This window comes from Molothrus ater, chromosome 4, assembly GCF_012460135.2.
Source record: "Molothrus ater isolate BHLD 08-10-18 breed brown headed cowbird chromosome 4, BPBGC_Mater_1.1, whole genome shotgun sequence".
NCBI lineage: Eukaryota > Metazoa > Chordata > Aves > Passeriformes > Icteridae > Molothrus > Molothrus ater.
In genome coordinates, this window is record NC_050481.2 from 60634983 (window position 1) to 60923340 (window position 288358).

Genomic DNA, 288358 nt, shown 5'->3' on the forward strand with positions numbered 1-288358 from the left:
TGTGAGAAACAGAGAGTGCAGCTGTTCATCCTAGAAAGGTGTTAGCAGAGATGTCAGAGGATGATAATTGAACCAGCAATGTTTTCCTCCCCACCTCTTCCACAAGGCAGTCCAAGATGTGCATAAATTTTCTGTGAGCATCACCTTCTGTATTGCAAATAGATCACAATGGTGGGATCTTTCCTATCTGTGGGAAACCTCTGCTTCTTTCTGCACCTTCATCACACTAAAGTGAGGACAAGCATGGTCCAGAGCACCATGCAGAGCTGCTGGAGGTGTTCAAGCCTCACCAAAGGGAAATGAAACCAAGTACCTGCCAGAGCTGGGGTGTTAGCAGAAGTTGTTGACAGTGGGGTATCACTCTGGTGTCTTGCTTGGGCAGCATTTAGATTACAGATATTGACTGGAGGAATATCAACCTATTTTCTCCCAGTCTGGCACCCAAGTCCTTATTTCAGTTGGGGTTTTTTTGTTTTTTTTTTTAATAATGTACAGTGATTTCCCCCCGCCCCAGAATTGTTTCTCCTCTTTGACAAATGATGATGAAGCCAAAGAAGGTGGTGATGAGGTTTCTGGAGTTCTCTGAGCTAAGTACTCTTCTCCTTGAAAGACAGACACAGTGCCACATTCACATACCTATTGCCAGCTGAAGAATTCAATCCTGTATTTAAAGTTGATCTGCTTGGATGAGGCTGTTGCATGGGACATGCATATTAGTAGTATGATTAGTACTAGTTTTACAACAAGGACTGGCTGTCCAGGAAACCACGCTGCATACTTTGATGGAGCCACTGCTGTAGGGTTTGTTTGAGCAGCCATGTTATAAAAACAATGTGCAGCATTGTCATGATACTTGAAATAACTGCTTAATGGAATTGTAGGTTTAAGGATCTTGTCCTGCTCATTGACTGCCTCAATGGGCAAATGGAAAGACAAGTAATTAGCTGTACCCTGCCTGGCTGATCCCTACTCATGGCAGCTTTCAGAGCTAAGGGAACTGAGGAGTTTCCACAGTGCTCCACATAAATTGCTTTGTGTCATGGGCCAGATTTAGGATATACAGCTGCCTGAAGAGTTGTGTTCACTTTCACATGAGTAAAAGTTTGATCCTAATCCAGCTTGAGAGAGAAGAAAAATAAAATTTCACTGCTAAGAAATGTTTTTTTTTTTCTTAGAAATGCTTTTCAGAGCTGGCCTGTACAGAATTTCCAGAAACCATTTAATGGTTTCACAAAGCCTAAGCAACATCCCTCATCTCTATAAAATTAGGACCATTCCAGTAATCCTGGTTCTGCCACATGAGCAAGGCAAGTGCCTTTATGCTCTAATTTTAGACTCAATACAATTTGCTGACAAGACTGCAAATGGAAAATAATTCCTATTGGGAGCGGGAGCAAATTGATAATAATGTAACTGAAAATTGGATATAAAGGCAAACAATCCTTCTACTTGCCCTCTCATCAGGGACAACCAAAGGCTCCAACAGACTTAAAGCAGGACAACTTCCTGGCTGCAAACAGCAGAAGCAGGTGGCTCATGCCAGTATCTCCCCCAAGCCATAAAGGGTTAAATTGCCTTATGTAGCTGCTAAGTATGCGTGTGAAAATTTCAAAAGCATGCGAGTGAGCCATCTGGCTCCTGCTCCTACTGGGTATTTGGGGATGAAAAGGGAAACTGGAAAGGTAAATAGTGTATTGCTTGATGTGTTGATTTTCAGCTGAGATTTCTCTCTTCAGTGCCTAGTCATATTTGTCCATCTAAATGAGTGGGATTGACTGTGTCTTCCCAAAAAAGGGGTGAAAAAAATTAGCATGTAAGCTCTGGCAGAGCTGTACAAAGCCAGGCTCTGCCTCATGTAACAGTGGAGGCAAATTTATTCTGGTCTGCATCCAGAAAAAGGCCTCAGCCTCTCAGTGTCTAACTTGTGTGTAGGGATGGAGGGAGGCTTCTCACCCCAGGTACAAGCAAGATCAGCTGCCTTGGACTGAGATTCCACATCTGGGGCAAGAGTCAGGATCACCATGGAGAGTCAGGCATCAGCTTGGACTGGAAAGAGAATGGTTTCCTACCTTAAGTGTGTGTGCCAAGCCAGCATTTTTTGGTTTTTATTATTATATTTTATTTTTCCCCGTGGTAGAGATCTAGTGGTGGGAGAAAGCAGGATGCTGCTCTGCTGGTAGCACTCTGGTTTGTCAACTGGGCCAGTCTCATTTGGGAGGCCAGCCTGGCCACATCCCTGATGCGCTGCCATGGTTGGAAAGTCTCAAACCTGGCCAGTGATAACACTATTGGAAAATATACCAAGTTTGATCTTTTTTTAAATTTTATTTTATAACTTTAGCCAGTTTTCACAGAATCACAGAATGAACTAGGTTGGAAAAGACCTTTGATATCATCAAGTCCAACCTGTGTTCACCTTTGCCCCAGGGGAAGGGAACTGGAGTTTCTTTCCAGGCCATTCTTTCACCAGGTGAAGGCCTGATGAGGTTAACATCTCAACAGACTGTGAGTAGCCCAAAAGATACCCAAAAAGATAATGACCATCAGCAGAACATCAACAGACATCTACCTCAGACACTGCCCCCTGCCATGGTTGGAGACACCTGGTCCAGAAAAGACTGATGAGGAAATCAGGGAGGGAGGACCTAATTAACATCAGAGGTGAAGAAATCCAGATCCAGTAGGAAACCACAGAGTAAGGACTACATAACTTGGAGCCAATGAACATCGAACCAATGAATCTCTATCGATCTTGACTGTAAAAAGTCTGTAAAAAATCTGGTAAAATTCATGTGTCATTAAATGATTTTCTCTGCATGCCTGGGCTATGTGTGAATGAAATGATTGCACATCCTGACCAGAACAACATCCTGGCCAGAAATAAAGTAATGCCTTGATTCTCTAACACTAAAAATGTTGTTGGAGGGCTTTTGCTTCTCCTGCAGTCTTTGTGACAACACCCATGCCATTTTTTACCTGTGGCTTCGTGTGTCAATTCACACTGCACACCTCTGATTCCATTTGCAGGCGATGGAGACTCAAGACTCCTGAAGTCCAGGTTGGGCTATTAGCAAAAGAAAAAGCTGGTCCCAGGACTGAACCTAAAGCATGACTCCAGCTCTGCTACAGCTGCCCACACTCTTCACCATACAACACCCTCATCCCACTCATGGCCTGTATTCCCTCCTCCACCTGCCACAACACTTGAAGTTCCCACAGTAGTTTGCCCTCCGTGTCCTGATCCCTGTGACTCTTCCTCCTCTGTAGAAGGAGCTAAAACAACTCTTTCTTGCCTAGCTTAAAAATAAGCTGTGCCTTCAAATCATCTATTTATGCGTTTTTTTGGTTGTAGTTTTATTGAAAAAGCTGGTATTAACATATTTATATTTTTATTCAACAACAGTTAGCTAATTTGTGCAACACAAAAAATGCAGCCATGAACAACAGCTTTCAAAACAATCAGATTTACCAACTTTACCATCACTTACTCTACACCACTGAAAGCTCAAACTAAAAAGAGAAAGTTGGAAACGTTCACAATGACGATGTTGACTTTCCATACATTCAAGAAACCAGGAAACCGACCTGTAACAGTGATGTCAAAGACAGGAACGGAATACTGGTCTTTGAAAGGTTTCTGTTTATTTCCTCTAGAATTACTTAATGGTATTTTGGTTGGGTATTTAATTAGTTTTATAAAGCTCCAAAGATATATTTGTTTATTTAATTTTAACACATTCTTTTTGGTACCCAAAGCTGTAACAGAGTAAGGTACTTCAAATTAAAAAAAAGGTTGCTTTAAGATCTGCTTTATAATAAGTTATCTATAGAATCTTACTTGAGAATGTCAAAGCTAAATATATGTTTTACAGTATCTCTAGCTGTAAATGCCAATATGAGCTGATAGCAATTTTTTTTTTCTTTTTGAGCTGCAAAGATTAATGGAGGGGTCCAAATGTCAAAGAAATTGTATGACACCCTTGAAGCAGTAGTTTGGCATTAACAAGTTCTCTATACAATTTACCACACTCTTAAACCTTTTTACAAGGAAAAAGAAAAGGAAAAAGCAATTTTGTTAAATTTCGTTAGAATAAATATGTACATATACTGTCCATGCCTGCTACAGCACACAGTATTTTATAAACAAACATTCTTTGTTCCCTTTAAAATCACCCTACACATTTCATACTGTATGTGTTTTGTGGCTGGAAACTGGTGCACATGTGTTTGTGCTTCTACACACAAAATATACAGCATTGATGTAGAAAACTTCAAACAGACAGATTTCAGGTGTGGTGTTGAGATGTCATATAAAAGCTCTAGACTTTGTTTTTTTATTTCTTGTAAGCAGATTGTCACCCACCCTTCCCCCAAACCAAAATACAAAAGCATGCAGATCCCTTCATCAGTACATTCTCCACTTACCAAGAAATCAGTGCATAATGGCTTAAAGACTTTTTTTTCTGAGGAGTTTTAATATGGGCAGATTAACAGGTCATGTGAGTTGTGCTCTTTTATTCATGATTAGAGTAGGAATCCTTTGGGGTATTGAATTTTCTGCCAGAGCTATTAAGGGTGCAGCAGAACTTTCTTTTCCTGGATTAAGAGGACTTCCTGCCCACTGCACCGTTCCGGTACCATTCCTGCATGCCCTTCTTTGTGTGTACTTCCCTTTTCCATTTATCTCACTCATCATTACAGAACAGAGATAGATCTAACAACATTTCTGTGGAGGAAGGTTTTGTTAGGTTTGGATTTTTCAAATTTTCGTGTTTCTCCAGGACTAACTTTGTCTCCCAGAAGTGGCCTCATTTCAAAGCGTTAAAATTCACTCAGTGGCACTGCCTCTCACAGCACCATTCCTTTCACAGTTACAGACACCAGGCATTGCCTGTGTTCCCCAAAGGCCAGGATTAACACAACCATCCTGCAAACAACAAACAAGGGACTTTATCAAGCATCTAGCAGGGATGTAACTTTGTTCCCACTCAAGTTGGTTGCTACTTTCAACGAGAGCACTTCTAGCCGAGGTTTCCAGAACTCCAACCCCAAATGGTAGCACGGGTTTGTGTGTGAATTGCCAGGCTGTGTCAGCCAGTCCCTCCAGAGCTGCAATGCCAAGTTTTGTAATAGTCCTCACACAATGAAGATACTACTTATTGTTTTAAATAGAGCAAAGAGAACCATGGAGAATAAACTTCTTAAAATAAGCTGGCTGAGTAACTATGCCAGTCTGTCACTTAGTCACTTGGGAAGGTGAAGCACAAAGTAATGTGATAAATAAATAAATAAATAAATAAATAAGAGGGTATTGTAAAGAAGGGAATGGGATGGGTGAGATGGGGCAGCTTTTCACCAGCAGGGATTCTGCTTCCAGCTCTAGCTCTCATGAGGTCCCTCCAATGTGCCACATGCTCTAAAGGGATGTGGCTATTCATTCCTTCAAACAGGCTCAGCCTGATTGAAAGACAGGAAAACAGCACTGGAAAAAAAACCAATCAAGAGACTGAGGCAAAAAGCTCTAACAATGTGGTAAATGCTGTGCACTGCAAAAGCAGGAAGGGCACCAGAACACCACAGTCCTGCAAACCACTGAGACCCTCGAAAGGGTGGACAGGGGCTGAGGAGCCTTAGCCCTCCTCAGGAACACTCCTAAACTGAATAAATATCCCTGTTTGTTTAAAGGAACCGATACAGACCACAGTACTGGATTTGCACTCGTGCCTTTTACTCATACAGTTGCAGTGATGGAAAATAATTGGCTTGCCACCAGTAATGATACAGGCTGAGGGATGAAAGGATGCAACCTACAAATCCCACCACCGAAGCCACAATTTTTGTGAAGATCACATCCTTCTACAACTCTCAAGAGGCTGGTTTGTAAATATAGAGGGATATTGATAAATCTAGTGCATTTCTGAGTTCACTTTATCCTGAAATATGTACAGATTGTTTGTCGCTGCTATAGCAATGATGTTCTCGGTTGGGTGCCATGCTGTGTGCAAGATCTTCTTAGTAAAGTCCAAACTGTCAACACTGATGTCATCTTTCCTCCTCTTGCCTCCAACGCAGACTCTCCGGGGCTTGAGGATGGCTCGTGGCTTGCTGCTCTCCCGGGAGGCCTCCAGGGTCACATCCCGCTTGGTGTTGCGGTCAAACATTCGGAAGAAGTTGTTGTATGCACCTGTCATTATCACACTGCAGAGAGACAGAGAGACACAACAAAGGCACTTCAACAGCAGCCTGCGCAAAGCCTACCAACATGCCTGGGTCAGGACAGCCAACTTTGACCTTAGGGTCAGCTGTCTTCTGGTTTCAGATGGGAAAGAGTAAGGAAAAAAAAGGGGTTTTCCCAGTGCTCCCCAGAATGAAGAGGTTTCTTCTACCAATGCCTTCCCCTCCCATATTATTCAATGAAAATTGCAGCTACAGCAAGTAATGTCTGCTCCCTGACATCATGAGAACCGCATCAGAAGATAATAATAAAAGCGACATATTTTCAAAAAGTTATTTTTAATTACCCTCCAGCTTTTTATGAGTGCTTAAGGATCACATATTTCAGGCTTTTTCCCTTTCTCTGGAACTTTACCCTTAATGACAGCTGAGTTTAACCATGATTCCAGAAATAGTCTTAAAATTTCCACATAGTTCAAATCTTTTGATACAAGAGTAAGGTTTAGTACATAATTATGTATTTTAGAGTATTTTGAAGAAGGGTGTTTTGAAAGGTTCTGAAAAAACACACTGAATTTGCACATGTAAATTTTTTACAGATGAAACTCTTCTCCTTGCTGAAGCCACAGATCTTGCAAGTCCAGACATCATGAAAATTTCTATCTACAATGCTTCTTAGAAATAAACACACTGGTGTCAGGATTCTGGCATCTCTTATATGAAGTTTGGATAAAACATCAAGTCAGGATTTGTTTCTGTGTCTGGGAGAAAGGGACAAAAAACATACCTTTATCTGTATAAAAATTACCTCATTAGTCAGCTTGCAGTTTGAAATAATAGATTGCCAGTTGCTTCATTCTTCTAGTCCCTAGGGGAGGATATTTTGTCACTAACTTTAATGAATTCAGGATTTCATCCATGGCCCCCAGGTTATTGGATTAGCATAATCATGGGTTTCAGAGCCTTGTTTGAAAGCTCATCTCCTGTGAACTTTTTCCATATGTGAAACCAGGGCTGTTTTCTACTCTCCTATCTCAGCCCCAAACAGGGTGGTTTTGTTCTGAATTTCCATTCTGTAAGAGGGTATCCACCCCAAATGGTCAAGTCTCCATGGAAAAAGCTGCACAGTTTTAAGACTCAGGCAATCAGTAGCTATTTGCCTTTCTAATAGAGCCCAAAAGAACATACTTGACGTGCGTGGCATTAATAAACAAACCTCCATCTCAAATGGCAGCTGCTTTCACACTTTGCTGTTGGGGGGATCTGTGTTGAGCAGCAGACTGGCCAGGGAAACATGGAGCATATGGGAGAACACTGGAGAACTCACAGGCACAGGAGAACCCCACTCTCCACCACACAAACACTCCCTAGCTGACAGGATTAGATGCTCCTGGACTCAGCAGTGCCTTACAGTGTGTGCACAGCCTCCAGCCAGAGCTGCCTTGATCTCATTTGGGGCCATTAGGAGTGACTGTAATACAAATGAATGATACACTGGAAAAGCACAAATGTGAGCTGCGACTACAGCTGGGGATGGGAGCAGAGCAGGCCCCAGAGCTGCTGCAGGGTACCTGGAGTGGGTGTTCTGGGTTGGTACACTGGGATCACCCAGCTCCACCCTGCTTCCAGGTCTGCTGATGCCATACTGCAGCCTGATGGCAGCTGATCCCACACCGAGCCCTGTGCAGCTCCTGGAGTGCCAAAGGGAACTGCTGCAAACCAGAGAGCGCAGCACAGAGAACCAGCACACACTGCCCTGGGCAGGAGCTCACCCACAGCCTTCATCCCATGGAGAGGGACTGCTGGGGGAATGCACAGGGGCTCTTGTCCACACCCAGCCCCATCCAGCCCTGGCAGGTGGCTTCTTGCTGCTCTCCAGCAGCAGCACCCACCCCTGGTTGCTTGCAGAGAGGTTTCTCTTTCCTTCTGCACCCACAAAAGGCTGGGTGCAATCCTGCCTAGCAAGGCACAAGTTAATAACCTCACAAGCTAAAAAACAGGAGTCAGTGTGACAGCTTGATAAAATGTATCCCAGCAGCTGCAGAAAGCCTATTGATCAAGATTAGTGCCCATTTCAGAAATTGAATCAACAGCAGTAAATCAAATGTTTCATTCCTTCCAAATCACCATGTCTTGTCATTACAGCTCCTGCTGTAATGCTTATTCGCAACACGAAAAAGTCGAGGTTATTTCATAGCTCAGCACTAACACACACAATTTGGGATGCAGTCCATCTGTGTATTTTCCCCCAGGCAAAATTTTGAAACAGGTTCATAAGGCTGGGGCACCCCTGTGCCCCAGGCTGCAGAGCTGTGGCTCCCAGGGGAAGGAGGAGCATCCCTCCTGATGGCAGTGGGAACTGTCAGGGAAGCAGCTTTCATGCTGGCAGAGCACCAGTGCACCAAATGCAGAGAGAGGTGTTTGTTAAGGGTCTTATTTTAGAAGGTTTTGCTTGCAGTAAAACTGCCTTTACAGTCCATTTGCTTTTTAATTTCTTGAACTCTCGCATATTTTTAAAAGTCTGCTTTCTTCAGTTAGATTTACTGCAGTTATTTTTTAACATATGTAGATGACTACTTTTCATGCTGGCCCTATTTTTCTGCAGTTTAATGGCTCAGTAAAAAACAGCATTATGTAAATGAGAAAGTGTCCATTCCTGTTCAAGGTCACAAACACAGATGGATTATAACATTACCTGCTGCTTGAAGTTATAAAAGAGAGTGAAAACTAGATGTAAGCCTGCAATTTTTTCCTGTTCAAGAAAATACAATGTACAATAATGGAGTCTATGTGATAAGGAGATGATTTTTTTTTTTTAATAGTGGAATATAAATTGTAGCTCAATGTAGGAAGTGTCTGTTCTGTATTCACAGACACTGCTCTGCACAGCAGTGTTATGACAAGGGCTTGCACAAAACCCTTGCAGGAGAGGCTGGTCCAAGAGGCCAAAGCCCCTCATTCAAAACAGCTCATGCTACTTCATAGGTGTGTAAGGCAGCAGCCCAGAAAAGCTCTGTCTGATTTTCCACCTTTAATTTTCCTTAGAAGGCAGGTTTACAAGCTGTGCTGCACAAGGTCAGAGGTACCATCATCTCTGCCATGCAGAGGTATTTTGGAATCAGAACACACCCCAGTGCACCCTGAGGAGCACTGCACTGATAGCTGGAGCTGAGCTGCAGCCTGACTGCACCAGCTGAAAATACCCCAGCTACAGGCAGCATGATTACAAAAAAAACCCCAAATAAAACAACACCACACCTCATCTCCTCCCAAAAAAAACCCCAAACCAAACAAACACAAAAGCAGGGAAAGACCCCAATGGGTGCACCATGACTACCACTACCTGCCTTTCACCCTCTGCAGCCCAGCCAGTGCTCTGGAAGGAGAAACACCCCATACCTGCAGGGCCAGGAATGCATTTACACAGCCCCAGTTAACCCTCCTGTGCTGAATGCTTCCCTTTCAGCACGGGGCTGCTCTGCAGAGCACCTGGAGCATTCTCTGCTCCCTCTGCTTGATCTGCTCCAAGCAAGGTCCTGGCAGTTCTTCAGGTATGTGTGTTTGGAGTGACAACACAAAATGCTACTGACACCTCCTGCCTGCTCTGACACTGGGCATAGTTGCTTATCAGTGATGTGATCTGAGGCATCTCACTGCCAAGCTTCAGCCCTCATGTGGGGTCACTGCAGCCCAGTCTTACCCCTCCTTTTTCTTTACCAAGAATAACAAATGTATTTTTACAGAAGGTAAAAGGTGAAAGGGAAAGCTCCAATGCAAGAGCAATCCCTACTTTTATTGACTTTTCACTCCCTCCCTAGTCACAGTTCTGTTCTCTTTTTTTCCTTCTTCCCCTCTGATTCTGATTCTGTCTTTACCACATTTTCCAGATAGGTTTCCCTTTTCCCCTCTCTTCATTCTCCCCTCTTCTTTCATTTCCATCTATCCTGCTCTACAGCTTTAAAATAAAAACCTGCCTTATCTGCTTCTCTCTTCCCTTTCCCACCCCTTTCAAGTCTTTGTTTGACTTCTGTAAGTCTCATTGCTCACCCTTTCTGCTCACCCCCTACCCTCCAGTCTTGAAGACAACTTGCTTGGCTCTCCAGGTGTTTTGGCTTGCATCCCTGCCTTCTTTGGGCTGAAAGCTGGGGAAACAGCAAATCCCCAAGAACCAAAGCTCATTTGGGCAGGAGAGGTAGTTCCCAAATTAGCAGAACATTAACTCTACACCTCCCACTCAGTCAGGCTTCTTCACTCTGTGCCACATTGATCTGGTAGCCAGCAATGATTCAGGTAGGGTTGTTTTGTCCAAAAATAAATTTTCAATCTGTAAAATTATCTGAAATAAAGGATTTGAGAGAAAAAAAGTTCTTCCTGTTTGCATTGTAACAGTGATACTCAAAAGGAGCAGATGTTTATCTATGGATAATGATTTTATTAAATATGACACCAACATTGTACCACTGATGTTTAATTTAGGGACAGAGTTTTAGGGTCTGCAGAAGCAGCCTGTCAACTACTGATGGCTTCAGCATCTTTATTTATTTTAATACTTTTAAGCATCTGAGCCTCAACATTCTTGTTTTGTTAGTGACTTTGTTAAATGAAATAATTCAGCATGGGATTTTCCCCACTAAAAAGTTCTGCTTCTCTTGGGTGGTTAACAAATTCTCTACTTCACCAGCTTCCAAGGCATTTGAATAGGATTTTCATCATTTTACTAACATGAAATGAGATATTCCATAACATTTTTTAGGCAATGAGATTTCATCAAAAATGTCAGTCACTAAGAATTGGCATATCTCTGTATTTCTCAGATTTGTTATTCACACACTTCAAGCCAACCTCTTAAATGTTATCCATGTGGCAGCCATCCTCGCACTCAACAGCCTTCATCAAAATATCTCCATTCAGCTGCACTCCTGAATGTCAGGGATTGCCCTGAAGATTTTTGGGTATCATCTGGAATTAAGGCTTGCTTAAAAACCAAACCATTCCTTGCTTCATATTGTTTTGTGTTGTTTTTCTTGTTTAGGGTTTTGTGTTTATGGTTTTTTTGTGAGTTTATTTAGCTCTTTGAAAATTTTTGGGCTAACTCTGGCCCAAATTAGTCTTCCCAGATGCAGAGAAGTTTTTATTCACCTGCAGATTTCTACTGTCTGGAGCAATTCAGCTTGTTTCATGGCTCCCCTCTTTCACTGTTGCTCACGAGACCATGGAGGCCATGGGATGGTTTGGCAGGACTGAGAGCAAGGCTCAGCAGGGCTTCAAAGACCCCCACACACCCTTCTTAAGAGTGATAGAAAAACAAAACCAGCCCAGCTGCCCTGCCCCTCAGTGCAGGTGTGGCAGCAGAACATCATTCCCTGGGGCAAGAGGCAGGGCTTGGATTTCAGGTGTGAGGGGAGGAGACTCAGAGAGCAGCTTCCACCAGAGCCTGCCCCACACTTGCAAATCTCAGCAAGATGACACTCAGGCACCCAGCATGAAAAGGGACCTTTTCTTAGATTTGAAACTGTCTCCCAATTATATTTTGAGCCCCTAAATTTTCAATATATCACTGCCATGTGTACCAGTGCAGAACAGAGCATCTGCAGCCTCCTAGGATTAATGTGTAAGGTCCACCAGATCTGGTTTCATGACAAGCTGACCCAATGAAAGAAAGGGTTGATGCCAGAAAAACTCTTAAACAACATTTTTCATAGAAATAAAATGAGGGATTTATTATAGCAAAGGGAAAGGAGGAAGCATTGTTGCAAGTAATGAGGAACTCCTGAAATTTTGGGAAATTTTCCTGTATGCTGTGCTGTGTAAAGTCACTGACTCCCCATCACAAAGAAGGAATTTATTTAAACCTAGGGAGGAGGCTGCTAGAAAAACTTGGGACACTTGACTTGGATTCAAGGTTGTGGCACCCTGGTACAGCTGGCTGGGAAAAGACTGGGAATAAGAACAAGGGATCCCCAAGTACTTCCAAGCTCTTATTTGACATGCCAAGCTTTGAGAACAAAATGATGTCTTCTAGCTCTCCAGCATGGAGTGTGCTGCCAGACAGGAATAGACTGTTAGCATCTCATCCAATGGGGTCTGCCAACTCCTGATTAGAGTGAAGGCTGAGGGATATTCAGGGGGATGAATGACAGTTCAGTAGGAAAGGACTGACTGAACAGTTGTATGTGACTTCACTCATCTGCTTGCAGCAAATCACTTATCATGATGGTGGTTAGAAGTCTCCCTGGCAGGGGTCCTGTACACCCATTCAATTGAAATCTTGAAAGAAAAAAAAAGTCAACTAAGGTATTCACTTGCTATCATGAAGAATTAGGTTTTATTTGGGTTTTTTTTTCTGGCTTCTTTACCTCACAAAAAGCTACAAAAGTGCTTATTTTTTAAGGTAAAACAGAAAGCTGTTGACAGTGGGAAGAAAACAGTGTCCTCCAGGTCATTATTAAAAGACTTGACTTTGGATGTGAATGGAAGAGCTAAATTAAATTGCTGTAAAAGTAGAGCTCACATATTCTACACAGTCACGTAATGATGTATACACAATAAAGATAGCATGATTTTTGTGTAATATACTCAACTACAGATAATACATGCTCATCTGGATGAATTAGTGTGAGACCCCTGCCTGGCTCCCTCCCCTGACCACTGTTGCCAAAGTACACAGTGATTAATGTGCCCTTCAGCAGATGAGATCAGCTCTGTCTGATTGTATTAGTTCCTGCTCATTGGAGTAACTGAGCATCAATCACGTTCTAATCAGAGCTCACGTATGTTGATTATTTTTGTGAACAGCCTCACCATCAGGTTCTATCACAGCATAGATTAACTCCTTAGTAATGACAAAACTTAATACAAAGTATTTTCACCTAAATAATAAACACACTTTCATTTTTAACTGAACAATCCTGTCACTATAAATTGTCATTATAGCTTTGAAGTCTGCAAAAGATAAAACCAATACATTTAGAACTGCAGTTATAACTGTTGTGTAGATGGATTAATGATCTAAGTACTGCAGCATCTCTTTGGAGCGCAATTGTCAATATGGAATCTTTACCTTGAGTAATACTCCTTTTTGAAAAACTGCATACCAAAAGACTCAAATTAAGTGACCTTACTGTTCAAATGAACTGTTTTTAAAGAGGTACCAGTATCTAATTACTATTCTAATTATGATCCTCCAATAAAAAAATATTCTGATAACACATAGCACTACTTGTCATATTCATAAAGCAAGGAGCTCAGAGGAGTAATCAAAAAATGAGCACCAATTCTGATACATCTGACTCCTAAAAAGAAATAACTTAATTAAAGAGAGGCCTTTTCTTTTGTCAAATATTTCTAGTGCCTTTACTCAAGAGTTTCTTACAATCAAGAGCAGCACATTGTGCTTGGTGACGGGTTTGGTAATTGTGCATGACTAATAACGCCTCAGTGTCTGGGCAGTAAAATAAATGAAGCCCTCACAATCTAATGTTCCCACTTAATAATTACTCCTTGCATTGATCTTTCTGATCTGTCAAGTAGGAATGAAAATATTACACTCACTTTAAACCCTGATATTGAACAAGAATTCCATTACTAGCAGGCAGCTATCCAGAGAGTGGTCTTACCACACTAATGAGGACAGCAGCACTTCATCTGGCCAGAGGAGAGAGACTCTAGGCTGGGGAGTAAGTGGCTGCCCAACCTGTAAAATGCACTAGGAATTCCCATCAAGGATAAGCAAAATGGTTTGTAAATATCTGAAAAGTCTTGGATCTTTTTCAAAGTTTCTCAATATCTACATGATTTGAATGCACTGTTGTTCTGTGCAGACATAGGCAGGAATCAGCACTGTCTGTTTTCCAATAAATGCATTAAATTTTGTATTTCTAGTAGGACCAAACTCAAGCCATGACCACACTGAGAAAACCCTCAGCTGAAACAACCGTTCATGCATTGGTTTGGGAGTTTCAGAGGAAAGCCCCAAAACCTGGATCTTCCACTACACTTTCTGTGAGTCATTCCCAGTCTTTGACCATACCAAAGCCACAGCAGGTGCCCAAGTTGCAATGACAGCGATCTGGGAAGTATTTCTCTCAGTGCGGTCTATCTATGTAATTTTAAATGGCCAGCAGTTGGTATCACAGGGGATACTCAACGCTGAGTTAATTTTTGTCAAAAAACAAATCACTCTGGCATGGAGGCATTAGAGATAATGGAATATATATGTATTTCCATTTGCATAATGAATGTTAAAAGGATAAAGTTTCATTTTTTAGCAAAGACAGAATCTTTCCATTGGGCAGGTAGAGGAACTGAGCAAAGGAAACTAGTCCAAAGAGAAGGTGCCTCTTACCCAGTGCACAGCATAATACCTGATCTGCATTTGTGGAGCACAGGACTAGAAGAGACTTTGTTCTGCACTTTCAAATTCAAACCTGTAATTTTAACCAAAGTTATATGTAACTGCTTTCACAAATTTCCTGAGCACCACCACCAGAACAGTTGGGTTTCTTGTACCTCCACCACTGAGGATGGGAAGACAGCTTGTCACTGCTTGGACAGGTATGAACTAACTCTAATTTCCAGGTATAGCTACCTGTTGACTCTCAACACCTCATTGCTGTTGTGCCATTATCACTCACACTTATCTTAGCTAGTTTCTCTTCCTCCCTGTGTGTATCTCCTTGGTATATTTACTACAAGCAAGTAAAATCTTGGCTTCTCTTTTGCTAAGCTGATGAAAACCACAGTCCTGGCCTCTCTTCTTTAGAGCAGCTGTCCATCTGCTCAATTAGTTCATCCACCTTGGAGATGAGGGACAGGAAATGTGTAAATGCAGTTCAAAGGTCTTTGAATGAGAGCCCAACATAATGTCACCACTACTCCTTTCTCTGCTGGATAGCCCAGTCTTGCCCATTCAAGCAAGGATCATATTTGTCTTTCACAGATGTCTCAGACTGCCTGTTTCACAGCCCTTGCCCACTCCAGGGTGGGTAGGCCTGCTTCAATACAATGAGACAGACTGTTTTCCAAAATGAGAGGCTGAGCTGAAGGAGCAGTTCTAGGCTCAGTGCCAAACTTCTGCCTCTTGGCTCCAAACTCTGCTGAAACAGGAGTCACTGTGTGTCACTCAATATTGGCTCCTGTGCTCTCTTTCACATGCATTTTGCAGACTGCTAATCCCTTCCAAAGTCACCTAGCATATGAATGTCTCCGGGAGTTATTTCCAACTGCTAAGATGAAGCTTTGTGCTCTTTTTTTAACTAAAATCCTCACCTTGCATTATACTCTTGGATTTTATCCATTTTTATTAACCCAGTCCTCTTGGCTGCTCAGCTATTCCTGTACCATATTCCTACTCCACAAAGCACTGCCACCATTGCCCAGCATTAGGGCATTAACCCACTCCATCCTTGCTCAAACTCTCTGACTTGCACGAGTATTTCTCATTAAAATGTTCAACAAGATACAATGTCCACGATAAAAAGAACCTCTCCATCAGTGCATAGGGAAAGGGACTGCTCTGATGGAGGAGGTATCAGAAGTGTCATTGGGCAGCAGTTTGTAGAGAATCAGTGGGTGCCTGTGATGGTCCCTCCTCACACCAATTTCCAGTAAGGGAACTGAATTTCTGAGGTAGCTCATGTGCAAATACAGGATCATGTAAGTTTCCTTAGTGTGTTGGTGGGATTTTGTGAGTTGGCATCATTCTTTTTAGCTTTTGCAGCCTATTCATGATTTGGGTGAAGATGGACATAATTTGAAGGGTTTTTCCCCTAAGGCACAAGCCAAGGTCATTAAGGCATACACCATTTCTAAAGCAGAAACACTGCACAAACATCCAAATCTTCTATCTTCCCAAACACTGGCATGTGATTCTGCACATTGATATGGAAAACAATCACCTGTAACTACTTTTGGTTTGCTCCCATCATATGGGAGATGTTTTGCCAAATGAGGACAGTGATGGACAGAAGGATGGATTGATTACCTGTCTGATCCATTCCATGCACATTCAAACTTGTCAAAGATGCAGTCGTTTTCATAGAGGGAACATAACTTGCTTCTAAGGTAATCATGGACCTGGTTTAAAGAAAATAACTGTTATTCTTGAAATCAAAGAAAATATAAAACTCCACAACCAGCCCTTCACTTTTTGTGTAATCTCCCATGTTCACTTTCAAAATATGCTGCATAGATTGGTAGCTGTGCAGAAGATGCTGTGTTTAAGCTCCAAAGAAGCTAACTGTTCTTTTCCACAGCCCAGTTAACCAGGTGCTACAGAATTACTGTTGCAGGAAGGCACAAAACAGGCTTCCCTCAGCAGGCTGCAGACCACCCCTCTTCAACATATTTGTTTCCTGCTTGGGTGATTTTCTCAGTGCTAGCCTAATTCCCAGAGACATTTCACCAGCTGATACCCTAGATGGGCTAATTAATGTGCAAGAAATCTAATTTAAATAGTAACAAAAATGCCATATTCCAAGATAAGTGGATTCTCACTTATGGCAGAAAGAACTTGGCTCTATTAAAAGAACCTTTATGGTATTACATTTATTTTTGTAAGGTATTTTAGAAGTCAAATACAGCACAAAGTTGTAGTTGCACAGGCTGCAAATAAGAACACTAATTTAGCCAAGGATTTTTCCTATTTGGCTGAGACTTAAAAGCAACATTGCAAATTCTCATTTACTAACTATAAAAGTGAGAGTAGCCAGCAGAAGATCTCTCTCCTCTAGGCCACACATCTCTGCTGAACAAGGATTACCATAATGAGATCTCATGCAAACTGTTTCAGTCTTTTGCTTAATTTGATTCATTTTTCTTCTGGATTATTTGGTTTATTCCATAAGGAAATAATAAAATACGAAATCCCTGCCTAGATAAATTTACTAATGCACTCCTGATATTTTCTTCCAGCTGTTGTAGAAGCTGTAAAACAAAGATGTGACCTCCTGGAGAAACACCAATCCAATGGCCCAGGGGTAATTTAGCTCTGCCATCCTGAGGTTACAGGTTCTTGTAAGTCCAGTGAAATTGTTCCTGCTCATGGATGCTCAGCATCCTCCTCTGGCCTGAGGGCACAAACATTTCTTCTAGTAAAATAACTTCTATCAGGACCAGATGAGGGACAATGAACTTTCACTTACATTTTCTTTAAACTTACCCATTTTTGATAGTCAAATTTTACAGTATCCAAAGAATATTTGTAATGTAAGATTATTAATGATTATGAATTTTAGTTATGGATCAATTTTCATTAATAGATGAACACTGAACTGCTCATTAACAGATAATGTCTTATACAGGAATTAATTGGTAAATGGCAGATAGAACATTCCACCATTAAACGCACCATCACAGTGAGCAATAGGTCAGAACACCTACTATTGATGTAGTCTCCTACACACTCTGTAATTAAATCCTTTCCCTTTCTCTTTACTTAAAACCTTTTTGTGTTAGCAGTGTAATTTGTTACAGAACTGGAATTCTTTCCTTTGTCATGTTTGTGAGCTCCCCATACTTGGAAGAAATAGAAAGGTTGGGTAAGGCAGAAGGAAGTTGATCACATTTGCCTCCCTGACTGTCATTTCTAGGTTTTTCTCTTATTACCATTTCCAGCAGCCATCTGTCATGACCACTGTCATGTACACACCCTTTGCAAAGTGTGTCCAAGTCCACAGCTTGGAGCTGTGCCTTTCTATCAGCTTTGTCAAAAAGGATTTTGCAATTCCTCTCTCAGATGTCTTACCTTGTCAAGACTGTCAGACTCACCCTGCTGCCTTGGACAACCCCCTTGTTCTTTATGTGGACATTTTGAGTTCCACATTTGAGCACATTCAGACCCTCAGAGAGACTGGGAAAAACTAATTGTAAGGAACACTTAATTTTCACTATTTGCATATTCATCTGCTTCTACCAACTGAGGGTAAAATCAGATTTGCCTTGTCTGTTACCTTGTTCTTACCACATATCAATAGTACTTGAAAGCAAACCAAACTCATTCCTCACTAATTACCAAGGATCTTTTCTTCAATGCAGTATCTGACCCTCATGGAATTATCTAGCAATTCTGTGCTCTGGACTAACACAGCAACACAGCTACACAGGGACCTGTTTTATTGAGACTGAATACACACAACCACGAATTTCACTGGTAGGTGACACATTGGTCCAAATCCCTGTGCTACAGACTCTGCCTAAAGTGGATCAAGCTATTTCCATCTATGAATGTGCTCCCCTTGCTGCTCCTAAGGCTTCTGCTGGGGTAATTCACCTGGCAGCATCAGGAGAGCAACCTGTTAGGCAGGGCTGCCTTGCAACACTCAAGCTCTGGCCATTCCACTGCACTGCTCTCTTAGTGCTGTCCAGTGACCATACCCTGCCCTTTTTTCTTTTGTGTGAAACAAGCAGGAGAAAATAATGTTGAAACACTGTCAGCAGATAATGTGTTCAGCAGGGCTGCAGAAGCTGCTCTATGCAATAGCATTGTTTGAGCCACAGCATTGATATGAAAAAGAACCTGTATGAGGAATTAATTCTTGTGTGTCAGGTTTTTAATATTAAAACTGGAAGCTAATAATGAAGCAGCACAGTTATGGACTCTGCTCTTTATTACAACTCTGTGTGAAATCTCCTGTTGTGACCCTCACTATTGCAGCTAGGCAATATCCTACCATGCAGTGGATGAAATGAGAAAATCAATCTTTTAATGAACACCTTTTAATCTTTTTATGATGTATTGTCATCATAATTATGTGGATACATAACTGAAAATGTTAGGTTTATTTGCTGCCTTACAGTGATCTACCCCAAAAAAATTTTGAGAAATTGCCAAGTTGATATATGAGATTTAGGTTGTGAAAGAGAGAGATATCTCTAAGACAAATTACTTAAGAGAATAATTTAAACCACTTTTTCTTAGGAAAGAATTGTCTACTCTCTGCAGCTTAAAAACATGAAAGGTTCTCAGAGGATTTGAATGACATGAATCCTATGGAATCCTGTGCTATTGGCTTCCAAGGCCCCTAGTTCCAGATTCTCCTTTAGTCTACTGCAATGCCCAGCAACACATCTGTATATTCTTTACAAGGATAAATATTTGAAAGTGAAAGGCAATCCAAAGATTTAAGAAGACTGTTATATTTTGCTATATTTTTTTAATATCATATCAGGGGTTTTGTTGTTGTGGGTCTTGGTTTTTTTTTTTTTCTATAAACTTCTGACTGCAATTATCAGTACTCATTTTTCCCCATCTCAGCATGAAGAAATAAAACTTTTTAATTAGCCCTCCTGTTGGGTGCCAGACTGATTTAAAAGTGACCAGCTTGTTTCACAGCTGCCTACATGAGGAAATAAAAGCAGGTGTCAAAATCAAGACAAACAGGTTGGCTTGACCAGCTATTCCTCCCCAGGGACAAGGCTGCCTACTAAATTAGCACAGGTATAAAGTAATATATTACCTAAGTTCCCTAAAACTGAGATTCTATTCTATTATATATAACATAGTCTTGCCCTTACTCTCCCACTCCACTTTCACAGGATATCAACAATTCTAACACATTCAGCATTTAAAGCCATTTTAAGAGAAAACCCAATTCTGTAGACTTAAAGGTAAATAGGCTTTCCAATATTAATACCTTGAGCAGTGAACATCATCCACCAAAATGTTATGGATGCATTGAAAAACACTGGGGCCCACTCTGTCTACTAAATGCTAGCTAAAAATACTGGAAAATTTTGCTTGATTTGACAAGAAATGCTACCAAATTCTCATCATGGTTTTTTAAAGCCAATCTTAATTATAATTACTGTGAATTACTGTATCCCACCTGCTATTATTTAGACACAGAAAACAAGGGACCTATTCAGCACTGTCACAGGATTGTCTCTCAGTAAGCAGCACAAGCTGGATGAATGGCATTTTTCCTACTTTGCATATACTTTTTTAGGTAACTTAACAGTTTTTTTTCTTACTGCATTTTCATAACAAGCAGTTTCTGTGTCACAGACATATTTTCCTTCTTCAAGCCAGAGTCAAAAAATGTAAGCTCAGCCCTCTATTGCCAAACATAACAGATGTCAGAGTACAAACTTAGCACTGGCTGGAGCCACTGGCATTTTGTCTGGATAATATCTCAATGAATTCAGGCAACCAGATGTGTCTGTCTGGCATTTGTGAGCTGCTGTGTCAGTGGTGATGCCAGGGTTTAACAGGGAGCACTTCTAGAGCTGGGCACAAGGGAGAAACACACAGATCAAGTTGTAAAAAGTAATTCTGAAATGACAAAGGTGTAAACTTTCAGCAGTCCCACCAGGAGCAGAGTGCTAAGCAACACACAGAATCTCTTCCTCAGTTCCTTTTAAATGTTAGTGAAATACATCATTTGAAAGCAGATGCCAAAGTGAAGAGATGATTTCTCTTGTTAGAATAATCCTTTCTTTCAAGAGCCCAATCCACAGGGAGTGCTACCTTGACTCCCCAGGCTTTACACTTCCTTACTAATGCTGCAATTGCCCTTTTCCTGCTATAAGGATGCCACTGTGAGGGTTTTAACCACCTTGATTAATTCTCTTAGCTTGCTGCCCCTCAGATAAGGTTATGAGAAGTTTACAGAAACATCCAGTTTTTGAACACTGAGATTCTTTTATAGTGTTGCATTTTAAGATGTAGGAGATTCCTACCTGGTACGTTTCTACAGGCTTTGTTTCCATGTTCAGATCCCAAACCTTGACAGTGAGGTAATCTCTTGTAAGCATGTATCTACCACTGTGACTGAATTTGACATCTGACACTGAAGAGATAATTTCTGAAAAAAATGATCTGTTACTGGGGTCTTCTGGTTCTTCATAAACTGTTCAAAGAAAAAGAAGCAAGAGACAGAAATCAGAATTGTATAAAAAATGCTCTGTTGTTAAATCTGAAGTGTGCATTTCTTGTGAAACGCATAATTCAGTCTACCAAGGAACACGATACAGAATGGATTGTATATCCAGCACTTAATTTATTCTTTTAACTTTATATAAAAATACAAACTGTAACGGTAAACATTAGAATAATTAATGTTAGAGCTACGGATTCATGATTTTTGGGAAATTATGCAAATACACAGTTGGTTACAGACACCTATAGCAAGGCATTTCATGCCTTCATTCTTTCTGAGGTCTGCATAACACATTTCCCAACATAACCAAAATGCAGGTGTCCCTGTCACATGAGAGGTGTGTACATGTGGTGTCACATGTCTGGCATCCCTGGCAGAGGTGGTTGCTCCAAGCCTGCCCTGCTTGCCAGAACCAGCTGGCCTGGCTGCACTGGCCATGTCTGAAGGCATCCAAGACTAAGGATGAGAACTTTAAAAATCAACTGCAAATTGCAATCACCTCTTCCTGAGAGGTGAGCATAAAACAGACAGGGCTTTACCATAGTTGGTGTGCAATTGCTGACAGTTCTGGAAAGCACTGAACTCCCTGAATGCGATGTTCAGCAGTTCAGTGAGATCTGACAAGGCAGCAGGTCATGAAATATTGCTTACACGATGTTCATAGGTGAAAATCCAGCTCCTGTAGCTGTGAGATTGGTCAGCCCTGTTCAGCTGTACATAATAATGACAGTGGATGACTCTACCCCTACCTCAGGGGTGGCTAGAGCAATTGTCTTTCTGCAGGTATCTGTGGCCCTGTGATCCAACTGACCTCTGTGGTGAACTTCAGTAGAAAGTTGGGCTTTCAGGGTCTTTTAACTCTCACAAAATCACAGGGTTTTGGGAACTATGCCTAGAATATTCTTTGAAAATTGGCAATTTAGTGAACTTCATTTTTAAGTTTCAAAAGCAGGCGAACAAAAGCCATGTGATGAAACATGAAAGCATGCTGAAAGCAGAAAAACTTTTTACTGTCATTCAAAATGAAGTTTTTTGTACAGTCCACTGGAACATTTCTCTCTCAATTATTTTATCCACGACTAAGATGATTCAGACTGTTGGAAGCAACAAGGTTAGTTTCCATTAGGTGAAATAATGTTCTGCTGAAAGTTAAGGGTGAGTATGTGGGTGAAGTATGTGGGGTAATGCAAAAAATTATGGGCAATTTTCTTTGGGGGTGGGCAGTGGAATGCAGCCAGGCAGGCACATGAGAATAAGGTCTATATTTAAACATGCACCACACATCTGAATGGCAATGAACTACTTCAAAAAGAGTAAAAAACTTTTCAGATAGACTGTAAATGAACAACTTTAAATAGCTCTTTAAAATTTTGCCCAGACATTCTGCAAAGCAGGTATTTTGTAATTATCCTGTCAGATTTTCAAGAGAAGTCTGATGAGCACAAAGCAATTATCATTTCTCATACCTCTTCCCTTTAATCTGTCCAAACTAAAATCTTGGCTGGCAGGAATTTCATCCTCCTAATTATGATGTGAAACTTCTATTAAAACCAGGAAAGAAAAAACCAAAACCCACTCTAACTGAACTACACCTTCATTTATAGCTTAGATATATTTTCTTGGCTCTATATGGCTCATCCAACTCCCAGTGATTAGAAGAGAAGTGATATTTGTACCTGGATCTTCTGCATTTTGTTAATGAGATTAAACCATTTCATTCTTTATCTGCCCCATTTATTGCTTTTCTATGCTTACTGTATTAAGTATTAGAAAGACTTAGATTAATTAACTGTGGAACTAACAGAGGCATGAAAGTCTTGTATCACTACAGAAAGAAAGACAGCAGCAGAAATTTTAGTAGCAGCAATTCTTTGGAGATAGTTCCTCTAGTCAGCATCACCAACACAGGAAAATTGTTACAGGAAATTGAGAAGCAGCTCCCAGTGAAAAGAAGAGAAAACTCAGCAACCACCAGCATCTGCCTGAGCAACCAGAACAAGGCAATGAAATATTGCAGAAATAGCCCAGCCCCAAGAACACTCTCTCAGGAAATGAAGGTGAGAGAGTGTTCTTGGGGCTGGGCTATTTCTGGTTTAGCATCAACATAAGGTTATGCACATACTGCAGAAAAGCACAACTTCCTTCAGTTGGCCTAATTCAAGTGGAGTAATTGGAGAAGAACAGCAGTGAAGGGATAGCCTTGTGACTCAAACTTCAGGCAAGCAATTCAAATTCAGCCCTGGCCTCTCCAAGCTGATGGAAAAAGCCACGGGTCTAGCCCATGGTTCCCAAAACACATTTTCTGTTTATTACTGTTCAGACTTATCTTTTGGAGGCTGCTCTTGTGCCCAGGAGCAATCAGCACCTGAAACACAAGGTTTCAAAGCTAGCTTACTTCTCTGTTAAATCTTATTAGATCTGAACTTTACTATATCATAGATAGATATAGTAAAGCATTTGATTTCTATAATATTATAGATTCTATCATATTCTTTAATTTATTTCATCATGAAATGATTAATAACAAACACCTGCCATAAAAAAGGGTATTTAACTTTCATTATTCTTGTTCTTGATAATGATCACAGTGCTAATTACATGAAAGACACAAAGTTCTGTGTCCAGCTACCTAGTGAACACAGGAATCACAAATGATGTGATGTGCTGAGTTCTCGTGTGACACTTGCTCAGACTTAAATGTGGCAGGACTCTGGCACGGAGAAATGTCATGGAATTACAGAGGAAAGCAAAGCAGCTCTCTGAGTACAGCCAGGGTTTCAAGAGGAGCGTGCCAGGAAGACACTGTTCCTGCCCCTTATGCCACCAGCAGTCACATGGATAAACTGGGAAGGCTGCTTAGGGAAATAAAAATGCTCAATTCCTTTCTGCACAGCTCACAAGGTAAAAACCACAGTAGCTTCTTATAGAAGTCTAGATTTTGCAGAGAAGGATGGGTTCATAGAAGGATACTTGCCAGAGTGCTGTTTTCCTGAATCCTGAAGAAAATCTGTAGCATAAAAATATGCTGCTTCTTTCTTAAAAGGAAATACCATCTGCTGAAAAACAAACTCTTATCCCTCATAAAAAATATTCTTGTTTCCTTGTGAATTTCTCTGATCTAATGCAGAATGGAGACTTTCCTCTTCCAGTGGATAGGAAAGGCATCTCTAATATGGAGATATCTAAAGTTAAATGAATAAAATGGCCAGGAACAGCAAGAGTAGCTGGAGAGGTCCATTCCCAGACACTGGCCAGGAAGAAAAAAGAAAGGAGGTGCCTCAGGCAGTAGCCAAAAGAAGTGTGGTGCACTAAGACCTTGTGGCTCTCATCTGCACTCTGGGGTCACAGGTGCTGCCACCTCAACTTCCCATTAATATGGGCGTGATTCCACACACCTGCATCTGCTATTTATTGGAAAAGATACATCCAATAGAGAAAAACAAAATCTAAACCAAAGTAATCTTCAAGTTCAATTCTAAACAAGCAGCTGGGCAGAGCTTTAATGGTTGCAGGGTGTAAATTCTGGCATATGTGAACTTTAAGAAATATTAAAAATAATGCTAAAATTGTCTTATATGGTGGGTGCAGTGTCACAATCTGATATAGTATATAAAATTCTGTATTCCTCCTGAAATCATCACAAGAAGGAAAACTTGAAATGAACAGAAATCTGCTCCACAGATTTTGTAAGAAATTCCATCAGTCATAGGATAAAATTATAAACAGCTTTAAAGGCTCATTTAAAAGAGAAAAAAACCCCACTGCTTTCCTTCTACTTACAAACAAATAATAACTTATCAATGCTTTTTTTTTTTTTTTAAACAGGATAGTGTTTATAGTTTGTATCCTGTTCTGGAAATTTCTGATTTTATAGTACTTGTTGTTACTTGGTTGAACATGATAGGAAAAACAATTTTTTCATTTTTATTATATAAGCAAGTAAACATTCTGCAGCTAGACTAAATTAAGAATTATTACAGATAAACCTCTGGGTTATACTGGTACACAAACAACAGGTGAATTTCAACTGGACCTGGAAATACCAGTGGTGGATAAGGTTGTCCCTCACTGGGCTTTAATTTCATAAACACACAAAATGGGCTCAGTCCCAGGCCAAATAATTTATCATTTGAACTAAATCCCTATTTAATTCCAGATCCCAAATGAAAATGGCTGCAATCCGTGATTAGAACATATTGGAAAACAGTACTTTGAAATGTATGGGATTTCACTGGTCTTGACAGACTAGCCACAGGAAGAAAAGAAGCAAAAACCAATATGCTTTCCTAATAGATGAGAAATAAAAAATTTTAACCAAAACAACAAATTATTTAACTATACTTTATTATTTTAAATGTCAAATTAGCATTATTCCCACGTCAGCTGTGATTTGCTCTATCACATATTTCATCATTTAGCATAAAAAATCTGAACTAAAATTCATTTGAGCTTCTATGAAAATACTAATATTCTTTCTTTTTTTAAGTACATGACACTTGTTACTAATATTCAACACAGAAAGCATTTTTTGGTGCTGTTTAATTCAAGAAATGCCACATCTTGAGCTAAGCATAGTTCTGGGCTTATCTCTGATATGGTACAGATCTCAGGAAGACATAAAAATGGGCAATAAAAATGACCAGAAATACCAAATGACTTGCATGCAAAGAATGGCTAAACAGACTGGGGTCTCTCAGCCTAGGAGAGACTGAGGGGGTGGTAATTAAGAGTGGCATGGAAAGGATGAACAGGGAATGACAGTTCACTTTGTACACTGTCTCATCCAATCCACAAGTCGGGGTCACCATGTGAAACCAGGACAGGGTAAGCAGAGTGAAGATGGTCCTTCATTCTGTACCTGATTAATCTACTAAAGACTTTTCTGAAAGATATTGTGAATGCTAAAAAGTACACACAGGTTCTAGAGTAACTGCACAACTTCAAGGAAAGGAAAAATCCCAAACATCCATTTCAGTATTGCAGAATGAAGTAACTTCACTTCCACAAAGGTCCCTGAACCTCAAGTTTCCAGCTGCAAATTGCAGAGGGTAAAGATTATACTTGGTCTGCTCTTACATTTTCTGTTGATGTTGCCACTGCCAATATCAGAGCCAGAACTGGGCTAGAAGGACCTCTGGTCTGCCCAGGTATGGTCATTTTTATGAACTGTTTAAAATCTATTTTAGAATTTAATGCAAAAGAGTAGATGAGTTCATTCTAAGTGAATCAAGCCCAACTGAAAGCTCCCATTGAAATTCATGGTCTCTTTACACCTTTTAGCTTTATTATTCATGATAATAATTTGATTTACCAGTATTATTTACTCTATCTTTCACTATCTCTGAATGTTTTATTGTTTTGCATTAAGCCAATCCACTCATACATTCATCTCCCTTGGAAATTCTTTTTCAATAATAGAATATTCTGCTAATGTGACAACCTTGCCTTCTTGGTCTACACTGATTGATATGGTTATACATGAGAGGGAGTTTTTGAATCTGCTTTCATAAGCAATCTAAAACACAATTATTTTGTGAGACACATTTGTTTAACATTTTACATTACCGTAGCCTGTAGCTGTTTATCCTGCTTTAAACTAAAAAGAAGTATCGGTTTATATTTCCATTTTCTACTCACTTTTATGGAATTCAGAGGGCACCTCTTTGTGCCCTGGTCACTTACACATCTCATTTTCCTCCTTTTACTCAGAGCAAATTTCTGACCCTCCACACCACGAGTCTGAAATTTCACCTCCCGTACAGCATTCCTTTATCCAATGACCCAGTATTAAAACCAGGCTTCTCATCAATACCTCTGGAGAGCATAGCTTTTAAAAGTGGAGCCTCAAATCAATATTTAAGAATCTGTTTTACCATCTGCACTGAGTTGCTGCAGCTTGTCACAAACCACAAGGGAGGGTGCATTAGTGCTGAAAGGCAAGCCAGATCAATAGCTGAAGATCAGTGGGTGGGAGCTTCACTGCAGATAGCTTAGATTAATATAACTTTGCCAGTGAGTTTGTTAATAAAGAGAAATGGTGCTAAAGAGTGAAAAGGAATTGAAAAAACACAAAGCCAATCTAGAAGATCAAGCCTCTTTAAACTGGGTCTCACAAAGACTTATGTGCATGCCTAATGCCACGTGTTGTGAGCAATCCCAAGGAGTTAATGGGACATAAAACTACTGCTGCTCTACAGCCAAACTGATGTGTAAGTCTTTCTGATCTTGATACATAAGATTAGTGATAAGTGGAGTTTTTTCCCCCAGTGAAATAAGATCTTGAAAGCTGGTTTCATGAGACATTAAAAAGCAGTATTTGCTGCTATTAAAAAAATTAAGCAAACAAGACAGGAATTTTAATCGACTGAATAATTAAACCAATCTTCCAGCAATTATTTGCTTTATCTCTGTGTGGTTGGGGGAGATGGGGTTAATGAAACACCTCTTCAATCATAAATCATTTACCATTGCTTCAGGCTTTTCTCTTTCCTCCTAGTATTTGATAGCTAGGAGTATATAAATCAGGTTTTTTCTTCCTCAGATTTAATTTTAACATCTCTTGCACAACTGGAGGAAACAATATATAGACATAATTGCATTTCTGTAGAAACATTTTTGAATTTTCATTAGCCATGTTTTAAATGTCTTTATTTAAATGTCTTTATACATTCATCCAAACTGAGCAGAATGGAAGCTTTGGAGCCCATGCTAAAGGCAATCTGTTACTAAATTTCAGTGGGATTCCTGTACAAGGAAGGATCCATTCCAGGGTCTAGTTTAGCATGCATGAAATTGTAGTAACAGACCTTTAGTGACAGTCATAATTACAATATTGTCAGGATATGGGCGCATTTTTTCATTGGGGATATAAAATCAGCAATGCATACATGCCTTTGTAGTGCATGCCTAAAAATAAATCCAGAATTAGGATAAGGAGAACAAGCCTTCATCAAGCACGGGGTCAAATCATTTCAGAAGCTCAGATAAGTTTCACTCCTGTCACATGAAAACTTGCAGACTTTGCCTGAAGTGGACATCATTTTGACAGGGGCCTCTCTATGCACAAAGGGAGAGTAATGACTGTCTCTCTCTCAGATGACATGAGACCTGACACGAGACCAGATGCAGAAATAAAAAGCGTATTTTAGATGTAAAGCTCACACAGAAGAAAAACAAGTTGTCTCTTTTTCAGCCAGACAATAAGCATCATTCATTTGGAAAGGTCAATATTAATTAGCAAATCCAGGAGGAATAGTCTGTCACAGGCTTTTTTGTGCATCTGGTTGTTCTCTGTTGCAAGTGAAAGATAATCCATATTCAGCCAGAGGTCTGAAAGGTGTCTTGTCTCTGAAATTCCAACCTGCTTTAAACAACTGGTAAATATAACTAATTTAATTTTAAAAATTCAACATGTTTAAGTAGCTTATTTGTGCCTTGGCTGCTTCCATGATTCTGAATTCTTTAAAATCAACGGCAATCTCAAAAAAGCCCAGCAGATAACCCAACTGAGTTTCATGCCTGACTGACAGGACAGTGGCATTTATCCTTGGGGAAAGGCTGGCACTTCTTTCAGGCCTGGATTTCAAATAAAAATGTGGAAAAGGACTCTCAATGGAAAAACCACACCCTTCATCTTTGGGTGGCATCTCTGACTCACAAACCAAACCTGGAATTCACTCTGCACTGCTGGGAAACCATTTTACGCTTTTAAGACCCTGCTTGTCCAGCCCATGGGGTTGGGATGCACCAGCTGAGAGGCTCTGCTCTGCTCGGGTGGGTTGGCATTGCCTGTCACCTACAAACCCTTGATGCTCACAGGGAGGAGGGCTCTGAATGGTTCCTGCTACAGACCCAGGGGACACGAGCTTGAGAAGTCTGTCTGGAGGTCAGAAAGCACCAACTCATGGTGACAGAGGCTAAGGCTAGACAATCCCAAAATTTTGGGTTTTAAGATCGCTGTAGCACACAGAGCAATAAACTTGAAACTGCAGCTCCTCTTTCCTTGCAGTATTTTGCTGTAAACTTTGCACATGGGTAATGGATAATTAGAAACAGGGTTTTAATCTACAAATACATATTAAGAAATGAATACTAAAAAACCCTTAAAGCAACATACAGAATTTAAATAAATTACTACAGCTTCTGAAGCATGCAATGACTTTAAGATATTAAGGCTTGAAATATCAATAGAAAATATCAATAGGAGTTATACTCTTGAGTGGCTTAAATTTCCATATTACATAACTATACAGTTTATATTTACCATTTAATGATAGTTTTAATAATTCTGATGAACTACTGAAAAAGCACTTTATTTTTTTTCCGACTTCACATGCTCAGTTTTCTTTAGCTGACTGCTTTATTGCATGATTTGTTGAAACAACCATATGTACCCATCTAGCCTACCAGCTGTTTGGAAGAATGATATTAACTACATGCACATTTATGAGGATCTCTGAACATAATATTAGCCATAAAAGATTAAAAACCAAATTAGCAACTATTCGTTAACGGAGCAAATGCTGCTGTAAGTATATTTTTAGTCAGGATCATCGTACTGCAACAGTATTCCTATGCTTGCCTTCCTTGACACCTAAACCCCTTGCATAAAAATTTATGGAATTTGAGGTGGGGGTTAATTCTTTTATTTCTTCAATGTTCCCAGCTGACTGCTCTAACAATACTTTTGCTGCTGGCACAGATTTCCATATACTGCCATTTTTCTACACTGCACTGCCACGCATGTTGCCTGATGACGTCTCAAAGGCAATCTTTGGGTGCTTTGGCAAGTACACTATTTAGGTGAAAGGTTCCATATTATTTAAATTAATTCCCTATGTGCTGCTGCTTGAGTCTGACTTTCATAATTTTAATCTTTACCTATAACACTGTGGACTGCAAGAACACCTTCCTCAGTCCCACTCCTCTAATAGTCTAAACAAGCAGGGGTGCTCATCTCTTTGGCACCTCTTCCCCAGAGCATTTTTGGTGGCATCCTCTCCCACTACTTGGAAAGTCTGACAATAACAGGGAACAGCATTATGTATGTACCTGCTCTGTGGTTACAGAGTGGTCTTTCCCTGATACACATTTGCAATAACTATGTAAGATTTTCTTTTCCTCACTCAGCACTGCACAATCTGTTGCAGAGCTGTTATAAGAAGCAGTTTCAGGTAGTCTATTAGAGACACAACACATTTTATCACACCTTATCTGAATCTCAATGACCATTTAAAATTCCGCTACTGACCTGATATTTTTTCACTGCCTTATAAACAGATTTGGTCGTTTGAGATAATTTTTCTAAGGGACAGATATCCCCCCATTACAACTCATCACACAAATTGGCAGTTTGCTATTAAATCTCAGCATAGGCATCAAGGATGAGTACATATGGAAGTAGTCTCATCTTGTCCATGTCAAAGCCAGGAGGATTTATAAGGGAAACCTTGTAGTGCTGCTGTCACTAATGCTGAAAAGAGAGATTCTGCCACTAAGCTCAGAAAACCAGAAATCTTCAAGACACTATAATTTATTAACATCCTGTGATGGTTGACTTACACTACAGACACGAATATGTAATTTATTTTTGCAGTATGGCACAGTAATTATTCATGGCACTCTCTAAACCTATACAAATGGAAGGGTTCTCCCCTCAGGAGCTGCAATGGACTTAGTGAGAGCTACAGAGATTTGAACAAATGAAGGGAAAAGGAGCAAATGAAAAAGTTCACAACATATGCTCATTATCCAAGAGGTTTTTTTAAGTGTTACATTGTATCTTTTATCCCTAAGAATCTGTACATTCATTACAATCTTGGAACAGCATCTGAAATACAGCACACAATGATACAGCATCTGAAATACAGCACACTAGACTGTGCTGAGAAAGCAGGGATGGGTGAGGGTTTACTGAGACTCCAGCTGTGGTGTTTTGCTTGAAAATTGAAGTCAGTTATGGGGAAAGACTGAAAGACAAGGCAAGCTACAAGAGCAGGGTACTGATCACGCATATGCACCAGCTGTAAATTTAGCTACCATAAAGAGGAATCAGATGCACAGTCAAGGTACCAGAGAGACAATCATGCAAATAACTTGATTTTGCAGGCTGGTTTTGGACTGCTATGGGCTGCTATGGGCTGTATATAATTCACTTTGCTTGTCTCTGAGAACTATACTGAAACCACTCCAATCAGCAGTACATGGGCCTCCTCCTTTTAACACTTTGGAAGTTCTACCATTGCTGTATCAATTTTGTACTGTACACACTCAGATTCTCAATGAGCTTGACTTGACTTCAGTGCAGCAATGCTACATTAAATGGCTATTTTCTAACTCATAGATCTGGAAAATGGGGTTTAATCAATGACCATTAGACCTTGCACTCCCTTCCAGCATAAAATGCCTTCTTTCATACAGTGTTGCTGTATTGTGGCTGTAATAAGTTCTGATTGGCATTTGGCATTGAGTTACAGGGCCATAGAGGCCTTATTAGCAGGAAGAAATGGAAGTATTACAGAACAAAACAATTAAGTCGGACAGGATAACTCACATCATTGTGTCAGACTGTGTCATGCTTACATTTCACTTCATGGTATTGAATTCCCCCTACAAGTACAAGAGATACAGCTAACAAAGGTAAAGCACTTCTCTGCTTGGGAACTTGTCCTTGAAGGTTTTTTTTAATAATTGAACACCACATCCTAAGAGGTTCTGAGCATGTGCATTTTTCCTTGCACTCAAAAGGCCTAGTCACAGGCTTTTTACTAAATTCACTTCAGTTTTAAAAATAGTATATGTATGAAATCTGTGCACCACTTATGTCTCATTTAAATCTTTGCATATTTTTTCCTCCCCTCTTGCCCCTACTAATAAGATCTGCCTGTCTCAAACAGGTTCAAGTAGGCACTGAATGACATAAACCTTCTTATGTGCTCTGGTACTAAAAGAATTTCTCTTCAATTTCCTTCCAATGTTTCAGCGTGGCAAAAGAGACTGATGACCCACTTCTGTGAGATGGAGGTGTCCTGGAAAAGCCCTTGTCCTGAAGGTGGCTAAAGAGCCACCACAGCTCATTCATGAGGTTCTCAACCTCTCAGCAACCACCCACATGGTTGGGTATTTTCAGCCTCAGGAGATTAGGAACAAACAGGTGCTTTGCATGGGGCAAAGTGCCCAGGCTTGCCAGATTACTGGTGGGAAGAACCACAGTCTGTCTTCTCTAGACCACAAAGAGATGGTAGTGAGACAATATAAACAAGCATTTTTCTTCAACTTTTACTTTGAGAACAAAGATAGTCACATATTTTAAAATTTTACTTCCTTTTGCTCATGTTCATTTCAGATATGAACTATCATGATTTGGTGGTTCATCTAAAAATTTCACAGGCTACATAAAATCATTTAGGATGGATGACAACTTCTATACCAACACAATTTTTTTTCTTCCCCTCCTTCCACCCTCCCCCACCCCATCCTGATTACTTATTGCATTTCCTCTGAGTTTTTCCAGACATAATGTTGAAAAAATACATATAGGGAATGTGGGACTACATTTTTAGGAAGGATACTGAGATTTCCCAATTCACAAAACAGATTCAAAATTTGAAGCCAGTCTGACAATCAAAATTTACTTGCTCTAGCATTGAGAACCATACTTGTGTATTCAAACCAGTATGCTCATCTACTTAAATACTCCCTCATCCTCTTTGATTTGTTAGGAATCCTCTTTATTTCATTAGAGTTCTGGGTTCTTCACTGATCCTCGCAATAAGAACTGTAAGGGCAACTAGTCACAGACACAACTGTTACCAAGTTCACAGCTAATACTTGCACAGGTGAAAAAAATTCTTCTTTTTGCTGTTTTCTTTTTCTTTTTGCCCGAAAGTGAGAAATATACACTGGGGTATGCACCCATCTACGTGCTGTGTGTGAATATGACTTTAATGTAAGACTTTAATGATATCTGGGGCTCAGTGGAGCCAGGACTTACGCTTGGAATGTTTGTCACAGAGGGCTGATGCCCTCATGTCGCAGAGTCTCAGGGATCCTTTGCTGCTGCTGTAGACAAAGAGGTTGCAGTGGTGGGGATGGAACTCAGAGGCTGTAATCACTTCTGTCAGGTCCTCCATGTTGGCTGGCTTTATATCTACAATGTCTGAATGGAAGTTTCATCAAGAAAAATGCAGGTAAACCATGACTCTTACTCGAAGGAAGCATGCAAATGTGAACACATGTAATGCTTTTAAAGATATACTCAATTTTTTGGTAGCAGTACAGTTTTCAATATCCATACCTGGCCCACTTAATACCAAAACTCAGTAAAACTCAGTCTTCATGGTTTTACTGTAGATGCCATTAGCAGGGCACCATTTATCCATGCTGGGCAAAGACATCAAAGAAACAGTGTTGCAGGGACATAGAATTCTCAATTCTTCATTGAAGCTAATAGAGAACAGGTAGCTACATCTCCTGGACTTGTTATTGAAACCACTGCTCTATCCCAGATAATGCTGATTCAGAGGGAACAATGAACAGCTCAGATCTGCTCACTCCAGTCAGGCTCACTGGCTTTCATGATTATGCAACTTAGGCTAAAAATACAGGCAGATTAAGATAAAAGACCCCCCCTCCCAAAAAAAAAATGTGCCTTTTTTTTTTTTTTTGCAAAGGCACGTGCGGCAAACACAGAAGTATCAGAAGTATTTATTAATTTTGAGTAAATATATACTAATACAATTTTCTGTAGGAAAAATATGTGCAGTATTTGAATATAAACAAAGTAGTATCTGAAATGGCATTCTTAGGTTTTTTATGTAAATTATATCCACTGCCAAAATCAGGATGAACTTCTGTGACTGAGAATCATACACCCGAATCATTTAAGTGAACATGATCTGGAACAAAAATACATCAAATATCTAGTTCCCCAAGCACAAACTTGACAGCTGGATCACCAAAGATTACCCACATGAGGAGTAACTCACGTGGTGCCTCTCCAACACTTACATATCCACTTGTACACGTTACCTGCCTTAAAGCCCAGGGCCCACACTGAGGCCATGCTTGGAGGAGAAGGCCAGTCTGTGAAAGATTGCTTACCAAGAAAAGAATGAAAGTAACAGTCTCATGAGGGGGCTGGAAGAAAGCAATAGATACATAAGCATAAAACGAAAGATGGAGATATATATATATATATATATATATATATATATATATATATATATATATATATATATATATATATATATATATATATATATATATATATGTAAAGCAGTACATTTAAATAAGATTGTGCATTTTCACATGGCCCTCAGCAGTCTGCTGCAGATAAGCCATCCAAATGTTAACAAATCCTTTGAACAAGAAAAGTAACATTACCCTGTTTCACTGATGAATTTGTGCGAGAAGCAATAAAGGATTTGCATAAGATCACTTGGGAAATGCATGACAGAACAAACCCAGATCTACTGAGTCCCAGTGCAGTGCCCTAAACACAAATCATCTCAGTGCCTGCATTCCCTGAACATAAAATTTGAATCAGCTGACGTTCAAAATTTAAACATCTCAGAGGATAAGATAAATGAGAAAATCTGTTTTATTGATGGTGAGAGAAATCATATTCATGGTTCTAAGCCTCTTTCTGTTCCCACTGTGACCACTTCCCAAATGGAAGACCAATCAAAGACCTTTGACTGATTTCTGTGGGAATGGGATACAGTCCATCACAACCTTAACACACCATACTTTGATCTTTCCCAAAAATATAGGTCTGGAATTTCACTACAGTGAAATAGTACAAAAGATTCAGAGATAATTATCTTGATGACTGCGCATATATCACACTGTTGAGGTTTGGGGGTTTTTCTTCTTTCTTTCCCCATGTGGTTTAGAAAGGAAAATATCAGCAAAACTATTAATATCTTGTGACATTTAATAACAACTGGGAATGAATTAATGCTGCATTTTAACTGCATTCCTACTTACTTGTACTCTCACATTTGCATCCATTTCCAAGAATCCATCATGATTCATAAAAGTATAATGAATGTTAAGATTTAGAAACATTGATTTAGCTCTTTTATAAAGCATCACTAAATAATCCTGAAAATCAACAGAAAAAAGATAACCTTTATTCAGTTATGTGTATTTGGTGAATTCGTCTCAAGAAACACCTTTAAGTAAAAGCAGTTGCTTTCAGGGATTGAATTGCTTTGTGGAGTTCAGAGAAATTATGGTTACTCAATAGAAGAATTTTACCTCTCAACAGAGAAATGAGCAATTGCTGAGTGATGAGAAAGACATAAAATATAAATGGAGTATATGAAACAGTCATAGTAAGTATCATTTTTCTGGATGCTGAAGACACTATTGATGAATTTCCTTTCATTGTGTAAAATGAATAAACCTATAACGAATAATGAAATTAAATATTCCATCCTCCTGCCAGAAAAGCAGAAAATACTTGAAACATAATGCATTTCCAGACATAATCTAAATCTCCACTGTGAAAGAATCTCATTGGCCTACTGAGGACCATAGCAAAAATGAAAATTCATCATCCCACTAGATTTAGAAAAATTAAAACAGTAACAATATATTGAAGTAAACAACCAAGGGACTAGAGAGTTGCAGATGAGATTTATCCCAAATGCATTTGTAATAATAGATGGAAAAACAGCCTTTGTTTTGACAGCTACAGAACCCAATATATCAAAAGAAGAATATGTTACACAAAAGAACATTTTCCTCCTCTCATGATTTTTGCCATCTATTTGAAAACAAGCAAGTACAGCTTGACATGTGATGTGTGGGAACTGTATTTAAACTAGCATGAAATGGTAAGGGCAAGCATCTCCCATGAGACATTTCTCATTTCTATTTTCTATCTTCCCTTTGTGTCTTGTCTTCCTTTTAAGCACAGTATTGCATGGCAGGATAAAATAATAAAATTTAAAAAAAAAACTGGACCAGACAGTGTGCTTCAGAAGCAGGGCCTTTGGTGAACTTGAAAAGCATGAAACAGAGGGAATCTGGCAGAAACTGATTAAATGAAAATTTTACTGCTAAAGAGAAAACTATGGTAATAGCACAAACCTGTAGTTGTCTCCTACATACTGCCTTCCCCTGCAATCAGATCTTGTGGAGGGCTCTTGAGTGGGGCACTGTCCTTCTTCCCCACTGCACTCACCTCTGAAATACCAATCACATCTGACTGTTGTACCACATGTGATCTGCTTCATTTTCAGAGTGTGCAAAAAACACCTAGGACCAAAGGCATCTAAGACAGAAAGAACAGAGAGTTCAGTTCACCATTGGCAGTGTGCTTAGATAGAATTCTGTTGTCCTAAAAAAGTCAGTGTTTCTGTGCCTTAACAGGGTAGAAATTTCCCCTAAGAAAATGAAAAATTTTCACATTGCTTTGACTCCCACACATGCTTGACAAGAACAAGACATTTTGATCCCTGGAAGATACTTGCATTAAGGGAAGGTTGAACTTGCACCTCACCAGTGATGGGCTAGAATGCACTGGCAGTCTTTTAATTCTAATTTAATATCTTCTTTCTTGTGAAAAATAGAACAGGTCCTTCCCCCTTAACTATTTGCTATCTTACATACCATGTCCTCCACTGCTTGGCTCCATGGAGTAGGATGAAGCTATGAAGAGGCCAGCAGACTTTATAGATGCTCTCCACAGCAAAATGGAAATAAAAAGTGGTATAAATGGAAATAAAAATAAATGGAAATAAAATAAATAAATGGAAACCAAAGTAAACCCAGCAACTACAATGGTGAGAGATGATGTTCTCACAGTTGGGTTAGTAGAACTACAAGACCAGGAAAGGCAATTTTGGGAAAGGCAACAAAGCTACTCTAAGGCAATGTAGCCTTTACTGTGGCTGAGTTACCTTCCCCAAAGTATTCAAGAACAGAAGTATAACAAAGGAGAGTGAGCAGGGCGGGGCCTGGCTGCAAGGAGGCTTTGGGGAAAGATCTGAGGGAGGGGGAGGGGGAGAGAAGAAAAATTCTAAGAGAGGAGAAAGGAAAGAGCATAAGGAAAGGCATGATTAACAACCTGCAATGATATGCAGTGTGAGGAATGTGATCTGAGTACACCATTCTGTTATATGGTATGTTTAGTTCTAATCCAGTATTGTGCGCTGCTGCTGTGCAGCTGATAGCAAAATGAGGGTAACAGGAGGAAGGAAATTTGTTCCATTGCCTCTGGGCCACTGATCTAACAGAAATATTCCCCTCTGGGAGAAGTCACTCCAGAAAGTTTCTTTTATTGCAGGTTACAAAGTTGACCCTCACCTTGATCCAAAATTCATATTAATCAGACTTCTCCTCTTGATCAGCTAGAATATAAATGAGCATGCCTGCTTTATGCTCATGCCAAAACATGAATAATGAGAATGTGGAAAATACACAGAGTTCCTGCTGAGCAAAAAAGGTCCCAGAATAAGTTTCCTTGTATGATAATGGAAACATAGCAGCCTCCTCAAAACAGATTAAATTCCCTTTGAAGTGAACAGTATGCATAAAGAAATAGCTGCTTCTTGAAACCATCAAGGAATTCTACAAGAAACTGAATTTTGTAGAGAACAAATTTGTAGCTCACAAGCTATGACATCTAAAGCATTAAATCTTCTACCACTGTTTTGGAATAATTTTTAAATGACTTGTGGGTTAACTGCAAGAAAGAAATAGTTTCTATGGTCAGAAGTAGGCTCGAGAAAAAAAATTACTTGCCCCCCTTCCCCCTTTATTCAACTGCAATGGCGGAGGTGAGGCTTTCTTTAGAAAGCCAGACAAAATTTTCCATAATAACTTCACAAGAAAAACAAAATTCTCATCTTTCTTATTTCAATATATGCTGATATGACACTTCATTTTTATCCTTGTGTGGGACTTAGGTTTTTGCAAATTTAAGCACTTTCAAAAAATAACCTTCGGCATAACATATTTTACCAAACCTGGCAGTTCCCTGTGTTTTCCACAGAGGTTTATTCAGGTTACTAATTTTGTCTGCATCTCACACCTACATTCCTGCCTAGCCTGAGAAAGATTCACTGACTAGCAGTTGAAATCAATAGCAATTCATGGAAGCTGCCAGGGCTTGAGTTTAGAGTAATTGATTACTGTGGTCCTGCTGAGGCTCTACACTTTTAATATAAGCATTTCTCTGAGTGGTTTCCCCTGCAAGTCATTTAGTGCACACTATTTTCATTACAAGGAGGGAACTGTGATGCCTACAAATCAAGCTCTACCAGTTTTACACTTCCTACATGATGGTTACAGCATTCCTACACCATGTGCCAGTTGGGAAAACGAATTCCAAATGGCTCCAGCTTTCTTCCAGGCTGGGTACATTAAGCCTCAGTGTGCTTGACAACATCATGATGTGACTAAATCAATCTTATTATCAACAAAAGAAGCAAGCCCTAACTTTCAAATAACCATCAACTCACTCCTTTCTTCACATTTCTTATAGATACACTGTTAAATGACAATTCTACGATAGGCATCACTTGGCAGTATGGACAGCATTGGAGAAAGTCCAGCTTCTCCAGCTCTGCATTTCAGGCCTGTTGTTCAGGAGTCAAGGGGTCTGAAATGAACTGTCAATAGGTTAATAGATGTGACCTTTCTTCAAATTCCAGTGTTTTACCTTAGGCAAAGAGAGTATTTATATTCCAAGTACTCCTAATAGCCATAGTGCCAATGTTTTCCATCGCACAGCATTTGCCCAGTGCTCCTCTAAAAGCATGTACTATAAGGGTTTTATTAGAAGCCCAGAGAGTTGCAATTACATTTTCTGTATCATTTGACTGTTCTGGACCACAAAAGCATGAACTGCATAAGTGTGTGCTCCTCCCAGCTGCCTTGAACCTAATACCTGTTAATGTAAGATACCGATCCATAGTAAGTTGTACAATGTCTGCCCAATTCTATTTTTAACTCCATGGTATTTATAACAGTGATTCTTCAGACACCATACTGCAGTTGGGAACTTTGGAAACAGTCTTAACACTGGTGGTGATTTGCTGAAAACACCAATTTAAATGACTTGATTTTGATTGGAAATAAAATGTCTTTATCAAAGACTATCTGACAGTGCCATTACAATAGTACAAAGGCTTCTGTCGTTTTCCTCGTATCAGGATTATGAGATACAGAAAGAGTAAAAACCACTATGGGGCTTGTTAGCTCTATGTGGAAGGCCAAACCATAGCCAATTATGTCAGGTGCTGTGCAAACACAAAGTAAAGGGACTGCTCACAATACAAAGAACACGTATAAAGAGCATACAAAGAAGAGATTAAGTAATGTTAACACAGTTCTTTGGAGTTCTGAGGTTTCTTATGTCAAGGATTACAGACTAAGCTAGATGACAAAGAGCTGTTAGTAGAAGAGGAAAGTCATGGTCATAGCAAAAGGCTGCAGTAGCAATAAACTTTCCATCTATTCAGCTAGAACTAGCCACAAAAGAGAATTTGGCCATGTTAGCTAAACAAGAGGTTGAGATCTAGCTCATCCAGAGACAGGATGATATATTCAGTACATCCTCCTGTATTATTGGCAGTGAACTTTTATACAGCATGGGTAATAGGAGGTCTGCATGCTGGAATGATGCTTCTTGGGCAATGGCCTCACATTTATCCTCAGCACACCACTGTCAGTACAGGATGGCCCACGTCTCCTCACAGTCTAGTACGTAATGCTCCAGCCAGAGTCATGCCTGGTTCTGCTCTCTATTTCTGCCTTCTAAAACCATGACACCTACAACACATGAGGATCACAAAGGTGAACACTCACACCCTTTCTATGTGTTTAGGAACCAAGATGTTACTGATTTATCTGGCAGCTGATAGAAAACAGAGAGCCTCAGGATTATGGGACAACATTTGTTCAAGAATGTAACCTAAATATCCAACTTCTGAGCCAAAGCTGAAACTTCTGGAATTTCTGTCTCAAGTTTCATTTGGAACTGGAGATATATAGCAAGAAATTCAGAGTAGTATTAGAAACATTTTCCATTCATTAGGTTTAAAGCAAAGTAGAGTCAGTATTAGTGCTAATGTTTTACAGAAAATTTAACTGAGATAGGAAGTAGCAAAGGCTTGGCAAAGGTTAAGAGCCAGCAAGACTGTATTCTGATCTAGTGGCCTCTCACCTCCCTACCTGCAGCTGTCCAGTCATGGCAGTATTCACTCAGTTCTCTTCTTGAATAATTGGTTTTGAGTGGTTATTATTATTATCATTATAACATTTGTCTTTTGCAACTTTCTCCCAGAATGCATGCTGGTCTAAAGACTCATTCTGAATTTGGGAGACCTCACTCTGATTTTTGCAACATCAGAATTACTTTGCACTCCTATTATCTTGGTAGGATAAAAGAGACAGCAGCAAGAAAGCCCTGAATCTCCATTACACAAATATTACTTGAAAAAAGAATCAACATGTTTTATATGTACATAGTAAAATTTTAGGAAATTGCTTTTACTGCCATAAATTCAGTAAACATCAGACTTTGGAGTATGCAAGTTGCAGAAAAACAACTCTACTATATAAGAGAAACTGCATATGGAGTAGCTGCAACATTTGACCAAGTGTTGAAAGCAGAGAATTGTAGAGTAGCACTCATAGGAAAGGGACCATTTTAAATGGTGCAGGTCACATCCAAACTTTATCATAGAAAGGCCTGTTGCTACACATTGCAACCACTGATTTACTCAGAGAATAATGATTTTAGAAGTAGATAATGGAAAACTTTAATTAATTTAGGAATGGAATTTTTTGGCTTGTTTTTTTGAAAAGAGCACCCACATTTTCAACTGTAAACACAGTCACATGCCTGCTTTAGCAACAACCATATGCAGATTGAAATTTTTAAGAGCAAAGACATCATTATCTGCATTAACACAGCTGAAAGAAAAGTTAAGTGGATGAATCAGCAGAGGAAGAGCTGCCTTCATAAATACACACCTGCAGTCAGTCACTGAAAGATTACAGTCATATTTAGTTCATAAATTTGCATATTAATTGATTATGATTTGTCTGAAACTACTGTGGCACGCTTAATGTTACACTTGGAACACAAATACCAGAAGAGCCTCAGGTACAAATAAATTATTAATAGAGGAGCACCATGAAGTCCCTGAGCTGAGCTTCTCTTAGGCAGTGTTGTTCTACGTGGTGTGGTTAAGTGGCATCGTGTACTACACACTGGCAAAGGTTCCAAGAAAAGAGTGATTCAACATTAATAAGGCAAGGATAATTTATAAACAAAAGCAATGTAATCTCATTGTTCACAAACCTTTCCTGAAATACATTAACAGAAAACTGAGAGGGATCTACTTAGTTTACTGCATAGAGTCCCTGGTAGTACAGAGAAATATGACATATAAAATTCTCCAAGCTCCATCTTAAAAATAGCCAGGGATTTTTTCTGACATAGCTTAAAAATAAGATATGAAATGTCCTTCTTTTCTTCTTCTTTTTTTTTTTCTTTTTTTTTGTAGTGAATAACCTATGTGCTAACACATAATTCCTATTCAGAAATTTCTTTTTGGTAATTACTAAAATCCCATGCAGCTGAGGAAGATGTGTCTCTTAAATAAAAGCAGACACAGAAATTCCAGCTGGAGGGTATAGACTCTTTACAACATTTGGGTGGAAACTTTTCTTTCACAATATGCAACTTATTCTTTCATATACATTTCAGAAAACCCTTATACAGTAGTATTTGTACCACACCAGGCTGGAGAAATTCCTTATTTTTACTGATTTTTCAATTTGAGTAACAAATGATACATTTTTGCAAACTTTAGCTAGCTACAAGTGTCTTTCAGAGCATAAATCTCTCCCCTTCCCTGTATGTTTGTTATGGAAGTAGTGAAATAAAACTATCTTCAAAAATAGCCAGATAATTCTGAAAAACAGCTACTTTAAAAACACTAATAAAATTTACATTCAAATCACCTATACTGTGTTACATAAGATACCTGAATAAAAACTTATGGCAGGACTTATTATCTGGTTGCTCAGTTCACTTGAAAGGATTTTCAAGAATGCCCATCAGCATGCAGTATGACAACAGTCAAAATCAACTTACTCTTAAGACTGGTGCTACAACTTTGTGAAAGTTAATATGGCCTTTATTTACAGAGCATTTCTATTCCAAAGGTGCAAACTATTGCAATTTCACATGCAGTCCTTACCAATGTGTACTATTACAACACAAAATGAAGCAATGTGTGCATTAATGAGAATGTCCCAGCTCTTTTAAGAGTTAGAAAAGCTTCCAGGGCCTCAGGTTCTGACAGCTCACACAGGTACAGACTTCAAGCTTGACACAGTACCTGAGATGACCCCATGAGTATTTTTGTGACATCTGTCTGTCTTTGTATGAGTATTCTTCAAGCTAAAGATTTTTTTAGCTAATGAGCAAAACAAGTTATAGTTTCTTCTTTTTTTGTTAATACTCTGAGAAGACTGTGCTTTGCAAGGTTAATTTCAGGTCCAAACTCGCATGGGAATTAGAATAATTAGACTCATTTAAGAGAATTCTCCCCTCTGGCAGAGCTGATTAAATTATTTCTACATTATCTTTTCATATAATTGTACCTAGAACTGTGTAATGGGGTTTTTGTCCAACTTTCAATAAATTCATAATACACGTTTTTCAAGTTGGATACACCGACTGCACCTGTGACAACAGAGAATGGCTCATTTTCAAAAAGCTTCAATGAGAAATTAATCTAGAGGGAAACAAAAGTATGCAATTAAAAGCTTCTACAATGACAACACACTGATTAAAACTCATCAGCTGAAGAAATAAAATTAGTTAAGACAATAAATCTTGGACTGAATCCTGTTACCCATTTCTACAAGAATAACTTCACTGACTGCAGTCACATTACACTAAAATATGAGTGCTGCTTAGATGAGGATCAGTTCCATGATGTGACCCTTTATCTGTAATTTAATATTCTTTGACATAATACCCAAATCCCTCTCTGCTAAGGATCTCAGATTCTGGATAACACCTGAAATTTCTTTGCTGAAAAAGGAAATCTTGTAGTTGATGCTAATATTCATTTCAGCCCTATTATATGCTCTTTCTCTCTTCCATACCAATAAACTTGAGAAAGGTTGAGATAATGATATTTTAGAGAGCAATAGTAACTTGTTTGCTACCATCCCTATTACATTGGAAAGCAGTTGGCTCTGTGGAGATCTGTGAAAAGACATCTTTGCACCTATTGTAAAATTTTAAGTATCTCCTAGAGTCACATTGCCTAGATTGCTCTATAAACACATGAATTCAGTGAAATCTCAGTTGTGTTCTTTAATGCCCTATTAAGGAATCCTGAAATGGTGTTTACAGGCTCAGAATTTCACACTATTCTCTATCATTTGCTACAACTCCAGTGAATTTTCTTTTTCCTTTTTACAATTCACTATACATTTTACAAAAAGCAAGAGTATTCTAATGCCTCAGGCTATTTTTTTCCTTACCTCTGCAGAATGGAATCACAGGTATGGGTGTCTACATGGGGACAACTGCATTAGAGAAGACAGAGGGCTAGATAAAAAAATCCATTAAAAGAATAACTTAACCACATACCTCAAGTTGTGTATGGACAGGAGTGATAACTAAGAAAATTATGTATTCTGATTAACAAATTAATATTTCTATTAAATAATAAATCCACAGTGCAGTAATTATCCCAAGGCCATAGCTATGCTCAAACCACCTTAAATTAACTTCCTTAAAAGCAACTGTGGAAAAAGGAACAGACTGGTCATTGCCAAGAATGCAAAGGCCTCAGCTGTAATTGGTTTTTCACAGCCAGATTCAACTCTTCCAATTTATTTACTTTGGAGGATGGCTAGATAGGGAATATTTCCATAATGCCATCCCCTGCCCTGATGGCACTGGTATCATACACTCAGGCCATGCACTGTTTGCTTTCACTGCAATGCACATTTCAGCTGCATGGCCAGGAGGATCTCACTCAGGGATTCAATGCTAAAACACTGCTTAACTAGCTCTGATATTGCTCCTTTGGTTATCAGTCATGCTCTGTCATCCAATTCCCTCTGACTGGCTGACAGTCAAATTCCTAAGATAGGAGTCAATTTAAGGTAATCAGAATAGTTAAAAGCAATTGTTCCTGACAGGGATCACAAAGTGTCCTCTGGCAAGAAGCAAAACCAAACTAAGTATTGAAAAACCACTTCTGCAGATTTAGTCATGGTTTTCAGAGCTCCCTAAATCTGAACTTATAGATCCTTAAGAGATCTCCAAAAAGTTGCTGAGACTTCTCTGGACTTCTTGAAAACAAATAATCTGCAAGGTGCAGATTATAGTGCGCATTCACACAGCCTTACGGCTGTAATTATTGTCTAGTATTTGAATTACACAGCTAGTGATAAAGACTGCAATTTGCAGGAGCTCACATATAAACACACAACTTTTCTTACTCTGAAAAGCTTAAAAGCTGTACATAATTAAGATATTCTAAATAATGATGACCACATCAGAAATAATATTGTATCTGAACTGTAGTTTTACCTCAACAGAAGCAGAAGACAATTCAGTGTATATTTTAGAAGCTGTATCTACATTAGTGCCTACTAGGCAAAGTCATTTAAGTGATCCTAGAAATGCAGATCTCTCTTGGTACTTTGCACTGGGGACACACAGAATTTTTCTTACAAATTAGTCTTTTGAGAGTTCATGAAAGGCTCCATTTACTGTTGGGATTCTATGCAGTTCAGCGAAGATGACAACTTACAGTTACACATACTATTTATCTATCACCATTACCTATTTACTAATTTCACCCCTAGACTGACACTAAAAACATTTATTGTGTGATTTTAATAAAAGAATCCCTATTGCATTTTTCCTAACACTCAGCCAAAAACACACACCAAGGACTTACCCAGAGGGACCTGGACAAGCTCAAGAAGTGGGGCCAAGAGAATCTCATGAGGTTCAACAGTACCAAGTACAAGGTGCTGCACCTGGGCCAGGGCAAGCCCTGGTATCAAGTCAGGCTGGAGGATGAAGGGATCAAGAGCAGCCCCGTGAGAAGGACTTGGGGATGCTGCTGGATGAGAGGCTGGATGCACTCACAGCCCAGAAACCAACTGTGGCCTGGACTGCACCCAAAGCAGTGTGGGCAGCAGGCCAAGGGAGGGGATCCTGCCCCTCTACTCCACTCTGGTCAGACTCCACCTGGAGTGCTGTGTCCAGTTCTGGAGATGATCTGAATTGCTTATGCTTTCTGCTTACTTAATTAAAATAATCTTTCTTAATTAAAATAATCTAATAAGGGGCTATTTTTCATTATTTCAAGAATTCCTTTAAGTACCCTTAATACATGTCTATACAGCACTTTGTTGTGGTCCCATCAGCAGCACTTTATGGAGCTTTATGTTGGAGTTTGTGCCTATCCTAAGCCTCAGTATATGATCTATGGCCTGGTGCCCTTCATACATACCTTTGCTGACACAGAAATAACAAGCATTAGGAATAAAACCTATATAACAACCACAGCACCTGCTGCTATTCTATTAATTACATCTCAGCAAAAGTTATTACTGAACTACACCAGTGTAAGCACTCCTCAAATTACCAGGTGATTTGGTATCTGTACCAATTTCAAAATAATTTATTTTTATTAATTTAAAAATAATTTATTTTTAATAATCTGAAAAGATCTCAAACCCAGAAAATTAAAAGGCAAAGTCAATGGAACCTGCCATTTTGCAGAGCTTTAAGAATCACATCACTTTAAAACAACCTGAAATAGATCGTGAATTGTTGCTAAATGGGTAACAATCAATTTCCCTCCACTACAGTAATTTTTCTCATGAAAAATTTTTCCATTGCTTCAGATAAGAGTAACATAAATGGAAAATTCTTGGGAAAGACAAGGGTCTACAAGGCTTAAGGAACTACAAGGCAGATATGAAAATATTTGGGTTTGCCACTGCCAACTCTTAGTAGAAGACTCTTTTACTAGACAGTATTCTGTTCTGAAAAAGTGGAGTCTAGCAAGGGAATCCCATCAACCCAGAATCTAATCAGCTCATTGAAAAAGCTTTTTTTTTCCCCTCAGTTGTTCATGTAGGAGTGTTTTAATGAGAAAGGCAAAGCAATCCTTTCTCAAGACTTAGAATCAGAGAGCTCTCCAGCACAGAGGTGCACATGGCACCTCTGCAATCCTCTAACTTACAGACCTGATTTTAGCTTTGCAGGCATCTTCATTCTTCTTTACCAGAGAGAGAGAGAGACACAGTGCATGTGGGAGAGGGAGAGACCCTAGGAAGTAAAGAACAAAAGAAGAACACAAATTTGAGGAAAAGCTACTCAAATGTTGCTAGTAGTAACTCAGCTGGAATATGACTCCATGGCATAACATTCACCTTTTAAATACCTGACAGAGATTGACACACTCTTCTTGACAGATTAGGAAGTGCTAACATGGCTTAGACAGAGCTCTCAAAAGAGAATAAGGTCTGCCATCTCCCAAACAGTGCAGTGGGTGCAGGTGGCAGCAGTTTCTCACACAGTGCAGATGCACTTCTGAGAGCACAGAAAATGCATCCTTGTGCACAGGGCTTGTGCACAGTCATCCTCACTCAGGCATTTTTATACAAACAGCCTTATCTCACTCAAGGGTATAAACTTCCTCCACAAATAACAAGACAATACTGCAGATCTGCTTCAGTTTAGCTTTCACATACTTAGCACTGAGGCAGGGACAGGGATTTTGTAAGGCTGGTTATTTCCCCCAGCCCAAGCTGCTCCCAGAGCTCTGTATTTGCCCTATACATGCACTACATTCAAATACACAGTGGGCTGCCACAAACTTGGTCTCCATCAATGTACCACGTTATGTTGGGTTTTTCTATTTTTTTCCTGTTGTTTACTTCTTAACTAAATTCATTTTCCCAAGATATGGTGCCTAACAAACTGACTATCCAAGATATGCCTCAAATACCAGAATACATTAGACTGTAAGAAGGCCCTATGGTGATTTGCTAATTAGCTTAACCCTTTTGGGACACAGAAGAAGGAATTTTTTATTAAAACAGGATAACCCCGGACTATATTGATCTGACTGAGAAATGAGTATTTTAGTCAAGATGAGTCTCAAGATGAGCACATGCTGGAAACAGCAATGTTGTTTCCATAGCAATGCCATGACAGCCTCTAGAGTGAAATAGTGTGCTACCAGGAAATGAAGGGGGTTCAAGTGCTATGAGCTACATAGTTCTGTGAGCAATCCAAATACATTCTCATAAAGAATATTTAGTGCAGCTAGATAGTCCAAAGATTGCTGCTAATGGCAAGTAAGCCTTATCAGTATGCTCCTGGCAGTCCTTTTTTCTCATTCATTTCACCCAAGATGATTATCTAAAGACTTAAGCTATGGGCAGCACTGCTAAACCATTTCAGACCAAACATTAACAAATACAGCAACCCTTACCTTACTTCTTTTCCAGTGCACAATATCACCCATAATTAAGGTCACTGAATCACTCTCCATAACACAACCAAACACATGAAACGTTTTACTGAAGAAAATCCTAGTATGTGCAATTATTTACCAGGCTAATCTTCCCCCTTCCTTTTCTCTCACCTCCTCCTCTCCCTTGCCTCCTCCTGCCCAAACAATACTGAGCAGACCTGTTTGCAAGTGGGAAGCAATGTACAGAAGTCTTGCATACTCCTCATTAAATTTACATAGGCACAGAATAAACTCACTCATCTGCTTTTCACCCCAGTTAGTGCTTACACTAATACAAAAGCAAACCAGAGAAGCACTAGTTGTATTTTATCTGTCTAAGGCTTTACCTAAGGTAAACATTCTGGTCAAATTCTGAAAAGCTGATTTAAAATATTTTCCCAAAGACTACAGAAAGAGAATTACTTTAAGATTTCCATTGTTCTGTATTTTCAAAGAAATAAAAAATTATCAGTGATTTGTAAAACTGCTAAAACAATGGTTAGAGCCAAACTGTTCTCAAATTAAATTCCACAGGGCAAAGTATTTCACTTGTAAAATACCTAAACACACTGCTGCTGATTCAGTCTTTCTCCAGCATTTCTCATGCAGTTTGTAAAGATGTTCAGACATTAAGTGAATGTCCAGAAACTCTACCACTGTATTTGTTGTTTGTGTCATTGTCACAACCAGCCTCTTGAGTAAACAGATTGGAGGTCATTATATGTAGCAGGGCTGCCTCTGAGGGAAAATTGAAAGACAAATACTCATCCCTGCCAGATCCCTTATTAACAAAATCCACTTCAAAACAAAATGTTTTCTATTTATTGTTTTAAACATGCATTTCAAGGAATCAAGCCTTGAATGTAAAACAGCAAGATGCTTCATTTCCCATTTGCATTCAGTAAAAAGATGTGAAAGAAGCATTTTTAAAGCAGCTTCAGCCTCCTCCTGCCTATCCCTCTAAATGTGTTACAGAAGGCACCAAGCCCAGCAACATTCATTTATAATTTAAACTGTTTGTTTGGCAGAATTTTTCCACCTTAATATGTCTCGTCTTACTTGTAACTGGCACACCCACTATTTTACCAGAAACTCATCCACTTCCAGGAGATTTTTATATAAGTTGTTTTTCTGTAGGACAGAAATTTAGTTTCAGGGACGGATGTTATCCAGGGAAAAACACATCCCTGCAATTTTACAAGATGTACAGGGTTCTGTATGGACAAAAAGATCCCTGTCAGGAGACTGATGGAAGTGTAACTTACTCATCCCCTTCTTTCAGTTATCATGGCCTCCCAGTCAATTCCCCAATATAAGCAATATTCCGTAACTATCCCACCTTCTCTTGGAATACCCATGTCAAAATTTCTGTTTATCAAAGAATTAGGTAAAAGTAATCTGCCTGATGACCTGGTTTTGACAACTGAGTACAGACAGGTACAGCTTATACTGTCTGAAACAGTGTGGGTACAGGCTCTGTAACTCAGCCTACTCTCCTGAATACATTCAAGTATCCAGCCACAAAAACCAACCTTCTGCCACCATGGGCACCTCAGCAGGAACATTTTGCCCCAAGAAATTATTATCCCATTGCCTTGTGTTATCTGCTGTCACTGCTTTAATTCTCTCAGCACAGTCCTCACAGATTTTCATTCAAGTGCAAAAGAAGCAGCAATATCTGTATCCCAATCCAAGACAGAAATCCAAGTATCCCAAAGCCCCTGTCTCAGACACAGGAAAATTTTCCTATCCTAAAACTCAAAGACACACTCTTAATTTCCCTCTCATGATCATTCTTAGAACATACTCAGAAAAACGAGTGTGTCATTATAAACTTTATCATGTTTTAAGACCTAAATCAATGAATCAATCAGAAACCTTCAAAGACATTTTATCAGTACATACTCAACCACAGGAGTGAGCTAATGCTTGAAACAAAGTCCCCACAGCTATTCATTCACTGCTGATATTTCTGTCAGTAAGCTCTTAGTGTGGCAAACGACACTAAAAATTCATGTTGTCCTCATGAACTATAATAACAACTATTTACTTGGTTTTCAGAACTTTTCAGGAACATTTGTCTTGACAATCCATAGATTATTAATAGCTTTAATACAACAAAAGGACTTGCCAAAGGCAAAGCTTTGTTTTGCATAAGCACTCTGGAATGTGATCTGGTGATCACACACAGGGATACAGAGGTTACTGTGCTTGGTCTGACCCACTGCTCTGCCTTGGAAGAGGAGGACACACAGCAGAGTCACATGGAAAAGTGTCCAGGACAGAGAGAAGTCTGGAGGGTGAAGCTGCTGTGAGGAGGGCACTGTCAGAGCCACTGCTACTCCAAATAGCTGTGCTGGAAAATAATCAAATTAAATCATTATGATCTGTCTTACTAAAGAATGGAAGTACAGTTGCTTGGATATCAAGGCAGACATAGCTGGACTTTGAAGTACTACATATAAATTGTTCCTAAATAAACAGTCATATTAAAGAGGGAACCTATTAAGCTTGCTTAATCTACACAGGTGAATGACAGAAAAACAGTATGAGTTTGAAAAAAAATTGAGGAGATATTCAGATATACAATCCCCAGGGTAAGGGCACCTGTCACTTGACCCTGCAAAGGTAATTTTTTAAAGACATTAAGCGTTGTTTGATTTAAAGATCATGTTTCCTGTGACATTAGCAAAGTACGGGTTAAATTTCCAAGATGACCTGGCCCACAAAGGAAGAAATACAACCACCAGAGACAGGGAGAACATCCCATTACACTGGTGCCTTCTCTGAGGAAATCTACCCCAAAAGGGCAACTTCACTTTGACATCTAGTAGTCCCTCAAATGAACCCACAGAGACATATTCTTCTAGCTCCTTTTTGATACACTCAAAAAGAAATGCCAAAGGAATACAACATTCTGACCTGGCCCCATAACCTATTTTTCTTCTTACCAGTCTATTTATGTTCTGCAAAACATAAAGAATCACTTTTCTTGGCTACATTCTCTCTTGCTCCCCCTCCAAGCCACCCAGTTGTAGTGCAAGGGACAGCCTCACAGAAGGCCAGAATGAGTCCACAACGGAGCCTTCAGGATAACACCAGCACTTGAAACATCAATGCCTGCATTAATCACAGACACAACTCCCACAAAACAGCTGAGCCTACCCCCCAAACTGTGCATCTCGGGCATTAGGGCTGTGGGAAGCAGAATGATGGAGAATGGGGGGCAGGGACAGGATAAGGACTGACCTTGCAGCAAAACAAGGTGCAGTATCTCACCATGAAATGTCTTCAGGATACAACAGTACAGAGTATTCTAGTCAGGTGGATAGTTACCATTCAGCTAGCATCTGCTTCTTATTTAAATGTCTTTGACCAACACCATTATTTTTTATATAAAATTCCCTGATTTTTTCAATCTCTTAGCTGTCTTTTACAATATCTCAGCATTTGCTGTTACAGATACTGCAAGGATTCTGGTAAGTAAAGGTATATTTTAAAACCTGCAGAAAAATATTTTAAAATAGTCCTCTTAAGCCCACTAATAACATGGACACTGAGCAAGGAATCAGAATGAAGGATACTGAAGCTCCTATCTGTGATGGCTAAATGCCAGAGGTTAATCCTGAGATCATCCGCTGACATGTACGTCTCACAGTCACTGTTGACAGATATTGAGTTGACATGATAGGTGTGACCATTAGCAAAGATTCTCCTGGGAGTGACTTCTACCATCAAATCCATGGGTTTCAATACAGGCACCTGCCAAAAAAAAAAAAAAAAACAAAACACAAACAAGAAAGAGAGTAAGACTTGAAATACTGTTTTGCTAGGATGTTGAGAATTCCAATATAGAGAAAGCATTCAAAGACTGCAATATTATAAGATTTTTTGACAGTGTGCACAAGCTGAACTTCCCCATGGATTAACTGCTGGGCAAGGCCTTGCTTGTCAAGGAAGAAGGGAGAGACCAGAGGCAGGCAGAGTGATGGAAAGCCTGAACTGTGGGAAGGGAGGGACTGCCAGCTGCCGCAGAACAGCTCAGTCCCACTGCAGGAGCTACTGCCCCACATGTGCAGGAGGCTCTGGCAAGCAGTGAAGCACTCATATTTTGCTTTTGCTAAAGGGTTTGCCCTTAGCTGTGAATCACTTAACTCTATTTGTTTTGCTACTTGATGTTTGTCTTTCAAAATACTCATGCAGTGAAAAGGCTGTAATCTCAGAGAAACATAATAAATAAAGGCTTGCAAAACAAAGCAAACATGACATACTGTACATACACATGTACCCCTGAAAAGCCAATATCACAGATCATCACTTGTCAATGTGCCCTTGCTACTTCTCTGTGTGTCACTTCAAAGTCATGATTCAATAAGTGGACACTCAATTTATTCCCTATCAATAAAGCATTAAACACTGTAAAGCTGTGGTCCATGACTGGGACTATTCCATGTTTTTGAACATGCATCAGAAACAATCATACATCAACCCACAAGGTAGTCTAAAAGAGGAACATAGAGTTTGAGTTTGAAACATTTGAGTTTCATTTTCTACTAAAGGAACAAAACAAAACTCAACCTTTGAATTACAGAATCATAGAATATGTCAAGTTGAAAGGGACTCACAAGGATCACAGAGTTCAACTCCCTGAACAGCACCATCCCCAAGAGTCACACCATGTGCCTGAGAGCAGAGTCCAAATGTTTCTTGAACTCTGTCAGGCTTGGTGCTGTGATCACTTTTTTGGAGAGCTGTTCCAGTGCCCAACCACCCTTTGGGTGAAGAATCTTTTTCTAATATCTAACCTAAACCTCCCCTGACACAACTTCATGCAATTCCCTGGGGTCCTGTCACTGTCACCCCAGAGAAGAGATCAGGGCCTGTCCCTCCTCTTCCCCTCAAGAGGATGCTGAATTCTCAGAGAATTCTCAGACTATAAGCAATCTGGAATAGTTTTGTTAGCCTAATCATACAAAACAGATAAATATTCCATTAATGTAGTCATATTTACATTTTGGAAGCTTTTTTTTTCCAATAGACTTGTTGGGTTGTTTTGTTTTCAATAATAAAGACATACTAGTGTTTATAAAATACAGCCTTCCAGTTGTAACCTTTAGCCACTTCCTTTGACAAAACACCTGGAGTGAATTCAGCCAAAAAAGTCTGAGAGCAAAAATCTACATTAACATGTGGATAATGGGTCTCCTCTCCAAGAAACAAATGACAGGAGAAAAGGAAATGGCTTAAAGTTGCATTGGGAAGGTTATTATATTATAACTGGATTATACTGGGTATTCTATTATAATTGGATATTAGGAAAGATTTGTTCACTGAAATTTTTGTCAAGCACTGGAAGGGGCTGCCCAGGGAAGTGGTTGAGTCAGCACACCTGGAGGTACTTAAAAGATACATAGAAGGGGCACCTGGAGACATGGTTTATTGAGTATGGCAGTCCTGGGTTCCTGGTTGGACTTGATCTCAACAGTCTTTTCTAAACTGAATAATTCTATGATCACATATGCTTATATGAGTTCCATGATTGCATCTTTTCAGCAATGTAGAATCTCAGGTTTACCAGAGCACAGACTACTGCAAATCACACTCTTAAAATAATTATTTTATAAAACCAAAAAAAAGATTAAACTGAAATTTGGTGTACTGTCTTTAACTCAGTTGCTCTGAATGTGGCATGAACCCTGTTCAAAATTAATTACAAGTAAAATGCTTCCAGCACAAAAGGTTAAAGAACCTTTTATGAAAGTATGTTAAGTCACAATAAGAGAATTTTATCAACATGAACTCTCAAAAATACTTATTTTGGTCAGTGTATCTTAAAGCATTTGTGACTTGTAAATATATGGCAGATTCAATACAGTTAGCAGTCAGCTAAAGCTTTAGTTAGTGTTATCATATAAATAGCATTAGGTACATATTTAAATCTTTTCCTGACTTAGCACTACCTTTTTCATATAGAAACAACTGAATTTTGGACATGGACAGAAGCTTACCTGCAGTGATGTTACTGTAGAAAGATCTTTAAGCTTTCCTTCTTCATCTTTTAAGTTGTACCCCTCCGGTCTCTTATCTCTTTCAGTAATTTTCCACAGTTTGATTGTTTTATCTTTAAAAGAAAAGACAAGCAATTGTCAGCATAGGAATTCTGAATGCAGTCACTCACCTTTCACAATATATTCCTTAAAGAAGATTTTACACCATGGTTTAGACAAGTCCTGTGCTGAAATAATCTGGGTCACTTCATTCTGCACATCGAGAAAATGCTGCCCACAGACAAATGATTCATAAAGGACATCCCAGATCTTCACTCCAAGTCAGGGGCTCCTGGCACCTGACAGACTGTGTGGAGCATGTAGAATACATGCTGCTCGTGAATCCAACCTGACAGTTTGCAGGTGGAACAAACCCAAACTACTCAATGCTCACTGCTGAAGCTCAGTTTATCAACGTGACTTGGCAAGGAAATAATCTCTATACTAAAACCAGTTTGGCATTAATGCCAGTTTGCTAGGTTACTTATAAACAGCACAAGAACAGCACAAGAACAGCATGGAGTACACAGCCAGAGCAATGACCCCTTCCTGGCCCACTGTGGGAATGGGCAGTGGTGCATTGGTGTAGCATCAGGAGCTCCTGCAAATGAAAGGCTGTGTAAAAAACGAGGCATTTCTCCCCCCTAATGGAGAGCAGATGAGAAATAACTGAGGAAAAATTTAAAAACCCAACCAAACTCAGAGAAATGCGTTGTGATAGCAAGAGAGAGAAGTAAGGAGATAAATGTATTAATCCTAGACTCTTCCTTTCTCCTGATGGGTGAAGCACATGATGAGAGAGTAATGATGTCTCTCAGTTAGCAAAGAGCCTCTGAAACCAACAAACATTTTTTAAACATTTCAAATTGCATTTGTCTTTGGGGTTTTTTTGTACAAGCTGAAGCTCCAGATTTCCTAATGCTGATTGTCCACTCCCACTGTGGTTGTGCTCCTAACCTGCCAATCCTAAAGCTTCTTAGACTCAAAAATCAATGCCAAGTCTTCTGCAAAAAAATCTGTCCCTGAGATTCTAATGGTTGTTTCACTCATCTGCTTGTGCAGCAGCCAAAGTCTTTCCAAAGCTTCTGCCCTTCAGCTGCCAGCACAGATTTATTAACCTCAGTTCCTGCATCGTGTCTGATTTCATCCCACTTTCTTCATTTACCTTTCTTTCCCCAAGTACACAGCAGAGCATAATAATTTCCCCAGTGTGGCTGAGCCAAATACTACTTTCAAATGCCTGTACAAACCACTTTAAAGACAGGATATACGAAAAACATGAATTGATTTACATTTCTGTAGCAACTTTTAACTTTGAACTTTCTTTGTTTCAAAATCAATCCCTCCATTACTCATTGCTTGCTATTATGTATCTCTTAATGATATTGATATGCTAATATGCAAGCAAAAAAAATCACAATACAATTACAGTCAATCTACAGAACAAGAGGTTAGTTCAAACTGCAACTAAAAATCTCCTTTTAAATATTCAATAAATTTCATTTGTATTACATATATCATGTTAATTAATTATTAAAAATATATGCAGGTCATGTCATGCCCTTGGATATTTTATTACATGTAAATAGTGCATCCCTGCTGATCTAGTAAAAAAATTATAAATACAGCAATTGTAAAATGAATTCTAAGAAAAAACAAAAACAACTTGCCATTGTTAGATTTGATTCCTATTAATAAATCTACTTCTTTCCTGAGTGAAAACTGTTTTATTAGCAGGTAAGGTTATCATGTATTGGGTTTCTTGTCCTTTATCTACTTCTGGAATTTGAATACTCCTTAGAAGTTTTAAGTATGCTTATATTTTGCAAAACAGAAAAAATAGATATATGTATTTTTTCTGTATATAGAAACATCTCTGCAAGGTTCAGCATTCAGTCTCAAGGGTGTTGTGAAGTTAAAATTAATTAATGTCTGGTAAGCAGTCTGAAATCCTCAGATGAAATAGTCTGTATAAATTCTGATCTACCTCATGTAGCTCACACTGCAAGTGGACGAAATATATTCTGGTACAGAAGATACCAATGAATCATAATAAGTTGTTACTATTATACTACAAAATCAGTTCATTTTACAGTGAAAACTACAAATTTGCTAACTGCAAGCAGTGTAAATCCACAGTGGGATTTGAAAGCCTTGGTGGTGTCCTTCTGTCTCCATTAATTAAGATGCCACAATCAAAGCTTAGCTGATAACGTGAACTGGAAAGGAACCAAGACTGACTCTGAGGGAAGTGACCTGTGCAGAAGCTTCAGACAAAAGTCCTCCTTAGAATGAGAGAAACAGATTTGGGCAGGTGCAGACCTGCCAAGTCTCATTTACTGAGGGTAAGATTTAGACTGACTCTCTCCCCATGCTCCTGAACAGCAGGATGCTCCTTCCAGCACATTCAGTGGGCACTGTCCACCTGAGCACATGGAAAGGATGCTGTTTCACAATTCTCATTTTTCTGTAAAAAACATGCATTAGATCCTAAATTATCAGAGAACAAAATGTCAAAAATTGCATTAAAATAGCAGGCTTGGAATTTAGTAAACAAAAAGCAGACTCAAGATATTTTTACAATCTGTCCAATATGAGCATGTGTGACAGGTAGTGCCTTCAAGTTAGGAAACATATTATTATCCCTTTTTATAGGCATGGAATTGATATATATTGTCAAAGGCTTCTCCCAGCTAATCTGTGAGACAGTGAATAATTCAACGTGGGCTGTCTGTACCCTGAAGCTAAAACCATCTTTAAGAATATGCCAGGAGGTGAATCTTGAGACTTCAGCCCTGCTGTGCCAGGAAGCTTGGAATCCTCCTTGGCACATGCAAATGTTTTGCAGTTCAAAGCCAAAATCCAAAGCTTGTGCCAGGAACCATTTCTGTTCTCCCCACCATGAAGGGATCTGCTGAGATGCTCCAAAACTAAGGGGGAGAAGCAGAGGCCAAAGTATTTTTCCAAGACCTAGGCTTGCTCACTGTTGGTGGAAACTGGATTAGCCACAGCAGCACCAGGACTGATTATTTCTTCCTTTCTCCCCTCCCGTGACAGTACAAACCAGAAAACTCATGTAGTAATCTATTATCTATAACTGCAAAAGCTGAAAAACTGAGGATTCAGCTGTATTCCTCTGTGTTTCTAAAAACAAACTTTAAAATGAAAAGGGAGAGGTTTACTTTCAATAATCTGCTTTTGTATCACACACTCAGAAGAAGCCGTTCTTAGTTATCTGAAGGGGTGAGGGATATTTTAACCAAGGGAGAAGAGTAGAAATAAATGTCATATGGTGACTAATCATTAATTTAGCATAAATCACCTCTCTGTAACAGGTGTGTTTCCTTTTGAGTAAGTAACAGTGACATCAAAAAGCCAAAGGCAAATTTAGATAAAACAAACTACAAAATCCTAAAAAATTATCATCTACCTTGAATGAATGTAAACATTATTTAAAGCAATATATTTTAATGCAAAGCAATCCTTTCTAATGTGTCAGTTCCCAAAGATGACATTTCCCTATTTCTCATCAGCAACTTCCAATTGCACTCAAACTTCTAGAACAAAAAAAATTATTTTCTGATTAACATTAGATCTAAAATTTAAAACCATTTTTGTGGTATTTTGTGTCATGCATAATCTGCAATAATGAAGTTTGTGGGTGTCTAAATGCTTCCTAAATGACACCTATTCATGTTAGGTTACATTGAGTTTTTCCCCCTTATTTCATATCTGAATATCTCCTCTTGGTAATAAGACTGCTTTCTTTCATCAATGGGCTTTAGACATGTCAGAAATATGAGTCAGTATCAATACCCTAGTATTATTCCTTCTGTCTTCCTAAGATTTTTGCACGTCTTTAAAACTGAAATAAACTATTCTGATGATAATGAATGAAAAGAAAAATAAATTAATCTCTCTCACCGACCTTCATCTATGCATCTACAAATAATAAAAATTATGACAAATACAGCAGAAAAAATTCTAAATTTCTCATGAAACACAAGCTGCTGAGTAAGGTGATGCCTTTGTCACATGATCTATTTCAGGATAGCACTGCATATTAATAGAAAAATGGACAGCTCTTTAAATGTCTATGAATAATCAATTGGAAAAACCTCATGATTCTATTAATAAAATACACAAACAACAGATATCAGAGGCAGTATGACAGGCTTGGTAAACTCTGAAAGAGGAAATTACTAAAACAGTAGATTAAAATGAGCAAATATATACATCAGCACTAAAACACAGAGCAAATACTGCAAATACTGCTATGTCCTGCATACTCTCATCAATCTCACCATTTGTTGATAGAAGTGAATGAGCTGCATTTTGCTGTGGTAACCACTTGATCTTGTTTATTTTTTCTTCTATCTCCAAACTCTTCAAATAATCAAATTCAGGTTCATGGCTCTGGAAAGTGCTGTAAACATTGTACTCCCCCTGATTGTAAGGCTCATTTTTACTCTATGGGGAATAAGAACAACAGAAACGTTGTTTATGACAGCAATATATCTTCATCTCTTAGGAAAGGTGTATAACAACCTTATAAATATAAAAAATATTGGAAATTTAATTTAATTTCTCATTTAAAACATGATAGTGACAGATTTGTTTCGGCAAGAATGAAATTTCCTGTGAGTACTGAAATGCTTAATATTAGAATTTTTGAAGAAATATCAGCTATTCAGGAAAGGCTTCTACACAAAATACTGTAGATGAATGGAATTTACAAGTGGAACATGTAAGTGAATGTATTATTTTAAATAGACTAGGGTTCCATCGTCAGGAAAAAGCTATTAAAACAAGGCAGAAGTAAAACAAAAATAATCTTCTTTTTTCTTATTTCAGAATTTTGGAGCTTTGAAGCATTTTTGTTTGGGACAGCAAACTAATGAGTTAAAAATCCCTGCCCTATTTCACTTCCTCTCTGAACAGGTGACACTCTGTTTTAATAAATCTTGAGATTATAAACAATTAAACTCAGTTAAATAAAGTGTTAAAAATTAATCCAGGTTTTAGACATGTTAAAAATTTAAACCTGATTTTTCAGACTATTGAGGATGACATTGGTAACCCACATACCTCAGGTTCCCTTTGGAATATAACAACTCGGCCCCCCTTGTCACCAGTAGCCAGCAGTTCTCCAGTGTGGTTGAACTCAACTGTAGAAATAATATCAGCTGGAGGAAGAAAGAGAAAAAAGGCAGATTTTATACTGCTGCTTCAACACAAAGTCACTAGAAATATCAGGCACTCCACAAAAAATGCAACAAATGAGGGATTTGAAGGACTACAGATGAATTCACTGATGCAAACAGGCTGCATGCCATTACAATCTAATGAAACAAGTGCAAACATTAAAGAGGCAAATTGGTGTTTCCAGTACATCTGCAGTTTGGGGGAGGAGAGGTTATGCTCCAAGAAGAGCCATCTTGGGTGGCTATAAAGCTTTTTTTTCAGGTACAGAATTGGCCTCCTGCTATATGCTCTAGCAAGGACCAACATAACATCAGTTCTCTTGCATGTATTATTTATTCTATGAGCTTTCTGGTGATTTTAACAGAACCCCCTAGCAATAGTTTTCTCAAATATGTATTGGAGTCAAAAGTGCAAAAGCAAAGTACGTGCAGCCTGTCCTACCACTGAGGAATGAAGGCAAAACCAGAATTGTTCACTGTGCGGTGCTGGCAAGAGCCCATTCTAACCACTGTTTTCAAAAAATCATTTCAGCACCGTAAAAATGTGTCATCAGAAGACAAAAAGAATCTCAGTCTCTCTTTTCCTGATTTTCAGCTGCCTTCCCTAAGTAATTTCATCAGCTTAAACAAGAAACCTCATCAAAACCTGAGGCCAGTCTTGAGCACAAATTACTACATGAGGATGAGAGGGAGAAAGAGGCTGTAGGAGCTAAAGAACTGGTTCTTCTGTTTGAATGACAGTACATGCTAGAATCATAATCCACAGTTAATCCTACACTATTAGCATAATTTGAATCAAAATGCCTAGTGCAATAGTAAATTAAGAAACCATCATATATACAATCACAGGCAAATGCAGGGTATTACTCAGAGACTGCATGTATGAATCCTCTATAATGATCAGTATTCACTCATCAGAAACATGGGCCAGATTTTAGAAGTGTCAGTAGTTAGGAGCTCCCCTTTAGGCATAAAAAGCTGCAGTTCCCAAACATGTTCATCATCCATCAGTTTATAGGGAGAACAATGAAGTGACAGTGGGCTAAGCTCTTTTGAGAACCTAGCCCAAATGAGTTCACAGAAATTCAAAGGAATTGAAATAACAAGTGGATGTACCATTTACTTGATACATTTTATGAATTGAAAACATCTGTTCCTATTATTCTTTTAATAAACTAGCAGTTTAGTGTTGCAAAGTGTCTGTTGCCGCTAGCTCTCATCAGCTACACAGCCATCCAAAAGCCAGATTCTTACTCAAACATTATAAACTATTTACCATCTAAAAAAGGAAAACTTTGCTCCAATCACAGTAAAGAAAAATATCTTTTCATTTTTTAAACAAATCTTCACCACCAAATTCTTCTAAATCAAACCAACATTCCTCCATTATTTCATCCACTACTCCAAAATATAAAGGAAGAAAGGGGAACCATAAATGGATGTGCAGACTTTGAGAAAAATGGCACATGAAGACTTAAAATATTTTTGGTCTGAACCCAAAGCTCCTCAAAGGTAATGGCATTTGATTTTTATGTGGACTTCCACAGACTGCATATTTCATAGATAATAACTACAAAAGCCCGAGATTTACCAAAGTATGAGAAAAGGACAGAGACTCTGGTTATGTTTCATGATGCTCTGGGGTTTGCAACGGGTTGAGTTTGATGTCAATAATAAAAAGGGTTGTTTTCTAAAACCTAAAATTCTAATCAACTTTTCTGGCATGTAAAGTTCATTCAGATTGCTTTCAATGGAAGAACACTTCCTGGCTATTTTCTCCTCACCCTACAGAATTCATACTGATAGTAGGTGTGGTCACCTGCTTATAAAATGACAGCTGCATGATTTTACTCATTCAAAGCTGTATCTCACCCCAATCACACAGGCACAACTGCAGAAGCCTCATGCTGATACTCCTTTTAAACTGTGCCTTATCTTAAGTGTGCAATGGGCAAGAAGGGCAAATGCAGAGGGAGAAATGTAGTATAAAATATGTGTGTATGTATGAGTCACGTACATGAGATTTCTCAACAGGTCACAAAAGAATAAGATAAAGTAACTGCAATAGGAATGAATTGCAATTGGACATATATGTGTGAATACATTTGCTATTGGGCTGGGATAATTCCACAACATCACAAAATATTCTTCTCTATGCTGGCAGTGTTCATAAAATATATTGCACTTTACAGAGGGCATTTGTCACTGCCCAGTAAAGTCCACAGCAGTATTTGCACATAATAACTGAACCAGGATTGTAATAAAACAGCTCTGCATTTTCTTATTATATTGCATTTGTCATTAAAATATCATGCACAGTTAAATGATTACTGTTCAAAGAAAAGGGCTGTGGGCAGTGTGAAACAATGTTGTTCTGAGGCAAAATTCTCACCCCCTCCCAAGGTGTATCTTCCAGATGCATCTCTCCTTTCTATTAGAAAAACTAATCCTGAGCTGGAAACTACCTATCACTTTTAAATTAACTTGTTCTGAAAAAGAGCTGATCCAATATTATGACCTTAAAGGCTATGTAGCTTGTTGGTAAAAATTATCCTTGAATTGGAAAATCAGTTTTATTGATCCTGTAAATAACAGCTGAAAACAACAGCTATCTGTCCCCTGCACAGACACCACCACCCCACCACCCCCCCAAACATATCCAGCATATCTGTTCAGAAGGTGAACATCAGTCATGCTGTTTTCTTACAAAGGGTTTGCCAGGCTGGCTCTTCCTAAAACAGAGGAGGTAAGGACAGAATCAATCAGCAAAGCTCTTCATACTCTTCTGCAGGACACTCCCCCAAGTATTTATTAATGCTGCAGCAACATCAGCCACTACTGTCCCAGTCCTGCAGATTCTCCCACTGCAGAGTGGCCCCCTGAGCACACAGAGCAATTAATTCCCAGATTTCAGCTTCTCCAGGATATATAAATGCACCACAATAGAAAAGCTGATGAATTTGCATGTACAGTAAGCCCTTGGCAAGGGATGGCAGAGATGAAAGACTCCTTCCAGCCTTCTCCTACACTACACCTTCCCTATCTCTGCTGGCAGTGCCAAGCTTTGCACTGACAATTAGGATTACCAGAGACAGAGATAATTTACCTATTAAGAATAATTATGGGTAACTTCAATGCCAAATGCTTACAATCAAACTGTAAATCCAATCTTTTATAGAACATTAATCTTCCTACTCCAAATTTAAATTTTCCATTTTTTCTATGCAGAAATGTATATAAATTCTGATTTAAAAGTCAAGATATTCAATAGTTTCCCTCAATATACAGGTGCTGACTGAGAAAAGCAGACCCAAAACTTTCAAAAGATGAAAATACTCCAGGGGCATAAACACCTGGTTATCTGGTCCACATCCAGCCACAGCAAATTGTCCCAGTATGCAAAATGCATTACAGACTTGAATCCTGAAACTTATTTTACATATTCACAGAAAGATATCACATTACTCTACACAGAAAGATATCACACTACTTCACAGCTTAAACTGACAAGAAGCTTTTCCTGATCCAACCTGTGAGGTATTTAATTTACTGACTCCTAGTCACCCCTGCCCTTTCATACCTCACTAATTCCTCTGCAGATTCACAATTTACACTCCTTAAATGTTCTTAATGGCTATGCTGTTAATGGCTCTGCCTAGCTAGATATATTCGGGTTTTGTGATAGATCTAAGTCCATCACTGTATACCTGGGCACATCAAGGTAAATCAAGCTGGTTGTACTGTTCTTTCCACAATTTCATGAGTATTGCCCCAACATGGATGCAGGCAAATAACCCTCCAGCAGCCCTCCCTAGGCTGAGTGCAGGAATGAAACAAGGTTGGTACACATAACCCAAGTTAATTTTGGCCTTTATTTCACCATTACATATTTTTCTATGTTCACCTTCTAGCCTCTCACAGTTTTATTTAAAGCAATAAGCTATTAAAAACCATACAGAACACCAACAGGTCCAAATACCTCTACAATAAATTAGAAAAGCCTTACCTATATATTCAATCTTCCTATCATTTTGGGGCACTCAAGTGTAACAGCATGCAATTTTCCACCTAATATGAACTCAGTGAAGCTAACTCTGAACATACTTACACATCCTCACACAGTCTTTTGGTCAGAAACTTCAAGCAATTCTAAGAAAAGCTCAACTGTAATTTTCATGGGTTATTTTTACTAAAAATTTCTACCTTTCTGGAACCTTTAATCTGAAGACTGTGGGGGTTTTTTCTTCTTTTTTTCTTCAGAAGATCAGCAAAGCAAAAAAAAATTTGTAATTATTTCATCCAGCACACAAATGCAGCTTTTTGAACAGCACAGCAAATTTCAAGGGCAATCATTGTGCAACAGTACAGGGAAAAGAAGATCAGAGAATATAATCTTCAACTGAGTTCCAGTGTAATCCAAACAGAGAATTAAAGGATTTGGAATGGGCCAGAACACTGGAATTAACTACAGTACTCTTCTCTAAGAAAAAAGCTGTGAAATCCTACCAGAACAGGTCAGAACTGTTAGTATCACATTAGTATCGCACCCAGCACAGTCAGCATGGCCAGCCTGAGCTGACTGAATCAACATCTGGGTCAGGTTTTTGTTGCGTGTGCTCCCAGTGGCTAGCAGAAAATCTTGTAGTCTACGTTATTTCAACCAAGTTCTGACCTGGCCTAACCTTGGTTTGTGAAATCCAGTAAGATCACAGCACAATCTGGCATGGCTGCAAGCAATGTTCAGTCATACTGATACAGAAGTCCCTGAGGAGAATAATCTGGAAGAAACAACAAAGAAGCTTGCAACAAAGAGAAACATAAAACAAAAGGACAAATGGCAAATAAAAGAGGAGCAGTATTACAATATCTTGAATGAAGGGACAGCCAATACAAAGAGCTGTGCTGTCAGAATTTAGTCTAGACTAAGAAAGCAAAAAAAAGTAGGGAAAGAAAAATAATAAATTAAAATAAAAAGCCTGCTACCTTTTTAAAAGCTGAAGTTTCAAAGGTTTCCTCAAGCAGCTAGAAAATAAAGTATGCAAAACCTCAAATGTATGAAGGCCTTCTTTTCTGAAATAGCTGGCAGAGAGATCCTTGACAACTGAAAAATTTCCTGCTTGAAGCAGCAGTCTCTGTAAAGTGCATTCCCTTTGCCACAGTAGTGTTATTCACCATCTTGGATCCAGGGATTGTAGGACATTAGAAGCATCCTCAAAGTCCAAGCAAGCACAATGCAAACTCTCCCACATCACACCATCCACCTTGGCTGGGTCAGATACTGAACACCCATAACCAACACACCAGAAAGCCAACTCCACTCTTGGGCAGACAAGACACAGCATCACAGAACCACAACCATCAGGGCTGGAAGAGACCTTGACGATCATCAAGTCCAACCATCAACCCAGCACTGCCACTGTAAGCCCTGAACCCTGTATGTGATCACCCAGATCACCCAGGTTCCTTGTCCTACATACAAACTGCCTGATCATCTCTCCAAGGAACCAAAACAACACAGGTTATGTGCACAAACTGGGTGGTCAGATGAGGCAAATAAGAAAAAGGAGAGCACAAGGATGCATGAGATGGCAAGAGGAGAGAGCATACAAATGTTAAAAGAGCATGAGGAAGGGTACAAAAGAGTACACCTGAGAAACTACATGGACATATGAGAGCTTAAGAAAGCATGAAAGAGTTCAAGGAAATGCTGCAACAGAAAATAAGTAGTTTGAAAAGAAGGATCTATCTGCCCCTTTACCCCTAGGATTATTTGTCATCCTGGCAAATCTTAATTTTGCTTTTTTCCTCATTTATTGTGGCTTTAAAGTATAATGAGTTTGTGCTAAAATATGGCAAATGTTTACACTATGTTAGATGTAGGGACAAGGCAAAACACAACAGGAAGCTGATTATGGCCAAGGCAAACTTTGAACACAGATGCTGCTAAGAGTGGAAAACCTTGAGGGATCACTGAAACAAGGTGATCAATTCAAATGAAACCCAGAGATGGGTGTCCACTACACTTCAGGTGGTTATTTTGTTAACTGCCACCTTGCCTGGCTTCTTTGCTAACAGAGGCAAATACACCAAAGGCAAAAACCAAACAGCCCCATTTAATCTTGTCATGCAAGAGTAAGGTTTATCAGGCTAAATATCACCTTTTATCTTTTATCACCTTACTCACATTTATCCAGAGTACAACCGCTTCCTGACATGAAATCCAAACCCACACAGTTGAATGCTGACCAGGTCTTGAAAAGCTCCTTGAAACAGGAGCACTTCAGCTAGGTATGGTAGTAAATAAAAGTTAAAAAACCCCAAAGAATGGAAGAAACAAATTTTTCTTACTTCAAATCCTGGCAAGCACTGTGCTAATCTTTCCCTTTTCTTCATCTTTGATCTCCAACTTTTGGATTTTAGAAATGCTACACATACACACCTTGGTGTCTTAGGTGACCACGAGATCAGTATGAGACTGCTGAGTTTCACAAGTCCATGCATCCCTATCCTCAGGGACAAAGGAAAACACCTTCCCATGCAGAACATCTGAGCATATGTTCAATGCTCTCTCAAAGAGAAAATTCACTTAAAACAGAACCTAAAAAACCAAACCCAAAGTCTTTAGCCTTCTGTGAGTATTTAGGACCACTGTGATTTATTCTTTCTAGGCTGGAGTTTTAATGGAGTTGGGTTTTTCCTTCACTATTTTTGTATGTGTTTATTTTAAGAGCCTAGAAAATTTTTTCAACAGCTTTTTAATCACATGCTAATTTCTAGCTGTATTTCTCAAATTAGAAAAATCAACTATTAGAGCACAGTCAATGTAGAAAAGAACTGCTTACAGGACAAATATGTAAAATAGATTATCTGGGTTCAGTGTTCTATGCTAAAACAACACTTTATACTGAACACAAGTCACTGAGATTCAGTGTTTCATAAACTGACCCTCCCACATATGTATTCCTCATTCAAAAGCTCAAAGCCCTTATTTCAGAGGTTCTGGCACCCATCTCCTGCCTGCAGAGTACAAGGCCTCCAGGAAAAGAGGCCCAAGAGATTTGACCCTCTGCCCACTGAGGTAAATGCAAAGTTTCCCACCATTTAAGCAGTAAATAAGGTCAAGGAACATTTGTCAGATGTAGCATATCTGAAAATTAGGACACATTTCTCAAAAATTTGGCTGCAGCTTCCATGCACTTCAGTGTCTTCAATTTCAAGGTGACCTGCTTAGACCAACAAAGTTGCAAAGGCAGAATGGCTAATTAACATTATTAATATTATCCTTTAACATTATTAATTTTATCCTTGCTGAAGTCACCAGGTGCAGTGCTTTGTGCCTTCCTAATCTGAACCATGCAGTGGACTGATAAAAAGCTTCCCAGGATTCCTTTTAATGCCTATTTAGGGCCCCCAGCAGTGGCAGGCACTGCACCCCTGCAGTCCCTGAGCATCCTCTCTGTGCTGGGAGCCTGCAGCCCTCCCTGAGCACCAACAGGCAACACAGGGCCAGCACCAGCCCTGCTTCCAGCAGGTACCTCAGCCCCTGGGAATGCCAAAGAGTGGAACAGCAGTCCCTCCATCCTGTTCAGCCTGAACAAGATCAAAAAAAGGCTACAAAGCCTTTTGCTTGCAGTAAATCAAAGCCGTTTGGTAACTCTGCTTGTATCTATTCTTACAAGCAATGCTTAAAACTAAGAAAACACTGCAGATCAGTATCTATTTTAGCATAAAGATATGCACAGAAAGCTTCTAAATTTCACATTCCCTCAAATCTTCTTCACAGCTTACACTGTATAACACATGCTAGTCATTTACTCTTCGGAGATTTTGGGGAGGGGCAGGGGGGAGAGGTAAAAAAAAAAAAAGGAAAAACAAAATTGCAGCCAGATCTTTCTTTCTTTGCTGACAGATGAGACCCTCATCTAAGCAAAGGACTCAGTAACAGGCTTGAAACACTCTGCTTGATAAACATGCACATATTTAGAAAATGTGCCAGTCCACTCCTCTTACCAACCCACGCTGAAGGACAAAAGAGAAAAAATTGCCATGGGCATCACATCATGCATTTACAATTTCCAGAGAGAGGTTTAAACTGGCAGCCACAGAAGGAAGCCTGCCTGAGCTGGGAGCTGGGGCTCAGCTCCATGTTACTTCCCACTGAGGAGCTGCACAGCCTGGCTGCCAGCTCCACACAGATTAGAAATGGTGCTGCCAAGTGTTAAAAATGCTAGGCAACCAGGCTTTATGGAGAGCACAGAAAGACCTTGAACCTCACCCTCCATCTCAGAGCAAACAGAAGCCAAAAATGGGAAGCACACAAATTATTAATATACACTAATTCTGCTTTTACTGTCGGAAGTGATTATGCTTGTGCATAATAATTGCAATGATCTACAATAAGAAAACATCAAGTTTTGTTAAAAGCCTATTCTAAAACAAAGACAAAAAAATCCCATCCATATTTAGAATTTTAAAGAATAATTAATTTCAAATATATCAAAGACTAATGAAAAATCATCCAAAATTTAAAACACAATTCTCAATAACCAGATTCTAAATGAATGTTATATCCATATATTACATAAAAACTTCAATAGAATTTCACTGCCAGCTGGTTCTGAACTTTTCTTCCTCCCCTCCCCCCCCCAACTAAGCAATTAAATTCCAGAAGCAAAGCTCTCAGTAATTCTGTCACAGCAGTTCTCATGTTCAAAGCACTTTCTGGGCATTAAACTCCACAGCAACCCAAGGAAGTCAGCAAAGAAATGTCAGCATTCCCATTTTACACAAAAGAAAAAAAATGAAACAGATCCTCCAGAGTTTTTATCCAAGATCAGAGAACCAGTTTTGATTATACACATACTAAGGGACAGATAATCCATGCTGTGGCTTAGCAAAACATTTCTATTTAATAAAGCCCTTAATCACTTGTCTAGAGACTTAAATGTTCCTATATTCAGCTCAAATGAGTATGCATGTTGCTAAATGAATATACTGATGGAGTCCCAACAAACAAAGCCTCACAACAGCATGCACCCAGGGAGAAAAAGCCCAGTGAACAGGATTTTGGGTGAAGCAAGGGGCATATAATCTTAAAAATCATGAAGGGCTGGAGCTGGACTAGAGCCAGAGTCTTTAAGCACAGAGACAAGGCAGGCAGAGACACAACAGCTCTATCTGTGCTAGCAAATGAAGGGCTCCAGGATGTTCCTGGGTTGTGCAGTGCTATGATTCACACTGCTAAACTGATAGAGACAGGGCCTTGAGAGGCTTTTGGCTGCAATAAATTGCTCTCCCCCAAATACCACTCTGGCATGGCTCAGAGGCCACAAGGCAGGGCCACTTCTCAACAGCAGCACACACATGGCCAGCATGGTTTGGAAACTGCAGAATGTCACCCCCATGGGCCTCTCTGTGCCAGCTGGTCCCAGGGCTCCCAAAACCCAGTTTGCCCAGGCAGATGCACTTAGTGGGTGAGTGCAGCTCATAGGAATCAGTGTGGCACACACACACAGTGACAGTCACACTCTGCCATGATTATATTAGGGTTTCCTACTGCAGCTGGCAGAGGTTGGGGTTTCCCAGCATACAGGGGCTCTGGAGCTGTAGAACTAGCACAAGGAAAACAAACTGTATTTGCTTTCCCAATTGTAACCCAAGAGAGTGGATGGCAGTGTTTAAATCTTCTCATCAGAGACTCTAACTACAGCATCCAAATAAACTCTATTCAAATACCATGAGCAGAAGACAGCTCTAGCTCACACATCACAGACATCTCCTCTGTGACTCCCAGCAGTGGACCAGCAAGCTAAGGTCACACACAGGGCTGGCTGCCTGTCATGGGAGCTCCATGCCAAGCCAAGTAGATACTCATCTAACATTAGCATCTGTTTGCTTGGCAGGCTCCAAAGGCAATTCAGCTGACAACTCTGAATTTGCCTCTGGGTCTGTCACAAGATCATATAACTCTGGGACTTCTGGGAATGCCTAATACTTCTTTGATGAAGATCATGCATATCATAATAAATTAGCTTCATTCTAAGCATCCCCTGAAATCAGTGTTTGTCACCTCAGAATTATTCAGGTTGTGTGGCTGGTTTAAGTGTGTAAACTAAAGCCAAGTTCAAAGATCCTGCAAGTAGCTCTTGTTTACATGAAGATCTCTTCAGCAAGTTTACATGATGATCCCAAGAAGATAAAAAAAACAGATTTTTCAGTGTTAATATGGGTTGCTGTTACTGATGGAAGACCAAAGTCTGCTCCCAAGCTTGTCTAAAATGAACAGGATAACTGAATCATCTTTACTATCACCCTACTGTTTTAAGGTTTGATATGCATGTGAACATGATACTAATAAAAGTCTTACATAACTTTAGATTGGTCTAAAAGCTTGTTTCATAAGATTCAGTTCATAAAAGGCCAAAGTCATCCATCCATCCATCTATCTATCTATACACACATGTATGTATCCAACTGAATAAATGTGAGGAAAGATGGGATTGCTCACATGCTTAAAATTAAAATTAAATTAAAATGAATTAAATTAAAAGCATGCTAAATCACCCTATTAGGTCAGGAAATAGATGAACCCTTGGCCCTGAAACACTGAATTCCAGACGGCTGCAGTGTGAAAACCCAATGTTAAATTTGCCCTCAAGTTTAAATGCATTGTATTTCTATAATTACTCACTTAAAAAAATTACTTAAAGAGCAGAAGACACTAAAAATCAATTCACCTTTCCCCAGTCTGTGTCTGATAAAGAAACTTCAAACACTGATAACAGCCTCAGGAAACAAACATCCCTGTTTTGGGATATTCCCAATGGACATCAATTACATAACAGGACTAGAGCAGCAAATATTACAAATGCTATGGACAATGTCTAAAACAGGAACCATTTGCTGGTCAGGCAGCTTCTGGTTTTTTTATTTTATTTCTGAATGCAGCAGCATGCAGGGAACCCAGTCATTATGTAAAACAGCCCTAAAAGCTCTTTCCAGTTTAATAATGCAATATTGCAAGTGGGAAATCAGACCATTCCCACTGTGTTTACAGCTATGGAACAGAGACTTCAAAGCTTCAAACCTATGTTTTAACACTAAGCAAAATCAGTCCTTCTTCATCAAAAGGTTAAATGCAAAATGTTTTTCATCCTGTCGCTAAAACTGAAAAGTCAAAACCAAAATCAGCTGGAAAAATAAACATCACTAATCAAGTTTCTGTCTCCTGTACAAAAACAGACCTGGAGGAATTTCCTTAGGAGGCTCCCCAAACCAGGGGGGCTTCAAAGCAAATGGTGGTGGCTCACAAATCTGCAGGCACCTTCCCCAAGGCCATGCCTCCTGAAGCCATACTGCTTGAGAATGCTAATTTGCAGCCCACACAGATAACATTTAGACACCTAAGCCCTTGATAGAAGCACAAGGCTTCCAAACTCCCCCAATATCCTTGAAGCTGTGCCTTGCAATCATCACTAGCTGTTAAAATGCAGTCCACAGTAATTATTGCTGTGCTCTCAAGGCAGAGCAGCCTCTGCTGCAACACAGCAGCTCTGAGACATGAGGCCAACTGAAGCCTCAAGTCTATTTTAGTCTCACTATAATTATAAATTATGGATATGTAGTTGAGATGCTTCTGAATTGTTTGCATGAGGGAGTATTTGTGCACTGCAGAGGAACACTGCAGAGGAATATCTGAGCTTGATCTGACTGAAGAGGCATCAGAGCCAATGGAACAGCAGCACGAGGCTGTGCCCCAGACATCACTGCTGTCAGGACTCACTGCCTGTTCAGAGCTAACAACAAAACATACCTTTTCACCATCCTCCATTAAGCAATGTTGACACATCCATTAAATACAGAATGAAGAGAAAAGGTGTTGACAGGTTTCTCCAAGGCAAAAGAGAGGAGAAACACGCTGGTTAGTTGCTCAAAGGACCGTGATAAGGGAAAAGTATTATTACCCCAGTCAGAACCACAGAGTAGATGCTGGTAAATTTGCCAGAGCCTAGTTGAGTGGAGAGAGACATTATCTTATCCATGCCTGCACCAGCTCACAGCTGCCATCAGGCCTCACACCGCAGTGAAGAGGACAGATGCAGACCCTGGCATCATTTCCTAACCCTGGAAGAAGCTGGCTGTCTACAACAATGTTTTTATTTTACATTGCTATCCTTTAGTGATGCAATATTTATAAGTAACAAAAACTCCTCTTTTTACTTCGGTACATCACTGTACTTTCTGGGAATACCACCTCAGATCAAATACCCATTTTTTTTGTTTGAGAGCCTCCTATGCACTTACATAATTAACAACTAATTCTTTGGAGAAAGAGGTTTGCCTCTACACATGTTCTGCACTAACTGGAAAGTCCACTATAATGCAGTACCATATTGAGTAGATTGTGGGGATTAAGTACAATTTCCAGCACAAACAATAAGGAGGATTTCTGTAATCGGCCTTGCAGAGGGATCTAGATAGATTGGAGCATTGCTCTATGATGAATGGGATGGAATTTCAAAAGTCAAAATGTCAGATTCTGTACGAAGGACAGAGTAACACCAGGCACAGCAATAAAAGGGGAGAGGAGCAGCTGGAGAGCTGCCCTGCAGGAAGGGTCTGGGGGTGCTGCTGCCCAACAGCATCTCAGTGTGAGCCAGCAGTGGCCCTGGGGCAAACCCCACCCTGGGGTGCATCAAACACAGCACAACCAGTCAGGCAAAACAGGTCACTGTCCTGCTGGGTAAAACTGGTCACTGTCCTGCTGGGTAACACAACTGGTCACTGTCCTGCTGGTAACACAACAGGTCACTGTCCTGCTGGGTAAAACTGGTCACTGTCCTGCTGGGTAACACAGGTCACTGTCCTGCTGGGTAAAACTGGTCACTGTCCTGCTGGGTAAAACTGGTCACTGTCCTGCTGGGTAACACAACAGGTCACTGTCCTGCTGGGTAACACAACAGGTCACTGTCCTGCTGGGTAAAACTGGTCACTGTCCTGCTGGGTAACACAGGTCACTGTCCTGCTGGGTAAAACTGGTCACTGTCCTGCTGGGTGACACAACAGGTCACTGTCCTGCTGGGTGACACAGGTCACTGTCCTGCTGGGTGACACAGGTCACTGTCCTGCTGGGTGACACAGGTCACTGTCCTGCTGGGTAACACAACAGGTCACTGTCCTGCTGGGTAACACAGGTCACTGTCCTGCTGGGTAACACAGGTCACTGTCCTGCTGGGTAAAACTGGTCACTGTCCTGCTGGGTAACACAGGTCACTGTCCTGCTGGGTAAAACAGGTCACTGTCCTGCTGGGTGACACAACTGGTCACTGTCCTGCTGGGTAACACAGGTCACTGTCCTGATGGGTAAAACTGCTCACTGTCCTGCTGGGTAACACAGGTCACTGTCCTGCTGGGTAAAACAGGTCACTGTCCTGCTGGGTGTCACAGGTCACTGTCCTGCTGTGCTCAGCCCTGGGGTGGCCTCACCTGAGTGCTCTGTGCTGTGCTGTGCCCCACAATTCAAGAAGGATGTTCAGGTCTCTGAATGCATCCAGAGGAGGGTAACAAAGCTGGTGACAGGGCTGGAAGGAATGTCCTGTGAGGGGTGACTGAGGACTCAGGGCTTGCCTGGTTTGGAGAAAAGGAGGCTGAGTGGTGACCTCGGTGCTCTCGGCAGCTTCCTGATCAGAGAAGTGCTGATCTCTCCCTGGTATCCTGTGACAGGCCACGTGGAAATGGATCAAAGCTGCAACAGGGCAGGCTCAGACTGGACAACAGGGAAAATTTCTTGACTGAGAAGGTGGGCAAATATCAGAACAGGGTTCCCAGAGAGGTGGTAGATGCCCCAAGCCTGTCAGTGTTTAAGAGGCAATGCCCTCAACAACATTGTCTAACTTTTGGTCAGCCTGAATCAGTCAGGCAGTTGGACTACATGGTCATTGCAGATCCCTTCCAAGTAGTGCATTCTCACTGTAGTCTTCTCTAGATCACAGCTGTCATGTACATTTTTCCCCCAAACACTAAAAAGAACCTAGACATGAAGAAAGAGATGTATCACATTATCATTCTCAGATAAAAAACAAAGATTGGAAGAAAGTAAATTATTTCCTCAGGATTCTGTCATTCAGAGAGAATCAAGTCAGCCTCCTAAATCTTCTGTTTATTCTGATGCCTCAGAATAAACAACAAATTATTGTATGCCAGCTGTCCATGAGAGTGTTTTTGAACCTCCTCAATCTTTATATTATGAGTGAACTTCAGTTGAAATCAACAGGAAAATGTTTAAATAATGTAGCATACCAAATTTTGAATGTGCTTCCTGAATATTCAGAAAAGTGTTCACTGCTTGCAAAGGAAAATTATATATTTTACCTTAAAAAACCCCAAAAAGAATGGGTCCTGACTCAGAGTCTTATGAAGAGAACCAGCTATTGTTTCATTCCTCCATGCTTAGAATGGAGGCCTGAAGAAAGCAGCCAGGGCGGGAAAATTCTATAAATCTATCTCTCTTTTTAAGCCCTATAAACTCCCAGATTACTTGATGCAAAAAATCCTTGCAGAAACACATGAGGAAATACAGGGACACTACTTAGGCTAAATTAACCTAGCAGAGGGAAGTACTCACCAGAGTTTTAAAAGCACAATCCAACACTCCCTAAAAGAACTGCAGAACCTGACCTGTACCCAAGTACACTCACACAGGGAAGCTGAAACAGGCAGCAAAGCTTCTTTTTCCAGCAATTTTGCACATAATTTGGAGCTCCTTTCAATAAAAGAGACCGACCCTTTTATCTGCCACTTCCATTGCACTGCTGATTGTATACCCTGAGAAACTGTCTGCAATAAACATCCAACCATCAAGCAGTCACTAAAATATTCCATTTGCAGAAACTAGACAAATGACAATCATTATCATAAATGCCCTATTATGAGAAAAGAAATTTATTGTCATACTAATGTTTCTCCTGATGATGTGAGATAAAGAGTCTTTCAAAAGATGTCAGAGTGGTACCTGGCCTGTTGGAGCTAAAAGCTTACTGATAGCTTCAGAAAGTCAGAATCAAACCACACTAAAATCTGTATTTTTCTGGTAAAGGAAAGCAAGACACTCTGAAGCACACAAAAAAATTTCCAACTCTGGATTTTTTTTCTTAGTAACTGACAAGATTTACTTGCTGGCTGGTAAAATAATGAAGGAAAGAGCAAAACTAGACAAAGCTTAGAGAAAGTGCCTTGTACTGATTAGAAACAATGTGCAGCCTGATGACACTTTATGGACTTCAATTAGCATACTCTGCAGGAAGGAGCTTTCAAACATCTGTATGATGATTATTGTCCACTGGGATGTCATTTACAGTGCAAAGTATTAAAAACAGGGCCAAAAATCAATTACAATCTTTGTAAATGAGCATATTCTTTATCTATGGGATTTGAACTTGTATGTGGAAATCTGCTTTGAAAGGAGACACAATCTGATTTGACAGTGAAAAACAGGCAGCTGCCCACCCCCCTCTGATTTGCACAAAATTAAACTTAAGGATCATTAGGATAATAATCTGTATATAAAGTGCTAGAACAAAATATTATTTGAAGTCAAGCCTAACAAAGCAATGACTAACCCCATGCCAGATTCAAAGAGAGAGGTAAACATCCAGAAATACAGTCCATTAACCAAGATTACTTGGATGATTAAAGATATGTACATACTAGACAGGAAGACACAAATATGCAAAAGCAATAGGGAGAGAAGAAAGCAACCAATACCCAGCGAAAATGCTATTTCAACTAGTCCCTATTTAATACATTAGAGTTGAGAATTAAGGATTTTGGCCTATAATTCGGATAAAAGGAAGCCAAAATAATGTGGAAAAACATAAATTACCAGACAAAAATATAAAAAATTAAAATTTACCACAGTACAATAAAAATGAAAAAAAAACACAAATAAATAAAAAACGTTATTTGAATGGACTGAGGGTTTCTTTTCCCATTGACTGATTTTCAGACATGACATTTATCTCAGAGAACATGCTCAGAAGGTGTGTGAAAGTAATACTGAGTTTCATTCAAGAGCAATGACCAACTGCAGAAAATGGCCAGAAAATTCACCAGATATTTTATCAGAGTTTTTAATCATGGTAGAAAAATCTGGCAGCCTTAACCTGACTTTGCAGATCTCTGATGAGCAAGCACCATGAGTATTTTGTACAGGAAGTTAAGATATATAACCATTCTCTTGGAGGCAAAACTTATTTGTCTTTGTAAGGGCAGATTAATGACCCACAAATACACAGCCATACTTCAAGAATGTATGAAAGCATGAACTAATGGAGAGTGCAGACACTTGCTGAGTAATGCCAGAAGTGTGCCCTTCCTGTGCTCTAAAGGTTGTCTTCTCATAATTAAGGAGGCACTAACCTAAGGTGTTGCATTTGACCTTTAAAGCCCTAAGCAACCTGAAAATCTAGCCAAGAGATCAGGCTTTCTGTGCTCTTTACCTCTCTTTCTTTTTTCCTTTTGCTTTTACAGCAATGATTAGAGAGAAGCTCTCAGTCCCCCTCAGCCACAGTGTCATTTGGTCAGACAGGACTGGACCTATTAAACTCTCATTCAAACTTCACAGCTCATTTCTCTCGGTGGGTACTTGGGGAGAAACTGAAAGGATGCCCTGGAAGAGTTGTTTTATGAAGCTAACTCTCAGTTTTGTAGTAGGTTACCTGGCAGATGAGCAATTTTAAAATGCTAGTGGGATTTTTATGGTTAAGGCAGTTCAGAACAGGATGAGATGCCAATCAGCTGTGGATAATCAAAGATAAGAAAGAGGATGGAAGATGCTGTCATGATGCTTGGGCCTCTTCACTGACATGGAACATCATGGCTGTCACTGATGTCCTGGAAAAAGCAACTGCACAAGCTATTGAATACCATGTGCTCTGCAGAATTAAAGTAAGTCTGAATTTCACAAGAAAATTCAAGATAACTAGGTTAATGCAGGATGTCTGCAGCAGAATTTTAGCTGCACAGCAGTCTCAAGCTATTTTGAGCAGCAGCAACTACTTACTTAAGTGGAAGCAGCAAGAGGCCACATTCCCTATTGTTTGGGAATAACAAAGCTAGAACACCTCTAACAGGCTACCTAGGGATTACTTCAGCTAAATGCAGCTTTGTTATCAAAAAAGAAAAGATTTTTTTTTCAGCTTGACAGCGCCATAAAAAACTCTTGTTCATAGTGAATGACACATGAACAGAGACTGGTGTTTATAATTTTCTGCTGGTTAAAGACTCATTCTTGCTCCCATTGAACTAAATGAGGCAAAACTGCCATTGATTTCAATCAGATTGTCAGTAGACCTTAAAGATACTAACCATCAGCACTTATTAATATGGAATTATCAGTAGAAAACATATTGACTAGTTGATCTAAATACTTTATCTTCATTCATCAAAACACTTAATCCAAATGAACAGAGACAGAAAACTGAACCCGGACCAAAGGTCAGGCTGAACTTACAAATTGCAATGACTGCTGATGCACATTACCAGCAGCAGCAGCATAATGTGTATTGTATCCAATCAAACCAATGGACAGCATATTAAATGGGAAACAGAATTCACACACCCCCAGACATGCACCTTGCTTTCCCAGCAGTTCAAATTCCGCCTCAATCACAAACACCCTCCACCTTTTCACATAAAACATGAAAAAAACATAAAAAATTCATAAAACTATCTCCTTATTTGCTGAAGCTTCTCATTATAAAAGCCAAAAATCAACTTTTGTCACTATAAATGCTTCAATTCTCATAAAAAGCTCTTAAACTCCACTGGTATTATTTTGACTTCAGAGAAATAATTGATGTACTATAAAGGAGAAAAAAGAGGGGTAAAAAATCTGAATTTAATTATATGAATGGTGTTCTGTATACACTTAATTGCATAGCAGTAACACACACTTTCATTACTCTTTATAGCTTCAGATGCCCATTAGCACAATCCCTAAGGTTCCTTATGAATAATTAGATTAGAAGAGGGGACTCTGATGAAATGCAATAGGATGCAATGCTTATGAAACAGCACATCTTGAATCCAGATGCTGACATGACAACATCATGAAGAGCTAATTTGCACATCCAAATTAATACCATCATGATGGTAACATAAAAGAAAGATATGCATATGAAACGAGCTACAGAAAATAATGTCAAAAAGAATTGAAGCACTTATATTACAAAAATACATCTTTTTGACATTTTAAGTCAGTTGGAAAGGTGTAAATACATGAAATGTCATATTCATGAGCAAGGAGATACTTAAACAGACTTAGTAGAATTTAATCCACTATTTGGCAACACATGGGCAAGCTGTTTAATAATAGTTATACCCATCAAACATGTGCAGCACTCACATTAACAGGTGAATAAATTTCATTATATTCTATAACATATCTGTTTCTATTTGATACACTGAATATTTTTGTATTGTTTGGTGTTTCTTAGGTATATACCACTAACAAAATCAGCAGTGACATATTTTGGAAGGATCTCTGCATGGGGCCAAAAAAGAGAGTCAGATATTTCTGCAGCCGAGTTGCATGTCTGTGTATTTACATGTCCAAATGGTTAAGAAAGATCTCCCTCAAATACACTTAGCAGAAAATTATGGCATTTCTGTAGAGAGACAAACAGGTCCACTTCCACTTCCATGTTACAAGGCAGACTCTGCCACTTGCTACTCAGACACTGGTGTCAAAGACAGCTCCTCTCCCCACATTTTACAGCTTGTAGTGTTCATGGATCCTGTTTGCCCTCTGCATTTGAGAATGTGCTCTGGCAAGGCTAGCACACAGCTTTAAAGGAAAGTTCACATCAAGATGATGAGATCGCTTTAGAGTGCAGAAACATTATTGTAAACTCAGAAGAAATTATAACATTACTGAACAATATGGCAGAAAAAGAAGGATAAATGTAGATAGGTGAGACACAAGCAAGAAGCATAAAACTGGAGACATTATAGATATGGTAAAACAACAATTTGAAACATAATGACTGCAAAATTCCTTATGATGCAAGGAAAACCTCACTAGATTAAAAAAACATACATAAGCTGAATAATAACAGTGTTCTTCACAAAGGATCTAGGAAACTGCTACAAAGTATCACGGAAACAAGGAGATCAATAGGATTCAAGTGATATATGTACACTCATGCACTTATCCACAAAAAAATTATGACAGTAATGACAATAAATGAAAATAACTTATGACAAAATTTTACTAACTGACAGGCATATTAAAGAGAAAGTTATATCAAGAAAAATAAAAAAAAAAAGAACCACAAACCCAAAACAATTCCATATCTTTACAACAATCACGTCAACACTGTGGAAAAGTAAATATTTTTCTGTAAACAGAAAAAGTAAACATCCACTTAGAACAGGATAGTAAAAAGGGAAGAACAGCAAATCTTTCAATTTTGTATTTGTGTAGTTATGAGGAAGAATGCATTATTTTTGTATGTAATATTACACTTACTACATGCACAACAAAAATTACAGGTACTTCATTATCCATTCTCACAAAGCGCTTGCTTTTAAAAGAAGTCTGAAGTGCAAGCTTCTTCATTAACCCATCCCTACAGTCTCTGCTTACTGAGATTGATCCAGCACTGTTTAAATCACTAGGAGTTCTTCCAGGGACTTCAAGAGAAACAGTACCAGGACCAAAATCTATGAGTAGAATACATTAACAAAACCAAAAATCAAAAAACCAGCAAGACACAGAGGCAACATGCAGTGAGGAAACGTATGTGAGGCGTAAGTGAAAGCTTTTATTGGTATATGAAAGCATTTCATGAGCTCTTGCCACTGTAACCCTGATGCTTCCTTTATTTATCTGCTTTTTTTTTTTACCCCTTGCTGTGCACTGTGTAAGTTACAAACTTCTGATGGCATGTTCATTTTAATCACCTATAAGGCATCATACACTCCTGTGGCACTGAAGTGAATAAATAACATTAGGCTTTTTGTTTTGAGAACACACAACTAAGTGTGTTGTCATGATGTATGTTCTAGTCATGATGTATGTTCTACTTGTCGAAATAAAAGCCTCAAATCAACGCAGTCCTTCCTTTGTAGGGCAGAATACTAAAAAGTACATCTATTTTACAAGCTTCTATGCATCATCCTAAAGCTCAAGTTGTTGACAGACCCCAAGGGCATAAATTCACCATGCCTAAAGCCAGAGCTGGCACACTCCTTTGCTCCCCTCACAGTGTTTCTGCCACAGCTCATGGTTTGCAGCAGCCTTGAGACCCATTTTGGACTTACATGGTGCAAATGGATGACATTTTAGTTCATTTGTTCCCTCATCTGCTTTCCTATAATTCTTTATTTTCTGCACAAAGGTTGAAGTTCTGCTCCAAAACATGCTATTCCTGAAACTCTGTCAGATGATTTAGGGTGATTTTGGCAGACACTGGTTTCTAAGTACATCAGCCCAGGCCAATGCAGTAACTTATATCCTGCTAGGATCTAATTAAGTCCATGTAAAATTTCAGACATGTTTTAGTGCTAACTTTTCTTGTGGAATGGCCTTACACAAAATGTATGATACAATATTAGATCTCATTTAACCAGGAGATACACACAATCTATCAATAACCTAAAGAACTCATACACTATCTCAGGATGTCATCTCAAAACAGAACACCAATTCCTGGCTCAAGAAAATTTAGGCAGGCAATTTCTATGAAATATTTTAATATTTACTTTACTTGATACCAAAAAATTATAATAGTTAACAAAGGGTAAAACAGTTCTGGAACAGGCCCTAAGCTTTTCAGTGTTTTCAGACTGCAGTCAGAGAACTGATGACAGATCACAACCACCCTGGCAGCTGCCATGGCTTGGCAGAGCTGGGACACCACATGGCATGGATGCAACATGTATTGTCTTAATATAGTAGTTCTAAACATAAATTTTTAAAATATATTTAAACGTATTAGTAGGACAACAAGAGCACAACAGAAGGTTGGGTTTACTATTACCTCTGCTATATCCATGCTGTATTCTCTTCTCACATTAGTCTAGCAAATTTGAAAAAGAACATTTATGCAGGTTTTTTTAATATCAAGAAATTATGTACAGATAAGATTTGCAATAAAGCTCATCATTCATCCCTCCTTGGTAGTCTCTTTATTACCCTCATTAATATTGCTTTTCTGTCTCCAGACCTGAGTCTCCAAGTGCTTCCCCAATTTCTCTCACCTGAATAGGACTGTGGGATTTATCTCAAGGGTAATATTAAGCTATGTTCACGTATTTCCAAGATTTTTATGTATGCATCCTGCCTCTGACTTTCAGAGATCATAACTGCAGCTTCAATTCTCCTTCTCTGGGAATCAACTAAATGCATAATTTGCCTGAACTTGTGATAACACTTCAGTCTATTTAAGTGCATTCACAGTGCTCAGTAGCATAAATTGTTATTAAAAGAAACTCTTGGGAATCTATATGGTTAAACTTTCACTGAAGCCCCCATAGCTTCACAGCTACCTGGATATTATACTTGCCTAAACACTATGCACATTAAAGAGAGGTGTGTATTAAAAACTGCATCTTCAGGTTGTCATTATATCCTGCTCTGCAATAAAAATGAATGAACTTTAATTTAAAAAGTGCCCAGACAAAAAACAACCTACTAGCAGTGGGGAAAGAGAATTGTTGTTTCTCCCTGTTTAAAGCAAAAAAAAACCAACAACAACAACAAGAACAAAGTAAGAAAAAAGCCATACAAGAAGAGCCATTGAACAAGTCTTTAGCTAGATCTGGAGTCTGAGAAATAAAAATGTGCCAGTTGATGAATTACAAGCTTAATTACATCTGGGATAAGACATTTTAGAACCCAAAGGAAAAATGATTTGCTGAATGTCAGCATGCTCAGATGCCCACCAGCGAGCAGTCCCTCCTCTATCCCAGGGTTTCAGTGAAGACAACATACATGTCAACCACAGCAGAAGAAACACAAACTAATGAAACTGTGTGTAAGCTGTAATTACACTGTCTCAGTGAATGGCACTTGGGGTATTGTGAACAGATTGTACATGTTACTTCACACAGGGCCTAATGAAGCGTTCCCTGTTCTACAAACTTCACCTCTTGATTTAATTAACCTTCATACCTATACATGCACTACTACCTACCAATCATAAATGCTGGAAACCCCTTAAATCAACTATGGTGCTTTTGAGCTACATTAGAAAACTAACAGAGGTTTGGTTTGTGTTCAGTTTGGCACCTCAAAAGTGAACAGCAAGGAAATTTTAAGCTTCTTAGAAAATAAAAATTCATATGGTGAATTTGGCCCTAAATCACCACTCCTAAACATAACATCTAATCCTGTAAATGAAATAGCAATGAAGCAGAATTGATTCACTCACAACAATGAAGAGCAACTAATATTTTACTAGAAGAATAATAAACATGAAAATTATCTAGGAGATCCAACTTTATAGAATATGAAACATGTTTCAATATGAAAACTTTCTAGATATGAAAACATGTTCTGTTTTGCAGAACCAATTAGATGGCTAACTCACATCTTAGGTTTGTAGGCATGGCTTTCCCCAGTACAAATATATAAATATATAAAACAACATCATTTTCACCCACCCTTAGAAATAGAAAGAACACTCATCATTTTTGTCCCAAATAAAGAAGTCATCTCACAGACCACAGCAGTTAATCTTTTCCAAGTTTAGGACAGAGGAGGCTGCTTACAGCAGCCCTCCAGACCCCCCATAAGCCTTCATCTTCATGTTTGCCAGATCAAAATGTTCCTCCTGTATAAATTCCTGCTCAGAGTTGAGCACTCAAGGACAGACCTGTACAAATGCAAAGAGAAGCTCTGTCTGTTTTCCTGGCAGGAACAAACCCAAGGAAGGACAGCAGCAAGCCCTCATTTTCTCTTCCAACAAAGGGCAGCATTTCCTACTGCCCTGTATTTTGAAGGAACAAAGAGAAAGAATTGCACCTCAGAGAGGCACCTTAATGACACAGGAGCTACCAGGGCTGCTCCTGGCAGGCAGGGCTCAGCTGAGCTTCCTTCATGAAGACTTGGTTGCTGTGTAAACAAGAAAGCAAAACTGACACACTTTCTCTGCTTCTCTTCCCCCAGGATTAAAGTTTGCATAAGATACTTAATATTTTACTTCATTAAAAAATCAAGTTGAAATTACTTAATGCACAAATTAGAAAAACACTCAGAGTTGATTTAGAAACTACAGGCTGCATTGGAGAAATATTAGTAAATTCTACACAACAACAAAGAGCAAGTGAAAGCTGCAGAGATAATTTATGTGATTCTCCAAAGTCATTTTAATAGTACCTCTCATAAAAAATTAATCTGTGAAAGTTAGCAAGCATGACACAGAGGAGGAGAACCAGTGGACTGGATAGAAGTTGGCTGAGGGATAAAAGAGAAAGTTTGCCAGGCACAGAAAATGAGGACTCCCCTTGCATTTTAAAATTGAATCTTCTGCTTTTATATCCAGCTCTGGAGACCTACATTACAAGCAGAAAGAAGTACAAAGACCTCCCTAAAAGCCTATGAAGCAATACAATTTCTGCTTTAAAAAGAACAAAACCAAAACCACATAGAATAAAGCAGAAAAAACCTCAACAAAAAAACCTCAACAAAATGCAACATTTATGGTTACATTCGTCACCCCAGAAGAGAGATTTCAAGGAGGGAGCAGAAACCTGTGTAATAGAGGCCATAAAGTAGGGTTTTAAATTAACTGAGAATTCAGCCAACCTTGACAACTTAAGCAGAAGGTATCAGGTCTGTCCTTTTCCTTCACTAGAGCTATGCTATTCATGAGAATATCAACCAATGTCAATGTCATTTTGGCATAAAGGATAATAATTGTATTTATGATATATCCCTCCAAGGGAGCATGTGAGATCATTCAATAAAGTTAAAATACACCATAATATATGAAAATATTTAATATATTTTAAACATGTATTTACTACTTTTCACTTCAGTAGAAAATTTGCAGCTACTGTAAAACAATATCATGCTTTGCCTTGTACCATTTTATTGAATAAATAAACAAGTATGTTGCTCAATAATGTAACAAGAGGAGCAGCTCAGCACACTTGCTTACCTCCCTACACTGCAGCTACTTACTCAAAGGCCATCCTTCACCTTTTTTATTTTCTTCCTGACTCAGTTCTTGGGCCCTGGCTGCATGGTAGTAATTTGAACTTCAAGGTACCAAGATGGAAAAATATTGTAATGCCACAAAGTGCCACACTCCAGTGAGGCCAGGGACACAGAGCATGACAGATGATTGCAATTGGTGTGAAATGGTTGGGGGAGCATTTGATACAGGATATTAGACCTGCTGTGGTGGTAGCACAGATCCTGTTGGCAGATTGTCCATCACTACCAGGCTGGGGTCTAAGCTGACCCCAGGGATGCTCAAAGTCCCAGGTAAGCTTTGCCTCTCACCTGGTAGAAGGCTAAATTAGAACCAGTGCCTTCAAACTCCCCTGGTTTAAGCCTGAAACTGAAGGCTCTCAGTTTCCAAGGTGCCTCATCACAGGCAGAGTATTCACTTCACTCTCTGCCATTTTCTTCCCCTCTCCTATAGCATTAGCAAACAAGGTGGACAGTCTCAAGTCATCTCCCCAGACAGCTCAGCAAAGGTTCAGGAATTCACAGAGAATCTGAACCATCTATAGCTCAGGATGCTCCACAGATTCACTCAGAGTCTGAGTCCACATCAACCAGAATTAAGTCAGAACTGGGTGACTTTAAGCCAAGGAACTTATGACTTGCAAACTAAAGCATTCTGTGACCCTGTGTTTCAAATCAGAAGCTTCATCACATGTTTTTAGAAACCTCTGTGTGTCATATGGTACAGGCATTCCCATATTTTTGAGGTTTAAACAGCTAGCACTGACCCATTAACTGTGTACACAGCAAAGTGGACTAATAAATTATACATTACTGAGGACCTTGCAATACTGAAAGCCACAGGTCAGCAGGTGAATCTTTTGGGGATGTCTCCCTGCACAACTGACTCTCAAACTCCTCTCACAGTACCTCATGTGAAAGTCACTGCTACCCAAAAGAGAAGGCTGCTGCTGCTGCTGTACACACTCAGACCCTTCACCAGATGTTCACAACTCCAAGGGCAGTATGAGCAGCCTGGCTGCCATGGCAGAGGCTGCCACAGAACCCTTCATTGCTGAGTCTACACTAACACAACTATGAATAGTCCTGGAAGACCTAAAAAATTCAAGGAAATGCTCAAAACGTGGTGAAAAGCATTTTTGTTCAAATTGTAATTTCCAGCATTGAAAAAGTAGCTATAGCTTTTATAAACATCAACATGGAGTTTCCTTACAGTGATCCCTTTCCCATCTGGAGTGGTGAAAGAGTAACACATAGGGTATAATCTGGATTTCTGTGGATTTTGAATGAAAAGGTAGAGAACTAAGCTCATGGCAATTTTAACACCCTCAGATTCTGGTAACTGCAAGGAGCTGTCCTGGGCAGACTATTGGGTTTGTTAAGGTAAAAGTGGGGTAGGTTTTAAGCAAGGACAGTGGCCTTACTTCTTACAAAAGAAAACCCTAGATGAACAATGTGCCAGAATTCATGTAGCACAAAGAAGAGCACAGGCTTCTGGGTTTAAAATCAGACTGCGTTTTAAAGTCCAAAGCTGTGAACTAATTTATGGCCCCAGTTCATTTGTACTTGCTACTATGGCAAAACTTAAAGCCAATACAGATGATACCTGGCTTCCCAGGAAGGGCTTTTCACAGACCTAAGTAAAAAGCCCTTTTGCACCCTAACCAATGCTATTATAGAACTTACCCAAAAATTAAACCTAGATCCCCCCTTGTTGTGATTGGCAACAATCAGATGTAATAGAAACAACAGGTGTTTTGTTTTGCCTGGGACTCTAAAAAATGAGGGGTTACTGAATGAAAGGAGTCCTCTATTTCTTGTGTACCACAAAAATAAATAAACCTTGATCTGCAAAATCCAAAACTGTATTATCTGCACTGCTTCAGACTGCAGCTGAATGGAGGCATTTTACTCTGGTCTCTCTGGTCTTGAATTTCAGAATACAGTGCAGAGCAGAATAAAGCCACAGACTTGGAAAAGCTATTTATAGTGCACATGCCCCAAGGAGATATGGCTAATAACTAATTCATTTCACATCACACATTTGAATGCAATATGAAAACTTCTCAGTTTCTTATCAGCGCAGGAGAAAAGACCCCACTGTGGCTTTCTTTAAAATAATTAAGGATTCTTTACCAAAACATTTTAATCAAACTGCATCTCCACAGCAGTCTTTTCTTTCCCTGCCTTATAGCTATTTTATTAGGAGGTCCATACCTATTAGGTTTTGATAAAAGCGCTGATAAAAGTTTTGATAAAATGATGCTCATTTTCCTAGATAACACATTTATTTATCAAATGGTTTTTCACAAGCTGGATTAAAATCCAATATAATACTGGTCATATCAGTAGGAAACAAATGGAAAAATCTGCTGAAGAATTCAGTGAGCTATGTAACTGCAATATCTGCATATGATGAGGTTTTGGATTGGGTTAGTTTTCTGCTGTAGAGAAAACAGATCATCTAAGTATTGCTCCATGGACCAGATTGCTGAATATTTTATTACAAATGATTAAGAATTAAACAACAGACACGGAAGATAGGGATTTGTAGTCCTTGAGAGACATCAATAAGCATATTGAGCTTCTGTTCTGCTGCAAGTGCAGCAGCAACAAAGCAGCAAGCTGACACAGTGCTCAGTGTAATGACTGCCTTCATGTTTCTCCACACCCACAATTTCTGTTTTCTTTTGCTTTTCTTCCACATACTGACACCAGGTGTTAGAACAGCTTGACTCAAGGAGAGTGTCCCAAGAACAGTGTGGTTTCAGCCAGTTCTGGTGCCAAGAAGGTATCAGAAAAAAGCCAGCAGGGGAGGCTGTGAGGAGCCCCAGCTGGTGCTCCACAGGAGCTACTACTGCCATGAGACTCTGGTAACTCTACGAGAAGAGCAAGGACCCTTGGAAACAAAAAGGAATTGAAAAAGTCCAAAAAACCCCCACAAATACTATCCTATTGCTCAGACTTAGCAATGACCCACTATTTAACCTGGGCCTTCTGTTACTTCTTAATTAAAAGACAAGTTTTTGTTAGCAGGTTTTATGCTTAAATTAGAATTAATTGATATACAGAACAATGTGAATGAACACCAATCTGTAATTCAGTGCCCCTAGGGCACCCAGTTTTTTCTGAGTAGGATGACAACATCCCAATTTTACCACAGAAGAAGCAGCATGAAAATTGTTTGTAACACACAGTAAACATAGACTGTAACAAGATATTGTGAGCTTACACAGCCTTTTACTGATGTTGTAGGATCAGTGAAAATGCTGGCAAACAACACTGAAGAATATATGCATAGACATCCTAATGATTTAAACATAACTGCCTTTCTGTTCAGCAGGCTTAACAGAGACAAAAGCAGTTACCTTGTACACATAATGCTTGTTTGCAAATTTATCAGTCATGAAGGTCAGTGGGTAAAACTTGAATAAACATATCCTAAATCTCTAATTAAATTTAACAGAAAGAATGCAGATCTCCTTCAACAATCCTTTAAGGGTTTGGGTTTTTTTTTTCCTTTCAGCAGAATATTCTGATAGCATTAGAAAGTAGAGCTCAGTGACCCTTAAACACCCATTTCCAGAATGAGACCTTTAATAGAAAAGGATACACTACTTCATCTGCATGCATTGATTTTATTTAGAAAATGGAGAGAAGCCGAACTGAGGTTTTTTTCAATTTTAGATTGAGAAAGGGCTTTTGGTTTGGTTGGGTTTTTTTTCTGTTCTGTTTTCACTTCTGTTCTGTTTTCACTATGTTTACTTTATTAGATGTTTATTGATCATATGCTTTAGTCTGAATCTCTGTAAAATTCAGAAAATAATATTATATATATATTATCATCATTGCAATTGAGCAACAATATATAACTATGATTATTAAAGCAAACAAGGTAAATTATACTGACAAATATCTGATTTTAAAAAATTGATAAATGGGAATAAAAATAACTGCAAAATAGCATCATCTGCTAATTTTTTCATATTTTAGTCTGAGCCAGAGCGTGTCCAGACTACCTGCAACACAAAACGTGCAAACACTCTACACAACTTGTGAAGGCAGAAATCACCTTAGTTGCTTAGAATTCTAAATATATTGAGGGTACATCAGCTATTGAAACCAATTGTCACTTTTAAAAATTTGCTCATACAGTATTTAAAACTTTGAAGAGCACAAGTGCTATCTAGTCATCATATTAATTCTTTAATTGTTACTTCTCCCAATTGTTACTTCTCCCCAAGTAAGTGGCAGATAGCTTTTTTATATGCTAATATTTAAAATAATTTTTATTAATTGCTATTCCAATGTAAACTTTCTAATGGCTTCATTACATCAATAGGTGAAAATACAACCCTAAGAGAAAAGGAAACACTAAAATCAAGTATAGCATTAAAATTTAATATAAATAATACTATGCTGGATATAAGCTTTTCTGTGTTTTCTTCAAAGGTCAGAAATATCTACTTTCCCCAGGAAATTCCAAGTATTTCACTTTTAAAACAAAGGAGAAGCACAAAGCTTATAAATTGCCAGAAATGTAAATTCACTGGTTATCAAATCTTCACATTTGAATGGCAAAACCCACAGCACTGCAGATGAAAGACACGTGACAGCACATTGGGTTTTGGAATCTTTAAATGTACAGTACAACACTGAGTCAGCACCTTCTCTGTAACACAGGAAAGTGAAAATGTCTTTTTGAAAGAGCGAGAAGAGAAGGCTAAGCAGTGATCTCCTCCTGAAGTGTATTTATAACCTATAATTTATAATTTATTTATTTACAGCCCTGCAAAGGTGATGCAGCAATGCAGGGTGCTGCTGTGCCAGTACACCAGGAGATGAACTCCTGTACTCCTGCACCCTGTCAGCAGAGCTCAGCAGCCCTGAACAGCAGCACAGGGAGGAGTGCTCAGGGATGGCTCTGTGCTGGTACCTCCCATCAGTGAGCTGCTGCTAAACAACCAGCCCCTGAGCTGCTATCCATGCTTGTTCTGCTTCCAGACAGGCATGCAGGGAGGAGAATGAACCACTACAAAAGCAAACACCATGAAACACTGTGTTATACTCATTGCTTGTATAGAGCAAAGCAGAATAACAGCAACATAAAATTTCTCTCCTTCACACTCTAAGGTGTGTTTCAGTGTGTGCTTATTACATCAGTACAGCCAATCCTCTCCCAAACCAATCTAGAAATTTCTTCCAATGAACACCTGAAATTTGCATCCTCTCCTGCTTGCTTCCCATGATATTTATTGACACTGAAGAACTGGAGCCAATAACATGATGTGTATATAATCACATTTTAACTCCAGCTAATATCCAGCTGGCGCATCTTGAGTTTCATTTTAAAAGCTCAGTTATACTGAAGACCTTTCAAATAAGGGGAAACCTTATGGATCAAGCTCTGAAAAACAATCACAGAAAAAACTTGTCATTGATACTTTTCAACACACCTTTCTATAATTAATTAATTTAGTGATGACTAAACTAATGTAAAATCAGTCTGTGATTATACAGCCAAATGCAAAAGCAAATGACAAAAAACATGAGCAGATTTCCAACTTTTCACTGCTTAACTTCATTGAACATGCTTTTCATTGAAAATTAGCAATGTTGCTGGGTCCCAGGTATTTCTAAAGCCTGCAATTAGTGACTATTAAAACTTTCACTTATTAGCTGGATTTTAAAACCATCTTCAGCATTTCACTACTGTTCTAGTACTATCTATGCTAACAGAAATTCTTCATGCTCTAGTCTTGGTGCAATACGGGGTAAAGGAAAACCTCAGCCATCCTCTCTTCTCTCATTTATCAGGGGCTGGAGAACAGCCTGTCCATGTCCAGCACGTCCAGACCAGGCATTCAAACTCCAAAGCCTCATGACAAAGCACATGGTTAGCTTTCATTTTCTTGACAGCTCCCAGATATTTCTAACGTAGTACCCACTTTTTCTCTTAAGAAGAAACTTTTCTCATGGCCCTTTCTGTTCTGAGACTATTTTATTGACAGCCAGAAATTTCCTAAGGATTGTAAATTAAGATAGAAGCACAATATTTTATAAACCCACTGTAAAATACCATCGGAATTTCCTAGAACTAAGAAAACTAATTTACCTCACTTGCCTTTTAATGGAAGGTGTCCCTGCCCATGACAAAAGGGTTGGAACTAGATGATTAGGGTCCCTTCCAACCCAAACCATTCTGTGATTCTATGATTCAAATGTTTTGGCCTGCCCAGATGTTGAATAGATAGATATAAAATAGATATAAAGACTTATCACAAAAACCTGGTAGTGGACAAGATAAGGAAGCATTTTACACAGACCACTACAGCCATCTGTATGTCATCATAGACTGATCACAACCCAGCAAAAAAATGATCTAGTCATCTTCCTATCCACTAATGATACACACAGAAAATTTATCAATTAACTGTGTGCCAAAGTGTGACCTGTTGCTGTCAGTTGAAAAGATAGGCATATTCTCCAATTATTTCCTGTATGGTACAAATTAAACAGCACAACTATTGAAACCTTTCATTAACCTCCCAGCAAGTGCATGTCTTTCAAAACAATTACAGTCAAAACAACAATGATCTATAGACCAATTTTGCAGGGCTGAATACCAGAGACACCCATTCTTTAAATCTAATGTTATTTTGCCAGACAACAGACCACAGACATTATACAGCAAATTCCAAGCCATATGTAACTCGCAAACTGAGTGTGACCTTTTACTGTGCTCAGCTGATGGTTCAGGCTGTGTTGCTATGGGACAAGACAGGGACATTCACAGGGGGCCAAAGGCACCAGCCAGTCTGATCAAGTGTTCACTGGAGAATCTCTCTCAAGTCCTTAGTGCTCTAGGAAGGAGCCCCTGGAAGTATTTGTTCCAAAATAAGGATAAAGCTCAGCATTTGAAGGTGGAGGCAGCAAACAGCTGCAGCCCAACAAGGAGCACTGAAGAACCAAGAAGGTACACACAGAAAACACACCCTCTGTCTTTGGGCAAAAAAAAAGACAGCTTTGAACTCTCCCAACTCAATACCTAAATTACATAAAAATCAAAATTGTAATAGTCTGTGCAACTGGATTAATATTCAACCAATGTCATGCTCAGATAAGACATTTAAAACCCCCCTTATAATGTCTTAATTTTTAGATGTTATGGAAAATCCAAGTAGAGGGATATATTCTACTGGATATCAAAGTCTTAAAATGTGAACTAACAATACCACTCCAAAAACATCTTTAAACATTCTATATTATGAAAGTTATGTCACTGTAGTGCAGGAAAGACCCAGTTAGGAGACAGAATGCTTTCCCACCTAAAACAAAAAAGCAAAGAGAAGTTCTGACCTCAGAAAGCAGCCAGTTGGCACTAAGATTTCTTTTTCATTCCAACAGCTAGCTGAGATACCAGAGCAGATCTAGAAACTAATTATTAACTATCATTTAGAATAGTACTTACTGATCTATTTTTTCCTTTGGATAATAGTGATGTTTTTTTATACTCAAAATCTATGCTTTGTTAGAACATAGTCTGTTTTCATTTTACAATTGTTTAGCATACAGACTAAAATGACACTATGTGTCAAAAAGGAAGCTTCGATTTACGTTTGCACTTTTCCATGGGTAGTAAAACCAAATAAAGTTGTGTTGGCAACAATCCCATTATTTTGCCACTGAAGGCAAGTTTGTGAACCTCAGGAGAGGCTGAGTTTCCCACCAAGCTGCAGACTCATAAAAAGCTGTCAACACTAAATGCCAGAGCCAGGCCAGAAGTCTCTTTTAATATTTTTTTTTTTTAAGAGCACTGGTGAAAAGATAGTCCACAAGAGTGGGGACAAATTGTAGTGTCACAACTACCCAAAAAGCAACAGAATCAAGAGTCAAATGACATCAAAAACGGTTAGTATACATGACTGTACCTTGGTCTATCATTTGGAAGATATAATTTATCAGTGCAAGCAGTGCAGCTTGTCTACTATATTTAGGGCTAAACCCAGATGGATTCAGTCAAGGAAATCTGAGGATTCTAGATGCCACCAGAGTCGCCTTGCGCACAAGCTTCCTTATAGCTTTCCCTAAAAAACAAAGAAATTCAAGACAAAAATGGTGAAAACTTTCCTCATCTAAGGACAATTTTTCAAGCAGGAACAAAACTGCTGACCCTGTAAGCAAGCAAACACCTTGTTCTCCCAATCACTTTCAGTAATAGAAAAATACTTCCTCAGAGGACATGCCCAGACTTACAAAAGTGAGCCACAAACCATGGCCCAGATCTTTCTAGCTCCTCATTCACCTACATCAGTTCAATTAGCTGAGAGTCAAGAGAGTTTGCTCTCTCATACTCGTAATCCCAAAGAAGTAGAAACTAACTTTAGAATTACCTGCCCTGATCTAAGTCACTGAAATAATTAATACCTTGAAAATTCCTCAATGTGAAACCCATTGTATAGCTGTTGAAAGGATTAAACTCAGATTAATCAATTTACTCTCCACCAACAGTTCAACAGAATAACTGCTGAAGCAGTTTCAAGAAGCATTAGCTGCTTCAGTCAATAGAATTCAAAATGGAGCCCACAAAATCATTCTACAGGATCTAGAGAAGAGGTGCTCTTTCCCTTTTAAAGGCAGGATCTTCCTATTGAGAAAGAAGAAGTGGTAAGGAAAAAATAAAATCACACAAGCATATAAATAAAATGCTCTATTTCATAGAAATAAACTGTATTTCCATCATCTGAATATAAGGAGAAGAAATTAGGGAACTGGATTTTACAGCAATATTGGTATTCAAAAAGAAACACTCTGAAGTAGCAGCCTCCTTCCAGGTTTGTATAACATCAAAGAAAAAAACCTTATGGACCCATGAAGAAATATCTTCTCCATTTTAATTCACATCTTTCATTTTCCAAAAGCCTTTCTTTTCTAGGAGTTTTATCAGAAAGGAAATACATGCAAGCACTGACTAGGAAAAAAAGAATATTTATTATACATTCCAGGTAGATTTCTATGGTTATTTACACATGTGTATATTCAAATTTGCAGTGCTTTGAAATTCAGAAAGATGAAGTGCTGTATCAAAGCAGTTCTTTTTATTAAGGCATTTGTCATTATGTGAATCTAGTTCAGACAGCAACAATCCATTCAAGTTAGTTACTCAAGTGTGTATTTGTATGCACCAAGCTCTCACGAGAGAGTTTTCTTTCAACTATATTTGCACTTTTAAAAGCAGTACTTTTAATAAATAGTGAATCTGAATGAAGCCCACAGTATTCCTTTGGTGGAAACGAGGCAAGTTCTCCGGGTATGTCGACATCACCTCTCCAATACATAATTTCCAACATCAGTGGAGGTGCAATACTTACACCAGCCCTTGCAGATTCAGTTTGAGCAGTGCAGAGCTATCAGCCTGTGCCTGATGTGGGAATTGTTAGAAAGCAACATGGAGCAAATCTTGGCTTTGACCAACCAATCAGAGCACAGAGGATTCTTTATATACTCAAATTTAAGGACACTTCCCGTCTCTCACATCGCACTTCCCTTAAAAAGGCAGAGCTCTACTAAATGAAATCCCACTCTTTATGACTTGCCTTGCAAGCTGGCTGGTAAGTAGACATGAGGAATTGTTAGCCAAGGGCAATTTCTAAGTGAAGTCATATAGGAATATACATGTACTTTAGGGATGACCCAAAACCCAAGCAAAATTAGTATCTTGCATAAATGTTCTTGAAAAAGTAAGTAAAATGCAAGGGACACCACAGAAATTGCTTTCAAGAGCTTGAGTACTCTTGTCTGCTTTCTGGCTTAAGAATTTTAGATGCTCAACACTTTTTTAATTATATAATTGATTTTTCTTGAATCAAAACCAAATTAAGTTATTTCTAGATCATCTATGCCACCACTGGAAGCACTAATCTAAGCATTGATTTACTGCAAACAATTATACAAAAACTCTGATAAGTCATATTTCTAGTATTTCTCTGGAAGCCATTTGTTGAGGTTTTCCACAATTACATTTTCAAACCATTGTCCCTTAATGAAGTCACTATATCCTTGATACCAAGTGAAAATCCTGACCAGGGACAATAATTGTCACTTAAATACTGGCAGGGTGCTTATGAAATTTTGGTTTTATAATCACTTTCAGGATCTCTTCCATGGTGTGTTGATACCCAGAATGGTTACAAACTAGCCCTACTTTCCATAAGTGCCCTCCACACATTTTAAATGCATGCCCCCAATAGGCCATGTCCAAGAAAAACAAATTCTCATTCTTTGCTCTCCCTTCTGCATCTACAAATTTATTTATAGCCAAAAAAATCATTATAAAATGTCTCATGTTTATTACAATGCAATAGTATGTGCCATACTCTAATGCTATAATGCCATGACTGCTGGTCATTTGTGTGTATCTTGCAACTTAGAATATAGTTCTCTAAAGTAAGCTAAAAATGCTAATAAACAATGAAAAGCTCATGTAACAATAAAAATCTCAACTAGTAAATATCAGAATATAAAATATCAGTGAACTCTGTCACTAAAATCACATTTGTAAAAGGTGGGCATGCTTAAAAACTATCTCCTGGATGTATGGTTTTTACGTACTCATGCATCTAATGGCAACAAACAAATGTTAAACACCACACGTGTTAAATTTGACCATCCAAACCCATAAACTCAAAATATATTTGCTGATCCACCCAGACTTTTCTAGGGTTTTTGCTTGACTCAAAAACATTAGGAGATTGTCCCATTAATATTTTTTAAAGCATAGATTTGACACAAGAATAACATATACAAATAATATATAAATGTGTCTATAAAAATATATAAATATATATTTATTTATATTTATGTTGTTCTTTGTTCTTTATGATGTTATTATATATGTTATATATAATGACATATTATGAAGAATAACATATAAATATAAATTAATAACAGACCTAAAAATACTTTAGCCTGTTTAGCTACACAGTCAGTGGGGATCAATCCATGTTCTACTTATCAGGATAGAGGAATCCCAGTGCAATAAATTAATACTTACTCCATATTATAAGCAAAGAAGAGTTTTACTCTTCCTTTTACTTTGCTGTAACACGACTGGTTTAAGCTCTGCTGGTTTTCAGTTCGTTTTGGTTTTGCTTTGGGGTTTTTTGGTACAATCTTGGAAGTTGGATTTTTCATTGTTTGTTGAGCTGATGCAAATCTTCATCTTGATCTCTTGCAAAGTCATGTACCACATGCTTAGAAGCTTGTGTTTCCTGAACATCATTATGGCTTTACCAGTCTGCTTTACTATTCTGGTGGCTGCACAATGAGGTTTACCTCGTCAGTGTCCAGTGACAGTGAGGAATTCAAATATTGAAATGGAGTTATTACAGATGCCTACAAGCTCATGGTCTCTACCAGCATCATTTAAAGCCTATCCAAGACTCAATTTCATTACATAGTTATTTTTCTTATTCAAACCCCTGATAACTAGGAGGTGGTTTTGTTCACAGCAAGAGCAGAGATATCATTATTCACTGCCAGCATTTTACTCCACAGTGGGACATTATTACCTGCACACAGAAATTAAAGGGGTAGCATGTAAGGGTCTGGGAGAGCAAACAAAAGCTCTCATCACACTTCTGGGAGGAAAAGGCAAAGGCTTCTTTGGAATATCCTGCTATCCACAGGGACTGTGCCCCTCTATTGTACAGAGCACACAGAGAAAAAATCATTCCTAGGAGAAATCCCTTCTCTGTCTAGTTATTTCCATGTTCAAATACATGTTTCCACATACTCATCATACTACACCTTGATGGACTTAGTATGTAGCACTGTCTTTTACAAATTTAATTTCTAAAATGAAATCTGAAAGTTTCAATTTGGATATAGGCATGAGTTCAGCAGTAAATTGCTTTGTATAAAACAAGCTCTGTCTTTTATTTGTCCTGCTAATACAACAGCAGCCTGGGTGGGTAGGAGAACTACCTCACCTTCAAGGCAAGAAGCTTAAAACCTTCAGAAGACCAGCAAAAGTCCACCTTCCTTTTTTCAATAGTACAACTATCAGAATATCTCTCTCTCTAGCTTATCTTTCTTTTATCCTTGTAGCACTGCCAGCTACATGTCAGCATCATTAGAACTTTAAGATCCTTATAGATTATCTAGCAGTTGTCCAGAATTTTCTGATTATCCAAACAGCAACACTAAAACTGAGCAGACAAGCAGCAGTCTGGTAATTCTCTATGAGCAAACAATACCCTGTCAGAAACATACTACCACTTAGGAACACAATGAAAAGCAACCAAACATGGATACAGAATTTTAAAAACTAATAGATTTTTAGCTATGAATTACTGATACCTTTGGGTGATAAAACAATATAGAGAAATTATAAAAATTATGATAAAACAATACAGGGAAATTAGTGCAGTCATTCAATTTTTACCATCATCCTGGAAAAGAACTAATGCCTTTTATAACCATAGCAAGCATTTAGTTATACATCACAAAATATATCATAAACATAGATTGTGATATTTTCTTGAAACTCAAATTCTGCTGTTCTCCCAACCTCTTCAGATTCTTCAAGCCAAAAATACCTGCTCTTTTGATACAGCTCTAGCCTATGTGACCAATTTCTTATTCTGGGCTGAATCATTACAAAAGCCAGCCGATTGGTTAAAAATAAAAAAGGAATGCTGAATACCATAGCAACTGGCTTGCAGCCTTGCTAACATGCAGGAAGGATTTTTTACTTGAACAAGAGCTACAAGTGAAAACACCAGGCCAAAATCAGATCTGGCATAATATCAACAACGCAATAGAAACACAGAAATTACTTGACCCCTCCCGAGTCTCCTACCTGTAGTATCTTTTGTGCATCAGCAAATCTTCAGGTTCTTATTAAAATACAATTCCAACAGCAAGTTAAAACTTGTGCCATGGTATTGATTCCACATACACATCGATATGTGGCAGAATCTTTGCCAAAACAAATAGGATTAAATGTTGAAAAATCAAGTAATGGAAGCAGAGCAATAACAGAGCTTGATCTTCAGTTTTAATTAATGGTCATATCACTCCATGACTAAAAGGATTAAAAGTTTCTAAAGAAACACCTCTAAATACAGATAATTTTACAATGCCTAATTTAGTGATCACTTTTAGGAACACATCAAAGTAGTCAGTTAATGTCAATACCCTCTAAGAACTGCATCAAATCCATAAGGAATACATTTAAAGAAGCATATTGCTCTGGAATTACTGCAAGAGTATGTGTTCAGGGCAAGGTTTTGGCAGGGGTGGGCTCTGTGGGAAGAGACCAGAAGCTGCCCTGTGTTGGACAAACCCACTGCTGTCCCAGGCTGAACCCACAAGTGACACCAGTGCACTCTGTGAGAAGATATTTAGGAAAGGGTAAAAAACCTGTTTGGCAGCTGAGAAGAGAGAATGAGAAAACATCAGAGAACCAGCTCTGCAGATGCCAAGGTCACTGAAGAAGGAAGGGGCAAAGTTTCTGCAGGCACCAGAGCAGAAATTCCATTGCAGCCAATAGAGAAGACTGTGATAATGAAGCTTGTTCTCCTGCAGCTGATGAAGTCCACAGTGGAGCAAATATCCACCCTGCAAGCACATGGAGAACACCAAACCAGAGCATGAGGAGATGCCCTAAAGGAAACTGCAGCCCACGGAGAGCCAGGCTGGAGCAGGCTCCTGACAGGACTCATGGCCCATGCAGGGAGCCCACACTGAAGCAATTTTCAGGCCAGAACTGTAGCCTGTAGGAGCAGCACACTCCTGATGGACTGCTCCCCATGGAAAGGATTCATTCTGAAGCAGTGGAGAAGGACCTGTGTTGGAAAAGCTCATGAGGGACTGTATTCCTTGAGTGGGACCTCATAATGGATGGAGCATGGGAAGAGCATAAGGAGAAGGAGCAGCAGAGATGAAATGTTACAGACTGACAGTAACTCATTCCCCCTGCTCTGTTCAGAAGGGCAGAAAGTGGCAGGCAAGTTAGGAAGGAAAGAGGGAATTTGAGTCTGGGAAAAGAGAGGAGGACCGGAATACAAAACTGTCAGTGACCTCAGCTCTGAAACAATTCCTCCATGCTCAAATTGGCATGAAACCCATGAGAAAGATGCAGCAGAGGTCCAGTGACTGAAGTACACAATGGTAAGGCCTAAACTAGTGCTCAAGAGTAACCAGCAGAACAATGGCCTCAGCTGTCTCCAAAACTTGGGAGAGGGCAACACAAATGGCTCAGAATGTTAAAGACAATGCCAAGATTCTGTTACCCTTCATTTGCCTAGCAGAAAGGCATCATTTGAGTCTAAATACTTCCACTGTTCTTATTACAATTAATTATGACAAAATTATTATTATGACAAAATAACTATTTAATAGTATTATCAGAAATATTAAAACTAACTTGAACCACCAGTTTCTTTATTAAAAAAACAGTAAACATTTAGGAATACATATCTGCATGTCAGCCCAACTGATGGGTGTCTGGAAGCAACTCATTTGTGTGAAGGAAACTCTGGTAACACTCTGGAAACTGCTCCTCCTACTAAACAGTACTGCTGATACATCAAGGGCACAGGAAAAAATTATAGAATTATTAAACACAAAAGAAGGCATCTTAGCATAAGCACAGTACACTCATACAAAAAAAATAATCTCTATGATTACAATTCAGTTACAGAAAAAGATCTAAACAATTAGACAGATGTGCAGCATGCTGAGTCTTATGTTATTACAACTTTTTAATGTAGAGCCTCAATCTTTCCTGTAATATTTAGATTTCTGAGTTCAACTGACCTAGGCAGTTGAACTCAGTAGCGAGCTGACCTAGGCAGTTCAAGGTTTTCTGCAAACTAAAGATGTTTTCAAACTAAAGATGTTAGTCTCAAAAAAAGCTGTGTTAAACCAGGAATTTAAAACAGACAAGTTTATCCAAATACATTGTCAAAGATCCCCTGCATTATACACAAATATATTTCCCCTGCAGAAATATGCAATATTACTCTCTCAGAAAAGTTTGTCACCCTACTATGAAAATTATAAACCACGGCAATGAAGTGAGCTAATTTGCAAAAGGACACCTGTAGAACTCGTAGTTAAATAAGAACAAAGACTCTTTATTTAGGTCAGTGAAAAGTCTACATCTACACATGGGTCACTAGTATAGAAGATAGACTCAGTACCATGTAATTCAGTTTCCTGTAGTACAGTTAAAAAATACAAACAAAACAGTGTATGCAATACAGTTAGTGCAGGAGACACACAAAAAAAGGAGAAACAAAGAGGAAAAAGGTTTTACTTTTATTGTAGGTATTTAGGGTTTGTATTATCTCTGGGATATCTCAGACTAAATAACAACTCTCACAACATGGATTGTCTATATGTACCACTTCCTCTAAGACACAGCTGTTTTGAAAAACCTTTATTCACTCCTTGTAAAGTGACAAAATACAATCAATGAACTGTAGACACCTTTATCACATTTGCTTTTTGTAAATTCCAAGGTCCATTGTCATAAGGGATTCCTGTAACCAGCCATCTGGGTGGAACACAAAAATAAGTGACAGGCATCCCTACCTCCCAGTCCATCTCCAGAATCAACCTCACAGATGCTCTCCCCTTCCATATTGTCTTTAGGATGCAGCAGAAAGCAAGATCTTCCCCAAGTGATATGCTCAGGCTCCAGAAGGAAGCTGAATCCACCCACTCTGCAGCCAGCAAGTGATATCTTTTAAATAAAAACAAAAACAAAGCCATTGAGCTACCTCTGGTATAAACAGATTAATTTAATTTCTTTTAATTTCTCCCTTAAACATTCAACTTTTCAAGACTGTGTGTCAGCAAGTTCTACATCCATCATTGCAGCTCCTAATAACAATACAGTCTCTTCAGGGGGTATCTGAGCTCTTTTTCCCTTGAAATTCAATGGTGATTCACAGATCAAACTCTCCACCCAGTCTAAATTGCAGGACTCTGTTAAGGTGGAAAGCCTCAGCACAGACTCATGCTCATCCACATGGCCTGACAGGACTAGGAGAAATATACTAAATATCCACATGATTAGCTCTTCTCTGGCACACTCTGAGTACTGTGAAACCAAATTACATGCAGTTTGCAAACAACTACACAGACTGAAAACACACAGTTCATGTGGGTTCACCTTCTTAAACTCCTAGGGTTATTTTAAGTATAGGCAGAGAGAGAGCATCACAGTTTAGCAATGGATTTGATTTACAGATGAGTATAACGAAGGAAAGTATAACGATGGGTGTATACAAAAGAATAAACCCACCTCATGTTTTATTTAAGAGAAGGACAATAAGGGAGCAAAACTCCTTTCCCCTAAATTGAACCCAAATAGCTGATTGTTTTGCTATTACTGTCCTGTGTAGCTAGTTTTTACCAGCACCTTCTCTTTCTGAATAAAAGAGAAATAACTGTCAATTAATTAAAATAAGTAATAAGGAGTCAGGAAACATCCTCACATTAGTGCCTTTGAGAGGCAAAAACAGACAAAAAGCAATTAGAACAGCATGGAGTTACTAGATTAGTTTGCAGCAAGTGGAGAACTGTCATGTGTGTCAGATGCTCATGATCTAGACAGCAAAGCAAGAATGAGCTCCAACATTCATCTACATGTAAGATTTACAGTATGATTATCTTTAAAACAAAAGAAAACAGGAACCGAAATGCATCCAAAAAGAGTTCTCTGCCACAAATGAACTCAGACAGGCTAAGAACAGAAAACACATGAGAGAACAATGATCAAGTATATGAATGATGTGATACATAAAACTGTTCAGGTATCATTAGTAACTCTGAGCCAGTCATGGAGCAATGTATTAGCTGTTTCCTGGCCAGTTTTGAATGAGTAAATAACAACTAATTTTTATTTGCAAGTCTGTGGCCTTCTCTTGCTTTTCCATGTCACTAGGAAAGCATTCAAACTGTCCCATGCAACTGTGTCTTATTGAAGGTGTGGAAAAGGGGAAAAAAAAAATTATTAACATCAAGTGCCCTGCATTCAACATGAATTCCCTTCTTCAGCTTCCTATCACAAGAAAACAAGAAATACTATAAACAAATCTGTATTCAGACATCAGATAAATGAAAATCAATAGTTCAAGCACTATGATATTTTGTTAATAAAAAGAAGAGCATACCTAGAAGTCTCACACCAGAAGAACTCTGTTTCTTCAGCTTCTTCAAGCATCTCTCTCAGCATCTGCACATATTTGTTGATTTTCTGCTGCTTGAGCCAGTGTAGGTGTAGGCCATGTCACAGAGCATGCATGGCATTGTGAAACACTGAGCAGAATTCCAATGGAGGGAAATTTGTAGCACAGCCATCCAACACTGCTGGTGCCTCTTCTTAACCTTGAATCAGCAATTCAAGTGTTCTTCTAAACCCACCTGCGTGCTCTTCAGAAGGTGGGCTACTGCAGTTTGCCAAAGAGCACAGACTCAGAAAGGATCCACCATCATGCTGATTGCCAGTGAAGTATCCATTGCAAAAATTTGGAAAAAAAAAATCCATACCCCTTATTTTAAAAATATTAAAGTACTTACTAAATAAATTAATGGAATACAACAGTAATAGTATCAAGCTCTGGCCGTGTATTTACGTCTGAAATATTCAGCTCCAAATGCTGATTTAGGATACTCAGAAGAACATTAACAATCACAGTTCCTGTTTATAAGAGCAAATGCCCCCAAGCAATGAATATTGGATTCCCATGATCAAAGTTCTACTGTCAATGTCACAGGATTTAGTACTATTTTTTCTAGACAAATAGGTCAGATGAACAATTAACCATCATTTTAAAAAGTCAACCAAAGCCCTTCAAATGTAAGAAATTTTCTTGCAAGTTTGCTTTTGGAAAAGTCATCTTATTCTGCTCAGATCTGGGTTTTTATGATGAATGCTACAGTCCTCCCGCACAGTAATTCAGAAACATGTTTGTATAAACTAACTGACCACAGGACATTGTGCATTGTCTAGAAACTAAACATTACATTTTTACCTCAGCCTTATGCCTGCATATGTGGAAAAAAAAATAATCTATGCCCAGCATAAATGCTTACTTCTACATCTACTTAGATACAGCTGTTGCACAACCTAATGTGTTCACTTGTCTGTAAACAAAAATGTGTGTCCTTATGAAATATCCATCAAGTGTCTTATCCATTTTTGCCTTATACTGATTAATTAAATGAAGTCTGCATGCCTTTATTAAAACCTGTAGGTGTAGAAAAGACTAAATTCCAAGACAGTCAAGGCATAAGGACTGATTAATAAAATTAAGTATCAGCACTGAAAAATACAAGCATTTCAGTGCAAGATTACTAACACAGTAACTGAAAACAAAGTTTCCACTGAGACAAAATTACTATTATTATTATTATTATTATGGAAAACCAAGATTAAAAGAAGATTAGCAGAAAAAACCCTGTTTTTAAATAATTTATTATTTTATACACATTTCATTGTGAAACAAATTAATTGTTCCTTCTTACATGCTTGCTATCTCTTCCCACTTGGCATCTGCACCAATATTGCTTTTAATAGCCTTTCACTCGTAGCTGAACCTTTGGGTGGTGGGGGGAGGCACTGTTAGTCAATACCAAACCCCCTATTGTTCTGTTATCTGGCTATGAAAACTTTTAATTAAAATCTGAAAGCAAAAGGATGCAACAGTACTGGAATCTAGAGCTGCTGAAATGTAACCACAGCAATGGAGTAACCACAGAGGTGGAATTCTTAGTAAAGAATTGCTTCATGCTTGGTCATTTACCCCTTATACAACAGAGAGAAAAACCTGAAATGTTTTAAGTCAGGCCTTCCATAAAGGAAACATTCCACAGCAGAGAAGCAGAGAAGAATGAGGTATGAGTAAAGTTGTTTTAGAACAATGCAGCAACAAGTTTGCTACTTTTTAAGTACATAGGATTTGAAACCTACATTACAGAGCTCCTTTGGTCACGTAGATCATTGTTTGATCATCTTGCTCATTCAAATCCTTCTCCCTACTAAGATCATACAGTATGTCCCATTTCCCACCATCAAAACATAATAAAGCCACATGTGAGCCAAACATCACTTGGTGTTGTCATCTGGTCCTTGATGAAAATGTTATCATGAGAGGGGAAAAAAAACAATGAACATGTCTACTTAAGTCTTAGGGAAGACATTTCTGGTGCTGAGGGAACTCAACATAGAAGGAGGCTCAGGAAGAGTCTCAGCAAGACCAGTTGTGCACAATTTCTACCTCAGTGTGGTTTACAGAACCACCCATGTCAGAGCAAGGCACAGGTGGCAGAAACATGAAGTGGGGAATGCATAAATCCTTGCATGACACTTTTTTTTTTCCCTCAGAATAGTTAAAAAAGCTTTAAGGCTGTTTTAACCCAAGACAAGGAGTTATGTTGCCAAGCAGATGTGCAGAAGAAAGCAATAGATAATTACTGTCATTAGTCACCTCCTTCAGACCAGAGCCTGGCTCCAAGTGCTGTACAGTGGGATGCAGAGAAATTGCATATGCATCCAAGAAAGCCCAATGAAATGTAAATGACTGCAGTCCCTTGATCTTTCTGAAATGATGTGGTTCACCCTCCGGCTGCAGATATTGGATTTTGCAGCATTAATCCCCACTAATGTAACATAATACTACCACTGGAGTATATGTACATTTTGATAACAACATATGAATATGTTGAAAAAATCAGAGTATGATAAGAATATTTATATTTGCACACATTAAATCTTCAGGGAACTTGACAAATTCAATTCTCCGATTAAAGTCAGAAAGACCACAGTTTTCTACATTTCAAATCAAGCGCTGAGATAACAAACATGCCAGAATTATAATGCAAAGGGAAGACTCAAGTCACAGAATCTCTGAATGGTATGGATTGGAAGCGACCTTGAAAATCATCTACTTGCCACGGCCAGGGATACCTTCTACTAGACCAGGTCACTCAGGGCCCTATCCCTGTGTTTGAATGCTTCCAAGGGATAAGGCAACCACAACTTCTAGGGGCACTGTTTTAGTGTCTCACCACCCCCACAGAGAATAATTTCTTCGTACTATTCAACCTAAATCTTCCCTCTTTCATTTTAAGGCCATTACCCCTTGTCCTGTCAATATAAAGGCTTGCCAGAACACCCTCTTCAGCTCCCTTGCAGCCCCCTTCAAATACTGGAAGGACACAATGATGTCACTCCAGAGCCTTCTTTTTTCCAGGCTGCACAATCTCAATTTTCTCAGCCTCTCCTCACAGGAGAGGTGCTCTGACCATCTTTGGGTTCCTAAGTCACTACAGCAGCACACTTCTCTGCTGACTCAAAGACCCCAGTAGTCTCAAATACATGCTGTGGGTGCACTTTTTCAAACAGAATTTTTCACAAGGGATTCCTACATAAGCCAAACTCCTAGGCTGCTGCTAGACAGACATTCCTCAGATGTACACCGTCAACTCCTGCCCATAAATCTCAGAGGATAGTGCCATATCTGCTCCTGAAAAGGTTATGCTTCTCAAAGTTTACCATCAAATGGATCTAGAATGAATTATCAGTTACCTCTCTTTATAAGGCCCGCGTCTCTGCAGGAAGCCAACCTCACACAAGGAGTCCTGCTAAGCTAGTTATTTTTCCTTTCTCTTCATTTCACTCATTTGTTGTAGGAATTTATTCAAACTTAATGAATCAGTCCAAAATTCTTCATACATATGTCAGTGTTCTTTTAAAAAAAAAGAGAGATCTACAATTTAGAAATGGGCATAAATCTTGTATTCAGTCAGGCATGACCATGCTTGAGTTGTCCTGCAGTAATACACTAACAACAAGCCTCCCTGACTACCAGACTTGATAATCGTAATTCTGCCTAACAAGGCTTTCAGTGAGACTTTATTATTCTGAGAAAGTCTGAGTTGAATTGATTCACTGTATTTCACCACAAAGCTGCATTTTTTGAGGTATCTCCATATGGAAATCTCAATGAAGTCAAAAGGAAGTTTGTTATAGACATGGATATTTTAAAAACTGACAAAATCCTCTCTTTTCAATACATTAAAATAAGCTGCCACTCAAAATTTTGCAAAATATGCTCAAGTGCTAAGCAGTTTGCTGGGCTCAGCCATGAAAGGAGATCTGACTATTCAGATCCTGCAAAATACAGTTCAGGGAGGGGATACAGACCATTAAAGATCAGATTCATTTCACAACTTCATTCCTCAAAAATATCCATCTGAATTGGCAAGAGGAGTGATTTCTGAGGTACTCCATTTCCACACACGTTTTCTTTAATAAAGTTTTTATTTCATAATATATATAATCCTTACCTATTTTACTCACCAAAGTGTTTTACTGCTCCCATCACACATTATTCCACGTTCCAACTGCTTTTCTTTACAAGCATACTGTGACCACTGTGAGAAAGTTACTTCATGCACTAATGTGCAAAAGCATTGGCAATTCAGCCATTTTTTAAGCAGAAAAGAATTCCACAAAACCTTTGCCACACCACTCCCTTGCGGGCCACTGCCATAAGGTAAAGTGAGGGCTGTGCGCTGCAAAACAATTCCCATCAAGCTAACACAATGTCCTCTGCAATCTTAGAAAAATAATCTTGCAATTTTGTTCCTCTGCTAACAGCAGAAGCAGTAGCTGTGGCACGTGCAGAAAGAGCAGAGGCCAAGATAGTATTTTTTAAAGCCACCTGATGATGTTGACAGTGATCTGGAAACAAACTGCAGATTGTTTCTGTTCTAGGCATACTAATTCAAAAACAGAGGGCAGGATATTATATCAGAAATATTTTCTTTAAAGATGTGTCTAAGAAGACAATTTCTCCAACTTGAGTTTTACTGTGTAGTCAGTAGAAATCTGTGTGTTGCTGCAAAGATTCACAAAAGAGCAGATTTGACATTTACACAAATTGATTTCTGCATACAGTTAAGCTCTACTACTGTTACCAACACAACACAAAGCACACCTTAAAAGCAAAACCCAACATGACAATCCACAAAGAAAACCATAAAAACACCCCCAGAACACATCTCCTTGATAAGGTGAATTTTCAGTTCAGTCTAAATACAGTCTTCAGTTAAAAAAAATCATGTGTTTCACATTAGAGACAATACTAATAAAACTGCAGGATTTTTCTATTTCTTCTAGGAGTGTCTGTTTCCAAACAAGATAACCTATATTTAATTTTGAAACACACATTCCTATGGCAATTAGCAATGGCTCTAGAAGCATATAGTAAAAAAAAGCACTACTCAAGATATTGATCAAAACATGATTTGATGGAAACTGTACAGGAAATCTGAATTAAAAAATAAAGTCATAACAAGAAAAAACAAGTGAAATAAAGAACCCACCATCTTTATTATTGGCATAGTTTTACTTAACAGTCTGCAGCAAAAAATCAATTTGTTTTCCTTAAGTTTTAGCTGAAGGTCTAAATGAAACATGCAATACATACAGAGTATTTTCTCATTTGTTTTAACATTAATTTTCAAGACAGTGTTGAAAAGCTGAATTTATACCCAGCTGTAGTTTTTATAACCAACCAAGAGAAATTTAGTTTGTATGCTAGAGCAACTGTGGAAATCAATTCTTAATCTATGACCTTGCTTACCACAGCTTGAAGCCTTGCAATAAATAAATGCCTTGAGCCACACATAAGAAACATTTGGTGAATTAGAGACAAATAACACAAATCTATATGTGTATATATAGTATTAGAAAGGTCATATAAAATACAATATAGGCTTTTTTCTTGCTCTAACATAATAATGCTTGAAAGGCAAGACCTGGTAATTGCCTACATTAATATCCAGGTGGTGAACAGTCACTAGAACCTATTTTCTTTTCAAATTACAGTGTTCATCCTTTTAGACAACTTCTTGTAACCCATCTTTTCTTTTAGTGTGGAAAATACCACAATGATTATAAATCCCTGAAAAGAACAATTTTCTTTGTCCTAGCATATGAAAATTCTTTCTCTAAAGTACATTTAAGCTTCCTTATGAACACTGCGCTGTGTTTCATCACTAACAACAGGAAAACAAATGCCAGAGCTCATGTGTTAACCTGCACTTAGTCACAATTACCCTCTTTTACAAGCTGAACCTCTCAAATCCTCACCCCACATGAAATTACTTATTTCTCACTGGAGTACATGCTAAAAGAAAAAAGAGCCTATACTACAGTCTCCTTATTAATATTGCATCATTAAAATTCACCAAAAAATCCTGTAAACAAATCTGTACCTTCTTAAAAACACACCTTCCATTCATGTATTTGATTGACTGTAGATTTTAAAATCAAGTAGTACAACATAGCCCTAGTTCAGCTAATTTCCCTCCCTTGATTGTCTCCTTCCTGAAACACTGAAATTCAAATGTGACTGTGACTGACAGTCCTTTTGAGATTAGCATGGCATTATTAGTTTGCACAGCAGGTGACCAAAGTAACTGCTGGAAAGGTTTCCCTTATTTTAACCCTAAAGGATGTAATCTAATATGAAAAGAAAGAATTTGGAGGCTTACAATTACCCTTGAACTGGAATCGTACAAAGAAACCAAAGCCGAAAAAGAGACTTGTTTTCTTTAAGTAAGAGTTGCAGCCGAGGTCCTTAGGTGCTTTCTAATGTTACAGAGGTCCTGTAAACACTTGACATTCAGAAGAAAAGCTAGATTTACAGATTTACACTGAAATTATCTGGCTCATCCTACTTCATTCTACCTGTGAGCATAGGTACACCTCATTAAAATCCACAGAACAACTCAGGAGACTTCTGAACTTCTGTCCTCAATGTATCAATCTATTCCAGTGTAAGGGCAAGTTTTACAGATATGATGCCATGTACATATTAGTCAGAACTGATGCCTGGAAATAGAGAAACTTTCCAGAGGAACACAAATGTTTTCATACTGAAAATTAAGCTGCATTTGACCCTACCTCAGAAGAGACTATTCTTACCAACAGCTAAAGAAGAATAGGAAGAAGTACAATCTTTTCTCAAAAGCACTGATTTTTGCTTGGCAATGACCTTTTTAATACCCAACTGGAGTGACACTGGCATTCTGAACCGAAGCCCCTCAGGTAACAGCCACATTCTGCAGATATAAAAGCACATTCAGTTCTCAGCTTCCCAAATATTTTGCAAATGACACCAACCAGAGCTCTCCCCAGTGGTTTGTGGGAAAGGGCAGCTGTCAGCAAAAGTGGGGAAGCCCACCCAGCCTTGCTGGGCAGCACAGCCTGCAGCCCCCATTGACCTGAGACCCTCAGCACTCAGCATCAGTTGCCCCAACACCCAGCCCCACCTGCTGTGTCCCAGTGGGCATTTGAAATTAGTTTGCAGGCTACAGTCTTAAAGGCAGGTTCTTCCAGCTGCAGGAGAGTTGCTTGGTGTATTAATTTGCGTTGGCAGAAACCACTTCCCCGCTAACAAAGCAACAAATTTACATCACAATGTGGAGCTGTTTATAACCAACGACCCTTACAAAACTAGTTAAGATTTAATATTTGTGAAACAAAGCAAAGAATTCACTGGTGGCTTTGTATCAGCATAAATGACTAATTACTTTAATCAGGAAGCTCAAAAGATAATGAACTTGATTTATTATAAACACAGGGGCTTGCCCTCTTATAAAAATTACTTGCTCTGCAGTTCAGGACACATATTGATTAATGACACCACTTGCAATTCTCTTATTTTTAAATTTAATAATGGGTGAAAATGAATTAAAAGCAAACTGGAAAAATACACATTCCCAATATAATTTTACTCAATTCCACACCAATATTCATATGTTATGTATACCCCAGTATTTCACTAACAGTAAAAATACAAAACTATTTAGAAAAACATGCAGCAAGTAAAAGATTAATTTGGTCAAGGTTACAGAAAGAGTGAACATTTTTGGCTTTCTCCTACATGACCCCTCATTTTTTAGTGGTACCTGACATCTGTTGCTGAGACCAGCTGAACTCAATTCAAACACAGTTTAGCTAGGAATAACTGAGAGAGTCATAAAAATCTCTGAGGATAGATTATGAACCAGTTATGGATTAGAATTCCATCAGAGAGAGAGGGGGGGGAGAGACTGAGTCTGCCTGGAATGTGGTAGTAGACAAGATAATAACATCTTTGCAGAAAAGCCACTTTGGAGAGCACTTTACTCTGTCCTGACCCCTGCATCACCAGTCCTTTACCTCACTAAAGGGCCATTTGTGGACAGAGAGAACACTTAAGGCATGTCAGGGCCCCATGACAAGGTTTATAGATTTACTGCATTACATTCAAACTACACAGCAGAGTGACAAATTTTACTGTTCATATCTCTTAAACATAAAAAAATTCATGTCAAATCTCTCACACTAAAATGGACTCTGTCACCCATATGAAGCCCTCTAAGTTTCTCCAAAGATGACTGCCATGAATTTTTTCTTTCTGCATATTTATGTTGTAGATTTCTGAGGAACCCTCAGGTGCATTTCTATATATTTTGCTGAAATGTTTTCATAGCTCACTGGTAACCAGCAAAGCTCTCTGGCTTAAGTTTTTTGAAGAAATCACTGGAGTGCCAGGGTATTCACGGACACTGTCACATATCTGAGTATGAGTACAGTTGCTCAGTTATTACAGAGGTTATTATTATTATTATTATTATTATTATTATTATTATTATTATTATTGCATCATTACTTGCAGAAAATAATGACGAAGAGCAACATAAGAATATTTTCAATGTGAAGAATGTTTTCAGAGACTGGATGATCAGCTTGATCCACATTCCACTCTGGAGCTCAGCTAAAACAAACCATCTTCCTCAGGGCACTGCAACAAATGAATTACCATAAAATAAAGACACTTGGCAGCCAGGTTCCTATTACAGTTGCTTCTTGTTCTGACCAGTCATCATGACCTCATGTTCTCCCTGTTTTAATATATCCACACACTGTCTCTTTCTTGTCTCATACTTAACACTACATTCCTCTGGGCAGAAAGCACCTCCCTCTGTGTTTATGGAACCAGCTGTGCCTAGTGACTCCATGCTATCACAGTTTAAATAACAAGCAAGATATGTATCTGATACCAATTTAGGGCAGAGCTGAACAACATATTTGATTAAATCTCTACATTATCAAAGTCCATGGAAATTGTTATTCTTGAGGTTAGGGTTTTTCATGGTTGGTACAAAGAAAGAAGAACCTTTTTCAAAGAAAGAAAAAACTTTAGTTGCCCATCAGTTCTGATATATTGCAATTATAACCATAACCACATCAAATGTGACTAAGAGCAATATTTTTACCAGAAATTCTGTAAAAAAATCTCTTCTTTATCTCCAGCATTTCTTCCAAGCCTGGTCATAGACAGAGAAAGTCCCAGAATTCAGACTGGAATTCTGCAGTTTGAAGGATACCCATCACAGTATTACTGAAAGATCCCTGCTTTGGTCCATGAGGGGCACACAGGGGACAGACCTCAGCTGTGTTCTGTAACCACTCACTGATGAAAAGATACCAAACCAACTTCTGCAAAGCTGCAGAAAACCAGCTGCTACTGCAGCAATCACAATAGAGACCAGTAGGTATGGGATACATACCAGTGTGAGACAGAGGTGTGTTTCAGGCTCTTCAGGCTTGGGTAGCCCAGTTGGCTCTGACAGCCTGTGGGAGCTCTAGGAGATACTCTGGAACATACTTATCCAACATCACCCCACAATCATGGCTGTCTGAAACTGCAGACATCATTTCTAAGGACCACTCATTAAGACAGTTTATTTTCTCTGTGGGATTTTTAACTTATGTAAATGCCTTACAAATAAAGGTGCCCTCATTCTATGAAGTGAACCATCTGGAGTTCTTTTTTTTTTTTTTTTTTAATCCACAGTGTTAGAGGTCAGGAGGAGAACAAGTAAGTGTTCAGGGGAGATTTGGAACAACTAAAAAGGAATGAGAAATATGAATCTAAAACGAATTAATACAAAAGAGGAATTCTCATCCACAAAATGAGGTTCCATTGTTTTATACAAAAAGAAGCCATTAATTATTAAATACACATTTGCTGGTTAAATCTGGGTTAATGTGCTGATTTTGGCTGGGGTAATTTTCTTCACAGTGTCTATTATGGGGCCATATTTTGGATTTGTGCTGAACACAGAGTTGATAACATAAAAATGTTTTTGTTATTGCTGAACAGCACTTACAAAGAGCCAGGGCCTTTTCTGCTTTTGGTAATGGCCAGGCTGGCCAGGATGTAGGGGGTATATGGGAAGTTGAGAGGAGCCACAGCCAGGACAGGTGACCCAAACTGACCAAAGGGATATCCCAGACCATGTGACACCATGCTCAGTCCATAAAAGGGGGGGAAGAGAGGAAGGGGGGGACATTTGGAGTGATTATGTTTGTCTTCCCAAGTCACTGTTACACATGATGGGCTCTCCTGGAGATGGCTGAGCACCTGCCTGCCCATGGGAAGCAGTGAATTAATTCCTTGCTTTGCTTGTGTGCGAGGCTTTTGCTTTCCCTATTAAACTGTCTTTATCTCAACCCATGAGTTCTCCAGCTTTCCTTCTTTTAATTCTTTCCCTGATCCTGCTGGTGGGGAAGCAAGCAAGCAGCTGCCTGGGGCTTGGCTGCCAGAGGGGGTGAAACCACAACAGTTCTGTACAAAACTATTATGGCAGTGAGAGTGATGCTACAGAGCAACGCTTATTGGCATCCTGAAGATGCCAGTAAAACTGTCTTAATTGTGCTTTTTTCAGAAGGAAACGTTTTGAACAAAAAAAATATGTAAAGCTTATAGTTTAAAAGGTACTTCTGTTATTGCAGCATTAAGACTGGAAACTCACTCTCCCAAGCATTTACTTTGTATCAGTCATTGAATTTCTATTTGGTTATGTTTGACAAGTCTCATGGGGAGCTAAACACTCTGTTCTGTTGCGACTGTGATTTCTGAGACAAAAAATATGAAATAACTTTGAAAATGACAGATCAGGTTCACTGGCAGGCTTGTTCTGCTGAGCTCAGCAAGAGGGAAAGGCTGCCTGGTATCAGTCACTCCTAGGGGCTACTCTGACTTGCACTTGCTGGCAAAAGTCCTTCAAGGACCATCTGCCAGCAAGAACAGTGGGGGTGGGCAGGGGGAGGAAATCATTCATGTGCACATTCAGGTACTGCCAAGTCCTTCCCTATCCTCAAAGACTTCAAACAGTAGAAGCTACCACGAGCAATATTTAACATGTCAGTATACCAGGTTTTTTTTTCTGTGGAGTCCTCAAAATAGAAGCACTTCACCAGAAGAGACACAGAGAAGCTACATAGAAAGAGAAGATAAAAACTGAACAGATAAAAGAATTTCTCTTTTATAAATTTCTCGTTTAGAAATACCTTCAAAATATTATGCTTGTCATCACAGAACGATGGTCAGCATTATCAAGCACTGCAGGATAACTATACTGAAAAGACACATCTCAAAAGGCTTATTGGAAAGTCAGGGGGACACATCAAATATATACAACAGATATTTGCACACTAAGCTCATATCCTCAAAATTGCTGATACAGGTCTATTTATTTAACTTATTACTATAAAAACACATAACAGCCCAAAGCATTCAAAATAGAAGAGCATAGCAGAGCTGCTTATGTTCCAATAAGAGAACATTCTGCTTCCCTCAATCAGATTTAAAGAGGAAGATCAAAGAGAAAACATTTAAAATTAAATGCAAAACCTTATTCTGATTTGAGAAAAAAAATCATATTTTACAATTACATAGATATACACCCTTTACATATATATGCATATACACATATTGCAAAGTAGAGATTAATTGGCTTAGGCTGCCCTGTTATGTGTACCCATTCCATGCTCCCAGTTCTGTTCTTCTGTAAATGCACCCTTAAAAGCATCGGCTTATATGGAAAGGCAACAGCTGTTCAGCTCTTGGCATGATTAGGATTTTCTCCCTCTGTGGTATTGGACAAAGAGAATGGTGATCATAAATAAGCACGCCCTACAGTTTTCCTATTAAAGCCTCCTCTTCCTTACCACCATGCATCTCTGTCTCTATCCCACTATTCATCACAAACTTTTAGACATCTAACATTTAGATTATGCTTGGTCTTAGACATAGCCCATGGAAACCTTCACTTGAAATTAGCAATACAGACTTCAGTGAAATGTTTTGATTTCATGCCACTCTGTGCCCTCTGGCACAGTACCAGATCTTTTAAAAGTGTGAGGAACAACAGAGGTTCTTCCCTATCATCAAATCTTCAGTTTAGGTTTTATGTTTACTTGGTTCATGGAAAGAAAGACAGAAAGAAAGACAGAAAGAAAGACAGAAAGAAAGACAGACAGAAAGAAAGAAAGACAGAAAGACAGAAAGAAAGAAAGAAAGAAAGAAAGAAAGAAAGAAAGAAAGAAAGAAAGAAAGAAAGAAAGAAAGAAAGAAAGAGTCATATTTGGCTGTCCAGACAGTGGCACTGGTGGCACACTGTCTGCAGACAATGTAAAACAAGTTCCTCTTCTGTAAGGAAGATTCTAAGCTAGCCTGTAAGCCCCAGTCAGGTGAGAAGCAGATATCCTTGCTGACACCATTTATAAATCTCTCCAGGATGGAAGAGGCTTTAGGTTGGTTTTATGATGGCTTTTCCTGATTTGTTGGATTCAGACACTCCTCCACTCCCATTTCCATGCAGTTCTACAGCCAACGGCCTGAAACCTCAGTTCAGCTGTTTCTTTTGCACATCAATTCTACCATACTGATGCTGTGAACAGAGAGGAGATTTTCTGTACTTAACATTTAACACAGTAGCATTTTCTTCATTCATATCCTGTTCCTGTGAAGGTAAGTCAAGGGCAGAATCAATGTGTGGAATAGATCTCTGACACAGCCTCATCTCTAAGCAGTTTCAGCACACAGACTCTATGTAACCAAGCTAATAGCATCAGCAGAGTATAAATAATACCATCATTAGGAAGGTACTAGAAAATAATAATCTCTATCAGTGTGAAACCAGCAGCATTACAGATTTAAAAATGTTATTACTTGCAGGCAAGGCTCAACTCAATTTTCTCCCCAGCTTCCTTTACTTTGTGAAGTGCCCAGCTCAAAATCAGCATGAGATCTGCTCAGAATTTGTGTCAGATTCCAGTCCAAGTTACAAGAAAACACACACTTCACTATCCCCAGCAAAGATTACTCCACACAAGAAATCCCTGTACACTTACTAACAGGTTCAAGGGTACAAGCAGAAAACTCACAGTTCACTCATCACAGTCACTGCACTGCCAGCTGTAAAAGCAGGAAAGGCAAAGTACACAGGTCATAGCACCAGTTTTCTTCTGCACAAGCATTTAGCCAAGAGGGTATTTTATGGGGAGGGAGATGCAGAAGAAAGCAGGGGAGGGAAGGAAGCAGCAGCATCAGCAGTAACCTTGCAGCACCCACCCTCCAGGGCTCCCAAAGCTCTCCCAGTATCCCCTGCACCACTGGGGATAGCACAACACATCAGCCACCAGGCAGGAGTGGGGCAGGAGACAATACTGAATCAATTACTGCCAAACAGACCTTCCAACTCTTCCCAACCACTCAGAGGCAGCCAAACCTCAATCAAAATAAAGAAAAATAATACCTACCCAAAATTGCAAGAGAAACACAATGCCAAAAACCTATTTACAATTAAAGTTTCCTTTCCAATTACATATCAATCCTTCTGAATGTTTTTTCATATTTCTGGAGTCTAAAGAACACTGCCCCATTGTGCTCTACCTGACATAAACAGGCAGCCTTCACTCCAGCACTCTTACAAAATTAAGTAAACTAGCACAGAGACTCCTTTCTCAAAAACCAACAATGTTGGTGCAAACGCTAGCAAAAAAAAACAAAAAAAACCCTCAGAATTTAAAAATTATTTTAAAAAAGCAATTGCTATCCAGAATAAATGTAATTCCTAAGTTATCTCCACTGCTTCCAACATAAAGAACAAACAGGACATTGCTCTCCCAACCTAGTCACAAACTGCCAGAATACACTTTTTCATTATCTCCTACTTAATTATCAAATTAAGCTCTTTTTCTTTTGAGCAATATGAATGGCACAAGGTCATTGAGCACTTAGCACAGAGATAGGATCTGATAGATTGTTACAGCAAAACCTCTAAATTCCATCTTACAACTCAGTTTTTCAGTTCAAGTCAATTTCCTGGAATTTTAATCACTGGGGTTTTTCATTACAGATTAATAAAAATTAAGGGATTGATTAAAATTTAAGTGCCTTTTAAGATGCATCTGTCCTTTAAAACAAATTAGGTTCTCTTTTTCCTGAAGCATGTTCTTAAGTATTTTTTATAAAAGAACATATTTCCTAATTTGCTTCATCTCCCTGTAAGAGCCTAGAGTATTTGATCAAGCAAAAGAAAACACACAAAAATCCACAGCCTCCTGGCACAACAGCCATTTAAGTGCAGGAGAAATTCACTATCAACTCCAAATGTACAGTAGATGAGCCTAAGAAAGCAACTGCAAACAGTATTTAGCTGCAAAAACCTTCCTTTTGCCCCAGAAAATCTCACAATTCCAGAGTCTCAGTATTTACTCTGCTAATTTTTCATTTGCTGCATACTATAGTAGAAAAAACTTATGGAAAATTTAGATTTCATCAGCCTCAATGCTCTTGAGCTGTTAGGTCTCATCAGGCTTCCTAGAAATTGAAGAATGACAAAAACAAAAACCATGAGATTTTGTAGTTGATCTTGTAGCTTCACTTTGTGAGTCAGGATTTTATGGAATGCAGAGAATGATGGTTACCTGTGCTGTCATTATGATAACCAGATGGCATTCTCAGAAGGCTCCTGAAAGAGGATTTACATTCTGTATCACCTTTTCATTTTTTGTCTGCACGTCTCATCCTGCATAAGCAGCATTTGTTTTGGTAGAACTGTTTTCAACATCTGACTTCAAATACTCTGCTACGAGATTAAAGGTGACACTCCCAAAAGCAATTTCAGTAGGCCTAAATTTTCTAGGCACTCAAAAGAAAGTAATTAAATGGGTGAAATAGTTATTGTGGGACTTGGGGGACTATTTGCTTGTTTTTTCCTTGCACTGAGTCTGCTATAAATACACCAGGATCACAGGAATACCCAAGATTTAGGGAGGGTTGGCTTTATATGTGCACAGAAAAATGTATTCCCTGCCCTGTAAGAGCTTACAGCAATGGTTCTGCAATGAGTTCCATGTGTGGCAACACTTAAAACCTTTAAAGATACCATAGCAGTGCTGTTGAATACTAAACAAATTTAAAACCAAGCATTTTTCATATCCTCTATTATGCACCTGCTCATTGCTAATGGTATCTTGTCACAAACTGCTGGACTAAAACTGTGAACCTAAAGACTAATGGACAGTAAAAACAGTCCTTCATTAAACCTAGAGAGACAAGTGACAAATTCCTTCCTACAATCCCAATAATTCTAAACAATAACCTGATAGAAGCCTGTGATGACCATGTGATAAGTCTGTGAAAGCAGTTGTACAGCCTGATAGTTGAGCAATGAGATTTCATTTCTGATAGCTTTGGTACTTTAGTCTCCCTTTTACTTACACATGCCAGTGGCATCAAGCTTTGATTAGAAGGCATTTCCTCCTGCTTTATCTCAGTAATTTCTAGGTGCCTCAAATAAACACTTCCTTTTGAACAATCTAAGATTACACAGCTCCTTCCAGATCATCACAAACAGACCAATGTACTTCACCCTACCTCCAAACCTACTAGGGAAACACTTTTCAAGTATCTTGAGAGGACTGGAAATAAGCCAAGTCCATCCTGGATCTATTGTAAACACAGATCTATATTATTTTCACAGACAGAAAGTCATAAAAGGAACAACATTTTAGCGTGGGGGTTTCCCAGCTGTGCAAAGACCACACATTATTCAATGTGAACCTAAAGTGCTTCTTATCCCTTGTTTTGCAGCCTGTTTCTGACACTTAAACTCTGTCCCTTAAACTCTGTTATCTAGTGGTTGGTGAAAAAAAAGTTTGTAAATTGAGCCTGAAGCCTCAAACCAATTTACTGTATCTTCAGGAAAATATTTAAATACATTCTTGAAAGACTGGTTTGACCTTCCTCCACTCCCAGTCCCTGGGCAGAAGCTCTGAGAGGCTGTACAATCACTAAGATATAACTGGGGGTAAAGACAAGTTGATAAAGTTATTGTTGATGTTTTTAAGACAGGGATCTGTAACTATGAACATCATGCAAAGCCTCTTCCCATGTAAGCAGTCCCAGCAGAAACAACAGACTGGTGTAAGTCAGGACTCCAGGATGAGGGAGCTCTGGATGCTCTGGGCCCTGTGCTGCTTTACACATGTGCTACTTTAGATCACCACCACTCAATGCAAATATGCAGAAAAAAAAATCAGACTCTGTATTAATTAGTATTCACAGAAAGCAGATGCAGAGACAGATGAATTTGTGGTCTGAATAAATACTGTGTGAAGAAAACAGTCTCTATAACCATTCTTATGTTTGTCCTAAAAATGTATTTTTGTACTTGAATTTAAAATGATGTCTATTATAAAAAAGGTTTAATTGTGATAAGGTATATAATTATCTTCAAAGGTTTACATGGCAGAGAGGGAGTTTGGAGCTGAATTCTGGACTTCAGATGTGAGGGAGGCCAACTCTGGACCTCTCTACATCTTTGTCAACATCAGTAAGAGATTAGCACGCTGCACTGCATTCAAAAGAGCTGAAAAAAATCAAATCCACATGATTTAATGGCACTATACAAGCATTAAATAAGGTGACTTATTAGCAAATGTCCTAATGCCATGTGTTCTCATGACAAGGATCCTCAAACTGTTTTCCACTTCATGGATCAATCTCAAATGACTTCTTAATAGGACTTTGTCATTAATTCTTATTATGAAGAGAAGTCCATAGCCCCTGCTACCTGATAAAATTTTTTTAAAAATTTAAAAGTCAGGAACTGTTTTAGCTGTATATGGAATGAATACTACTCTGATTCATATCCTTTAAAGTTAAAAAATTAAGAAATCCCTTCAGGAAGTCTACTTTGACTAGGAAAATTAACTCTTCTTACTCTATGACTTCATGGAAACAGACAGGAACAATGTTACATTTATACAATTATTGAATTGTGCTATAGTCTCTTGTTATCACTCCTGTTTACAAACAGCCAAAGAAACAGAGTTAAACAGACTTAAGGGCCTCAACTACAAATTACAATCAAGGCATTGCAAATCCTTCACACAGCATTTGAAATTAGAAAAGTAATTCACTATGACCTAACAGCCTTGCTAAGCCTTTGTTTCCCATTTTCTCAGATTTATTTCTGTGTTGAAGAGATGTAAATTTGGCTGAAAACAGAATACTTCTCACCATATTTGAAATATGTAGTGCTTAACTCCAGGAATGTATAGGGGAATTAATTTGCCCAAGTGGTAAGCACTCATTAGTGTTGCTCTGAAAACCTGCATCAGTCATTAATTCCTCTCACAAAATTTATCACATATTTGTGGTTTGGATGACTACTATCTATTGTGACTGCAATACATACTCTTTATTTTCATATAGTGTAGAATGCTGCATGTCTAGCTTTAGATAGGCAGATTTCATTAATTGTAAAATAATCTAAAAAGGAACAGTAGTTTACCAGCTTAATTGCTGTTAATATCTAAATTACATAGTAATTATGTAAAGAGAAATGGTTAAGATATGGCTTTGCAACAGAAACCTAATCATTCATTTAGATACTGGAAACCAACATACACTTTCTTATCAATTTCTGGTGCATTTCAAAGCATGCCTCTTGGTCTAGTGCCCGACAGCTCCTCTTGCACACAGGGCTGCCACCAGTGACTGCTTTTCTGTGCCACATTTACAACCAGGCTGCATTCAGTTATTCACATGCCACTTCCCAAATGTGTACATAAAGCATTGACAAAGCCTTTAGCAACAAAACAGTGCAAAAAGAAAAATAAATGTACAGGTGCCATCCAGCCACAAAGAAATATCAAAATGTGACAACAGTCAAGCAGAATAATGCAACCTCAACGAATCCAGCCCACGCTACTTTATGACACATGAAGTGATTATCTGTTCAAGACTGGTGGCTCACTCAGGACAGGGGCCAGCCTCCATCAAGAGCCCATCCTGCAGGAGCCACTGCCCTGCAGCAGCCTCTGCACACACAGAGACTCTTCCACCCACTCACCTCCAGAAGTGACTTCTTCAGAACTGGGCTGAGGAGCATTGGCAGGACAGTGTGGGGAAGCTTGCATTGCTGCTGCCCTTGCTATACCTGTCCTGTGGAGAAATAGAGGACTTAATTTCCAGGGCTGTCAGACAGCACCTTCCACATTACAAGTGACGGAAAAAGAAATGAATTTGAAAATGCCTGATTTGAGCAAGTACATTCTGGGGTGTAGTGAAGAACTCCCAGTTCCTACAGAAGTATTTGGATTACTTTCACATCTTGCTGGAGCTCCGTTTGCAGCAAGCTGGATTCTTTGGTTCATGAGCTGATGATGCCCTTGCCAGTTACCTATGTAGCAAGCTGAGATATGGTCATTGAGAGCCAACATAACTAGACAGCCCAAATAAAATAATTAAGGAAATCATATTTAACATCATCTCTCAACTCTGATATGAACAAATAACCATTGAGTAGTTCTCCCTTCTATCTCCTTTTCAAAATGGCAGTTTTCTGCTCTTTATAAACTTCCTGTACAGAAACCATTACTATATTAATTACCTAATAGAGCAACAGTTATTTTGCTTCTCCTGTCCAACCCATTCCAACGAGACACTTTATTTTACTTCCACATAAATCTACATAGGCTTACCACAAGAATCAATCCTAACAAAGACCTTTTTCTTTTTTAAAGGAGAAGAGGAAACTTTCCACAGTTTTCATGGTTTCCAGCTGGGGCAACAGTTTTCAGCCACCAGTTTTTAGTATGACACATTCAAATGATTTGTATATCCCAAAGTGCAGTCCATTAGAGAGAGAGAGAAAGAGACAAAAATAACTCTATCTGAAACACATGAATAAATCATTCTTTTGAGCATGGTGATGAATGCAATGTTTTTTCATTTCCAAACCAAGTCTTTAAAGCCCTACTGAAACAAGTGTGTTTGTTCCAAAAGTGATCCCTGTATCTTTCAGGAGTGCGGTGATGGTTTTTGGTTTTATTTTCTTTTGAGGAAATGTCAAGTTTAGACACCAAGGACTGGAAGCTAATGACCAACCACTTTTTTCTGGTATGAGTGTGCACTGAATACTGATGTTCACAGGCAGGAACAATTTCCAATAATTAATTGGAAAAATACCAGCCTTCATTGCATTTGCTTAACTTTGGTCAACAGCAACGTTAATCTTGCAAGTGAATTGAAAGACAAGACAAAGCCTATACATGTGAGGTTTATACATAATTCAGAACTGCTGAAAAGCATGGAAAGCAAGACAAGAAAAACATTATAATAATATGGCAGAACAACTCTACTAAGGAAAAAACAATAACCCCAAAACCCCACACATTCATGTATTGCATCTATTACTTCAACTGAAGAGTAAATGCAGGGATAAATAGAATTGTTCCCTTCTTATTTGGGCAAAACAGACTCATGCATCAATCACTTAAAAAAATTCCAGACAGCTTGTTTTCTTCTTTTTTTTTTTTTAATTTGCAACTGCATACTGTTTTTCTCTGAAGTTCCCAGTTTCCAACATACTAACCCATTCAAAGCAATGAAACAGTTTGTGTCTCTCAATATCTGCTAATTGGAGTATAATTATAGCTGTCTATGAGCTATGACTATAAACAGACTTTGCCAAAATATTTGAAAGAAATCTCCAGGAGAAACAATAACTGGTCACATATATAATACCATATTTAATAAATCCAGTATATTTAAATATAAAATAAGATACAGCAGGTTGGCTCAAATAAATATGATTGATTAATTCTGTTCTGGGCACTACACATCGATGTCCTATTCACCTTCTAAAGAGTGATTATTTTCATCATTAACAGGAATTCTAGTAAATCTGCTCCACTTTGTGTGACAAAAACAATGAGCATCAGAAAGAAGCAAAATGAGAAGAAGCTGACAACCTTAGGTTTTATGTGTTACCTAAAGCCTTCTCAGAGTCCCCAGAAAGTCATGACACATGAAAAATCTAGATATTACAGTAACAATGCATTGATAGCACTGATCAGATCTCCAGAGAAAAGATTACAAATACTTTGAAATATTTGCCACTATCTTCTAATAGTCATTGAAAGGACTAGAACTTCTAATTTATCTACTCTCCCTGAAATGCAAACTGGTAAATTCTAAAACTGTGGGGAGGGGAACCACTACAATTGAAAGCAAGAGCTGAATTGGTCACAGTGTGGATTTTGGTTTCTTTACTTTAGTAATCTACAAAGATATCCATGCCATGGTTTTCACATTTTGAGGGTACCATACATTTATTTCAGAAACAAGTCTTAAGTCTTCAAAACCAAACATCTTATGTTTAAATGCTTCAAAGAGCCTTTCCTTTGCTTACATCATCCTGATTTTCTCCCCACAAATTACTGTTCTCCAGCCTCCCACAGTCTACATTGGCCTATGTACAGCAAGCACTTCAAGAGGCACTTTAACCATATGTGATATTCCTAATAGGTAGGATCACTTTCACTGTCTGGGAGAGTAATTCATGGAATTAAAAAAGAGAAAAACTTTGTCTCAAGGAAGATACATTCCAGAGATTAGTCCAATTAAACAGAAAGTTCTTCCATGACAGAAAGCTATTTTTAGGATGAATATGCATCCTGCCACCAAATCCAAGGTAGAATACATCTTCTAACTCCATGTTTAAATTTTATGTAGAATCTATCATGCATACAAGAACTAATACAACTCCCAGACTGACTTATCACCTCCACCAGAAATTTTCCTGTGAGTCCTATAGAAATCACTGGTTTTTCTACAGTTCATCTTCCCTTTGAAAAATGAAGAAAACCCACCTTTCAGTCTCCATGACTTGGACAAAGAAATGGTGAGCAGTACATATTGTGGGCCTTTACATGAATGAATCCATGCATCTACAGCAGTGGATTCCCAAGTGACAAGATTCAGGTGGTGCTTGAACAGAACCTTTCCCATTCCCTGCAGGTATGAGAGGACTCTAGTCCCACCTGGGTCTCTCCAACCAACCCACAGCTGGTGAAATAAAATAAAACTTACAGCTGAATCATGTCAGTCATCACTGTTACAGAGCCCATACTTAAATACCAATGTCCAGAAATGATACTGCTGGTACTTGAACTTTAATCTATAGTCTCTACAGAGAAAGGAAAATGGTAGCTTCAATATACTACATGGTATGGTTTTGCTAAGAACCTATGATTTATTTTAATGCAAACTAAAAAGAATATGGAATATAATTTCCACCATTGCTATTTGAGTTATCAGATTAAAATGCCATCTTTCTCACTAAGAAAAGAATCAACAAGTCTTTCTTGAAGCAGAAATGTCCAAGGCTATTTGGTATATACTTCAAACAATCTCGGCAGCCGGTGGTGGCCAAAAACATACACTGATTCATGAAAAAACATACAGAAAATTCACTCTTGTGCCAGCCAGGCTTAGGGTGTATTCACTATGCACTGTGGACTGCAAGACATCTAAAACATCCACAGTGATAACTAACATTACAAACTCACTGCTTCACTTCCAAGTTACAAACTAAGGGAAGGCAAGAAATGGCCAAAAAAAAATCTATATAGACTCTGAGTAACTTCAGGATGTTCAGCAAGAAGTGCAAAATTCTGCACTTGGAGTAGAAGAGCTCCAGACATCTGGCAACTGTCTGGAAAGGACCTGTGGTCATCCTGGAAGCTAGGGCAATGAGCCAACAGTGGCTTTGTATCAGCAAACCACGCTGGTCCAACACTCGGAAGAGAGTGACCAGAATAAAGGGAAATCATGCTCCACTCACCCCTAATGTTTGAGCAGTGAGCAAGAGTTCAAAGCTCTTCCACAAGTGACTGAACCAGGTTATGATGAAGTTAACCATTTTTAAAGACTGATTAATTGAAATGAGTAATTCTGCATGCGACACACAGTTTTTCTTCCAAAAAATTCAACTGTGCAAATTCTTCAGTCATAGTTTGTTCTTTTATAGTGGGTTGATCTTTCAGGTTTGTCCTTAACCAAGGAACTTTAGGATGCTCTTAACAGGAATCACCAGCTACAGAAAGTCCCCTCATCAGCTTAAGTGTTTCCTAAATGTTCTGCACATAGCTCAAAAACCCCTCTCTCTCATAATGACACTGTGAACTTTCTGGAATCTGTAAAAGCATAATTTAGGAGGATAATATGAACCTAACAAATTAGCACAAACCCAAATGGACAAATGAAGGGAAAAAAATTACTGTTTTGTTAAGACACACATTTTTAAGGTTCTAGGAGACACAACCCTAAAAATTATCTCTAGCAAAGAAAAATTATTTAAGGTCTAAAACTATGGTACTGACATTCATGAAATATCCTGTAATTTTTTTTCAGAGAGATTTAATTATACCTTTCATACTACTCATGCATTTAAAGATCTTCTGGTTAGCATTAATTTGAATTCTATTGCCACATAAATTAATACAACTTAGACACATTTTTCAGCCCTTTAAATAACAAAGTGATGTGTCCAGGCAGCATTTCTTGAAAAGGAGAAAAAGACATACAATTAAAACCTGAACTGCAACTACTTTACATTTCAGAAAGTTAAAAAGTAGCCTGGAGCTAATTACCTCCAAGAGAAAATCTGGAGAGCAGTTTTGCTTCAAGCAAAGACTTAACAGTATTTAAAAGAAAACAATATGCAGCATGAGTAAATCATATAGCAGACAAAAGGGTCAAAGAAAAATAAATGGGTTGTACTCAAGTTAGTATAAATCTGAATGCATTAAGCTCCTAAGGAAACTTGCAGACAGTATTAAGGTCACAGCATTCAACTTATAATTTTAACCCTGATTTTAACCTTAAATCTAATAAATCATATTATGCATGAGAATTTCCAAGTAGATTTCCTAACTCATTATGCAAATGAACAAAATGATAACTAAATAGCTACAGCACAGCAGCCACAGAAAATCTGTTCCTTTGGTTAAAGGACAGCATATGGGTTACTGATGAACAGAATTGCAGTAAATCCTAAGAAAAGTAACAAATCCACATAATTTTAAGTCCCAGAAATTTTTGTGCTAAACTGCAGAATGTACTTACATTTCCTGACAGTAGTAGGAAAATACAAGCTTTGTAGATTCTAACAATTCTGAATATGGTAGATGGAGTTCAGCCACAATTTCATCTTTACCTACTGCTGTCCTAAAAACAAAGCCAGCAATGGTGTTGAATCTCTGAAGATTTAGCACACTCAGTTTCCAGAAAGGTTTTAGGTGAGCACTGAGATAAACTCTTCAAAAAAACCTCTTCCAGTACTAGGGTTTATAACCTACATCCCCACACTATACAATGTAGTACTGAAGACAAAAGTAACTAAGGTTACTGTACAAAGTAGTTAGCACAAACAGATGTAGAGATTAAGAGAGATGAATATAGATGCAGAATAGATGTGGAGGTGAGACACTGGAACAGGCTGCCCAGAGAAGCTGTGTATCTTCCTTGAAAGTGTTCAAGGCCAGGTTGGATGGGGCTTTGAGCAACCTGCTCTAGTGAAAGGTGTCTTTAAGGTTTCTCCCAACCCAAGCCATTCTATGACTTCATAAGATTAAAATCATGACTCAAACAAAATATGTGGTTTGCATATACATACATATATTTTTCTGGACTTACAACATGTACAGAGAGTACAGCCAAGCAAAGCCTGGACCCAATCCTGCTCCAGCCAGTGGCAGGTTCTCAACAGACTTCATTATAGAAGTATATAGATACTAAATTTAATATATAGATACTAAACTACAATTACACAAAGGCTGTTAAAAACCTGTCAGGATATTAAAGATGACATTGCTGCTGTTTATTAGAAACATGTACAGTAACCTTAGTGTCCTAGCAAAACTAAGTAGTGCATTTCTGTTTTTTAGAACTTATCAGAGTAAAAAAATGAAATGAAATTAAAATAAAAAATTCTGTAATTTGTTCACTACCATTTCTGTAGCAGGATAGCATGAGAGACTGAAATGTTAGTGGTTAGTGACTAACCAACCATTTGCAATAGCTGAGGGTGCTTTCCAAGGCTGGGTTTGCGGGGTCCCAGCCCAGGGGCAGAGGGGGTGAGCACCCACCAGCAGAGGCCACAAGCTGGGGCTTGAACCATGTGAGGGAGAAGGCAGGTAAGAAGCAGAGGTCAGATAATGCTTTTTACCACCCTTAGATAACAGGCTCAGTTGTACAGCTTCTCCCTGGGAAGGACCAGGGCATTCACACAGGCCTGAAGGTTTCCATCCCTTCTGATGGGGCACAACTGGCTCAACCACTCTGCCATGAGAGGCAGCTGCCATGTCTTTGAAGGTGTCATAAACCATCAAAGACCCCCAGAGTGCCCTCTGCCTAATTTTTGGGGCCTTCCACCAGAGGACTGCATGTGTTTCACAGTGTTATATCAGACAGTGTAAAACTAACCCCCCCAGTAAGGGAGAGATGTCTGACATAAACCTGAACATTTATTAACCCACCAAACTTTGTGTTTTGGGGGCTTCCCCAATCCCAGCTGATCAAGATGGACATCATCACTTCAACTAACAGACACTAAATAACAACAATCAAGTCTCCTTGCTAGATGGGTGGTGATATCTTTCCTCTCCACTTATCCAATCTTTTAATTTTCTTCTCATTCTTTCTTTCCCCTACGTATTTTCTGAAGTGGTATCTTTATACTTTTGTACTGTTATATTACTACAGATAGATAATAACCAAAATGCTACATACCTCCTTTCCAAGGCAAGCCCATTATTCTAAAATAATCCTTACATAAATATATCTACAATATATATTAAAAAACAGTCATTCACTGTCATTTCTTTCTAATCTGCTGCAAGAGATCTATGAACAAGAACCTCAGCCACCCTCACCTTCAAGGCAGAGTAATAACAAAGAGAAAATGCCATTAGCTTTTCCCTTATCATAAAATGATAAAATCCTGACCCTGTCCTTCAACCAGGTCTGTTGATATGAATATTTTTAATGGGATCTTACCCAAGAAGGCTGCCAGACTTCACCACAAAAGCTCCTTTTCAGTAAAATGGTGCAGAAGAAGGACTCTTCACATTTAAAAAGACCTTCCCCCTGCACCTGAGGGTCTACAGATCAGTTAATCAGGTCCAAGATGATTCTGAGTCACATTTGTGTCCTTTAATGACAGTAAAAGAATAGCACTAAGTGACACTTCCAGGTCTTGCCCTCACAAGATTCAATGGATATATATATACAGAGAGCAGAAAGAACTTGGCAAAGAGTACCAAATGAGTTGTGGTTTTGGCTGGACTACCCTTTTTTTAAAATAAAGATTCCTGGAACTCAAACAGTAGCAAGTACTGCAGATAAAAGCCAAGTACCACTACAATCAAGTCAAGCAGCAAATGGAAACAGAATAATTGTAGTCAAGGAAGGAATTCTGTGTCCTTATTTCTCTCCCCAGCAGTGCTTGGATCTACATATTCTTGATGTCTCTGAAGTCTGAGCAGGGAGTATTACTTCCAGAGAGACAAATTCTGAGAATTTAAAGCTTTAGGGTCCTGCTTGAACAGAGGTGCAACAGTTGCCTTCTGGCAGGAATTAAAGCTGGCATGGAAATTTCACAAAAGGAATTAAAAGATGTTCTGGAAAGTGGCCAAAAGGAAATCAAAGGAACTTTAGCAGTATGAAGACACATACCAGAAGCACATGAAAAGGAACTTCAAGACAGACCATTAGGTTTAAGAGTTAAGGTTACCCATCTGTTGCCTGGGTAGAAGGCTGTGTGAACCAGGGGAAAATGTTAATTATTCCTGTGAGATGTTTAGTCCAAAAATATTCTCTCTTACATAATTTCCAGTCTTGACCACATGTCAGGTGTCAAGGGGAACAGATGTATTTTAGATTCAGCCCATGTTCTGACCTATAGGAACTGATCAACGTAACCTCCTTTCTGTTCTTCAAGTGTGGTATGTTACTGGGCCTGAGAATCAGACTGGGAAAAAAGACTACCTGATAGCCAGTCTGACAGCTATCTGTGAGTTAAAAGATCTCAAATATAGATAAACTATAGCTCATGCCTTATATCGCAGTAATTGTAAATATCTGATATAGGCATGAGTAATCAGTTATTTTACAGAAACATAACATAAAAAGTGGACAGTTGTTAAAGCAGCTAGTTTTGAAAACAGAAATGGAAATCCACGGAAATTATCTGAATAGCCCCACAGCTGAAGAGATGAGCTCTGGGAGTTTTTATTTGTAGAAATGTTAAAGTTGGACTACTGCTTTTAAGAACTGTTACGATGAACAGGTGTTTCACCCCATCTCTACTTTAGCCCAATGTGCTACTATTGAACTTTTTCAATAAACTCTGCTCATGCTTCCATCAATAAAAGCAAGTTTTGAAAAAAGGAAAATCTTCCTGTGCTCCATCAGAAGGTTTCTCAGCAGGGCACAAAACAAGGAACAGAAAAAAAAAAACCTACTCTTTAAATAAACTCACAAGAACCACCACTTACAAGCTAAAAGACAAGAATTTAACAAGTTCCTTGCCCAGGATATGTAAAGTAGTGAAGTTACTGTTTTTATATGAAAAGATTGTCCTCAAGTTTGCTTAAACTGTGCAGCAGCTCTCCCAGGGCAGGTTTCACCTATAATGGCATGCCCTAGTTAAAATGTTTAGGTATCTCTTGCTGTCATGTGTAGTCAAGTCTCATCTAGCTATTTTTATTTATTTTAAACTTACAGGTATTGGCACTATTTCCCCAATATATCTTGCCTTGCAAAATCCTGCAGGGTTTCACTTACACAATAAAATCTCAGATTATGGAGCCAATATCTGGACTGCAGTGCAAAAACTCCAAAGGCAAAGCATAGGAGACTCTGGCAAGCTCTTTTATTCCTTTCCTCAATTTCAATTATTTGGATTCTGTTTTTGTGTTAGATTATGTCTGTGCCCATATGCACAAATTTCTCAATGAAGATTTTGGATCAAAGGTGACTTAGCAAGAGGTTCATTAAAGGCTTTGAAATATTTGCAACATTTCAGAAAAGAAGACTGCCAAACTGAGGAGTTTTCAAGAGAACGGTGTAAATTCAATTGCTAAAAATAAAATTATTGAGTTCAGTCATTAAAATGTAAAATATAGGAGTAGTTTCCTGTGCTAACCTCAATATAACTACATTCATCAAGTCTCATCTGTAATAACCAGGCTGCTGTTTGCTCTGTGGAATCCAGACTGCTAATTCTTCCCATTTACAACAACTCCCTGGCTTTCAGGAACAAAAATAATTTTCTGTCTAAATATACTTACACTTAACAATCAGAAATGAATCCCTCTGCAAACAACTCTCCACACTGGCAATCACCTTTGTTAGTAATTATTTATAGTGCAGAAGCATCCAAGCTTTCTGCTTTCACATTTAACATTACTACTATTACTACCATTTCCCAGGTACATCCAGGATAGCTGTCAGACATTTTTCCAATATACTTATAGTTTGTATTTCCTTCCTTCCTTCCTTCTACTGTGCATAAATACTGCAAAAGCCTTATAACAAGGTGGTTTTGAAGGAGCACAGCATTAAGCTTCACTTCTCTGGAAGTCTTCACCATGCTGACCAAGCTGGTGCCCACTGAGCAGGTCACAGGGAGCAGCAATGGGACTCTGGTGGCAAATTTGCACCAGGACAAGACAGCACTGCCCATGGTCCCCATGCTCTCAGGGGCAGGCAGCTGTGGTGGCTCCCTCTCTGCCAGCAAGGGACAAACATCAGCCAGGCCAAGCTTGCTGACATTTTCTGAAGAAGCCTAGATTGGTGGGCTAACCAGAGCCTCCTCCCCTCTGCTCTGATACTTCCATGCAATGGGAGTGGCTCCAAAGCAGCAGGGAAGGAAAGATGGGCGTCCCAGGCTACAGATTCCTCTGGAGAATGGGCAATTTGCTGACAAAAATGGCATCCATGTCAATTTCAAACCAAATCCTCGATTTTAAATGCCTTGAAATTAATTTTAAGGTTGGAAAAAGTAAAAGATATTTTCAATAAAACAATTTTAAACAAAAAAGCTGGGAAAAATCAACACAACAAAGAGCAGGTTTTTTGTACTCTGTACAAATCACATTCAGTAGTAATTTCTGCACCACAGTTCAAAGTTAAGGCAACTAAAACCCTTTATTTGGATGTTGCAAGAATTCTTGCAGCTAGTAAATACTGAAGTTTTAATATGATTGGCTGATTTGCAGTATCATAATTGCTAACAGATGCAACTCATTTGTTTTAAAACTAGCACCTTTTGTAATATTTGCATAGTAACACAGAAGGCCTGTAACTCTATTTTCCTCATTTTTCTGAAATGCAAGTGGAAGCACAGAAATATCTCCTCCACCAAGTAAGGCCACACTTAATCATGGAAAATAAAATCCACGTTCAAGGAAACAGATTTTCAGAAAGCCGCAGCTCATCACCACCACAGGTGAAAATCAGAAATTCAAGGACACTGCTCTCACCCCATGGTGGAAGGAAAGTTTTGCCCCAGTCAGACACAAGTGTCACTCCCCTGAGCGGCGCTGTCACACCTAGACCAAAAGGTCTGTGAGTCATATGGGACTTCAAGGACAGTGCCCTACATACCAGGACCTATTTCCTCCCGTGCTGAAACTTCTCCATAGCCATTCCAGGACTTCCAGATTCACATTTCAAGCAGAGCAGCTGGGAAGAACACAGGCACATGAAACAAGCAGTAGCAGTGATCCACAAACCTTCTGTGAGTGTAGCATACTTTTGTGTTCCAACATGCACAAAATGATATTCATATTGTACCTGAGCAATGAAAATAACCATCATCCATATGACTTTACTGCACTCTGAGTAAGGCATTCCAGGAAATTCTGTAAGATGTAATAATTCATATCTACCTATTTCAAAGAGGCTGCTTATGTGAATTCCACTTTGATCTTCACTGTTGATTAAAGAGAATATACTTGACCTAAATCTTCCATTCAAAAGAATATTATAGAATACACATCTGACTCCATCTTGTACTGGTTATTCCCATATCACAGATCTGCATGCAGCAATAAAAGATATCAAATCAAGCAGGGTGTCAAATTAACATGTAGCATGATGAAGAGTCTCATGTGCTACCCTGGCAGTCAATTCAGGCCTACACTCACCAGTCCACTGTGCCTATTTGTTGAATTTTTCTAATTTATTATTATTACTATTATTATTGATTTTATTCATTGAAATTTTCTTTTTATCACAGCACAATGTAGAAATAAAGACAATATATCAGAAATTATTTATTCAATACTAACAGATTCTGATTTACAGGTATACACTTATTAAAGGCATCATGCCAGGTTATATCATAGATTGAAACCTCTCAAACAGTACCACATGACTAGATGAAAGATGACTAGAAATAAATTATTGCTAATTGGTGACCAGCTCGTTGCTTGAAAACTAATTTTTGTTTCTATTTGAAACGTTCATTTAACATCTTAGAATAAGGATAAATGATATGGAGTCATTAAAATCTGAGATAATGAAATAAACAATAATTTACTTTTCATTCAACCCAGATGATCTTTATTTCTACTAGAAATTGGCCCAGAAACTGGTAGAGCAGTTCATGGTTATCTTTAATGCAAACAGCACTACCACAGGCAGCATTAGCCTCAAAATTTACACAAATGATGTTATTTTGTACAGTCACTGATGATTTGCAACACCTGAGTCACAGGAACAACAAAAGCACTGCAAACAGGAAGAAGTATGGTAACAGTAACTAAGTTCTAATCAGACTTGCATTGAACTAGAGAATAATAAACCAACTCTTAGTCTTTTACTTTTTTCTGTACTCTAAGTAAAACACATAAATGTCATTATAATACAGATGTTTACATCCTTTTCTTCTCTTTTTTGTAACAGATGGATCAGTGAATATGAAAGGGACAAACACTGCTATATTTAACAATACAGATCCAAACCCTGTCCTATTAATAATTCACAGAAGTCACTGAACTGCATGGCATATTGTGCTGAGATTTTATTAGGAATCAAATCTCTTAATGCACATTTTTATTATTGGTCTTTCACTGGCAAAATACAGTCTGCTTTTATTTGCACTGAAGCAATAATAAAAACAGGAACAAGAGCTTTTCAGCAAGGTAACGCTCCTGAGAACAGGAACTCTCCTACCATATATAAGGCTGCTTTGCTTAGTGGGGCTTTTGTTCTTGGTAAAGATTTGGGGAACTTTCACCAGGAACAAGTAAAATAGACCACACTCATGACTAAGGGCAAACTCAGCATTAACCTGAGAACCATGAAAATAGTTGATCAGGAAAGTGCCTCAACATGGCTAGAAGTTCATTTAAAACCCTTTCTCGTTTAAAAAATCCCAAAAATGCCCATATTAACTTTATCTATTTTTTTGAGATTATTACCTTTCCCTGGCTACAGGGAAATTAACCTGAAATTATAGAGATTATACTTTGAGCAAAAAATTTGTATTCTCTTAGCAGACAGTCCTTGAGACAAAACCTTGCAATGGTGATTAAAAAAACTGTGGATGGGAAGTTTCAAGGATACAACTAGTAATGATGTAGTAACACAAGGTAACCAGTAAGGATGGATTACCTTTTTATGGCTGTAATAAAAGATAGTCAGTTCTTCTTCATTATAAAATATTCAGTGTTATTGTATAGTGTTTCACATTTTAAACTGATGCAGAAGCAACATCTACCATTCTCTAAATTCACCATTTAAATACATAAGGTATTGCTAAAATGCCTGGTTTTTTATATTTACATGGACAACATATTAAAAATATACTGCTAAGTACAGTTTTCACAATACATACACTAAATAAGCTTCTCCCATGGTGAACAATGACACTGACTCTACCTGCACAACATTGTTTACTTTTACATCATTCAATACTTTTAAACTGTCAGTTTCAATTAGAAAAAGATCTGGCAGACACAGCCAGCTTGCATGGATCACATTTCTATGCCCATGTTTATCTTACACACACATTGCACAGCTCATGTCCTGAACTTCTGGTTTTAAGGCTTATATGTAGCTCAGTCTCTTACATATAACAGCTATATAGATAAATATACAATAAAGATTTCTATTTATAATGTTTCTAGTCTGCTGGCACCTGGAAAAGCTCCAGATTGCTGCAATTATCTTCTTTTTCAGCTCCTTGTTGTCACTGTCATGGAAGGAGCTCAGCTTTAGCTAATATTCTACATGGTCCTTTTCTTCTGTTAATACATCTTATTCACTTCTCCAGGACCTCTAGCACTATACAGCAACCAAATACATTTATTATTTAGATGGTGAGTGCAAGATCATCTGCTGATTACATATGCATGCAAAGAGAGCCAAGGTTGCCATCAGTCCCTAAGGGCAATCCACCAAAACCACTGATCCAGCATCAGAGATTTATTCCTTTGCAAACAGGAAGATTGCAGCCCAGCCTAATGACACTTGGTAAAGCTTTAAGGGTACATGTGACACTGGTGAATAACTGCTGTGTGGAGAACATGACATTAAATGAAGAGCCAAACCAAGTTAACTGCATGCCTTTGAAACACCTCCTGCAGCTCAGAGTGGGCTGAAGTGCCCTCTTAGGATGATCTAACAACCAGTCCTTAAAACTCCTTGAAGAGGCAGGTCTTCTTCTGAGGAGGCAGGAACAAGTTAACACTAGCACATTCCTGCTCTTTGGGAAAACTGGGAACAGCAAACTGACAAACTCCAAAATCCCAGCCTAGGATCAACATCCTAAGCCCAATCCTGATTTATGATTTCTTCCTCAAGTACGTTTGGCAAGCAAACTAGAGACAACAATATTATGAGCCTAATAAATGTAGCATGAAGGGAGTACTTTGAATGTGTAGCTGGTGCTGCATCATGGCAAGCTGACAGTGTAATTCACTCTGGCTAAATCTATCCTGCCTTTTCTGGCTGTTGGAGAGAATTGCTGGCCCATGTCACCCATGCAGACATTGCCTTAAATATCTGTGCTGTGCAGATCCAAGCTTCAAGCAGTACCAATGTTTGGTTTTCCTGGATGCTGAACCCCACATCCAGCTGAGGGTTTGGGTGAGTGAGCAAAGGGACAGGACTGCAGTGCAAGCCAGAGTGACAGCAATGCTCCAGCTCTGCCTCTGTGGCTGCACCCAACTAAGCTGCATGAATAAAGATTACAAAGTCAGCAACATCACTTGGATGGAATAAACCTTATTAATCCAAATCTTCAAGGCTACTCACAACATTCATCCGAATACCACTGTGAATAAAAGAACCAAATCCATGCACAGAAAGACATAACTATATCCTGTTTAACAAGGAGCAAAGTCACGCTTTGACGAGGTTTACCCCGTTCACCCTCGAATCACGGAAAAAAATAAGAAACACAAGTGACTACACTAAGAATGAGCAATAATTTCCATTCTAAAACTGTTTCAAAATTAGTTTTGTAAAAAGATTACAATCATCAATATTCACAAAATAAATCCTGAAGTGGTGGAGGTTAAGAGGAAGAGTTACCTCTTGTACTTCATTGATAAGGAGAAATCAGTGAACTAGACTGACCAATGGTGAGCCTGAGCCAGCAGAGTGTTACTTGTTTGCTATATTCATCCAATTAATACCTCAGGTATTCAGGTCTAATTCAAATTATATTTGAGATGTTTATGAAAGAAAATGTCATAAATAAATTTCTTTTTGGCAGATGAAAATTCATAATTTCCTCTAATTTTGATTACTGAAGAAGAGAGACACTAACATCTTTCATTAAGGCAAAAAAAAAAAAGGCCCCAAAATGTTTTTATTATCTGCAGATGACTTTTCTTTACAATCATTAAGAAAAAAAAGGGTTCCTTCTAGAATAAATATTTCACATGGTTATGATTCAATATGTTCTATACTGCACTGCTAATCTCATAATTCTTCAAACATCAAAATTTAGGACATTAATACACCATTAACATGATTAACTTTTTCACAGAAGTTAAGCCATATGGAACCAAATGGCACAATTTGGCCATATAAATGTATAGATAGTGCAGGTCACCTTCTGCCCCACTGCACCAGTGCAACTCCACTGGCTCCACTTGCATTTGCAGGCCTAGACCAAGGAGGGACCTGTGTGTCTCCAGAAACTGGATGTACAAACAACTTTTTATTCCTTGCCAAAACAGAGATACTCCATAAAAAGCATCAATTCATAGGCTAGACTTGTCTGCATGCAACCTGCAATATGCCTTCACCCACCAGAGAAGAATTTCTCCAAATAAATTAGGGATCATGGAGGTGAAACACATCTTTAACATAGTTTGGCAAGAATAGCAAATTTTGCTCATTATTTCTGTTAATTGATAAATCAGTAAAATACTGAGTAATGGAATTAACCTAACAGTTGAGTAAGAGTGGCACCATTGACTCCTGCAACTTTTTGCCCCGACCAGGAACACAGCAACCACACCAGGCAATTCACTGCTCAGAATCAGATCCTGTGGCTGATCCCAAGGCCCTGTGACAGCAAAGTGTATCAGCAGTCCTGCCAGTTTTACCATTAATCTTAAGCGCAGGTAACAAGGTAACACCAAGGGAACTCTAGGACTGAAAGACATCCTCTGCCCTCTAAAGCACAGAAGCCTCTTCTACCCCCCTTCCCCCAGCTCACAATTTTCTTGCCCTCTCCCCCACAGACTCTGTCGGTACAGTAATGAAGGATCATGTTTCTCCATCCAACCCATCTTCTCTCCTGTGCCTCTCCTCAGTGCTCCTGCAGTTGCTGTGGAAATAACACATTTTACTGACCCAACACCTCCTGGGCAACTGGTTCCCACAGCTGTGGTGCAAAAGGCAATTAAGATAAAACACAGCTCTGCAATGAATCACAAGCCTGAACAGATCTCAGAGGTCATCTAGTCCATTCCTGTGCCCCACGGGAGGCTCAGCTATCCCCATGTAATTTCTTACAGACATCTATGTCACCTGCTTTTAAAAACTTCAGTGATAAAAATTACTTAAGCTCCCTGGGCAATATATCCCAGTGCTTCACCACCTTTGCAAAGAAGTTCAGTCTTTCCCCACAGCTCACATTTTCTAAGCCTCAGATATTTTTTCTCTCCTTCTTTACAAGCCATACCAGATCTTTTCTATTTTCCTCACACAAACAATTCCAATTAAAGCAGTTTGCTTCAAAAGCTACTTTTGAAAGTGATCATTGAAAAATTTGCTGTACATTGCAGCTGGAATTAAATCGCCTTTTTCCATTGTGCAACTGTAACATAATTTTAAAGACTTTAAATGACAAAATTATTCATGTTCTGCTTGCTTTAATGCCACACTGTAGTTGTGCATATGCAAGAGGAGAAACAGGGCCAGGTAGTCACTGTTGTCATATGTGTGCCTATAATGCCTATTATAGTATAACAGTTACAGTATAATAACAAATCAAAAAGTTGTTGAGATTTAAAAACCAATTCAATTTTCCACAGCCAAGGTAAAGCCACGTTTGTTACAGATAATCCCAATGTTAGAAAATAATGACCTATCAAAGAGATGAAATTTGACTTTGCTCAAGCAAGCAGTTTTGTTAGGAACACCTTCAGTCCACTACCAAGAGCAGAGCAAATCAGATTTGGCTCACAGCTTTCCTATACCTGAATTCATATGTCATCTGACTCTCTGGGCTTTTTTAAATCACTGAAAAAGTAAACCAGGTAGAGAAGTAAAGCAATGCTACAGTCAACCCACATCTTCATGATTATTGCTGGCTTTACTTTCCTCAGTGAATAGTTAGAGGAAGAAAGTACATATAAGGGTTAGAAATACCTCCTTTTGTAAATTAATTTAGTCTGCTGCATGGAATAGCAAGGGCAGAGGACACCACTTACCAAGACTTTAAAACTCTGAAAATGAGATAAAATTTTGGTTATTCACGAATAACAAGGAATTGGCAACTTCTCTAACACACTGGATACCACATAAAGCATTTCTTCATTTTAAATGGTGGATTACAAAAGCCAAAGAAAAACTTGGATTGGACCCCAAAGAAGTATAACAAGGTAACACATTGCTGCCTTTCTATTGTTGCTACATTCTGCACTTAACGTGTCCAGGGCCAAATACAAGGCCTGTGAAAGGACTTCAGTTGAGAAGTCTTAAAGTTCTTTCATGGAACCAAATCTTTAAACAAAAAAATACAAAATCCCACAGAAGAACAAACAAAGCACATTTAAAGGAGCAGTTTAACTAATGTATTCATTATGCATTTTTAACTAAGTGTATCAATGAGAAATTAAAATTCGTGATGCTCCTCTTTGAGCATCTGAAGGTCTCCTTGGAAAAATTTCACAGATAAATCCATTCCCTCATGATTTCCAAGATCTTTTAAAAGGTGTGGCAATGTCAGATATAACAGCTGTGAAGAATTCTATTAAGAATTCTATTACACCTGACAAACTCTGCATTCCCAACAAGAATTACACTAGTCTGAGATGAAAAACTAATATTTTGCTACTGAAGATTTCAAGAACAGATGCCAACATATTTCATGATGACTTCTGATCACAGGAAAAATATAAAACAGTCCAGCATTGATATTCAAATTGTATTTTTACCCATTTCAGATAAGCCCCTCCATGTGCAATGACAGAAGAACATCAAGTCCTTATGATCCATGTATCAAGTGAAGATAAAACATTAGAAAAATCTAACACTTGCCCCAGCAAGTGTAACAAAAGCTACTAAAAATCTCCATCTAATTTTTAGAACACTCATGACATATAAAAGAAGAATATGTATTTGAAAAATCCACCATTAATTATTCTCCTCAGATCACAAAACAAGAGAGACTTGAAAATTCAATTTTTAACATTGCTGCACATCTGAAATTCACCATGTATCAAGTATACTGCAGTGATCATACTGAGCATTTTGCAGAATCCGAGGCAAGAATTTACAAATTTAAACAAAGTTCCTTCAAACAGGTGACCACATCTCAAAACATAAATCATCATTCTGAAAAAAAAAACAAACAAAAACTTCAAAAGAAATTTGAAAATGCACCAAAACATGAACCAGAGTGCAAAGAATGTCCTAGAGGCAAGATTAGCAAGCAATTACACCAGTCACTGGTAACAGTTACAGTACACAGCATTTTTAATTTTTCTTCTGAAAAATCTGCCTTGTGGACCTGGCACGACAAAAATCATCCTACTGTTTTCTCCAATCTAAAACAATTCAAATCATCAATAATCAAGAGAGCATCAGCTGATCACGTTTCAGGATGCAGCATGGGAGTATTAAGTGACTGAGCATTGATCAAATGACGACAGAATCTGGAGACTGTGTCTCAAGGAGTATTGGTTGACCCTGATGTTAAGTATGTTCATATTATATAAATCTACATTGAGTTACTGTTTCTGCTGCTGAAAAGTGCTGTTAAAACTGCACATACAGATATATTTGCAAAGTCAAGCACCTACAAACACATTTCTCCTGTTCAATCAATCTTAAAATGGCCTACTCTTAAACCAACTTTCTGGCAAGGAAATACACACCAGTACCTGACCCAACCATTTCACATTCTCAAGGTAAATTCTCTCAGCATTTAAGGGATGTCACCTGCAGCAAAATTCCTTTTTATGTAATAACCTTCAAGACACTGAATGATTTAAAATGAAGGTGCCTTTTCTTTACTCATATACCTTGCACAGGGAACAGAAAGCAAGCAGCAGCATTTCAAAAGATGATGCTTACATATCCCTTCTAAATGCCTTCTAAATGCATACAGTTCTCTAGGGAACAATCAACTGAGCAATGTCTGTAATGCTCAGGATATAATTACCAAAATGAGATGCATAACCTTCATTACACCAGCAAACAGTTAACTTTACAGATTATTTTTCCTACTTTGGTGCTCTCAAACCTTTTTTTTTTTTTTTTTTTTTAGTAATCAAGTGCTTCTAATCTTTTACACTGCAGCTACTGAGCTTTCAGAGCCAGGTGCTGCACACCTCACTAGCAGAAACTCAGCACAATGCAAGACCTTCTCCAGCCCGTGTACTTTCATATACTGCTGTAGCATGACAGATTGCCTTCGGGATTCAGCAAATTCAGACAGATTCTGTTGCTACATCCCACAGAAAAAACGCCCTGAAATCCCCCCCGTTTAAAAAAGGAAAAAAAAGGAACAGCCTGCATCTCCAAACATGACAGTGCATTCCCAGCATAGAATCTGCAATGCAAGAAGAGAAAAATGACAATATTTATGTTACCTTCAGTCACATAGTTGTGGTCTCGCAGAAAGCTGTGGTTAATTTTCCGTGTGTCCGTGTCCTCGCCCATTTACAGCAGGATTACTCAGCATGCCTATCCGCAGTGGACTGATAGCATCAGCAGAGGTCGTCACAAGAGCACCATCCATGCTGCCACTGCCTAGCAGAGGCGGGGAACACACCGGGCCACTGAGCACAGCATAATGAGGGCTACTGAGGCAGCACGCATTGGGAGGGGGCGAACAACGAGCGGGAAAAGAAAAAAAAAAATAGAAGAAGAAAAAAAAGGAGGGGAAAGGGAAAAAGAAGAAGGAGGGAAAGACGGCTCCGAGAAATTACGGGTGCAGAAAGCCAGTAGGGAGCTTGCGTGAAGGGAATACTTCTCGCACAGTTAAAGAATAGCCCAGTTGTGTCGCAGGTACTCCGAGCACGAGTGGCCCCGCAGCGGCGCGGCCGGGCTGCAGCAGCGGGAGCCGCCCGCAGCCGAGCCGAGCCGAGCCGAGCCGAGCCGCCCGCAGCGGAGCCGAGCCGAGCCGAGCGGAGCCGAGCCGAGCCGAGCCGAGCGGCGCGGAGCCACCCGCAGCCGAGCGGAGCCGAGCCGAGCCGGGCCGCGCCGCTGTCACACGCCCGTGCTGCATCACCCTGGCCCCTCCCCGCCCGCGGCCCAACCGCACCGCATCTGCATGGAGCAAAGTGAAAAATGACACTGCAGGTAATTATTTCAGCTCCTCCGCCGGGGAGATGGGCAAGGAGAAGAGCTGAGGGAGGGGATGAGGGAGAAGAAACTTCAAGCTGATGAAAGGCGTTTGCATGGACACGTACTGCACACGGACATGCGGCCGCGGTTTTGTGCTAGTCTTACTGACATCTGCAGCAAGAGCAACAGTCGTTCAATGTCAGCCTCTATAAATATTACCGAAACTGCCAAATATCTGCCTGTGCAAAAGGAGTCGTCAGAGGCAAGGCAAACGTTCAGAGGACATAAGATAAAATAGCTGTTATTCATCTTTTTTACCCCCGGTTTTGTAGATAAATGTAAAATTACAAAGTATTAAGAACCACCTCTCTGGCTTCCCTGTACAGGAAAGAAAAGCTGGACAAAGGGAATGTTTGTAGGTCATTGGTTTTCTTAAACCTGCTACTCTCTCAGTTCATTATCCCATCATCTTGGAAAAGCAGTGTTGAAATACATATATGCAGAAATATGAAAGTAAGTAGAAGAGGAAAATTACTCACTTGCATTACAAAAGAAAGCTTTCTCTTTATTCCAAATGCTTAATGGTTTATATTACAGCAAAATTCTTTCAAGTGAACAGACAAACAGTTTCCTTTAGCTTTTGGTATCTATTCAAGAAACCACAAACTGTTTGCTGCAGAAAATATGTATTCAAAAAAGGTAAGCACCCCTGCAGTTTAAATATTTGAAGAGAAAGCAAATGGCTGTATACCAAAACCACCACTACAGCATGATAAGAGTGTGCACCACGAGAAAACCAACAGAGGAGAGAGAATCTTGTGCTTTAGGCCCTGGAAATGAATATGGAAAGTGCAATCAAGTTTTCAGCATTACTACAGTATTTTGTGTAACATCGGATCAATTTTTATCATTTTTTGTATTTGTTTTTCTTTCTTTCTAATGAACTAGGACATACAGTTCTTGAAGGAAAATTCAAGTACCCTGCTACTCCTACAAACTGGCATGTGACTTTGAAAAAAGTAGTGAACTACATAAAAACCTGCTCAGGAATAAACATCTAATTTCAGGATTAAGCAAGGCTGGGAGGGAAAGAAGAATAGCAACAGAATGACCTTCATCTTTTTCTCAGTAATAAAGCAAAATAAAACTGAACCATCTCCAGCCAAACAAGTAAATATTGTACAACTTTCACATTTGAGCAGGTGGGAAAGTAAGAGAAGTTATTCTGTATTTGCACCTGTACATAACACATTTTACAATACTAGGAATGTTATTTCTGCATTGAGAGCATCAGTCACTACTGTGGCAGTACCCACAGCTCTCCAGTATCTGCCCTGTCCTCTTCAGAACAGAGGAAGGACGCCTTGCAAATGCTGATCTTTGGTTTGGACAAAATGGTTCTAATATATGTGAGGGTTTATTTTGCCCTTCCCTGACACATATGTTCTCACCTTGGATTTGTTTTTCCAAAGACAAAGGGGTCTATGAGCATAACACACTGCACACAAAATCCCAACTCTGCCAAAGTCCTTGGCAAAGAGTGCAACAGTTTAGTCTCAACTATTTAATAGTTACACCAGTCTGGGTCAAGAAGGCACCTCCCTTCAGCATCTCTGCAAACTGCCTGGCCTTACAAAAGTCTGTCCAGATCCCTTGGGAAAGCCTTCCTGCCCTCCAAAAAATCAAAACCTCCAGTGGAGACCAGCTGCCAGCTAGTTCTAACTCCATTTACCACCACTCCCTGGGCTCAGCCATCCAGCCAGTTTTTACCCAGCAAAGAACACATCCATCCAAGCAAAGAGCTGCCAGTTCTCCGGGAGAATGTTGTGGCAAACTGTGTCAAAGGCTTTCCTAAAGCTCATGTAGGGCAACATCCACAGCCTTTCCCTCACCCACTAAGGTCACTTCACCACAGAATGAGATTAACTGGGTCAAGCAGGATCTGCTTTTCATGAACCTGGGCTGGCTGGGTGTGATCCTGTACGTGCTGCTTGATGTTGCTCAGGACAATCTGTTCCATGACCTTCCTTGGCACTGAGGTCAGGCTGACAGGCCTCTAGTTCCCCGACCCTCCTTCCAACCCATTTGATGGATGGGTTCTATCACACTTCACGCTTGCTGCCCTCCAGTCAGTTGGGACCCACTCCTCCCTGTTACCCAGGGCTGCTGGTGGATGATGGAAGGTGCCTCAGTGAGCACCCTCACCAGCTCCCTCAGTCCCCTCAGCTGGATCCCATAGATTTCTGTGTGTCTCAGTGGTGTAGCAGGGCACTGATCATTTCCCCTTGGATTATGGGGGCTTCATTCTGCTCCTCATCCTTGTCTTTCAGCTCAAGGGACTGGGTACCCATGAACAATTTCCTTACTGTTAAAGTCTGAGGCAAAGAAGACACTAAGTACTTCATCTATTTCCTCATTCTTTGTCACTATTGTTTCCCCCTGCATCCAATAGGGAATGGAGGTTCTCCTTAGCCTTCCTTTTGTTCCTGATGTATTACAGAGTGAGGATTCCCTTGTGAAGGTAACACTGAGAAGCTTCCTCCTATTACTGTAATGACTCCTAAAACTGAAAGAAATGTCACCCTGCAGGGCATTTGATCCCAGAAATCAAGCAGCACATTTGAGTAAAAATGCACAGGAACAACTTCTATCTCAAATACACAGAAAATGAGCATGTGTTCTGTCCTTTCTGAGAAAAAGAATCACATGGAAAATTTATTATTGAAAATAAATAGATAATATATTATGCAAATGATGAGTGCAATCTCAAAAAGTCACACTGACAGCCTGTAAAAAAATACTGGAACCATTTTCTTTGTAAATACCTCTACATGTATCGTGACCAAAGTGGTTGAGGAAATTCTGGCTTTCTTATTGTTCTTGCTCTTCCATGTAAAATCACTAATAACTGTCCTTTATTTGTCCTCAACCAGTTCAAATGTTACAATCTCTATGGTCTGTTATTTAGAGCCTACACTGCTTATTTTTTAGGTGTAATTTAAGCAGTTAGAGATGTTTTCATTTTTCCTAGGAGCAAAGTGGACATTTTTTTGTGAAGCCAAAATTTTAACTTCCATCCAGAGATAATTTTCTCCATTCACCATTAGTGAGGTTCATGGACAACTTCCTTAGGCATCACATCTGGGTCAAATCACACTTACCTGGTTCTTCTTATTTTTAAGTTGAAAACAATCTCATAAAGAGGAATGGAATGAGGAGGAAGCCTTTAACAAAAACCCTAGACAATATTCCCAGTGTGCATGCAAATGCCTTCCCTAAGATTATGAGCCAAATCCTTACTGTGTGGCAAATATTAGCACTCCACTGACTTAAGTAGGTCAGTTCACATGAGAAAGATTAGCAAAACTCTGCTCTAAATTTGTAGCACGATGCAAATTTGTGAGCCAACATTTGCAGATAACTAGCTGTGCCATTTTAAAATGCTACTTATTATCAATCCCACCTATAACCTACATAATTTGATCTGGTCAAATACCCAGGGAGAAGGTGGTGAGGAAGGAAGCTTTAATCAAAAGTGTATCAGTTATTTGGAATTTCATAATAGTTCACAATGCTACTCATAAAACAACCCTCTAATTGAGCTAAAATACAATACAAACAGAAATAACAGTGTCCCGTCTTAAAGAATTTATAAGTAAACTATAAAATAGAAGAGCAACATGCAGATCAGCAGTGACAATTGGGTAAACAGTGAGTCAGTAATGAGGATGGAGTCCTGGTTTAGAGCTTTCTTCAAAAGAAGGTCATTAGAGACTGTGCAGAGAAGCAATAAACTGGATTCAAGAGGTTGAAAAATAACTGCACAACAAGAATAAAAGAAGCTTAGACATAAAAGGAGGAGAACTGGCCAGCAGGTCAAGGAGGAAAGTAAAAGGCAAGACTAGGCATGACACAGATGCCAATACAGACTGAGGGTGTCAGTAAAAGAGTTAAAGGAGCAAAACAAACAAAAATGGATCTGTGCCAGGAAGAGAAAAATCTCATAGGACAGGGAAAGGAAATATTTAAAGAGAGGAATAAACCTACATTTCCCTTTGTTGTTTTGTGCAGAAGAATCTGAGAAAGGGGAAGGTAGAAGGGAAAAACAAACCAAAAAACCAGCCAGCCAACCAACCAAAAAAAAAAAAAAACCAAACCAAACAAACAAACAAAAAATGAAAACAAAAAAAAGCCAGAAATGGAAGCCAGAGGCAGCCAGTACTCTGATGAAGGAATCAAAAACTATTTATAATACAAATGGAGCTGAGAATGCAAGGATTGGGAACAGTGTAGTCTAACAGTAAGGAATTGAAGAAGATGAGAACAAATCTTTGGCTGAATGACTGTTGATCATGTTTGCTCATCACATTTCCAGCAAGAAGCTCTGCAGCAGAAGAGAGGGAGGAATGAGGCATTAGAAGGCAGTTGTCTTGAAGGTTACTGTGTAATCCTGTTTATAAACACCTGTTGAATATGGCCATCCTGTTTTGCTCCTGCAGAACATTTATGCTCTTCTCTTAAACACATTTCTTGAAGAGCCTCTGTTTAGCTTTGTCAGACACTAAGAGCACGATCTTTAATAATTAAAACTCTTAATATCTGAAATAGAACATCAACAGGTACTCCAAGTCTCCGTTTGACCCCTGAATTTTACCCCTAAATTCTTCACTCCATCTGAATTAGAATAATTAAGCTTGAACTGAAATTGAAAAAAATAGTAGTGGAATACTTAAATATTTTCTTCATCTAACAGTGTCTTTAAATGAAATGAAACTGAATTTTCAATTGGCACAGAACTCAAATTACTTGTAAAGCACAAGAGATTTTAAGACCGGGATGGTAAAAAAAAAAACTTTAGAAGTTGCACAGATTTCACCAAAAGCAGACTATCTTAAAATATTACTTTAATTTAATGTTTGTGACATCAGGGGAGACTTTTAAGAGCTTTGACAGCATTTGCTTCTAACCATACCCTAGTATCAGCAAACTGTGCAAAACAGTGCAAAGTTTCTTCAAATAAGGTAACACATACAATTAGTCAGCCACATAAAAAATACAACAAAATATTTAGCCAACCCTTGACAATCATAGCTCATTAAATCTGAATTTGCTTACCAACCAAAGATGTTTATAAGACAGATATTGTCTCCCTTTAACATATGTACAGAGATGCAAAACACCCTGCTACTGACTTCTCTAGTTAGGACATTGGCAAATTAGTTTTGCTGTTCATTTGCTTATTCATAATGTCCACAAAAATAAAATTGTATAGTACAGTCATACTTCTGTTCAAAACTTTCATTTAAAAAGACAAAGCAACAAGGAATTAAAATGTGATAAAAAGCTATTGCCTTAGCCTTCCCCAGCTGTACTCAGCTTGACAGAGAAAGACTCAGAGCTCTCAGGCAGGTATAAGACAGCAAATTCACTCCCTTGAGTTTGTGTAGTTTTCCTTCTCAAGTCCTTCTGAAGTCCTTTTTGTATTTGTTTAATAGCCAATACAATATACATTATGTTTGCTACCATGCAGTTCCTTTTTTGATTATTTCTGACAGCTAAACAAAAGCAAATAGATACTGCCAAAAGCTAACATAAAAAGCAATAGAACAAAAATTATATCAATCACTGCTCTCAAGTAAAAATTGATTTTGTTTCTTTTAACACCTCATAAGTAATCATTTAGAATCTTTACATTTACAGCATTTAATTCATATTTTGCTACAGTCTTCAGTTACATTTAATATTTATTTAAAATTATGATGCCGCCCAACAATTTTGAAAAAAACTAATGGCTGCTATCACAATTGGAAAAATATGTCATTATTCAAACAGGGGAAATTTCTTCAACACACTACCTTTTGCTGTGTTAAGTCTAAAAATAACACCTGCCCAGAAGAAGTAATTTATTTTCAGCCTACATACCCCAGACACTGAGTAAAACTAATGCCTCCCAGCAGCTGGTGATTCTGGAAAGCAAGCAATTAAAAGTTATCATTGAGCAATTTAAATTACAGAAGCCAATTTCTGTCAATGTCTTTCACCCTCTCTGTTCAGGTGAACGTTGCATAAGGATCCTGGGCTGAGTCAGAGCTACTTTAAGGTTTGCAGAAAGTCAGAGCATGGGATGAGCTGAATACACCCCACACTCACAGCTTTTCACAGAGGAGCCAGCAGTTTTGCTCTTATTTTTCTGTGATGTGCTGATGACAGTGGTGAAACTCAATAATATAAAGAGCTCTGGGCCTGATTTAATGATTTTTACTAACTGAGAAAATGCAGCCAGGATATTGGGACATAATGATCTTGCAGGAAGGCTCCCTGAAGCAAATCAGATGCCCTGAGCTATGACAGTCCCATGCCCCCAGGATGCCCCTCTGCTCCTCCCTGGGGCCACTGCATCATTCTGGCTGCAATGGAGGTTCCCCATCCTACCACAGCAGCTGCACACCAAGCCCCCTCTGTGCTCCATAATGATGTGTTAGTCCAGTCTGGGCACTGCACACAGGTGCTCACTATGCAGAAAGGAAGAATTTGGAAACATGAACAGTTCCCTATCGACTGGCCCGAGCAAGACTGCAGCCAAAGAGCTGGAGCTGTGCTACAAACAGCAACTGCACCTTTGTCTGCTCCTTTTGTGGTTTAAAATCCCACCCAAAACAAGTCCCGCTAACTATCAGCTAGTGAGCTCAAGGAAGCAGGTAACAAGAGCATGAACAAATTCCAGGAGTGAGTTCTGCACACTCTAGGGGCAAGTTTTTATTTGGCAAATTTCAGAATACTGTAACAGATTTCAGTGGGATCTAGGTTTAGCAAGAGATGGAAGGCAAAGCTGCAAAACCACAGGGGAAGAAAAAGCAGAACGAACAGACAAGATGCCAAAAGGAGACACTGGAAGTTTTCCCAGAAGTTACTAATTTGAAGGTTAAGCCAATTCAACAACTGCAGCAGGAATGGGAAGAGTGGTCTAAGGGAAAAGCACAGGATGAAGAATGAAAGACCAAGCACTAATGCCATCTTTGAGGCTTTAGCCACATCATTTATCTTAATTATTCTTCTTCCCTCTTCCACTGCCTTGCCTAGTTAAACCAAAAATTACAAGAGCATAAACACTGTCTTCTCTAGTGCAGTCATCACATGGAGACTGATGCAGGACCCTTGGGCAATGCTGATACTTATGAGACACTGCTCTTAGCTAAAGAAGCTCATCTGTTTCTAAAACAAGCTTCTGTGTCCTCTAAAACACAAGGCAGACTATTTACTCCACTGCAAACAACACCGCAGTAAAAGAAAAAAAAAGAACAAACATAGGAGAATGGCTCAAGATGAGTTTCACATAGGAAACCTCTCAGTGACAGAGCCTGTCACTGTGCCAAGTAAGCCAGGGACCCTGGTGGGCAAAGGAATACAAAGCCTGAGGAAGAAAGTAGGCTTGGGGACAAGTGTTTAAACAAATGGTTCCAAATTATCCTTTAACTTTCTACAGAGGTTACTCTGGTCCCAAGTTTCTCAAACTGAAATGCTACTACAAATATAAATATATTCCAAACAAGAAATAGTATTAGGTTTGGTATCATTGCATTGCTGGAGAAGGCCTACTAGTAATTTTGCTAATGTAGTTTAGTTTTAAAAATACTTTATACAGGTATTAATTAACTCAAATACAGCATTACTTGCACATTGCCTCATACCTAATGCATGAGACAGCTTATACTTTGTTACTGCTGTCTGGTGTGTATGGGTCACTTTTTCTCTAAAGGCACACCCTATGACAGCATCCTCTCCCCAAATTGCCCTGCAACCTCAGTAAAGCTCACTACCATGTCCTGCTGTGCAGGGGAGAAAAATTCTTTAAAAGTATATGGGATGTGGGTGTCTACATGCAAGCCCTTAAAATCATACTGCAAATAGTTTATTCAAACTACAATTTTTATGTTACACCCTTTCTTGCTCACAAAAAGCAGAAAATCAACCCACACTACTGAAAAATTATGAATTTGTAAAGCAGAAGTAGATCCTAAGAAGGATGGTTAAAAAGTTCTTCTGGAAAGGGCTGGAAATCATGAAGGAAATGTTTCAGTGGCTGTTCATGATGAACAGATCACAGGCATCAGAGCACACAGTGCCAGAGGCTGCTGATGGGGCTGCCACAACAGAGGAGCTTCAAGCCAGAGCTCTGTGCTGCCTCCCCTGCAAGTCACCCAGCACACTGCCAGAAATGATCTCCAGACAAGACCTGTCACTGCACAGCCAGGCAAGGCTGCAATTACAAAACTAACTTCATACCCTAAGACAAGATGACGCACATCCCAAATAACTTCTGTAGATGTCAGGCTCTGCAGTGGGACATAAGGCCTGCTGAGACTGAAAAGCCTGGAAAGAAATTAAATAAGAACCTACACATATATACATGGTGCAAAATAATTATAAAGTTGTCACTTGAAGGTACTGGACAATCCAAAGAAATGTTGCTTAAAATACAGATCAGAAAGGAGTCTAATAAAGGAATTTATAGCAGGTATACAGGCACTGTCAGAACTTCTTTACACTGTGTGGACGTATTTGTGTGCATATTTATCTAAGAAAGGAACAGGAAAGAGAGGGAGAAAAGCAAGTGAGAACAGTTTCAAACCCATGCTAAGGGTCATATTCCTCCTTCCTGAATAGCAATGGACCAAAACAGACATTTCAGCAGTACCCTGGTGTGGCATCTGGGTGGTCAGGCTACTACACAGACAAACCACAGAGAAAGGAAAACACTTTCTAAGACAGCTTCCAAAACCCAGCATTCTTAAAAGATTAAGCCAATAAGATACAGAAATCTCAAGAGATGGAGCTTGAACAACTTCAACAGAAAATAATTCCAGAGGAAAGAGATCAAAGCAAATACAAAGAAGCAAACTTTCTACACAAAATCAAGTGAGGAAACAGGAAATTCTTTTAAATACTATGGGCCTATCATAAAATATCAGAAGATGACTGAGAATTTGTAACACCTCTAAAATACTTGTTAGGAACTATAGCGAAAGCATAAGGAGTAATTTCAGGTGCAATTTGGTGCAATTGAAAAGGGTGCAAATTGAAAGAGGAGAAATTTAGGTCAGATATTACAAAGAAATTTGTTACTGTGAGGGTGGTAAAGCATTGAAACAGGTTTCCCAGGGAGACTGCCACTGGCCCATCCCTGGCAGTGTTCAAGGCCAGGCTGGATAAGGCCTTGAGCAGCCTGGTCTAGTGGGATGTGTCCCTTTCCATGGCAGGAGGGGTTGGGACTATGATCTCTAAGGCCCATTCCACCCCACTGACATTCTATGATTCTATGATTTTTCAGACTAAAAAAAAAAAATTAAAAATCAAATCAAACTAACAGATTAGATTCACACTTACATTAAAATGCAAACCACAGGCATTCTTCATTACAGTTTGCTAATTCAGACCTCAAAATCTTTCAGATAGTAATAATTCAGTAACAATTCCTGCCCATGGCAAGTCTATGAAATAAAATCAACATACAGAATCATTTATTACTGGTTTTGAATTCTATACATAGTCATACAAAGATGTCAGTTTGAAAGGGACTTAGCCCAAAAGACTTTGTTATTCACAGGACTGCAGAATAATTACATGGTATCTGATAGGGCATTCAACTTGACTCCTTCCTTTCACCAGTGTAATTAATTAATTCAGATAGGTATAATACAAGCAGCTTTTTCTCCAGCATTACCTTACAACAGAAAAAGTAGAATATTTCTGTATTCTCCAATACCTAAGGTGACATGCAAATCCAGACATCTGGAGCACCTGCAGATCCTGGCCATCCTGGGCCACAGAGGCAAACAAAAAAGCAAAACAAAAAGCTGCTCTAGAAGAGGATACAGTGCTAGATTTCTTTTCTTGTGCATAATATTTACTGCAATATTGCTAAAACAGCCTCAAGAGAGAGTAAAAAAACTTGTGTCAATATAAACAATGATTTTGCTGTTAGCCTTTCCTCCAGATCATCCAAATATTTAAACTGCTGGAGCATCAGATGTACAATAACAAATGCTGCACCTGCTGTAAGATCTGAGAGAGAATTCTGAAATAATACTTAGTTGGCAAAACAAAAGCTAAAAATAAATTCAAGCTATTTAAAATGGGAAAAAAACCACCAACCCGCAGGAAACAAACACGTAAGCACTCAATGGTATGAGGAAAAAAAAAAGTAATTTGTATGCAGAAATGTAGAAAGAAAGCTGGTACTGGACGACATTAAAAGTTTGCAAGAAATGCTAAACCCAGAATTTTGAGGAGTATGAAATCCCATAGTACATTGTGGTAAACACTAAATGTGCCTAAGAGTTCTGTTCCACTTCTGGCCACCTTCATACCAGCAGCAATCAAAATTCAGAAAAACTGAACAAATCACAGAGGTGATCTAACATTGGAACTTGAGAATTCCAAAGTAAACAATGACTGAGAAGACTCCTTCTGGTAGGAGGAACCAGCTGAAAGGAATGGAAGCACAAACATCAAATGAAATCATTTTTATTTTGGCTCAAGACATAGTAAGTGCAAATTAAATTATAGGAAAACTTACAAGGGAGAGTACAAGTGGAAAGCTATTAATTGATTTTGCAACCTAATGAAGGACTAAGCACCTACAAATTAAGTGCTGCAATGAAAACAACAGCTCCTGGCCCCAAGGAGAATTTGGGAATGGGGGGTGAAGTGCTTTGCCTACTCAGTGTGGAACCTCCTGCTCAGGGGAGCTCCCTAGACCCAGCACCCAGGAACACTAAACACAAATGTTCAAACTTTCCTTCCAGAGCTTAGAGATCTCAAATAAGGTCACAAAGGAGACATGCTTGCTGATACAAGATCTAGACCCTGAGTAGGAATATACCCTACTAGGTGGTGACACTGAGTATTATTCCCTGAAACAAATGGGAGACAGTCCTACCTTATTATATAATTGTGTGCTGCTAAGTAATATGGGAAATACAGTATCATTTCCCTTAGTTCAAGGGGGAAAAAAAAATCTGAGTATGGACATTCACCATACTTCCTGCTTAAGTTGTCCCAGGCATTAATAAAAATGTATTATTTGTAAAACCAGAAATTATCCCAAGCAAAATGAACATGTCTGGGTCTTTGTGGTGAAGATGCTCACCGTGGCCAGGAAATCTGAAATTTTTGAGCCAAACCTGAGGTCAGTTTCAAGTTTTCACACTGGCAATTACTTTATGTAACAGAAAAACAGTCACCTGAATGGGATCTGGAGTTATAACTGCATGCAACAGTGTGTAAGAGAAAATTCAACTTGGCAAGGGGGAAAACAGGAGCCCTCATGAAACAGAGGCCAATAACTGCTGGAGAAGAAAGGTCTGCTAAGCAAAACCAAGACCCAGTGCCTCACTAACCACTTGAACAAAAAAGAAGGGAAGGGGTAGCCACTTAATAGTACAACTTTTGCTGAACTCTGCAAAATTATATTTAACCTTACTTACAGCTAGACAGGGATTAACACAGCTGCTGAGCAAGCATAAATGCTAGGCCTTAGCACGTCTGTAGTCTGTAAGAGAATGAACTAATTTCCACTAATGAACTGCTGAGCCAGGCAAAGACCAAAACACGGGAAACGTAATGAAATAACGGTATGCTTGAGACAATTATAAATCAAAGAAAAGAGAATGATTTCTCTTGAATGAAGCTTCATGGAGCAACTACCTGGGGAGGCATGAAGAAAGCAATCTATGAGACCTAATAGCTAAGGGCACAGTGACCAGCGATCTGAGGACAGAACAGAAGCAGTAAAACAAGTGAGTAGTCTGGGAAAGCAGAGAAGTGAGCTGTGGTTATGGCAGTTTGGCAGGAAAAAAGTAAATTCAAAAGTCAACATGGTGGGCACAGCAGAAGAGTATAAACACTGCAGACTCCAGCAGCAGAAAATTGACCTTTTTTCAGAGGAAAAAACTTGATACACCAGGGGGGATATCCTTTGATACCTCATGCCATGAATGCAGGCTGTAAGAGAGGGGGTTGGGAGGGCATAAACCTTAAAGTAAAGGTGTCTACCATAATCACAAAATTACAGAGTCACAGAATGGTTAAGGTTGGAAGGGAGCACTGGAGGTCACCTGGTCTGACCTCCCTACTCAAGCAGGGTCCCCAAGAGCACATTACTTGGGATTGCATCCAGACAGCTTTTGAGGATCTCCAGAGGAGATGAAGATGAAATTACATATGCTAATGACTATAGGCTGTTCCTCATACCCACTGTCATTTATGTAATCTCTTTAGTTACAGAATTCCTCTGTCAACACCCCCGCTGCCATTCTTACCTCACACCCTGCCTCACTGATTGCTGACACTGCTCGTGATCCTGACTTGCTCTGATTATCCCATAGCTAAGTGCCACTGATTTTCAGTTGTCATTGCTTTGCTTTGCCCATAAACACTGTCAACTGTGTAAGCTGCTAAAAAATCCCATCTCCCTGTAAAATGATTCTTCCTTGCCAGATAATACTGCTGCACACCCCCTCCATCAAAGCTAACCCACATTAACACGGTGTCAAAAACATAACAAAAAGGAAATACAGTTGCATTTTCTGTTAGGATAAATATATGCATGCAAGAAATACTCTAAGCCTGGCTTGAGCTTTCAGGGTAATTTCTTCGTTTCAGAAATGCAGTGGAGAAATGGGAGCAACATGGTAAATTTAGCCATATCCATGAAGTGGCACCCTATGAGCTCGACTACATGTATTCAAGTTTATTTAAGCATACAGCTAAGCACTGTTTATTATCCAACCATAAATCTCATCCTCATATCAGTTAAGCCCTTTTAAAAATTTTAACATGCAGCTATATTATCAAAAAATTCTTTCAAATATGATGTGGTAGAAACATCTGGCAGTATGCAATTTGCATAGTTCTATTTAAAGAAATTTAATCTAAAGATTTCCTCAGTAGCACTCTTAGAAGTGTAATTTCTATAACTGCTTGGGACAGTAATTAAGAGTGGCTTCTTAATTGTTCAATTAATGTATAATAAACCAGGAAGATTTATCTTTTATTTGTGCCAATGATGGGAGCTTTTCAATTTCACCAGAAAACACATGAATAGACCAGTAATTTTATACAGTATCATTTCAGAGGAAGCACGGTAAACTATATAGAATATATAGTTTAATATCACGTTGTTACAGGAAAAGCTCAAGAAAAAACAAGCAGGTCAACAAATTTCAACAACAGTTGAAATAATAGCAAAGGATTAAAAAGAGAACCAAACAATTGCAATTCTACAATGCATTTAACCATCCAATTCTCCCTCTGACACGCTGACATCTCTCACATATTTTGTGAATACGGTAAATTTGCCCCAACCTCCACTGTGCAGCTGAGTTGTCCTACAGTTCATTGGTGTGGGCAAACATCAGCACTGCTGGGTCCTGTAAGACAGCTCTGGCCAGCACAGGCAGCAGGGTGGGCTCAGGGCTTTCAGATCACCCACTGCCACATTCCCCAGCACTGAGGACTCACATGAGCTACCAGAGGATGAACAGCCACTCCCTTCCCTTCCCTTCCCTTCCCTTCCCTTCCCTTCCCTTCCCTTCCCTTCCCTTCCCTTCCCTTCCCTTCCCTTCCCTTCCCTTCCCTTCCCCAGCTTTGGGTATTCCTAAACTAGAACATTCTTTCAGCTTCAAGATAATTTTGCTTGTTTCTCTCTTACAATACCATCAAAACCCCTGAAAACCTTTACAATCACATATACAGTCACATATAATGAGAAATACTTGTTGCCACAGTAATTCTTCAAAATTCTGTTCCTGCCACCAACAGTACAGGTTCTGCCATTAACAAGAGCCTAACTCATCTCTACATTTTATGGCCAAGAGCTGATGCTATTGCACTGCCTATATTCTGTTTGGAAAAAAATGCAATTAGAATGGATTCATGACAAGCTAGACCCTGACCTTTAGTTTTGACTTTGGCTGCCTTTTGTTTGTTTGTGAGGCCCTGTAATTGTTTACACACAATACAAATTGAATCTGTGGCATGTGAAATCCAGGCTCTGCAGCCTCTGTAGGTAACCTAGGGTTAGAGGCTAAAAAACATTGACATTATGACAAATTGCTGTAATTTGAGGAATAATCTGAAATCCTGCTGGGACGCAATTGAGCCTGTGAGCCTAGTTGTTAATGATAATAAAAGCTGACACAGTAAAAATGATAAAATTAAAGAGAACACCCAGTAATATAAGTACCTCCAACATATGACATTGACGATCCAGTTAAGGGGGCCAGTAAAAATATCACTGGTGAGTAACTTAATACTCCATTTCCAGTTACAGAACTCTCCACTCATTTGTGGAAATGCTTTTGTCTTTTCTGCTTACAAGCTATCTGTTTTTCATAATTTTCAGAACATGCAGTTTTCATAATATCTTCAGTAATGTAAGGTCATAATTTCACTTTCTGATTAGTTTGTGTGTACGTAACAGTAGATAAAACCTGTATTTTTCATATAGTACACCCATGGTACCTTTCTCTGTCTCTCTGACATATCATAAACCAGCTGGCAACATAAAATATAAATTGGCTAGCTGTAAGAACAGATGATTCATTAATTACTTATTCTGTACCAAAATAAGAGAGACCAATTTTACAGTATCAAATGGCAAATGTAGCTGCTAATTAAAATTATATTTTAAAAAAATCCCCAAACTCAATGAGTATTATTTAAGGTTGGGTGGAAAACAATCTTTAAAGGTCATCTAGTACCCCCTATATATATATGTATATATTTTACTGGTTTAGAATATTACCATTTGTCAGAATTTAGAAACATCAGTACTGAATTTTGCTCTGGCTTTGATTCTGTATTTTCATTCTCCAGCAATACTTACATATTACGGATTGGTGCATTCCATTACAAGAATCTTAAGATTTTTATTCTCTCATATTAAATTGTACCTTTCACAGGCCTCACACTTCAGATTATTATTCTCAGCTTCGCAGGATAAGGGAATAGTGTCTTCTCACAAATACAACTTACAAGACATAAACCATATGCTTCTAATGTGAAAAAAAAAATCACAAAAATCCCAAAACTAAAGCTAACCAGTTTCATATGACCATCTGTGAGTCAAGAGTTTCACATGAGAAATTGGCTGCATGAAGAAGAAAAAGAAGGAATACTACAATGGACAAGGTAGACTGACAAAACCTGAGAAACCACTTGGATTTGTTTTAGAAGTGCAAGAAGACAGATCCATTCTTTGGACTGGATGCTGTGATAAAGTCTATAACAGTAACACCACTGACACTTGGCTTGCTTCCAAACCTCTTCCAGCTTAATCCCTAAAATAAACACTCAAACCTGACGACTAAAAGGTTTAAAAAATGCTATGTCTTTATTCATAATTAGCAGCCAACTGCCCCACTTTGTTATAATATAGAAAATGAATGCAATCGATCTGCCTTTTAATGGCAAAGTGCATTTACAATTATTTCCAGGTGTTTTTTTACACCACTGAAAGCTATGCATGAGGATCCAAAGCTGCACCTGCAGCCCATAATCTTCATGCAGTGGATTTTGAAGATAAGGACTGTTACACAGAATATCCAGTGCCTTTTGGCACACTTTACTGTTGCCTGGCATATAGGTGTTCAAAGTTTTATATTGCTACATATTAAAACATTCTGAAATTGATACATCTTTGTAAGCTATTTATCTTTTTCTCATATTATCTTATTTCTCATAAGATCTTGTATTTTCCCTACTCCTTTCCCTATCCAGCAGCTTCTCACTGACACCTGCCAAAGAGAGCACCAGGGACAGGCCAATCAATTTTCTTCTTTGTAGGATTTTCTTTTGTTGAGGTGGGAGCCTTATCTAAGGAAACAGCTTTCAGGAGCCCATCTACGGAACAGAAAGGGGAAATACTGCCCAACTGAAAATAATGTGCAAATTAGGTTTTCATTCAGGGCACACTATTTAACCACTTCACAACTGATAAGGAAAAACAGCATGAAACCCTTCACTGGTGTGAAACACATCGAAGCAACAGCTCTAAGACAACTTCTTCAAATGCCAAGGGTCCCTGAATTAAGTTGATTGTTTTGGTCATTTCTTCACCTAAAGTGCTGTCACTGATCTCTGTGTTGCTTGGTAGGCTTCTGTCAAGTTTTGCAGACTCTTCATAAATGTCTTCAGATCAAACAGTTTAAAGGTTACAAATGTAATTATAAACTACATTTAAATGTAAACATTTGAACTGTAATTGAACACACAGCTAATTAGTATGAGAACTGAGATTGTTCTAAACACTCTTGTGTATGGGAAAAAGCCCTAATTATTTGATTTGTCAAAAAAAGAATTTTTAAAAATTTGATTTTAATTTTTGGTAAGAATTAAATATTCTAAATATAAACATATTTTCAAACCGAACTATAACAAGGCAACTGTAATTATACAAAGCAGAGTGCTTTGTTCTACTTTTTACACCAGACTTTTTATCCAGGCTTTTATCCTTTCTTGATCACATCAAAGCATGATCACAAATAAATCAAGGCCCCACACCATGGACTGATCCTTTTATTTATTTCCCAAGGACCTTCATAGATTTCACAAAGGACTCCCTCTGGAAGCAGGCTGATTTTATAGGAACTTTTGCATGGATTGTGCAAGATTGGGGCCCTTCTTGCTTTGTTCTTGTACAAATGAGCATCCAATTTGGCACACTTGGCACTAAACCCACATTTCTAAAATTCAAGTGTTTTTATGAGCCTGTGCCCAGCCCTAGAAGAGAACAAAAGATAGAATCAAACTACAAAGTTGAATAACTTCTTATTTTGACAGTATCATTTGAAAATTCTTATACATCATAAAGTGTCACATTTGCAATTTTACTCTCTGTAAAAACAGCAAACAAAAACTGCAGTAAGCCCTGAAACACAAACTGTGCACAATTCAACCATGCTACACAAACTAAAGGAGAATATCTGGTACATAAATGAAAGAACTTTTTCCAAGATCTTTTTTGTTGAAGAAAAGACAAGATGTTGCACTTAGTGCCATAGTCTAGTTAAGGTGGAGTTAGGTCATGGGGTGGACTTGATGATCTCAAATGTATTTTCAAACTTAGTTAATTCTGTGATTCTTTGATTCTTTCAGGCACTGAATCACAACTTATGATGGAAGACAGAAAATAAATTCTAGTGTAGTTGCACTGTATTTCTACAGAGTCTGACAGGGACAAGTCTTAAAAAATAATACTAAAAATAGACAACACAAACATGAAATAAATGGTCTCGTATCTTTATATATTTGCCATGGAGACATTGAGCTATCTAAAGAAACAGCTGAGCTTTACCATATGAACAGATTCTCTCAAATCAAGTCTTCCCAGCTTCCAAATACGTTTCCAGATACTAGTGATTAGAGAAATATCTATATTGAATAAAATAGATAATAAAATTAATATAAGTTAATAAAAATATAAATATATGTGTATCATAATGACAAAATTAAAAAATAAAGTAGAGTTTAAAGCTTGTTAAAAGTTGCATAAGAAATAGCTGAACGTATCCAGTAGTTTCCAAAGACAATTTAGAATGAACAATGGAAACCTCGTTCTTAGTAAGAGAACATAGGTATTCTAGTGTTCATTGCAAAGATGAAGATAAATTTAGATTTTATAACTAACTCAATAATTGCAAAGATGAAGATAAATTTAGATTTTATAACTAACTCAATAACACATTTGAACAGGGATTTAGAGCTCCCCCTGGGAACTTCAAGAATGAAAAAGAAGCCAGAGCAAACCATGACATGGTTGCACAGCTATAAAATGCTAACAGCTAAACAGAAGAACAAAAGTTATTTTCCCTTCTTAAAGCAAGCACCATAGTTTAAGAAAGTCATTGCCTCTAGGTTTCACACTAAGTCTAAGGACTCATAGCCTTGGGAGCTGCCTCTGCAGTTATTAATCTCAGTAACACACTTTGCATGAAGATATTTTTAAGGGCAAAAGATGCAGAATTTAATATTAAATAAAGATAAAACATAAATTAATATTGCAAGGACAGAGAGGACACTGACCTTACTAATACTATTTATATAGCATCTTTCATTAACTTAGTATATTTAGAACACACTATTTTATCTGTAAAACACTTGTTTCAAATCAGCTACACTTTTGGAACATTATGGAGATTATGGAGAATTTCTTAGAACAGCACCATCAATATTAAATACTCTATGGAGGATTCTCTTAAAGTAGCATTTAAGCAAGGTCTATAAAATTGCACATTACATAACTGGACATATTCTAGAAAATCTGAGTATTTACTACATGCACAGATTTGGGAGATGGCTTTCATGTCACTTCAACTAAATAACAGCTGTAGGAATATTACTTGGAAATGCTGTCATAGGGAGAAAGCAGAAAGAACTCATTTAACTGTCATGACTAAAAATACTTTTATGTAATTTTTAAATTGACAGTGCAATTATAGGTGTATTTCTCACTTTCATATCATGAGGTGAGGCCTTTGTTTCTCATTTTTAAAAATACACTGAACTTTACATAAACTTTACTTGGGACTACAGGACATGACCCATTTTGAAGATGCACCTTGCTTTCTATTGAAAATGTGTATTATCTAACACAATACAAATAGGTCAGTGCTTCTGTTCTAGTTCTTTTTGTTATAGCTAAAATCAGTACAGACTAAAATTAATACACACAGCAGATAAAGAAAATAGAAGTTATTACCATAGCAATACTCAAGAGATACAATTAGGTCAAAAAACTGTGGGGAAAAGAGCAGAAGCATCACTTCAAAATCAATAGGCATTATGAAAAGATGAGTTTAGCAAAAACAACTGTGCATTAAGCAAATAACCACTATAGGAAGAAAGAAAAAGGTGTTCAGCAAAGATTCAAAAATACAAAACCAGTAATTCACATCACCATAGTATTACCAAAGCATAAGGTGCTATTCCAGCAAGCCCTGGAATTTTAAGCAGAAAATAATTTCAGCAGAAAATCAGTAACTTATGTTCATAAAATTTCAGTTACAGAAAGGTAAGGGGCTGACAAAGCAGTTTATACTTAAATCCACAAGTGTAACTCAAATGCAACTTCCTTCTGAAGTTACAATACAAGGTATGAAGTGTTTTTCATCATATTTATGATGCAGCACAAGTCTAAGAGCAAAGTTTTGCCACAATTCTCTGTTTTCTTGTGGTCACAACTGTTGGTCAGGAAAAGAAAATCAAAAATCAACAATTGCAGTTGGAAGCCAGAATTCCCAGTGCTACAATTGGTATCATGTAGAAAGCTAGCACAGGGATGGTGAAAGCCATGGGATGTCCTTTCTGTTCCTCATGGAAATTCCTCTGGCTGCTTGTGCTGGCCCATTGCTCCTCCCACCTCCTTCCTCATTTACTCAGCTCTGGACACAAACCCTCTGTTTTAAAGAACCAATATATCAAACATATAAATTAACATTTTGAAACCTCCTTACCTTATAGTTTTATGTAAAACATGTAAAAAGAAGAAAATACCAATACCACCACTTGAATACAACCCATATGTGCCAATTATTTAATATGCACTGTATAGGTTACATTCTCATTCCACAGTCATCTTTTGTTTGTGTCTTTCAGAAGATCAGCCCTAAGGGACAAGGGTACAATATTTGTATGCTTAGCAGCAAAATTTGTGCACCATCATTCTCTTACATAATACTGCTTGGCATGACAAAGTTTCCAGCTCTGTAAGAGACAATGTCAACAAGATGCAGATTCAGAAACTACTTTTCATTTACAGCAGTTTCTTTTTTAAACAGTTGTTGTTCCATTTACAAAAAATGAGTATATTTTAGCATGAAGAAGAATGAATATTCAACACTTGCAAAAGCAAATATTATTGGGAACTGCAAATAAGAGCATCAAATCAGCAGTATGTGCTCAAAGATCCCTCTATCTCAGTCTCCTGACAGGAATAGCAGTCTCAGGAGGAATATAAAGAAGAGGGACAGCATAGAAAAGCTTTTCCTGGGCTCCAGCAATTTCTAGGTCAGGGACTACCTCAGAATACAGCTTTTGGACTTCTGCCAGTCTCTCCCAGATCCTTCTTACATGAATGTATCCAATCGTTCTTGAGCATATGAAAACTATGGATTTCCCCGCGGCAGGAATGTTCCACAAAGTGTTGTGTTGTGTGTCAGGGCATTTTTAGCAGTGTATAGGGACACACTTGAGCAAGTATAGCCTAACTTCCACTTATTTTAATCAGAAAATAGAAAATCTGGGGTTGCATTTTTTTTTTTAATGAAATGCTTTCTAATTAGAGTATATCAGAGTGTAATGCAGTGCTTTTTAAATGCAAGATCAGTTAGGGCTTTTAAGTTTAAACATTAGCATGTTGCAACTTTTGGTAAGAAATGGCAGCATTCAGAACAGCTGCTGGCTACTAACAAGAACAGTTTGCCTCATACAGAACCATGCTATGACAAGCAGCATCCTTTTTGGGTGCCTGTGGACCAGAAATGGAGACAGTCTAGTGTCCTACTCCAGTTAAAGCTGACTGGTTCCCATCCACACTGCTGTGAACGAGCACAGATCAGATCATTTCACATCCACACTGCACAGCACCTGGCTTGTAACTCTTCTGGGCTATATATGGTGCCTCAAGATGCAATGACTGTTGTTCTGCTGGGTTTCATTTGTTTTGTTTTTTTTCAGTTCAAAGTGCTTAAAATTATGAGAAAGCTGTGTTGTGCAACCCCAGAATCAGAGCATGCTGCCAAAGGCACATGCACAGAAGTAGGTCAGGTTAGGGCATACAAAGATTCAAGTACTGCTGGGGCAGAGCTCAAGCACAGCCAAGGCTGGCACAGTTCACATCTACACTGCCCAGAGCAGATCCTGAATACACTCCACCTCTTGTGCCTGGGTTTTCTCTTGAAGGGAACTACTTCAAAAGGAAGTGCAGGAACTGAATTATCACATCAGTGCGCAAAGTGTGGGGTCAAGCCAAGCTGGCACCATGGAGACACTGTGGCTTTGTCTACATTGCTAAGCTAGAGACAGAGCATGGGGCTGGGTGCTGGCATGCAATTGATGTCCCATTAAGCTGTTACAACAGCTCCCTGAACAGCTTTTGTCTTGTCAGCTAGTGCTCTCCTGCACTGTCTGGGAATGGATTGAGGACAGCACAGACCAAGGACCATATCAGTGGGTAGTTCAGATGTATCATGCAACTTTGCTCTGGAGAGGAAAAAAGTTTAGCCATTAAGATGCAAATTTTTATGTTTCTAGGCTTTAGAGTCAAAGCACAAATCCTGGTCCCTTTTATTTACTGGTACTGACTCTTTACCACAGCTCCATCTGCATTCCTAGCTCAGCATGACCTAGGAGCTCAAGGCAAGATCATACACCTTCCAACACCTTCCTTCCTTTCACAGAAGGTCAAAGCACACACACAAATTGGTAATAGCTTAGTTAAAAATAAACATAAGACCTTCATTGTCTATACTAGGTTAATGAATTAATTATATGAGGGAAAAAACCCCATTATGTTTCAGTAGAGAGCACTGTAAAATTCTGCTTTGTCTGGCTTTGAATTCCTGCCCTAAGACACCTCTCAAACGCAGAACACTTTTTATTGTACATAAAACAGACAACAAGTAAAAACCAAGAATTTAATACCTTTCCTTATACATAGATGGCCAGAAAACTAAGTTTTCAGTAGTTGCAAGGATCTTGTGAGTACAGGCCCATTGAGGAAAATGCTCTAGCTAATAGAAAGCAGGTTTGGTTCCCCAGTGACAACAAAACTGTAGTGAAGAATAGAATCAACACTACTACGTACTGTTAATCAAAAATATCCTGTTTTAAACAAGACTGAATCAGTTATCAGTAAATCAGTGAATAAGTAGTCTCTAGATATTAAAGGAACTTTACGTTCCAGACAAGTCCATATAGAATTTGCTTTTAATTAAAAAAAGAAAATACTCACTGCTTTTAAATTCATCCCTAACCTCTGGTTGGTCCTTTTGCCTATTTGATTATTATTACTTTTTTCATTTTGCTATGGCACTGCCCAAAGGCTTGCTCAGATTGATGTTTGAACTTACATTTTCTGAAGCATAAATAACATTAGCATTAGCATTTACCAAAACTAGTCATATTCAAAAGTCATAATAAAAAACACAGAAAAGTAATGATAAAAATAGATAAACCAAAGAATTCAAATGAACAGGTTCAGTATCCTGGAAGAATGTCACACTGGATACTAATCCTGGATTTTGATCAATGCAATCTATCAAAACAATACAGAAGATTTACTGGGTGTTTAATCTTTGGAGGTACACCACATTATTAAGCAATTTTCTCCTAACACAGTGGAGAAATATAAATATGTTTTCAGTTCTTGTGTTTTAGCACATACAAAAGGCCAACATGATACCTCTTCTTCCAACAGAGAAGCTACCTAAAAGTTACCTATTTGAAACCAAATCCTGCAGTTTCAGAAAACAACCATCAAAGTCTGAAAATATAAGCCTGTAAAACTTTAGAACAGAAAAACTTGATAAAGAAGAATCTCTACTTTGAAAACTTACTTGCAGCACACATTATTTTGAATTAATTGTGAAAGTTTTAAAAAAGGAGGAAGGAGCAGAAATGAAAAATTAAAACAGTTATAAATCAAAGAAAAGTAGCACAAGTATTCATAAAGAAATATGGAGGCATTCACATCCAGATATGGATCTGACTGTTGAACACCAACAGTATTTGAGAGCTGACAACTGTTATGCAATCTGGAAAATTCACAAACTCAGACCAGGCGTTGACTGATCCAGCTTGTACATCACACACAAACCATCTGAAGAGTGGGTATCTCTCAACCTCTCCACAGCAGAAAAGCCAGAGACTGAAAGGAGAAGCAGAGTGACTAGTTATGTAAACTGTACAAGCCTCCAGAGACACAGCCCTATATCTATTCATATCTCCTAAGGGAATCTGTACAGTTTTAATTCACAGCTGTTCTGGGCAGCCTGCTAAATGTAACCTCTTCTCAGGTAAGCCATTTTCCAGAATTATTTCCCCCACTATAAGCCATAGGTTGAGGTAGGTAGAGTGGCAATTGATAGTTGCAAACTCCTGCACAAAGCTTTAATTGGAGTCTGTTATCTGAGGTGAACTCCTATCCAGCACAGAAAAGTAGAAAGTAGTGGTAAAATTAGCAGTGAACAGGGCAGGAAGATATTCAACTCTGTTAATGAAGATGAAAATCTCCTCTGGTATTACAGAGGGGAAACAAAATCACAAAGCTCTGTTTTGTTATGCTATACAGGATAACAGACTACCACCTTTGCCTTATTTTATTTTTTTTTTTTTGGTATCTGCAAATCTTACACCACTATTGTTGTTTATATACAGATACGACTTTCAGGGATGTTGTTATTTTAACTATTTGTCAAAACTGAAGTTCATCAACAAGTACTTTCCAAAATCTCTCCTCTGTACCACGTACTGTGCAGACATTTACTTTAACCATTTTGGTACTGATCTTTTCAGCAGGAAGAGCTGTGGGGAGCTCCAAGAGGAAGGAGAGAAATGGCTGAAGAAAGACAGACTCGGGGGGAAAAAAAGAAGATGATGGAGATGTAAGGACATGAATTACAATTGCAGAGATGCAACTTACGAAAAAAACATAAAAATAAAAGTTCACACATATAAAGAAAAAAATAATAAAAATTTGAGCCAGGGCAAACACTGCAGCTTGGTTCTACAAGTGTAAAAATGTCACCATTGGAATAAAATTAATGACTTCTTCATTTGACTCCTGAAAGCTGAAACTGCAGCTAAGTAAGTTCATTTAAAAAGGAGTAACAACAAAAATTGTTTCTGCAGAAAAACCTTCATTTCCTTTAATGCTCCCTGTCCATGACCTCCACAAAGAACAAGAGCACGTGAAACACGCAGGCCTCCTGTTTCAGTGTTGGTGAATTAAAATACAGAGTAGGGTTCCATTCTCATCAGCCTCCACTCACCATTAGAGAAATGTGTATGCCCATGCACAGGCTGAATAATCAACATTTATTTCCAATCAGGAAGCTCAGCTCTTCAGGTTCAGGCTTGTCTTTAGCAATCTCAGGATTTACCCCCTGTCCCACTCCTTAGAGCTGATGGCACCAATTACTGTGCTAATGCTTACAGTAAAAGCAGGGAACATGGCTTCTCTCCAAAACAGCAAGAGGGAAGATTATAAAGTCATAATTTCTGATTGTCTCATAAAATAACTGCCCAGGCATCCTATGCTCCATCTGGTCTGTGGTTATCAATCTGTGCTACCCCACCTCACAGCAAGGACTCAGGCTGTGAGGGAGGTGCCATGTCAGAGGAAAACAGACAGACTGATCTCCTACCTGCACAGGGCAGTAAGACTGAAATTGTGCTGCTGATGCTTTTTTTAACTTCTTTGAAGAGAGCTGACTACATCTAACTAAAAGGATGAAAATTAATGCAATTTCAATCACTTCAAATAACTTCAGAATATTTAAAAGCTGTATTCCTTGCAAGATTAACCTGAATTATATTACCTTATTTTGTTGTTCTCACTGAACACTACAAGTGAAGCCAGATCCTGTAATATTAGCTCTCACCATTTTATATTGCTCCCAGCTGTCAAGCATGTTGCACACCAACATTTTTTGTTTTAGAAAGACTTTTTGTGACTCAGTAGATCTCATGTTGCCTTGGTTAAATTCTTCATGCTTTTTTTCAGCTGGCACAGTAGAGACATAGCTGCTGTTTGTTTCATTATACAGGCTGAAGCCCTGCAGTCTGGGCTTTTGTTTTGTAATCACCAAATCCGGAGAATGAGAGGGCAGATTTCATTATAAATATTAGAAAAAGACTTTAATTTGTGCTTTCAAAGCTAAATAGGCCATAAAAAATAAAGACCCCAGTTAGTCCCCATTTCCTCCAGAACCTTCTAATTAATTTTCCATAATAAAAGGAAGGTTACAGATAGGGTAATTGGCAAAAACTTTACTGCTGAAAGACAGAGTGGTCTATTATGCCCCCAGAAAACACACCTTGCATGACCCCTTATGAAGTAAAAAAAAAAAGATCTATGAACAACCAATGTTTCCTTTTAATTGGAGCTTTCTATGTAATACTGCCTTACTCATCTTAGTTTTGTGTTTTTCAGCTTCTGAAAACATCAAGCTTTCTAATAAGCAATACAGAAGCTAGTCAGCATTTGCCTGAGCTCTGAATTCAGTGTTTTCAGCCAGGCATTGCAGCTCATTCACAGCAACACTCATATTTTGTTTTGGTTTTTTCCAGAGATTCAAACCTAAGCCCTCAGAAAAAGAAAAAAAAAAAAAAAAGAAAAAAATCTAATTACAACTTTAAAAATCTTGGGCAAGTGGACTCTGAAAGCTAGCTGGACTAAATGTATCTAATATCTGGAAGGTGCTTCCTAAAAGGGGAAGCTTCCTAAAAGGGCACAAGAGACAGGAAAATGTGGCTAACTCTTATTTTTCTGATTCTGTAAAGATCAATGGAAGAAAGATAACAGACTCTGAGTTTCAGAGATTCTGAGATTCCAAGGCCCAGGTGACTGGGCCTGACCTCCTGAACACACCACACAATTCCTGGCCAAGTAAACTAAATTGGGCAGGGTGGCAGCTGAATGTGTCCCTTCAGCTTCCAGTGTCCTTACATGGCTCTTCCATTTAATCTTTCGAAGAAATTGCTTTTCTATCCCCAGTTACTCAAAGAACAAACATCATTCACTTTCCAATTACAAAATACTTTTGTTGTTGTTTTGCCATTAAAACTGTCATAGATTAGCAATGTTTAGACTCATCTCTGTGTCAGCTTAGGCACCCAGTTCTACTGAAGCTACTTGAGAAAGAGTCCCTCATTTTTTATGCCCTATCATCACATTTAGTTCCATTTTACAAAACTGAAACTATTGCTCATCCACAGTGATTTAAATATTTTATTGGGGGATTTTTGATCATTTTAAGGGGCTGTGGCCGACCTTGTCTTATTCAGTCAGGCTATTTCTTGAAACCAAATATGTCTGCTAAAATATCATCTCACATTTTTAAAGTTCTATGCCAACTTCTTTCATCCAGAAATTGTGCAAACCTCTTTATTTTCATATAAATAAACAAAAATGCATTTATTTAAAATATTGTTTTGCTATGTTCATCGTCAAGGCCATGACACTGTAGCTGCTAGGTCTGTAAGTATTACAATTTTATTTATTGCCTTTCAAGTAGTTCCAAAAAGCCTTTCATACAGACAATAAAAAATTATGCAAGCAACTTCAACAAAAGAATTTATGATCTTTTCCCATCTCTGAGGGAAAAGATTTCAGGAAGATAAGGATAATTTGATCATCTTATTAATACAGGTTTTTTAATCTTTTGTAACAGTGCAGGCTGAATTCACATACTGCCAAAAAATCAAATAAGTTTACAGGATTGTGGGTTGTTATAAAATATTTAAAGAAGCAGGCTGAACTTTCAATTCATAACCAGGGAAACATCTTTAGATCTCAACCAAAAGCCATCCTTGAATTTTAAAACCTCCACAGTCTTACACAGGGGAGGTTCTGAAAGGCTTCAGGAGGCCTCTAGAACACTGTTGAGAACTCCAATGAGTGAAGAAACACCTGAAAACTACCCTGTATAATGGTGACTTTTAGCACTGGTACTTTATCAGTGCCTAGAGATTCATGTGACAGATCAGAGTGTGTGCTAGGCACCACACAAAAGCAGCTCTGTAAATTCTCATAAATTTATCCTCTAAACTCATTGGAATGATACTCCAGTCCAGCTCAGTCACTATTGCTGAGCAAAGCTTTTAAATGGAAGTCAGTTTTTCCAGTTCTGACAGGGAAACATGCAGACTCTATGCTACAGCCTGGCAGCTCCAGCCTGCCAGCAGACCTATGAGAAAACTAGTAAATTCCTGGAAAACACAGCCAGATGATAATCATCACAGCAAAACAGACCATAAGAGCCCGAGATTGGTTCCACAGGCCAAACTCCAAGAAGAAAATCAGAGACGAGATGTATACAGATAAACTGATCTCTGCTATGCAGATCAGATTGAAGGAATAGTCTACTCACAACTCAATGCTCTGCAAAGAATCTAGTTTAGTACAGAGTAGTACAGAGCAGTCTGCTCAAAACAGCACAACAATGGAAAAGGAAAACAAAGCCAAAACAGACTAAAATGGCTCCTTTCTCCTGCAGGACTCAGCTCTCCCTGCACGTCACAGTCCTGCCCTATGCAGCCTCAGATGTCCCCATGCTGTTTTACATCTAACAAATCCTTACCAAAGAAGGGACACAACTAGCAGCAAATACATTCATGAGCCATCTGCAGTGCTCAGAGGGGGTGTCACCAGCAAGGACTTGGTTTCCTAAATCACCACACATCTTGTCTGAGGACAGGAACCACTGCTGGGGAGAGGCAGAACGTGCCTTACCTGGACCAGAGAGAACATATTTGCACACAGGCTCACTAAATCCACTGCTTTGGGGTTGTTTGTTTGGTTTTTTTTTCCTAGGAAATAGAGACCAAGGCCATGAGCAAGACAGAAACACCTTTGACTGCCGTGGGTAGGGATGTCCTACAGACATCCTGCCCAAGTAAGGGGAGGGATTTTATCCACGTGGACATCTGCTGAAAGGACAGCACAGCAGCACACTGGCAGTGCAGGTTGTGGCACTGCATTGGTGACAGTTCCCAACACAAACTCTGAAGGGGCTCACTAGCAGTAATGTGCTGTGTCAGCTGCCACTCACAAACAGGGATGAACTGGTTGGGGATCCTTGTCCACCAGCCTGGGTTGCAATGACCTCAAGATGACTGGCTTGAGGATGTGGAAAAAGGCTGGAAAGTTAAGCAGGAGGGAGAGGAGGGATTTTAGAACTGCAGATTGAGGTTTATTCAAGGAACAGCTGGGTAAAAATTTAAAAAGCTAAAATTTAAAAAGAAAAAAGATGAAAACCATGACAGGCAAATAAGAAAGAGCACAAAAGCAGTGTTCAGAAACTTGGGCACAAAACAAGGGAGACCAGAGCTCACCTGAAGACAGGTGTAGGAAGGGGCATTTTAGGAATGCAGGGAAGCCATGAGTGTGACAGCTGTAAAAGGAACTTCAGAAAACGTGTGGGTGACAGACGAGGGAGGGAACGCAGTGACAGACAATGAGAGAAAGACTCAATGTCTTTTTCAGTCCCCATCTTTACATAAAAAGCTTCTGCACATAGCAGCACACTTACATGTGGGAGTCTGGACCATGTAATGTGAACATCCCTTCAAACTACCATTCCTGGGACTAAACCATAAAGTCAAATACCCAAAAATACTGCAGAACTTAGGTACACTAAAGGATTTATCTTGTAATCACTGTGCATTCCCTGTTTGTCTTATAATGACTCTCTATACTTGAAGCTACATATATTCTTTAAAGAAATATTCTTGGGGGATTTGAAATGTAATTTACTTGTTCCAATTACAGCTGCCTTTTGAGTGTGAGCAAGTAATTCTGAAACAGTTTTGAGTTTGTTATCCTCTGCAAATTACAACCAGAGAAACACAGACTGTCTCATCAATCAAGACAAAACTGAAGAGACATGTTTCCACTGGATTTTAACTGCTCATAAGTGCTGATAATTTTATCCTGTTGTACTCCTACTGCCCTACATCAGGGCTGTGAAGGACAATCAAGCAAGCTAGAGAGAACTGGGGAAACAAGGTGGAAAGCACTGTTCCCTTAATCTGTGGAGGTCATCTTCTACCCTTCCCACCAAAGCATTTGAAACACATCTCTATATTGTGTTTCTAAGTCCTTTGTCATGTCAGGTGATGTTTGCTCTCTTTCTCTCTCCCCTGGGTAAGCAATGTTTCAGAAGAAATCTGTTTTTATCACTTAGGCAGTTGTCTGTTGACTGTTAGTATTCTTTATGTAAGGAAAAACAAGCAAAATGTTTTAAGAGCAAAAGGTACTTTTATTGTGTTTAGAGGGAATAATAATAATAATTTTTCCTGTTTTTCGTTTTTTAAGTGAGAAATCATAAAACATCCTCATGCTACAGAAAACATGAGAAGATTACCTAATATTATCTTTTTAACTCCTCATGGTTGCCAAGATATCACATGTATAAGAACTTATGTACAATATACTTACTTGTCTCTGTTCTCACCTAAACTGAACCCTGGAATACTGTGCACACCCTGATCCCTTCCCCCAGAATAGTCCTGCAACTCTTGTTTCACATGATCCTGAACAGCATGGCGAGCACCACAGCTGACAACACTGTTCCTTTAGCTTGACAGTTACTTTCTAAAATTAACCTTTCATGCTTAAATCTTAATCTTCCTACAGTCCAATTATGAAGGCATTTCTTATTGGGCACAGTATTAGCCTATAAATATTAATGAAATCATAAGCCTTGCCTATTGAGCATGGAATTGATCTGTTATTCTCCTGATAATCATTTAAATCTGTATAAAGAAAATATAAGCTCTCAATTAAACAGTCAAAATCATGCAAAAATTCCTGCATCTCTTTTATAAACTGAAGAACATAGGAGCAAGAAAATAAGTAATACAACATTATATTGGGAAAAATTTCTTCACCAAAGAGGGCTGTAAAGGGATGGAATAGGCTGGGTGAGTCACCACCCCTGGAGGTATTTAAAAGATGAGTGGATGTGGTGCTTGGGACATGGTTTAGTGGTGGACTCGGCAGTGTTAATATTTGGACTCTATGATCTTAAGGCTCTTTTCTAACCTAAATGATTATATAATTTTTTTATTTTTTTTTTACTTTCAAGGCAAAATATATATCTGCTATAGGTCAGAATTAAATTCTGTGAAGAAGAAACTAGTTTGGAGGTGGAACTTATGTTTCCACTTGCATTTAGAGTTCTATTTGATAGTTCCCATTACTTTCTATTTCTTTAAGTAACTAAGCTGGATAAAGTTTTTAACACTGTCATAGTCATTGCTATATTTTCAGTTTCTTAAATAAGTATATATATTCAGAATCTCACATTAGACTAAATAAATAAAAGCAAGCAAAAATACACAACTATATCTGTGAAGAAATCAAATAAACACAGACAATAGTGAAAACATCTGTTTTCACAAGCCAAAATTACTCAGTATCCAAATAGAAGTGAGGTTTCTGCTTCTATGAACATTATATAAACTCTGAGGCAGCTGTGAAAAACAGTCCTACAGAAACTTACATTCAAACTAGATAAAAATTGACCTTTTTCCCCTCAGAGTAAAAAGACCACATGACCCACAAACCAAGTTTTGGTTGCAAAACCAAATCCATGAGGTCAATTCTTGAACAACTAAAGATTCAACTCAGTGAACAAAGGTCTTGAGAATTCAGGGAAGCCACACCCTTACAAAGGAGATCTTTACATAAACCAGATCTTAACCTTTTTATTTAATACTTATTCTGAGAGAATAACCCACAGCTTCAACTTGACAACTTAACTAGGCATCGCAGAACATTTTAAGATATGCTTTCTCCAAAGGGATCATGGTACAAGTTAATTTTAAACTAGTTTAAAAGTGAAATTTGGGCTTTAGAAAAACCAGAGGTTTGATGTATTGTATCAATACACTTATCACAAGTCTCAATTCTGCACTATATTTAAAAAGACAGCATTTGGATACTTAGCTAAATGGAAAGAACTCAAATTATGAGATACAGCTGTAAAAATAACACCTGCTCTACTCATTCTTCCTTGAGGATCTGGTTAGATTAACACATATGTAATACTTATGATTTATTCATTGGTTTTTGAGTAGAAACATAAAGTAGCTAGACTGAGCTATAAAAAACAAGTTAGTATAATTTCTCCTTTTATCACGCTTGAGGAATAGCAATATGAGCCCTGTCAGATTGTACATGGCTTTTTTTCCCTTGTTTTAGAACAGCTAATTTAAGCACATGATTCAATTATCATAGCACTGATACATTAGGCCAGGAAAAATACAGCCAACACTACTTTAAGAAAACTTGATTCGCAGATTCTAAAATTCAAATACAGAACGGTAAGCTCTAAATACAAACTAACAAAGAGTTATAGAAACACCACAGGAAGCCTGGTCTTCTCTAAGCACACATCCTTTAAATAGCTAATTTAAAAAAAAAACAATTAGGAGTCTGATGATTAATACCTAATGCATTGAAGTAGTTACCATGAGGAAAACAGCACAGTTCTCTCTTAATACCCTACTGGCCCACTGTGGCATTAGTATCAGATAGACCAAACTTTGATAAATCCTGATAGATGTTTCATTCATGTGGTATTTCTAAAATTTTTATACTATAATGCATGGAATTGGAACCTGAAGTGACAAGTTTCTGCAATAGAAATGAGAATGGTAAAGGCATTTTCCATGCAATAAAAATCATCCCATACTTCAGTAAGTTGCTTTAAGGCAAGGGCAAAGGGCTTCAATGCACAGTAATTAAATATCTCATTGATTTAATGATCATTTGGTAAGGAAAAAAATAAGAAAATCAGCACTCATTTGAGGAAGCACTCAGGCTGTGGGCAACAGCCTCTGAAAAAAGGACTTTTATGACCTTCCTAGCAAAGACATGATGGTTTCAGCTGATAATCAGAGATACCTGGCAGAGGTACCAGCATTGTTTGGGCTTTTTTTTGGAAGATGATAATTTGTAGTTTCATGTTCTATTGACTGAGATCTGACAGATTTTCCAAATAAACATGTATGATCCACAGCCTAGGTTTTACAAATTAGCTTCAAACATATTCAAAAATCCCATGGCATTTTCCACCAGTCTTCAGTGTGAACCTAAGTTGTACATGTGTCCCAAATTTCAACCCAATCCCTATGGAACTAAAAACCATTTTTATTAGGTTTTACTAGAACAGTATTTCAAATGAACTTCATGACCACAACACAGTTGTATGAGTTACATTTTTAACTTTTCAAGCCCATAAGAAAAGAGCAATGGGATGAAGAAGAGTAGGCAATCATAATGCGGCCAGGCTGTGTCCACAAGGATGTGGTGTGCAATAAATAGAAACAGAGAGTGGCATATGGGGACTGTCCATCACTATTTACACACTGTACCAGTTGGCATTACAGCAGAAAAAATGTTTAAGAATTCCTTCCTTTTTCAGAAGGAATTTTAAAGACTTTTAGCTTCTGTGGTATTCTTGATTTATGAAACACAATTTCTCCTTTTATGAATGAAAATTGATAATTAAAGTAAAATTTAACAACGTGTGTTAAATCAGGCTGAGCCATCCAGGATGTGCACTTGTACTGAACAGATGTGCATGGAATAAAAGGAAAGGATAAAAGTATCTTAATACACCAAAATTATGTCCTTACATTTGGGTATTGAAAGTAAATTAGCCAAATCCTTTAAATTTTTACCCATCAAATTACTAATAAAGCCAACAACAGGTTACTCCTCAAGGTCCTCAGTTATAAAATTTAAAACTTACAGGAGGACTACTGTTCCCCACAGAGGCCCCCTCATAAAATTAAGATCTCTATTTCTTATTGAAAGTAGAAAGAATAAAAGACTTTGGGGGCTAAAACCTGTTTTCATAAAAAGATAATTATTCCCTAGTTCTGTCAAAAATTATTCATTCAATGCTGGAATCACTTTGAGGAAATCCACAGTTTATGTTATGAAGCAGGCCAAACTAAATTGCTGAAATCACCTCCTTTTTTTGATCATCCATGCCTCTCTGAGTGCTTGATGGATGCTGTGAAATCAAAGCAACAAGTGACAACATTTGCCAACAGCTTTCATAAATGAAATAATGAAACAAAATCAATAATTATTGCAAATATTAACTATTTTTAAACTATCTTAGTATTGACTTAATAATAGAGATCAAATAGTCTTGCAGTGTAAAGCCAATAAAATAGATCAATTGCACACCAGCTTTCACCAAAAACACCAGCTATAGTCTCTAATTTATCAATAGTCACTCACTGAACATACCCTGAAAATGTCAGCAAAACTTTATACAGAAGTATCAGAGAAACAGGTATTTCCTAAATAAGTGTTTTCTTTTGCACAGAATGGCAACAGCATGTGGGTTTTTTGATTTTCCTGGAAGTTATGAATATATCTCCCTGCACCAGTGAGCTACTATCACTTCATGCTGTTTTTTTTAGCTTGTCCAACAAAAAACATTAATTTTCAAGTAGTGACAATTTGTAATTACTCTCAATACAGTGTTTCCAACTGTAATTTTATAGGTATCTCCTCTAGGTAGACTAACAAGTGATTTCCTAAATTATATATATGAAATCTAAATTACACAAAATCAAAACTGTAAAATAGGTTTCAATTCTTCTCATACTCTACATATGATCTATAGTTATAGCATATTTTCTACATTTTCCCCATGAGAACACCTACGGAAAAACTGCAATCAATGCAGTAAAATACTACATGTCTAGTCAATCTACAAGAGACAGAACTAGGAGAAAAAAGTAAAAGACTGTACAATTAAATATACATTCAGAAGATTACTATGCTGTATAAAAGGAATGATAAAAAGCAACTAAAAAGCATGTCACAAATTAGTGTAAGACTTGGGTAATGCCTGCAGACAGTGTTACAATATTGCTATAAAGACTGTTAGCCCTGAGAGAGGAACTGCTTTGTTTTTTACATGGGAAGAAATGTACACATCCACAAAGGGCTGGGGGTTCTGTCAACATCTTCATCCGCCTGATCTCTGATATTCTGTCAGACATTTCAGTGCCAAGGCAAGGCACGGTGAGCACAACAAATAAGCAGACCTAAAAGACTCAAGCTAGACATAGCTAGAGTTTTCCCTAAAGAATAAAGGGTTCACCTTCTTCTTATCAGCATAAAAGAAAAACACTTTCTTTTATTCTGTGCAAAACCAAGAAAAGCTGAAGGTGGATGCCACTTCTTTAAACAAACAAAACACTGTACAGTTGCAGAGGTGTACAGTACACAAAAAAAAGCTGTAAAACAAGGGCTGTGTTATTTCTTTTTAAAATCAGTTACTGGTTTGAAGCTACTAAAGGTTCTTCCTGATAGTTAGAACACCATGACAGCAAATGCAGACAATTGCCCTTGAAATCCAGTGTACTCAGAAATGTTGGGAGACTTAAGCCTTGAGTTTTTACATAAAATCTAATATATTTACATACTGTATTTGTATACATCTCTATACACTAGTATATTTACACAGTATCATGCTGAAAGGAAAATTTTAAATAATGTCAGAATCATGCTCATTAAAGTTACAATTGGTCTAGACTTTGCTGCACAGGATTCCATCAGGAACTTGAATCACACTGAAGAGCTGGAGGAGATTGGGTGGTGAGTTTGCACAGCTGCCTCACATCTCTGCAGGTCCATGTGCACAACGCCCATCTCACCTGGCCACAGCTGTCATTGACTGACAAGAACAAAACCCTGCCTCTGACTAGATCCAAAGACTGACAGGACTTCACACAGATGGATGAATTTCTGTGTGTTATTATATATGTGTTTAATCACCCTATCTTCCCACCAAGAAGTCCTGTCTTCAGGGAAAGTTTAAATATTTTTATAGTAAGTTAAAATGTGTAATAATTGAAGCCTTAGATCAGCAGTTTCCACCTTCTCTAAGACCTCTAACACTGAAAATGTACTTCCACAGCTCTTGGAATAAAGAAAAGAAACCATCTTGATTGTTGAACGGAATCAGGCATTTAAGAAAATTACTACATGACAACATGGAAAAAAGAAGTGGCTACAGGGACAGTTCTAACCATCTTAAATAAAGAATGAAAAAGATGGAGAAATGAAAAAAAGGTAAGATTCTAGAAAAATATTTACATAATTCAGAAGAGAAATGCTTTGAGGAATACAAAAATCTAACGGCATATGTGAACAAAAAAACAAATGCTGCATCAAAAAGTATTTGTAGAAGATCAAACTTTTTCTGATGAAGACATTGTAAAAATGGCATTTTAATTATCTGTTTATATCTACAGGACTGGAATAATAACCAGTTTAAATCCTGCACATCTGTTGCTGTATTTTCTCAGTATTTCAAGGACACAGACTTTAACCTTACCCCATACATGACATATTGTTACTCTGCTAAAAACCAAATTACTGGTCCTGATCTCAGAAAAACAATCCCACACAAGGCGAGGAACTGCACCAGAGAGGGGTGGCAGAGGGGCCCAGGGGGCCAGCACAACAACGCAGTTTGTCGCACACTCGGAGCCGCTCGCGCTGTGTCGCACTCCAGCCACCCCAGCTCCTTCCCCATCAGCACATCTCATAATTAAATCCATGATATGCCTGGCACGTTAGAAGTCATCTGAGCTGCAGCAATCAGAATTCCCGTTTGAATAACGTAAATCACCATAATGTAACCTCAGGCCCCTCTCTACACTCACAGCACAAACAGCCCTTCCTTCCACGGCGTTCACTTGCTGACCCCTGGGAGTGCAGGCGGTGCTGACCATCCACTGACAGCTCTGCAGATGTGATTGACAGACTCAACCATAGAAATACAACAAATAACCCTCCTGGTTTTATTACTTGTCATCTACTAGATGTATTAAAAAAAAAACCCTGAGCAAATCTCCTCTGGGAGGATTTGAAAAGCTGTGATTTAGCAGACATTTCAGGATTTTCAGAAAGGAAAGGTATCTATGTTCTATATCCCCAAATCCCACCTGCAAGAGGGGAACAAAGCCAGCAGCTACGACTTCATGGTTTCAAGCAATACTTTACAATTGATCCCTGTAGAAAAACAGCTATCACCTCATCAGCAAAAATTGATATGAAAAGTCAGATTTCTGCTCCTCCTGAAGTCAATGAAAGTTTTACTGTAGCATTCAGTAGGTTCTAAATTGAGTCCCGTTAGGATAGAATTCATTTTTTAATGATTTTCTTCTCTTCTTAAAAAGAGTAAAGTAACTGCATTTTAAAATATTAATTATTATCACCTGCAGACAATTACAGTAAAGCCTTGTGACTTTGTAACAATGATAGAAACACTTGATGAGATTTTCTGATTTTGCAAATTAACCAACTGAAAAAACACAATAGGAAAGCAACACAAATTTACTAAGTTTAGTTAAAACTGTTTATACCACTTCATAATCTATTAGTCAATCTGATACTTTGCATCTTAGTTTTCAGATCCTTCACTTGCATTCCTGGATGTATTAAGCATCATTACTGCAAAGTGATACTTAATGGTAAGAATACAAAGGAAGTATGACAACATCCTGAACCCAGTAATAAGTTTTATTTCTCACCAAATCCACAGATTCCTTGCTCACACAATTTTCATTCTGCAGTCAGTTAGAACTCCAATGCCACAAGACTGTCCCAGCAGCTAAACTTTCACAAATCTGATTTTTTTTAACTTTAAATATTATATATAATTATTATTTATAGATACTATTATTATCAAATATAGTTTACAAGTGAAATATGGTTTCTGACTTTGACTTTATTTTTCACAACTACTGCTATAAGGCTAATACCCTATAAAATTATGACATAACATAATTACATTTGAAATCTGTGAAAATTATATCCTTTTCATTTACTTTTGTCTTTTATAGCAACTTGGATTTATCCAAAACATCCAGTCGCTTTCATTTTTATTTTCTATGTTCACACAGTTGTTTTTCTGCACTTGTACATACCCTTGAAGCAGCTAAAGGCAAGTGGGAAAAAAGATGCTAAAACATTAATTTTGAATTAGCAAGAGACTATGTGAGAAAATACTGTAATTCCTTTACCTTATTTCCTTAATGTACTCTTTTTTTGCTAAATATTTCTGTAAAGCAAGCCATTTTAATCCAAAATTATTTTTTATTTCTGTATTTATGTGAAGTTTTCCTTCTCCCTTATATACACAACTCTTAAAAAGTTATTTGCCAGCAGTGCAAATGCAAATCATGAGAAATTAAAAAATGCAGTATGCAACTTGATGGCTGCTACATGCTGGGATCATCAAAATTTTAACTTTACTTTATTCAACACTCTAAAAGGATATAACTCACAATGTCATACCTGTACTTGTTTTGTTTTCTCCATACAACTCATTCTGTGGCCCAGTCCTTTATATTTTCTATAGTTTATAGCTTTCTGTACAGGATTTCTACTGACCAAGTGCAAGAGTGCCTAACCAGCAATTTAGCATCCCAACTTAGACACCTAAAAACAAAAACCACACAATTAGGGACAGCAGTGCACTGCTTCTTACCTTGCACATAAACCTCACCACAGGGAAAGAGATTCCAGCTCTCCAGAATGCTAGCAACATGTCTTCCAATTTTTGCAATAGATCAGACACGGCTCATAGAACAGTATTCTGCATTTCACTACTCTGATTCATCTGCTCAACCGGGTGAAAATTAAACCAGCATCATGATATAATTATTATACTACAATGCATACATGTCAGGCATTTAAATAAGGCTCCACAGGCAATTGCACACTTGATAGGGCAATTCTGAAGTGTTTCTGAGAAGGTTTTCAAAGGTAAAAAAATTTCCAAGCTCTCAAAAAAAGGAAACATATTGCATTAGATGACAGGAAACCTAATACTTTCACAGATCTTCTGTAACTTTGCAATCATAAGGCCTACTGGAAAATTCCCTGTTTCTTGAACTGAGTAGGTCACTATTTGCTATAGAAACTTACCAGTCCATGCTTTTAATGAAGAGCTGGTCCAAAAGTACACACCAAAACTCCCTTGGTGGAGTACAGCTTCCCTCCCAGTGCCAGCAATGATGCCAGGCAGCCTTCTAGCACCAGAAGGGGAGCAGTTCTCAAGTAAGCTGTGTTACTCTCTAGGCCCTGCAGGAGACTAATCTCCATGTCTCTCCTCCCCTGCTCATAATGCCTCTTCCCGTGTTTTCACCTCGTTCCCAGTCTCTGTTCAGGCAGTTTCAGCATGTAACTGTGATGACCAAATATTACCAGTGTCCTTCACACACTCTGATTTCCTTTACACCTGAGCTCCACAGTGCCAGTCCCTGTGCCAGTTCCTTCAACCCCAGTGTCTTTTTCCAAGGTACTCTTGATGGCCAGTACCTGCTCTAGGTCAAATCAAACACTGATTCCTCCTCTACTCAGCCCCTCTCCAGCAGACAGAGAGAATGCAAGTCAAATAAGAGAACAAAAAATTGTAAGACTTCAACACCAAAAAACATCTATGATTTCAATCAGACCAGAAGTGCAATTACACAAAGGTCAATTCAGCTCTGCATCAGGGTACTTTCCCTGTATGCTGAGCTGACAGAAAAGGGGGGGAAAAAATATATCTACCCATTTCTACCAACACTTACATGAGATTATTCAAACAATCATTTTTCATAAATTGGTCAAAGAAGAGTGGGTATTCACAGGGACAGTCAAAGACACTCTTCAATATAGTCAAATTGATTATATTCACCTTGTCAATTTGAAGTTCCTCCTTCAAAGCATGCAAGTACTAGAGCTTTTTCAAGGAGAGGTTGATGGAATTCTTTTTTTCTAATGGGCAAAAGGATACCAGGAATTTTCTTGTAAAGCTTAGGGTCAAAGCTAAGTTGGCCATTTTAATTAAATTTTTCTGTGAAAAATTAGCCTGAAGCCAATCCATGGGGGAAAAAATCCTTAGGCTTAATGGTTAGGAGTTTGTCAAAGTTGGAAACTGGAAATATAATCCTGCAAAAGGAACTGTATTACCTTCAATAAGAGAGAACAGTCAACTTCTATCAGAGTTCAAATATAATTCAAACATCTTTGTGGTAATTTTAACAGGATGTCAAAAGAAATGTTTGCAGATAAATGGAAAATACTGAAAATTCTTTAAAAATTACACTGAAAAATTTAAAAAAAATTACCTATCTCAGCTCATTGTAATTGACAAAAAATGCCTATTTTCAAATATAGAGAAAGGACAAAATTCTTTAACATATGGGACAGTATATTCAACATACCAATCCTCCATCTACTAAGAGTGACTAACATATTTAACATCAAATCCTATCTCATAGCTAACAGCCCATGATGCAAGCAGATGGTTTTAATCCCACCAAGGAAATTTTATTCTCCTTTGAGAACTGTGAGGTGACATGGCCATCCACTTCCATCAAAGTCCTGTGTTCCATTAGGAAATCTGTGTCTCTGGGGACACATGCACACACAGGAAGTGACATGCTGGAGGGAAAACACCTGCATAAGCAGAGTTACACCAGCTTTCTCCTCTGATGGCACTAAGTGTTGAAACTATGACCTTGTTCCCTACAGCAGGCACTTTTGCCACTACGCAGAGGCATTTTTGTCCCACAGGACCCCCATCACCTTAAAACAAATTTAGCTTATCATGATTACCAGCAATCCCTGGCAGAATTGACTGTACATTTCTCTTCCCTGGGCCTGTATGCACAGTAATTAATTGTATAAAATAACTACATCAAGTCATCCAGCAACAGTTATTGATCGGCTTGTAATGAACACAAATGTAAACTTGGTGTTTTATTGACCCTGTGCTATTTATGTATTTCTATTTACTACAAATAGATCAATTTCAAGTGGAACATTTTGCTGTTTTTCAGTTATCTCAAATCATCCCTCTACAGTTCTTAGTTTCCACTGAAGTTTGCCATTATTTATTCACTTCAAATACTAAAACCACAACTACTACATGTAAGAGGACAGAAAGCAGAAAACAAACGTATCCTTGTAACTATTCACACTCCAGAGAAGCCCCAAAATATTACCTATATACATTGGGAAAAGAAATGTTGTAAGGGTGTTGATGGAAGCTTATGATCACAACACAGTTCTTACCCAAAACCTATATCCAGAGTATTCATCTTCTTGTTTCAGCAGGACATAGAGCCTTATGAATCAAGTTTTATCCAGGACTCCACTGAAACACCAGGACATTACCTGGTCCTTGAAGAATTGCCATGGTTCACAACTCTCAGTCCCCTTCCTCATTTCATAGAATTCAGACACAGTGAAGTCACTGTGGAAAGACTAGACCAACTCTTGATCAGATGGCAGCCAAAATTTAATTCATCTTCATGCATTTACCTAGTAAGAAATCGTTGAGCCATCATGAATGTTTTAATTTTCAGATGGAGTTCAAATTTCAGATTATAAATTCTTACACAAGAAAACCTGCATTTCATATACACAAACTATTTTAGACACATGTACAGTACAATGCGCAGTTCCTTTTGAACACAATGAAACAGAACAATAAAGCTTTGGGAAGGCGCTGGGCTGCAGAGTGAATTCCCCTAACCCTGGCTTTGAGGTAGGCAGGGATGGTCCCTATAGGACTCTGCTGAGCAGAGATAACAGGCACTGTCAAAACAGGCTTCCTAGAGCAGATTGCCTAACAATCTGGGAAGGGCAGGATCCAAAGATTTCCCAAGGAGAACATTTTCACATCCTATCAGCCTTTCAGCTCTGCCTAGACTGTCCATAAAAAGGCTCATATAGCAGGCTAAGATGTGATGGAGGGCTGAGAAAAATCAGTGTGGTAGAAACTAGATGAAGTCTAAATGAATTTTTTTGTAGTTTACTGAAGAGAAACTCTTACTATGAATCTTCTTTAACTTGTGTCATTTCCTTTTTTACCTTTTATTTTAAATGACTGGTGAGATACAGTGATTTTATTCCAAATAAATTATGAGGTATTAGCATATGCCACAGTCAAAGGTAATTTTTTTTAAATAATCATGAATACTCAATCCAGCTTACAGATATAATAATCACCCATGGGAATGGGACTTAATATACCAGTATTCAAACATCATGGTCTCTCTCTCCACTGGTCATATCTGAAAGGCTAAGAAAGTTCATACAGATATTTCAGCCAACCAGCTTCTGGAAATCCTGTAGATATTATTTACAAACATTTGTTGTGCTCATTAAGTACTATAATTGAAATATTCACATTTTCCTCAATAAAAATATTTACATTTTTCTCAATAAAAATATAAATTCAAAACAAGTACTCTTCCACCTCTTCACTTTAGTTAGTGGTAATAACTAAACATGTCTAAGATGACCAAATTAGCAGACTTAGCTGGCAAACAAAGAAACAGAAAGTACCCTATAAGATATTGAAAATAAATATTTTCCATATGCTTTGGGATATTTTATAATGGAGCCTTAAGTGACAGATGAAGCTGAATAGCAAGATGCATGGCTACATGCAGATAAATATCTGATTTATTTATCCTTGGTAGGCAAACAAGTAGACCCCATTAGCTGCAGGTTTAGTAATAGGGGTAAACAAAGATAAAAAATAGAGTTAGATAAGGAAGTAGACCAGATTATGTTTCATATTCAACATTACTCCCTTAAAAATAAAAGTCAACAGAAAGACAAAGATAGTAAAGTAATCAATTGTACATTACAAGAAAGCAAAAAGAAACACTAATCCAAATGGCCTCTATTCCATTTCTTCATTTCTGCACTGTTTCAAAAAATACAGATTTTAATTCTAAGAGATAAAAAATGTGAATGTAAATACCTCTAGAAATTAAAATTTATGGCTCTCCCAGCAACTATGTCTCATAAACTTGCATGCATGCAGTATTCTGCATGGTATTTGGTGTGAGCTTTTGTGCTTTCACAGCAACAAGGCTGAATTATGGTTGCTGTGGGAACTATATCTTTGAATTTCTTGACTTGTGCTCGCATCTGAACTCAAATGTTACATTTACATAGGTAAGCATTTGCTGGTGGAAAAGGAATCTGCGTGAATGGTTACACGCTTCAGTATTCTTGCCAATGAAACAACACAGCTCTGGAGAACTACAGAGCTCCAATCACTCACATTGCATACACAAAAAGTAAAATAAGACACATAAAACCTGGCAGTCAAATGTGGCAGGGTACCTATAGAAACAGTAATATGGGATGATGTCACTGAAAATTTGGGGTTTGCAATCCTCCTTGAGTTATTCAGCTTTTTAACCACAGGGTATGAATACATGTTTTCTTTCAACCATTTGATGAGAGGATACATAGAGAGAGAGAAAGAGAGAGAGATACACAGCTGTTACGTGCTTTGGAGCTTTTAAGTGAGTGATCTTAGCAAGTGCAAGGGGTCAGTACTGCCCAGGTCAGCATTGCCTAGCCCCAGCCAGCACTGGCTTTGCTCTGGGTACTTTCTGAACTTGCAGCAATGACTACACAAGTCCAACACTTGATGTGTAATATAGGTCACAAGCTGCTCTAGAGACTCACCTCAGCATAGTGGGGAAAACAGAGAGACATCTTCTTACTGCTTCTAGAGATGTTCTCTAGCAGAGGTGATTTGTCTCATAGTAGAATCAAGAAGCTTAAACTTTGAGGTCTGTTTTCTTGACACAAAATATTCTATTTACTATGTCCCCATGGATACATTTTATGATTTGACATCATCAAGAAAAGGGAAGAGTCAAGTCCTTCAACAAAGCTCTGTGCATTTCTGGAATTACCATTGAACAATTATGCCTCTAAAATCATCAGACCACTTGCTACTTCCAGAGGTCAACACAGGTATCGTGCTTTAAGAAAGATTTTTCATTAATTTGGAGGAGCATGAGGAGAGGGAGAAATCAAAAAGCAACATAAAATCAGGCATGGAGGCATGGTATCACCTTTCTGAAGAAACACCAATGCACAGCTACACTCTCAATGCACTCAGCAGACTCTCAAGGTCTCTCTAGCTTTCACTTAGGAAAGGTGGACATTCCACTAGGGCAAGTATTCTTAGGGAGAAAAAAACTAAACCCAGAAAAAGCAATCAAACTGAAATATAGCTGTGATGCCTTAGTTTAGAATAGAGGAATCAGCACACACTGAAATTAACAGCCTGTCAAGATTAAGGAAAAAAAAACAAACTGCATGAAAAGCTCAAGGGAAAAAAACCCACAATTTTAAGATGTAGTGCATGAAAAATAAGAATTCTTCTTACTTTAAAATGATTACATCTACTTTGTATACCATTACAAAGACACCAAGTTCATGCTTCTTGCATAGTTTTATGCATTTCTTGCAAATAAATGCAATCTGAAGCATGGGGCATTTCCACAATAAACAATCAATTTCAAAGCAGAGTTTACAATGTTAACACAAGAACCTACCAGAGAAACTTAAAAAATAAGAGTTACCTAACAAACAAAACCATATATTGACAAAAACTAGCCTGTATTAAAAATGTCAAAGATCATGAAGATTACTCAGTAAGTCAGATTTAACAAGAAACCATCAAGTCTTGCAAGGATAACACTTCTACTTTGCATCTTTGAGTCTAGTCATAACACAGAAGTTTATTCTGGGTATAAAGAGAAAGAATATTAATATAATTTGTATCTCCCAAAGAAACTGTGGGTGATTTTCATTTCAGGATCTCAAGATCACTAAATATAGTAATTAGTTATAGTAGTCATGTGAAGTGGAAAGGCCCATCACTAACAATGCAGCCATGCTGAATAGTTTTAGAACTCACTTTTGAATGACATGTGCCCTCTATGAATAGAATGTCAAATCAACAGCCTCTGTTAGTGTCTAGACATAATTGTCTTTGAATTGAATACATCAGCATTAACTGCAATACCAAAATGGTCCCAACTAAAATAATGGAACTGTCTCTTACACCATTCTTCTGCATATTTTGTAAAAATTACACAATACAATAGGTGGAGAAAGATTTATGAGGTTAACATTTTGCATATTCCTGCAATCAGCCCAACTGTCAACTCTATTCACTGTGACATGAGCCACTATAAAATGTGCTTACGAATAAACATAACCAGAACATCTGAGAAATGTATGCATTCTGAAAAAACCTGTATTTGATGGAAGACTTTAAAACTTACAAAAAGGCCATCGGTTTTTTGAACATACAAATATTTTTAAATATTATATATTTCAACTGTAATAGCCATGGGCAAAATATCATGTGTGTAAAAAAAACAGTATTTATTTATGTACCTATTCTAAAGCTTCCTGGAGGAAAAGTCAAACACATCTACACTGATCTTATAGAATTTTCTTTTGATTTTTATATCAACCTTGCATAGATATAAGAAAAAGTGTATGTATGTACATCTGTGAGCATGTAAAAAATATAGAAATTTCAAAACTATTTTACAAAATAATTAAAAATAAGCCACAGACTTCTTCATGTTGGCACATTCCGATATTGTGCACAACTTCACAATGTAATGTCTAAATTGTCTAACATAGCAGCTTGCATATGTAATCTGAAGGCCACATGACGATACCACATAGATGTATGAATGGAATCCAGTGGTAACTTCTATGAAAGCATTCATATTTATAGATTTACTAATTGGAAATATGAAGTGAGTCAACAGCAGGATACTACCACATGCAGGAATATTCAAGGTTGATAACAAAGGAAATGCTCCATTCTCACTCTTCACTGGAACCACAAGGTCTTTCACTATCCTATACTTATCTCCAGAAATAGAATCACAGGATCTCTTAGGCTGGAAGACACCCTTAAGATCGTCCATTCCACCTCTAACACCACACTGCCAAGTCCTCCACTAAACCACACCCTGAAGTGGCACATGTAGGAATCTTCAGCAATGGTGACTCCACCACTTCCCTGGCAGCCTGTTCAAATGCCTGATCACCCTTTCAGTAAAAAATTTTTCCTAGTATCCAATCTAAACATCCTCTGGTGCATCTTGAGGCCATTTTGCTTGTCTTGTTACTTGGCAGAAGAGACCAATCTCCACCTCTCTGCAATCTCCTCTCAGGTAGCTGTAGAGAGCAATAAGGTCCACCCTGAGCCTCCTCTTCCCCAGGCTAAACAACCCCTGTTCCCTCAGCAACCCTCCACAAGCCTTGTGCTCCAGACCATTCATTGGCTTAATTTCCCTTCTCTGAACATGTTCCAGCACCTGAAAATTTGCACAAAATATAAAACATGAGGACCCACAAACATATAATCAACACAGTGCTGTATTCACTCTTCTTCGCGAGAAACAAATACAAGCTTCCAAATACTGAGTATCCTCTTAAGCTTGCAATGCCAAAAAGACACAAGGAATATATTAGCCAGTTGACAAAAAGTCTCACCCGTTTCTCCAGTTACCTCATGAAACAGTCATATCACTGCATCAGTTTTTAACACAAAATGACTAACAATGAATCTGAAGATACAATAGCTTTGATAACATCTATCATTACAACAAGTAGCCACGTAGGGTTCCACCCACCAATAATCAGAACTTAGGTTAAATCATGCACTTGAAAATATGCTCAGGGTGCTTGGGAAGTCTGGTCTCCTTCCTGTCCATAAGTACAAGTACGTGTTTTAATGCCTTCTCCCAGTACCTCATTGTTCTTTAGTTTTATAACCCACAAATTATAGATGGAATCACTATAAATTGCTCTGCAGTGCTAAAGAAAAAAAAAAAAAGAGAAAGCACATTAGAAGCACACTGAAGTGTGCACATTGCTTTTGCTATTTCACATATATATTGCTATTTTCAAAATACCAGCTGTATGTTTTTACTGTGACAGAAGAGCCACTCCTTACACAGAAAAAAATACTACAGAGACTCAGAAGCCACCTCTGTCTCACATGAGGAAGGCCAGCCATCACAAAGTTCTTCCTGCATGCTACAGAAAACATCTCTTAAAAATCCATGGTGGGTGAGACAGAAACATCTATGTTTAAAAAGACTTTGCAGATTAAGTAAAAAGGACTGCATTCATCATGTCAACCAAAGGTTTGAGCATGGTAGTTAAGCAGAATGTTTAAAAGCATACACTGAATTGATACCGAAAACTGAAGGAAATTAAAGCAGTAAGTCTCTAACACTGTCTTTAGAAATCTGCAAGCTACAAACTGAGTGACCAAAAAAGCATCACAAGAAACCCCTGGAGTCAGTCTTAAAATTAAAACATTAAAAAAAAAAATCCATGGTGGGGGGTTAAAAGAGACTTTGCTAAGTTCAAAACTGCTAGAAATTTATGTGGCAGCTCCCTCTTCTGGATCACTAAACCCTGACAATTCAGCTGAGATGGCAACATCTAGAATCTGACTAGTAAATAACATCTTTTCACTGCTGGTGGGTTTGTTATCTACCATTAGGCAATCACACAAAGACTTTGGGGCTATTGCCCATTATTTTGAATTAGTTTATGTTCAAGTAGCATACTGTGAGGAAAAGGTAGTTGAAAATACCTGAAAATTTTGAAATACTTTTGGAATTTTCTCATCAGACAATAAAAACATGCAAGGAAAAATACTATATTGACTTCTGCTTTCAATCTCTTGGGATTTTACTAAAAAATGCATTTTACAGAAAAGAACCAATCAATGAGAATATTACAGTTCAAACTGTGTGGCCTGCAGTATGACTTCTGAATCCATACTTGCAGAAGTTAAGCTTCTGGGTTGAAACAGAAGAATCTGATCTTGAAATTTCTTTCAGCTTTGACAGGTTCATACATAAAAAAATCCTTGCACAGTAGAAAAGCCTTATCTGTGCATCAGCTTTTCAGACAGTCTGCAAGACAGCTTGGGCAATTTCTGCACACATTTCTAACTTGGAATTGGAAAAATCAGAAAATTGGTATTCTCTGCCCCTATACAAAATTCATTTCCATAAAGGTACCCTGGATTTCTGACTTGACCTATAATTGAAAAGGAGGCTTTGTGAAGACCTGGTGATTTTTATGTATCTCAGCTGGAACCCACAGGCAATTCTATACTCTCTAAATTGTCCATCACTATTCAAGCTGAATGGCAATGTTTGACTTAAATATAAAAAATTACTCTAAATGGAAAATTCACAGCCCAAAAGAAATCCCTGTTTACTTCATCAGTGTAATTATTGATAAGAAAATCATTACCTGAATTGAATTATTGAGTGTTTAATGAGGAAGAGGATGCATAAAAGATGTCCCTGTTAAATTCTGGACCAGGTAATATGATTTTTGACTTGCTAATAATTGCATCATCAGGCCCACAACAGTGTGATTTCATCTTTCATGAGATATATGAGGCCACTGAGTGCCTCATAAAGTATATGGCAAACTGAAACACTGAAGAAATTTTTGTCATTCAAGCATGGATAAAACTAAAACTGCCAGGAGTTATTTGGATGGAACTGAAGGGATCATATAAAATGGAAAGCCTTATGGACCTGGAAAGAGTAAGAGAGAGGGAAAAGAGCTCAGATTTGCTATGCAGGCACCTGCTGCATATGGCAGACTTTCAATGACACAAAGGAGAGACATCTTTGTCACAGTGCACAACAGTCAGTGGACTGAAACCACCTGCAATTCCCTTTGTTGAGGGGAGAGTTACAGAGAACAAAGGAAAAATAAAACAAACAGAACCCAGAAAATCCAAGCAGGTATGTAAAGGGGCAGCCTGGACAGCAGTACCCCACTAGACCTGCTGCTTACAAGCAGAGCAGGGTTGGTGAGAGATGTGGTGGTCAGAGGCCATCTTGGGTACAGTGACCATTAAATGATAAAAAGTGTTGGATTCTTGGTGAAATCATGGAGATGATCAACAAAACCTCTAGCCAGCAGGACCAGAGCAGTGACTGACCCCCCATACTCAGAGTGTAGCCCTGTACTGGTGAGGTCAGACCTCGGGCTCTGTCTCCTGCTCTGGGCCCCTCACTGCAAGAAGACACTGAGGTGCTGAAGTGAGTCCAGAGAAGGGCAACAGAGCTGCTGAAGCATCCGGATGGTAAATCTTGGAGTACTGTTTAGTTTAGTGTTTACTGCTTACTGATAGTAAATCTGAGTACTGTTTAGTCTGGAGAACAGGAAAAAACTACCTGAAAGGAGGTTGTAGCCAGGTGGGGCCAGTCTCTTCCTCTAGGTAACAAGGGACAGATCAAGAGGAAATGGCCTCAAGACAGCAAGGGAGGTCCATGTGGAGATTCTCAGTTCAATTGAAGAAAGAACAGAGATAATTTCTCCCAGGCTGAGCTTGGGAATCTTAGAAGAAGAAATATAAACAATTATTATCTCTCTTTCTGTAACCATTGTTTATAGTTATAGTTCTTCACAGTGTACTATTCACAGTCACCAATAGTGTGAAATGTTTCTACTTTGAGACCAATCAAGTATCACCTTAGCAAGTCACATTAGAAAAGACCTGCTACTTTCATTAAAGTTAGCTTTCTGATCCATCTGAAGACTAGAGTTATTCCTTCCATCCCTAACTCAACAACATCAGGTCCAGACTGGACATCAAGAAGAATTTTTTCACTGAAAGAGTGGTTAAGCATTAGTATGGGTTGCCCAGAGAAGTGGTGGCATTGCTGTCACTGCCAGCATTCAGGAAAGGACTGGATGTGGAATTTAGTGCTATCGTTTAGCTAACATGGTTATGTTTGGTCAAAGGTTGGACTCAGTCATCTTATAGGTCATTTTTAACCTAAATGAGTCTGCCAGTCTATGACTAGAAAGCAAAAAGGAAACTGGGTGAAGACCACATTCTGGAAACTGAGAGGATGAAGGCTGCAACTTATGGCATTTAAGATCCAGAGAATTAAAGTACAGAATGTTAGGGAAGTGTGTGAAGTCCTTGGAAAAGGAAAATCTGAAAGCCCAGTTAAAAAAAAGTCTTAGTCTGTTTTTCAAGCTTAATCCAAACAACAATACCACTTTTCAGGTTACTGAACAGGAGCTAATGTATTTGGTCAGACATTTGCAAAATAAAATAATTAACAAGTATTTGTTTTATGGTCAAATGACATTTAATGACTCTAAGGAGAAAACACACTCTAGCACTCATAATGAGTTCAAATGGAAACACTATGTAGGCAAGGATTTTATGAATCATTGTAATTAAATCATCTTAATGTATTTTAAAAAAATTAATTTATTCCATAAATTCAAACCAGCTCTTAATCAAAACACCAAAATAAGAAACAACAAATAAAAATGTAAATAAGTCACTCACCTTTTCCTTTTCATAACAAGTACATGTACTTTCCAGTACTTTATTATCAGTCTTTTTTATAATAGTCTACAGAAATATCTGAATTCATGGTTTTTAAAACCCATGCCATGTATAAACCACACATTAAAATATCACAAATGGACTATTGTACAAAATATCACTAGGAGTAAAGCTATCATAAATACAGTTTCAACATATCCTAACCCTTCCTCTTTGCCTATCATGTTGAATTTTTCATATTGAAAGTTAGTGTCAGATTGTGCAGCAACAACTAGAAGTGTAATCAAATACCCACATTTTCTTGTAATGAGTCATTTACCAGGTCTGGTCTTACAGAACCACATTCAACGTTATAATGGGAATAAATTATGATGACACCACTTCAAACAGAAGCCCTTTCCCTGTGCTGCAGCAGCTCTCTGACATCAGTGATAGTTAACCAACCAAATACCAATATAAGTCAGTGCAAAATAAAGGAGGGATGAAATACAGGGACTTGCTGAATGTATAAACAGGAGTGTGTGAGGTAGGACTGGAATACCTGCACTCTCCACATACATGGCACCAGAGGGGCTATCAGGGTACACAAGCCCTGTGACACACCTTACAGCACTGTATGCACACTGGCAGCATCCTAAGCTGTTTACGACTGGACGCGGCACTTCATGCCATGTCCCAGGTGACATGGGGGTGTTTAGTCATAGGTTGGACTCAATTTCAGAGGTCTTTCCCAACCTAATTGATACTGTGATTCTGTAAATGTGCACTGAGGTGAGGCAAGGGGAGTATCAATCTCTTCCAAGCATTTTGATTTCCTTTGAATAAAAACGGAATTGTGGTCTGCAGAAAAATTACAGTTCAGCTCACTACATCTCACAGTCATCAGTCACAGCCAGCAGGGTTTCACGAGAGGGAAGTCCTGCTTAGCAAACCTGACTTCCTTTTATGATAAAGTAACCCCCTTAGCTGATCAAGGGAAGCCAGTTGATGTCTTCTTTTTGGATTTCAGTAAAGCTTTCAATACTGTCTCTCACAGGAACCTTTTGCACAAAATGTCCAGCACACAGCTGGATCAACACATGATGGGATGGCTGGAGCAACTGGCTCATGGGTGGGCCATGATGGGGGACATCAGGCTGGGGACCTGTCACTAGTGGGGTTCCACAGGGCTCCATCCTTGTCCCTGTGCTCTTCAACATCTTCATAAATGATGTGGATGCAGGACTGAAGCAATACTGAGCAAGTTTGCAGACGATACAAAACTGGGAAGATTTGCTGACTTCCTCAAAGGCAGGGAGGCCCTGCAGAAGGACCTCAACAAATGAGAGGGCTGGGCAATCACCAACCATATGAAAGGAAAATGGGGAAGTGCCAGATTCTGCACTTGGGATGGGGCAACCCTGAATGTACAGACATAGTGGGGAATGAGATGCTGGAAAGCAGCACCATGAAAGGGATCTGGGGGTCCTGTCAACAAAAAGCTGGATATGAATCAGCAGTGCCCTGGCAGCCAGGAGGGCCAGCCCTGTCCTGGGGACATCAGGCACAGCACTGCCAGCCAGGCAAGGGAGGGGATTGTCCTGCTCTGCTCTGCTCTGCACTGGGGCAGCCTCACCTTGAGTCCTGAGGGCAGTTTGGGCACTGCAATGTAAGAAAGATACAAAGCTATTAGAAAGCCTTCAAAGGAGGGCAGTGAAGATGGTGAAGGGCCTTCAGGGGAAGCTCTGTGAGGAGTGGCTGAGGTCACTTGTTCTGCTCAGCCTGGGGAAGAGGAGACTGAGGGGAGACCTCACTGCAGTTACAAATTCCCACTGCAGTTACAAATGAGGGAAAGAGCAGGGGCAGACTTAGATCTCCCTGGTAACATTGACAGGACCCCAGGGAATGGCCTGAATTTGTATCAGGGGAGGTTTAAGTTGGATATTAGGAAAAGGTTCTTCATCCAGATGATGGTTGGGCACTTGAAAAGGCTCTCCAGGGCCTGACAGAGTTCAGGAATTGTTTGGACAGTGCTCTCAAGCACACACTGTGATTCTTGAAGATGTTGCTGTGATTCTTGAAGATGTGCAGGGCCAGAAGTTTGACTCAGTGATCCTTGTGGGTCCCTTCCTTCCAACTTGGCATATTCTGTGATTCTGTGATCTCCAAACTGGACAACTGGAAGCCCAGTTCTGTAAAGCACACCATCCAGCTAAGATGGAAATATAACATCCATTCACGGTAAAGATCCTTTGAAAGAAATCCTGGCAAACGCTGAAGCACTAGGAAAAAGACTGCTACCATGCCTTTTTGTAAAAGACTAAGGAAAAATAACTTATTTGGATCTGCCACAAAAGGACTGGGATGTGAAAACATCTACAGATGAGACTTCATATTTAATTAGACCTTGCTAATGAACACATGACTCACAAGAACATCACTTTAGTTGTAAGCTTGTGCAATCACATTGCTTTCTATTTCTATTGGTGAAATAATGGAAAAGACAGTATTGAACCAAATCCAGAGTTACTGTCTTTGATTGAAAACTCCAGTAAACAAAAAGCTATTGGAGATAAACCTGACAGTGATTAAACTCATATTAATCAGTTCACAAGTCTTCTAGTTCCTTAAAAAGGCACACTGTTCAATTGTACTTTCACAACAAAACACTATATTACCCATCTTCTCAATATATCTCGCTTCAAATTACTCACAAATGAAAGAGAATGTTACAGCAGCATAAGGTAAGTAATAGGAAGGTTCACATTGAAATTCACAAGGCTAACAGATGCTAAAAGAGTTTTCAACCTCTCAAGAGCACAAAGTTACAAAATAGATGAAAAGAAAATTTACACTGTAAACCAATCTCAAGTCTTTAATGAGGTAATTTTAAGAGTGAAAACTGAAAATGTGATTTTTGACTGAATCTTTTCATTAAACATATTATCATTCATATCTAGAATAACATGAAGCCAGCTTAGAATTCACAGCCTAAAATATTTCAAACATGCTTTAACTTACACAGTTTGCAAGAAGTTAATGTGATTTGGAACTTAAAGCAAAGGCTCTAGATCAAGCAATCCTGTTAACAGTCCAGTAGATTATTTGACACAGAGCAAAAGATTTGACTTTTCAGAACTCCTATGCTGCTATCTGATTAATAGTTAACATTCAGCTTATAAAAAAAAAATCGCATCCTTAACTTCTATATTTCATTCTTGAAGCCTGCAAATGGATACACTAATATTGTTCTTCATACAGCTTTTGTGAGGCTGCACTTACTGTGAGCAAAGTGCTTTGAGATTTTTAGCATGAATAAAATATATTTTGCACTTAGACGTTAATTATAGAAGTAGTAATATTTGAAATAGGATTCTGTTTCAAGGCAGCAAGACTAAATCAAACATGATTATCTTGGCTTTGATTGTGATATTTCACTTACTATGCTCTATTTTCCTTGCATTTGAAATATGCAATTTTTCTTTTCTGTTATGTAAATGAATGTTTTTCATCTAAGACATCTATTTTTGGGGAAAAAAAATTTCCTAGGCTAAAGCAGAAATGTTGCAGAACACAACTCTGAAGTCTGAGAGAGTACCACAAGGTCAATGCAAGCATTCAATAGCAAAAGCAGTGAGAGAGGCCCAGAAGACAAGCTGAACTTATAACATTAATATGCAAATGCTTAGATATCTATCTAGATATATAAATCACACTATAATATTGAATATAGATAAACTTGTCCTTCTGTCCATCAGCTAGGTGGACAATGCAGCTAACCAATGCAGCTGCAATTCCAAGTTGTGGCCTTTTGGAAAAGTAAAAAGAACTGGGATAAAGAGAGAAAAGAAAGTCTGTGATGGAAGTCTTAGGAACAATCAATTTAAAACTAAAGATCGGTCTACTCTGTGTAATTTATTTTAGAGACATACTTCACTAAAGGAAAAGGTTTGGACTTTATCAAAAAACATTGTCAAGCGAAAGAGGTCAAGTCACTTACCACCATGGACTTTTCTTTGAACTATTTTTCACTCCTGCAAAGTGTGCTGATTATATTGCTCTATGTGTTCCTAGATATAAGTGGCATTAATAGCCAGCATGTACTCTGGAAAATACATGTCATATTTATATACAATATATTAACATAAACAGGGTTTACTACCTGCAGATGACTTTGATTCTACGGTTTTTGTGATCAAATTACATTGCTTCAGCTTGTTTCCTGGTCTCAGATTTTCACATATTTCCATGTTGAGTAAAGAGAAAACATGTAAGATTCCTATTTAAGTTGGGGATTAAAATTGGGAAGCCAAAAATTGGCAGCATTAAAGAGAACTGAAATCAGGGTTAGCAAAATAATTTAAAAAATATGCCCTGTGAAAAGAGATGATCCAATAAATCAAAGAAATAAAACACCTGTTGAGAAAAAAACATTATCATCTCAAAGCAGTGCTGAAATACTGGTATTTACCCAGACAAATGAGGTTAAGAAGCATATTCTACTCATTCAAATCTTTAAATGAATGTAAATGCCAACCTAAAGCTCATTTTCAGCATTCTGTGATGCCTAAGAAATGCTGTCACTCACTCATTACACTCCCTCACACGGATATAATTTCCACCCCCATCTATCGTCATCACATCTGGTTTGGTATGCAGTTTCACCAAAAAAAATCACGTAGGCAAAAAAAAATCACAACATCTTTTGATAAACGCTTTAGTATGCAATTGTGTGTAATTACACACATTCTTAAGTACACCTCAAAATATGAACCACCATGGAATAATTGGAAAGAAAAACTTAGTCCAAAACTTTGGTCAAGCTATAGCTTATTATTAGTACACTGGGGTTTAAATAATTTCTCCAAACAGCAAAACACAAGACACAAAACTTCAAATCCCAAAGGATCACAGATAATAGCTGAAGAGACACCAAACAGATAATCTTTCTGCCTGCCTCAAGATAAGATCTGTAGCTTTATCTCTTCAATGTATGTTACTGAAACAAACATTAAATATCCCAAATGAATGGGATTTTATTATCTATCTAATTCCTATATTCCAGTGCTGCCCTGTTGTCAAGTTTTCCTTAATGTTGAATCTGAAGCCAATCTACTGCAGTGTGCCACCCTCCCCAGTATTGCAAAGTTTTTCAGTCTAACTCAGCTTCCGATGCATTTTAAACATTTACAAAGAGTAAATACACTCTTCTTAGAAATCTATAACTCCAGCAGACCAAAAACATTGAGATGAAGTCTTAGTTCCACTTAACTCATAGACAACAGCCACCGGAAGATGCTCTGGCCAGCATACTACCATCTGGCATCCTGGAGAACACAGGTTCACACCTAAATTTAGATACTCTGCATGTTCAAAACCGTACACAGTTTGGTATGGTTGGTATGAGAGATTTTCCAGCCCTGACAACCAAAGACTGTTCTTCTGATCACAGAACATTAATAAATAAAACTTTCCAGGTGACTTCTTTCTTCGAAGTTAAGGAGTGAGAAAAGGCCAGGAAACTTTCCAGCCCACCTTGCACCAGCACCCACTGACGCCAAGGTCAAAAGGACTCATGCCACCTAAGCTGCTACATGCAAAGCAAACTTTTCCCACACAAAAAAAAAAGCCAAAACAAAACCAGCCAAGACACTTTCACAAGGCCTGGGATATACAAACCACCGGCAGATATCCCTTTGCCCGCCCACCTCCACACCTGCCCTTGGGCACACGCTGGGGCGGCTGCCACGGTCTCTCCCAGCGGCGAGCCCCGTTTCTCCACACGCTGCCGGCCGGGACAGCGGGCGAGGAGACGCTTCCCCTCAGCATCCCTTACTCACCTTCAGAGACCTCGAACTCGGCCGCTCCATTGAGCTGGTAGAGGCACCAGTCAGCCGCGCTCTCGCCCGGGGGGCCGCCGGCTGGGCAGGAGGGAAGGAAAGGCACGGTCAGTCGGGCACGGGGCCAGCGGGGGCACGGCGCTGAGGAAGGGACGAGGGAAAGTGGCGGCGAGGAGGAGAAGCAGAGAGCGGGGAGGAGTGATGGAGGGGGCTGAGAAGGGAACGGAGGGATGAGAGGGGACAGCGAGCGCCGGGGGAAGGAGCGCGGTTCCAGATACCCTGTTTGTGGGACATGGGTGTTGCCCTCCGGAATTCGCCCACTGCTCTGAACTGTTCTTTGCTTTGCTCCCAGCGCCCGCGGCTCGGGCGCCTCCTCCTCCTTCTCCCAGCCGAGCGGGCGCAGACAGCCGCCGCTGCCTCGGGGTGCTCGGGGAGCCGGGGGAGGGAGGACGGGAAGGAGGGAAGGCTCCGCCCGGAGCTCCCGGTGGAGGCGGCGCCGCCTCGCCAGCACCCGCTGCGCCCGCCAGCGCCGGCCCCGCCGGGCCCGGCAGGTGCGAGGGAGCCCCGGCAGGTGCGAGGGAGCCCCGGCAGCGCCGGGCGACAGCGCGGTCTGAGGCGAGCCCGGCCACGGCGGCTTTGGCGGGATGCGGTGCCCCAGCCTGGCCCTGTCCCGGCCAGGAGAGCCCTCCCTGCTGCCCGTCCCGTGTCCGTGTGCGCTCCCCGTCAGGTGCCGCCCGTGTCTGCGGTGCGGGCAGCCTGGAGAGCAAGGGCGCGCATCCCGGCTGACCCCGAAGCCTGGACGTGCATCCCTGAGGGAGGACACCGCACACCAGGCACCCGCGGCCAGTGTCACCCACTGCCAGTGTCACCCACTGCCAGTGTCACCCACTGCCAGTGGCCCTTCTGCCACCACGGCTGCATTCGCCCCAAAACATTCACCTCAGTTCTGTTACCGTCCCTAGGCCGCTTGGGCTATCTTACTGATTAAGGCTACAAATTCCACATAAACTGTAGGGTTGTATATGCACTGCAAGGCTGGAGAGTGGTTTTCATCTGGACCACGAGCCTCTGTGGATACACAAACTGTCTTTACTGCATCCCTGAGAGGTTAGTAAGAAGGCAAACCTGTTACCAAGTAAGTCTAAAGGGCTCTGTGCAGTGACCTTTGCCTTCAGCGGGAAATGGCAAATTATAAAACACTGGAACAGTCAGCTAGAGCAAATATATGTTAATAAATGCCTTTATTCTTAGAGACTTCCACCCAAAAAACATGTCAGGAGGGAAATATAAAGTTACACTAATTGCTCTGTTCACCAGGTGACTTTCTTGGTACCTAATTTAAGACAATTGTGACTGCCTAGCTTGTAGTTGGCAGCATCCTGCCTACGGCTTCTGTCTTATCAAGGTAACAGTGTCAGAGGCCCACGTATGGCACAGTTTATGTCAAAAAGAGCAGCCACACTTCATATAGGCAAATGAGAAAAGCTTAAGAAAGAAGAAAGACTATAATCAAGTCATACTAGGAGATTCGGAGCCAACAAGAGGATAAAGTATCGACGTAGGCAGCTGTCATGGCACAATTACGCTGGCTCCTCCATCTACCTTTTTGCTGTTTGTGAAACAGTGTGTAAGTGGCAGGGAAGAATTGTTTTTGGCATAAATTCCATCTAACATACCTACATTCACCCCTTTGTACCCCCACATTTCTCTTCACAGAGAAAAGCAATGCACAATTTTTCCCAAGAATATTCTTATCACCTGCTGTGCCTGTGTTTGTGCAAAAGTAGAATGCAATATGGAGATTGTTTAACCAAAGTCATGGTGTTTTGTTTCCTTGGCCTATCAGGGCCAAGCGTGTGTGTGTCGGGGCTGTCGGGTGACAGTCATGAGATTCAGAGTGTTGTGTGCAGAGTTCAGTGCTTAACAGATTCAGTTTAGATGATGTAATGTAATATAGTATAGAATAATATAGTATAATAAAGTAATTAATTAGCCTTCTGATAAGATGGAGTCCTCCTCATAATTTTCTCTCCCCCTCGTCGGGGGCTCCCTGCAAATTCTATTCCCCTTCTTGCAGCAAGTAGACACCCTCCTGATACCTTCAGGAGTGTAAACTGAGGGCAGTTTGATTCACTTGTTCCTGATAGAAGTATTCTGTTTAAATATTTACATTCTTCTCCACTGCATCCAAGACAGTGGCACATTGTGGCCTCTGTGAAAGAATAAGGAGGACATTACAGTTTCTGAAGGAAATAGGTTTAAAATGGGAGTAACATTCAGCAAATATTCCCAGTTTTTTTAGAAACAAAGCAAAACACTGATACTCAAGCTTTCCTAGGAACTTCACCTAAATTACAAAGATAATAATGCCTTCTGAAGTAAAAGCACCAGTTTGTTTAGACAGTGTGTGTATATATATCCTCAAGCCATATGCTTGCTGGATGTGCACTAGTATTCTTGGAACTGAACAGGTTTATGCTGATGATTTAAGGAAAAAAATGTATTGTAGAGCTGTATTAAAGTAAAGCTTCATCCAGCTGCTTATACTGTACTAATGTCCCCTAAAAATTACCTATAGACCTTGATTGCTCTTCATGACAATGTATTATCAAAAACAAAACTGATCTTAGCATTCCAGTGCTTAGCCTCTTCTTTTTGCATAAAACTCTAAACCATATGAATTAGCAAACAAAGGGCCTGTTCTGGGAGAATCTATTCATATTAGATTTAAGTTTTATGGAATGTGGCCATTTTATTGTGTTCAACTCATTATTACTGATTTACATAGAGTATTTTTCATTCCAGACTTCAATAATTTACAAACTTTTGTTAAAAAAATCACCAAGTTTGGTGTGTAAACCAGTAGATGTTTCTTTCTTTCTAAATGAGGAGGTCAATATAAATCGTGTGATCCTTTTTTACAGGTGTCTTGTATATTGAGATGGTTTAATTTGCACCCAGGAGCCAGCTAGTCCAGAATGAAATAATCTTTCACTTTTATGAAAATCTGCAGATGGACACTACTAGGCTATTTGTGATAGTTTCCTTCAATCACAGAGGCATGACTGGTTTAACTAGGTTTGGGATCTAGCAATGCTAAATCCATACCAAACTTGAAGGTGGGAGCAGTTACCCTCGTTCCTGTAATGTTCTTCACTTTTGCACTGTTGGAAATGAGCAAGGACTTTGATATGATATTTTGCAGCCATTTCAGAATTGTAATTTTGTTAAAACCATGTGATTCAGTCAAACTAAAACTTAAGGAATGTAGTTGATCTATACTATAGAATATGTTTTTTAAAGAATCAAAGTTTAAAAAAAAAGTTTTATTTGTTTTGGCTTTCTATATCACAATGATTTAATAGGCAGAAAGTGGTGGAACTACTTACAAAAAAACTTCTGAGGAGACTGGACTATATTATATGACAATATTTTTTAGTTTGGGATTGGATTTTTTCCTTTTTCACTAGAACTTTATGCAGTTTAAACAGAAGTGTTTACCTTTCCAGTTCTCAGCACAGAGTCCACCTGTTCCTAGCAGTGATAAAACAAGTGACAAAAAGCTCTTTCAATGGGATCAGAAGGTCAACCACATAAAATTTAATCCTTCTTCAATTTCAAAACTTCAGAGATGCAGACAACAATCCGTAATGAACTAGTATACCGTGAAATAAAGTGCTCGCGCTCAATTCGAAGGAATTTCCTAATACCGAAAAGGATTTATGGCTGCCCAAGGTGCAGAACTCAGGCTGTCCCTGAGCAGCCCAGTGTTACCCAAAATCCAGCTCGGGAATTCCCAGCGAGAGCCGCTCGGGGGCTGATCAGGGGCTGCGCTTTCCGCCCCTCACCGCCGGCCACGGCGCTCTCCCGCCCCGCAGCGCCGCTCGGGGCTGAGGCGGAGCCACCCCTCGGGCCCCGGAGCCCTCCCGCTCAGCGGAGACTCCTTCCCCTCGTTTGATTTATTTATTTATTTCGTTCTGCTCGGGGAGGCGGTGCCGCGGGACGCGGAAGTGCGGCGGGAGCGCCGCAGCAGCCATGGCGGCCCCGCGCGTCCTGCTCCTGCCGCTGCTCCCGCTCCTCGCCCTCCTGCCGCGGGCCGCCGGCGACCTGCGCGCCTTCGTGGTGGCCCACAGCCACATGGACGTCGGCTGGGTGTACACGGTGCAGGTCGGCGGGGGCGCCGCACGGCTGGGGAGGGTTCGCGGCGGCCGGCGCTGAGCCGCAGGCAGGGCTGCCTGGAGCCGCCTAACGGGGCCGGGCGCCGCCGCCCGGGCTCCCGGGGCTCCCGGGGCGCGTCGCCTGCGGAGGAACGCGCAAATCCTTGTCCGGTGCAGCTCCTGCCCCGAGTCTGGCCTGGGGTGTCCGCCGTCCCCTGGTGTTCGGGATCCTCCTTTGGAGGACGCATGGTTAGCGTAGGAGCCGTGCCCTTGGGCTGTGGGTTTGTGTGCGCCTGTGTTCAGCAGGATGCTCTGATGGGGTTGTTTGTTTGTTTGTTTGTTTTTAAGGAAAGTCTTAATTCTGTTTGATGGGGCTTTGATTATGTGGCAGTTTTTCATGGTCTTTACGTTTATCTTTTTACAAAGCCAAAACCCCAGGAAAGCCTTCTGTCATTCGTTACTATGAATTATTTTCCTTTATGTGTGAAAGATGCTGCAGATACTTCACTCATTAGAATGAAATGGTATTAGGCCTAACTAATATAAAGGAGCTAGTGACTCACCCACTATCTCTGCTGTGCATGTTATTTTGTCTTCCCTTTTTAGGAAAGATTAGTGAATTTCTCCTTTAATACTTCAAAGTCATACTCAGAAATTGCATAAGAGAGCACAAAACTAAAACTTCAAATCCTTAGTTAAAATTTCACGTTGTTTCAAGTATCTAATAATCTTGATTTCAAAAAACTCTTATGAACCAATGGGAAAATAATTGTAGAAGAAATTATTTAGATATTCCAAACAGTATTTTAAGCCACTCCTCCTACAGTCAAATATTTTCCTTTTTCTAGTGGCATGAGCATTTTTACAAAGATGTGTTTCTTTTGTGGCAAGCAAGGCGCTAGGAAAAGTCAATTTCTGATTTGGATTATTACCTCATCTCCTTGTTTCAAATGGTAATTTTCATGTTGGAAATTTACCTAAACTGGAACTCTGCATTCATGTTTTACATATCATGCCCATTAGTTTTTCAGTGGGGAGAGATCTATGTGTCAACCACTTTAGGATGTACATTTTGTGGCACGTGTTCTTAAGTACCAGTTGTTTAAGTAGGTAAGTGTTAACTGTCCAATAACATGCAGATAACTTTGTTACAAGGAAAGACAGACATCTCAGGAAATCCTAGGATGTTGGCTGTTGTCTTTAGACATTCTCTATCGCTTTAAGATTAAGTACAAGGTGGAAGATGATCTGGTCAACAAAAGTTGTTCTGGTCGAGGTAAGTGTACAAAAAGTATCTCCTTGTGTGCACAACTTCAAAATTAACATGGTGTTGTTAATTTGATACCATTTCATAGGATATAACGCTATGGTAGATTATTTGATAGGTACAGCTGTCATATTTGCATTGCAATAAAAGCCCATAGGCCTCATTCTGGAATAGAGATGTTTTTAGGAGTGAAATAGGGTAGATGTATAAAATCTCCCACTTTCTGTGTCAACAGTTGAACTCATTCTAAGATTCTTTTACCAGCTTGGTTTTACTCTATCCTAAAACATCAAACAAAATAGAGTTATTTTTCATAATAGTACAATTTACAGTAGATGCATCACTGCATTGTACTGGTAATGCACAGCACAGAGTCACACTTGCTCTGAGGAGCAATTCTGGTAATTCAGGCCGTCAAAAGAGGAGCTGGAATGGGAGAATGAAGTGTGCATGTGGGGTCCTTATGGTGCTGCAAAATACTATCAGTGATTTAAGGTGAACACTTAGGAACAGAGTAAGCCATTCCTAGTGTGTCTAAAAGAAAGCTGATATTGGTACTGGTCTTGGGAGAAGCTACACCTTGATCTAGGCAGGTCCCCAGTCAGGAGGATGTTTTCTGAGGCAGAAGGGCCAAAGGCTGTATGTAGACAGAACTCGATCTTTCTGAGGCTACAAGGGAAGCATGCAGCAAATGTGAGGTTTTTGATATCTCTCTTTTCAAGCCCAATGAGTGCTTAAAACAGCCCTTTTAATTTAGGTAAACCAGAATTTATTTACTTTTTTTTTCTTTCAGGAAAGCATGCACGCTTACGCAGCGAATGTGTACACTACCGTTATAGAAGAGCTGATGAAAGGAAAACAGCGTAAATTTATTGCAGTGGAGCAGGAATTCTTTCGACTCTGGTGGGATATGGTAGCCACAGATACACAGAAGCAGCAGGTAAATTGCACTGGAGCCATGCTTCCTGCTAACAAAGAATCCACACTCTTTTCAGGGGATAAATAGGGGCAAAGTACTTCACCATTTGCTTTTTACCCAGGTCTGATGTAAGCTGCCTCTGAATCTAGGACTTAAAGGACTTTAAAGGCAGTTGCAAGAGGTTAAACCCCAGCTATAGATTAGAGCAGTAGGAGGTAGTAACCTTTGCACTGAAGATTTTTTACACTTTACATTTCTTGTTTCATGGCAACTTACTTATCTGGGGCCATGCTACTTTGAGATGTGGGTGATCCTGAAACAGGCTGCACCAATATCCATTAAAACATCCGCCACCTATCACTGCTCACAAGAAGGAACTTTTTGTTCTTTGCAGTTAAGTACTGCTCAAAAATCTGCCATTTGTAAGCACACATAGTGTGCAAAGCAGTGACTGTACATTTAATGGCAGTGATTTTTTTCTAGTAACGTCATTGTGGAGTTTTATTTGTCACTTCTTCTTTCCTCTGACATGAAACAAACATGCTGAATCAAAGACTAGACTGATAGGCTAGCAGCTGGTTGTTTATTTTGGATCCTAAAACCAAAGTGTGTACAGGTGCAACTTCCCATGGGCACTTAGAACTCCACGGTCTGTTTTGTTACCAGGAGCCTATCAACAGTTCTTTACATTTCAGTTTGTTTAAAGTTCTGGATGTTTGAAGCATTGTCCAAAAACCATACCTCTTGTCTGGTTTTCTTCACATAGTTCTTCACTATTCTGAATCTTCTGTTATGTTCTGTATTCAAATAACAGCCTGTGCACAGCTGATCTTTGCAGGAGAGACTTTGCTGGGTGTCGGTAGTTTACAATGTTTGTAAACTCTGCCCATATTCTGTAAACTCTGCCCGGTTGTAGGACAATTTTCTTGTAGATTTGTTTAATTAGAAAACTGTACTTTAAGTGGGGAAGAAAACAGCATAGGAACTGCTTTGTAGAAGGACAGGGAAGTCCTACAACTTTCAAAGGTGAGCTGATGTTATTTCAAGTATGTTCTGCTGCTGTAGGCCAAATGTAAAGTCAAGGCCCATGTTTCTAATATCTATTCCTGCTATTATGTGGAATCCAGAAGAATAATGTGTATCATGTTTGACCTTGGTAGTGCAAAATTAGTACCTATGATTCAGGCTTTAGTTTCTTTGCCTAATTATTTGTAATTGTTGCTTTTACGCATTGTGTAGTCAGTTCTCTAGTTACTTTATAGTTTCTTCTCTCAAAATTAAAATGTTTAGAACTAAATTCCTCTTAAACCTGTGTGTCTAACTTTGAAACTCTAATACTCTAATTTGCAGATAAATGATATGTTTTTAACATTAGCAAGTTGCAAGTATTGGTCCCTGAAATTAGGTCACTCTGGTTACTGCCCTGCTTTTTCCACTTGAACTCTAGCATTAATGATTTTCTGTGGTATAGGCATTCTGGTTTTAATTTTCCCTTCTTTTTTTTTTCATTTAGTGGTTTGCTTGGAATACAGGATGTAATTCTAGTTTGTTTTGAAGCATCTAGGATTTAATTCTAGTGTTGTTTTGAAGCTTTGTATTGGAACTATAGCATTAAAGACTAATAAAAGGTACAGCCTGGGTGTCATAGTTGAGATGGTCACAATACAAAGCAACACACTCCATTTTCAGAAGGCTTCAAACCTGTTTTTATTCTAGCATGCATGTTTTTTATACATTGTTACAGCACTCATAAGTTTACACTTTACTCATTGGTCATGAAAGATAAAGAAGGTGCTTATTGGAACAGACAGTTGCAGTTTTCTCTTATTTATCCTTCTTTCTTTCTTGGTTTCTATGTCAATGACCTTGGTAGAAAATTCTTTCAGGGGTAAACATGGATCCTCTTATCAAACTTCTCTCTGGCTCACAGAAGTTGCTGTAAAACCTCTTCCACACCTGGGTACAGAAGTTGGTTTTTCAATTCAGACAAGAGAATATGTAAGAGTGAAATGTACTGCAGCAGTATTCAGCCAGATGGGAACCTTGCAGTTCTTAGCACATGTTATTTACACTGAATTTTCTTGTGTGAACCATTCCTACCTCCTTACTGTGGGTTGATGTCTGCATGCTTTAACTAGAGGAAAAAAAAAGATGTGTAGCCACTTCTGTCTGGTTTGTAGGCGTGAGTTGATGGTAGTATGGTCCCAAGGATCACAGATACATTCTAAAATCATAGAATGCATAGTACTACTGCTTCTGTTTCCTCCATTCCTCCTTCCTTTTGCCCCCTTCTGATCAGAAAAAGTGCTTCTCTTGTACAGATACTGTTTTATTTTCTTTTTTTGGGAGACAGAAGATTGGATATTACTTAAATTACTTGAATTATTTTTCTTGTTTTTCCAGCCACTCTGTGGTTCCACAAAACTTACATTAAAAAAACATTTTTGTGGCCCCAAGTTTGGATCAGAGGTATATTTTGGACATCCATCCAAGTGGGGAATAATAATTACAGATTCTTTTCATGTAGGTCAGGGCCAGTTCTGTGTTGACACCAGATATCAGTTATCTGGTCTCCCAGCATGCTAATCAGTCACCACAGTCAGCTGGAACTAATTTAGGAATGCTGAGCCCTGAAGCGTTTTCACAACATTGTGAAGGAGAGAAATGATTATAATCAAAATTGACAATCTGGCATCCTATCTGAGTAGACACTGAAGGTTCCTGGGAAAATAAACATAATAGCTCTAAAAATGGCATCCTACATGACAGATTAAAAAAAAAAATGTTGAGGATTAAAATGCATATTTGCATAAACTTTACTTATTGGAAGTTTGAGATATCTCTGAATTTCTGAAGGTACTAAAATAAAACCTGAAGACTCCTGATGCTTTTAGAAAGGGACATAGACTGTTCCTTCCTCCCTCCAAACACCACCCCCCTCTTCATCCAGAATTTGCTGAAGGCTGTACTTGTCAGCATATCTGTTTCTAGGAGCTGAAATTAAACTCCCCCCCTTCCCCTAAGAAAAAAACAACCCAACCCTACCCCCCCCCCCAAAAAAAAAAGCCAGCACCAAAGTTGAGCAGGTTGTAATATACTGACATTTTTTTAACTAGGAAAAAGACCAGAAATTGAGGTTATCAGTGGGTTATTCAGGCAGGCAAACCTGTGGAATAGCTATTTCTTAATAAAGCATTCTGTCTTGAGCAACTTGTCTGTGCCCCAAGGGCAAGATAGATGCATAGGGAGTGAGGAGAGATGTTTGTGGCCATGGTGTGATGGCACTGTCTGTCTGCATCCCAGAGATCTAGTTTCCAGTTAAAACCCTGAATATTACTGCTTGCCTGGGGCTCCATTGCTCCCTCATCCAGCCACCAAGTGCCTTCCCTAAGCCAAGCTGGATGCAGCAGGAGGAAGATTTTGGGAGAAGCATTAGCATCTCCTGGTTTAATCCTCCAGCTCTCGCTGCCTTGAGGCAGGATTACAGGCTGCTGCCAGTGCAGTGCCTGGTGTTCAGGCAGTATAAAAAGGCACAGTAACAGCACGACTGAAAAACACCAAAAGGTCAATGCCTACCTGGCATCCTTTGTTCCTGTTACCTGGTTTCAGTGTAAGCTGGATAAATCAGTGCACTGTGCAGCACATGGAAATCCCTCTTTTCTCTGTTACTCTCCTTTAGATAGCCTCAGTACAGACAGCCCTGTTTCTCACTTCTATCTCACTTTTTCTCCTAGATGCCTTCTTGACAATTGTTGTGTCTAGGTAATGTGCTAGCAAATGAATTTGCAGCCTTTTTGGAATGATGCTTACATTCTGTGTCTTAATTTCAATATCATAGGTCCATCAGTTGCTTCAGGAGGGACGACTGGAATTTGTCATTGGAGGGCAAGTGATGCATGATGAAGCTGTGACACTAATTGATGATCAGATTTTACAGTTGACGGGTATGCATATTTGCATTTAACTTTTATTTTTCATTGTAGTGACCTTGGAGGCTTTGTTTGGTTTTCATTTTTTCCCCTCCAAAATTGCTATTAATTTCTGACTTCTTAAGAACTAATTAAAGCATTTCTTATTTTTTACTAGCCAAAGTATTATTCGTATAAAAATTGTTGCTTAAACAAAAACCCATTAGTTTTGACATGACAGTTCTGCAGCAAAGGTTTGGTAACAAAGGTTACCAAAAGCTGGTTTGTCAGGTAGAAACTTGTTTGGAGCAGAGGCCTTTTGTCTGTGTGTGTGTTTGAGAGCAAAGTTCCTGAGAAGATAGTTATGGTGAAGTTGAGGGTATGAAACACTCCTCAGGAAAATACCTGGTAGCAATTCAGAGTGCAGGGAAGTTGTATTGTTTAGGCAAGGTCTTCTGCAGAAAGGGGCACAGGGAATGTCACTGAGGTCAACTAAAATGAGTTGAAAGACTTCCTTGATGAAGTAACCCTCATTTGTAATCATCATCGTTTTCTGTTAGAAAATATTTCCAAGAGATGCACTGTTTGCCATTTTAATCTTCTAACTTTTTCATTTAACATTTGTATGTTACACCTGTCCATCTGATGTTTCAAAGAATGTTTTAGTACATGGGTTTGTTTGCTTTGGTCAGTGCAAACAGAAACAGGATAATTGATGCCACCTCTGTGCTAGAGATGTCTGCTCTATGCCAGGAGGGTGTAGCGGGAGGGGATGTGTTAGCACCAGCTGCCATGGCTGATGGAAACTGTGCCAGGGCTGTGGTATTTCTACATGGGACACCAAAGGGGCAGAAAACACTTCTGTTATTTCTGCATCTGACTGCACAGCACCACTGACCTTGTTCCTTGTCAGTGTTTATCAGGAGCTCAGGATTAGCAGCTGCTTCTGTATCTCAGTACACTCTGGCCAAGAGGAGGAGGAGGAGGAGATGTGAACTTTCTCTTATCTGACTCCCATGTTTAAAGGTTGCTTTATGGGCTTTAGAGCACTGAACCTAGGACTTCTTAAATAAAATACTAAAATGATTGAAGGGTCCTTTTGTTAAACACAAACACAGCTTTTCTATACATTGTAGTTAGCTGAAAAAGACATTCTTTCTAATTTAACATTTCATTCTGTGTAAACATAATCTTTATTTTTAAAAAAGAAATTTAAATTTTGGTAATTTATTAACCAGGAACAAAAGTATTAATGTATTTTGAAATTCTCATTTGTTTGTCCAGAACCCTCTATTCAGTATGAGTACATACAAAGAAAATTGATTATGCGGAGTTCAAGTTGAGAGGACAAAGCCAGTGCAGACATTTGTGGTCTAGATTTCATGTCTTCTATTGTCTGTCCAGAATTCCAGTGTTTTGGAGAAGCCTAGAAAACCCTGTTTCAAATATGTCTCTATCAGAATACTGAAACACATTGTGAATATTTTAGCTAGGGAAGACATTAACCATGGGAAAGATGAAGTGGAAAGAGGCCTTGCAGCCTCACTTATTCAAATGTGATATTAAAATTTGAAATAGAGTTATTCCAGAGAAGATATGATTGTATTTTCAGATAGTTCTGAGCATAGTTCTGTAACTATGAAAAAATGATCTGCAATTTCTTTTTCTTTTTTTTCTAATGATGAGTATCCAAGTGCAATATACCTGAGTTCCAAATAAAATCTACTGCTTTCGTGGTAGTTTTACTTTGATTCAAATCATTTTTCTGGGTTCATGCTATTGTCTGGACTTTCCTAGTTTGGGGCTTTCTTTCTTCAATACTCATTTCTATATTAGTAACATTAGTAACTAAATTAGTAACATTACTTGTAAATAACATCAAGCATCAAGTTCACTATTAACCTTTGTCTTTTTTAGTTTCATATGACTGATAATCATAGTCATGCTAGTTTTGTTTAGTGGATGGTTTGCTTCCCTGTCCCTTGTCATTAATATGAGACTAAAATTTTCTGAGAATGGGTTTTATGGTTTTTAAGCAAACTTAAACTAAGCCCTAGGTTGTTGTTTTCATGCAGACTCCAACCTGGCTATTAGCCTTAACCTAATCTGTAGCTATGTACTTTTTCCAAGACCTGTCTCTAATCATAATTCCTTTTTGTTGTAATCTTTTATAATGTTAATAAGTTATACTTGGCATAACAATATAAACTTTGTCAGTATGAAACTTTTTGGTGCGAATGATTAAATTCCCAAAACTTTGAATGCTTTGGGAAACAGCAACAAGAAGCTATCTTTTAAGTGCTTACCTGTATCACAATATCCCTATTAAACTTAGGAAATTAACTTTTAGAAGTGTTCCTAACCTAAACAAATTTTGCTTTGCAGAAGGTCATGGGTTTTTGTATGAAACTTTTGGCTTCAGGCCTCAGTTTTCTTGGCATGTTGATCCTTTTGGAGCTTCAGCTACAACACCAACTCTTTTTGCTCTGGCTGGTTTCAATGCTCATCTTATTTCTCGTATTGACTATGATCTGAAGGCTGACATGCAGAAAAACAAGGTAAAAATACCCTTAGGAATGAAACCATTGCTGGCCTCTACTTACAGTAATCTAAAACATGACATTAAGATAAGAATCTCTGTCATCTGGGCAAGAAAATGTAGGTATTTCTTGTTTAAATGGGACATGCTGATTGCATGTGACGATGGTGAAACATTAAATCTGTATTATATGGTCAATTAACATCTTCATGACTTCTGGTCAGTGATAAAATGTAATCTAGCCTGAAGAAGACACAAAATGTGGGCAAATGGGCAAGTCTAAATGGACACTGAATTAGGAGAGTTTGAAGCAGAGACATCTGGGAGTTCCAGCTTTCCCTTAGGGAATCTTGTGTCTGTTGGGTTTTATGTGAGCAGGTGGGTTTTTTTTAACCTTTGGGCACAGTGTTGTCAGGCTTGGGACATTTATTTATGCCTGTAAAATTAATGATACTAGGTCAGTTAAAGTGGCAGCTAGTCATGGTTTTGCTGAATTCAGGTTTTCTTTCCTGTTCTGCCTTCTCTTGCATAGTGTCCCATACACAATAAATGCTTTTCATATCACTCTGTTGGACCCTGATCTGTCATCAGTTTTACTCACTACTTTAATATGAAGTGAAAATATGGGGCATTCACCCACTGTGTTCTGGGCACTAGGCAGTTTTTATGAATCTTGGGTAGAACTCAAGTGTCTCTGAAGAAAACAGAATTCATGTTGAATTTAGTGAAGCCTGGACCTACCACCTTGTGTTTGCAGTGGTTTGCAGTTCTTTCTTTCTGTTAAAATCTTTTATGACCTTTTGACAATCTTTGCCCAGCTATTTTTTTTGGCCCTTAAGAATCTGAAGGCTTCCAAAACAGTAAAATTCTACTTCAGTAGAATTTAAACATTAACATCAGTTAAACATTGATTCCCACTGGCTACAGTGCAGTCAGATTACATCTGGATCTTTTCTAGCTTATAGGTGATCTTTTCTAGCTTATAGGTGTTCAGCTTCCATTGAAACAGCTGAGGTATAATGGCTGTGATAAGCCAGGCTTATCTCTGGATTTTAATGTGCTGGCACTGTGCTGCCTCCTCTCCTTCTGCATCAGTTCTAATGGAAAGAGGCACTGATGTGGCCTCCTGTATATAGTGTGGGACCTTCCCTAGGATACCATTGGCATTGGATCTTCAGAAAAAACACTTAAAAGTATTAGAAGTGGTGGAAGGGAAGATGGGAACTCTGAAGTCTTAAGTTGTTAATGATGTATTTCTGTGAATGTCATCAAGGGTAATGGTTTCTTACCTTTTTGTTTTGTTTTGTTTTCCAGAAGCTTCAGTTTGTGTGGCAGGGCTCTCCTTCCTTATCTGCAAGACAGGAGATCTTCACCCATGTTATGGATCAGTACAGTTACTGTACTCCATCACAGTTACCTTTTTCAAACAGGTCCAAAGATTTCCTAAATATGCAGAAATGTTGTTCACTTTGGAGAGTTTGTTATTGGGGTTTAAACATTTTCTTTGACTGTTTTCTTTCAAAAGTATCCTACTGCTTTCTCCTGACCTGTGGTAGGTCCAGGAGATGTCTAGACTCTTGATCTGAGTAAGGGTTATTAAGCATCCTAAGCTTTCCACCACAATAAAGAAGTTTGCTCAGTACCTAACAGTTGAATTCTCAAAAGTGGCACTTGGTACTGACAGGCATTAAAAATACCTCTAAATATTGACAGGCTTGTTTTCTTATACCAGGAGGCTTGAAACATAGGTATGGCTTTCATCTACTTAAAATACAGTGACTTACTTACAATGTCAGTCCTTATTAAAAAAAAATAGAATAAAAATGTGAAACAAATTAATTACTGTAAATAGAAAATGTCCAAAGCAGGACTGTTTTTTTTTTTCTCTGCCTGGAAATAAAGAGTTGAAAGCTCCAGGAAGCTCAGTAGGGAATTGGCTATTGCTAACTGATTTTCTATGGGAGATTTTCAGCATTATCTTGAGCTGAGGTTGTGTCTATTGTGCCGGTATAAACTAGAGCAACAAAAAATTGCCATTAATTTTGTGAAGAAATTTGAGAACTTTTGAAAAATTTATTTTGCTTATTGGCTTATCCAGTAAAATACTCTTTGAAAATCAAGTCTACTTGGGGGAACATCCTCATTGTTACAAAGCTTGCTGGTTTGACCTATGGTTTCTTTGTTCTGTGCCAGCAAGCAGCAGGGACTTGAAAAGTTGCAGAGTGTTGAAAGAAAACTGGAGACTCTTCCCCCTACCTCCACCCCCAAATAAATACTTAAACCTAAATACTAGCAATGAATATAAACTGATTTTTTTACCTCTTATTCCCATTTTATTCCAGCACCTTTTGATGTGTTTTTCGCAGTTGAGTAAATCCTGTTTACAGCTTACTGCTCTCTGCTTCTACTTAGGTCAGGATTTTTTTGGAATGGATTTGCAACTTTTCCAGATCCACCAAAAGATGGTGTTTATCCAAACATGAGTCTCCCTGTCACAGATGCCAACCTCCACCTGTATGCACAAACCATGGTGGCAAACATCAAGGAAAGAGCAGCCTGGTTCCGGACAGGGGACGTCTTGTGGCCATGGGTAAGTGCCTGGTCAGTGTTTGCTTGAGAAGAGACAGGTACACACAGGCTGTAAGTGGGTGGTTCTTGCTGCAGCAGGTACTGCAGAAATGCTGGTACAAACCACGTGACATGAAGTGTTCTTCTAATAATTGTGGTCCAAATGACTGACTAATAATGATATTTAAAATTTCCTTGTATACCCTGCCAGTTGTCTATCAAGTCTTCCATCCTACTCAAGATAGAAAAAATACTCAATATATTTACAAAACCTACTCAATATATTTACACCCTACTCAATGTAAAGATAACCTCTTGCATAGCTATATATTACAGCATTGCTTCCTTTTTTTACCCCTTGCTTTGTCTATTCAAATGATCTTCTTTTTTAACTGCTTAGCCCAACATAACTTAGTGTTAACAAAATTGTAGCATTATGGGAAAGTGTGTGACACTTGGGTAGACATGGTCTTTCCTAACAGATGTGTAATCATTTTCTTTTAGAGTCTTTGTATTTTAGCTAGGACCATAGGCAAGCATATCCCAGCTTGGTCATCCAAACACTTTCTTCAGCAATATGCTGTGTAAATTACATCCTACATGTACATATAGCACTGACGTGCTCTTGCTGTTTTCAAGTCCTTAGGAAAGAATAACTTTGCCTAAACTGAATGTACAGTTTGGTTTCTAATTTTGATGGGTGCTTCTGGTCTCATAATTACAATATTAAATTATGTGTGTTCTTTATGGACTATTTCCCCACAATATCTGTTGTTACAAAGAAAAACTTTTTCTGACTGATGAGTCACTGATTTGTTTTTCTCCTGTGTTTATGACACTGTTGCTTATATTGCATCTATTATTTTTTTAGAGAGTGAGAAGTAGAATATAACACTCTGTAGTTGTGCTATAGTGAAAATTGTGCTGGAATGAGAAGTTTTTAGCAGTACAAATAAACCCCTAACATCTAGATGCAAACCCACAGTTTTGCAGTAATTTAAGAAAACTTATGGGTTTCTGTGCTTGTGATAATGCTATGCAAAGAAGTAGAGAGAATATATGGTTCTAAAACTCTATGCTTTTTTATGATTTTTTCATGATTACAGACAATCTGTGTAAGTAACCCTGCCCAGTCTTGATAGTTTTGTAACTAGTATCAGTTACATGGGCAGTCAAAATCAAAATAATACCCCTGGAACATAGACTAATGTTAAAAATGATCCTCCCTAATTATCTGACCAAAGTGATTTGGCTGTTCTGTGTTTGGAATTTCAGGGCTGTGACAAACAGTTCTTTAATGCATCTGTTCAGTACTCTAACATGGACCTGTTGGTGGATTATATCAACAAACATTCTGCTGAGTTTGGAGTGTCTGTCCAGTATGCCACTGTCAGTGATTACTTCCAAGCAGTCTATAGCAGGAATCTTACATGGGAAACTCGGGACTCTGAAGACTTTCTTCCATATTCAACAGGTAATGAAGTTCACAGCTGCCTAATGTCTGCCTCAAAGGTACATATGTAAAATTTTAATAAGGCAAAATGAGCAATGAAGAAGAAAAATGCCTTCTGGTAAGATTTGTTCGCTCTATGAGGTGTCATCAACAGACTAGATGATCCCAACTTAATTGTGTAAAAAAGATGGTTAAGTGGCCAAATAGAAAAATGTCTCATTTTTACTGTTTAAAAGAACTGGATTATGCATAGCTTCGACCAGAGGTGGAAAATGTGATGTGGAGTGATCTGTGAATGTCTGCGGAAGCTACAGGTAACCAAGGGACGAAGGCAATCTGAAAGCTCTTGGGGTAGTTCTGTGTTACTACAGTGGAAGGGGGTTCCCACAGTGAAACAGTCAATGTTGAGGATTTGGTGTCAACACTATTGTAATTGTCAACACTAAGTAATTGTAGGAAATTTATAATCTAGTCATATGTGGCCTCAGCTCTCTTCACAGAGAGCAGCAGGCACAAGTTCTCCAATGATTTTTCCTGGGAAAGGCAGTGAGAAGTTCAGAGAAGAAGAGAAAACAATTCTTATCTCTATTCACTGGTCCTGTTGTTTGGCACATGTGGAATGTGTTATGGAGATTGTTTAGCCAAAGTGATTTGTTAATTGGACACCATTGGGTCAAAGCTGTGTCCTGACTGTCTCAGACAGTCACAGGTTTTTCTTTAGCATCTTTTTAGTATTCTTTATATCTTTTTAGTATGTAATTTAGTATAGTATTAGTGTAATATAGTATAGCTTAATAAAGCAATTGTTCAGCCTTCTTAATCAGAGACAGAGCACATTATTCCCTGGCTGGGGGATCGCCTGTTTCTACTATGGTCATATAGACTTGAATGCCCATTAATGCTTGTTGCATCCATCAGGAATCCAGTTTGTGAGCTCCAAATCCAATCTTTTCTATAAAGCAAACCATACTAGGTAAGGATGACCTGATCCAAACAAAATACTAATGTAGATGAACCCCTAAAGTCTCCTGTAGGAGAAAGTCTTGCCTTTTTCATTAAAGAAAACAGTTTGAAATTCTGGGGTGGGAGAGAATTCTCTTACAACTGAAGTCTAAACAAGTAAAAATATGGTCAGTATTTCTGAAATTTTGTAATACAGTGTTACAAAATTTCTTTGCTGCTCCTTGTTGCTTGCATGCTGCACGTACTTAGCTTTTCAAGCAGAGCTGAAAAGTACTAGAAAAATACAAAAAATTTCATGCCATACCCAACATGTCTTTAATTCTTTTCCCCAATAAATTTACCCTTTTAGACCTCATGTCAAAGTATGCAGAGAGAAGGCACAGCCAATTTCTCAATTTCCAAACTCATCAGTTTATTTTATTGCCTGGTTTATTATTAAAATCCCATTGATTTCATTAGAACACCTGCTTCATCACATTTTTGGCTGTGTACATATATTTCAGACTGTTCTGTAATGTGTCTGTTAACTTTTCAATGAATAAAAATAACCACTGTTTCCTGTGAATCATGGCATGGACTGATCCCTGACTCCCTCAACTCCCTCTAGGGATCATACCTAACAACTTACTGATAAAAGCATTGCCACTTCTAACTGCTAATATCCTTTCACATCTGGGCTCTTTCCTTTATCTTTTGGCATAATTTACCTGCAGGATTCAATTGCTATTAGCTTGCATAATAGCAGCACCTTCAGAGTTCCAGCTGGGTGCCCACACAGAGATGCAGTTTTTTCCCCAAATGACTTTCTGTGCCTGGCAATTGCAGTATAGATTTGAGTGCACTTTCTCCCACATGCTGTTTTGCTTCTTGATGATTAATCGTCTCTTATTCTTGCTATGCCCTTTTTTTGTGAGTCACTTATTGGGTTCAGTGTCACTTATGATATATGGAAACTCAAGTTTTAAGTCCCAGATAAGTATTTCCTTCTGCTCTGCATTCGTTGTACTGTGCTGATACATATGTGTGGTTCTTCTGCTTGTAATGTTTAAAGCTAAAACTCAATTAATTCTGTTGAAACTTCTAGCACTTTTCAGTCCAAAAATAAGTTTTTTGAGCTAAAGATCCTATTTTCTAATTGTTGCCTTTGATCTTGGGCTGATAGCAGATTATTACATTTGCATATATGCTCTTTGGAAAACACTTTCTGCAACTTCTTTTTGGAAAACCTATATTTCACTAGTGTATTTTAAAAGAAATTGCCCCCCAAAAAAGCACACACTCCCACCCCTAGGAAAGTTTTGAAGGTTTTAAACAAATAATTGTTTTCCTATTTCACTCTGTGGGCTACTGAAACATTAACACAAACAGAATGTTGAAATACTTTCCAGTAACCACTTGAGGGCATCTTTTGATGTAGTTTGAAGTGCTGCAGTAGTTTGGAGTCATCACATCACTATTTCTACTCCAGTTTGAAGAAACAAAATTTAAGCTAAATCCCTTTGACTGAAAGGTTGAAAATTAGTGTGTGTATGAAGCAATTACCAAAGATTATAATGTATTTTATTAACAACTAATAATAATACATGGTTCAGTGAAACTTCAAAAATTCTTTTGTGCAGATCCACAAGGAAGAAATTTCCATAAACACAGGCTAACTTGGTTGCTACTGTCTTTGTATCAAACTTGCATCTTACTAGGCCTGTAGGAGAGATGATAGTTTTTCAAAATGCATGTTCCTGGCTGAGTTTCTTTGTAGGCTTTGTGACCTTTCTACCTGATGGTTGCTGTGTAAATCCCCAGTTGGATTCATGTAAGAAGCTGAACAGTAGTAGTAGTAGTAGTAGTAGTAGGATAAATGAAGTTATTATTTTGATGTGTATTGGATCTGTTCCACTCTAAACAGAGCCCTTCCAAGCATGGACTGGGTTTTATACTTCTCGGAGCACATTAAAAGGAATTGCAAGGAGAGCAAGTTCACTGCTTTATGCTGGAGAATCCTTTTTCACACAGTATGTCCAGAAACACCCAGAAGGTTCTGTTTGCAAATGTAAAGCCTTAAAGCAACTCCAGAGTCTTAGATGGGCAGTTTCAGAGGTAAGGACTGATTTATTTTCTACTTTGAATGAAATTTTTTATTTTCCAAATGAAAAGTTTGCATAAGCATTTCACCTGGAGTGTCTCAAAGTTGCTGTTATATTTTTGGAAATAACTTCCCCCTCTTTTGCAAGCCATAAGTAAAAATAAAGCAATTTTTCAAAAAAACTGTCTTGAAACATGACTTCAGCCCCTTAACCATGCATCATGGTTACTGGCAAATGTTTTCTTCAACCAGTGCAAGAGTATGTGGTTTCAAACTTTGCATTTGAAATTCCTTTTCCTAGTGTTAGTTTTGTTATTTACAAAATTGTTCTTAAAAGTAAATTAAAACCAAAGAAAAATGGAACTAATCGAAAACTACTGATAATCTCTACTTCTGCAATTTAGAGCAGGAAGGACAAATTTGTTTCTTCAAAGTCCAACAGCTAAGTGATTAGCCTTGTATCATTAACCATTTGCAGTCCTCAGTGCTTTTGCTGTCAATAATTATTTTGTCTCCTAAGGTAATGACCAGATCTAAGTATGAAATGAAAAACCTGTCTTGTTATTGTAACTTGGTTGGTTTTTGCCTCTGAATGTAGCTGTCATCTCTTATTGTTTTAAGTTGTGTGTAAGAAGTTTAGTTGACTATCATGTTAACACAAATGCAAACCTGAAGTTGTCATTCTGTTGCACCTTTCAAATTACTTCTAAATGCAAGGTCCAGCACCACGATGGTATAACAGGCACAGAGTCTCCCAAGGTGAAGGACATGTACATGAATAACCTGATGTATGGAATGCTCAACGTAAAGAAGCTAATGGCTTCCATAATCTTTGATATCAACAATGCAAAGAAGGATGGAGAGGTCTATTCTTCTGTTTACACTAAAGACTCAGGAGAACCAGGTACTTTTTGCACAGCTTTTCTAATTTTCAACCTTATGAAAGCTATCATGTTTTCCTCCAAAACAATCAACATATTATGTACATTGAAGTTCTATGAACCATGGCTAGAAAATCATGTTTGCCTTCTGAGACCCAGGATTTCTCAGCTGATGTTAGACAGAACTCTACCTCAGTGCTTTTATTAGACCTGGCTCTCAGTTTCAGACTTCAGTGTAATACAAGGAAGAGGTGCTGATCAGAGTAGTCACTAAGCTAACTTTACTCTGCAACAGGGCATTACATGATAAGGAGCACAGTCAGAGTCAAGAAATGTTCTTGCTGTAATGTACTGCCAGCTTGTGTAAAAATGTAAAAGGATTTTTAAGAAGTCTGTTCTAAAGACTGTACACTCCCTTTTATCTTGACTTTGGAAACTTTTTAAACAGTCAGATGTAAGCAGTGCCGTGGGCTGTGCAACAGACCCATTTGGATTTTTACAGGGCTGTTTTTAAATGAGGCTTCTCATTTGATCTTCTGTATAACTGATAAAGTTAATACTGCATGACAATGAGTTGTAAGCAGCTTATCTTCACTAAATGCATTTACATTCAACTCAGGTGTCATTTTCTGAATACATGGTCTTTTTTGATTGGGCAGAGAATAGAAGAGTAAAGCAGAAGAGGTTTTAATGAAGGACTGTAAAAAATTTTCCTTTTTTCAATCATGAAGTTTTACTGCAGGGTTTTATGTTGAAATTTTGTAAGATAGTTGTACCTAGACAGATTCCTTAAATACATTTTAATACCACATTTTAAAAATACATCATGTAGTGACTACAAGTTTTGTTTGTTTGCACAAAGGTGCTGCAGATGTGGACCTGTATGTGGTTGTCTATAACCCATTGGCATGGAACATCACTACCTTTGTCACAGTTTCTGTCAGCAGTGAGGCAATGAGTGTGTATGATGAGCTGGGACGTTCTGTGCCAGCACAGGTACTTTAACTTTGTTTCTTTCTGTTACTTTTTTCTCACTTGTCAGTTTTCATTAACTGGATTCTACCTCCTCTTGAAGTTGGATTTTCCTACTTGTCCTTCAGGGGTTGTTTTTGCTTGTCTGTTGTCTCAACAGAGAGACTTTTTTTACTCTCTACAAGGACTTGCTGCTCTTGTGGTGTGTTTGGTCTGTCCTTTGCATGTCTGCTGTATGTGACCTGGTGCTTCTTACCTTATTTTTATTTTTGTGAAAAAACACTGTTTCAAATAAATCCTTTTATGTTGAAGCATTGCCTTACAATTGACAGCCCTGTTCGAACAATTGACAGATTGCCTTGGGGAGGGAGAAGAAGAGAATTAAGAAATGTAGGTCTTAGAAACTGGTGTCAGTCAGTTGCCATTTGATGGCTCATTCTGTCACAGCCAAGCTCCAAGACACAGCCAGCTGTTCCAGGGGAGGGAAGAAGGTGGCCTCAAGTGAGGGCTAGCACTGGCCTTTCTCAGGAGCATCTGCTGTACAGAATGCATCACCATCAGGGGCTTGATAAATCTCCAGGAATGCTTCCTGCACATAAGGCCTGAAGAGGCCTGGCACAATTCCAGATGCTCCCCTCTGTCCCTGAGATGCCAGGTAGCTCAGCAGGTTCTGCCAGCTGTACAGTTTCTGTGACCTGTGGCTTACCACTGTGACCATGCATGAAGGCACATTGTAGTCAGGTACTGGGGCACAGCAGCTGTCCCTTGTTCCTATGCATGTGGTGGCATGAGACCACACTGCCTTCATCTGCCCACCATCAGTCTCTTTGGCTTGGCACGTGGTCATGCTTCACTAGAAAGGCTCAGCTTAATCCAAGTTCACCAGGCTCCCAATTAAAAGCAGCGTGGATCTACATTATAATTTAGAATTATAAGAATGGCATGTTTAAAAACTTATTAAAGTAGAAGCTAATTTTTATAATTTAGGGCTTACAACACATGAAGGTAATTGCCTTGCTAATTAATTTTCTGTAATGAAGCATTTTTGTGTATGCTAATATACAGGTTCAAAGCTCCGTGGAGTCCCAGTCTACGTATGATCTGTATATTCTAGTTGCAATAAGTGGCCTGAGCTACAGAAAATACAGTATTAAACCCTTGGAAGGTCAGCAGCCTGCCTTTGTTGGTAGCTCAGTCAAGTACAAACGGAGAGACCTGGCTCGTGCAGGGCAGCAAAGGCAGCAGTTGTTTCCTGTGGTTAACAGCTGCTACCAGATCGTGTTTGACCAAAACACAAACCTGATGCACAGCATTACAGACAGGTGAGATTGCCTGCTTCTTTCAATAGCATTTCAGATTTTTTAAAAACAATTCATAAAAATAAGTGCAAGGATTTGTATTATGTGTCTTAATTCCAAGACTCAACAAAATGTTCTTGATGGTCTTTAAAGTTCTTTTTTATCCCCGCTTCACATGCTCTCTTTTTACAGGACACTTCAGCACTATCACAGGCAGAATTCCATACTAGTTCTGTGATGCTGCCCTGTTTAACTTTGCAGTTGGTCTGAGATGACATATCACAGTAATAACTAGTATATCAGCAGAGTTTCAGTGTACTTTAGAACAAAATAGGGTTATGAATGTGCATTTTTATTAAAAATTAGTAAGAAGCACATACACTATGGCTGCACAATGCGCCTTAAGTGATAAGTAAGAGCTTACACTAAGTAGTGTTTTGCAAGTCCCATATCACTCTGTGGTAGAAAGCTACAAAACTCTTTGAAAGGAAACTTAACTAAGGAATTTCCATTTAATGAGGTAGGAAAAATGGAAGAATTATCAAGATTTAGGTGAGATTTGAGGTTTTCAGTTGGTCTCTCTCAGCTGATGTGAATTGGCCCAATTTCTTCAGCTTCAGTGCAGTTGTGCTGCATTTTGCCTGCTCAGGATTCAGATTGTCACCTATTATATACTGATGGAATATTTGACCCCTTTTACACTGGCATGGTGATGGCTAGATCTCTTTCACCTTTGCAGTTTTGTTCATAATTCTGCCTCCTAGAGCAAGAACTTGTTGTCCAGTATCATTAAAATCAGTTTTAGAAGTATAGCTGGACCTTAACTTAAAGAGCCCTGGAGTATTTTCTCAGAGTGCCTCCAGATCATAACTGCCTCCAGATTCTATGAGAAATATAGTGTGGAAGAACAAAAATCTAAATTCAGATTCCAGTTTTTCCCATCCTGTTCTGGCAAGCAGGAAGAGCTGGAATTCAGCATGCAGGGGAAATTAAATATTCACTTTCTTCACAAGCCTTCAGACAAGCTCAAAATGCTTGAGTTTCAGAAAGTTCACACTGGGATAATGGGAAAGAATGAGGCCTCACAGGTCAGAATGGGAGGAAAGGTTGAAAGAAATAGGGATCTTCAATTAGGAAGCCCTTTACATTCAACTGCAACAGTTAGAAGTTCTAGATCCTGCCCCTGCACTGACCGTGCCTCATAAGAGAAGCGGTGGAAAACACTTGGATATTCTCCTCAGTTAATACAAATTGTGGGTAGCTGCATTAACATGAGATAAAATGTTTAGCAGTATAAATTTATATGCTAGTTTAAGTGATTTTTCCTGTTTTCACAGCAAGTTGCCAAAGGCAGAGCAGGTAGCTGAGAGCAGCATCTTAAATTGCCTTCATATGACTTTCTAAAAATTGTGATAATAAGTCATGAATAGCAAACTGTAAGCTTCAGTGGAGAGAGGAGGAAATGCAGTAGGTAGTAAATGTTGATATCCTGTTGATTTCATTGTTGCCAGTGTTAGACATGAAAACTTGCATCATTCTGATTTTACCTAGCTACAAAGTTCAGTGAACCTAATTATTCATTGGAGCAGTGCAGTGTACCTCATTCCTGTGAAATGGGTAGTTTTAATCCTGGAGCAACTCTGGCATCAAAACAATGAGATAATATAGATGATGTTTAATCTTAAGATGTTTCTCTTCTACAAAAATAGAAAATTACATAGAAACTCCATTTGCTTACAAACTGACATGTATCTTAATGGGAAGCACTTTAGTTCTTTGCTGTTCTCATTTATTCAGTCTCACAAAATCAATCCACTGTGAAGAAACAGTTTTTTTGTCCTTACATTTTCTGCCTCGTTCCTGTTGCTGTTCAGCTTTGCATTTATTATGTACAAAATGTGTTTGTAAGTTATATAATTTTTACTCTTCTGTGGATTCTCAGGGAGACCAACCAGACTGTCCAGTTCACCCAGGAGTTCCTTGAGTACCACGTAAATGGAGACACAAAGAAAGGACCCATTTCAGATAATTACTTGTTTGCTCCAAATACTTCAGCTGTTCCAGTATCAAAAGCAGTGGGGTTGGAAGTGATGTCTGGAAGCTTGATGACAGAGATAAGGCAGTATTTCTACAGGTACAGCACCATTACAGCTTCACTGGAATGTCTGGATGTGTATGAGGTTACTTCTGTACAGTTACTCCTAAACAGTGAGCTCTGTGTATTTGTACTCTTTAGGCTTTAGACAAAAAAACTATTGTACATCTGCTGAATGTGCTGCTGAGGAAGCACCTCCTGTAAATCATAGAATCATAGAATTGTTGGTATTAGAAGGACTGTAAAGATTCAGTTCCAAACCCTCTGCAGGGATACCTTCTCTAGACCAGATTGCTCAAAGCCCCATCCAACCTTCAGGGCCAGAGCCAGAGCCTGAAGCACCTCCAGGGATGGAGCATCCACAGTTTCTTTGTGACAGTGTCTCACTACCCTCACAGCAAGGAATTTCTTTCTAACATCTTATCTAAACCTACTCTTTTTAAGTTTAAAGCCATTTCCCCTTGTCCTATCACTACGTGCCCTTGTCAAAAGTGCCTCTCCAGCTCCCCTGTAGGTCCCCTTCAGGTACTGGAAAGCTGCCCTGAGGTCTCTCCAGAGCCTTCTCTTCTCCAGGCTGAGCAATCTTAAACTGTCTTCATAGGAGAGATGCTCCAGCCCTCTGATCATCTTTGTAGCCCTCCTCTGGACTCATTCCAGCAGGTCCTTGTGTTTCCCATGTTGAGGGCCCCAGAGTTGGATGCAGTTCTCTGGGTGGGGTTACATGAAAGGGAAGCAGAGGGGCAGTATGACCCCCTTGACCTGCTGGCTCTGCTGCTTTGGAGGCAGCCCAGGACAAGTTTGGGTTTCTGGGCTGTGAGCACACATTTGCCAGCTCATGTTGAGTTTCTTATTAGCCAACACCCCCAATTCCTTCTCCTCAGGGCTGCTCTCCAGCCCTTCTCTGCCTAGCCTGTGTTTGTGCTTGGGGTTGCCCTGACACAGGTGCAGAGCTTTGCTCTTGGTCTTGTTGAACTTCCTGAGGTTCACATGGGCCCACTTCTGAAGCACATACTGCTGCAGGAGGGAGGGAGGGATGTGGAGATTATTTAGGGTAATCCTTTGTGTGGTGCATTTTTTAATGCAACTTCTGTTGAGAAACTGGTTCTGTACAACTCAATGAATATTGCAGCTAATAGCTTACATGGATGGAAATTTGACATAATGATACATTTTCATAACTGTGAATATCTATCTTGAAAGCAAATTAGAGAATGGAGAAATGAATCCTTTATAAGGTCACTCTGACCCCTGATGAACTAACTGTTCTCTGTGGTAAAATTATATCAGTCTATAAACCCTTCATCCCCTTTTAAGTCTGGTTGTTTGGTTGAAGTCTTTGGCTTTACATGGCGTTGCTCAAGGATTGTAGTTGAGAAGGACCTTTGGAAAGTAGTGTGGAATTCTTGCATCAAAGTTGATGTCACCCAGATTGAAAAAATGCATGTATTCTGTACAATGTAAATATATTGCTTAGAGAGTCATAATAATTTTTAGATTTGTTGTTAATTTTGAGAAAAACAGAACCTTTGTAATGAAATGAAGAATCCTACTTACACTTGTAATGTGAAGGAAACTTACAGGATATCACCTACTTTGGTTGAATATCTGTATATTTGAAAGTTAAATTGAAATTAAAAATAATTGTGCATGAAATAAATAGAAAATGGGCAAGAAAGTTGTTTGTGTAGGATGACATGAGGGTCTTGCAAGTTTTTTCATAACCAGTCAAGTGCTCCACCTTATAAACTCTGCATTCTTCCTCTCATTTTATAGCAATGTTACTTCCCAGGACTATATTTATGCAGTGTACACCAGGCTGTATTCAGTACCAGAAGGTTACGATGGGAAGCTGCTCTGCCATAGGATAGAGCAAGAATACAGCGTTGGGCCTTTGGAATTCAATCGCGAAGCAATTCTAAGAACAAGCACAAGTCTGAACACCAGACAACTTCTCTACACTGACAACAATGGGTATCAGATGCAGAAAAGACCATTCAAGGCATATGTGAATAACACAGTGGCTCGGGTAGGCACTAAGGTGTAATCCAAAGTCAGCTGTGTCTTATCTTTGCTCTCTGGTACTGTTTCCTGTGTTAATATTATCTCTGCATGGTTTGCTGTGTGGTTGCAGAACTATTACCCTATGGTCCAGACTGCCTACATAGAAGATGACACCACAAGGCTGATGCTGCTTGCAGAAAGAGCTCATGGTGTGTCAAGTCAAGGGAATGGACAAGTTGAGGTAAAGTTTGAATTTGTATTTCTTTTTCTAGGTGGGCATACTTTCATGGCTGCCGATAATGTAAGTAAAGCCTGATGGCTGATTCCTGTTGTGACATTTACCTTCCCAATACAGGTGATGCTACACAGGAGACTGTGGAACAACCTTGAGTGGGACCTGAATAACAATCTCACTTTGAATGACTCTTCAGTGGTTCGCCCTGTAATCTGGCTTATTTTAGGAAGCAAGGCTGTCACCAACACTTTGTATCGGACAAGTGGCCTGGCATTGGAGCATAGGCCAGTAGTGATGTTTGGAGCATTATCAGGTAATCATTCAGTCCCCTGTGCTACCTTTAGCATCTGAATGGCTTGTTTATGTTGCTTTGATTTATGCTGTTGAGTTTTTAAATGCAGGCTTCAAGCAAACAGTTAGCACGTGGTGAGTTAGGAGACAGATTTAGAGCCTGATAATTACTTAGCATTAATTTCAAACATGGATGTTGTCCAAGTATATGTAATGTTTCTCTTGTTATATAATTATCTCTACTTTGAGAGGAAAATAAATTTTAAAGCATCTAATGAGAACAAAATGTTCACACAGAGAATTAGTGCAAAGTAGGTAGTGCACCATATATCAGCTTCCTGGATGCTGAGTCCTTAATGACCATTTTTGAGTTATTCTTTTAAAAATATTTGCTCACCTTATCAACTAAAGCCTGAAGCCTGGTATTGAAATAGCAATTTCAAACTGAAGTGAAATTTGTTTTATGGAAAGCTCTGCCACACTTTTCTAGCAGTTAAAATCATGCTGCTTTCTGCTAAGTATCTTGGAAGGCCTTGGAGGAGAAGGCATATCATCTATTTTGCCTTTGCCTTGGCAGAATAAGCAAAAAGCCCTTTACCCTTCCACAGTGCCCTAGCCAGGCTTGTGTGTGTGATGGTTGTTTAATGTTTGTTTTGTTTTATTTTGCATAAAGGAGGAGATAAACCAAAGCTACCCCGACAACTTCAGCAGAATTCAGTCCATGACTTGCCTGTAACTCTGCCACCTAATCTTCATCTCCAGACCCTGAGCATTCCAGGGTGGAGGTACAGCTCTAATCATGCAGAGCAGGTCCACAGCATCCACATGGGTAGGTGCCTTCCAAAAGGTGGCTGGATGTTACACCTAAATAAGCTGGTTTTCTTTTTTTTTCTCTCTTCTGTGGCTAGTATTTTGATTTATTTAAAGCATTAAATTCCTCAATCAAGGAAGTTAATTGTGCTGTATTATTTCTCTGCCCAAGTAGTAAAATATTTCTCCTGCATGAGTTTGTTATGCCTGTTAGTAACATTCCTGTCAAAGTGGGAGGTGGGTATTTCCTGATATTAGTCCTCTTGCCAATTTTAAAAAATAGGAACTAAGTTCAAATGATGGGAGTTTAAAGTTTAAAAAATTAAAGTTTAAAACTTGGGTTTAATTTTAAAGTAGGAAAATACACTCATTTTGATTTCTTTTGAAGGTGAACAGCAGCAAGGTGATCCAGATTTCAGTCGTGTCCTGCTAAGAATTAGACACTTGTATGAAGTTGGAGAGGATCCTGTGCTGTCTCAGCCTGTGATAGTAGATCTAAAGGTAAATGTAACCCTTCTAAAGGTAAATGTAACCCACCAAGTGAGGTGTTTTTATTCCAGAGAGAAATGGTTCTGGAATGCCACATCCTGTGTTACAATGAAGTACACAAAAGATGGATATAAATGTATTAGTAGAACTTTACCTCAGAGGGAAGTGAGCCTTTTTTTTTCTTACTTGGCTTTGCAACACAGAAGCCATCACTTCAGATGAAGTTGCCAAAGGCACAGCATGAAGATCTGCTAAATATGGGTAGGACTGGTTCTGCTGAGCTGTTGGTAGTGTAACACTTCCTGCAGTACCTTAACCAGTGCAGAGAGAGTAGGATTCTGTTTTGTTGTTTCTTTAGTTATTGAAAATTGTTGAATATTGAAAACCTATAATTAATGAATCTTGGACAGGGTTAAAGGAAAACTTTTTTTTCTCTACAGTTTATTTCTGTGAGTTGTTCAATCTTTGTCACTTCCATCATGTACTCACTTTTTTTCAGTTTCATGTTTATTTGATCTTTCCTATGGAAATAGATTACTTTATACTCCATGGCAGCAGTTTATTATTTGATTGTCATGACAGAAACATGGGGAACAATGTGTAGAATTCTCTGTTTCAGTAAAAAGGAGAGTGTGAGTTTCAGCCCTTTTAATAGACTCTGTACTGCAATGCAGAGGAAGCTTTCAGCACCTCAGCTTCTTGGTGTGAAGCCTGGCCAATTTGTATTTGCCCTTGTGCTGCACGACCTTGCAGATTTTCAAGGTCTCTGCTCCAATTACAGGCCAATGCTAGAGTTGAAAATTCTCTCTGGTCTTACTGTGTGCTAGGCTGGTGAGTTGATACTCTTGTCTATGAACCCTCCTTTGATTTCTGGTGTTCTCTTTACTCAGTCTTTGCTACAGGGAGTGGGATCAGTGATGGCAGTGGAGGAGCGATCCCTCACAGGGCACCTGGGATGTGAACGCTTTGGAGCGCTGGAAATGGAAGACTGCACAATACCCAGGCAAAAGTAGGTGGAATAAGGTGGTTGGTGTCCATTGACTGTTGAAGCTTGACGATTAGTCTAGTTAAAAATATTTTTTAAAATTGCAAGATTAGAAATGCATTATTGTTTTGTATGACAGACCTGGTACCTGTCACAGCCTGCAGGTAGGAACATTTAGCTCAGATTCCCTGCAAGTACCAGACTGTTGTATTTATCGGATAGCTTGTTTTGCATAGAGCTGTTAAAAAGCTTGGAATCTTTCTGGAGTTTTCTTTGTCCAGATAGAAGTGGCTACTTTATGAACTCACACTTGTGACACAGATGGATTTTGTCAGGTGCTGATGAGTTGTGTTTATCTAAGTTGAAGCCTGTGCTGCAGAAAAACTCAGAGCTGCAGTTAAAAAACTCTGCTGTAATCAGCTTAAAGGACTCTATGGATGTGATTCAAGTTAGGGCTGACACTCAGATCCAATGCTGTGGATGACCTCATTTTATTTCTCATTCCAGTTAGTTGCTTGGACAATGTTCTTACTGTCACTTACATACATATTGTGCCCTGTAAAAAGCTTGCAGAGGTTTTGGAATGGGCTGGGTGAGAGTTTAGAGCTCAATTTGACCTGCAGCTCCAAGCTTTTTATTCATGATGAAGAAAAGGTGCACGACTGTAAAATGAAGAGTCATTTCACAATTTCTGTGTGAGTCACGTGTTTGAAAACAAGAGAAATTGTTGTATATTTTAATATTATGAATGGGTACATCTTGGGCTCCATACTACTTTGAGTTTTAGGGAGGAGAAGCTGCTCACACACTAGCTTTTAGGGAAGGGATGAGTTAAAACTGATGTGATAGAACAACACGTCCATTTGAGTAAAGCTGCTTTAATAAATAACCAATGCTTTTGTGTTTTACAGGGTTCTTCAACAGCACAGAGACCTCAGAAGACTTTACAGTAACTGTTCACCCAAAGGAAATAAGGACTTTCTTTGTATACTTTCAGGTTCAATAATGTTTGATGATGTATTTCAGGTGAATATGTAATATCTTTGAAGTTTTGTTTCAAGATACAAGTGATAATCTTGAAAAACATCCTACTGCTGTTAATGAAAGAAAAATTAATTTTGGAATAAACTTTGAATTATTGAGTTGTTGGCCTCAGCTGTGGGTGTTTTTGTTGGTTAATTATTTACAACTTTTCTTTTCTGAAACTTGCTCAATGCAAAAAAGACCTGTGTTGCAGAGTCAGCATATTGAACATTATTTTGCTTGCTATTGATGGTTTTGAAGTGATTGCTTCTACAATGCTTCACTGTGGAGCACTAACAAAATCATATTAGTCCAGCAGTCTTGAATTGCCTTTCTAATTAATAGTGCTGCCAAGAGTCTTCTCTTAAGGTTTTTATTGTTAGAGAAGATGAGTTCCAAATCACAGCATAGTCATTGATCAAGGGGTGGTCTGTTCCTACATGGAAGGAGAAATGCCTGCTGTGTTTCAGCTGCTTTGTCTTCTGGGCAAAAACTGCAAGGTTTCTGCTTTGCTGTAAACTGAAATGCAATATACTCTTTGTATTCCTTAGCCCCAAGTTCATTTAAATTGTGTCTCTTTAAGGTTCAGAACTTTGACAGAATCCTGGTCCTGGATGTTTGTCTTGTGGCCAGGGTAAACTGAAGCCAGTGTGACAGCAGAAGGTGTGTCCTGTCCCATGGCCAGGAGCTGACTCATCATGTAACCTGAAGGAGGAAAACTGTTCTTGTGATGCTGTCAACTTTCTTACTTCTCAGAGAATGTGCACAGTGGTAGCAGGAAATGTTCCAAGCAGCAAGTTAAACTATGGAGTGGAGAGGTTAAACTGGCAGTAAGGGCAAATTCTAAGCAGATCTGAAAGAGCAGCAGAAGGAAACTTGGATAGTAACTAACTTTCCCAAGAGCTGGTATGGATTTTTGTCCAAAATCTGTATTTTTTCTATTTTTGTTCTTAGCTCTAGACAACCTGGATGTGTAGAATCTTACTCTGTTCTCATGCCATTGGGCATCTCTACTTATTTTGCTTCTTCACCAGGAAAACGCCCACAGCTGAGATGAGAATCAAGTCAGTCATTCACTGAAGTAATGATGAATTATGCTTGGTGCAACACTGTACAAAGCTGTATTTCGGATGGGTGAAACAAAACTGAAAGAGGAAATAGAGAGGTTTAAAAGAGAATAGGTGCATTTTCAGCCACCTAATAGTCCCAGATCTAGAGTCATGTAAAAATGACATATTGTTCTAATTTACTTTGGCTGTTCAACAATAATTTTCTCCACACGGAGACATTATTCAAGAACAAAGGAAAAGGAGTGGAAAAGGCCCTTCCAGAATGTTGTCATCTTATTGCAGGAGTTCCATACTGTTGTCTCCTATTGCAAGAGTTTCATACCTTCTTGATGTTTTCTCATGGGCTGTTCCTCAAAGCCCTGACTCTTTCTTCTTCACAAAGCAGCCAACTGACTCTAATTCCCTTCTCAACCAACCAACCCACTCTTTTATAGCGCTCTTCTTCTCATTGGATACAGCTGTGGCCTGGTAAAGTCAGACCTGTTCCTAATCTTTGATAATTGGCCCAGCTGCAGCTCCTTAGGGGTAAGATTACTTTCTACACTATCTTTATTTTCTTATATTCTATCCCCATACACCAGAATACTATTGGGAAATAATTTTGCTGAAGACCTGCACTGGTGGTCAACTTTTCTGTGCAGACTGCCTATTTTGCATCTCATTGAAATCACTGCAGAAACTGTCACATTCAGTTATTGGATGAAGAAAGGTTGTTTCATATTTTCTGATGGTTATTTTTCATCCATGGCTGTAAATATTTAGTGATGTGCCAATCAAACCTGTCCTACTGCAGTGGAAGCCATTTTCCTGCAACATCAGAAGGGGAAGGACATAAAACCAGTTACTGTGATGCAGTAAAGTGTGATGGCAGTACTGGTTTTCATTGTGTTTTGTGTATGTATTTGGGAAATGAAATGTGTTCAACTAGGCCATTTTCCTTGATTCTACAACTTCCTTCATTCCTGCTTGGCTCTGCTGTGGAATATAATGCGTGGGTAACACATAGATAGGACTGAAGTGGTGTTTGCTAATACAAGTGATGATAACAGCAAGTCATGTTGATAGATTTTAAAAAATTGAACTGTTCCTTTAGTGAGCAATTGCATGGTCAGTCCTGGCCAAGCAGCAAAGGATCCTACAGCTGCTACCTCTGGGTGCTGCTTTCCCAGGTGGCAGATTGAACTAGCCCTACAAAAACCTTCTTACACAGGATAATAGAAGCAGGAATACCTCATTACCAGCTGTTTCATCTCTTTGAGGGAATTTCTGTTTTGATTAGTGGAAGCTTTCTGATTTAAAGGAAGAAAAATAACATAAAAAGGAATATTTTATCTGGAGTTATTTCAATGCAATTGGCCATCAGGGAATAATTTGCCAGAGTCAAATCTTGTATTGCACCAGAGGCATCCCAGACTGTGGTCTGTAAAAAGCATGGCATTCCTGCTAGAAGATGTCATCCCATATTTTGCATGTTCTTTTTCCTGAAAAGTCTCAGCCTAAGCAAGTGGAAGCCTGCAGGCATTCAAATCTCAGTAGAGTGACCTGTTTACTAATGATCCTTTTTCTTCCCTCACATATATGAATCTAGTGAGGAGGAATACTGCATTGCTACATAAAAAATTGATAGAAGTCAAGCCACTCAAATACCACTTCAAACCACAGATCAGACAGGACCTGTAAAAGAAAGAAGGTTGATGTAATGTTCTAACCAGAGGACAAAGTTGCACGTGTGCAGCATGTTTGTGCTATGGGCAGCCTTGGTGTCAGTTCAGTTCCACACACATTCTCACTGTTGCTATCTATTAATAAATTTTCCCAGCTGACAATTGCACCTCAAAAAATCTGCTGTCTCATTAGTGCGTGTATGACAAGCTCTCAAACAAGTCTGACATATAGGTAAGGAGAAGAGGGTTTAGATCCTCTTTGTTTAAAAGTTACAGGTAACTTTCAGTATGTCTCGAGTGGTGCTCTTTGAAAGTGACAGAGAAAAGATTTAGGAAGAGGGATTTGTGGAAAGTGTTTGGAGGAGACTGACTCTGACGGCACTGAGCAGCTGCTCTTCAATCATCTCCAGCACACAGGTGAGTTTACACATTTAGAGAATCCAAATTCATCAGTGCAATTTCCAAGGTTAAATATGATTGAGAGTTGCAGAAAGATCCCATTAGTATTTCTTTTCTTTTCTGTTGTAGATGCTTTCCTGACCCACATAGTTATTTTGTGTGCTACACTTCTCCTGGCAGCAAAGGTCACTTAAGAAATTTTGACACCATATTTTTCCACCCACTCAGTAGTGCTGTCATGAGAGTTTGTGAGGTTGTGTTGTAAAATGGTACAGAGGAGTTACCAGGGCTAAAAATAAACCTTTCAGCCAACCCCTTTTTTTTGTGTGCTAGTTCATTTCATCTCTGACAGTAGATGCTTTGGACTAGAACCAAAGTATCACTTAGAGTAAATACAAGCTGCTATCAGCACTATGGAAAAAGCTGCACCTAGTTTCTAGACAAATTATTCTGCATGTTGGAGCTGCCAGCTGCACAAGTCAACACTAAATTCACAAATGCAGTAATTAAAATACAAAATAAAATACTTTTTCCTTTGGATTTACACATGCATCTTTGTGTATGTAAATTTTTAGTGCAATCTACATCTTTGATCAGTACAACCAAAGTATGGATGCAAGCAGAATTATTTACATAATGAAATAATCTCCTTAAATATAAATTATTTGCTTTAATAAATCCCTTTATTCATCTGAATTTAAAGGTATTTATGTCCTCACTAGTTCTAAAAGATGATAAACAGGTCAGCTGGATACCATCAGAAATGGGGCTAGCCTGTAGCACTTTGTGACATTTATCTTTGCTATCTTCTTCCTCTTAATTTTGCATGGCAATCTAAATATCACTGAAATTATACCTGTAAGGTAGATACAGAGAAGTATCTGAGCTGGTGCACTGTGCTTTTGTTGCTGATAACTGGAAAGGAACAGTGCCTTAGGCTCTAAATGTGACTGTTTCATCATTACAAAATGTTGTTCAGTTGTTTCTGGGCACCTGCCCGGTACTACTAAACCCTGATATTAGTTCTAGGAAATTAGTGGCTGACACATTCTTAATCAAGTTTTTAATTTAACTGATTTATATTCTCATCATGTTCTATTTGATTTACTTTTTTATCTTTTTTTTTCTGTCATTGCAATTTTGACATTATCCAACTGAACATGTTTGCAGGACAATTTTTTTCTGGCCTGCATTTGAAACATGGAATAAGATAGAGATAAGTTAAGAAACAAATGCAATGTTTTGTCTTCCAGGGAAAGTCTCTGGCCAGGCCATGTAAGTGTTTCTGTGTTGGAGCCAAAAATCAGTGCTGGAGAATAGTAAGCAGCATACAGTTACTGCATTTGCAGAAAATTTTTCAATAGTTGATGGCAAATAAGTTTTACCCTTACCTTGATGAGGTAAGTGTAGATTGTTTTCTTTTAACCCATGCTTATAATCTTCCTGAAATGAGCTTTAGTTAATGTACATGGCACTGGTATTGCATTAGTGCAGCTGCACCCACAGAGGTGATGGTTGATGCATTGCATGCACAGCATAAAGTCCCCACTGGTGTTGCAGGATGCTGGGGCCACTTTGAGTGGGATCATGGAGCTCAGCCTTCCTCTGCTGCTCCTGCCAGGAGAGCTCTGCTGCTGTCAAGGCAAAAGTACAAAAGTACTTCTCCCAGAGGGAGGAATTCAGGCGCCATTTCAGCAAGGAGGCAATGAAATGTATGGTAAAGAAAGACAGGAGCAATGCTTGACTTCAGTGTAACCATGAGCAATCGTTGTGTCTGGCTTTGGATGAGATTCAGCTGGTTGGCTGGAAGAGGCTGCTGACAAGCACGTGCACAGCAGCTGAAGAAACCTCAGCTTTGTAAAGTGCTTTTAAATGAAGGATTTTAGGACAATGTCAAATGCTGTCATGAAACCACACATGGAAAACCAGTCCTTTATGTCATACCAGAAGAGAGACTAATCTACGTTGAACAGCAACCAGTTACAACACAGTTTAAATGTTAAAGAAGAAATTATTTCATTTCAAATAGGATGGTTGAGTTCTGAAACAGCAGTTTCACAGAGTGTAGGGAAAAATTGGGTTGCATTTACGTTGTATCATCGTCACCACATGAGGGGAGAGGAAGTTAAACTGCAAATTTGACATGCTTTCATTTGGTGTTCTGCTGATCTTCAACCAAGGCAGCCTGATGCAAATGCTAATAATTCTGCATGGCGATCATCATTTCAATGAAACTTCTTTTAACACTGTGTTTTGGCTGCTTAGGTAAGTGTTGGTTTGGTTTTTTGTCTGTTTTTCTTTTGTTGATGTAGTTGCTTTGTTTTTAGTTAGTTGCCTGTAATCCTTGAGCTGGATTTGAAAAAAAAAAAAAAACTTATGGTATATCCACCTCAAATACACATGTGAGATAAGGAGAATATTAACTGTTTTTTCATAATGCTGAAAGCAAGATTAAAAAGCGTGAGAAATCGAAAAGCATTTTCACAAAGAAATTGTTGCAGGGAAAGCATAGAGGAACAAATTGAACACTTCAACAGCCAAAATGATGTTAGGTTAATGTATGCACCATCTTTTTAGGATTTCTGACTTGATTATTTGCTATGACAAATGCTGAATGTAGAATTTTAAAGTGTTGAGGAGGATTTCTCTAGATCACATAGGTACTGAAATACAAAGCAGACAAGAATTCATATTTCTTGTTCAATACAAATTGCAGTGGATAATGCTGAAGTTAAGGAAGAGTTAAGAAGTTAGCAAAATATTATTTTTCACTGATATTTTTCAGAAAAACAGTAAAGATGAAAATATAGCACTGTCGATAGCACAACTGTGTTTTAAACAACAAACAATGAACAGAAAAAATGAAATCCGTGATTATTTCTTTAACTTGAACAGCTTCTAGGTTGCTTACACACTACATCAATTATTTCCCTTTTTTTTTTCTGCTGCTTATATTACCCTATCCTTCCATATTGTTTTCTACAAGTTTTTAACTGTTGCATTGTAAAGATGGAGGTGCCTGATTCCTTTACTTGTGATGAATGTGTGGCTTTTTCTATTGAAAAAATAGAAAAATTTTTTTGCATATTTTTGATAAAACTGATCAGATGCCATTTTAGGGTGAGATATGAAAAAGTGTGTCTAATTAGTTATATCTTGCTGTGAAATATGCCTGAGTGATAAATTGGATAAAATTTAGAAGAAAATCATACCATTCACTCTTATTATTAGTTCTTCACTTTAATATTGTAAAGGATAGAAAAAAGGAATTATAATTCTTCATACAGCATATGAAAATAATTGTCTCAGCAGTCATGGGAATAGATTTTATAGGATTAGCACTTTTGTAATGAGCATCAATGCCATTAGAATATAAAAAGAGTTATCTGATACCCACACAGTGGTTTCACTTTAGAAGAAAATGTTTTGTACATATATTGCACAATGTCTCTTGTATCACTCACTTTGCATGCTGACAGTGAGAGAAAAATGTATTGAAAGCAGGAAGGAACAAAAATTTTGATTTCTACTGATAGTGTCCAAGTCAGCCTTTTCTTAGAATCCAGACAAGAGACCCCATGAGAGAACAGGGATCTTTGTGGCATCTCTTATTAAATGAAGGAGGTGAATTTGGTGTTATAAACTGCTTGGCAGCAAGTACTTAATGGAAGAAGTTGAAACCAAATGAAAAAAACACCTCTAAAATGCTGTAAACTTGTCATTCATTAGAAGCAGTGCTGGACAAGAACTCCTATATAAGGACAAAAATTGCAGTGTCTTTTTCTTTAACTTTGATGAGTTTTTCACTATTGACAATTAATTATTCTGAATTACTCCTTTTGTTTATTCTTTATCTGGCAGAGGGTGTTTAATATGCTTCAGACTCAATCTCTTTTTATAAAGCTTTTTGTTGAAAGTAAAAATATGTTTATCAGCAAGCATGCAGAAAATATTCATTTATTGCACACAAACAATGGTGGAGGACTTTACACATCAGGTTAAAAGTTTACTTTAGCCAGAAAACAATTGCTGTCATTCAAGGGAGAAGTGAGTAGTAAGCTTGAAATTAATGCCATAATGATTTTACAGTATTAATTGTTATTTTAAATGTTTATTTTAATATTTAAACACTTCTTTAATATTTAAGGTATTTCTTGTAAATACTGCTTTAATGACATCTCTTTGTTGTTTTACCTTTTAAATCTGTGTGTATTTCTCCATAGCTACAGATCCCAAAAATTTAAGAGTCATCCAAGCACCAACAAATATAAATCTATCAGTTGGAGACTACACTGAAATCACCTGTATTTGGGAAAAAGCTGTTGAGAGGTGTAGAGCATGCTGGTATTTTGTTAATCAAGTGAACATCACTAAAAGTATATCATCAAAACTTCTCTATTTGTCCAACACCACCCATGAAAACAAGGATGTGCTCGTCATCAAATCTGCCAATGTAAATGACACTGGATTTTACTACTGTGAGATCGTTATTGAAATACCTTTCCTTAAAAAACTACGTGGCAATGGGACAACAGTGATTGTTGAAGAGAAAGGTAGGCTGGCAAGGCATGTGTGCCATATCACTTTTCATCAGAAAGATTCTTCAGCTTGAACTGTGTTCTGCATTTCCTTCCCCTCCCACCTTCCTTCCTCAACACTTTGGATCTCTGGGTGAAAGAGACAAACAAAGAGGGCATGAACAATTTTTAATGACAACTGACTCAAACTGTCTGCCTTAATATCTCCAGTGCAGTGTTTGTTTTCCTCCATAAGGATTTGCTAATAGGAATTATTAACTAAGGTTTACAGAAATGCTGTGCATGAGCTGTGTGTTTCACACGAGCCCCAACCACAGCTGGGTGTGAGACACTGAGAGAATCTGCTGGGTGCTTACAGGGGGCTGCAGTGATCACATGGTTACTCTGCTCAGTAATCTGTAACCTTTACTAACCTTTTTAATTTTGTATTACAAGTTCTTAATGAAAAGTGAGAAATAAATCAATATGGATGATGGAACAGTATGGGCCCTACATGGATTTGTGTCCATAAAATTGTTGTGGCTATTTGTTTTGTATGTGCTGTGTCTCCCTGTTTTGCCAAAGACATATGCTAACTTTTACAGGGGAGCAGTTTAAGGTCCCAATTCTGAGTTAAGCATTGAGACAGCATGAATGCAATCAGTATTCACACACAACTAAAATTTTCAGCAATAGGAGTGAGATCTGTTTACCCTTAAATTATTAATACAATGTGAGACACCCAGAAGACAATTTACCTCACTTCTGTTATAGAACTAACTGAAGACATTATGCACCAGTGTTCTGGAAGATCCTGATCTTCAGCTCTCTTTATAGCTCTCAAATGCAGAGAAACACTAGGGAACTAGATTAGACCTTCAGCATTACAAAACATCACTCACTTGCTGACTGGTCAAGTCACAGGAAGCCTTTCCAATCCTGCAGTACGCTCCAGTTTTGTACAGTATTTTATACCATGGGTCAGCTGGTTCAAAGGGAAACACAAAAATTATCAAAGATTTAGAAAATATCAATGCCAGAGAATCAATGAAGTCGTGTTCAAAATGGTGGACAATTAATGCAGATTAGTTTAACTCTTTAACAGTGTTTTAATGTCCTAACATGAGTTAGGGAATCTGATCTCTTGCTTGGTCAAGTACAAGCAGAAAAGACTTGTGTTAAATACTGTGGAGAGGGGGAATGTGAATCTGCAGGAGCTGTAGGAGGTACTGATGTTATTGTTCATCAGGCATACATCCCTTAGAAATGGAAAAGTGACCTTGTACCTAATTCACTCTTGAAATAATTTTTAATTTTACTTGCCTTTTCTTTTGCTGTGATATTGATCTTTTATTTTATCTTTGACCAGCACATATTTAAAATTTATAATTGCAGCAGCTCACTCACTGAGAAGGAGATATTTGGAATCATGGGCCATCCTTCCTGTTTTAGTGGCAGTGGGAAGCTTGTATCTTTGCTACAAAAAGAAAAAGTACTCCACCCTATCTGGTGAGTTACAAGATTTCCATTAGCACAAATAAGTTATGGGTTTGGTTTGAGATGGCTGGAGAGGTGCACTGAGGAGGTATTTCAGTGTATAATTTGCTCACCTGGTCCTGGTCTGCTGAGGCATCTCGAGCTGACAGGAGGGGTCAGAGGCACAGCTCGTAGTTCAGGATGCAGCCACTTGCTTTCATTATTTACCTTTTAAGGAGAGTCATCACTTTAACTGAAGGTCTTGACCTGGCTAGGGTATTCAAGGATATCAGTTCTGATAATTTCTTGCTGATTTCTGACTGAAAAAGTGAGGAGCCAGAACTTAGCTCTGCATCACAATCTCTTACTCCTGGTAGTGACAACTGGAAGTGACATGTGAAAGACCCAGCCTTGAACACATAGTTCTGTTTTTTCAGGCTGTGATTTCTTTCTAATTAATTATTAATTTGGGTTGGGAGGAGGGTTTTGGAGGGCAGTTTTGTTTGTTCATTTGGGTTTTATGTTGTTGATGGATTTGGGGGGTCTTTTTCAAAATCTAGAACTTTAAGGATGGAAGAAATCATAGGGAGATAAGGGTGAATGACAAGGGTGCAGGCCAAATATAAATGTAGGGCAGCTGTGAATAGAGGACTCAGATCAGTGAGATAATCTAAGGCAGCCTCTTAAGTAACTGTTTGGGCTGTTTTCAGTTTATTTCATTTACAGCCTGAACAGCACTCTAGTTCCTGTCATCAAGACTAGCTGTACAAGAGCTCTGCTCTCTCCATTTCGGTGTTTATTGAGCTCGGGCAGAGCACAGGTTTGACTCTGGACATGGTCAGTAAGCAAGCACTGACTGGAGCTTGGGTTTTATAAGGTGCTGCACAGCTTCCTGTGCTGACAGGAGGGCAAGAGCAGGAGCAGAGACTCGAGGTGGAAGAGCTTCATGGGAGAGAGGAATCCACCTGGGAAGCAGCTGAGGAAAACTCATCATCTAATTCTGCTGAATGGGTAAGAGGTTTATAACAAGATTCATGCTATGAGAGGGTTTTCAAAATGAGGCACTGGGGAATGGACAGAACAGAAAGCACACAAGAACCTGCTGTTCCTAGGACAGCATCTTCCTACACAGGAAAAAGGTTTAAAGCAAAAAAAAAAACACAATCAGAAATAAGAAGAGGGATATTTATGTAATAGGAAAGTATTGACATCTGTTATTATAGTTAAAAACACTCTAAGATTGTCTGGAGAAAAGGGCAGCAAAAAGCAGAGAATATCAATATAGAGACTGAGTGAAAGAAAGAAACATAGGAGAAGTAAAAAGTGGCAAGAAAGTCCCTTTATATGTAACTGTGTACTAAGGTCAAGGATCATTAGAGCAGGCAATGCTTACTGAGAGCAGGTAGCAGGCTTCTGGCAAGCTCCCTTTTCCATGCAATTATTCATCTTTTAATTACTTTGAAAATTAGGCAAGGGAAAGAAGCCCTAATTTAACCCTTGCATAGGCAGGCACAGTTTTTATTGCAATCAGCTGGAGAGACTTGGGCAAGTCACACAGAAGAGATGAAAAATGTTCAAGCCCATGGTCACAATTCCAGTTACTGAGCTTACAGATTCCAGGTTCTCCCATAAGAGAACCTGGCTGCAGCCTTGATTTGGTCACATTAGTACTGTGGTCATGGCAAGAGAAAATATCAACATGCAGGTAGTGAAACAGTAATATCCATCTTTTATTGAGCAAGAGTCATTGCTCTAAGAAAAATAAAATACCTGGGAAAATTCATTCTCTGTAGGAAGATTGCCACTGAAGCTAAGAGACTTGTTTTTACTGGAGATATCATAGTAGAAAATTACAAGAATATAAGTCATAATATGGTCTGGTCATAGTAATAAATTATTCTAATTGCTAGCTATGAAGGGATTACTCTTCTGCTTGTTAATATTTAATGAAGTTGTAGGAAAACGAGGTTGAGAATGAGAAAACAAGCATCCTAGGGGGTGCTGAGTGAAAAGTTCATTAGTAGCCAGTTACTGCTCAGGATTTGTGTGGATAAGACTGCTTCAGAGGATGTGTGAATGCAATAAAAATCTTTTGCAGCTGCTTCATGATTTAGCAGCTACCAGCCACAGTGATGTATCATGGCCTAGGTTCAGTATTTTCCTTCATGTAACAGACCTTTTTGATATTTTAGTGAAAGCAGAAAGAGTGGTTTCATAGTGTCATCCTTTTAAATGTTCAAGCATAAATGTTATAAATCATTCAAGAGGTCCAGTGGGTTAGTAAGGCCAGTACATGCCATGTGTATGGACACCACATTTCAAACAAATTAAGCCAGCAGTGATAAGTAAATATTATGGTATCTCTGGAATTGCCCTTACTACCTTTCAATTGTATTGCAGAATATTATCACCTTAATTTAATTTTTTTTTCTGATTGTGAGAAAGTCTCTACTTACTTGGGAAAAACAAGTCTCACACTGGTTTTTAATATAACTTACACTTTTCTTGTTAAGTTTGGAAATTTGGTGAATATTCTGAGTCGGTTTGGGCATCATTTCTAGAACAGTGAACATGAAGGTTGTATCTGCCTCTGCAAGACTACTTACAGTCTCATGCTTTTTTTACAATTCTTGGTGTTGAAAAGGCAATCCTGTAACACAGAAATTGAATCAAGCCATGGATTTTATTCTCACCTGTATTATATGTCACCGCAACACTGAGCAATTAGGTCAGGTGACAACAGAGGTGCAAGTACCCAAGGTAACTTAACCTGGGAGTGAACATCCTCATGGCAAAGCTGGCTCCTGTAGCACTTATCTCTGTCTCTGGAGAATCATCCCATGTTTCCTCAGCTCAGGGAGTTTTTCCCAGACAGTTCTGCCAGCTGCAGAGGGATTTGGCCTTTGAGGGAGTTCCCAGTGCAGTTGATGATATTTTTCATCTAGTTCTGCAGGTTCCAGTCAAAATTTAAGCACTCTTGTAGCATTAATACAAAAATCCAGCTTATGGTAGCGTGTATAACGCTCACTCTTGACTGGGGAGCTCTAGTTGTTCAAAACACACAGAACTGTGATCCAGCTTGGCTGGCCACCCCTGCCATGCCCCCTGTTTGACATTTGTCTGGCAGGTACCCCTCTGTGCTGAGTATGGCTCATCAGAGCACAGACAGCAAACCCCCATAGCAGCATGAAGGTGTGAAGACAAAAAGCCACTTCATAACTTCCACCCATTTATTCATTTATGCCATCTCAGCTTGAGATTTTGATTTTGTGTATCTGTGGGAATAGGTCTTTGTGTACATTTCAGGCAGATATTTAATTCTCATATTTTGCTAAAGGACTTACCCATGTATGTTTAGGAATAGGATGACTTTTGCACTGTCCAGAAGAGCATCTGAATACCACAGCAGTGTGCTAGTTTACTGCATCAAAAGAGCATCCATCCAGAGGGAAAAGTAGGATGAAGTTTTTTGGAAATATCAGAGTTAAAAGATTAAGGGGGTGAAAATGTTTTCCATTTCAGATTTCAGAGAATCTGATCTACCCTGAAACTTGACATCTTTAGTATTCTAAAAAGGTATTTTGTGCCTGCTGCCTAATTAACTAAGAGAATTGAATCTGAATATAGGAAGGCTTTGCCTTTCAACAATTAATACTGAAACATTCATTTCTTCTGTGATTGTAACTTCATGGCCTGTGTTTCTCTGTGTTTCCTGGGGCTGTGCTGTGTCATGGGTAAAAGTTTATTTTACATCTACTTTATGGGTAAAAGTCTTGACAGACATTTTCTTTGTTTTTTAAGGCTGTGTCTATGCTTTATGAATCACTTGAAATTTTATGCAATGAATCAGGAGGAAAAGATGACAAATCCACTGCAACTATTGTGTCTAATGGAGAAGATGAGCAAATCCCACAAACTAGGGCAGCTGAAAAGTCTAGAATGAGACAAGGATCTGCCATCTACTTTGACATTCAGAACTAAACAAAATATGGCTAAATAACTATGAAACTGAAAAATATGATAATTTGCTGCTGCAAGATGGATTACGTGTTTCCTGTCAAAAGCTTGTCAGTGGGACAATACAGAAGAAAAACAGTTGGCTCTAAGCAGTTTTTAAATGTTTTGTCACTAATAAAACATTCTAAGGAATCTCTGAATTTGGAGAATATGTCATTTAGAAAACTGTCTTCAGCTCTTCCTCTTGTGTCCAGAAATACTCTGTTTACCACACTTTGAAAAAAATTTCTGGACTGAGCAGCATTCTCCAACACAAGCATTTCTTCAGGGAGCCCATGGATGAATAGGAGATGATAGAGACGAAAATGCATGGAGTCTGAGCTCTGAAGATGTCATCAGTTCTGACCACACTATAGACAGAGAGGTATGCCAGAAAGGATTATATTCCTGTTATATATAAAGGGACTGTTAGTGTTACTTCATTCACAAACTAGGAAAAGTCTTCCAGAGAAAGAAGTCTCCTACACACAATGCAATACTAGATTTAAATTAAGACATAGATATATATATATATATATATATATATATATACATTTATAATTATTGTCTAACTGGTTCAGGAGGGCTGCCTGGAGGAGATAGGGGTGGTAATTCTTATTCCACTTTTACCAGCTTTAAAACTTTTTAAAAAATCACTGAAGAAAAACCAAAGTTGAAAAAATTAAGGAGAACCTGGCTTCCAAGGTCAGAACACAGGGGAAAGTTTTGACAGCAAAGCTAATGGCAGTTGTCCAAGGGCTGCTGAATGCTAAGAGTGGATATCTGAAATGTGAATGTGTTTATGTACCAGGGTTATGTTATCTTCTGTTAATGCTTTTTTCATAGCTTAGCTGGAGGTTAGAACATCTTGCCATCAGTGCAGGTAGAAACAACTTCACTGCTCGAGATTTTTGTCCAGCTTGTACCTGGGCAGTGCAATAGATACAATCCAGCTTTCCCAGAGCCCTTACAAAGTGCTTGTGTAGTCTAAATGTGTGACTGGCTTCCTACTAAATGCTGTTCAAGAAATCTTTGTGGCCATACAGAACAGCTCATGGTGTGGCTCAGTCTGTGCTGTACTGACTGCAGTTCACAAAGCTACCTCTCAAATCACTGTAGCTCAGCTGGGTCTCACTCTGGATCCTTTCCTGGGTTATTCTGTAACCTGCCCTGACTTCCCTACTGCAATAAATATGCTGCTGTCTGAACCAGACTGTAATCAGTGCTCTGTGATTATGTCTTGTATGAGAGAAACAGTTATAATACATCTCATGGTATTTATGTGTAAATGGAATAAAGCAAAAAAATATTCTTTTTCTCTTCTTAAAGTTCAGGTCCTGAAACTCACTATTGCAGATCCATTTCCTTTACTGCATGGTGGAACTCTATCATATGCCATATTCCTTTAAGGATCAAAGATGGGACTGCCCTGGATTCCCCCAAGCCCTGTAACTTTGTTTGCCACACAAGAAAGTCATAATCTGTAAAACAGTGACCTTCAGCCCAAGTCCCTTGACCTTCCCCAAGTTCAAGGAAGCTCTCAGTTATGCACCAGAGCTGTAAGTGGGTGCAGTAAATTTTGGTCTTTCTAAATACTGCTGCTTATTTCTCTGTTTAATGACAAGGTAGAGTTTTCAGGAAAAATGTTAAAGAAAACCGCAGCTTAATAGTCTCCAAATCCTATTTTCATTACATTTTGATTAAATGTGGCTCCTAACAGCAAAGAATGCTGCCTTCTTAACAGCTGCACACATTTGGTATGGTAACACGGTCATTTCCAACATCTGTAGAAGACTCCATCCAATTTATCATGACCTATTTTTATCTGTGGCTGACAGTGGTGGCTATGAGCCAGCAGAGTATTTTTAGAGCTCCAGCTTTTGACACCTCTGCCTCAAATATATTAGCTTCTCTGCTTCTGTGCCACTTGGGAAGCAATAAATCCTTCTGTGTTTTAATTCTTCTTGGCTGTTTTGTTAGCTTTAAAACAAAACCAGCGCTCTGTAATTAACCCCAGGTCACGTTCTAGCAGGCAGTATGATCTCAGTTTTAACTGTCTGTTTAGCTGATGAGAATATAATGAAGGCATCTGTCTAATAATAGAACTTGAAGAGAGTCCTGGGCCCTTGCTTTTAGCCGTTTTATTGGTTATTCCCTTTTGAAAAAGCTGCTGAAAAATGATGGTTCTATTCCACTTAATTTATGTCCAAAGTGTTGTGTTGAGCACAGGCTGAAACACGCTGATTTAGGAGCAAGTCTGGCACAATGAATTCAAAAGCCTTGTGTGTGTTCTATGTTTTTAATGTCTCACCAATGTACTTGGCTTAGTCACAGTCCTACAAATGAGGCTCCCTCTCTGCTTCTGTCACGCTTCTGACCCTGGTTTGCAGAGCTAGTACAGTCTGCTTGAGCCTGAACTCTCTCTCTTCCCAATCCCTTGCAAAACCATGCAAGGAGTCACATCTTATTTACCCTACCTAGCACTGCTACTAGGTAGGGTAGCTGCTCTTAGTGACTGAGTATGATCTAGCTTGACCTGCACATTTTCTTCTAAGCCCTGGACTGAGGTTCCTTCCTCTCCTTGTACCCATGGAAGATCATGGAGCAGGCATTCCCAACCCCATTACACAAGGACCTCAGAGGCAGGCAGGATGATGAGTTGTCCCAATTAATGTGTTTGCAGAACAGTTCTGTTTGTGTGTGGTACTGAGCCCTGCACAGCCACTCACTCCCTCCTGTCTCCCCTGTGGTTACAACGGGGGCAGCTGTAAAGGGCTTTTTATTATCATTGTTTTTTCTAAGAGCTCTTCCGTCAGTTCTTTGTAAACAGGAAACTGCAAATACAACTGACAAACAAATACTCAGATCAAAAAATGTGAAGCAATTTCTCTAATGAAGAGAAAGGGCAGGTGATCATGTGTCAGTGTTTCTTGTTTTCTACCTAATGTGAAATGCTGAGATGGGAGGAAGGATTTTTATGAACATTCAAATAAAACAGCTTTGGCAAAGGTGCTGTGGTCGGGTGCTGCATGCCAGTGAATTTTGCTGGCTGAGAGAATGCGACAAAAATTAGTTCCTTGTCTTTTTTCCAGAGCAGAGACTGTTGGCAGGGCTTGGCAGTATCTTATACAGCCAAAGCTGCCCTTCCTAACCTTGCTTCAGGAAGTATTCAACTCCACAGAGGTGGAGGAGTATAAAAAGGACAAGGCAGAGAGGCAAAAGTGCAGCATCTGTGTTAGGTATTACTAATGGGCTTAAGACAGTCAGAGATCAGAGGAACAACTGAACAACTTAAGGGTTTGGAATCGTAACAAGGAACTGGGCCTGTCACGTGCATTTGCTCTGAAATGTTGTCTATTCTTTTATCTGCTGATGTCCTTGTCTTGTCCTAAACTTGAATGCTCATCTCCACAAGCCAGGAATGCTGTATCTGTAAATTGCCAGGCCTAACACAATTGCAGCCCATGGTTAGGGTTTCTGATACTGCTGTGGAAATAAATCATGAAAGCAACTAATAGGTGTTGCTCCCTTCTTCACTTTTTAGCTTTTAATTCTGGAGAGAGGAAAAAAGCCATAAGCTTCTCTAATGAAGACAACACAAACTAGTCAGATAGTAGGGTGAAAGACACTCCAAATATACCAATTTTCTTTCTTTTCTCAGATAGAAAAGCTCTGCTTTTTCAGTTTAGCAGCTGTACAATATTAAAAGGTGTCATTTCAAGTTTCTTTTTAAATACAGACTAAGCTTGATCTAAACTGCAGATCTAATCTCAAAGAGGGGCTGCTATGAAGCAAGAAAGGAAATGGAAAGAGCAGTTACCATTTAATTCAAACTGGTTACCCCTGGGTAGAAAGAGTTGCAACAGCTTTCTCACCTCACCTTCAGCTGAGCAGTGTGGCCACAGAGCGGTGTGAGTCCTGAGCACGGGGACATCACCCAGGTACAGGCTGTCCCCAAGACACCACAACCAGTGTCCTGGCACAGCAATGGCTACCCTAATTAAGACACATACCAGGTAGGACATCTAGATTGCATATTTGGCAATTTTGGCCATAATAATGCAGCTCCTGTATTTGTATTTGTGACCACATTTCCGCAACAGAGTCAAGCATCCTCTCTTCTAGGTGAGACTCTATTCGTGGTTGGATTCTCCTCTCCAAAGCAAGGATTCTCCCACTTCTGTGCAGATCATTTTTTATTCTCCTATTTGTTGAAAGCTTTCTCTTTTTCTGATGAGTGAAATCTGAAGTTAAATGATCTGTTACAAAAGCAGGCTCTAGTTCCATTTCCCACCCCTGCTTCCAGTATTTCTGAGCCCAGCATTTTCTGCCATTAGCAGTGGCAGAACTGCTAAAAAAGCCCCACTCCTTATCAGTTACACTGCACTCTGTGATTGCTTTCAGGAAATGAAAAGCAGCTAGCTCTGTAAAATGTGTGTGCCTGGGGAACTTCCACTCCAGCAATTTGCCTTGTAAATCTTCCTGGAGGCATCTATGGATATCACCTCACTTTACACACAGTGCTGGGAGAGTAGGTCAGTCCTACCCATATCCTCAGTGTACACATAAATTCATATTTCAAAATGAAAAAAAAAAAAAAAGTTTTTTAGAAAGGGAAATGCATAGGTGTTTCTTTTGTTTCTTTGATGTGTTTCCTGCATGGACACTCAACACTAAACAACTTTCTCTTAGGTATTCCTTCCTCTCAGAAAATTTTTTTGTACAATGAAAGAATAAGTGTATTGCTAAATTCATAATTAAGCACGACAGCTAACAGAGCCAAAATATTCCTCCCTGCATACAGAAGTCTCTTGAGAGCTTTGCTGGAATTGACTAATTCATTTTTGCATGTTTTACCTCTCTATAACAAATAGGAACTTCCTTTAAAAGGTTTACTCAGTTGTTTTTGTTACAAAACAACTATCCTTCCTCATAGCTCTGTTTGAGCCTTTCTGATTTTTCCTCTCTTTTTCTTTTCCTCTTTATTTTTCCTTTCTCTTTTCTTCTTTTTCCCCTAGTTTTCCTGACCATGCCATAGACCAACTTTTTCCTACGCTCACCACAGCTCAGCAGGATTGGCTGAGAGACTAAATCATGGATTTAGAAACTACAGCACTTGTGTGGACAACACTTGGTTACCTTAGGGTGTGACCTCTTTTTCTGTCATTACAACCAAAAATAAAAAGTACTCTTGAAAGACTTAACATCAAGAATCTTAAAACTGAAGTATAAAAGACCCCTGCAAAGAATGACATCCAGGAAATTATTCAAACAAGGAGTAAAAACTAGACAGAAGTGTTTACTCTGCAAATATTAATTTATTGGCTGTAAATATATTCAATGATTTTACAGTCTAATGTGGCTGTGTCTCATGCACTAATAAACGTGTTTGATTAGAGTCAATATGCAGTGCTGAAAGTGAGTTTCCCATGGCACAGCTTTGCCAGATGACAGTGTTATTACTCCAGCTCTCAGCTCAGGAAATCACACAGCCAGTATCACACAGCCAGTTAACTGACCTCAATCTTATCCATTTCACCTGCCTTTAGACTTCACTGAAATGCTATGTGAACTTATTAATTGCATTTTTTAATACAGTGAGAAGTAAATGATAATAAAACAATAAACTGGTCTGTCTATAATTAACAGAGCCTATCCAGCGTGTCACTGAACAGCACACTGTGCTTGTACAAACTCCTCTTCTGCCTGTGCCCCACCAGTGCCTGTTTAGTCTGCTCTTTTTTTACTTTTTCTGCTAAGCAATGTAGTAATTGCATCATCTGCTCACTAGACATAAATAAATTCACTGTGTATTGGGGAAATGAAATGATCTTTAAAAACTGTTAACCAGACTTAGAAAATTTTGAGAAGCGGTGCAAAGTAAATGAAGTGTGTTTATGCTTGAAGCTCAACAGACTGTCTAGGACAGTGGAAAATTTGGGGAGTTTGATAATTTTTTCTCAATGTGGAACATGAAATGTTTGTTTGTTGTTCAAATGTTCCTGTCTTGCTAAGAGGAAAATAAATTTCTTTTCATATTGCTGCCAAGAAACCAGAAAAATAACAAGTTCATAATTTCAGGTTATGTTTCCTCCTGTGCTTCTTCCACTCAGATACATAACAGATTTGTGGAAATTGTCAAAAAGTCCTTCTCATATAGCTTCCTACACCTTTAGGAATAAGATAAGCTGTAAGGGATGAAAAGCTCTACTAGAAGTTTACCATTGCAACTATCCCATTTCAACTATTCATCTGGCTGTGACACAAATGGGCCTTTACAGTAGAAATGAAAAATGTATTTCTTCAGACTTTTCCAGACACTGCTGCAAAAAGCATGGAATAAAATTTATTGTCTAAGAGAATATCACCACAGGGTCACATAAATCTCATGTAAGCCTGGATGTCTGACCAAATGTCATAAAATTGGGGTACACCTGAATGGGTTTTGAAAATTATGCATGACAGTCCACATTTTATCACATATATAGTTTAAACTTTTAGTCCACGTTAGGAACACCAAGACCTAATTCTGTATAAGCACTCAGTACATGCTCATACAAACTGTTGCCCATACCATTCTTCAAAGAAAGAAACCTGAAAGAAGTAAATAATGAGTATTATTTATTTTATAATTATAATACAAAATTTAAACAAACCCACAGAAATGGCTTCTCTCACTGGGGAGCTGGGCAGATGGATTGGCATCAAAATACTGCCATCTCTCCTATGTGGGCTTTCTATTTGTACTCTGTTTTGGTTTTGCAAACAGCTGTAATAGTCTGTGCTGTGTGCACAAAGCTGCAATTTTTAATGACAAACAAATCATAAGGAAATATTTAAACAGTACAGAAAGTGTGAATTGAAAACTCTGAGCAGTACTGATGTGTGTGCACATGCATGAATTCAGATAAATGCACATCAAAAATAAACAAACCCAACCAGGCAGCACTACCATGGTGACCTTTCTGTTAGTAGAAGTTCAAGCTCTGTGGTTTATTCTGTGTATTAGCACTTTTGCAGCCATATCATCAAAAACTGTGAGTCACCCATGTTTGCAGAGGAAAATGTGTGAGAACACCTTCTTGCCACGTTACATGGGAGAGTTGTGGACATACTGACACATCCTGTTGACTGAAGCTGATCTCCCTCTCTGCCCTTTCTTCCTTCTGTATAACTAACACTGATGTTCATGATTCAAAGTCATAAAAATGCATAAAATACACATTTTAATTTTATTTTTTTTCCCTTTAGATGCAGAAATTTATTTTTCTTTACTGGCCATGTTTAATATTCACGTTGCAGACACATGTCAGAAAAGGACAAAGAAAAGTTCCTGGCACTTGACACAACAGAGAGAGCCACTGTGTGGGTGTGTGCAAAGACCAGATCATGTTCATAGCTGACCAGGGCCAGTTGTTTGCTTTATTCTTGTTTCTTCTGAAGAAGAAACCCCACAGATTTCAACATGCACTTTAATGTAAAAATTTGAAACTTCACTTAAAAACCTTATCCCTGTAATGCAAATCAGTTGCAACTATGTCATAAGGTTGAAGTCAGGAACAAATCATTCTCATGAACTGTTTGGGTAAAGTATACAGCCTGAGGTGCTGCTGTGATTTTTGGGAAATGCAAAATCACTTGTTGGAAAATGTAAGATGGAAAATCACAGAGGTATTCTTTCAGAACAGTTCTAGATTTCTACATATACAGGATGTGTAGTCTTGCTCTGAGATATTGTTGATGTTAGAGGACAGATTTTGCCTGGAGAACAGGTGGCTATAGGCATTTGAGAGAAAGGAGTTCAATTTTTAGTTTTGCTTAATTGAAACCAATTTTTTCTAACCCTTCTCTAGCATATTGTGAGTGGAAAGTTATCTGCAAGCATCTTCAAGGATGTCCAAAGACATCCAAACTCAGGTTTAATTTTGGGAATCCACAATCAGGGTCTTCTACAGAGAACACTGCACCCTGGGGTCCATCAGCATTATTCATGCACAATAAAGAGTGAATGAACAGTGAATGGCCTAGTTTTGATGGGTTCCCCCAAATAATTTGCTCAGAGTGTGTTCATTCTGTAAACTCCACATGTCACTCACCTCAAATGAGCTCCTCCAGGTCTGGTGTAGGCACCTGGAGCTGACAGAGACCAAGTTACCCTGTTTTTGGCCAGAAAGCAGAACTTGTTCAAAACTCAGCATGGCTGTAGCTGATGAGCCTCCTCCAGCTGTGTTCCCACTGTCCAGGTGCCTCCCAGCTCCCAGCACAGACCCTCAAGCAGCTCTGCTCTGGGTAGGTGTGAGCCCAGCCAGTTTGGTGTCTAATGATGCAGGACCTTGGTTTACAGGCAAGCCACAAAGTCCATCAAAGGCCACAGGGGGACACAAGACTTGAGAGTGACCTTTTGTTTTCAGTAAAAGTCATTTTATTGCAAAATCTGTACTGCATAAAGTAAATAGCAAGTTATCTTACTGCAGATGAAGATGGATTTTGATACTGGCTGTTTGCTCAGGTATCAGATTTATTGCTTCAGATATCTCTACCTGAGCAAGTTTTTTGTGGAGCAGCTCTGCAAGGCTCCCTTTGCTGGCCCTGGGCAGATGCAGGGCTCCTTTTGCTGCCTGTGGAGAGATGCTGGTTCTTAAGACCTGTTTGAGACATCCCCTATGGACTGAGCACAAGTCCAGGAGGACTGTGCTAGCTGTCTGCATGGCAGATCTCTGCTTTCCATCCAGAGAATCCCACCCCAAGTGTGTGCTAGTGATTTATGTGGTTTGTAACAAGATCCTCAGTGTGGCAGGAGGGCAGTCCAAGCCTGCAGCCCCTCACAGTCCCTAACTGGTGGTGAGGGGATGTGAGATGCTCATCTTCCTCCTGAAGAGGAGGCTGATACTGCACCAAAACTGGGCTGCCAACACTCTGCTACCAAGGGATATCTGAAAGAACAAATCTTGAGCAAACAGCCAATAACAAAATCTGATTTTTGTGTGTTAGTCACACTGTGTACCTTGAAGGAGAGGCTGGTTTCTACTGGTGAGCAACTGGTTGTACCAGTCACACCAGGACAATAAACCTTTAGTTTTGCAAAGGTGTTGGCATGGAGGTGTGTACTCCAGATACAGGTGTTTGCTAATGGAGAGCTGTCCCCTGGGGGTGCAGCCACTGATTGGAGGGGACAGATGCATAAAGAAGCCCAGAAGCAGAGCAGGCTCCATCCTCCAAGAGAGCCCTGGGGCTGTGCCTGCTCAGGAGAAAGCCAGGCTCCAGAAGCAACATGTCTCAGCTGGAAACTGCTATGGGAATGATCATTGCTGTCTTTGACCAGTATGCAAGGACTGATGGCAACAGGCAAACCCTCAGCAAAGCAGAACTAAAGACTCTGCTGGAAAAGGAGCTCCCAAATTTCCTCGCGGTAAGAGAACAGCGCGGCACCGTTTCTGTGTTGCAGGTGCAAGAGCAGCCTGCAGAAACTGTTTTTAGTATGTTTTAGGAACATTATACCCAAAAATATGCAATGGATTGTAGAAAAATATGAAATTTAAAAAAGGTTTTGCACAAACTCTGTAAAACTGGTTTAATATGCAAGGCAATTCCCTGTTTGCTAAATTCATCACTTGAGATATCAGGACAATGGATTTGAAAGAGATTTGGTTTCAACTTCAGAATTCACTTACTTCTGTTTATCCCTGGATTTATCATCTCACTTCATGTCACAACTTCTGTGAAGCTAGTTGTGCTATCAGCAATTGAGGATCTTGATTGCAGATGAGGAATCTCTCTAAATATTTATACATTTATCTTCTCTAGGTATTTATATTGCATACTCAGTATGCTCATCAAAATGATGCATAAACCAGAACAACAGATGAGCTCAAAGCAAACTGTTTGGCATTTGTCTTTAACAGCAAAAGAAAGACCTGGGTATATATTGTACAACATAGATTTGTATGTAATCATAAAGTGCATTTCAGTAGGTATTCAAAGTGCTTAATATGTTCTAGTAAAAGCTTTAGGCACCAGGGAGAGACTTTCAATTGTTTTTTTAAAATTTGTTTCCCTTCACTAAAAATCCAGAAAACACTTTTAAATACATTGTTCTTTCCACATTGGAGTAATATTTGTACTGTTTTGTTACTGTTCTAAATGTTACTGTTTTGTTGCTGTTTGAAATGGCAAAAGTCTAGAACCAAATGCTCCTTGTGAGGATCTCAGTTTTTTATATCCAGCATTGTTCAGTTTTATAGCAACTATTTCAGGGCACTGCAGCCAGGGCACTTGATACAATTCAGTATCTTTCCATGTAAACTTTATGAATTCACCACATGAAATCCACACCTGCTGGAGTTATGTCTCACAAATTAAAGAGATGCAATATTCAGAATGAGGACCTGGGTGGCTCAGGGGGGATATATTCCAATGATTCTGAGAAATCTGTGTGAGACAGATGAGTACTCAAGACCCAACAGCATCACAGAAGGGTCCTGCTCCTGAACATGGAGCTGTGTGGTACCCACAGCACTTCCATGTAAAGAGAAACTAAACCAACAACAAAACCACAATTCTGGGATGGCATGGAAATCCCAGACACTGGCATTTGGTCTAAATAAGGCTGGGGAGGCACTGCAGTAAGCAGATAGCAAATGGGATGGTGCTCACAGGTCTGTCCTGACTGTGTCTGGTGGCCTGGCACCTCTTCTCCCAGTTCCCCACAGCTGCTCTAACTGGCTCTAGCTACTTCCTGGAACTGGTGCAAAAAATGGAATTTTCAAGGAAGATAATTAGCTAATGGTCCTCTTATATTCCAGTCTCTATCTCCCTTTCCTGCTTTACATCTTCTAGGAAAAACAAAAACAAAACCAAAAAAACCGACAACAATCCGCTCCCCCCGCATTTTTATGCCAATATTTTAAACAAATTCAAACCAATAATATTCCTTGTTCCTGTCTTGCCAAACTGATAATTGCAAGGAAAAAACCTGAGAATATAAGTCTGACTTCAGAAAAAAAGTTCTACCTACATTTCCCTGCCATTTATATCTGTATTTTTGCATTTGCTAGAAAATCCAGGGCACAGTGTTTTCTAATTTCTTGTGTTTGCTTATGGCCTTAGAACTGGTTATAGCTGACACAGATCACAACTTCCTGGAAAGGTCTTGAGTCAATCAGGCATAAATATCACAGGACTGAAGGACTGGACTCAGTTATAAAGAATTTCCAAAAAACAATTTCCATTTTTGCATCTCAGAAGTAATTCACATGCTACAACTTGTTCATATAGTTCACTAAATGATTTGAAATATTCATTTATAAAATGAAACCCATGTAATTTACGAATTGAAAATTAATTAAACATTCCAGATGAATTAATCTGTCAAATCTAAGGAAATTGTTCAATTTTTAGTGATTTTAAAAGGTCTGCATTTAAAGTGAAACATTAAATTACAGGATGAAAAATTTTGTTAATTAGAACATGATCAAAAAATGCCTTCAGATTTAAATTTGGGTATTAACAGTTTTAAATTGGTGGGAAATTTTCAGAAGTTGTTATCATTTCTTTCTAGTGTTATATCAGGGTTTTTTTCCATTTTCTATGAAAGCCCCACGATTGTTTCCTAGCTTTAACAGGTCTGTACTGCCATCTCCTGCTTCATGTTAAAATTGCAGCTTCGAAAATCCCTGTCAATTATCAGCGCCAAAAAATCCTGCTGTAAGCTTCTTTACTTTTTAATATATTTTGGCATAATGAAAAAAAAAAACAACAACAAAAACAAAAACCACAACAAACAAACGCTTTTAAATTTGATTATGTGTTTCTTAATATCAGTCTTGAAATGTAGTGGTTCAGAGAGCCACAGAAGCACAAAATATGTTGAGTTGGAAGGGGTCACAAAGATCATTGGGTCGAAGCTCTGGCCCTACACAGGACACCCCGAGTGTCACACTGTGGGCACAAGAGCATTGGCCAAACACGTCTTGAGCTCTGTCAGGCTGTGCTGTGACTCCTCCCTGGAGAGCTGTTCCAGTGCCCCACCACCCTCTGGGTGAAGAACCTTTCCCTGAAACCAAACCTAAACCTCCCTGACACAGCTTCAGGCCATTCCCTGGGGTCCTGTCAGTGTCACCACAGAGCAGAGGTCAGTGTCTGCCCTTCCTCCTCCCCTCACGAGGAGTTTGTAACTGCACTGAGGCCTCCCCTCAGTCTCCTCCAGGCTGACCAGACCCAGTGACCACAGTCACCCCTCACAGAGCTTCCCCTCAAGGCCCTCACCCATCCAGGGTTGTCCCATCCCAGGTACAGGATTCAGAACTTTTCTTTGTTCCTTTCATATGGTTGGTGATTGCCCAGCCCTCTCATTTGTTGAGGTGTCTCCACAAGGCCTCCCTGCCATCAACAGAGCCAGCAGCTCCTCTCAGTTTTGAATCATCTGCAAACTTGCTCAATATCCCTTCCAGTCCCATGTCTAAGTCATTTATGAAGATGAAGAGCACAGGGACAAGGATGGAGCTCTGTGGAACCCCACTAGTGACAGGTCCCCGGTCTGATGTCCCCCATCATGGCCCAGCCATGAACCATGAGTTGCTCAGCCATCCCATCATGTGTTGATCCAGCTGTGTGCTGGACATTTTGTGCCGAAGGATCCTGTGAGAGACAGTATTGAAAGCTTTACTGAAATCCAAAAAGAAGACATCAACTGGCTTCCCTTGATCAGCTAAGGGGGTTACTTCATCATAAAAGGGAATCAGGTTTGCTAAGCAGGACTTTCCTCTCATGAAGCCATGCTGGCTGTGATTGATGACACTGCTCAGTCATTCCATCAGAATAATGGCAACTCAGAAGAATAATGACAACTTAGAAGAATATTTGCTGTGGTAACTCAAGCTCAGAATCCCACAGGCTTCAGGAGGCACCTTCCCAGCCACCAGCTCCTGTGAGCAGCTTCTGCTGAGTCATAAGGCCAGTGGCAGCACTCAAAGCACTTTTGAGGTGGTTGGCATATTTTCTGGGGTGGAACTATTCAATGAAGTTTAAATTTTACATTTGCCCCAGGAAAGCATCTTTTTACAAAACTGCAAACTGCTTGTGCTCCAGCTGAGCCTTTCCAGGGGAATGGATGGGGAACTCATAGCATTTAATTCATCTGAGTATTGTTCCTCAGGGCTTGGTGCTACACAGTTTTAATGGTGATAAATGTTGTTTTAAATGTAGCAACCATGCCTCTCTGTGACAGTACTTGACTGCAGCTCTCAGGTGTAATAAACTCAGAGAAAAATGCTTTTGGTACTCACTGCTGCTGTGCAGACAGTGGGAGCACATGGCACCTTACCAAGCGCCCAGAGCCCAACCAAGGACCTTGTCTGGAGAAGTTGCTGCATTGGGGTTGTGCATCCTCTCACCTAAACCTGCTCTTTTTCTTTTGCAGACTGGGAAGGACAAGAATGCTATTGATAAAGTCTTCAAGAACCTGGATGAAAATGGAGATTCCCAAGTGGACTTCAAAGAATTTGTCATCTTTGTGGCAGCTCTGACTGGCTGCTGTCACAAATATTTTGAGCAGAATGCAGCCAAATAGCTGTCAAATACTCAAAAAAGCTGTCTTTGCATGTGCTCCATATGCCAGTGATATGGATCCCTTCACTCCTTCCATGTACTGCTGTGAAGTTTGCAAGCATGCTGGACTGTAAAAATAAACCCTACTGAGCTTATTCCCTATCCTGAATGCTAATTTCTTCTCATTTGTGGAACAGCCTCGGTTTGATGACTCCCACTAACTCACACTGAGTAGTTTCTCCCTTTCTCTGGTTTTAAAATTCTTTTCTTAGCCAAAAGGTTCAATATCCATACCAATGCAGAAGCTGCACGAGAATAAGGGCTGCTGGAACCATGAATCAGCCTGAGGCTGTTTTAATACACCAGCATCTCTGGGATGCATCCCAAATCCACACATGTGCCAGCACAGCTGGACAGGTCTCACTAGCACTACCTTTGAGCCTTTTTGGTACCCTCAGCTGTGTGGTTGTTGCAGGGCTTGCAGAACCAACCCTTGTTGGTTCTTCCTTGGTTAAAACAACAAAACAATCCCAAACACCTTTTCTGGTTTTTTTCAGCATGGAGGATTCTGTGCAGTTTTGTGTGCTAGTGAGCCATCTCATCCAGACCACACAGATTTATTTTCTATGACACCATAAGGATTTTGTACCAATATATTTATATTACTCTAAAATAAATTTAAATATCCTCCCAAATAGTGTGCCATAGTATTTTTGCCTGAAACAAAAATGGCAGCAATTTTTGCTTCCTTACCTGAAAAATGTCTGTGTGGGGAAGTGGCAGAATTTGCTTTCAGAGGAGAGGCAACAGACATCAGCTGAACTCTGCAACTGAAGCAAGACTGTAGACAGAATCAAATCTATATTTTGAAGCACGTTGCCAGTGAGCATCCCAATACAAACTGCAAAAACAATAAATTTTGTTCCTTTTTCTACAGAACAGTATTGTTCAGTGCTATTCCTATGCTACGCCAGTAGCCAAATATTTCCCTGTCCTACTGTGTATGCAAATGTGCTGCGTAGGTAGGGGTGCCACAAGTCCCTCTGGAGCCCCTGAAAGATTGTGCAGCATAGCAAAGGCAGGAACAGCAGCTCAGATTCACTGAGTTTCCTGAATCTGAAGTTACACCACAGGTTTGACCCATTCATAACCCTGTACAAACATACCTTGTTTAGGTGTATTCATCTTTTTGGGAGCTCGATGGAAAATTTTGGTCTTATTAGTTTATTTCAGCCTAGTTTATTTCAGTTTATTTTAACCATTGCAGGTTTTGTTTCAGCTAGCTTGCTCTGGTGCTGGATGGCTGGAGATGAATTGCAAGGCATCCATTAACTTGCAGAAGTACCATTACCTCTCTAATTGACAACAGCAATGGTTTTCTGTAGTCCCTGAGCAAGAAAACTACTCACCACCAAAATGTGCAAAAGTCTTCCCAAACCAGAGATCCCAAATTAGCCTTTTCTTCAGAGGCTGCTCTATATTACTGCCAGTTTTTGAGATACCTTTACAGCTCTAATCCAGGATTACTGTGCCACTTGCAAGGGCCAATCCCACTATCACACCCCTCACCATTTTGTCAAGGCTATAAATGAGCAAAATACTCTGCTTGTTGCAAAGCAAGCTAATTCCAAACACAGAGTCAAAAAATTCCTATATTGCCCATTTATCTAGCTAGTGGTATAAACCATCCTCAGACAAAGAAATCTTGGTAATACATATCACAAATTGATCAGTATATCCTACTTTTTTTGAAATGTATTTTTACTTTTACAAGTTTAGCATTAACACCTAATGTTCTGCATTGCTTCAGAATATTCAGCTTCACTGAATTTTTTGATTTTTTACCACTATGTGGCACTAAATGCACCCTTTTTATTGTTCATTGAGCCTAGAAGTCCATGCATCATTAAAAAATGAAAAGAATCTGTGTTAAGATTAGAAAACAAAAATCAGAAGTGTTCATAAAATGGCAATAAAATGGCAATTTTATGTCTGGACAAATAGCATATGTCCCATCCAGGGCATTTGAGTGATTGCAGTGGAAACAGCAGGAGCTGAGGGCCAGGCAGAGGCTCCATCTCCTGAGCTTTTGGAAGGGTTTAGCTTCACCATCCCAATCTCACCCTTGTGAAGGTGTTTCCCCTTACTTGTAACTTGCAAACCCCCTGAGCAATTTATGGCAGCATTGTTCTCCACAGCATTGAAATTGCTTTTAAAACATAGCTCTTAAAGAGAATGTTGGTGAAGAGCTCTACCTGCCCTGTGAGCCAAGAGATTCACCTTGTTACTCCATTTTATCAACCAGATCTTTAAAACCACATTATTGAGCAGTGAGAGCTATGACCTACCCCTTAATTCTCTCTTGTTTCATAAACACCCTGCCTCCAGTCCAACACCATTTCACTCACCCATTAATGCCATTTTGTCCATTTTCCTGAAAACCTGTAGGTTTTTTCAGTGCTGGAGGGCTGCTCACAGCAGTGCTGGTCCCAGCAGCCCGAAGCTGCTTTGTAACCTCCCCAGAGGGGTTCTGACTGACCATGATGAGCTCAGGTACCTTTGTCTCCTTGAGGGAGTGCCAGGGCTGCCCCTCACTGTTCTCATTGTTCCTGCAGCCCCAACCCTCAAAACTCTTCACCTTGGTCTTGACCTCCTGGTCCCACATGAGGGGACACCTGCAGAGCTCAAAGCCCCGGCCCAGAAGCTGGATGGATGCTCTGTGCTGCTTTGCTAACCCAGGGGAGCGCTGCCTGTTCAGAGCTGCATGAACAGGGGGAAGAAAAGGGGTTCAGGGCTTTTTTTTCTTTTTCCCTACAGATTTTTCAAAAGCTGTAACTCTGTGATGAATATTCATTTCAATGTAGTACTGAAAACTCAACTTGATGACACCTCAGAGAGAAAATGATCCAGGAATAAAAGAAATTAACATATAGCTCCCACCTTACCATAGAACAAAAGTGACTTTTCAGAATATATTATTTAACCTAAAAGCATCTGAACAGAGTCACTTTAGTATCTTTCAATCCATTAATTTTCTTTCTCAGTATTGTTAATTTTCACTATGAACCTACAGTTTATCCAGAATATATTGTGTATTTCCTTCCCTCAGTAAACTTTTGTAACTCAAAGTTCAAGCTACAGAGATGGTAGACCTGTTTTAAACCTGCCATTTAATTTCACCTTTTAGGCCTCAACATCTTATGTATGATGAGATAATTTAAGAAACTCTATAGGCAGGTAGGGGAAAAGAAAAGAACATAAGAGAGAGCTTGGAATATATAAGCTAGCAGTTGTGGCTTGTGCACATTTGTCCTAGCTATCTGAATGGAAAAAAATATATGGGAAAATATGTTACCAGCAAATGACAATATAGAAAATCATCATTTGTGATGAGTTACAAATTAACCAATTAACTGTCTTAAAGGCAGAGGTGAGAAAGTCAGCTAAGCAGCAAATCAGCCAATAGGTATTTTTGTAATACAGAAAAAATATAAATTTATATTAACATCAGATCAATTCTATGAATTAAAATACTCCAGTATCTGCAGTTGCCATTTTGAAATCTAGTGGGCTACTGTCAACAGTCTTCAATTTTTAAAATGGTGTGTTGAAATCTGATTTCTGAGTGTGCATACAGGAGAAAATAGGCATAATGTTACCTAACTATTAAGTCACTCATGGCCACTTATGCTGCAGTTTTAGCTGGGAATATTCCTTATTATTTTACCTTAAAGTTCAAGGAAAAAAAATGAAAAAAAAAATCATCCAGTCAAGTACACTCTTTATGTCCCCAGTGACCCCAGTTTGGGGCTGAACACAGGAAGATTTTTTTCCCCAAACACCCTGAGCATCCTACCCTAGCAATGTGCACTTTCAACACTGGACCTGGAGTGTCAAGATCCAGCTTTTCACAAAACACATTTCAGCTGCTGGGTTCCTTACAGAAGGCGGGCAGGGGAGGAGGAGGAGATGTTACCTGTCTTTTATGTAACAGCCTCACTGTGAAATGCTCCTGGAAGAGCTGGGAAATTGTGTTCAAGCCTTCCCTTGAGTGAAACCCACCCACACCAGCTGCGTGCACCAAACAGCAGGAAGCCCAGGGCACCTGACAGTGACTCCCTCCATCGTGGCAGGTGCTCCTGGGGCTGAGGAGGCCTGGAAAAGGGCATGAGAAGCACCCTGGAAAAGGGTGCATGAGAAGCAGCACATCTCTCTGGCTTGGTAGATGGAGTACATGGCCAGTCCTGCAGGTGTCTGCGTCCCAGAGACACGGTAAGGGCACATTCTGTATTTTAGTCATTTAATACAGACTAATTAATACAAAACCCACAGCTGGCATAGTTGAAAAGATGTTTCTTGCCAGTTGAGTTCCCAAACCACTGAACAGTAGAAGTATGATCATTGCTCTGGTGCTCTCTCTTGGACAACGTTCTCTGCAACAGGCTGAAAAGATGACAGCAGAGGATGAGAGGGAGCACCTCCTCCATCATTTTGTCCTCCTCCTTTTCCTTCTCCTCCTTTTCCTTCTCCTCCTTCTCCTTCTCCTTCCTACCCTCATCCTCTTCCCTGAGGGGGAGTCTCCTCCTCCTGCCCTGTGAGGCAGCAGGTGATGTTCACCACCAGCAGAGTGAAAGTCCTGCTGGCACATCTCCCCTGCCTTAACCACTCAGCCGCGCTCAGAGAAGCTTTTAAGTAAAAATTAAAAGCTGACTCCTGCTCAGGTACCTGGAGGGAAGGATTGAGGTCTCTATTTTGCTGAAAAGGGTTCATGACTGCAGCCCAGGGGAGGTTCAGAGCTTGCCTGGCCTCCTCTGGTCCATGCCCCATGCCTGTGTCATGAAGCTCCCCAGCAGATGTGCTCATGCTTTTGGGTCCCTTGCTGAGGAACTTCTCCCACGTGCTGGGAGCAGAGCCTTGGGGCTTAACACAGGTTTCTGCAGTCTGCTCAGATCCACCCACCTAGAAATTAGTCATTCCAGCAGCTAATTGACTATGCTTTTGTACAGCTTTTACAGGCCATTTTCTTCCCCAGAAAAATTCCTTTCTTTTTCCTTCCTAGTCAATAATTTTTTCTTAATCCTGTACCAGCCTCTAAACCTTTGGGCCACATCTCCATTCTGGAAGCTGTTCATTATCTGAAAGGAAAGAAAATTCCATTTTTTTAAGGATACAGCTCTGCTACTCTCCAGCAGGTGATCAAGAGATGTATTCACTATATTATACTGCAGGACTAGGGACCAGAATATCTTATACTGGGTTATATTTATAAATGGGTTTGAGTTTGTCTTTTAAACCTTTCCATTGTATCCAAATAAATATACTTATCTTTTCCTCCTGATTTTATAAAAATCTATTGAAATGCAATTGCCAATTGTATTTTCTTTTGTTTCATGACAAGAAGAAGCAGGTCTCTGTAGTATTAGGTAACTATTGACTGTTGCCTTCAGAATGACAAAAGATTCCTGGAAAGAAATGGATAAGAAAGCTGAGCAGAGATCTGCTGTGAGGGCCAGAAACTTTCTTTCCAGGAAGAAAGTAGTGAACACAGAGACTGAAGCAACCTGCAGGTCCCTGCTACAGTTTTAGTCATGCTACTTAAAAGAGTTTAAACCTGATGAAGGCTTGAAGACCCAGGATTGTGGGTTTGTTTTGGAAGCATTTTAATTTCCAAGTATTTATTTCTCTTAGACTGCAAAATCCTTGTTGTAGTGATCATAGCTCCTTTCTTTCTCCTCATTGCCAAACCTTACTCTGTAATTTAAGTCAGATGCTTTGGCCAAGTGGTTTCAGATGGAGATATTCTGGAAGCCACCAATACATCACAAAAGTCAATTTTGTGTCTCTGAATTAACTTGCCCACCTGTGCTGACCTCAGTCTCCCCATACTCACTGTGAGATTTCCTATCTGTCAGTGCCAAGTTAATATGTTTAAAACACTGAACAGTAAAATCTGCAGAACAGGCAAAAGGTCAAAGACCCAGTGCCCTCTGTTGTTCTTTCTGCAGGTACTAAGAGGGCTGTCTGAAATGAATATTTAATTTTCCATGAGAAAACCAACTTCTTCCTTCCTATCACTGACTTCCCAACTGAAATGCATGAGAGAAAGAGAAAACCCAGAGCTGCAGCTGTAGGGGAACTGGAAAGGATGTAAAGTGAATAAAAATGCCAAGTAAGGCAGGGATGATGCTAGGCTTGTCTTGTTGGTAGGGCTCTCTAGTTGGTGGTGAACCTGTGTGCCTTGCCTAAGGCTCAGCCTGGGACTGGGGCTAGGAGAAAGGGAAAGCCCAGGCTGCAGTTGTAGCTGTTGGAAAGCACCTTCCAGAGCTAACTTGGGACTGATGCTTGAATGTTTGGTCTGAACAGGTAGCTGGGTGCCCAGCCTTGTGCCACCTTACCAAATTCACAGGCATGCTGAAAAACACACACTCCTTAGGCTGGTAGTGCCTCCAGCCATCATTTCAGGGCTGGTTCTTTTAGTCTGGTTCTTTTTAGTCTGGTTTTGGCAGGGATAAGTGCAACTCCTGCCGATCCAGGTACTGGATCTTTCGATGGGGAGATTCTGCTGGCTCTCCCTCGTGCTGAGGCAGCAGCAGATGCTCACTGACAGCCTGGCCCTGCACAGGCTGCAGGCACATCACCTCAGCTCTGGGAGCTGGACAGGCAGGGAACACAGCAAAGGGCCAAAGGCAGCAGAGTGGGGTGAGGCAGACCTGCAGGACAGGACACTTCCCCTATATCCTTGCTTTTCCCTGCTTTTCATGCTTTCCTTCTTTTCCTTCCTATTTTCTTCCAGTCCTAATATGAAGGAGCCTTTCAGCTGAAAGCCACTGTGTGGTTTATTCTGTAAATTACAAACCAAAGCATTTCTGTCCCCCAAAGTCCCCCAAAGACAAACAAATGAGCTGTCCTCTTCTCAACAGAGGCAGCTCTATTTTGGTTCACAGTCCAGCCTGCACAACATAATCCTTTCTGGTGAGTCCCACCCTGCTGCATGGCAGCTCAGCCTTTCAGCCCTCAGAGAATGAGCACATTAGGAGCTGAATATAAGCAATGTGTGAGTCCAATTTGCTCAGGCTATGCCCAATTACTTTATTAATGGGCTGGTTTGCAGCAGGGTTCAGATACAACAAAGCTGTGCTTTAGGCTGGGTTTTGCAGCCCTCTCAGTTTTAGAGCAATAAAAGTGAAGCAATGTTAACCTTTCTGGAGGATATTGTCTACAGAAGCACGAGCTACAGATCTCTCCATGGGCAGCCTGTCCTCTGCAGAGCTCAGTGCTAATGACAGCAGAAGGACAAATAATTTTATTTTCCTGATACCTTTAATTGGGAAATGATGGTTATTCAAGAGACAGTTCAACAGTACTAAATAGCTGTTTAATCTTTATTTCGGGAAGAGCAGTGCCAAGCAAGTCCAGGGTCCATTTGGCTCTGTCTCCTCCTGCAATTATGCTTTTGAATTAAGTTCTCCTCCACAGGAATGTTTTAGGTAATCAGGAAAGCTGGAGAAAGGCTTTTCAGAGAGAGCCAGGGAAGTTCTCTGCTGACAGCAACATGCAGGTAGTGACAACCACGTGCTTCAGGAAAAGCTGAGCAAGGCTGGCAACCCTGGACAGGAAGGGGAGAAAGGAACCACCCCCACCACCCACCTCACATATGAGGTCTGAGTCCAAACAGGATGACAGCAAGAGGAGGTTTACATGGGTTTCTACTATTGCAAAGCATAATTCTGGCCACATTAATACTTTGGCTCTCAGAGATGAGAGCATCTCTGGGCTCTCACATTAACTGGGCTTGGAAATGTTTCCTGTACAATCAGCACAGGCAGAACCATCTCATATGGAGCAGTAGAAGACACAGACCTGTAGAATCACAGACACTCTGCAAGGCTGCTGTCCTGAGAGATGATGTCCAGAGCCTGCTGTAAACTGGCCCCATGCCTGGACTGAGACTCAGCAGCTGTCCCACCTGCAGCTCCAGGAGGTCATCTATAATCCAAAGGTTTAAATGGTGGTCACTAGCTGCTCTACTCTGTAGATGCTGGTATAACCTCACCCTTTCTTCTAAATCTATCTGCTTTTGGAAAGAATAACCTTCAAATTAAAATAAACCAATTATTAGTATACTTTACCATCCTGTGGACCCTATTATTTATTTTGGTTTTTTAAAGTTCTCTTAGATTTCAAAATTTTAAAAATGAAAAACTTATTATTTCTCTAAAGACTTGGGGTTCATATAGTGTAGTAAAATAAGTTTAAAATAAAACTTTTTTGAAAGTTTTTTTTAATCTCTGAAAATGTACGGTAATACTGAAGCACATCTAGAAAAGAACATGAAAAGAAAAGCAGAAGTACGGGCCTGGTAAATGTGTCACAATTTATAGCCACATGACCTTTCCAAACAGCATCAAAAGTCATCTGTACTTGGACCAGAAGTGGTGACCCTCCTCCTGCCTGGCTACAGGAATGCTGATATCTGGCCATCAAACTTTGGACCTTGGCATAAACACGTAGGGATTAGGATTTTTGGTTGGAAAAGCCCTTAATATGATTTGAAAAAAAAAGTGCTGGGTCCCCAAATCCAGTGGATAGCAAAGAGTACCAAGTTTCACAGTTTGTCAACAATATGGGGTGATAGAAGACAATTCATGATAACACAAAAGAGCCTTAAATGCTTTGCTATAGGACATGGTTTGTTCTCTGTTTGCATAGTGCCTTTGTTTCAAAGTACAAGTGAAGGATAACAGTAGTGAAACAGAAAGCAATACTTGACAATGAAAGCAAACAAGCCATCAGCTCTGGACCTCAAGTAAAAACAATAGATTGGGGTTACAGAGGAAAGAAAAGATAAAGACAATGGGAGAAGCAGCATAACATGAAGGAAATAGATTCCTATGACTGTATTTAGAGCTGAAATTGTAAATGATAAGGAAATATGGTTTTTGTTGCATCTCCTTGAGGGAAGAAGCAGAGACCATGTCTACCTTTCTTTCAGACCTCTTGTAGTGTTCTGCTTTGCTCATGACAGTGCCTAAGTCTGCAATACCCCATTGGAATGGCTGCCACAAGTTTAGGATTATCTAGAGTCTGCCTACCTTGCACTGATTTTTCTGACCTTCTGAGAAGCATTGAAGTACTAAGAAAAATCATTTTAGCTTTGTTTTTGTCCCTCAAACAACCAAATTGCCCGTGCCCTTTGCCCCCTCTTCCACAAAGAGAGTCTGCCTCCCCCTTGTCATTGCCCACCCTCCACTAGGAGAGCTGGAACCTCTATTCTCCCCTCCCCAGTGCTTGTCTGCCTCTGCTGGGCTGGGGACCACAGCAGCCCCCAGCAGACAGCCGAAGATGATGTGGGAAGAATAAAAGGTACTTTTATAGAGAGCATGGGGAAAGGATGGAGATGGCAGGGGACTGGGAAGGGTGTGGAGAAATCACCTCTCAGGGCATTAAACCAAGCCTGCAGTTACTCTTTCAGTGCAGGAAGGATCCAAACCCTTCCCTGTTGTCCCAATAAAACCAGATGTATTATTTCCATTGGCCATGGGTAAAGAAATGCGTTGAACAACCAGCAGCTGAAGGACTAACAGTGATGTCTGTGCTGTTCTGCAATCAGTTCCAGCCTCTTGCACTGCACAGGAACAGACTCAGTCTTCCCAGTCCAGCCTGGGAAATCTTGAAAGTAAACATTTTGGGGCACATGGAGAAATTTGAGGCTGGCAATAAATGAAGATTCTGCAAAAGACAGGCAATGTTAGCAGACACATCACAAGAAGGTTTTGACCTTCTAAAAACCCAAGAATTAAAATTATAATTAACAGCTGTGCCAACAGGTTTTGGCTCCATTTAACATGATCCCTCCAACCAAGGCTTGAGCCTTCATTTTCTTCCCAGACTGGCTCTGCAAGATCAAGGACTATTTGCTCCAATAGGCTGGCCGCTGACCTACATAGAGCAGCAAAGCTCCAAGAAATAAAAGGAAAAGCCAGACTTCCTTTTTAAAAATAATCTAAGTTTAGAAACAATTTAGATGCTGATGTAGCTGTGTGGCTCCAGAAGCTGCAGAGCCTAAAGCTGGTGGTTTAATCTGTACCTGGCTCTTGGCAGATCCTGTTCTGCTGCTGATTTTCCAGCTAAAAAAAATCCCTATTTAAGGAGTTATTAGTTCTGAGCAGCACAGACGTAGATGGAGGCACAAAGCAACCATATTTCTTAATATGTAACAGTTTCTAAACATAGTATTTTATATTAATTTAAAGAAATCTGCTCTAATTTATGCATGGTGCTCAAAGGAAGTTCAAATTCCTGCTCTAGATCCCCAGGCAGTATGGCAAGAGAAATAAAGTGTTAATAATATCTCTCATTATGTCTCTAGTTGCTTAAAACCAACAGTTTCAGAGCTGGGATCTTCTGAACTCCTCAGTGTTGGTCTAGCTCCAACGTTGTTGCTTCCAGTGATTGAAGGATTCATTCAAAAGAGATCCCAATATGAATATATAGTTTGGAATGTGGAAGTAAATTTATTTCTATTCTTATGGGGTAATATTTTGATGCTTAAATCACATTAAGTCAGTCTTCTGTCATCCCTCATATAATTTATCCTGGTAGACCCATGTTCATCTCACTCTTGTTGAAAGTGGTTGATGTTTGATGACCCAAGCACACAGTCAATCATATAATTTCTTAATTTGTGTCAGGAGATTTTAGAAGTGCAACTCATAACATATCTCAGCAAAAAGCCCTTACATGTGACATATTGCTGGGCTTCCAGTTTGTGATCGAACACATACAGCAAGATTAGTTATCATCTGTAGCTCAGCTGTTATTTTTACTGGGTTTTCAAAGCCATGGGGAGGATTTTGTAAAGCTATTTAGCCTGAAGGAAGGGATTAAAGAGGTTTCTCCCCATGAAACATCTGTTGCAAATGTACTTTCTAATATTCAGAACAGAATGTTAAAATTAATCAGAAAGGGCAGGAGTCTCTTCCCTGGTCAGCAGCCATGCTGTGCCCTCTGCTCAGCCATCCTACTGCTTCTTTCCCAACCCAAACCAGAAGCTGCTCCCAGCACTATGGACCACAGGGCTTGTTTGATTGTTGTGATTTATGGGATACTTCAACATTTTCCTCAAGCTCTCCTCCCTTTTGTCAATTGATGAGCAAACAGGACATGAAGTGACTGCTACAGCCAGAAAGTCCCATGAGCTCCTTCCCTTCCTGCCCCAATTCCCACACTCTGCATGTGCTTTTGGTACATGCACTTGCACACACTTTTTTTTCCAAGCAGCTACCTGCTGGAATAGTGTGTAACCATGCCTACTTTGAGCAATAGCTGATTATTTTCCCAAATGGAGCCCTTCATCTAGAATCCCCCTGTGTGATCTGTGTGATTTTAAAACCAAAAGAAAAGACTAGAGAATTAAACAAACTTGGATACTAGCAGTTCTGATACACTAATATTGCCCAAAAAGCTGTTTTCTGTACCTTTCTTCTCCTCACACAGGGCTCTCTACAGCTCACTTATCTCAGCCCCAGAATAAAGCCTGTACTTCAGGGGCAAGGATAACTTTTTTCTCTAGCAGCAGATAGGATTAGACTCTGCTTTTATAGAAAGCAGTGAAGGGGCAAAGGAAATATCTGGTAATAAGCAGGCATATTCACTATAGAGCAATATATACTGAGCAAACTAGTGTTAAAAGAAGTTGGATTAAAACAAATTCTCAGTTATTCTCCTGGTTTGTGCAGAGGAGATTTCCAGAGAAATTGAGGAGACCTAATTTAGTCTTAGTGCTTTCATTCATTGTTAAGTTTAAGAAAACAGTCTGGGATTTTTTTCAATATAAGTGGGGAAAGAATTACAGAGTCATGCTCATAAATGGTGGGCTTAGTAAACTGAAGCCTCAAGATGGTGGGGGAATGGCTTACTGGTAGCATCACAGCAGTATCCTAGTCAGAGCCATAAGTGACACTGATCACCCTGCATTTCTGTCCTCAGTTCATCCAGACAAGCTATGGACCCCTTAAAAACACAATATCATTGCTGCTGCTGCTCCTGGTGCCCCATGAAACACAAGAACAGGAGCAGCACAGCTATGGAGGCTGCAGAATGCTTGGCAGGGCAGAGCTGTCCTTGTCCCTCCGTGCCCCCAGCTCAGAGGAAAGGCAGTGCCTCATTCCCTGGGCCAGGTTCAGCACCAGGAAAGGCAGTGCCAGTGAGGCAGTGCCTCATTCCCTGGGCCAGGTTCAGCACCAGGAAAGGCAGTGCCAGTGAGGCAGTGCCTCATTCCCTGGGCCAGGTTCACCTGCTGCCAGCAGATGTGGATGCAGAAACAGTGCTGGGGGTGCACCTACAGTGCCTGTGCTAAGAAACAACACAGCAAGGATACTAAGGCAACAAATCCTAAACCTGGATGCTTGGGGACCTCCCAGGAGGGCCCTGGATCTACACTCTGTAGTCATCTGGGACTGGAAGAGATTTATTCTTGCAGAGCCAGGCTGTGCTAACAGAAAGTAGAACAGGCATTTTTAAATTACCTGTTTCAGGCTGATGTATGGAAGAGTCAGAGAGAGAATTTCCAGTGCTGAGCATGAGGACAAGGTCGTAAATAAGAAGGCACACAGTAAAGCTGCAGCAAATGCCTGTACCTACTGCTACATTGCTAAGCAGGAACATTGAGTCTGTGCCAGAAATCCTGGTGAACACATCCTGAAATCTGAGAGGATACAATAACTGAATGACCAGGATTTCTTTCCAAGACAATGAGGAAGGGATGACAAGTCTTTTCCCATCATATATAGGCACAGTTGTGATAATTTGTGAGTCCACCTTCAGTGCTTTTTCAGGCGTTCTGGTTGACAATAAAAAGAAAGTGAAACATGTGAGTTCCTGCCTACTAAAAACTGGAGTAAATCCAGAGCAATGTCACAACAGGTCATAAACCAGCCTGTAAATAACTGCTGAAAAGCTAGAGCTGTATTAAAACTGGTGATATGTGATTAAGAAGAGCTCTTGTTCCCCTCAGACTATGTGCCCACAACCAGGTGACACGCTGCCCCCTCCGTGGGGATGGCTGGGACACAACAGTTGACTTGGCAACTGCTGCTGTAATAAAATATTTTCCCTCTGGATCAGAAAGCAATAAAAACATAGTGACAAAATGCACCCTGCATTTTTTCTCATGTAATAAATCTGCTTTTTGTATTTAAAGAATGTGTTTTTTCTCCTGGGAGGCCACAAGTATGGAATATTTCTCTCTTCAGAATATATTGTAGCAGCCCCATTTCTGTGTAAAGGAGTGATGCAGAAGTGCAAAAGAGGGGTTCTGTGCAGGCTGCTGCTGGTGGAGGTGCAGGATATGTTCAAGGGACACCCATGGGCTTTGCTGGAGATTCTGCAAGGAGCAGCTTGCAGGCTCAGCTGGCTAATGCAGGACAGAGGTCTGCCCAAGCCTTCCTGACCTTGGGAAGGACTGTCAAAGTCTGCCACTCTAACACACTCCTGAGAATAGCCCATGGCAGGTGAGAGCACTTATGTGTGCTGTAAGACCCCTACAGAATATGTGCAGCACTTGTGACCTGCTCTTAAAGCCTTTTGACTCAAGATATTCAGATAATTGCTTCTGTTGAGGGGTGGGTGTGTGAGAAAGGAGCTAAAGCAATTTCCAGGAACATTCTGCCTTAGGGGGCCCCTGCCTGGCTTTGGGGGACATGGAGCTGCTCCCTGAAAGGCATAACTAGAAATAACTGCAATCTTACATGGCATCTGCAGCCAAATCTCAAACACCTTGCCTTGAATATATTCTTGTTTTTTCTATTTAATAGAGGTATCTATTCATTAATTATCAGCCAGGTTTGTACAGCCTTCCCAAGTACAGCAGAATCAGGATTTCTGGTGTGCATGGCAGCTGCCTCTTTTCCTACATTTTTTGCAAAATAAAGGCATGCAGTGAGGCAAGCCTCTGAAACACATTTAATTAGATAGGCAGAATCTGCAATGTAGAATTTGGAAACTGTCCAGACTCAGGATGGATAATTCAGTAATCTGGCTGGGTGATAATGGACTCTGCTGATTTGTGTGTGAATCAGTGCTCTTCTGGCTTCCCCCTGCATCCCAGAGATGCATTTGACCAACCCTTCTCCCTTCTGTGGGTTGTGGGGTGTTTCACATTGACATGCCTCTGCCCTGAAACACAAACACACACACACACAAACACACAGAGGAGTGGAGGAGTGGAGGTGGAGAGATGAACTTACACAATATTCTGATCTGGAACTCAAGGTGCCTGTGGTCCTTGCCCAGATAACTGCACCCAAACTATGGAGTGCTGAAATTAATTCACAATGAAGTTAATTCACAATGCTGCTGAAGTTAATTCACAATGATCCCAGTCACCATTATTTAACATTGTCTGAGAAGAGGTGGAAATGTGCACATCCTCTGCATGACCATTTTTAGGGCCAGAGACAAAACCCCATGGGGGAGAGGGCGGTGGGGAAGGGGCAAAGCTCACAGTGATGGGTCCTGCTGCTGGAGGAAAGAGGGAGACTGGGACCTGGGGGGAATGTCTTCAGTGGAGGACAGAAACTCCAATTCTCAAAACTGCACAGCAGATTAAAAAGAGGAGTCATTGCTTGGCATTTTCTCTCTCAACAGCAAACTGCTGGCCAGCTGCTGGGAAAGGAAACTCATCAAATTGCTTCCAGTGTCACCTGGAGATCTAAAATAATTCTTAGGTAGCTTGAAAATATTTGGACTTAACTGACTGTGGTAGTGCTGGAACCCCATGGAAAAATATGGTGAGGCAGGGGGACACAGGGCTGAAAATGCAGGAGAATGCTGTGTTTGCGCAGCGGGCTGCTGGTCCCCAGGCAGCCTGGCATCACTCCCTGCTGCTCACAGAGCAGGTGCTCCATGTGTGCCTGCAGAGCACAGCACAATAACACATCTGTGCTCCAGAGGATGCCTCAGCTTCCCTGGCCTATGAGCCGGGATCGAGGGATGTCTGACAAATGAAGAATTTGAAAATGACAGATCATATGAAGGCTGATTTCAGAGGACTTTGCGTGCTTGACTGGGTTATTATGTGTGTAATAAGGTGCAGGCAGTGATTGAAACATTTCCTGCAGCTCTCTCCTCCCTCCTGTGAGCTCCCTGGTACTCACTAACACATTTGCTTTCACAGTATAATCTGCCTTACTGTGAGGAGTGCTTCTTTTCATCTGCCTCCCTGATAAAGTTTTGCAAGGCTGTAAAAGCAGACCAGCTTTGAGACATCTAAGACTCAATTCCTTTAGGGTGAAAATTTTGGGGTTCCATTTTGGGAAAACAGTTGTGGTGTAGCTCCATTGCAGGAGACCTTTTTAAAAGCCTGATTCCTGATGTCTCTTTCAATTAATCACACTTTTCAAGACAGTTTATTTTATATGTCAGAACTAAACAAAAGTGCACATATATCATGCAGATGCAAATAAATTACCTGTTCAACTCCAATAGCATCCAAGCCTCATGAAATTCCTTTGTTGGTAGCTGGATGGATTAGCTGAGAACATCCTGCATAAGTATAACTCTTATAAAAAATTAGAGTTAAACCCATTGTTTTTGGTGACAGGGCAGTAAGGAAGCCTATGCTTTACCACCTTTAATAAAAAAACAAGAAGAAACCACGTTTTCTTTTTCCAAAGTTCTCCAGTGAGTATTTTTCATAACAAATATATTTTCTTCCTTCAAGGTAAATATATTGCTCTTTTGCTGGTTGAGAAATGAAGCCAAAGAATCTATATTAATCTCATCATTTTAAGCTGAAAAAAGCCACCTGTACTCTAAGAAGCTAAGAGGAATAAATGGCTGACCAGCATCAAGGTTTCCACTCTGATTTGAGTGTGTCTGTGTCTTGTTGTGTGTCTGCTGTCCAGATAATTCCTGAACTACAGAGGCCAAAGTCAAAGTGCTGCCTTTATACTGCACAAGAGCACTTCAGCTCTAAGCAGGTTTAGCTGTGGGCTAAATTCCAAGTCCATTTCTTCTAACAAAGATCTCCCCATTTGTCTCTCCAGCACATGCCAGCATCTTTTCTGCAGGACAGTCACTGCCACTGCTGGTCCTGCATTCAATGTTCACATCTGTGGAGATAAAGAAAGAAACTGAGGAAGTCTCAAGCTAACTTAAATGACATAAACTCCAGGTACTGTAGGAATATTGTGAGTCTGGAATAATCTAATTTACATTTAACAAACCCAATTCTGGCTAATTTCTATCAAATCTGATACACAGCTCCAGAAGTCAATGAGAACTGAGAGAGAGATGGAAAAGCAGACAGAAGGTTCCCTACAAAACCAGGAAAAATAAATTACCCAGGGACTGCTTTGTCTTATTAGGCCTCAGCTTAGAGAACATACACCACTCACATGCAAATTCACAAAAAGGCAGGAAAAGCTTCTTTGGCAGGTAGAAAGTCATGTTGACATGCTGCCCTATGTGCATGTCTTATTGAATGCACAGATCTTTCCCAAAAGACACCTTCCAGCTGTGTTCCTGCTTCTATGTGGGACAGATGCTTGGCCAAAGCAGTGCCTTTTGCACTAAAGTCCTGTTCTCACCCCACTGAGTTTACCAAGGCTTAGAGTTCCTATTCTCACCCCACTGAATTTACCAAGGCTTAGAGTTTCAAAGTGTGTAGGGATAAAAGCAGCTCAAGACTTGCTGTGGTAATTCTTCTCCTTTGGAAACAGCCAAATGTACAGACAGAATGGTCTTGCAATGTGCTACAGATGCTCTTTATGTCTTACACGTAAGAGAGTGTGACTTATAAAACAAAAATTTAGGATTTTTACATGTCATAAAAGGCAGGTGTTAAATACAAATAAAATATTATTGAACAGATTTTTATATTTCTTAAATCCTTCCCACAGTCTCTTCTGCACCAAGACCAGTCTAAAAGTATAAGGCCCAAAATATATTTCCCTTAAAGTGCAAAGGTAAATCCTTTTATCACATCTGATGTAAATGTGAAATTCAGGGCAGCATGTTGTCCTAGACATTTTCAGGCACCAGCATCTCATTTACACTGAGATCCTGCTCAGTGTCTCAAGGGTGCACCTTGAGCAGTGGCACATTCACTGGGTTGGAACAGCTTAGCATGACTTTAGAGAAATCACAGAGCTCTAAGGAATATCAGCAAACCCCTATAATGGTAAAGGTTGTGTGGCACAAAAAGGGAACTGTGGAATTCAGCCTTCAGAGGATCATTCTGGCCACAGATGTAATCCAGATTTAAAGGACATAAGAGCCCCAAGACCCATCAGCGTGAAATTAGACCATTCAAAGGAATGAAGAGCTTAGTTAATTTTTAAAAATGCAAATTCTAGCCTGATACCATGAAAAAAATGATATTAAGGTGTTCAAAAGTTCTCTGTTGAGAAGTACAAAGATGCCTTAGTTGGAGGAGGCCCAAACTAATGTGTTATTAGTAGTTGGATGGTTACAATGTGCTTCCACAACAGGATAAAACTATGATGAAAAAATTCCAACACTGGAAATAACACTAATATATTAGGATGGGGTTTAGAAGGAATTATTTTTTTAAAAAACATCTAATGAAGAAACAGAGCTAGTCAAGGTGATGACCAGCCCCAGCTGTGTGACACTTTGTTTGGGTGCTGTACTAAGATAATTTTAAGATTAAAGCCTTTCCTCCCAGGTTAAAGTCCACTGTCCAGGTGGACTATCAGATTAGCCCCATTCCTGAGCAGATTTGCCTTTCCCTTTCCCTCAGATTTCACTACCTTCTGCCTTTCTTCATCTTATGAGATGAATTATCAAAGCATATTTTTGCTGAGCAGAAAACCCCATCTCAGTGCAGCATGGACAGATTTTCAAAAGAACCCAGTCTTGGTTTTGATGGACAGAGAAGATGAAGCCTGGTAGTCCATGCAGAGTCCACCAGGTGCTCCTGGAGGTTCACCAATGGATTTCATTTCTCTGAAAAGCCTCTAAGATTTTACTTTTTAAACTCAGGCTCCGTCACTGCCACCTCTCTGTCTCTCCACACCCTCCCCTGCACCTTCCTGCTGCCTCCTTGCCCTGAGCTCTTGCTGAATCTGCCACTTTGCCTTGTCCCACACCTCTCCTGCAGCCAGGGCTGGAGCCAAGCCAGGCAGCCTTGGTGGAGTTTATCAGCTCAGGATCTGCCAGCAGCAGGGCTTGAATGCCTCTGGGCTGGCGTTCCCTGCCACCAGGGCGTGTCTCTGGGACTGGAGCAGGGCAGCACTGAGGAGCCTCAGTGTCCCCAGGGCCAGCAGGGACCTGCAGCACTGTCCCCTTCAGCCACGCCAGGCTGCACCAGGAGCCTCTGTGCAAATGACAACATCTGTGCATGGCTGGGACCCGCCTGGCCCAAACTGCACCTGTGGTTGGCAGAGGGTACGGGGCTGCTGCTGCTCCCGGGCTAATGAGCACTCACTCTCAGCAGGGCCAATTAGCCGGGGGAGGATGGCGGGTTAATTCGGTCGCAGCCCTGACTCCTTTTCTAGCTGTGACCTTGTTTGCCTCTAATTTGGGTACCTTGTTGTCACACTGCATCCTCAGGCCTGGCAGCATCCATACTGCTTCAGAAATGCCACTTAGTCCTGCAGTTCATATGAGCTTTGTCACGCTCAGCAAAGCTCTACATAAATACATTTTAAACATCAGGCACCAGCACACTTCTCAGGTGTTTCAGGAATCCAGCCCACACAGCCATTTAATGCCAACCTGGGAATGGCTAATTGCTGCTTCATGCAAAACTTGGACTGACACATTTTTTGCTGTATCTATCACAAAAGAAACCAAAATGCAGCATAGCATACAATAATCAAATTAAAATTCTAGTGATCACCACCCTGCTAGTTCATGTGAAGAGGGGACAGCTAGAATGGGCACCTAGAAGGCTGAAAATCCACAAGAAAATCTAAGTTTAGTGACAAGTCCGGAGAACTGGTTACATTTATTTGAAGATTGAAATCCTCTTCTGTCTCCCTCAATTGCTCAGGAGGGAAGAAACTAACACTTAAAAGTTGTATGTAAAGCCTTCAAGAAAACATTTTAAATGAGGTGACTGTCTTCAGTTTTACTTTCAAAATAAATTCCCTTACACTGGGCACAATGTCATAAGGCTCAAGGCAGTGGTAGCAAAAAAATTTAGTAGGCCTTTACCATAAAGACATAACTTAAACAAAAAAAAGAGTTAAAATTTTTAAAAAATCATAAGAAAATTTCTCATTAAACTTGCAATAACCTGAATTATTGTACCACACCCACATTTTAATTTTACCTAGTCATCAAGGTTGAAATATCATGTTATTGCCATACTTCTCCAAGTAGCAACTATATTAGTCAAGACATTATGAAAAAAATATGGAATTTTCCTGATTAGTAGAAGCAGAGTAGCAGGACCAAAAAAAAAAAAAAGAAAGAAAGAAAGGTTTTATTCAGTATGTTTGAGGCATAGACAGAAGCAAATTTCTGTAAAATTTTCTCTTTCATCTGTCAGAAAATTGAGCCTGTAATTATGTTTTAGATCTTGGTAGAGACTTGGTATTTATATAATTGTTATCCAGTTCTTCTTTAGATGTATGTTAATGTGCCATTTTTTCAGTTTTCATAATTTTCATGTATAGATGATTCATTTTCAACAGCAGTAAAGGAATCTTGAAAACGTTCATCTCTTTTTTCCACACATTTTTGCAAATCCGGCCATAGCTCTGCACGGATGGGAGTTTGTAACCGAGTATTTTCAGGCTGCATATTTACAGAAACAGCTCTGCAAAGTAACCACGGAGAGCTGTGACAGGCTTCCTAGTCCTGCAGCACTGAAAGGAGATCTTGGGAAGAGCTGCTGTGCAGAAGAACTCTGTGAAATAGCGAATACAGATGTCGTGGCTGGGGAGTCGCGATTAGCAGGGCCCGGCAGGGACGGGGTTATCGCCCCGGGGATCCTGCCAGGTCACGGGGCACCCTTTCCCTGAAGCACACAGGCTGCCATGGGAGTTTAGCCATAATAAACCAGGATAAAGAGTGTTTTCGTCAACACGGAGAGGATGCAGCCCAGCGCTGCAAAAACAGCTGTGGAAACTGTCAGAGTTTCCTAGTCTGATTTTATCAGCTTCAACACTTTATATACTTAACTCTTCATAGAGCATTTGAACAGGAATCAGGGGCCATGAGTAGAAATTTAAGGTCTGATTGGGGTGGACATATTTTTAAGGGAATATGGTGTTTGTACAAACAGAAGGAATTGAAGGGGAAAAAGGAACTAAACTTTTTTATCAGACGCATTTTCCCACAGGATGATCAGCGAAGCACAGACACTCGTTTCAGTATGTGCAATATCCAGTTTAGGGAAGTGTGTGAATATCACAAGGGGAGTTCCAGAATTAAATGTCAGGATCTCTCAGAGCTCGATTCTGCACAGAGAAACCAAAAGGAAAACCTCAGGCACTGCTGGCACTTCCAAGATTGCATCAATAACTGTGTTGCTTCACTCAGGGCATGCTTGCTGCAGGGTGGTATTTTTGTCTGCAGTTACGAAGCTGCAGCACAGTGATAACTCACTGGGAAAGTGCGTAGGGCTTCACTGAGTAGTTTCCTCTGTGCTTGGGCTGATCTTTCAGCTTGAGCCCTACCAAGTGCCTTAGCAGGACTCTGGGTAGCTCTGTTTCAGACTACGTCAATGCCTTTTTTTTTTTTTTTTTTAGTTACAAAAGGGTTTCCTCATTTAATCCTTCAGTTCTGCTCAAATTTTAGAGATTTGTCAACAGATAACAAAGTTGCATGTGGGCACCTAAATGTTCTCTCCAGCTCTGTGTCTATTGCTAGATGACTTGGGCATTACTCATATGCTCTTGTACAGCTCAGAGAGCTTGTGCTCGCAGTCCTTGCAGGGCTGGGGCCATACTTCATGAGTTAAGAACAGCTCTCCATGCTCAGCCATGTTTGGCCTTGGCATGTTGCATTTGACAAGGCCAGCTGTTCTCGCCAGGGTCTGGGCGTCTAATCAAGCAGAAAGAGCAAGCAGCTATCTCTGGCGGCCTCCCCCATTCCCCAGCAGAACACATTTTTCCAGAGCCACTGATAACCTTGCAGCAAGTATCACAGACTTCACAGTTTTACAGATTTATGACTAGTGCCCTCAGGAGCTACTGCAGTGTTCCTACTTAATTTGATAGTAATAGTTACAGTAGCACAAACTGATAACACTTACAGAAGATCTTTCTGTAAATTACTGGTGTTTACAGAAAAAAAATATCATTAATACTTCTTTTTTTTCTAACATTCCATTCTGTCAATATGTGTGCTCCTGCATTGGTATAAAAATATCCTCAAGATACTCATGCCCAAACATCACTGAAACATGCACAAATACATATATAAATTTACAAGAGAAATACAGGATGGGAATTAAAGAAAAAAAATTCACTCAATATACTCTATCAGAGAAATGCACTAAAGAAGTACCTGTTTTAAATGGCCCATTCAGCCCACACACAGTCCAACAACTACCTTGAGCAGTGGGAAGGGCCCCTCCGCTACTTTCAGTTGAAGTACACAAAGCTCAATTTAGCAATTAGATAAAAAGGTTCAGCTAGTTTCTAATTTCCACATGTTCAAGCACATGACTCAATGAGCAGAAACATTCTGTGGATTAGCTTTTGCAAGCCCTGCTAGAGGGACCTCATGTTCTGAGCCTTGCTGGAACTGCCCACGGATAAGCTAATGCACAGGTGAAACCTGCACAGCCCCGTGCCGCTCACTGGAAACACTCTGCATGTGGGGGCAGGCTCTCTTCTATTCACTCCAAATGTTTGGCAACATCTCAAAATCATTTGTTTGATAGAGGGCAGTAAAGAAAGGTGAGAAGGGCTGTCCCTTTGGCCCACAGTGCAGTGCTCTGCAGCAGCATGCAGTAGCCTCGGGTGGTTTTTATGCCCAGGATTAACAGGGATTGGGAATGATGCCGAAGCAGGGTGCTGAATCAAGGGTCGGAAATCGCTTTGCAGGGCAATTTTTCTGCTAAGGTAAAAAACAACTGTGATTTCCAAGAGCAAATAAACACCCTAATGCCCTACTTCCAGAATTTGTTTATTTAATCTCAATTTTTGTACAGTAAATGGTGCAGCTAAGACTTTGATTGGATGATCTGACAATGTTGTGTTTCAAGGCACAGAGGCTTGGCCGCAAGTGACAAAATTATCAGAAATTTTGGGACAAGTGAATGCAAATAAGTTTGTTAGACTTTGACAGTGAATGAGAGAGAAAAGAGGACATATTTTCAATCAGATACATCATATTATGCCCTTTTTTTCCTTATTAGGGCAAGCAGTGAAGCATTTCTGCTTATGCTCAACTTGCTTCTGGTAGTTGTGGATATAATTACTCTAAAATATGCATTATTTTTAAAAATTTGTATCTTCCAACTATGTACTGAATTTCAACAATAACATCTGAAGAATCTCTTGGATCCATTCTCAGTCAGATGGATTTCTACCTCTGACTTTATTTTCCTCCTTATGTTCATTTTGGCCATATGAAAAATTCAGTATTAGGGAAGGTGAAACATTTCTTTTGCTGCAAAGTCCTTCCCTCATAAAAGCATCATGCCTTTTTTTCCCTCCTCTTTGATCCTCTGTGTCTTTTTGTTCCATTTCCTCTCTACAGTGTCCAAGCACCACAATAACCAAAATTCTCTTTTCCCTGGGTTTCTAATAATTATCTCTTACTTGTTTCTACAATTTTTCTTCTATTCCCCCTTAAAAAAAATTGACAATACTCTACAAAATACACATTGAATAATAAAGAACTATCATTGCAGGCATAGCTGTAAGCACACTTACAAATTATTATTTAAGTTTGATTGTGAATGAAGATTTACATTTAACTTTGCCTCAGATATATACATGTATTGAGAATTTCAGTAGTATATGTTACAGACAGAAATGTCTCCAAGTTTTCCGGGACAAGAGAAAAAATCCTGTCTTGATTTGCACTATAGCAGTCTCAAGAATATGACTGTGGAATAAAAGTGCTTTCTTCTTTACCCTTAACTGAAGGACAAATTCACATAGTTCATCACGCCAAGCTAATGTATTTATGGTCCAAAGAGTTCTCCTCACTCCCAGACTTCAGGCTTCCAGTGGAATCCAAGGTATGCAATGATGATATGAACATGATATACTTTACTGTAACCTGTGCTTCAGGCAGCTGTTAATGCCACTCCAGCTTTCTGTATCTTCAGCCAAAGGAAAGCTGCCTGCAGCATATGCACAGCTCCAGTCCCCAGCACACGTCCTGTGAAGTCAATGGCATGCTGAAGTAGATGCCCCAGAAGCAAACAGCCACTTGTTGAAATTCAAGTTTCAGATGTTAACATATATTTGGGATCATTTCCCCGCCTAAGAACGAAATTCATTTCCTTCCTGCCAAATTAGAATTGCGGCAGTGTCTCAAGTCTCACACAAAGACCCAGAGACACATTCTGCTAAACTTTATGGGAAAGATGGTCTGGCTCCAAAGAGATAAAAGTCAAAGATGGCAAAAAGGTCAAAACATCTTTCTCAGAAAGGAGAAACCTAGAACTTCAGTGGGAAGGGAAACAAAGAGAAACACTGACCTCTTCACTCTGCTGAGTAGATCAAGAACAGAAGGACTTGAACTCAGGCTGTGGGCTCCTAGTCTAGTCTTCTATTGCCTGCTGCTGCTTGTGACAGTCTGGCTCAGGAGGGACATGCCTTACTCTTTCAATATTGCCCCAAATAATTTCTTTTTAAGTTGTTTTATGCTATGCTGACCCTTATATACCCCTAGTAGACTAAGTAAGTTTGTAGATCACACTAAACTGGGAAGAGCTGTTGACTCCCTCAAAGGCAAGAGAGGCCCTGCAGAGAGACCCTGAGAAATGAGCACTGAAAAATCACCAACCATATGAATAGAACAAGAAAAGTTCTAGATTCTTCACCTGGGAGGGGGTAACTCTGGATATACAGACAGCCTGGGGAATGAGATGTTGGAAAGCAGTGCCATGGAAAGGGACCTTGGGGTCCTGGTCAGCAGGAAGTTGAACAAGAGTCAGCAGTGCCCTGGCAGCCAGGAAGGACATCCCTGTCCTGGGGACATCAGGCACAGCATCACCAGCCAGGCAAGGGGGGAATTCTCCAGCTCAGCTCTGCACTGCGGTGGTCTCACTTCAAGTCCTGGGGATAGTTTTGGGTGCCACAATAAAAGGAGGACATTAAACTATTAGAGAATGTCCAAAGGAGGCAGTGAAGATGGTGAAGGGCCTTGAGGGGAGGAGTGGCTGAGGTCACTTGATCTGGTCAGCCTGGAGGAGAGGAGACTGAGGGGAGGCCTCACTGCAGTTACAGCTTCCTCATGAGGGGAAGAGGAGGGGCAGACACTGATCTCTGCTCTGTGGTGACAGTGCCAGGACCCCAGGGAATGGCCTGAAGCTGAGTCAGAGGAGGTTTAGGTTGGATATTAGAAAAAGGTTCATCATTCAGAGGGTGGTTGGGTGCTGGAACAGCTTCCCAGGGAAGTGGTCACAACATCAAACCTGACAGAGCTCAAGAAGCTTCTGGACCACACTCTCAGGCACATGGTGTGACTCTTGTGGGTAGTGCTGTGAAGGGCCAGGAGTTGGGCTGGATGATCCTTGTGTGGGACTCTTTCAATTCAGGATATTCTAGCATGTTTGAATCCTAAATTTTCAGCCCCAGTTTATGCAAGTCATGTGTTGCTTTGTTAAACAGAGATATTTTTCTTGTGAGTGTAAATGCTTTCTGTGGCATTCAGGTCAACAATATCCTACTCCCTTAGTTTATGAACATGCTACACTGATGTACATGATGTGGGCCAAAAGTGTGCACAGTGAGCTTCTCTGCAGCATCTGTTAGTGGTTCTGGTCCTGACTTGTCAAGGAAGGGAATCAATCAATCTTGTTGCTTGTCCTTGGACTCCTGCTCCCATTGATCAGCAAAAAAACAAGAACATGATCAATTTTGAAGTTTAAACATTCAGAAAGCTAAGTAGTGTGGAAGGATTGTTTGATTTTATTTACATACAACATTTCTTGTATGACATCCTCATAGGATGTTTATTTTTGTGCAGCAGTATGACATTGCTTACCTATCTGTGCTCTTTTCTCTTTTTCCCTTCTTAAGATATTTTTATACTGAACTGCTGTTGTTAAGCAGTTTTCCTTTTCAGATTATTAATTTTAATTTAATAACATTAAATGATGTTTATCAGTACCTGAATGTACCTCAACTATGAAAATACCAGGTGAAGTATTATCAAAGGCTTCATTCACCTCATCACATATACTTACAGCTTCTCCCTATACTCTTATTTGTGTGCATACATTAGTGAAAATAATGGCACCATCTATTGATTCTACTGTGGATTAGATTTTAATTATTACAGTTCATAGAACAAAGACATCATTAAGTTCATGCAATGCACAACTGCTGTAGGATAACTTACCTCCTTTGCAAAATCTTCTACAAATCCAGTTCCCTATGATGTGACTGCTTTTAATCACACTCACAAAATATAGAACTGTGTTCATAATTCAGGTGCTGAGCACCAAGTACATCTTCAGTGTGGGGGTCTCAACAACTTTTTGGAGTGGAGGGGCATCAACCATGCTTGGAAAGAGGTGAAGCTGAGCTATGGTGCAGCTACCACATACATCTGAATTTCTCAATTACAGAGCCACCCATTGAGGCTGCATTTGCATGTGCACAGTGACAGGCAGGCTTTGTGGACAAGGGAAGATAAGAAGGTGCAAAGTTTGCAGTTGATCAATGTGGACAGCACAGACATGCTATTTATCTTCCCAAAGCTCCCTGGAAAGGGTTCAAGACACCTTCAAGGGCATTTCCTCTTACAAGAGAGAAAGTGAGTTCCTCTGTGGCTAAACTCCCTAGTGACCTATGAAGGATTAATTGTAGGATGAAACAAGAACAGCCAAAGTTGAAGAACTGATTTTTGGCTGAGAGAAGCACTCAAAAACAGTGCAGAATTCATAGTAGCAGGCAAAACTGATTTCTTGGATCTAGTGCTGCACTGAGTTATGGAAAGGGTGAGGACAGGAAAAGATGACAGCAAGACCACAGAGCAAAAACAGAGAGTAGTAGCTGGCTGCATGTTAAGAGGAGATGGAAAAGAAGGCAGAAAAGATATTAATGTAAATTTTCTTTCCCTAAAATCCAGATATTCTACAATTTTTTAAATTATCCTACAATTTCCATGAATGGTATCTGTTCATTCCAGTAACAAATCTAACACATAGTTTCTAGATGCCATTATTTAATGAGTTTTTGTAACATTGTAATTTGATTACTTGCACATCTGATTATTTGCAGGTTTCTACTGGAGTACTTGTCTGTGTGACATTCTGACCACTACATTCATCACAAAACACACTTTGGAGTAAACGTGACAGTGAGGTTTGCTTGCCAAAGCTTTTTAAAAATCAAAATGCAATTCCAAACCAGGACCTAACATGCATGTGTACCATCATACGACTGCTTTAGCATCCTTCAAACATGCTTGCAAAGAGCAAAATTACCCATTTGAGCATGCTAATCAAGGCATTGATTCTGCAAATACTTACTACCAGGCTTAATCCCTTTGAAAGCACAGGGACTATTCATGGTCAGAAAAGCTGTGCCTGTGAGTAAACATTTGCCTCTCTCAGCCCTTGAAAGCGATTGCAGGCAGTATTTTTCCTCTGGATGGACAGTGCTCTCTTGTTGGCAGTCCACAAGTATGAAATGACATATACTATAATTGTGAAAATGATACAGGACTGCCCCTAATCACAGTGTGCAGGCAGCAATTGGCTCAGTGGTGAGAGAGAAGCGCTTAGTCATGCAGTGAGAGGCAGGCAGGAAATGTCGAGATGGACTGGCGCAATTAGACACGTGTTATTAGTGTTTATTAAAACACAACTAGTTACACTGGTTGTGCATATTCTGCAGGCAGACCTTGTGCAAACCCGAGTCATCTAGCCTTAGCTGTGCAATAGAGACCTTGTTTACAATAGGGAGTTGTGCTGACCTAACTACATCAGTACAGTTAAAGCTGTACATCTCCAGTGTAGGAGCTGGGTAAGAATAGCTTATTTTTTCCTAGCAGAAGTAAAACCAGTGTCAGTGTAAAACACCTTCATACCAGTGTAAGCATACATCACTTTAAACAGTATAATTAAATGGGATGTAAAAATTCACATAGCTAACATAGTTAATTTGGTATATGATGTATGAAGAGACAAGATTCAGTATTTCACAAATAAATGTCAGTGGATGAATTTCACTCCTCTTGCCTGTGAGAAGGAGGAGAAGTGAAAATAACTGGTGTTTACGATAGAACCTTTTTGTCTGAGCAACTTGTGACCTAACCAGCATTTGCAAAGTCAGGGAAATGCAGTGTATTCATTTGGTGGCTGCCTGTGAAAGTACTTGAGTCAGTCTAAACTGATTCTTTGCATAGGAATGAAGAGGGAATCACTAGGGCTGGATGGAGTGAAGCTGTTCATTTAAGAAAACAGTAAAAGATCACAGAAGAATAAATGTTTCTGGCAGCATACATTTTACCATAATGTTCCAGTTTCTCATCTTAAAAATGGAAGGCATTTTCCTTTCATTTTTTCTTCCATTTTCACTCTTCCAGTCAGATAAAGTAATGCCTATATATGAATAAGAAAAGGCCTGTGCTATGGCAAAATCTGGCTAATACTCTCTGAAGAAGATTTCTGTTTCCCAGTGATCACTGATGAGCACCATGGTGCTGGTGGACAGATGGCAGAACCAGGTAGCAGAGAATGGGCTTCTGCTCAGGGCCCCTGACTCTGGCCTGCTGTAAAACCTTTGGTAAACCATCTTCTCTCTCTGTGCCTCAGTCTTCTCCTTTACAAAATGAGAGAAAGTCAGTTTGCATAGCAATTTGAAAAATAACAATGGCAAACAACTGCTGTATATTAGTTGTGTGGAATTCTTACTCGCTTCTGCACCTTCTTTTCTTGTGCAAGAGCCACCATTGCAGACAGAAACTTCAGTTTTGCTTATTAGACAATTTACTAATTTTGGATCTAAATCTGAATTCAGATTTCAAGTGAAGATCAAAGTTTCAAATTATTGAATATGTTTTTTCAGTTTCATGTTAAATAAAAGCAAACTTTCATACAGAATATTTCAATAAAACATTTTGTTCCTACTTATGAGTATCAAAATGGAGACAATAAATCTGCTCAGCAATCTTTTGAAGATTCCCCTCACTATGTATTTATAGAGAAATTGATCCAAACACTACCAGTAATTCCATTAGGTTGAATCACTGAGTAACCTTGTTTCTGACACTATAAGCAGATATATCACATGAAAGTAGTGAACTGAATGCATCATGCACAGGGTGGCTGCTGAGAAAGATATACTGAAAGTTAGGAAAGAGAAAATAGCACACAAATATGGGATCTAACAAACTAAGCAAGGATTTGGAGCCCTTTGTTCCTTGCTGCATCTTACTAGTAAACTACAAGGTACTAGTAAACTTACTGGTGTACTACAATTACATTGACAACAAAAAAAAGTTTTGGTTTGCATAATTACCTGTAACATGGCACAACTTTTACATAAACTCTAGAATATGGAAATGAAACTATTCATGTGTCAAAATATTTTCAGGATGAGAAATTATATACAGTCATGGAATCATAGACTATTTTGGGTTGGAAGGGACCCTTAAAGCTCATCTAGCCCAACACTCCTGCAATGAGCAGGGACATCTCACATTAGACCAGATTACCCAGAGCCTCATCCAGCATCCACTGCCTCACTGAGCAACCTGATCCAGTGTTTCACCACCCTAATCACAACAAATTTCTTGCTTACAACTAGTCTGAATCTCCCTTCCTTTCATTACAAACCAACAGGTCCATGGCTTTCTTCTGCTGAGGGTCCCAAGCAAGATGCAGTGCTCAGGGTGGAGTCTCACTAGAGTGGAGAGCACAGGGGCAGAATCAGCTCCCTTGACTTGTCACCCACACTGCTCTGGATGCAGCCCAGGATACTTCCTAAGCTCCATGCACACACTGCCAGCTCATGTCCAAATTTTCATCCACCAGCACCCCCAAGTTCTTCTGTACAGGGTTTCTATCAATCCATTCATCCCCCAGCCTGTAATGACACCAGGCAAAGCAGGTGCAGGACCTTGCACTAGACCGTGTTGAACCTCATGAGATTGCCATGTGCCCACTTCTTGAGCTTGTCCAGATCACCCTTGCTTAATTGAAATTGTCTCTATTTTTCTTACTGTTGTCTCTATTTTGTATATACTAGCTAAATTTATGCCCATTGATCACACATTTTACATTTGAAATATTTCTGTTTTTTTTTTTTTTGTTGATACAGCACAGAAAATAATCTAAGGCATACATTTTAATACATTCTTTGTCAAATTATTGAATCTATTTCATAATGGACCACTCCTTGACTCTTTTTATTTTCTGTGTTTTTGGTAAGTGCAAGAAATTCTCTTTATATGCCATCAAATCTATGCATTATAATAATACATTATTTTCTGCAATATAGAAACTTTGTTGGTATGAAAATGGTTCATTACACAATTTCTAGTAAATCTTTCCAATATTTAAAGGAATGAACTTGAACACTGGTGACCCAGACCCCACTGGCTTTATCAATATGAACTTTTGTTGAGCTGTTTGCCAGGATGCACACTGTGATACATGCTAATAGCTTTTGTTTTACTAACAGTCTTTTGGGTATCATCCCAGCATCTTCTGGGCATTCCAAAGCATGTTTGCAAGAGATGGGTTTGAAGCAATTCTCCAAATTCAATGACTTCTCAGTTCAATTAAATTCAGAGGCAGGCTCTGATGTACTCCCTTCTCTTACCAAGCTCTAATTCTGCCCAGATTTGTATGAAAATGGATTTGTAAACATGCATATATGGATGACAAGAGCAGTCTAGGAGCTAAACAGGTTTTCTTCCTGTCCTTTAGTTGTAAACTATCTTTCTGGCTCTAACTCAGGAAACCTCTTTAACCTGTGATTAAATCCCAGTGAAATCAAGACTTCAGCACACAGTTAAGGCTCAGCCTACACTTCAGTGCTTGAAGGGGCAGATTAATAACACACATTCATGAAAGAATATTTATCATGGTAAGCCATTATTTCCCTGTGATTGGAAAACACCAAAAGAAATTTATGAGATCATGAGACACTTGAAATTATATTAAATAACACTGAGACCACTTAAATATTCAAATTTGTGAGGCCTGATGTAGAAAGTTTGGTAGCTCCACCCTTTCCATATCCTGCAGGTGACTCCTGGTGTTATCTCAGTCCTCCACAACCCCCACTCCCTTATCATTCACCTTCAAGAATTCAGTTTATCTCTTGAAACATGCATGGAAATGATGTACACATACTGAGAAATGCAGAGATGTATCCTTCACCACTCCTTGCTGAAAAACCCATATAATTTATAGACATGAATATATAGTAGCATATGGATGTATATTTATGGATTTCTGCTTTCACTTTTATGCACCTCTGCAACAAACTTTGCAACACCAGTATTTTCTTCTTTCTAGGGAAATAAGGACTTTGTGTATATTAACCAAGTAAAGGTAGATTCATCTCTGTGTAGCACCTTACCTGACATCTGTCTGAACTGCAAATTGGCTGCATAAATGTTATTCTGTGCTTTCTAGAAGTCCTTAATAAGTTGTCAGCATGATGAAGGTGGCAGACTATTAGAATATTCTATATATGCTATATCCTGTCAAAATATGGCAGAGCTCATATGGTCCTTCCACAGAGACCTTCCAGGTACAGGGATTTACAGGGTGCATTCTGATCTGACAGAACCAAATGTACACCACATTGTTTAATGCAACCTAAACATTTTAACTAATGCTTAATCTTCAGAATCAGGTTTTCTAATGTCATATAAATGGAAATATTCTGTGGTGGCTTCTTGTGAAGTCCCTCATACTGTAGGTGTACAAATGTCTCTTTTGATTTCCTATGACATGGAAAAGGGACTGAAAGTGAAAGAAACAGCCCTAATGCAAGACGAAAGGAGCATTCACAGTTGTATGTGATAAAACCTTCCCAAAGAGATAAATTATGAAACTTTTTTTTCATTGGCATTACATTAACTTCTTACCAAGACATTCAGCCACTGCAAACAGCAACTGATACTGTCTGCAACTATCATACACTACCATGGGTGTTGTTCCAGCCAAAAAGGACAATTCCTGTCATACCACCATTACCATCTTGTACAAGCTTGGGATGTAGATGAAAGGAAACTCGGGAGGTGCATGAATCTCAGCAGAAGTTGCTGTTCCCACATGAAGGAGTGATTTGCCATTGCTTTGCAAGGAGACACTGGCATATTAGTCCAGCAGCTCAAGGGTTAAAAAAGGGGAGGATGCCGGAGCTTGAACCTTCATAAATCTTTACACCTTCTAAGAATGGGGTGCTGCTGCAGTGATAATATCACAAGACCATGTCTGTGGAGAGTTCTGCCACCATTCCAGTGAGTGCAGAAATGTTTTGGTAGAACCTCTCTATTCAGCCCTGGGTAGCCAGAGAGCCTGGTAGGACCAGTGGAAAGACAGAGCTTTTACCAGCAGAGCAGCACCACACTGTGCCAAGGATGACATACTCCTGACAGGTGGTAAATCATGTCAACCTCTCCAGCAGCCATAATGTTTCCATTGTGACCATATCTATGCATCTATTTATGGTGATGTTTTATCTTGCAGATTTTAAATATAATGTATTACAACACGGTGCAGAGTAATCCAAATGCAATTAAACAAGTAACTGTAAAAGCCAAAATTAGGATACAGAGAACAATGTATTCAAGTTAAGTGGGAACAAGATTACTTGCTAGCTGAAATGAACAGGCACCTTCAGTGCCTTATGCAAATGACAGGTGTCCCAAAGGAATATAATCTCAGCTGGTATTACAAAATCCACCACCATGAAAAATAAGAGCAGTGCACTGGAGAATCCAATCATTATGGAATTAAAAGAAAAATCTCCCTAAATCCACATCACAAGCAAAGAAGAATGTTGATTTAACATACAACTGCATAAACTCAAAACCTGCCTGCCCCCAGTGAGACACGACTCAGGTGAACACCTGAAATGGGGTGGTAAGCAATTAAAATGTTCTCTGCATCTATAGTTTAAAAAAATAATTACTAAATCATGGGAGCTTGTTATCATCTGTACATAATACAGCTGTATCATAACTGTACATAATTCTGTACAAAGCAGAAGAGATAATGCAAATAATCACATAATCCAAATTCGAGACCAATCCCAGAAAAAAGTGAGCACTTACCATTGACTTTGGATGAGACCAGCAGCAGCAGTAAAACCAGGCAGTTATTAAATTTCAGCTGAGCTACTGCTAGATTTTCTTTGTAAAACAAATGAGGAGGTACTTTTCATGTACATTGGAAGTACTTTCTACCACCAGCTCACGGAACAGTTTTCAAAACTCCCTTGTCACAAATAAAGACAAGCAGTGACTGTCTAGAAAAGTCAGTTAAGAGTTTGCTGAAAAGAAATTGCAGCTGAATACCTCACTTTCAATGCTACATTAGAAAAGAAATTGCAGTTGAATGCCTCACTTTCACTGACATATTACCAGGCAGTTGGTGGTGAATCTATGAAACAAGGAACATGGACTATAGTATCATATAGATGGATAATTTCATTCACAGAAGGAAAACTACACAAACATACAGAAAATGTATCAAATATCTTAAGGAGTTGAATCCAACCTACACAAATTTACTCCCTCATTTAAAATTAGGTGATTGTAAGCAAGGAAACTGCCTTCTTTACTTTTCCAAATGTGCATGTCTTGAAGATGAGAGGGTAAAAAACATGTTTCAGTTATGAGAGCCTATTTCTGCTCGTTGGTCTTCCTGCCAGTTTTGTAATAGCTCCAGTCTGCACAGTGTCTAAAATCCAAGAGAGCTATTCAGGTCACCTAATATCCATGGAAGAGCTTAAAATTTACTAGAATCTCCATATTGGACTTCAAAATTTTCTATATAGAGCCCACCCCTCCAGATACTTAAAAGTATCCCAAACTGAACTCTTAAAGTTGTAATTGAGAAAGAAACGCCTAAGTTCATCCCCAGAGAGGCCATCCCCACACCTAACATCCATGAGTAGCTCTGAATTTAGCCCAAATTCCATTTAGTACTCCCAGCTGACACTAGCACTCTTATCCTGCATGTGGAGTGAGCTCTTCCAGAAGACTGCTCCAAGCAGTAGTGTAGAGAATACCTTGGGATGAGGTTCACATCTCCCTCCTTTCAGCTCTCAGTAACTCGCTCATGAGATAGAGACAGCATTCACAGTTTGCACTGCAAAACTGGGTAAACTGCATACATATAAATGGAAATAGAGTTTGAATCCCAAGACATGCCATTTCTTCAGCAACAAGATAAAGGGAGTTTGGGTCTGGTTTTATATTGTTCTTGGTTCTGTCTTTCCTTTCTGAACAATAATCTAGCTGCAACAGAGGGATGGAGAGTAGCTGTAGCCTTGGGCATTCTACCATTTGCTCATTCCTTGGGAAAATCAAAATTGGTGGGCTCAGCTCACTCAAGACTGAAAAGATCCTAGACTAGGCCTAGAAAACACATTTCTGTCTTCCAGGATAAATTCCCAAATCAACAGGTACCTTTGCACAGGACTACCTAGTACTTAACTATCAGCACAGCTGGCCAACAACAGCTGCCCAGCATCATCAGGAGGTAGCACAAGCCAAGAACCATCCCTGGCAGGAAACCTGGATGGAGCCACACTGGCTTCAAGGAGTGGGAAGAGAGAACAGTCATGTGGATGTGAGAGTGGGAGCCTCTCATGGCTCCTACTTGTAAAAATGTCTTGGTGTCAAAAGTTTACTCTGGCAAAGCCAAACCTGCTGACTCTTCAGATGATTTTCAAAAACGTTTTGCATTGATGAGCTCTAAGCAGTGCTCCATTTCAGCATGTGGGAGTGCTGGATCAGCTGGCAGACGTAGGCAGTCAGAGCAGAGGAGCTGGTGCCTCACACAGGTGCCCTGAATTCCTTTTTACAGGGCCTTTTAGTTTTTCATTGACTATGGAAGAAATGTTGTCATAATATTTTTTGCCACGGCAATACTTCAATTCCAAATAAAGGAATCACTTTAATGCACCAGAGTGAAGCATGGAATTTTCATCTGGTTTCTTAAGGATATGATTTCCTACCTGGAAAAGTTAAAAGTCAAATACTCTTCATTGTACAGAAGAACATGCATCTATGAAAGTATGCTCCCAGGAATAAAAATCTGTAAAATCAAAACATTGCAATAAGCCAGAAAGCAATGCCTTTGGCTATCAATTCTTATTCAATGCCATGAATATTGACATTTACATTTAGGAGGAAAATATTTATTCTGAGAAATAAACTATTCTCTTATTTAATGTGACTGCAGTCATTTTACTCCTTTAACAAATAATGTTCAAACAATCCATCTTGTAGGATTACACTCCCATCTGTGATCTGTACTTGTGGCCCAATCCTGCCACCTAATATTCCCCTCTGCTGTACCACCCTGCATAGCTTGATTAGCTTGGTCTTTAGTGCCTCCTCCCTACGTAATGTGAACACAGTATGGCCTGCAGTCAGCCTCAGAGAAAAAAAAAAAAAAAAAAAAAACAACTTTCTTAGGGGAAATGACCCCTACAAGTGAACGCTTTACACCTGGAAAAGCTGGCTGGGTTTAGGCATTTCAATGTTCATTTATTTCATGACCTCTTCAACTGCCAAAATGTGTGGGGGTGTTTCAACACCAAGACAGCAATCTCTGTTCAGCCAGTTAAAGCCATGCCTACTTTTTTTTTTTTCCCTTCACAGTTGATATTGAAATAGTATCAAACTCAAAAGGCAACCCTATTTTAACAAAAAAATGCTAATGAAACCAGAAAGCAAGTAGTTTTTATCTCAACAGTGATAACTATTGAGAGAAAACACCTTTTTAGCATAAACACATAAACCAGCCTTGGAAAGTGAGGTAGTTTTCTTCCCATTAACAAGTTCCAATGAGTAACTCTTTAAATGAGCATCTAATCTAATTCAGTTAGAATTACAAGCCAAAATATCATGAAATATACTTTTGAGAGCATATCAGTCTAGTTGGAGAATATTGAAATATTAGCTACTTCTTGACAGAAAAATACCCTCTCCTTCTCTCGTGCTGTTCAAATGGTTTCTATTTCAGGCTGACAGCCTTGTAGTCAATCACAGCAGCTAGAAATCTCTTCCTAGAGCAGCTTTGGAAATGCAGATACTAGAGTTCTGCATGTACTGCCAATTTTTTTTTCCCCTTAATATCAAAATAGTAGTATATTTGGTTGGGATTCAATACCCGTTTTTAAATGCTGCTTTTTTCAAACCTGACTTTTTCCCCTATTGAAGATGAACTCATTGTAATGGCTACTAGTATTAATCAGTCACTCTTAACAGTCCTTTGATATCTACAGAAGGAGCTATTTATTTCTAATGGCAGCATTTCCCAGCCCATCAGCTCTATCAGAAAGCAGCAATGGCCATTTTGCCTCTTGCTCCCACACAGATAAAAAAAGTTCACACAAATAAAAATACCAACACTTTTATTACTAAGAACAACAATAATAATCTTATTAGTCTGTAAGTCGTGTATACAGATTCCTTCACTTTCAAGTCTCAGCTTTCAAACCAAACCAAGTTTGAGGAGGTTTTTTTTTTGTTTTTTTTTTTTAAGCATCTGAAAACATGCAACCTTTTTGCTTTGCAGTTTTTTACTATGGGATCAGATAAGAAAACTTTTTGATCAGTCAAAACATAATGTCAAAGTGCCAGGACAATAAGCCATTAATACACAAGGGATTACTTTTCTATTACCAAGGTCTGCAATAGAATATCTTGTTAAGAAAATGCTAAGGAAAAGAATAATACCTTCAGTGCAATTACTTTAAGAACTCAATAGAATTTCAAGTGTTTCTTTCACCTTTCATTTTTTATAGATCATTAATAAAGATGGTAGTACATTCATTCCAAAATCTGTGGCCAGATCATCAGCTATGAGAATGCATTCAACTCTGTTTTCAGCATTTTCACTGCCTGAGAATACAGTCAATATGTAGTGAAAAAAATGGTGGAATTAGTGTAGAACAATGTTGTATCTCTGATGAGCAAGACAAGGATTGGATGCTGATGCTGCAGGCTACTCAAGGATGTTTAATTGTATTCATGAACTATTTGTAAGACAGTGAGCTGCCAAAACCTCAGACATTTCCAACATGGTAATTCTGGAATGGCTGTAGTATATAGGAAAAAACAGATGTCATAATGTGTTTCATCTAGTTTAAAACTTAACATGTAATTAACTTAATAGCTTGACAATAGCTGATGTAGCAACAAATACAATGCAATTAAATTCATACCTCATTATGACATAAAATTCTTCTACATATGCATTACAAAAAACGATCAGATTTTGAGACACTGGTATATTTAATGGTGACTAATTGTCCTTAAAATGCAATTGCATGTAATACTTGCTTTGTATTTCATCACTTGTGAAAATGGTTTTATTTTTGTAACACTGTACTTCCTGTAGTCCTTTGCTTACGCCACAAGTGAAAGCTATTCCTTGGTGTATGGTTTCAAATGCTGTATCTAGGTACTTGGACCTTTACATTCATTATGTAGTGTAATGTTTTCATTTTTCTAATATTTTTGTATTGCTTGGCTGTTTGTCCAAACTGCTGCAGACAATTATCATGGTTCTTTATAATTTTCTCTGAGTACTTTTTACAATAGACCTCAGGTGGTCTGTTTTAGGCACACAGCACCATGTTGAGACAGTACTGTTCATGTATTACTTTGGGCTATCCAAGGGTTTCTCAAGGTACTATTAGGGTTTCACAACTGTTAGTGCTGCAGGATGAAAAAGGGTAAGAGTAATACTGAAGCCAAATAATTTTTTAAAAAGTAGAGTCCTGAAGAAATACCAACACCAAGCCCAGACACTTGTTACAGAACAGCACTGCCTGATCTGCAGTTTCTGCGACAGTTTCTTACATGCAATTTCTGTTCAAAGAAAACAAAAATACATTTTGAGGTTATAGTGATCAAGTTGGATTAAACAGAAAAGAAATTTAATTTGAATTATGCAATTGATTTTTCAAGTGACTCAGATCTTCCAAGCTCACCACGCTAGTGTGTTCCTATTAAAGATATTGAAACCTCTTTGAGAGGAGTCTGAAAGAAAAAGGGTTGAACTGTGACCTAATGAAAGCCCCACTAAAATTTAATGTCACATTTCATTCACTGCAGTAGATGAGGTCCTTGATGCTGACAACAGAGTGGTCCTCTGATTCTGTGGGTATGTACAGCTTGGTTTTTGGTACAGCACAGGGATATTATTAGGAAAGAGGGATCAGTAAAAAGGCATCTGAAACCTGATCTAGTGCTGAGGAATGCCTTTTGAATGTGTCATTTGAACCAAGTTATTACTTC

The 288358-nt window shown here is 39.2% G+C and overlaps 3 protein-coding genes across 8 annotated transcripts; 2 read left to right on the plus strand and 1 right to left on the minus strand.

The window, feature by feature from the left end:
• Positions 1–3329: 3329 nt before the first annotated feature.
• On the minus strand, positions 3330–193565 carry PPP2R2C (protein phosphatase 2 regulatory subunit Bgamma). 6 transcript variants are annotated; one of them, XM_036382744.1, is made up of 10 exons: positions 193425–193565; positions 193147–193227; positions 58723–58820; positions 57939–58104; positions 53596–53708; positions 51172–51349; positions 33043–33207; positions 20851–21020; positions 16157–16248; positions 3330–6198 (listed from the first exon to the last, which is right to left on the minus strand). In XM_036382744.1, the coding sequence occupies exons 1-10, from the start codon at positions 193438–193440 to the stop codon at positions 5907–5909; spliced, it is 1371 nt and encodes a 456-aa protein (XP_036238637.1). In that variant the 5' UTR covers positions 193441–193565; the 3' UTR covers positions 3330–5906. The 6 variants fall into 6 exon arrangements, with proteins under 6 accessions (XP_036238637.1, XP_054370718.1, XP_036238639.1 ...); XM_054514743.1 differs by lacking the exons at positions 193147–193227; positions 193425–193565 and adding exons at positions 118327–118413; positions 137609–138136; XM_036382746.2 differs by lacking the exons at positions 193147–193227; positions 193425–193565 and adding exons at positions 118327–118418; positions 137609–138136.
• Positions 193566–197146: 3581 nt separating this feature from the next.
• On the plus strand, positions 197147–224212 carry MAN2B2 (mannosidase alpha class 2B member 2). The gene is given in 20 exon segments (XM_036382480.1): positions 197147–197313; positions 199364–199510; positions 203328–203433; positions 205783–205955; positions 207251–207366; positions 208349–208526; positions 209780–209978; positions 212824–213014; positions 213718–213904; positions 214744–214877; positions 215919–216175; positions 218094–218285; positions 220020–220272; positions 220378–220488; positions 220603–220795; positions 221447–221602; positions 221972–222084; positions 222963–223016; positions 223018–223081; positions 223969–224212. Coding segments are annotated over 20 exon segments (3051 nt in total). The 5' UTR covers positions 197147–197181; the 3' UTR covers positions 224064–224212.
• Positions 224213–246473: 22261 nt separating this feature from the next.
• S100P (S100 calcium binding protein P) lies at positions 246474–250769 on the plus strand. The gene is made up of 2 exons (XM_036382800.1): positions 246474–246611; positions 250620–250769. Exons 1-2 carry the CDS (start codon positions 246474–246476, stop codon positions 250767–250769), a joined length of 288 nt encoding a protein of 95 aa, XP_036238693.1.
• The last annotated feature ends 37589 nt before the right edge of the window (positions 250770–288358 follow it).

What these genes read in the sequence shown, in the direction of transcription:
- S100P (XM_036382800.1), top strand. Translation starts at nt 246,474, where the DNA reads ATGTCTCAGCTGGAAACTGCTATGGGAATGATCATTGCTGTCTTTGAC. An exon ending in AGCTCCCAAATTTCCTCGCG is followed by an intron (nt 246,612 to 250,619) that starts GTAAGAGAACAG and finishes TTTCTTTTGCAG; the next exon opens with ACTGGGAAGGACAAGAATGC.
- PPP2R2C (XM_054514743.1), bottom strand. Translation starts at nt 137,678, where the DNA reads ATGGGCGAGGACACGGACACACGGAAAATTAACCACAGCTTTCTGCGA. An exon ending in TATTCCAAAGGGAACCTGAG is followed by an intron (nt 58,105 to 58,722) that starts GTATGTGGGTTA and finishes TATTCCCCATAG; the next exon opens with AGTAAAAATGAGCCTTACAA. An exon ending in CATCACAGATAGGAGCTTCA is followed by an intron (nt 33,208 to 51,171) that starts GTATCCTTCATT and finishes ACTTCCATTCAG; the next exon opens with ACATTGTAGATATAAAGCCA.